Source organism: Nematostella vectensis, chromosome 6 (genome assembly GCF_932526225.1).
Source record: "Nematostella vectensis chromosome 6, jaNemVect1.1, whole genome shotgun sequence".
Taxonomy (NCBI): Eukaryota; Metazoa; Cnidaria; class Anthozoa; order Actiniaria; family Edwardsiidae; genus Nematostella; species Nematostella vectensis.
Genome location: NC_064039.1, coordinates 13452614 through 13732737, shown reverse-complemented (window position 1 = coordinate 13732737; position 280124 = coordinate 13452614). Strand labels below are relative to the sequence as shown.

The window sequence follows — 280124 nt, the reverse complement described above, 5'->3', positions numbered from 1 at the left end:
CTAAACATCGATAGCTAAACTCTGGGTGCGTAACGGTGGGCACCGACGACACATGCACCTATCCGGCATGACTCGCGTCTTCTTTGGATAAAGTTTTTAGATAATACCTAGTACTTCACGCACCCTCTGCATATCCTGTTAACGCATCTGCCATGAGCATGGAATTGTCAAATCCTTTCCTCCTTTAGGAACCACTATCATCATTACATCCCTGAGAGACGATTGACAAGTTGGACAACGTCGCTTCCTCTGCTAGGTCAATACAATTTCTCCATATTTGAAGATGTGAGTTTTAGGCCTCATAAAATGTAACCAATCCTTCCGTGGTTAAAAGATGCATTCGACATCAGCTGTCTTTTTGGTTTATTTTCACATGCGATTCTTCAATATTTGTTCAGTTGTCACGCAGACATTTTCCACCACTGAAAAAATCATTTTCATACGGTGTTGTTCTTACCATCTTCGATACCTTCTTTTGTTAAAATAAAAATCAGCCTCTAGACAAGCGGTTGAAGAGCCTAGAGCCTCTTCGACCACTGGATTTGGGAACTCCAAGAGAATCTCTTCTAGTGACATGATCAGCAGATGCTTTCCTAGCTCTCCAAACAACGATGATTTCGTATAGCAGAAACACATAAAGGAGACATATCAAAGCTGTTATGATATCGCCCGACATTTGAAATGTACTCTGTGTAGAGCTTCAATGCGAATGTAGATGGTACATTTATCGAAGACTTAGAACGCAGGCGATCAAGAGCCAAAGAAAATTTCCATTTAGGATCGGATGTATGACCGGAGATTTGTATCTCTAAATATTACAAAAGCACACAGTAAGCTATTTGTCTGTTCAAATAGAATGAGTTTGAGTCAGGTTCTAGTGATGTAGAAACGCGTAGTCAAAGCAATGCCAAAATTCCCCTTGATGAGTTTAAAAGGTTCTTTGATGACAAAAAGCGTTTAATTTTTCTTCCTAAAAACGGCAGTGTTTGATTGCTGTATTTATACGACTAGTTTCAAATACAATTTGCAAAATTGCTTCGAAAATTAAAATACCCAATCACTAGGAAGAGCACTTCAGGGTATTTAGCCTTTTGATTAGAAAGCAATTAACGAGACCGATTAAATCGTTTCTACTAACTGCCTATCTATTAGTGATAGAGGAATCACGGCAAAACGCAGTCTCGACGGTTATTGCCTTTTAAGATTTAAAAGCAAGTATACAATTTTGGAAATTTAATGCCGAATCTGCAAGAAACGCGGATTTAAGCGTTTGAATTAATCAATCCTGTACAAAAAAAGAACTTGGTTTATCCGACCGTTAATTCCTTTCAATGATATAAATCAACAAAAAAATGTTTGCGTGTTGGCTTTTGGGTAAAGTTATATAAATATAAAATAAATATAAGTACACGCCACGCACGCGCAGATAAGGGCAGAAGAAGAATGACTAGAAAACTAGAATTACTAAACAATGTCCAATGTTTGCTTACGAAAACTCTCATTTTTAATTCTTAACATTTTACTTTGACTAGTCTTACTAGACACATACAGAACTGACAAACACGTATCATAACGATGAGCGTAACTCTGATGACAGAAATCCTTGAGTTTTCAATACTCTACGATCTCGTTGAAAAATCCCGACAGATAAATCGCCTACCGATGGTTTAAAAAACCTCGAAGGTTTTCATTGGCCAGTAAAGAAATTGCTTCCAGTCAAGCCTGTTCTCCGCAAGGCGCCGAGTAATCACCAAATGTAATTCTGTCGCTTTCGAGCGACGGTATCAGGAGAGAGGTTCAGAAATTGAAAACTATTGACGAGAGCTCGCAGCATATGGAAAATCGCTGTGACCAAATTCAGAAAGTTAGGTATAATTTTTCAACGCTGATGCGCTTATTGTGATGTGTACAGGGGAATTAACGGGGAAAAGAGCGAGACAAAAAAAAAGGGTTTTTTTTCGCGTTGACATGACGGTCACAATTGAAAGGGAGCAGGTCCAGTCTAGCCTCCTCCGCAGGCAACTACTCATAATGAAAAGGACGGAAAGAATGGGTTACCTGTGGCGAAATTGCGGTGTAGGGACTAAGGGAGACTAAGCGCTTCCGGTTTGTCACTTCCGTTTTTTTGCCACAGGAAACCCAATCCTTTTTTTTTCTTTTTTTGCTCTTTGAGATGGCTGCGGAGGAGGCTAGGTTTAGTCTGTTTTAAAAATATCTAGGAATCAAATCAACTAAGAATGCATAGTTTGTTAAACACCTACTAAGGGACATCGTTGCGTTAATTTGTGAAAATTGTCACTCTTAATTTTAAGCATGTTCAGAAGCTAACATGTTTCATCCACAGGAAGCAACAAAACTTTTCATGGTTCTTTCGCGACGAGGATGGAAATAGCCAATAACAATTTTTATGCAGTTCTTACAGTCCACATCCGTAGCCTCTTAAATTCTTATCAGGCATAGTTTATGGGTCATCTTTTTGGGTTTCGATTACTGGAATTCCGATGTTTGGTCATTTTGCTCCAGCATTTCTAGTTGAAAGATGCGCATGTGCAAACGAAACCCCTTAATGGATCGACCTATGGAGGACGCCGGGAAATCGGATGCTTGCAACGGATAATGGGTACCATCTGTATGAACGACTTTTACCGGCGAATATTTCCCAGGTTTACCCTCTGTTGTTCAAACCACAACCCTTTGTCCTGTTCAGGGCCCAAGAATATCATTCACTTGTCCAGCAGCCGTGACTAGGCGTGACCTAGCAGCACCGGATTGTGTGACAGGAAGCGGGACGTCATCCAACCATGTCGTTACCCGAAGATATGTTCTGTACCGTGACGTTCGGAGTCTTAAGCGAATTGTACACGTCACGGCGGAATATTGAGAGATTTTGCGTGAACCTGGCAAGAGAGGCAAACGTTACGAGCTAGTCACAGGGAGACGTATGTTGCGAACTAGTTACAACGTTACGAACTAGTCACCCTGCTTTTAAAACGCCTTCGCAAACCACATTCCACAGACCACAGTCTTTCGACTCATATCATCGATGACCTATACTAACGTCGCAAACAAAAGAAAAGAATATCTATTTTTATACCATAAACACAAGCTATATGCCCTTTGTGTCAGGTATTTGCAATAGTTGGGATAGAGGGCATTTGCTGTAGGACGTAGAGCACGTGGCAAAGCAGACTTAGAAATCCGTCGCGCAAGTTAAATCAAAAGCGTGCCAACCGTGTTATATTTCTCATAAAAAATATCTGCAAACTATCTGCACGCAAGTCTTGACCGTGAAAACCAGGTCAAATGCTCGACAGAGCAACTTGCTCTGTCCCACTAGCGGTCACCTTAGCAAGGTGCAGTCATACCTGTCTCTGTTCTTAGCCACGAGAGAACACTCTACGCCCTCCATGAGGTTCCTAAAACAGTTGGTCATCTCGTCTCGCTTGTCTGGGGGCGTCTGCAGGGTGATGACACTCTGCTGCAACTCTGTGAAGTACTGAGACGAAAACACACATCTGTTACTGGGTATACTACATGGGCGTCTGTATAGCAATGACGCTTTGTTGAAACCCATGGAGTATTGAGACGAAAACACACATCTGTTACTGGGTATACTACATGGGCGTCTGCATGACATTGACGCTTTGTTGAAATCAATGGAGTATTGAGACGAAAACACACATCTGTTACTGGGTATACTACATGGGCGTCTGCATCACATTGGCGCTTTGTTGGAACCAATGGAGTATTAAGACAAAAACACACATCTGTTACCGGGTATACTACATGGGCGTCTGCATTACATTGCCGCTTTGTTGAAACCAATGGAGTATTGAGACGAAAACACACATCTGTTACTGGGTATACTACATGGGCGTCTGCATCACATTGACGCTTTGTTGAAACCAATGGAGTATTGAGACGAAAACACACATCTGTTACTGGGTATACTACATGGGCGTCTGCATCACATTGACGCTCTGTTGAAACCAATGGAGTATTGAGACGAAAACACACATCTGTTACCGGGTATACTACATGGGCGTCTGCATAACATTGACGCTCTGTTGAAACCCATGGAGTATTGAGACGAAAACACACATCTGTTACTGGGTATACTACATGGGCGTCTGCATAACATTGCCGCTTTGTTGAAACCCATGGAGTATTGAGACGAAAACACACATCTGTTACTGGGTATACTACATGGGCGTCTGCATCACATTGACGCTTTGTTGAAACCAATGGAGTATTGAGACGAAAACACACATCTGTTACTGGGTATACTACATGGGCGTCTGCATAACATTGACGCTTTGTTGAAACCAATGGAGTATTGAGACGAAAACACACATCTGTTACTAGGTATACTACATGGGCGTCTGCATCACATTGACGCTCTGTTGAAACCAATGGAGTATTGAGACGAAAACACACATCTGTTACTGGGTATACTACATGGGCGTCTGCATAACATTGACGCTTTGTTGAAACCCATGGAGTAATGAGACGAAAACACACATCTGTTACTGGGTATACTACATAGGCGTCTGCATCACATTGACGCTTTGTTGAAACCAATGGAGTATTGAGACGAAAACACACATCTGTTACTGGGTATACTACATGGGCGTCTGCATCACATTGACGCTTTGTTGAAACCAATGGAGTATTGAGACGAAAACACACATCTGTTACTGGGTATACTACATGGGCGTCTGCATAACATTGACGCTTTGTTGAAACCAATGGAGTATTGAGACGAAAACACACATCTGTTACTAGGTATACTACATGGGCGTCTGCATCACATTGACGCTCTGTTGAAACCAATGGAGTATTGAGACGAAAACACACATCTGTTACTGGGTATACTACAGGGGTATACTTATCTTGAAACACCCCCACTCCTTACTCGCTCAAGGGTACCCCGAATTGTGGAACTCACCTTCTCATTCAAAAGAATTAACCCTAATAGCGGCCGCGACATGGACCACTGCAAGCATAAAAAAAAAACATGAAGTTAGGCTAAAATGAAGGAAGTGACAATGCATACATTAAAAATCATTCGCACAAAATTTTTCACGCTGGCCCCTTATTTTTGATACTACTTTGATATACGATATAAATCGAAAGTCTCAATCAACCGCAGTGTTACTGTGCAGTATGAAGGCCGCGTTGCCAAGCCAGCATCGTCCCACATTACCAGTGAAGGCCTGCTTGGTTTAACACAAGGCAGAGGCAACAAGGTGGGCAAACAGTAAACTATGGGCCTGGGGCAAGGTTCGCATGGGTTGAATCACTGATGTGACGTTTATGACCGACCTGATTTCTACAGTCTTCAAACATGATTACGTTAAGCACCGTGGAGAGCATCTGCGATTAAAAAATGACGGGGAAAAGATTAGTTAGCTGCCTTTGCTTGTGTTAGGAGTGGATAGTGGATGTGGATAGTGATTGTTGTTGTTGTTGTTGGCACTAGTGGTTGTTGTAGCTGCTCATGATAGCGGTGTTTGTTGGTGTGGTTTGTTCTGTATTTGTGATGCTTTGTTTATGAAGGTGGTGTAGCTGAAGATGCTGATAATGATGTAAGTTCTTAAGGTGTGCCATTGTGTTGTATTGTTGTTGAGGATGTTTGTATAAAGCTGACGGCGACAATGATGAGCTTTTTTATGTATTTGGTGTCGTTATTGATAATGATGTTGTTGAAGATAGAGACACTGGAGTTTATTGTAGTTTATGACGATGTCGCTAACAATGATAAAGTTTATGTCTTTGGTGTCGTTATTGATATTGATGTATATCATGAAGTTTATAGTAGTCTGTGACTATATCGCTCACCTGTTGTAACATCTCCGGGTGAGATTCAAGAATTCTTAAACATGGCGGCTCATCATTAAGAATTTGCGTGTTTTTCTTTCTTCTTTTAGAAAAGCATTTAAACAGGTATGTGACGATGTAATCGAGTGTTCCACAACAACCAGTACAAACCATAATATCTGAACAATGGAGAAAGCAAAGAATGAACGATGAACCATAACATATGGCACTTAAACCAAAAGAACGTTCATACACACAAGGAGACACTTGAAGTGGAATCTAGCTCTGTTGTGCCTTTCGCCCCAGTTTGGCTGGTGGAAGTTAGTACATACATAAACGACTACAAGATTGAGTGTCAAAATTATATTATACATCCTTTTACCTACTCTACCCTTTTTCAGCTTCTCACCTCCATGACTTACATCACAATGCACCACAGCTGACCTCGCCTTGACACACACAGTCTTATCTTACACTGCCTTTTCCCAGCTTAACCGTACATAAGCTCTCCTCTACTATTGTATAAGCTCTCCTCTACTATTGTATAAGCTCTCCTCTACTATTGTATAAGCTCTCCTCTACTATTGTATAAGCTCTCCTCTACTATTGTATTCCGCCCCCTTCCTAATATTTATCTTGTCCCCCTTAGGGCCTATTCGCACTAGGCCAAAGTTTGTTTGTTTTGACAAAAAAAAAAAAAAAAAAAAAAAAAACAAAACTGTCAACGCTAGCAGGAAACATGTGCGAATGCGTTTGTTCGACCAGGACAATTTTTGTTGCAGCGGAACAATCTTCAAAGGCGCCGCTGGCCTGCTCTGGAGGCGGCCAGAACTAGGCCAAATGTCAAATCTGACAGGTTTTTTAATTAACTTGACTTGACTTAGCTTGACCTGAGCAGAAGTTGTTGTTCTTGATATTCATCGAATTTATTACCAGTAAGGCAATGAGTTGTGCAAAAATATTTCAAGGAAGCATTGTGATCAAACGTAAACAAACTCTGCAACTCAGCTTTTTCACGTGAGAAATCCGAGTCTAATTTTGAATGACGTTTGGCTCGCGTTCGGCTTTCCGTTTGAATGCGATTTACAAGCCAAACGATCGACCAGGACGAAATTTAGTTGGCTTTTTGTCCCGGCCAGACAAACTTTGTCCTCCTAGCGCGGTTAGGCCCTTATACTTCATCTCATCTCTCTTTGACTTCCTTCACAGCTTATTGCCAGGACACATACCTATAGCTGTTAGTCCCTCCAATATGGAAGATAACATATATAAGAAAACCTAAAAACACAAAAGCATAGGATAAATAAGAGACAAATAAGCGCCTGTACGCGTTAAGACTTCTCAAAAAGGCTGGCTTATCAGTACATGATTTGTGTACTATTTATTGCGCGCTCATAAGGTCTGTACTCGAGTATGCGTCGCCGGTGTGGGCTGCTCTACCGGAATACCTATCTGAGCACCTGGAGTCTATACAGAAAAGAGCTTTAAAAATCATTCTAAGGCACGAATATACGAGCTATAGTAATGCCCTTGCCTCAACGTCTCTCCAATTTTTGTCTGAGAGAAGGGATGAAGCATGTCGGAAATTTATGGCAAGAGCTAAAACTGTTGAACCCTTAAAATCTGTGGTTAATAACATGACAACTGTCCAACATGGATATAATTTGAGATCAGGAAATGAGAAAATAATAGGACCGCAAGCTAAAACTTGTAGGTTTAGAGATTTTGTGACTGTGCGCTATTGTTAGTTTCTGTGTGACGACCTCTCACTTGTAATTCAGCCATGATAGCTGCAATGGTGTAGAAATAAACATATATTATTATTATAAATTCGTTTTTTTTAATAGTAAAAGCCAAGCTGTGGAGCTTACCTGAGGTTCAAGTCTACTAAGGAAATTCATATGATCTTGAGCAAGGATCTCGAGAAGAGCGTAGTACGCCTGACTTACTTTAGGGTACTCCTGAGGGATGAGAATATGAATGAGTGTGAAACCCAGTTAAAGAGTGATAGGAGGAAAAAAATCGCTTCGGGAACAATAAAGTATGGTATAGACGAAGACGTCGGGGGGGGGGGGGGGGGGGGCAGTGTCACTGAAAGATAAAAGTGTTAAAAGAAAATAATAAATATCTTGGACTTCTCCTATCTTACGACAAGGTCTTTCCTTTGGATGGAGATGTAGATCATGAACATGTTGACTTCCCCTCCCTGGCAAAAATGCTTACTACCGCCCCTGCTATGTCCTACCTTACCACAAGATCTGTGCGTGGGATGGAGAGGAGAAGCTTCACGAACGTGTTGACCCCTCCCCCCCCCTCCCTAGCAAAAATGCTTACTACCGTCCCTGCTATATCCTATCTTACCACAAGATCTTTCCGGGATATGGAGAGAAGCAGCTTCACGAACGTGTCGACCCCTCTCCCCCTCCCTGGCAAAAAAAGCTTAATGCCGCCCCTGCTGTGTCCTATCTTACCACAAGATCTGTGCGTGGGATGGAGAGGAGAAGCTTCACGAACTTGTTGACTCCCCCTCCCCGCCCTTGAAAAATGCTTAATGCCGCCTCTGCTATATCCTATCTTACCACAAGATCTGTCCGTGGGATGGAGAGGAGAAGCTTCACGAACGTGTTGAGAGCGTTATCCAGCGCGTCGTCCCCATACAGATTAAACACGCCGAAGTTAACGTAGCCGCCACACAAAGCGGCCTTGAGCATCAGGAAACATATGGAGATGCCTTTGAGCGTGAGGACAGTCAAGGATAACACAGGAACACGTACGAAATATGAAAACATTAAGGGACAACTTACATAAAGTATGGCAAGGGTGTAGCGAAAGCTAAGAATCATTGGACTTGGTTATCGAATACCAGTCCGCGATGTGTTTCTGATTAATTTATAGCAATATCCATGATAAAAAAATTCCCATACTGCGGTGAAATAGATTTTTGTACTCCAAAGCGCTCTCCTTGATAAACAAAAAAATCAAATAGTCTTCTACTCATTTGCTATAAATTCAGAAACATAACAGCGGCAACACCGTCCAGCTTTGCCAGAGATACAAATTGCTCTGTGAACCACATGACAAAGGAAACGTTAGCCAATCATTTTCACCAGCGCGTGGCAAGAGAAAAACATCGCTTAGGCCTGTAATGCTAAGCCGATACTGCTAAAATGGTTGAACAATACAACTTCACATTATCGCCTTATAGGCTTCTAGGTTTGCCTTTATACCAACCAAGAACTGGCGACGTCAAAAGGATATTTTGTTTGATAAAGCTGATCAGGAGGCGTGTCCGTCAGTAAGAGAATCCGAGAACCTGAGGAGGACAACAAAGTCAATTTACGTCAGGGATAATTTGCCTGTTAAAGCCGCATTATCACCAGAAACCTCAACCGTTAAAAGACAATAGAATCTATTGGAATGCGTGCTATTTAATAGGCCACCCTATCTAAATTATCAATCACATCCTCAAAGAAACTTCCAATGGACAAACTGCTTTCATAATTTTGGAATATTTTTCGCGTTTTCAATTAAAAATCATCGGAGATTGTTACGTAATCGACTGGAAGTAAACTGGTGATAATGCGGCTTTAATAATGTATTGAGCATGTGAATTACCATACGCAACGATCATCTTGCTGGCTTCTCGAAAGAGCAGGATACCGTTAGGCGAGGAGACGTCGAACTGCAGGCGCTGTGAACGGTTCTGAACCAGTTCCGTCATGAGCTTGAGTACGGGCGTGGTCACGTTTGGGTCGTGGTACCACAGCTCACAAGCACGCAGCAGCACTGGCATGTAGGAAGGGTAGCTAAACACTTAGTCAGGGTCAGTACGCAGCTCTTACAAGCTGCAATTTGATTGGGCAAATGAACAATATCCGCACCTCGAAACAAAGAACGAGAAGAATAGAGACAAAAGAACTCCTTTGTAGAACAAAGATAATAGAAGACAAAGCAGCTGCGTACTTACTCCTTAGTTAAAGAAGGTCATTTGCGTTACTTCCTTGAACAATACTTATTCTGACAAAGTATCCATCTGAATTGGCTTATTCAAGCGATTACTAGAGATACTACTCTCAGTCAAATGTTAGTGAAGTATCAGACTTCACGCATGAGTATGTATTCTAGAGTGCTCTAGTAAGAAGATTGTTGCATTCTATAAAAACTTTAACGAATGAGTTTTTATAAGCATAAGCAAATACACAGCATTTATGTCTAAAGCACGACGCGCGCTACCGTAGCTACAGGAACAAAGTTTTAAGTAAGTTATGTAATTAGCAGTGAATAACACATTCTTAATTGACGCAAACTTCGTGCTCTGATGTGTACTGAAGCACTTTGCCTGAAGTTGATGTCAACAGATAGCACGTTGTCTGCATCCTCAATGGCTCATTTTCAAACCCCTCAAGGTGGTCACGGTAGCGCGCGTCCTATCAAATAGAACGTTGTCTGCATCCTCAATGGCTCACTTACAAACCCTTTAAGGTGGTCACGCTAGCGCACGTCCTATCAGATAGCAGGTTGTCAGCATCCTTATTGGCCTACTTCAGAAAGCTAACAACAAGGTGACCACGGTAGCTCGCGTCGTATCAGATAACACGTTATCAGCATCCTTATTGGCTTACTTCACAAAACTGTCAAGGTAGCCACGGCAGTGCGCGCAGCACTGAAAGTCCCTGGCCAATGACTGACACACATAAAATGTTTTATGAAAGGCACTTGGGAAAGGATACATCCATTCAAAGAGCATCATGTAGCTAACTTTGCTGTTGAACGCGAACGCAAGACCACGTAAGTCACGGCACAGTCCAATAAGCGTGCGCTGTGAAACAAAAAAAATAACAGAATCAACGTGCTGTTTGAGAAAAGAGGACATAAATTTATAACGATATATTTTTGGTGAGCCCCACGGCATTATATTGATGTGTATAGAGAGCGCTTCGAAAAAGAGGGAAAAATTACAGCCGAACTCGTAATTTCACAAAAGCTAAGAAATCGAAATATATTTCACGTCTGGTAATAGCGTGTAGTCAATACCACTTCGACAAATCTTCCGTCATCTGTCCCACACTCTAGTGTCTTGTTCTAACCTAAGATTCCTCTGTGTGGAAGAGATCATGTGTGTACGTGTCTAGTTCTAACCTTGGTTTCCTCTGTGTGGAAGAGATCATGTGTGTACGTGTCTAGTTCTAACCTTGGTTTCCTCTGTGTGGAAGAGATCATGTGTGTACGTGTCTAGTTCTAACCTTGGTTTCCTCTGTGTGGAAGAGATCATGTGTGTACGTGTCTAGTTCTAACCTTGGTTTCCTCTGTGTGGAAGAGATCATGTGTGTACGTGTCTAGTTCTAACCTTGGTTTCCTCTGTGTGAAAGAGATCATGTGTGTACGTGTCTAGTTCTAACCTTGGTTTCCTCTGTGTGGATGAGATCATGTTTGTACGTGTCTAGTTCTAACCTTGGTTTCCCCTGTGTGGAAGAGATCATGTGTGTACGTGTCTAGTTCTAAGCTTGGTTTCCTCTGTGTGGGAGAGATCATGTGTGTACGTGTCTAGTTCTAACCTTGGTTTCCTCTGTGTGGAAGAGATCATGTGTGTACGTGTCTATAGTTCTAAGCTTGGTTTCCTCTGTGTGGAAGAGATCATGTGTGTACGTGTCTAGTTCTAACCTTGGTTTCCTCTGTGTGGAAGAGATCATGTGTGTACGTGTCTAGTTCTAACCTTGGTTTCCTCTGTGTGGAAGAGATCATGTGTGTACGTGTCTATAGTTCTAACCTTGGTTTCCTCTGTGTGGAAGAGATCATGTGTGTACGTGTCTAGTTCTAACCTTGGTTTCCTCAGTGTGGAAGAGATCATGTGTGTACGTGTCTTGTTCTAACCTTGGATTCCTCTGTGTGGAAGAGATCATGTGTGTACGTGTCTATAGTTCTAACCTTGGTTTCCTCTATTTGGAAGAGGTCATGTGTGTACGTGTCTAGTTCTAACCTTGGTTTCCTCTGTGTGGAAGAGATCATGTGTGTACGTGTCTAGTTCTAACCTTGGTTTCCTCTGTGTGGAAGAGATCATGTTTGTACGTGTCTAGTTCTAACCTTGGTTTCCTCTGTGTGGAAGAGATCATGTGTGTACGTGTCTATAGTTCTAACCTTGGTTTCCTCTGTGTGGAAGAGATCGTGTGTACGTGTCTAGTTCTAACCTTGGTTTCCTCTGTGTGGAAGAGATCATGTGTGTACGTGTCTAGTTCTAACCTTGGTTTCCTCTATGTGGAAGAGATCATGTGTGTACGTGTCTAGTTCTAACCTTGGTTTCCTCTGTGTGGAAGAGATCATGTGTGTACGTGTCTAGTTCTAACCTTGGTTTCCTCTGTGTGGAAGAGGTCATGTGTGTACGTGTCTAGTTCTAACCTTGGTTTCCTCTGTGTGGAAGAGATCATGTGTGTACGTGTCTAGTTCTAACCTTGGTTTCCTCTGTGTGGAAGAGATCATGTGTGTACGTGTCTAGTTCTAACCTTGGTTTCCTCTGTGTGGAAGAGATCATGTGTGTACGTGTCTATAGTTCTAACCTTGGTTTCCTCTGTGTGGAAGACATCATGTGTGTACGTGTCTATAGTTCTAACCTTGGTTTCCTCTGTGTGGAAGAGATCATGTGTGTACGTGTCTAGTTCTAACCATGGTTTCCTCTGTGTGGAAGAGATCATGTGTGTACGTGTCTATAGTTCTAGCCTTGGTTTCCTCTGTGTGGAAGAGATCATGTGTGTACGTGTCTTGTTCTAACCTTGGTTTCCTCTGTGTGGAAGAGATCCTGTTTGTACGTGTCTAGTTCTAACCTTGGTTTCCTCTGTGTGGAAGAGATCATGTGTGTACGTGTCTTGTTCTAACCTTGGTTTCCTCTGTGTGGAAGAGATCATGTGTGTACGTGTCTCTAGTTCTAACCTTGGTTTCCTCTGTGTGGAAGAGATCATGTGTGTACGTGTCTAGTTCTAACCTTGGTTTCCTCTATGTGGAAGAGATCATGTGTGTACGTGTCTAGTTCTAACCTTGGTTTCCTCTGTGTGGAAGAGATCATGTGTGTACGTGTCTAGTTCTAACCTTGGTTTCCTCTGTGTGGAAGAGATCATGTGTGTACGTGTCTAGTTCTAACCTTGGTTTCCTCTGTGTGGAAGAGATCGTGTGTGTACGTGTCAATAGTTCTAACCTTGGTTTCCTCTGTGTGGAAGAGATCATGTGTGTACGTGTCTAGTTCTAACCTTGGTTTCCTCTGTGTGGGAGAGATCATGTGTGTACGTGTCTAGTTCTAACCTTGGTTTCCTCTGTGTGGAAGAGATCATGTGTGTACGTGTTTATAGTTCTAACCTTGGTTTCCTCTATGTGGAAGAGATCATGTGTGTACGTGTCTAGTTCTAACCTTGGTTTCCTCTGTGTGGAAGAGATCATGTGTGTACGTGTCTAGTTCTAACCTTGGTTTCCTCTGTGTGGAAGAGATCATGTGTGTACGTGTCTAGTTCTAACCTTGGTTTCCTCTGTGCGGAAGAGATCATGTGTGTACGTGTCTAGTTCTAACCTTAGATTCCTCTGTGTGGAAGAGATCATGTGTGTACGTGTCTAGTTCTAACCTTGGTTTCCTCTGTGTGGAAGAAATAACGTGTGTACGTGTCTAGTTCTAACCTTGGTTTCCTCTGTGTGGAAGAGATCATGTGTGTACGTGTATAGTTCTAACCTTGGTTTCCTCTGTGTGGAAGAGATCATGTGTGTACGTGTCTGGTTCTAAGCTTGGTTTCCTCTGTGTGGAAGAGATCATGTGTGTACGTGTCTAGTTCTAACCTTGGTTTCCTCTGTGTGGAAGAGATCATGTGTGTACGTGTCTATAGTTCTAACCTTGGTTTCCTCTGTGTGGAAGAGATCATGTGTGTACGTGTCTATAGTTCTAACCTTGGTTTCCTCTGTGTGGAAGAGATCCTGTTTGTACGTGTCTAGTTCTAACCTTGGTTTCCTCTGTGTGGAAGAGATCATGTGTGTACGTGTCTAGTTCTAACCTTGGTTTCCTCTGTGCGGAAGAGATCATGTGTGTACGTGTCTAGTTCTAACCTTGGTTTCCTCTGTGTGGAAGAGATCATGTGTGTACGTGTCTAGTTCTAACCTTGGTTTCCTCTGTGTGGAAGAGATCATGTGTGTACGTGTCTATAGTTCTAACCTTGGTTTCCTCTGTGTGGAAGAAATCATGTGTGTACGTGTCTATAGTTCAAACCTTGGTTTCCTCTGTGTGGAAGAGATCATGTTTGTACGTGTCTAGTTCTAACCTTGGTTCCTCTGTGTGGAAGAGATCATGTGTGTAAGTGTCTAGTTCTAACCTTGGTTTCCTCTGTGTGGAAGAGATCATGTGTGTACGTGTCTAGTTCTAACCTTGGTTTCCTCTGTGTGGAAGAAATCATGTGTGTACGTGTCTATAGTTCTAACCTTGGTTTCCTCTGTGTGGAAGAGATCATGTTTGTACGTGTCTAGTTCTAACCTTGGTTTCCTCTGTGTGGAAGAGATCATGTGTGTACGTGTCTAGTTCTAACCTTGGTTTCCTCTGTGTGGAAGAGATCATGTGTGTACGTGTCTATAGTTCTAACCTTGGTTTCCTCTGTGTGGAAGAAATCATGTGTGTACGTGTCTATAGTTCTAACCTTGGTTTCCTCTGTGTGGAAGAGATCATGTGTGTACGTGTCTAGTTCTAACCTTGGTTTCCTCTGTGTGGAAGAGATCATGTGTGTACGTGTCTATAGTTCTAACCTTGGTTTCCTCTGTGTGGAAGAGATCATGTTTGTACGTGTCTAGTTCTAACCTTGGTTCCTCTGTGTGGAAGAGATCATGTGTGTACGTGTCTAGTTCTAACCTTGGTTTCCTCTGTGTGGAAGAGATCATGTGTGTACGTGTCTAGTTCTAACCTTGGTTTCCTCTGTGTGGAAGAGATCATGTGTGTACGTGTCTAGTTCTAACCTTGGTTTCCTCTGTGTGGAAGAGATCATGTGTGTACGTGTCTAGTTCTAACCTTGGTTTCCTCTGTGTGGAAGAAATAACGTGTGTACGTGTCTAGTTCTAACCTTGGTTTCCCCTGTGTGGAAGAGATCATGTGTGTACGTGTCTAGTTCTAAGCTTGGTTTCCTCTGTGTGGGAGAGATCATGTGTGTACGTGTCTAGTTCTAACCTTGGTTTCCTCTGTGTGGAAGAGATCATGTGTGTACGTGTCTATAGTTCTAACCTTGGTTTCCTCTGTGTGGAAGAGGTCATGTGTGTACATGTCTATAGTTCTAACCTTGGTTTCCTCTGTGTGGAAGAGATCGTGTGTGTACGTGTCAATAGTTCTAACCTTGGTTTCCTCTGTGTGGAAGAGATCATGTGTGTACGTGTCTAGTTCTAACCTTGGTTTCCTCTGTGTGGAAGAGATCATGTGTGTACGTGTCTAGTTCTAACCTTGGTTTCCTCTGTGTGGAAGAGATCATGTGTGTACGTGTCTAGTTCTAACCTTGGTTTCCTCTGTGTGGAAGAGATCATGTGTGTACGTGTCTATAGTTCTAACCTTGGTTTCCTCTGTGTGGAAGAGATCATGTGTGTACGTGTCTAGTTCTAACCTTAGTTTCCTCTGTGTGGAAGAGATCATGTGTGTACGTGTCTATAGTTCTAACCTTGGTTTCCTCTGTGTGGAAGACATCATGTGTGTACGTGTCTAGTTCTAACCTTGGTTTCCTCTGTGTGGAAGAGATCATGTGTGTACGTGTCTAGTTCTAACCTTGGTTTCCTCTGTGTGGAAGAGATCATGTGTGTACGTGTCTAGTTCTAACCTTGGTTTCCTCTGTGTGGAAGAAATAACGTGTGTACGTGTCTAGTTCTAACCTTGGTTTCCCCTGTGTGGAAGAGATCATGTGTGTACGTGTCTAGTTCTAAGCTTGGTTTCCTCTGTGTGGGAGAGATCATGTGTGTACGTGTCTAGTTCTAACCTTGGTTTCCTCTGTGTGGAAGAGATCATGTTTGTACGTGTCTAGTTCTAACCTTGGTTCCTCTGTGTGGAAGAGATCATGTGTGTACGTGTCTAGTTCTAACCTTGGTTTCCTCTGTGTGGAAGAGATCATGTGTGTACGTGTCTAGTTCTAACCTTGGTTTCCTCTGTGTGGAAGAAATAACGTGTGTACGTGTCTAGTTCTAACCTTGGTTTCCCCTGTGTGGAAGAGATCATGTGTGTACGTGTCTAGTTCTAAGCTTGGTTTCCTCTGTGTGGGAGAGATCATGTGTGTACGTGTCTAGTTCTAACCTTGGTTTCCTCTGTGTGGAAGAGATCATGTGTGTACGTGTCTATAGTTCTAACCTTGGTTTCCTCTGTGTGGAAGAGATCATGTGTGTACGTGTCTAGTTCTAACCTTAGTTTCCTCTGTGTGGAAGAGATCATGTGTGTACGTGTCTAGTTCTAACCTTGGTTTCCTCTGTGTGGAAGAGATCATGTGTGTACGTGTCTATAGTTCTAACCTTGGTTTCCTCTGTGTGGAAGACATCATGTGTGTACGTGTCTAGTTCTAACCTTGGTTTCCTCTGTGTGGAAGAGATCATGTGTGTACGTGTCTAGTTCTAACCTTGGTTTCCTCTGTGTGGAAGAGATCATGTGTGTACGTGTCTAGTTCTAACCTTGGTTTCCTCTGTGTGGAAGAAATAACGTGTGTACGTGTCTAGTTCTAACCTTGGTTTCCCCTGTGTGGAAGAGATCATGTGTGTACGTGTCTAGTTCTAAGCTTGGTTTCCTCTGTGTGGAAGAGATCATGTGTGTACGTGTCTAGTTCTAACCTTGGTTTCCTCTGTGTGGAAGAGATCATGTTTGTACGTGTCTAGTTCTAACCTTGGTTCCTCTGTGTGGAAGAGATCATGTGTGTACGTGTCTAGTTCTAACCTTGGTTTCCTCTGTGTGGAAGAGATCATGTGTGTACGTGTCTAGTTCTAACCTTGGTTTCCTCTGTGTGGAAGAAATAACGTGTGTACGTGTCTAGTTCTAACCTTGGTTTCCCCTGTGTGGAAGAGATCATGTGTGTACGTGTCTAGTTCTAACCTTGGTTTCCTCTGTGTGGGAGAGATCATGTGTGTACGTGTCTAGTTCTAACCTTGGTTTCCTCTGTGTGGAAGAGATCATGTGTGTACGTGTCTATAGTTCTAACCTTGGTTTCCTCTGTGTGGAAGAGGTCATGTGTGTACATGTCTATAGTTCTAACCTTGGTTTCCTCTGTGTGGAAGAGATCGTGTGTGTACGTGTCAATAGTTCTAACCTTGGTTTCCTCTGTGTGGAAGAGATCATGTGTGTACGTGTCTAGTTCTAACCTTGGTTTCCTCTGTGTGGAAGAGATCATGTGTGTACGTGTCTAGTTCTAACCTTGGTTTCCTCTGTGTGGAAGAGATCATGTGTGTACGTGTCTATAGTTCTAACCTTGGTTTCCTCTGTGTGGAAGAGATCATGTGTGTACGTGTCTAGTTCTAACCTTAGTTTCCTCTGTGTGGAAGAGATCATGTGTGTACGTGTCTAGTTCTAACCTTGGTTTCCTCTGTGTGGAAGAGATCATGTGTGTACGTGTCTATAGTTCTAACCTTGGTTTCCTCTGTGTGGAAGACATCATGTGTGTACGTGTCTAGTTCTAACCTTGGTTTCCTCTGTGTGGAAGAGATCATGTGTGTACGTGTCTAGTTCTAACCTTGGTTTCCTCTGTGTGGAAGAGATCATGTGTGTACGTGTCTAGTTCTAACTTTGGTTTCCTCTGTGTGGAAGAAATAACGTGTGTACGTGTCTAGTTCTAACCTTGGTTTCCCCTGTGTGGAAGAGATCATGTGTGTACGTGTCTAGTTCTAAGCTTGGTTTCCTCTGTGTGGGAGAGATCATGTGTGTACGTGTCTAGTTCTAACCTTGGTTTCCTCTGTGTGGAAGAGATCATGTGTGTACGTGTCTATAGTTCTAACCTTGGTTTCCTCTGTGTGGAAGAGGTCATGTGTGTACATGTCTATAGTTCTAACCTTGGTTTCCTCTGTGTGGAAGAGATCGTGTGTGTACGTGTCAATAGTTCTAACCTTGGTTTCCTCTGTGTGGAAGAGATCATGTGTGTACGTGTCTAGTTCTAACCTTGGTTTCCTCTGTGTGGAAGAGATCATGTGTGTACGTGTCTAGTTCTAACCTTGGTTTCCTCTGTGTGGAAGAGATCATGTGTGTACGTGTCTATAGTTCTAACCTTGGTTTCCTCTGTGTGGAAGACATCATGTGTGTACGTGTCTATAGTTCTAACCTTGGTTTCCTCTGTGTGGAAGAGATCATTCCCACCAGATGCCAGCCGGCTGGTCACCTCCTCCATGGCCTCTGTACACATGAAACATTATCGGTTAAAGCTGATTTACGTGCTGATTTTGTCGTCCCGATTTTGACTACGTTCACTCGGTGTTGGCCCGACTAAAACAGATGACACAAACAGATTTTTCGTACAGTCAAACAAAAGTAGCGGCCAAACGAGCCACTGAATTATTGGCCGACAATCGGCACAACAAATCGGTGGGTATAGTTCTGCCTTGAGGGAGACGACTGTACTTCAATGCAATTATCTTTTTATTTTTCTTGCTGTTTTACTATTTTTTGCAGTCCTTCAGTTTCACGATGAATATTTTCCCCGTCAGAACGCTTGCACCTACAAGTGGCCACGGTAGCGTGCGTCGTTTATTTTCCGGCCAAAACACACTCGCCTACAGAGGTCTAGTAGATAGACAAATTTTCAAATACATTTTCATACTGACTGTTGCTTCATATCAGTTAGCTTAGAACTCAACGTATATATATGTTTTCCTTTTTTTTAATTTGTTACAACAAATTCACATTTGTGTACGAAACAGACTTTAGTTGTGTCGGGTCCGATTATTCTCTTCACGGACCGAAAGACCAAAGCGGGGAGCCAACAAATCACAGCTTGTAAATCCACCTTTTCTCGAAAATCTAGCCCGAACCACACACAGCACAAGGAAATTGACATAACCTGAGACCTGCAGTGCCACCTACTTGTTATTGGAGACATGAAGTGATCAAACTTCTCATCGTCCTCACCAAGGTCTACCATAAGGAGCCGGCCAAGGGCGATATAGAACGTGGTACGGCACCGCATCTCACTGTATGGCCGCCCGCTTTGAATTCCCAAAAACGGAAAGTGTTCACTCTGCAATATAATCGAGGGAATATCAACATCTTTGTCAGGTTCAAAATGACCGATTGTCAACATCTTGAAAGTCAGCGCACGTTTAAAAGAAAAACAGACGGAGGCTTTTTACTATACTCTTTTTATAAGAATTTTTTTTAGATTTCAACCAAATTCTACGAACATACTGAAAACATGCCGAGAGTCAGATAGAAGCAAATATTGTTGTGTTAGTACGATGCGTTCTAAAATACAAATTGTATATTAAATACATCCTAAAGAGCATTAAAATGCTCCCAAAATAATAACGGCCCAGCCTCAACTGAATTAGAAGTTCTTATAAAAAAAGGGGTGTGTGTTGCCGTGTACTTACAGTGTGGTTATTGAGTACAAACTGGACAGCGTCTAGCTTGACAAGTTTTCGGACACTGCTGTATCTATACGGCATAGTCAAGGGAATTCAAAAATGCAACATGCAGCGATACGTAAAAGGGGCACTTACGAAAAAAGGCGCAAAAATAATTTAATTAGTGCTTTATTAACTACTTACTAACCGAGAGTGAGGTCATGCCGGGAAATATTAAACTGAGGCTTTGGCGTATCGACCGAGGCTTTGCGAGAACAAACTTCTGAAGTAAAATGAAAAAGCCAATCGCTTTGTGCTGCTTTATGATTTGATGGAAATATTGCATTAACAAATAACAGGTACTACTTTTATCTTAAAGAGACTTTTCTGGGTCTTTCACCCCTTGTTATATATTCATTTGCCTTTGTTTATCCGAAATAAAAAAACTCAAGCTTTGTATTTCTTGGTTATCGGTGGCGCTCGCCGGCCCGTCATCTTATTGTCTTTCTTTTTGTCAAAATTTTCCTCTTCAATCTCTTCAGGATAATAAAACTGCGACTCAGAGTGCTCGTTCATTCCCATTTTTTTTTGGTGGCTTTGGTGTTTTGGTGGATTTTGTTTTAGCGAAATTCGTGCAACCGAACAAAACAACGCAAAAAAGCTCACAAAATGTCACGCTCCGGATACGGAAAAAGACGGCCCGCCAACCAACCATTTCTGCTTCTTCTGGGTGTTTGAATTCACTACTCGTATGTTCGCTGTCGCTCATTTTGCAGTTTTAAAATGGAAAAAAAATTCAAAAAACAGAAGATCGTGAAACTTTTTTCGTAGGGCAATACGGAATTCCGTAATGCCCTCAGAGACGACGGGCAATACGGAAATGTCACGACTACCAATAAGCCAATCACAGTGCGCGTAACATCGTAGCCATATAATAAGTAGTAATATTCTAGCGATGTCAAACGCAATGCTAACGCGAAAACAAACTTTTTAGACAGATATATACATTGAAATGCATCTGTCTCGTCGCGAGTGTCGAGGTCAAAGACATATTTTGAGTGTACAAAAAAAAAAACTGAAGACAGAATGAAGATCGGGTAAACACGTGTACAAAATTTCTTAAAGCATCTACGATCAGTGTGAGCTACCTCAATCTCTGTGCAGCCATTATAGTGCACTGAAATTCAATTTAGTTTTATCACTTTTCCTGTCATAAATCGGATTTTTAAATGTGAATATGAAAATGTGACATGCATGGTCTGCTCAAGTGTTCAGTGGCAAAACAAAATTATTGTACAAGCTCGATTTTATCAAGGTCAGACTTTACTGGGAAGTTACAAGGATACCCTACGGAGAGGTCACTGAGGAGTTGTAATGTCTTGGACGTGATGTTCTCACTGCCACCCCAGTACTTCATATTTGTAATGCTGAAAAACAACCATCACTTATCACTTTACATCTCAAAAGTCATTCTCAAAATCAATTCAATAATACCCTTTTCAAAAAGTTCAATAATATCAATCATTGACAATAATGCGGGATCGAACCATGTACATTAATATTCTAAAACAAAAAACCCACAACAATGCCCCCTATATACTACTTACATTTTTCCTATAAAAACGCTGAGCACCATAGATTCGTCATGAAGGCCTAGTCGCTCGGATAAGCGTCTGTAAACCTAAGGGTTAACCGCAAAATCAGCACAAGTCATAAGCCCCAATTAGAATTCTAAAGGCCAATTTAGACAGCACGATTCAGCCGTATGCGACCTATCTATGACATGCCTTGGCCCTGAAAAACACACAGCAACTTTTGCAATCAAAGCAGCGTAGCGGAGTCGAAGGCTGATTTATACTCTGCAACTCGAGTTGTAGAAGGGTTGCATACAACTAAATCGTGTTGTCTAAATTGTTCAAATGTAAGACACTGTGCAATTAGTACCAACATTGCCAAGCAATTCTGATGTCCTTTGCCAGGTTGAACACAAGACAAAGCAAATATTTGCTGATTTACCGGGTTTCCTGTGTAAAATTTACTTGCCAAACCATTTCTAGTGATAGCATCTGAGGTATAACTTTGCTTTCAGGGACCGAATTTTATCGGTCGGATAGCTATTTAATGCTAACCGACAGATAGCTCCTATCAACAGATAAATGGAACCAGGCCCTGGTTTGCAGCATATATGATATGCCACTGTTTTTAAGAGATTTAAAGTTTCATACACGTAGGTCATGCTTGAAAATATAAAATGCAAGAAGACTCAACATGTGAAAACGATTAAAAGAAAAAGCAGTCACTCACCTTTGATGTTTTCTGGGCCTGATCTCCAACATAGATTTTTCTAAATTGCTCAAAGAAACTAACAATTGCAAGCTCAAGCTTTTCACTGCCCCGTTGTGACAGTTGAGAGTCAGTGAGATTCATTAACTGAAGAACCCTATAAAAAATGGAAGATTATATTAATACCATCTGCATGCAAATGTGAAAATGTTTACTATCACGGGCAGAAGAAGGAAATCTAATCACTGGCAAAACACTATAATCAATATTAAAGGGGCAGCGTCATGGTACTGCGCATGTTTAGAGTCAGGGTTTCTTGTAGGCTTTTAATTGTCTACAAACATTTGAACTTTAAGCTGTTAATATCTTGTTAAAATCATATGCGACATTTCAATGAACTTATGATTTTTTTGACAGTTTGTGATCATTTCCTTTGAATTTAAGTCTCACAATGTACCAAAAGCTCATAAGTCAATTTTAGAATTTGACTGAAATTCATTGTGTCCGGGTCGGAGAGCTATTGCAAAGCCCCTACCATGACACTGCCACCTTAAACAACTAAATCTTAAGAAAGTGCAGAAAAAATAATTACAGCCTCCCATCAGAGAGCCCCATAATTCAATTATGAGGAACGTTTTTAGTCATAAACAACCCATACAATCCTGCTCATGACAGACGAAATCTATTATAATCTATCTACTAGGGCGCTGGTCAGACACACCTTTGTTACTGTTTTTAACCTGCATTGAACAAAAACTAAAGTAACAATTTTGCTGCTTAGCTGTGTTCTGTGGTCCGACATGAGTTTTATGGCCTGAGGGGCTTTCTTCTATGCCTATCTGCGCCTTTGTTGTATTATTGCGATCAGTTTGACAGTGTTTCCCTTTATTTTCTATTAAGACAAACTATGTAGAGAAACGAGAAATAACAATCTAAAAAACGTATAATACCTCATTTACCGAATCTAATTGAGAAATATTGCATTAGCTACCCAAGAGCAGGCGATGAAAATGGATGATTTCTGACACTTGGTATTTTTATAGGATGACAAAATGGTCACTGACAGAGACTTTTTATCAATGGTGGGAGGGGTGATACAATATGGCGAGATGACCTTAAATGAATTGAAAAGTAAATATACCAAGACCGAAGGAGTTGTAAAAAAGCAGCATAATGGCCTAGGATGCCAATAAGGTGATGCGCAGTACAATGACAATAGGGGACTTGCGCTAAGAGATCACGTGACTTTTTGGGTTACAAACTTGCGCACGCTCAGGGTTTTGTCTGCAAAATAACGAAACGAAAAGCAAACTTTTCAGCGCTTTCCAATCTGCCAAAAAGTTTCTTTGCCAGACAGGGCTTATTTCCATTGAAAGTTTTTATATTTTCGTCCTTGTATGGCGTGAAGGCCGCAGTCGTTTATGGGGTTTATTTTGGCTGGAATTTGCCATGCAAAATGTCAAGTGACTCCTAAGCGCAAGTCTCCTATTGAGAAAACAATTAAAATCCAGTAATAATAATAAAATACTAACCTACAAACTAGCTCCCCATCCAGTGCATCATACTCGTCTACAGTAGAGTATGTGACACGGCCGCCAATCACAGACCCAATGATATAAACAAGCCATGTTAGACGACCTGAGAAATTGGATCGATCATTGGTACAACAGGAAGTTATTGTACATCTAGGTGGTGTAAAACGGGATAACATGCAAAAAAAAAGGTTCCGCGATACATTGCATTGTATCCATTTTGATATGTTGCCAAACAAATGTTACACGGAATACCTTTCTAGATATTCGTCATTTTGTGTTGCATGTTGTTGAGGGGGGTGCAAAAACACCAAGTGAATTGATGCTTATGTGTTGCGCGGTCAAACGCTTTCCACGATACATCGTATCATGGAAAGTTTTTTTTGTATGTTATCTCGTGTAACACCACCTTCATCCAACCTGCATTCCTATTAGCATCTAATAAGGTAATGGAATAGTCACCCCTGACAAGCAAGTCGTTGGCTAAGTTGTTACTTGTTATCCTCTAGATATTTGAATTTACAGGAAAACCCCTTTTCCCTGAGCCTTTTTTTTTCCAATGAGGTTTGGTTACACATTGCTGGAATATCCCATGGGGTTTGCTTTACCTTCTTGGATAGATACATTTTCAGTTGATGCACCATTGTTGCTTCGCAGTTCCTGGTAACGCTGGGCCGCTTGGTCAAACAGAGAGATTAGTAGATTGCAAGTCTTCTCGTACTCACATCGGCCGATTGTTGACAGCTTTAAAATGAAATAATTTCATCATGGAACAGTAGAAATATACATATTAGCCAACACACTGTAATTGCAGAGATAAGTACCTCCCAAGAGTAAGTGCTTTGCCTAAGAGAAAAAAATCTGAAAGGAACCCCCCATTGAATAAGTGCCTTGCCCAAAAGAAAAAAAGGAAACACCTTCCATGAGTATGGAAAGCGTCTTCTTTAAATGTGTTTCCCTTTATAGACTCCAATGATGAGTAAGGCAAACAGAAAGTACAACATGCCAAAGCATTTAATCATGGAAAGCTTGTTTTGTTATGGTTTTACAAAAGTTGTTTACTCGCTGCACATTGTAAAAAACTTTTTATCTGGAGATAAAACAGATGTTGAAATAAGTGCTTTTTCTGTATAAAAACCTTTTGCTGGGGACATTAAAAATCAAATAAGCGCCCTGGCACTTTTTCAATCAAATTGTAACAAATAAAATTGAGTTTTAAATTGCACAGCAATATTCTGTTACTAATTATTTTACAAATATATTAATTATATTGCAACTAGTGAGTCAGAAGATATATCTTCATTAATAATTAAAGTTCCATCTTTAAGTACCTGCTCTAGCTGTTGTTGTACAGTTCCTGTGTCATCCAGGGGGTCTTCAGCACCCTCCCTGACAAACAGAGAAATACAGGCTTCACTTCAAGTCCATTCACAAATTGACAATTCTGTAGGGGGGAGGGGCGGGGGGTGGAGGGGAGTGGCACAGTTGACAAGGCACTGGAGGTGGCCCTGTGGTCCGCGTTTGATTCCCAGTTCTGTCGCTAATTGAGTTTGTCAATCGCCTTTGCTTTGAAGGTTTCCTCCAGGTTCTTGTTTTTCCTCCTTTTACAAAAGCCAACCATTTCAATCCTGAACTGTCTAGCATTCTTATTCTAACGCCTTTATCTCAAATACATTCTCCACCCCAATAATTCAGCATTACAGCTGCAAGGATGGTGATTGCCTCAAATTTATTTATTCGTTTCTATTTAACTCACACTATGCAAGGGCAAAGGGGGTAGTTTGGAAACTTCTGGCTAGACACTTTAACCATATGGTAGCTACTGTATACCTATTCTAACAATACCATCACATGAATAACAGTACCTTACAACCACTTCTACAGATGCTAGACGTGACGTTATGTAAGCATTTGTTACCTGGAAATATATTACAAAGTGTTACAGTATGAACTAAGATATATTTTGAGACTATTATAGCATTATTGTGCAACCTCTGTGCAAACAATATGACTGAACTCAGCAAGGGAATTATTTGCTCACGGTGGTATAATTGAATGCATGCTATTCGCAGTCGAGAAATGGACTTATATTCTTGGCGGTTGTGCAACAACAAATTCCGCTATAATGTCACTAGGACTTACTTCAGGTGTATATGTCTCCAAAAGGTGTGGCTCTGTGCTTTTCACATACGGCATGGATGCAACCATTCTCTGCCACAAGCTGAGCAGGTAGTGAACACTATTTGGGGGGAATTGCCACATCTACAAATGAAGATACGGGTGAGTAGCCTGACCAACAGACATATTTAAATAGACAAATCTTAATAGACAGACAAAGACAAATGAACAGTTGCGAAGGCTAAAAGCCAAATTACTTTATTTAATCCATCTAAACAAATCAATGGCTTTCATGTTTTCACTGATCATAAACCATTTGAATGGGAATTGATTGGTCATGGAGGTATAATTGACTACACACTATTTCCAGGAGAGAAATAGAATCTCTAAGAATTCTGAGAGACAGATTGATACACACACATGCACAAGTAGACTGGCCCTATACTGAAATTGATCTGTGTATGAAATTTTAAAACACAAAATTTATCCCTTAAGATATTTACCTGCATACATCCTGTCACGGTGAAATTAGTGATGAGGGCGATAAACTCTGCATACCCCTCCACTTTGACCAGTTCGCCCAGCTGATAGTTGGACTTTAGCCTGGCCAGCAGTCGACAGAACTCATGGTAGTTGTTAGGGTGCGATAGCAGCTAATAAAAAGGTCAAGAAACAAAGTAATATCCAGCAAAAAAACACCTTATTAATAAAAGCTAAGTAAAGTTTAATAAAATTTTGAAAATAAACATTGGGATGGGTTGTTGTTTTCTTGACTTGAGGGACATGATGGAAACAGGCAAATAAGCTTATTTCACATCAAATAAGCCAGAGAAATCATTTAGGTATTTAATGAGTAATAATAAACAAAACATCAAATGCATCTTTTAAAATTTTGATGTGACATCTTGTAAAGTTTCCTTGAAATTAGTAGATTTCACCCCAGCACGAGGATGATCAAGGAAACTCAGCCCGTAATGTAAGGAACCGACAGCCACTGTACAAATAAAACCCTTGATTTCTTAGTGCAATTGACCTATTTAGTGGATGTGTGATTAGGGTTCTATACCTTTTCTACTTGGGGAGCCTCCATGATCTGTTTGACACCCTTAACCAGCTGCTCCAAGTATTTTGCTCGCTCATTGTTGTTAAACAGTGATCGCCTGACTGAGGCAAGCTGAACCAAGCATGATAAGGCCTGCAAAACACCAACACTACCTTAAAATGACTTAAAACATGTAATTTTAGCTGGGCATAAACAATAGATAAAAAAAAAACACAGATAAAATACATCATCACAAAGATGTAAATTCAAGGTAAATTCAACTTTGTTCTCACCATTGGTGACAGTGTTGGTGGTAGGGAAGCATAGAGGTTGAAGAATAACTGTAAGGTGGTGTAATCCAAAAATACTGACAAGGGAGAAAAAAAAAACAAGAAATAAACAAAGTTAAGAAAACAACAGGGAAGAATGCTGTTCTCAAGGCGCTAAAACAATGATAGGTGGTTGTGTGAGAGACAGGCAGATAACAGGCAAGGAGGGGAATGAAGGGTGCAGGGTAGGTTTTGAAGAAAGGAAGGCAGAGCATGAAGCGAGGAGGTAATAAGGAGGAGTGTGTAGGGAGGGTAGAATGAAGAGGGTGGGGAGTGAAGGGAGGAGGGTGGGCAGTGAAGGGAGGAGGGTGGGCAGTGAAGGGAGGAGGGCGGGCAGTCAAGGGAGGAGGGCGGGCAGTCAAGGGAGGAGGGCGGGCAGTGAAGGGAGGAGGGCGGGCAGTGAAGGGAGGAGGGCGGGCAGTGAAGGGAGGAGGGCGGGCAGTGAAGGGAGGAGGGCGGGCAGTGAAGGGAGGAGGGCGGGCAGTGAAGGGAGGAGGGCGGGCAGTGAAGGGAGGAGGGTGGGCAGTGAAGGGAGGAGGGCGGGAAGTGAAGGGAGGAGGGTGGGCAGTGAAGGGAGGAGGGCGGGCAGTGAAGGGAGGAGGGTGGGCAGTGAAGGGAGGAGGGCGGGCAGTGAAGGGAGGAGGGTGGGCAGTGAAGGGAGGAGGGTGGGCAGTGAAGGGAGGAGGGCGGGAAGTGAAGGGAGGAGGGTGGGCAGTGAAGGGAGGAGGGCGGGCAGTGAAGGGAGGAGGGCGGGCAGTGAAGGGAGGAGGGTGGGCAGTGAAGGGAGGAGGGAGGGGAGTGAAGGGAGGAGGGCGGGAGTGAAGGGTGGAGGGCGGGCAGTAAAGGGAAGAGGGCGGGCAGTGAAGGGAGGAGGGTGGGGAGTGAAGGGAGGAGGGTGGGGAGTGAAGGGAGGAGGGCGGGCAGTGAAGGGAGGAGGGTGGGCAGTGAAGGGAGGAGGGTGGGCAGTGAAGGGAGGAGGGTGGGCAGAGAAGGGAGGAGGGGGGAATGAAGGGAGGAGGGTGGGCAGTAAAGGGAGGAGGGGGGAATGAAGGGAGGAGGGGGGGCAGTGAAGGGAGGAGGGTGGGCAGTGAAGGGAGGAGGGTGGGCAGTGAAGGGAGGAGGGCGGGCAGTGAAGGGAGGAGGACGGGCAGTGAAGGGAGGAGGGAGGGGAGTGAAGGGAGGAGGGCGGGAGTGAAGGGTGGAGGGCGGGCAGTAAAGGGAAGAGGGCGGGCAGTGAAGGGAGGAGGGTGGGGAGTGAAGGGAGGAGGGCGGGCAGTGAAGGGAGGAGGGTGGGCAGTGAAGGGAGGAGGGCGGGAAGTGAAGGGAGGAGGGTGGGCAGAGAAGGGAGGAGGGGGGAATGAAGGGAGGAGGGTGGGCGGTAAAGGGAGGAGGGGGGAATGAAGGGAGGAGGGGGGGCAGTGAAGGGAGGAGGGTGGGCAGTGAAGGGAGGAGGGAGGGGAGTGAAGGGAGGAGGGCGGGCAGTAAAGGGAAGAGGGCGGGCAGTAAAGGGAAGAGGGCGGGCAGTAAAGGGAGGAGGGTGGGCAGTGAAGGGAGGAGGGTGGGGAGTGAAGGGAGGAGGGTGGGGAGTGAAGGGAGGAGGGCGGGCAGTGAAGGGAGGAGGGTGGGCAGTGAAGGGAGGAGGGTGGGCAGTGAAGGGAGGAGGGTGGGCAGAGAAGGGAGGAGGGGGGAATGAAGGGAGGAGGGTGGGCAGTAAAGGGAGGAGGGGGGAATGAAGGGAGGAGGGGGGGCAGTGAAGGGAGGAGGGTGGGCAGTGAAGGGAGGAGGGAGGGGAGTGAAGGGAGGAGGGCGGGGAGTGAAGGGAGGAGGGCGGGTAGTGAAGGGAGGAGGGCGGGGAGTGAAGGGAGGACGGCGGAGATTGAGGGGAGGAGGGGGGGAATGAAGGGAGTGAAGGGAGGAGGGCGGGAAGTGAAGGGAGGAGGGCGGGGAGTGAAGGGAGGAGGGCGGGGATTGAAGGGAGGAGGGGGGAATGAAGGGGGGAGGGCGTGGAGTGAAGGGAGGAGGGCGGGGAGTTAAGGGAGGAGGGAAAAGGGAGGGTAGACAGATGAGAGTGGGGAATAAAGGGAGGAGGGTGGACAGTGAAGGGAGGAGGGCGGTTAGTGAAAGGAGGAGGGAAAGGGAAGGTTGACGGATGAGGGTTGGGAATAAAGGGAGAGGTGATGGTAGTGAGGGGAGGAGGGTTGGGATTGAAGGGAAGAGTGCAGGAAGTGAAGGGAGGAGGGTAAAGGGAGGGTAGACGGATGAGGGTGGGGAATAAAGGGAGGAGAGTGGGAAGTAAAGGGAGATTTGTGGGGAGCCCCCACCTGCTCTCCAGCTTGTTGGAATCTGCACAGTGCCAAGATCATCTGCGGACTCATCCATGGATGTTCCAATGAAGTCAAATGACAGGCAGTTACAAGTCAGACTCAACAGCTGATTCATCAATGAATGCTGGAAAAAGCAAATCAAGTTAATTGACCATGTGCGATCTAACATAGCAAAATAGATCAACAAAAAATGTCTATACTGGTTACTATGGATACTGGTTACAGGACTATTGAATCATGGTGCAACCCTTAAGTGAATGATGAAGTACCTGGCTTTCGTTCTGCAGATTCAACTGCTCCTGGTATGCCTGGACAATAATAAACAACAAAAATATAAGTAACACAACAGTGCACTTTAAATTTGAAACTGCGTCAAGAAACACAGATAAAAAAGTGTTGTATAGCAGCAGGAAGTTTCTACAAACCTTCTATGGGCAGAACAAGTACAACCCTTCGTGAAAAAGATTAAACAGTATTTTGAAAGGTAAGATATTTGCTACAGTACCTGTCTGAGAAGTGTAAGAGAGAGTTGGAAAATATCATGAAGTAATGTATCCCTAAATGATGACGCAATCTGTAAAATAACAACAAAGATCTTAGACATGTATAATCAAAACTGCCATTGACAGTCAAACAAGATGGTTAAGTATGTATATAGTCCATCACTCCCCTCCTAACCTGACACAAACACAACTTAAGAGACCTTCTATACCAACACAAAAGAAAATTGTTTTTGAGAAGTCAAGCAAACAACAAACGAGTCGCTAGTCAACTAATGAGTTAATATAAAATGCAATACCTTCCTATGCTTGGTGAGAGATCTTGTAGAATCAGACTGAAAAAAATTCACACCAAAAGATTGTCTCAATACTCTTATGGTTATAGCCAGAAATTAATAGAGAGCCACTATGACTGCAGGTTGTGATAGTCTAATTTTTAGATGTGTACAAGAGAGTCTGCTGTCCTTCCTCTCTTCCCCCTGATAAACAGAGATGACAGAGTAAAGGGGGAGGAGGTACAATCACTGTATTACAATGAATCAACCTTGCACTTTGCAAACAATTTGGCATGCAGTACCAAATTTGTTCAATGCCGCCTTATGATAAAAAACACAAGTCTTGCTGAAGTGTAACAGCCACGGGGGTTCTATATGAAATTGCATTTTTAGGGCTTCTGGGGTATTTCTCAGGGTAGCAATGTTTAGAGTGCAGGTATTTTAGGGCTATTTTTCAAATTTCCTGATGATTATCCATATCACTTTAACCCTGACGAACCCCCACGTTAATCAGATTGGGAAACAGAAGAAGCATGGCAGACTCTTAACATACATACACCATTGAAAATCAGGCAAGACAATATCGCAAAGGAGTTGCAATATATAATATTTTCCATCTATTTATAATCATAACTCGGGACCTCACACTGACAAATTCTTATTTTATTTTTACCTGATTCATTTCACAAACAAGCTGTGAAAGGATCTGTACACCAATGATGCAATGGTCGACAGAACTCTAGAGGAATAACAGAAAAGACAACAAAACTTCATTTATTGAACAAAAATTTCTTCTTAAGATTTATTTAATCAAGCATTGATGTCTTATAGATATGTGGGTAGCTGGGATTACCTGTAGAAATTTGCCGACATCATCATTTATTGTCCGGAAGACAAGCTCACTCTTGTGAGTATCAAACCAACTTAGTTTAGTGAGTCGAGTCAGCAGCTGGAAAAAGAGTGCAAAAAAAAAAAAAAAAAATGAAAAACAACTACAAACAATATAATATTACCCCATAGAATATTTAGGCTCATCTAACTCTTAACTTAGACAATACATGGACAGCATATCTGATATAAAAACCACAAGGTGATCATCAGAGCTTGTTTTGATAGATTGAGCAGTTCAAGAAAACCTGACAATAACTGCTTTTCTTTGTTCTTATCAACAGTGCAATATGATCAGCTATTGGGACTTAAATACTTAAAAGTCATCTGGCATCATTTAAAAATGCTTTCAGTGACAGATTTTTTTAGCTACAACATCGGAATATTTATACCTTTGAGTCCCCATCAGCCACTATTTTGTTTTTCAATATGAAATGAAAACAATGCAAAGGAGTGGCTGGCTAGATCTCTTTAAATATTTACTGTTGCCTTAAAGTTTACCTGTATTAGAGCTTGTGACACGAAGGAAGCTAGTTTGGGTCTTGTACCCAGATAGTTTAGGACATAATTTCCTGTTAAAATAAAACCATCATCAGGTAGCAATAACAAAAGAAATCAGAGAGAAAAAATCGTTAGGAAAATCAGATATTCTGATGGACTCTGCATAGTGTTAATAGTCCAAAAACTTGTCATAGATTGCTTTATCTACTCTAACAAACACTGTGGCACTTTTTTATGATGTAGGTTCTGTGGTAGAGTTTTTAATTATTTTGTATTAGAACTTTTTAAAATTTTTACTCACGTATATCAACCCTCTGCTCGACAGGAAATGTAGCATTTCTGCTGATGAGCCTCGTAAGGGAAGATGCAGCAAGAAGTTGTGAGTAAGACGACTGAAAAAACAAGGCATTCGAATTAAAGGGTGTTGATCAGAGGGTGAGATTGTTTTTCAAATCCCATTGATTATTCAGTGGAACCTGGATTTTACGATATGCCTCGGAAGAAAGAAAATATATTGTAAAATCCAGATCGAATGTATCAAGTACAATTCAAGAAGAAGGGTGTACATCGGCTGCTTATCCACTATCCATTTAACATTTCAGTGGATTTCTTGTGAATTTTTAGGTAACTATAATAATATTTTATTCAATTCTGACTCCTGCAGTTTGAGACTTGATTACAGTAACAGATGGTGAGCAGCATGACAAACATAAGATCAAAGGTCTCTTTGCTCTTGTAGCTAGAGCATGTCAGGTGGAACTTGAACCTAGCGTGTATTGTTGCGTTTTTTATATTCCTTGAGAAAAAAAGCTTATGTATAGGGTGATCTATAGATACATTTTCTACAGAGATCTTGTCTACAGTCCTCTAGGCTTCTAATATTATCAACAACTTTTCATGTTCGTTTTCTAGTTTTTTTCACCCTGGGTGCACCGTCATGTAAAGATAGCCTGTTATAATCAAGTTTATATATACAGCCTGTATATAGCCTGATTAATAGCATCAACATTTTTGTCACAAGTTATTTCACTAGACAAGGAAAATGGGAAAGAATTGAATGTAAAGTGGAAAACAAGAAAAACAAACTAACAAATTAATGAAGTTAAAAGAGAGTATAAACAACAGAAAATAATCAGTAAAGTTATAAAATGCTAAGAAAAAGCAATGTTTTAGAAAAGGAATTGGTTTTGTATCTCCTGTATTATGCCCTGTCCGAATACAAAAGCGCAACGAAAATCTGCACACATGTGCCTAACATCGTACATTGTTGTACATTGAATATGCTAATAAATAACAAAACCAAACATGCAACCAACGTGAGACTAAAATAAAACAACTTCCCCAAACCCTTAGTTATCCAAATAAGCCCTAAAACCTTGAAGATCGAACAAAAACTAAGCAGCTAAATTGTCTACTTACATTTCCTCTCTCCAGAAGGAATTGACATTTTGTCAGACAGTCGGGAGAGCTCGTAAAATTCACCAGAGCTTTTTCCGCGGCGTTTCTCGATGCAGTGTCGGTCGCTTCGTAAAGCTGCTTGCAAAGGAGCTCCAGTTGAGCTATCTCCTGGAAGAGAGGAATAGAAATCGTGAGAGTGTGAAGAGTTAGTCGTGGAATAATTCAAGATGTTCTACACACGCGTTCTACCTGTTCGTCCATGTTGTTTTGGACGGGACGTGGCTCCAGTCTCTTCAGCATGCGCAGAACTTATATCACCGCTGATGACGTCACATTTAGATGCAGGCACTACATTCGCACTAAAAATGGCGGGAAATTTTTAGCATGGCGATAAAACATATGGCGGGAGTATTTTTTTATATAAGCTCTCATACATTTAATTTTTCCTTATACTTAGGCGCGAAGAGTCTATGAGGCCTATCTTTTTGGGTGGCGTTTGTTTATAGAAAAGATACAATAAAATGTTTTTAGTCAACTGGCGTAATAAAAATAGGGCAGCAAACGATGTTGCTAAAAAAAGCTCGCGGCCAAAGCTGGCGGTCACAACACACGACCCATTGTGGAACTGTTCGCTTAAAACACGTAACCGCCGGATACCACAATTTCAGGTCCTACGTAGCAGTAGCGGATCTAAGTGGAGGGTTTAGTGGGTTTAACCCCCTCCCCTCTTTTGGGCTGTCAGAAACTCCAAAAAGCCCCTCCCCCCTTTGTCACCGAGCGAAACCCCTCTTAAGCGAAAAGCTAGATCCGCCCCTGCGTAGTTTTGCTGTCTGGGTCACGCATGTTGTATTTTCACCCTAAATTTAGCATGGATACAATGTTGACAAATGCGTGGGCAGTTGGTAGGGGGGTTAAGGGGCATACTCCGCGGAGAAATTTTGCTTTGAAACGCTAAACCCCATCAAATTTAATGCAAAATTGGCAATGATTACTTCTATGTTCGTAGCCCAACCTGCACTGGTATGTTTATTTTTCTAAATTTCTACTGCAATAGGCGACTTGCACTAACTGATCACGTAACCTTGTGGGTGGCAAATTCAAGCCAAAATAAAAACAGACTGCGCCCGCCACGCCAGAGAACGACGAAAAAATAAAATCTTTAAATGAAAATAAGCCTTTCTGACACAGAAACTTTCTGGTTTACTCGTGAGTGCTAAATAAGCAGCTTTTTGTTATTGTAATTTTGCCGCTGTAAGCGTGATGAGCGCGCGCGAGTTTACCATCTGAAAAGTCACGTGATAGTCCCCAATTGTTCGCAAAACGACCTCAAACCTAAAGAGGTGGAAAATTTTGACTGGAGAGCGAAGGAAAACGCATTTGTTTTTTATATTTTGTCAAAAGACATTGACATGACTATTAATAAAGCATTGCCAATGTGTTGGCATGTCTACCGGCATATATACATACACGGCATATCAGCCAAACAATCAATCAATCAATCAATCAATCAATCAATCAATCAATCAATCAATCAATCAATCAATCAATCAATCAATCAATCAATCAATCAATCAATCAATCAATCAATCAATCAATCAATCAATCAATCAATCAATCGATCGATCGATCAATCAATCAATTCTATTGGTAAAACTTGGTGATAACATACATTGAAAGAGCCAAAGCCGGAGGTTTAAGTGGCTTAATGTCAGATATATTAAGAATACAGGAGTGAAGGATCGATGTATAGCTTGGTACAATGAAAAAATATATATAATAATACAATAAGAATATAATATTAATAACAATATTTAAACTAAACTAAAATCGTTGGCTTGTAGTAGAGGTCGCCATCGGACTTCCAGATGTTGGTGAAAAAGGAAAGATTATGGATCAAGGAAGTGGTGTTTGAGTTTGTATCTGAAGTTGTGGGGGTTTAAGGAATTTCTAAGGGAGAGTGGAATATCATTCCAGATGGTAGGGGCTTGATAGGAGATGGAGAAGTGATATATGGTGTTTTTTTATGTAAATTATGCTTTGAGCGCGTGGAGTAATTGTGTATATCGGAATTGACACACAAGATTGAGGATAGAGACAGGGGTAGTAAGTTAGGTGTGAGAAAACAAACAAGATGTTTGATATTTGTATATATATGGCAGTGTCAGGAGATTATACATTTGAAAGAGTGGTTTTGTATGAAATGATACGGATTATTTCTTTTTTGTAAGAGAAATAGAGGTCTGGTATAAGAATCAAATGTTAATCCCCAAATTACATACACGGCATATCTGCATACACGGCATATCTACATACACGGCATATCTGCCGGCATAATGACCTATGTCAATTGCTAATGCAGCAATGAAAATTTTTCAATGAAAATTTGCTTGTGTAGACGGCACTCAGGCCTCAAAAGTGGACCGATCTGAAACTATTGCTCTGTAAGGGGTCACTTTTGAAAACATTTAAAATGTTGTATCACTTCTCCTGTGAAAGCTGTAAAGTTATGAGTCATCTTTTTTATGATTTATAAAGCCGAAATTATAAATGTAATAGACCGTTTTCACGATGTTCAAAATGCCACGGATTGTCGGGCCACAGCTGATCCAAAATGCGGACAAAGGGAAATGTGACTTCAAAACTCCGCGAAAGTAGCACTTTAGCAGCATTTTCTATAGCTTCATCTGTAAACTCCACTTCGTACGCCATTTGAGATCAGCTGTTGCTCACCAGTCTGTGGCATTTTGGATGCGCGCGCAACAATTAGCTAGGGCTAAAACAAAATAAAATAGAGCCTTTCCTTAGAGGAACTTTTTTAGGAGCCCCAACCTTTTGAGTGTTCAGCAATCCTATTATCATTTGTTCTATTGACTAAAAACCTTTATGAAATTAATGGGAAAATCCAGGGAAATCAATGCCACAAAATGAACCCGACGAACCCCGACGGATTTTGAGAGCTTTTCGCAAAAGATGATCTAGCGTTATTTATGTCGTTGTTGGAGTGGTGGGGGAAAAGGGGGTTATGGGTAAGGGAAAATTATACGAAGCTCCAACAATGCCAAGAGATTCACAGATCATACCCTTTTTTCATAGATGGGTGTTATTACTGTAGAAACAGGGATGGAGGGAAAATCATGAGTCCAAAAGTACCTACGACTCATCAACAAAACGAACAATAGATTAATTTCACTTCTAATTTATTCTTTATATCAAATTATATAATATGATGATGAACCTTTACAAGAAAGACTGCGCGAGCGCTGTGGATTTAGCAATAAACGCACATCGATTACTCGCCACTGAACTGCAGTACTGCGAGAGACCATTCGACATATGACGCGTGGGTAACGATTATTATCCAAACAATTTCAAAGGAGGCAAAATCTCTAAAAATAATTTGGAACAAGCAGACTTGGTCGGTCCCATAGGATCGGACAATAAAAAAAATGGAAAGAGAATGAATGAGAACAGAGTGCACACACATGCACACTAGTGTACTCAAATATTAGTATAGTACAAGAAAGTGTGTAGAAAACAAAGAAAATAAAGTCCGACCCTTCCTCTTTTCAACTTTTTTTCAATTGACCGTGCCTACTTCAGCGAGATTTATAAACTTTAACAAAAATTCGCATGGTAGTAAAGTAGTATTCAGTTCTTATTGGAAGGCAAGAAAGCCTCTGTAAAACAACACGAATAACACCGCGTCACTTGCGAATAACACCGAATAAATCACGTATTACGAGGCACTCACAAATAACACAGAGTCACTCACGAATAAGACCGAATCAGTCGCGAATAACACCGAGTAAATCACGTATTACAAGGCACTCACAAATAACACAGAGGCACTCACAAATAACACAGAGTCACTCACGAATAAGACCGAATCAGTCGCGAATAACAACGAGTAAATCACGTATTACGAGACACTCACAAATAACACAGTCACTCACGAATAAGACCGAATCAGTGGCGAATAACAAAGAGTAAATCACGAATTACGAGGCACTCACAAATAACACAGAGTCACTCACGAATAAGACCAAATCACTCGCGAATAACACCCAGTAAATCACGAATTACGAGGCACTTGCGAATAAAACCGAGTCACTCGCGAATAACAATACGCATCTCCGAATAACATCGCGAGTCACTCGTGGATAACGACCGAGAAGTTCCAGCAAAGGGCCTATCTTTGCAAATGACGATTTTGAACTCAAAACTATGTTAATCTGTTGATTTGATCTGCATTTACGGGGACATCACCCGATGAAAGCCACAAAAGAAAACTATCACGTGCCCACTGCAGAAGCTCGAGCAAGGAGACTGGGACCGGGTGGTCATTCAAGGGAACCTTGACATTGATATTTATCCCAATGTTATGAACAAGGCATCAAACGAAGGTTAAATTTCGACAGATCCGCTCGAGGATCTGCTTGAGCTCTTTTGGCTTCCTGTTTGACTTCCGGTTTGGCTTCCCGTTTGGCTTCCGGTTTGACTGCCTCCCGACCCATCCATAGAGTCTTTGATCGACTGATCTGAGGAAACTCGAAGGTCGTTCGGAGTGGAGTCGAAGAAACCTTGCTCACCACCCTTAGCGTAGAATAACTGTTGCTCTCTCTTTTCGCGCGCAAATTCTTCTTCCAATCTCTGACAAAAGAAAAGATGATCAAATGGTGAGTGTGATCTGTTTAAAAAACAGCAAGCACAGCAATACAGCTCTTCCGTAAGCAGACGACTTGCAACATAAAAATAGGCGTCTGCTAGAGCCATAACCTTCTTATGAGAATACAAAGAACGGGTACAATACAACACAAAGCTGAGCATTCCACCCCCCCCTCCCCACCCTTCCCTCCCCCCTCCAACCCCCTTAGATAACAAGAAAATACACCTATTTCAATAAGGGAGTCATCGCTAACGGCTAACGGCTATTGCCAATTGGCAGTTCTACGACCGAAAGGTGTTTATGCGTAGTGATTCTTTGTAAACAAAGGTGATAAATAAACACAAGCGATTTCATTACCATATATCAATTATATTAAATGGATTGTCGTATATTTGTTTTTATTTTTATCAACTTGGAACAAACATTTTGGGATCCATGGGTCCTTTCGGTCGTAGAACTGCCATTTGTCAATCGCCATTTGCCGGTTGTACTGACAACGTGTTTTGAGTTAGGTGTATGTACCTTCTTCCTGGGCCCTAGCTCAGCCTTCCACGCCGCCATTTGGGAGCTGTGTTTGTCATCTCGTTCCTTAAGCTTCAACGTCTCGCTCTCCATCAACATGTGCCGCTTCTCGTTCTATATTTAAGCAAAACAAACAAAATTAACAAAATTAACAAAATTAAACAAAATTAAGATATAGGCTATCACACCCTCTTGCGTGACATCAAACGTTGCCACAACTGCAGGGAATGTGTAACGTACATGACAATCACGGCGTCAAGTGTGTGAAACAATTTCAGTGGGCGTGGACTGGATTGAGTGACCCGAGCCGCAGTCTTATGTGACAATCCTTTCAAGTGAGATTGCAAATGCGTGACTGCTCTTTGTGAAACTCGTGGCTTCAGTGGCAGTGATGACTTAAATGGGCCGTCTGGTCATTTTTCAAAACAAAATTGGGGGGGGGGGGGGGGGGCAAATGCCCCTAGTGCCCCACCCCCTGGCCTTGCGTTGCAAATCTAATGTCCTTCACAGCAAATGCAACCTTTGAAACACTCCTCGAGTGCATCACCTTTGAGTGATATATATATTTTTTTCTACCTGGAGCTGTTGGAGTTCCTTGAGAGCGTCACCTGAGAGCGGTGTATTTTTCCTACCTGGAGCTGTTGGAGTTCCTTGAGAGCGTCACCTGAGAGCGGTGTATTTTCCCTACCTGGAGCTGTTGGAGTTCCTTGAGAGCATCACCTGAAAGCGGTGTACCTTTCATACCTGGAGCTGTTGGAGTTCCTTGAGAGCATCACCTGAGAGCGGTGTATTTTCCCTACCTGGAGCTGTTGGAGTTCCTTGAGAGCGTCGCCTGAGAGCGGTGTATTTTCCCTACCTGGAGCTGTTGGAGTTCCTTGAGAGCATCACCTGAGAGCGGTGTATTTTCCCTACCTGGAGCTGTTGGAGTTCCTTGAGAGCGTCACCTGAGAGCGGTGTATTTTCCCTACCTGGAGCTGTTGGAGTTCCTTGAGAGCGTCACCTGAGAGAGGTGTATTTTTCATACCTCGAGCTGTTGGAGTTCCTTGAGAGCGTCGCCTGAGAGCGGTGTATTTTCCCTACCTGGAGCTGTTGGAGTTCCTTGAGAGCGTCACCTGAGAGCGGTGTATTTTTCCTACCTGGAGCTGTTGGAGTTCCTTGAGAGCATCACCTGAGAGCGGTGTATTTTTTCTACCTGGAGCTGTTGGAGTTCCTTGAGAGCATCACCTCAGAGCGGTGTATTTTTCCTACCTGGAGCTGTTGGAGTTCCTTGAGAGCATCACCTGAGAGCGGTGTATTTTTTCTACCTGGAGCTGTTGGAGTTCCTTGAGAGCGTCGCCTTAGAGCGGTGTATTTTCCCTACCTGGAGCTGTTGGAGTTCCTTGAGAGCGTCACCTGAGAGCGGTGTATTTTCCCTACCTGGAGCTGTTGGAGTTCCTTGAGAGCGTCACCTGAAAGCGGTGTATTTTTTCTACCTGGAGCTGTTGGAGTTCCTTGAGAGCGTCACCTGAGAGCGGTGTATTTTCCCTATCTGGAGCTGTTGGAGTTCCTTGAGAGCGTCACCTGAGAGCGGTGTATTTTTCCTACCTGGAGCTGTTGGAGTTCCTTGAGAGCATCACCTGAGAGCAGTGTATTTTCCCTACCTGGAGCTGTTGGAGTTCCTTGAGAGCGTCGCCTTAGAGCGGTGTATTTTTCCTACCTGGAGCTGTTGGAGTTCCTTGAGAGCGTCACCTGAGAGCGGTGTATTTTTCCTACCTGGAGCTGTTGGAGTTCCTTGAGAGCATCACCTGAGAGCGGTGTATTTTCCCTACCTGGAGCTGTTGGAGTTCCTTGAGAGCGTCACCTGAGAGCGGTGTATTTTTCCTACCCGGAGCTGTTGGAGTTCCTTGAGAGCATCACCTGAGAGCGGTGTATTTTCCCTACCTGGAGCTGTTGGAGTTCCTTGAGAGCATCACCTGAGAGCGGTGTATTTTCCCTACCTGGAGCTGTTGGAGTTCCTTGAGAGCGTCACCTGAGAGCGGTGTATTTTTCCTACCTGGAGCTGTTGGAGTTCCTTGAGAGCGTCGCCTTAGAGCGGTGTATTTTTCCTACCTGGAGCTGTTGGAGTTCCTTGAGAGCATCACCTGAGAGCGGTGTATTTTCCCTACCTGGAGCTGTTGGAGTTCCTTGAGAGCGTCACCTGAAAGCGGTGTATTTTTCCTACCTGGAGCTGTTGGAGTTCCTTGAGAGCGTCACCTGAGAGCGGTGTATTTTTCCTACCTGGAGCTGTTGGAGTTCCTTGAGAGCATCACCTGAGAGCGGTGTATTTTCCCTACCTGGAGCTGTTGGAGTTCCTTGAGAGCGTCACCTGAGAGCGGTGTATTTTTCCTACCTGGAGCTGTTGGAGTTCCTTGAGAGCGTCACCTGAGAGAGGTGTATTTTCCCTATCTGGAGCTGTTGGAGTTCCTTGAGAGCGTCGCCTTAGAGCGGTGTATTTTTCCTACCTGGAGCTGTTGGAGTTCCTTGAGAGCGTCACCTGAGAGCGGTGTATTTTCCCTACCTGGAGCTGTTGGAGTTCCTTGAGAGCGTCACCTGAGAGCGGTGTATTTTCCCTACCTGGAGCTGTTGGAGTTCCTTGAGAGCGTCACCTGAGAGCGGTGTATTTTTCCTACCTGGAGCTGTTGGAGTTCCTTGAGAGCGTCACCTGAGAGCGGTGTATTTTTCCTACCTGGAGCTGTTGGAGTTTCTTGAGAGCGTCACCTGAGAGCGGTGTATTTTTCCTACCTGGAGCTGTTGGAGTTCCTTGAGAGCACTCTCAGTGGTAGTTCTCAGCTCTTCCACTTCCAGGTCCTGCCTGATCAGCATTTTCTCGTACTCAGACTTCGCTCTCTTACGCTCGGCTTCCTCGAACTGAGAAAAGAAATCAAACACACTAAGGTTTTTTGAGGAAAAATGGATCGCGTTCAATATTTGTCAATATTGGATCTAGTCCGAGTAACCAGCCGCTGAATCAGGTCTCTGTCCGGAATGAAAGAGTAGATGTTTAAGGAGGCCGTTAGTGATCAGTACGGTGATTTGTACTGGGATGATGACTTACTGGAGGAGATGTACCTTGTGGTCAACAAGGGAGAGCAAACGCTCTCCTTTTCCCAGGATTTCATAATGATAACATCATAACTCCTCTCAAAAGAATAAAGTGCAGAAAGTCGTGTTGATAAAGGTGTGCACGAAATCACCGAGGTAGATTTCAGCAAACAGGTTTGCTGACCCCCTGACCCCCACTTGACCACCTCCAAAACAGGCACAAGTATGATGTGGTTTTCGAATATTATTCTGGGTCCTTCTTACTTCACTATCCCTATCAAAGCTCCCGCTAACCACTTTATTCGAGGGTTTCCCGTGCCCATCTTCCTTACCCACGCCCAACTCTCCCGTATTACCGTTCTCATGAGCTCCTTCTCGTCCTCTAGTGACATCTGTTTGTCCACTCGTAGAGATTTGCGGTAGTTCTGGGTTTTGCTCTTGATCTCGTTGCGCTGGATCTTCGGCAGTCGCTTGCGCTCGATTTCGTGTCGCCGTTTCATGTCCTCTTCCTGAAGCTTGGTGAGGTGTTGGTGTTGCTCGACTTCCTACACGGGGACAAAAAGCAATGAAGTAAAGAGAACGTAGTTCCAATGAAGTCCGAGAGTCCATCCTCCAGCCCCTTTTCTTCTCCTTCTTCTTATCTTTTCCTTTTCATTACCCCCCATTTTCCTTATCCCTTCCCTCCTACTCCACCACCACCTTCTCTTACTCCTGCTTCTCTTTCCTTTTCAATCTTTTGCTTCCTACTCCACCTCCTCCTCTTCCTTCTCTTTCTCACCTACCTTCTCATTCTCCTCCTTCTCCATTCTCTCCTCCTTCTTCATTCCCTCCGCCTATTTCACCATCACGTTTCTTACCCCTCCTCCTCTACCACCATCTTCTTGCTAACCACCTTAACAAAACACCCCCACCCCCACCCCCACCCCGTCCTCTCCACACAATGCCTCTTTCTTATTCTCGTGAAAGTTCCCCTGTCACTTCCTTCCCGCTGACCTTTAGATGTCTATTGAGCATCTGCGATCTCTGTAGGAAGAAAGTCTCCTTCAGCTGGGTCTTGGCGAGCTGGTGACGCTCGTTCAGGTGACGGAACTCGATCTCCCACTTCTCAGACTCGTGCGCTAAAGAAAAAGAAGTAGAGACAGATGAAGTCGAATATGATAGTAGGACCTCGGTAATACGGACATGTTAACCACGTCTGCGCTCGAGCTAAGACTAAGGGGTCGAATGTGATGATAGAACCTCGGTAATACGGACAACCTTACCACGCTTCCGCTCGTGCTTCGACTCGAGAAAGTGCATTTCCATCTCAAACATTTTCTGTCTGTGAAGGTCGATCATCTGTTTGTAGAATTTCTCAAACTCGACTTGCTGCATCGCCTGGAATTCGTGCTCCTGTCAACAAGAGTTCACAAAGGATAGCGGTAGAGAAGTGAATTAGGAGTATCGTACTTGCTTGAATAAGCCTCTTCCTCAATAGCCTGCTTGTAGGCGTTTACCCGGTGTTTTTTTTTTGCTATTTTTTATCGGTGTTTTCGCTATGCGCCGAGTCGTGGCCCCCATCTTGTTTTGTTCTGGCTGCGCGAAAGCTGAAACGAGCGCCAAGCTAGCGCGGCCAAAAACAAGATGGCGACCACGACTTAGCGCAGAGCGAAAAAAACACCGGGTAAACGCCTGCAAGCAGGCTACTCCCTCAAGTAAGCGCCTCCCAAATTAGCGCCCCGCCTGGGACATGAAAAGTAAGCGCAGTCCACAATTCACAGTTGTCTGCGTTTCTTGTGCTTCTGCTAGTGGTTGACCAATTGTCGACCTTGCGTTTGGTCTTGCGTTCCAGTGAGAACCTTAGCGGGCCACTATTAACAGCTTGCTGATGGGACAAGTCTAGTGAGAACCAGGCTTAACCCGCTACTACTTACAGCCACTTACAAGTCCAGTGAGAACCAGCCTTAAAAAGGCCACTACTTACAGCCACTTACAAGTCCAGTGAGAACCAGCCTTAAAAAGGCCACTACTTACAGCCACTTACAAGTCCAGTGAGAACCAGCCTTAAAAAGGCCACTACTTACAGCCACTTACAAGTCTAGTGAGAACCAGCCTTAAAAAGGCCACTACTTACAGCCACTTACAAGTCCAGTGAGAACCAGCCTTAAAAAGGCCACTACTTACAGCTTGCTGGTGAGACAAGTCCAGTTCCTCCTTCTTCTTTTTCCACGCGTCTTTTCGCTGATTTCGAGGTAGCTTGTCAACCTGGAAGACGATCATTACATTTAACATTATAAATGCTTGACACTTCTACCGATATAATGGGTCAGGATGACTACAGACAACACGTTTCAACATGTTTCAGCTTATATTTAACTTACTTCTTTTTTGCTACGTTTTTGTTCTTCTTTGAGGTTCTCTTTAAACTTCTTCAGCTCCTTTTCCTGCAAGAAATAAAATAAAAATCACACTTTTGATGTATAAACAGGACAGACCGACAACGCTTTAACACAAAATGTTGTTGGTCGTTGTTGGTCGTTTGGCGACATGCGGATGCATACGTGACGTGTTGCACGTGACCATACCTGGTCTTGCCTCATCTTGCGTGACGTGTTGCACGTGACCATACCTGGTCTTGCCTCATCTTGCGTGACGTGTTGCACGTGACCATACCTGGTCTTGCCTCATCTTGCGTAACGTGTTGTACGTGACCATACCTAGTCTTGCCTGATCTTGCGTGACGTGTTGCACGTGTCCAAACCTGGTTTTCCATCATCGTGCGTGACGTGTTGTACGTGACCATACCTGGTCTTGCCTCATCGTGCGTGACGTGTTGCACGTGACTATACCTAGTCTTGCCTCATCGTGCGTGACGTGTTGCACGTGACCATACCTGGTCTTGCCTCATCGTGCGTGACGTGTTGCACGTGACTATACCTAGTCTTGCCTCATCGTGCGTGACGTGTTGCACGTGACCATACTTGGTCTTGCCTCATCATGCGTGACGTGTTGCACGTGACCATACCTGGTCTTGCATCATCGTGCGTGACGAGTTGCACGTGACCATACCTGGTCTTGCTCCATCGTGCGTGACGTGTTGCACGTGACCATACCTGGTCTTGCCTCATCGTGCGTGACGGGTTGCACGTGACCATACCTGGTCTTACATCATCGTGCGTGACGTGTTGCACGTGACCATACCTGGTCTTGCTCCATCGTGCGTGACGGTTGCACGTGACCATACCTGGTCTTGCCTCATCGTGCGTGACGTGTTGCACGTGACTATACCCAGCAAGACGTCAGTACGCAGCTCTTACAAGCTGCAATTTGATTGGGCAAATAAACAATATCCGCACATCGACACAAAGAACGAGAAGAATAGAGACAAAAGAACTCCTTTGTAGAACAAAGATAATAGGAGACAAAGCAGCTGCGTACTTAGTCTTGCATCATCGTGCATGACGTTTGCACGTGACCATACCTGGTCTTGCCTCATCTTGCGTGACGTTGCACGTGACCATACCTGGTATTGCCTCATCTTGCGTGACGTGTTGCACGTGACCATACCTGGTCTTGCCTCATCTTGCGTGACGTGTTGCACGTGACCATACCTGGTCTTGCCTAATCTTGCGTGACGTGTTGCACGTGACCATACGTGGTCTTGCCTCGTTTTGCATGACGTGTTGCACGTGACCATACCTGGTCTTGCCTCATCTTGCGTGACGAGGTCCTCAGGTCAGCGTTCTGTGTTAACTCTAGTTTCTCGATGTCACGCTTCTGGTTCCTGCTCAGATTGTCAAGCTCAATTTCGTATTTCCTTTCCAATTCCTTCAAAACAACAAGTCATCACCATTACACAATATAGGTTATATCGAAATATCGTTCTGTCGAAACTCTCGACATAACGATAGTCTAGGAAATTGAAAAAATGTCGTTTAATAGAGAAAATTTCATCACCAATAAAAAAATCGTACTATATATTTTATGGAATTGCATCGTTATTTGACCATTTCAAATTCACAAGTATGACGTATGATTTTTGTGACCTTCACAAGTGCGTGTACACGGATCAATAATGTGCACCGCAAAAAATGTAGATGTAAATGTGTAGGAGCAATTTAAACAAATAAAAGAAAGTTATAAAAATGGGTTAAACTGTTTCGCTTGTGCTATATAGAGATAATGCACTTGGTACTACTATATTTTTGTGGGAGCTGGACGTATTGATCATTTGATCGAGGGTTTCACTCTAATTGACTCGGTATAGCACGTACCAGAAGTTCTTGCTCGAATCGTTGCTCCTGCGTCTCCCACTGCCGGCGAATCCTTGTCATAAGCTCAATGCCTTGCTTCTGTTCCAGACGCTGAAGGACCTTCAGTTCACGAAGATTCACCTTCCTGTATTAAAAATATCATACACGTTTTTCTATTTGTTAACAGTTTTAAAATAGAATACTAGTTGGCTCCTGTGAAACATTCACACTATCGGTGTATGGGAGCCAAAAACGACATGTGTTTATATATTGTCCCCCCCCCCCCTGGAGTTGTCTCCACCCGCCCATTCCTAGTCCTATTTTTAGAACGTTTCTAAGAACAGTATGCAGTCAAAAAGATTTTACGCTGATAACAAAATGGAATCACACAAAAATATATTAGGTGAATGCAGGAAATAAAGTGCAAACTATCTAAGAATCTCACTTGATATACAAACATCTAAACTCTATTTTTCAGGAAAATACGAATGCTATGGAATCACTTGATTGATGTATACATACTGACGTCATTACCTTTGCATCTGTGCTTTGATGAGTGCGTTTTTGTAGTCCTCTCCGCTGACATCCACAACACGTGACGTCGTTTCCGTGACTATTTGGCCGTCTTGATTCGCGAACTTCCGCGTTCTCTTCAGTGTTTTGAAGTGCTTCTCACCTTCGGGCTGGGTATCGAAAGACATATAAAGGAATCAACAATAGATAACCGTCGCACGGAGCAGTAAATAAGTATCAATAAAGGAAGCAGCAGAAAAGGAAACCTAACAAAGGTCCTCCTCGCAACGGGAGAGGGACAGAGCAATCATTATTCATTCCATAATAATAAAAGGCATTGACTGTAGTAGAAAAAGTTACAAAACGGCTACAAACTCGGATGTGCCAATGCCTCACTACAGAAGACCCCCAATATCTGGCAAAGGATCTGGCATGACAACCACAGTATTAGGCCTTTCCTCGTTATTAACAGAATAAAAGAGTATACCTTCTTCTCTGCTCCGTCCTTAGCATCTTCTGATGCCTTATTGTCCGCTACACTCGGCGCCCCATTAGCCACCTTTATAGGGGCCGCGATAGCAGCGAGCTCGGCTTTTAGCCTATCTTCCTGCTCTTTCTTGGCCTTAAGCTTCTCTACAAGGTCTGGCTCATCGTCCAGGTAGATCTCAAACTCTTTTCCCTGCGGTGGCTTCATCTCAGGCTCGGGTTTCCTTTCCGGAGTAGCTTCTTTAGCATTCTCTTCCTGTCGTTTCTTCTCCTCATCTAGTTCCTCCGTTTTGTCCTCCTTCTCCGGCACCTTCTCTTCCTGTTTTTCCTCTGTTTCTTTCTCTTCTTCCCTCTCCTTCTGTTGATCTCCCGTATCTTCCATCTCATCAAGAATGTTATCCAGGCGAGCAGAGTACTTGTCGCTGGGTTCTAGTTCCTCCGCCTTTTTCTCATCTTTCTCTTTCACCTCATCTTCGGTTGCCTTACCTTCTTCTGATGCCTCTTCTGTCTTCTCTCCCTTTTCTTCAGGTTCGGGAGCCGGATATTCTTCGTTCTCCTGAAGGTTTGCTTTATCATCTTCAGTGTCCTTGACTTCTTTCTCCACTTTACTATCGTCCTTTCTCTCTTTGTCTTCTTCCTTTGCCATTGTCTCGCCCTCTTTGGGTTCTTTCTCGGGTATAGCTTGTCCCTCACCTTCTAGTTTTTCTTTCTCCTCAGTCTTGCTTTCTTCCTCTTTCTCATCCTTTGGCTCTGGTTCAACCCTGATCTCGGGCACTTGTTTTTCCTCCTCCTTGGGTAGATCCTTTTCCTGAATCGCATCTTTGTCAAGCTCGTCTAATGAACTTGCAGACTTGAGTTCAACGTCGTTATATTTAAGCTCGTCCTGGAAGAAAAAGCATCATCAACTAAGTGATTTTGTAACTCAATTTTTGTGTTCAGAGCGCGCCTTGCGATTACCTGAAAATACGTGTGAAGTGTTTTTGACACGATCCTGATATGACAAACTACTTATTTCGAAAAGGATCTTACCTCTGTATCTTCAGGAAGATCTTCAATCTCTTCGATTACCTCAGCTTTAGCCTCGTTATATAGATCCTTCAGGGCCTTATTGTCCGTGAAATCGGCAATAAAGGGATGCTACGACAAAAATATAAAAAGCATTTCCTTTGTTGGAATATTTCAACATTTTATCTAAAACTACCAATGTAGTGTGCTGTGTACAGGATTTCCCAGATTTTCCAAAAAATTTCACCACGGTAATTATTTCAACTGGAAAAAGTAAAATCATATTTGATTGAAAAAGTCAAATAGTCCAGTTCATTGTTATGTGGATGTACATTATAAAAGAATGGTGTAGGCGTATGAGTTTCGGTGGATAAAGAAATGAATCAATACCTTAATCATCTCTGTCGCACTTGCTCTCATGTCAGGGTTTTTGACAACGCACGATGCCAAAAAATCATTCAGATCATTTGACCTGAAACAATTAAATCCTTATTCATCCAGCTCTTACTATAGTAGTACATAAACCTGTGGTGAGGTCCATTGACATCATAAAAACAAAAGAAATAACTAATAAACTAAAAGAAACAGCTAGCCATTCACCCATAGCCTGAGTATCGGGGAATTTTATTTTTCAAAAGTCGGAGAGGAAAAATAAAAGTACGGCTGACACAAATACTAGACGCGACGCCTGCCGCCCCTTTTCAGGCCACTGTCAAAATACGTCGCCTGTCAATTTTCCAATGACTCGCGTGGTGGCACAATCAAATGCCCAAATCAAATTATAAACAGCATTTATGTAAAACAATACTACATTGGTGTTATATGCAAGGGTAATAATTTTAGTAACGACGAACCCCGGTGAGAGTAACCTTATGCTAAATGATTTGAAACGCAAAGATAGTTCACGGCTCAGGAGATTTACGATTTAAGTATATGACTGCAGATCCACATATCACAAAATTACTACAGGATATTCACATCACCAATTTTTCGTCTAAATAGACAAACCACTGCTTGAACACCAGGCCCGTACCCAGGTATACGGGGTGGTCAGATTTTTATCAGAGAACTCATTTTCTCCCTTTCCCGGATTTCCCTTTTTCGGATTTCGCACCCCCCCCCCCCCCCCCCCCCCGAACACAAATGCCATTATTTGATAAGCTCACTCAATCAACAACTCGCGGGAAAAGCCGCAAACAATCCCAAGCATTCTTCGTGCTCTCACAGACAAATTTCTCGAATATTCGGCGCCTGGTCTGTCTAAAAATTTGATAGCTACTACTAATGATGTCCGTAGTATTAAGCCTTTTCGCTTCGAAAAACGATACCAATAGGAAATAAACACACACAATGAGCGGCCTTGGCAAAACATTTGAACATCTAACCTGTGTATCAGGCGCAATTTTTCCGAACAAAATGAAGAGAGGAAAATATATTTTTTTAAATGTTATAGAAAACAATTTTCTATGATTCTGCTAACGCAAGGTCAAAAGCACTTTTGGAGTCCGCCATTACTCTGAGAACGAGAAGTCGACGGGCTAGGGTACTATATATAGCTGAACCAATCAGCGCGAACCATTCGAGTACCCTTTGTTTTTTTTTTACCAATCAGGAGTCATGCCGGAATCCGGCTCAGGTTAATTCACCCAGAACTCCCTCAGCATCTGGACATAAGGTACACTTCTGTGTACCTAAGTATGTATTTTTTTAATATTCTACTTGCCATAGAATAACACCTACATACCATTTGTTAGGATTGTCGAATGTGGGCGGGTCTGATTTAGGGATCTTGAAGAGTACTCTCATGGGGTGCATGTTGTGATTTGGAGGAACCATCTGAGCCAGCTCAATAAGAGTGATTCCAGCAGACCAGATATCAGCCTGGAAACAACAATAACGAATGATTGGGTGTTCTTTCACTGTGGCCACGACTACCTGTAAGGCTGGGCTGCTTATCAACCTATACAGTATTATTATTTATCATTTGTAAACCATAGTTGACTGATGAATAGTGTTGGAATTGTGTCTTATGTCCACTTGGTTATGTGTGTCTTACGTCCATTCAGCTATAAAGGCTAAAGCTAGATACGTACATCAGGAAAAGAAGAGGGTGGCAAGCCCTTGTCATTCCTTGTATTAAGGGGATAGACAACATTTTCCTTAACATATCCTTGGAAGATTCCTATTTTAATGCGAGAGGGGGCAGCCCTGTGTATGTATGTATGATGGCTAATCAAGCAAACAATACATAAAATATAGTAGATCTGGACTTTGCATTTTTTGGACTTATATTTTGGATTAAGTAAAGTCTAAAAAACTACATATTATTCAATTTTACCACCAAAATTCAATTCAGTGTACAGTATTTTCACAAAGAGTTTAGAGATGCTATGATTATTGTTAGTAAATTATGTTTACCTTATAATCATATGGATCATCCTTGTACGTCTCCGTTACAACAACCTCAGGAGCCATCCTTAAAAAAAGGAGAATAATATAAAGCTGCAGTGAGCTAGCTAGCTCCACCCCACCAATATAAGCAATGACAGCAGATTGCCCTCTAACACAAAAAAACAACCATGTGTTCTTGCTATTGTGTTTACATGCCCCAAAACATTTGAGAGTTGAGAAGACAGTTGAGATGGCAATGTTACAGTAGTACTGCTATGACATCTCTATTACAGTACACTTTTTGTCTACATTTATAAGGAAATGACCAGTTAAGGTGTGGCTGTGCCGTCAGTTTTTTTTAATATCTTTGTATCATTATCCAGGCATGTGACCTGGATTGGCTGAAGGGGGGGGGGGGGGGGGTAGTCATAACTATCATATGGAAAAAGCATAGTATGTATTTGAAAATCCCTTGGAAAGAAATGACCCACTTTTTGGCCGCCAAGGGGGGGTGCCTCCCTGTGTACGTGCCGGTATTCCCTCCTGGCAGTATATCTACTATGGCCCTGCCTTACCAATAAGGTGTTCCAATAAATGTGGATCTCTTCTGTAATGTTTTCTTATTCTTGGCTGATACACCAAAATCGGCTAAAAGATATTTTAGGAAAAATATTAGGAACAATATGCATACTCCAACAAGACTGTAGTGACATCAACTTGTAAAATGCTCACCCATTTTGACATTGCCATCACTTGCTAAGAGCAAATTCCCAGCTTTCAAGTCTCTGTGAATAACTTTATGGTTATGAAGAAATTGCAGACCCTAGAGTGAAAAAAAAAATCATAATTAATCAGAAAAAGGCTAGTCAACAATCAGCTCTATCTATCTAAAACAAAACTAATAGATGTAGCTTTTCAGTTTTATTTTTATCAATTTCATTTCCACAACGCTATCAAAATTGAACTCAATGCTGCTCAAGTTTGCATCAAAAAAGGTATTGGTTACTAGTGACCGAGGACGAGGGTGGTTTCATTTCTCTTGGTACTTGACACAAGAAAAGCACTGGCACCTTCTCGAGATTGGTATACAGTAACAACTAGATTCGATAGACTTAAACTCTAACCCAATCATATGGGTAGTTATGCACATAGCATGAGCAAATAAGATAATTGATACTATACAGTAACAACTAGATTCGATAGACTTAAACTCTAACCCAATCATATGGGTAGTTATGCAAATAGCATGAGCAAATAAGATAATTGATACTTTAAGAATAAACACACCTCAAAGAGTTGTCTTGTCACAGCTCTAATTTCTGGTTCATTTAGGCCTCGTTCAAGCTCTGGAAGAGACAGACATGTTATTATTAGTCAAGTTCACATGAAATGTTGATGTAGCTGTATCTTCTTACCCAACATAAGATCATCCAATGCTCCACCTGAACAAAACTCAAGCATCATCTGAAACAAAAATATGCATTAAAACATTAGCTACATGCAAGAACTGTAAACTGTATTACACTAATCTACCCTTAAGCAACATAACAAGACACAGGTGGTCAAACTTGCAGCTGAATCACTACAAATAAAATAAATGCTATGGCAAACGGAGTATTAAAGAGAGTTAATGAGATAACCCCTTTTTTCTATGTTGAAAAATTAAATGGCGGGGAAGATCCAAGAAAATGAGTCTGTATCAGGGAATGGGACACTGACAGCACATACCCCCCTAATAATTTTGGGATCCACATATGATTTCAATCCACCATGCAGTATTTCTCGACTGTTATTTTTGCAAAGACAATGAAATCACATCCTAAATATTCATGTCTGTGATATGGCACTGAATAAATATTATGCAAAAAAGTTTTAAATTTTTAAGTAAGAAAATACTTTTTTTGGCAGCCATGGGTACACCCCCTCTTCTTACAAATGTCTGTCATGTGTTAATGTATTCCCACCATTCAAAATATACCCCTCCCCCTGGTGTTTCATTCCTTAAACCTTTTCCCCTATTCCAATAATAACCTCCACTCCTCTGTTTGATTGAAGACCTACCCATAATTTGCCATCATGTAAAAAGGTCTCAAACAGACCAACTAAATTCTTGTGTTTACATTCACTGAGAATATCAATCTCCACCATAAAATCCTCAAGTTCATTCTCATCATTTACTATAATGATCTTTGCTGCAGAAAGAGAACTCTCTGTCTTGTGTTGTGCCTGAAATAAAAAGTATAATGATAGTAATTAGTGATAGAATCAGTCAAGCCACAGTACAGTTTCAGACGCAGATTAGGATCTATTAACACCTGTTTACATTATTTATTATATATTTTTGGAGATGGGTTATATGGAAGAAGGTAAGGAAGGAAAGAAGGTCAAAATGTTAAGAGTTAATATACGGTATTTGCTCAAATAAGCACCCTGGCATTTATTAAATTTTTCGACTCTCAGACGGGGCAATAATTCGGGGGAGACTTATATTCAAGGGAGGCGCTTATTTAAAAGAGCAAACTTTTTATTCATTTGAATGCAGTTTTATACTGCATCAGTTTCTTTTCTCTATATCATTATTACAACATGAAGCAGCTTTTTTCAGTAAACTTTCATCTATTCAATATTTCTCTTTCTTGCCGAGAGTCTATGAGCTCTGGCTTTCTTAGAACTACATTATGACAGACATTTTACTCAGTTACATAAAACCTGGGGAGGGAAGGGAGGCACTTATTCAAGGGAGGTGCTTATTAATAGTTTTGGTTCAAAGGGGATGCTTATTCAGGGGATGTGCTTATTAATAGTTTTGCTTCAAAGGGGGCACTTATTCAGTGGATGTGCTTATTAATAGTTTTGGTTCAAAGGGGGCACTTATTCGGGGGAGGCACTTTTTCTAGATAGGATATTATTCGAGTAAATATGGTATGTTTAGTACGAGCTGCATGTTTTAATTCTGTTAATGAAGGAGACTGTGTTCAGTGCCTTTATTTTGAACAGGTCAGAATCTTTCCTTGATCCATGCTTTTGTATATTCTATGATAATTGTGTATATTTAGTGGCTCACCATATTTCCTTTAGTTTTATTTAGTATTTTGTTCAGTGCCTTTATTGTAAACAAGTCATAGTTTTTTCCTGGATCAATACTTTAGTATATTCTTCGATAATTGTATATATTTAGTGGCTCACCACATTTCCTTTAGTTTTATACCTGTCCTATAAAGGATGGAAACTACAGTCATACATTACACCCTATACACCCTGCCTTGGCCACAAAAAAGCGGGACATTTCTTTACAAATACTATTCTTTTTCCTTATGACCTCTGCCAGAGGCTGACAAGTCCCCGATTTTATCTATTTTAAGGCTTCCTCCTTCTCATTTCTACTACAACAAGAGAAACTTCTGCCAGCAAGGAAGCTTCTATTGTAATAAATATTACAAGTTTGTATATAGTAGGCATTTCGAATTCATATGGATAAAAAAAACACACCTTTGAGAAAGAAAAAGAAACATATATATATATATTTATATTTTTTTTTCTATACAATAATATATGTATTTCTTTTAATATATCATGCCTGTGTTTACATTTGCATTTTTATAGCAATGCAGATACAGGTTATCAGAAAGAATACTCTAGCAGCATGAGTTTATGAGAAATAACAAATCAAGCATGAACTATTTATTTACATTCACGTCAGACAATAATTGCTGTTAGCAAAGTATTTTTACATTTGATTCATGCAAAACCTTGCACAGATGCTTATAGCTTATAGAATATAATTCAGAAATTATTTTTATCAGTGTTTCCCCTTGATTTGGCAAAACAATCCCTGGGCATTACAACTGTGTGAATACACACTTTCAGCAGCTTGTTTGGTCACTCCAAATGAATTTTACACATAAGGCATGTAGGGTCTTATGTTAATAAGTTGTTTTGTGAAGAGCAAAAATGTAAACATAAAATGTTAGCTTGATTGACATATGGGTAAGTCTTAATACACTATAATGTAATGTGGTGTAATACACTAGCTTACCATTAAGACTCATATCACAATGAGATTATATCTGCAATAGTACATCAAATACAAACCATGTACAATTTTTTAGGGAAAGACTAGAGATAAATATGATTTTGTAGATGAAAATTCACACATTCTAGAAAATGCCCTCAAAGCTTATTTCATAAAGCCCAAAGCCGCTTTGTATTTGTACAATGTGCTTGTCTCTCAAGGAGCACAGTACTATTTTTTTACGTTGAATAATTATGCAAAAAAACAAAATAAGAATGCAACAATCTGTATAAATAGCCAAGAAAATACAAGTTTAAGATCTCACAAAAGGTGCAAATAGTAGACTGATGCTGATGTTCTATTGCTGACAAGAAGAAACTTGATAATTTGGAATTTTGACAGCTACCAGGAGTCGTAAAGATGGATAGTGTCAGCATCAAATAGATTGGATTGGTCGGAGGGAACACTCGGTATTCTAAAGGTTCCCCCCCCCAAACAAACAGTTCCCAATAACACTGCGCCAAATTTGTATCATTGGCGGTAAGATGTGAGAGCAAACGCATTATTCGTTGAAAACAGGATATAAAGAAGGATAAAAGCAAGTAAAACAACACGAAAGAGAATAATAAACGTTGATATGTTAAGTTGTTAAGAACGAAACCTCGATACAAATGCAGAATTAAAGAGTTATTCTTTTCATCATTCATTCGTCCAACGGCAACAATTCCTAACACGTAGAGTACCCCTTATGGGCTTAAAACTACACTTAAATTGCAAAAATAAAATAACATTTAGTGCTTATTAGAAGCGGTTTATATCACCGGTTGGAATATCAAATTTTGTGGGGGATCTATAGTTTATGCAAACCACAAATCGAGAATTTATATGCGAGAGGTTAAGACTTGTTCAACGCATACTGCGTATGATAGGGTATAATCCCCTTGCTTGTCTGGCTGGAGAAAGTTCAAGAAAAGCGCGTTTGTTCGAAGGCCATACCTTCCCCCCTTATCGCTCGTCTAAGTTACCATTTGGAAAATACTAGTACAAGCTTATAAACAGGCGGAGACTGTGCCTTACCTTATAAACCTTGCCAAAACTTCCATCTCCTAGCTCGCCAACTAGCTCCCAATTAGAATTAGGGTCTACATCTTTGATAATGTACGAAAATTCCTTCTTTTTCTTCACTTTCATGAACGGGAAGATTTGTTTGAAAAAAGACATCTTGATTTCCTACGGACATGTATACTCAGCTAGATCGACTTAGCCGGCGAATTGCAGCAGAAATTCGACTTCAAATTCCTTGTCGTTTGAAACAAAGTAGACAAAAATACTAAGTTATTCTTGGGTTATGGCTCTGAGGAAAATTATATATCAGAACCTGGCGTATCATTTGGAAAACCAAATTAGAATGGACCGCTCTTCAAGAAACAACTCCTCCATTGCTCTAAATTCCAAGTCCAGTGACGTCACGCCAGTAGGACCCAGTTCCCCAGGGAGACCGTTTTACGTGACAAAATGTCATATTAGAGTCACGCTATTGAAAGGTACCCCAAGGCAAAATAATCCCGAAAGGTCGGGAATGTGGAAACATTAGGGTGGAAACTTACATGGGAGATAAGATTTTACAGTAATCAATTTAGACTCCGTTTTGATAGATTTAAAAAGGGAAAATTGTGACTGTATCGGTATTAGAAAAATGGCGAGAAAAGAACCTTAGAACGGTACGTAAGAGTGAAGAATATATTATTCGATTTAAATTCAAGATAAACTATCTCTAATTTTGCTAAGTGATATGTATTAAGTATCTACATTGTAATTTAAACAAAACTAAAACAGGCACGCTATGTATAACAGGGATTTTATTGAAAGAACAAATACTTTATTGCTACGAGAAGACTATTTATCGTGGATGACGAAAGAAAGTGGGGGAACTTTATCTTTATTCCGGCTCGGTTTCTAAGTATTCACAGATTTGTTGATCCCTCGAAAGTTCTGTTTTCATTGCAGGCAACTGCTAATTATGACGAGGAAAAAAAACGAGCGCTTCCTAGACAGACAAAATGCATTTTAAAACAAAACTAATGTATTTTTAAAACAATTCGTGTTGTAACTTGGCCAGCCTTTCGTAAGCTTATTTAAGATTTAAAAAAAAAGGATTTTCATTAAGATGAAAGTATTGCTTCAAAAGATTTCTATAAGTACTTGCTTTTACCTTTATGTGAACTCTATTGCACATTCCGACTTTGCGACTCTTCAATTCAATTTAGTCGTCGTGAGTGGCGGCTCAATATTATCAGTTTTCAAAAGCAATAGATCCTTAGTTACCACTTCAACTGAAGTAGTCGGTACTTTTCACTCGACGCCTCGTAAATTCTAAATGAAATTATCGCCAAAAACTCCCAACCAGCGAAAACTAGAATCTCCCGTCAAAATCAGTTTGTCAAATATAATCACGTGAAAAATATTTCCCCCGTTTTCTTTCTGCTTTGAAATCAAAATCGTGTGATTTCATACCTCTCTCCCTCTTCCCCTTGCATGAAAAATTCTTTCCCTAAGACTGGAAAGGTTTTTTTTCTGGAATCACACATTACATAGACAGACACCATCTGCCGTTCACTCGCCACATATTTAACGAGTTGTGGGTCTCATGTTGCGATTAGATTTTGGCTAATCATCCTATCTGGCACCTGGCCCTTGATCTAGGGCTTTCATCGGGATGTATGTGTATTACATGCTCGCATTACACGCGAAAACCTCTATGCGGGGAAATGGGATCCCAAAGAATGCTGGGTCATAACAAGACCGTGGTTCCGTATAAGTGCTGTATGACGAAAACCTTTACAAACACAAAATAAAACGCTAATCAAAAAGTTGGTTAATTAGATAAGAATATGCTCTCCAGAATAACCTAACTACCAACCTAATTTTATCTGATTTCTTTGAAAAACTACAAATATTATATTTAAAGTTTTAATTAAATGAAGGCAATCGCCTTCTTTATCCCAATTTTATTGGAAACCATTTGCACAGAGGTAAGGTTTACCTTGGCAAGGAAACTTCAGTCTTTTTTTTTTTTTCAATCATGGCGGAGTCAATGTATGCTTTTTCCTGATTTCGATAAGTGTCTCCATGCTTGAGACGAGTTGCGAATTGCCATTAAGATGCCCCCCTCCCCCCTCAAAACACCGAGTGGGGAGAAAAGGCAACAGCAACGCGAACGACGGCGGAAGAAAATAGAAAATTCAAAATTCAAAGAACCAGACATGAAATGTAACTTGTCTGATATATTTCAGCCGTTTTCCTTTATGTTTGAAATGAGGTTCTAGGCTTGTCTATACTTTTTTGGTACAGTGGAACCTGGATTTTGCGATACTGGATTTTACGATAACTTCGACTTTACGATGGCGTCCCTTTCTCCCGGCGGAAATACAGTGAAATGTATAAGAAATTACCTCGATCTAAGGATATTGGATACAACGATATTCTCGATTTTGAACTCGATACAACGATATTACTGATTCTGTTTATAAACAAAGAGAGAAAAACTCAAGACACCACCACACAAGACCATTAAAGTTAATCGATTTCTTGACTTGACAGATCTTGTTAAATACAAATTACAACCATACAGAGAGTAAGCGACAGTCTTTCACAGAGTACAGTTACAATATAATTATTTTGTGAAAGTTGATAACTAACCCGATCTCGCTTTATATCGTAAAATCAAAGACCTCTTAGCAACGATACCTCGATTTTACCCAACATTTTCTTTATCCCGAGACACATCGTAAAACCCAGGTTCCACTGTACTACAAAAACGAGTGAAATTTTTTTAAACTAGTTTAGGATAGGCAATTCCAACTATAAGTTTGCGCTCGCATAACCATAGAAACCTACCTCAACTACCAGAATGCAGCGCGCGCTTTTTTTTTACATTATTTCCCTATAAGCCAACATGTGCTGTGCTAGTAATTACCCTATGATTTCTGATGCTTGAAGACCAGAGGTATTCTGTACTAATTACTGTTATCGCAAATGAACCAGCAAACAGGTTACATTAAACGAAACGCGCGCTGCATGCTGGTAGAGTTGAGGTAGGTTTCCATGGTGAGTGCGCGCGCATGCTTACAGCTGAGATGGTTAATTGAGCATGAAAGTTTTTTCGCGGGGTCACACTTCTTGTCGTCGCCGTCGTAGTTGCTTAAATTCCTTAGTGGCACACACCTTTAATACAACCCTCAAATTCCAAGTTAGGAAAACTTCCTCTTATTTTCCTTTTTGTCTCTCGTCTTCATGGTTTATCCTCCAAACCCTTCAAACTCCTTGAATATCCCTGCTATGTCGAGCATCTGCTTCTGGGTGGAGCGCATAAGAGGCGAACGGGTGGGCCCACCATAGAGGCCCATCATGTCCATGGAGGCCTTCAAACCGGCAACCCCATAGGTCTTGGTCACCTTAAATCAACCATAGGAAAGAAATAAGCTGACTGGGATAGTCAGAGCTGAAATAGAGCAGTTAGCACAATTTATAATCGGAGTTGTCTTCTACGCAGTTGTTCTGATTCTGACAGGCTACATTAGGCATCAGTCAAGGGGACATTTTTGAGATCATGGTATGAAAATTGGCGATAAATATAGAAAAAAATCGGGAGAAAAGAAGCTTATGAAGAAAAAACATGATTTCTAGCATTGAATTACCAAGGCAAATAAAACTACAGACAGGAAAAACCTTTTCTATAATCGGGAAAATATGCTGTACTGTTTCACTGTTACTTTGAAAAATGGGCGAAGGAATAAAGAGTTCAGAAAGAGGAGGGGAATCTGAAGGGAAAAAACATTGAAAAACGACATAGAAGGGAGTTTCAGGTGCTGTAAGGTTACAGTAAAACCAGTTATTTTTTTCTTGCCTAGAAACAATACAGGAACATGAATGCATGAAAAATGCTTCTTCAACATTCAGCTCCAATCTAGTCTTCCTCATAGCCGTCCTAGAAGCGAAGTACTTTATTCTTTATTTTCGCACGTCTTAATTTTCGCGAACATTTTCACAGCACATTTCAAGAGTCTTTAATTTTGCGATCGCGGAGAAAAATTGTATTTGTGGGGGATTTGATTTGGCGAATTTTAAGTTCAAGTGACTTAATTTTTTTCGTTTTTACAAAAAAAATTGACAACTGACCAATATATTGAAGCAAAAGCAACACGTTGTCCCTTTTTAAAAGTCTGTCTCAGTAATGGAAATGTGATCTTGCTCCTGAGCCAATATTGATAGTTTCATTACATGTCCTTACTAGGATATCTAAATAGAAATTTCGGCTCCGAACTTTCAATCTCTGTCATCAATTTTTATATATACATTAAATCTCGCGAGATTAAAGTTCGCGGATTTTTTTTCACGGGTCTTTAAGTTCGCGATTTTTTTTAAATCGCGAATTAAAGTACGCACGGAAATAAAGCAGAATAAGGTAGTATGAAGAGTAAAAAAGTGGGTTAGCCTGGACTGCGCCCATAGGGAGAATTTGTGTTTGTTTTCCTTGGAGTCAGGCGAGCTTCCTGGAAAAGTATTGTAGTAGACTTACAGCAGTGTTTGGTAGAATAAGCTTGTGCTGCAGCAACCTTGCTTCGTCCAGCTTGCCTTCCTGGTAAAGCTGGTGCAACTGACACACCTCACTGCCAAGAACGTTGGCTAATGCACACACCCCCCCAACAGCTCCTATAATAGACACAGTGTCATAATTACCATCATTAAAATAGAGAAGGGAAGAAAAAGTGGTGAAAAGAAACATATCTTATGCTTCTACAATATATAGCATGTATATAGCACTTAAGTATAAGCCATGTTCTAAACACTTCACATTTAAAATCCAATTAAATATGTATAAAGAATCTTGGTACTGAGGTACCGAGTCTCTAGCAGGCTCACATACGTTCAACAAGTCAAACTCAGGGCTAAGAAACAGAAATATATATCCATGTCTCGACTAGGAATGGAACCTGTTTCAATAGAGGTGAGAGGACCCATATGCTGACGCGCTAACACACTGAGCCACCCCGGCTACCAACAAAAACACATAATTCTATACAAACTATTAAAATAAGTAAAACTTGGATAACTTCTGTTCTTTTTACTTTTATCATTTTAGGAGTAATTTTGTAGCCCAACAATACGAAATCTAGAAGTCAAACGCTTCTGAGCAGCCTTTTCATTTCATTCTAAAAGACATAAATTAAATAGATTATGGAGCTTTTAATTTGTTACCTAGCACATATGATGCAAGCAAAAAACTGGCAGATCCGGCAAGGACTTGGAAGTTGTTTCCAGAGGTTTTGTGAACCATATAACCTATCTTTGATATCTACAATGAAAATTGTTAGCAATAACTTACTGAATGAGCTTTACTAGACTACCAAAGCTTGATGATGATATGAGAAAAATACATACGTCTCCACCACTGTCCTTGACGCCAATAATGTTAGGGTGGGAAGAAAGGTTAATGACACACTCAACGGGGAGATCTATACCGGTGTTGGCAGGAACACTGTACAGTATGATAGGAATAGGGGAGCTATCAGCAACCTAGAACACAGAAAGAAAGCTATTATTTAGCACTTCGAAAGAGAAAGAAGGTGGTACAGAATAAATCTACTGAGTTAATGATTAAGCTGATGCTCCTGTACAGATTAATTGCGGTCAGAAACAGGACCTCCACCCTTATCACCCCTATTCAATAGGGTTCGGCGATATTGGAAAAATGTGCGATATGCGATATGCACTTTGATTTTGCGATATTGTGCGATATTGAACGTTTTTTTTGTAAGCCTCATAGTGATTGGCTGTTCAAGTCACATGACACCCCAACAGCCAACATGGCGGCCCAGGAGAAGTTAAATGCAATTTTCGGCAAGGAAAGTGCCACCAAACTAAGTAAAATTGCCATAACAACTCTAGATTATGATGGCGGAATTGTGTGGACATTCTGTGGACAATTTTGAGGTATATTTGATTGAAATTAGTGGCGTAAAACCAGAGAAAAGAGCCAAAAGTCAGCAATTTGATGCATTGTATAGCCTATCAATTAATTTATTTATATCGCAAGGTACTGCGCAAAATTTGATATCGCGATTTCGGTATAAATTCGATATATCGCCGAACCTTACTATTCAAGAATACAAGGGAATCATAGTTCTCAATTCAAAAAGACAGGTTTTTACCCCCCCTGGGAAAATGCGAAGTCGACTTGACCCAGGATTTAACCTGGTGCTGACATGAGAAGTAAAGCTCATATCACTGAACTATTGTAGCTCTCATCTCCACCAAAGTTGTGTGGACGTTGCCTCCCCTACGCTAGGGTGTATTAATCATTATATCCTTAATATATTGACCACCTACAATACCTGTGTAAAATGGTTTTCCAGGGCTGCAGCGTTCATGCTTCCTTTGTAAAAACATGGTGTGACGACCAGGGCTGCGTCAGCCCCTGCAGATGCCATCCTGCTAGTCATCTCGATAGTGTCTCTAGTGGCTGTTTCAAAAACACACATGACACAAATCATATAGATTATATGGTACTGTCTTAGGGTGTAATATATTAACCGATAATACAAAACAAAACACATGCATAAAAAAAACACAACAAATGGCTCATGAATCCACCACTACACTATCATAAACCAGGGCTTTCATTAACTTTCCCAGTAGGCGGTGCAGATTGATAAGTAGGGGATGGAAGTTATTTATCTTTTTTAGTTCAAATAAAACTTAAGTCAACTTTAAAAAAAAAGTAGCCAGCGCTTGGCAGAAAATAGCTGGTGCTTCCGCCGGCCGCTGGGGCCTAATGAAACCCCTGATGAACCATCCAATCTCTATGAGTGTTGATAAGTTAGCAAACCTCTAGAGCTAACCCCAACAACCCCCTATTGGACTGTCCCCATGATAAGAAGGTTTAGAGGATGCATGCACTCTCAGGGAAGGGGGGGGGGGAGCCATCCCCCTACTCTCCTACCCTACTGAATAATCCATCTTTTAGTTTTAATTAAATCTAAAGTGGAATCATAAACATTTGGCAAACAAGTAATATACCTTCACATCCAGATCCAGCAATAATCAGTTTATCTTTTGGAGCCAATTGCCGAACCTTTGACAATAGCATAATCTTCTCATCAGGTCTCATGAAGGCATACTCTCCATTTGAACCCTGCACAACATAACCTGCCCAACAGAATGGTATGAGTACTTATGCACACTCAATATTGCATGGCTAACATAACCTGCCCAACAGAATGGTATGAGTACTTATGCACACTCTATATTGCATGGCTAACATAACCTGCCCAACAAAACGATATGTGCACACTCAATATTGCATGGCCAACATAACCTGCCCAACAGAATGGTGTGAGGACTTATGCACTCGATATTGTTTGGCTAAAATAATTAAAACATTAAGACTTTTATAACATGTAAGAAAATGCTGAGGCTTAGATAGCATAAACATTTTTCTTTTATAGTCCTGATGCATTCTAAAATGCAGAATCAAATGGTGCTCATAGTAACAACCGTATTATTGCTATTGATCATTAGTATAATTCTAATTATAATTCATTGGGAATTATATTCTTACACTTAAGTTTAAGAACATCTTTAAGAACATATTCAGCCTTAAAATGTCCCAAAAATAAGAACAGCCCAGCCTGAACCGACGTTCTTATAAAAAAATAGTGTATACCATCTTAAGCAAATAGGTATTAAGATGGTAAAATTACTGTAAAAAAACTCAAAATAAGGGGGAGGTATCTTTTTTCCATCTGTTTCTTCGAAATTCAGCTAAAAATATAGCAAGGGGTCAATACCCGGCGTAATTAATCGATAAAACCGATAATCGATGAAAATCGATATCAATCGATGCCAATCAATCGATTAATATTGGAAATCGATGGTTAATCGATGATCTGCAAATTTGTGACCTTTCATCGATTAGTAATCGATGATGGCACCATGATCTATTAATATCGATTTTAATCAATTTTATTCAATTTTCATTAAATATGATCTGAATGATCATAAAAGAACATAAAAGAGTACAAATGTATCATTTATTTAGTGTACGTTCATTGTTAAAGGCCCTTAATGATACCTTTTTGAAACGGGCAGCAAAAGAGTTATAAGCCTCTCTGATTATACAGATTAAAATAGCAGAGATTAGCTGTAAAGAAACATGTTGCCGGTCCTTTTCCAGGCTTTGCTGGCCCACCCCCTTTCCCTTTGATGGAACCTTGTGGATCCTTGAATAAAAGACCGAATGCCATATATATTGTTGGAGTAAACGCGTAATTCAAGCCGAGCTTGCGTGGCAAGATGAGTGAAGAGAGCGGCCTGCTATGATCTCTGTCGACAAAACAAGCAAAACATTAAAGAGCATTGAACAAATCATAGCTCCACTAATGACTATCAACAATCGCAATGACAGTCATTCAGTAAACGTATTTTTTTATATTTGTTGGCCCCGGAGAATGTTATGAAATAATATCGAAGCCAGGGTAGTCAATCGATGACAGCAGATGATAATCAATGAAATCGACGAAATTAAGAAATATCTTCATGTGACCAATATCAATCGATATTAATCGGCTGATTTCATCGATTAATACCGATTGGCAAACCGACGATCGATTTTCATCGATTAATTACGCCGGGGTCAATAAAGCTTATTAAACTGCCAATATTCCCCCAAAGGCTTCTTGTGTACTCACCTAATTTTCGCGCATCCTTATTTTCGCGACACTTAATTTTCGCGAATCTTTTAAAATCGCGAAATTCGCGACATTTAACTTAAGTGACGCGAAAATTAAGGTACTCGAACACAGACGCCAGATCCAATATCGCAAGTTATTTCAACACTATTGAGATACCACTACAAAATACAAGACGTACCTCTAAAAGAATGCTTATTCCACTTGGCAAAGTTCTCTTCTAGTTTTTCCACACTGATGTTTTCATCTTTACCAAAAGGTGTTACAATCGGCGGGTAAATACCAGACAGGTCCATAACTCCGCTTTTGCCGCCATTACTCGTGAACGAAGCCATTTGTACACGAGCTCCCACAAGGCATGAAGGCCTAATGCCTCTACGATTGCAAGCAATCAAGCTAGCAAACTGCCTGGTATGACTGTGTAGAAAATGACGTTGGTTTTGCACGTGAAATAAACAGTTTGTACGGAAAATACGTACCGCCATATTTGAAATCAATATCTTATGATACACTTCAGTATGCGTACTTAAAGTAGTTACCGGTGTCTAATGGGTAAAACCGCTGATGTAACCACAGGGCGCCCGTGATAATCGAAAATGTAAATGGTACAGATTTCTCACACTGGAAAATTTCCGGGAAATGTAGAATTGCTTGAGAGGTAGTCCACTTTCACCGGGGATACCAGAAATTACGGGAAATCGTGTACCATTTGCAGTTTTCCATAGAATATTTGACCGAGGTCCCCCATCGGCCACTATTCCTCAAGGACACCAGTAGAAAGTCGCGTACAAAAGCAAATGGTAGCATAGTCACCCCGAAAAAATTCTGAAATATAGTTTTCTTACCATTATGGCATTCCGGAAAAACTGGGAACTCATCCGGGAATTTTCCGATTAAATGGTAAACAACCAGGATTTGCCGGATATGACGAGCTTAGCTACTCATGCTGTTCAATAAACGATGCTCACTGTACGCCTGGCAGTAAAACGCTGATGTCATGAGCGGGGTGAGTGGAACGCCACGAGCATTGGCAACATAAATGTTTTATTTTTTTTTTCTTCAATTTTTTATTTTAATTTTCAAGGAATAAATGACTCAAAAATAATAAAAATGCATGTAAGATTCTCCGGTTGGCTTCCCTCTTTTCTCTAACTGCAAGTAAATCATGGCACACGGATGGAGCCAATGACGGATCTCCTGCGCTTTACGCAATTTTAACCTTATTTGAATTTTCCAAATTTTCTTAAAAAAACAACAACTAGAAGTATCTGGTGATTTGTAGCTGCCCACATTAGGTGCGGGACCCACGCATCGGCCTTAGACAGATTTTCTTTTTTTTTTTCTTATTTTAAAAAGATCACCCCAACTCTCATACACAGGAAGCTAAAGGAATTTCGATAACCAGAGCATCGTGCTTACTCGAGTTGACTCGAATACTTTTCTTAGTGCTTCTATATATTTAAACCCTCAAAGAACTCAAATTTTTCAGTTGCTCTTTAACTTTTCTACCCTCGATAACTCAAACTCCATTTAACTCAAACTCTTTTCAAATTCCATTACGAGAGGCATCGAGCTATTGACCCGAAGCTTCAATGTTTTCATTTCTAATTGACATACTCGCACGGAACTTGCTCGCTAGAATATGTCGCAAAAAACTATGGCGAGTATGAGAAGACGTAGCGAAGGTAAAAACATAATAAATCTAGTAACACATCATAGGGGATCCTCCACTTTACAAGATATAGTTATATTCGTAGTAATTATAGTTTATTTCTGGAGGGCTACGGCCTGTATCGCACACTGCACCGCAGTTTTCCCGGCTTAAACAGTAAGTTACGCAGCGTTTCTTACTTAATTCCAAAACAATTACTCCAACCAAAAACGGTTGTAACGGTTCCCCACCCTAGACCCCAGAGCAATTTCGGCAAGTTCTTTTACTACGGGTTGGTCTGAAGTGTTCTTTAATTGCTTTTATAATAAGCTCCGCATTTGTACAAATAGCGAAAGAATAGATTAAGCAAGCACTACCCCAAAGCACCGGGAGTGAGAATATTACTGTGGGTGGCCGGACGGAATCAGGGATTTCATCCATGATCTTTGGAATTAACTTGTGTGGTGTTCAATCCGATTGGGTATTTTGTCGTCCCGCGTCAGATCCACTAGTCTAGCACGCAAACGTTCCATTATTCTCGGAGTTCACGGCAACAGTAGAGACAAGGCGAGAATGTCTGATCAAAGAGGCAACAACATGCAACGTCCATCAAAGGTACGTCAAGTTTGGCGGGGTTAGAACTCGTGAAGGAAGCCCAAGCTATTTCTGAATTAGGTACGACTTTCCGGTCCTCAGTAATCCAGCACGAAACGCGTCTAGGCAACAAAGAAGTGCGAGCAGTTTTAGCACTTTCGCGTTGAAATAATAAATAATAACGAAACGTTATACACGGAAAATACAAGCTGACTTCGCGACAAAAAGAGGAGCGGCCTACCTCTGAGGAGTCGGAAAGCATGCTAATTGCGCGAGCTATTGACAATAAAAATAGACGCAGTGATAGATTTGCTTGTCTTGGTAAACTTGCTTTGTTTTTGCTAAATGGATTAGAACCCAATCAATGCGACACTTAGCTAAGAGCCCTTTGTCGCTTCTTCCGAGATTGTTATTTTGTAAAACAAGTTGACCAAATGATTTAATGGAGCAAATATCAACCGAGTGTCTAATTTGTTCGACTGAGAGGGACATCGCCCTATTTTGTAAAGCCACACTGCTCTCTGCTACATACTCCGTATGCCACGACAATGTTTTTATAGTCAACAGCAAACAATCTTTAAAGCTCTTGCATTTTTTTTGTCAGTTCTTTTTGAGACTCATCTTCTGGATGGGTAAGTAGCATCACGACGAAAATTGATAATCAGCCTCCAAGGTTGTATGGTGTGAGACTGGCTGTTGCCTTTTCCACATCTAATTAAGGTATACAAAGCTTCAAGATACTGTAAGGCTTAGTTCCAACGTCGTGCTAAAGAATCGAGTAGTTTCATCTTCATTTTGCATGCATTTGCATTGAATACGGCTCATGGATAACACGACGCTTGAACTTAGCCTAAGGAAAGCCATACTAAAGTCAGATTGGTAATGAGGAAGTGTGATAATGACGAGATCATTGCGGGGGAGTAAGATTTAGTACACGCGAGCTGCTAAAACTGCACAAGAAATCACACTCAACTCACACAAACTACCCAAGAGTGGGCGAGTAGGAGAGCGAACGCAAGCCTGCAATAAAAAAAAACAAATGGTTCGCACCACTCAATTAAACTTCAACGGAGGTAAGCAGTTCACATATTGGATGGCAGACTTCTAAAATGTTCAGGGCGGCAGCCAGATAACACTTAACACTCGTGCTTATTCTGATTGATGATATTTTTTTAGAGGGAGGATTAGATTGCATGGGCTTTTTTACTTGGTTATAAAGTGCATGGTCAAAAAGTGCAAAATTGACGGGAATTACTATAAATTAGCACATTTATCGGCTCACAGAGAGTTTATCGCCTTGTCGTGTTCTGTTGTTTTTTTGCCCAAATGTTTCGTCAGTGATTCGAGTGTTACAAATTTTGCGCAAATAGCGCGAAAAAAAATATAGAGCAAAATCTTTTACATTAATAGGGACGAATGCAAACTACTTATTTAATGAAAAAGCTCACGCCCGTAAACCAGGCGCATTTTTCTGACGTGTGTATACCATCCAGACCCACTTGATACTCGCTGGTTAAGACTCGCAAATATCTGGATTATAAAGGCTCAGGGTATAAACAAACATTCAACCTTCTTTGATGCACCCTTGCCGCTATGTCAATTGAGCGGGAAAAAAGCTTTTAAACAGATTCCAGCCTTGAAGATATATGGCATTCTATCAAATAAGGGAAGATCCGGCAGGACCCCCCAGTCGAATAGGTGTCCTCAGAAGGGCAACGAGGTCAGATTGATCAGAATGTTTACATCAATAAAATAATTAAATATGGGAATCTAATCAAGAGAGGGGAGATACTAGCCTCGTCCCCAGGCTACTCTCTTGCCGTCAGCTCCACGATGCTTTGCGCGCAGACTCACACTTTTCAAGCGGACGCTTCATGCTGACTTATCGGGGGCGAGAACAGAAAGGGCCCATGACGTCATAGCCATGCAGAGCGTGATAGGCCACCCGAGAAGCCTAGGGACGAGGCTACGCAGATACAGATACAGTCCACAGGCACTAGAGAACGATGCATGCTACCCACTTATACTCGTAGTAGCAACTAGTGGTAGCTTCACGTAAGCTTGGAGGTAGTGCCCGGTTAATGTAACCATGCGCACGCTATTACTGATGGAAAGTTTAAGGTCAAGGAAAACTGATACAAAAAAAAGAATATTATAACAGATCTAAAGATTGATTTTCACTAAAAAGCCACCCTCATCATATCGTGCACTTAATAAGCTGATATTTGCACCTATGAGCAGACGTTGCGGTGGCGGTGTTCGTCAATAATGTTGACGAGTACTAAAAGAATGGTTAATAGTGTTAGCGAGTACTAAAAGAATGGTTAATAGTGTTAGCGAGTACTAAAAGAATGGTTAATAGTGTTAGCGAGTACTAAAAGAATGGTTAATAGTGTTAGCGAGTACTAAAAGAATGGTTAATAGTGTTAGCGAGTGTTTAAAGAATGGTTCAATAGTGTTAGCGAGTACTAAAAGAATGGTTCAATAGTGTTAGCGAGTACTAAAAGAATGGTTTGATAGTGTTAGCGAGTACTAAAAGAATGGTTAATAGTGTTAACGAGTACTAAAAGAATGGTTTAATAGTGTTAGCGAGAACTAGAAGTGTGTTCGATATGTTAGCGACTAAAAGAATGGTTTAATAGTGTTAGCGAGTATTTAAAGAATTGTTCAATAGTGTTAGCGAGTACTAAAAGAATGGTTAATAGTGTTAGCGAGTACTAAAAGAATGGTTAATAGTGTTAGCGAGTACTAAAAGAATGGTTCAATAGTGTTAGCGAGTACTAAAAGAATGGTTCAATAGTGTTTTAGCGAGAACTAGAAGTGTGTTCGATATGTTAGCGACTAAAAGAATGGTTCAATAGTCTTAGCGAGTACTAAAAAATGGCTCAATAGTGTTAGCAAGTATTCTTTAAAAAGAATGGTTCAATAGTGTTAGCGAGTACTAAAAGAATGGTTAATAGTGTTAGCGAGTACTAAAAGAATGGTTCAATAGTGTTGAAGAGTAATTAATGAATAATTCAATATAGTGTTAGCGAGTACTAGACGTGTAGTTTGAAAGTGTTGAAGTGTTCTAAAAGCAAAAGTTTGTTATTGTTTTTGGAAGGATAGTGCGCAACCTGGAAATATTGATAAAGGAAAAGTTCCGCTGTAGACATCTTTGCAACAGTAATATTTCTCAAATCCTCTGCGCTTTCCACTGGAACACGCCCTTCTCAGTTTCACGTTTAGCACATATCCTGAACTGTTTAGTTATCTTATCAACTTATTTACTCTCAATTAATAAGATATTTAGTGTCATTGATGATTAAAGCTAGATTTAAAAGTCGTCACAACGTAAAAGACGCTTTTTTGCGATGTTAAGCGCAGTATTTTGTTACATTGTATTATTTAGGAGTGTTCTTATCCTATCCAAGAAAGTAGGACTTCTTTGATTATCACTCGAATCTTATAAATCTTATCTTGTGGTTTATCTTTCCTTAACCATTATATTTATTTACGCACATCCTTATTGACTTATCCCTTGCTAAGATCTTTTGTCCGTCTCTAGACTTCCCTTGCGTGCTGCGAATGACTTTTCCTACGTTATCGCTTTGAATTGATGATAGCTCAAGGTTACACAGTCATGTAACAATAACAATTTCCTCCCCGTGCTGATATGAGTATACTGAGTATACCTAATCAATATCTTATCGGAAGCTATTGGCTGCCGCAAATAGGACGTTAAACTGTAAACGTGGTCGATGTCGGTGGTCGGGTGATCGTTACAGTACTGAATACAGTGGATAATGTGCTTTGTTCAGTTAGTTTCACGTGGGAATCTTTTTTTACCAAAACGTATACGCCTTCAAAAAAAAAAAAAGAAGAAACAACTTGAGGCGCATAAAACATGGCAAAATGTTTCTGTGTATTTATTTTGACTAGGTCTTCTTGTCCATCTTTGTGGGGTGTAATGGGTTAATTGATTATTTTAAAACGATATTTACCCTTTATTGGTACTGTTTAGCTATTCTAGCAGATGTGCGCTCATTGCTTGCTCATCTAGCAATGCTTATTGACGAAAAGCCATTTTTAGAGCGCGCATCGTTAGACTACTAACTACTAGAGTGGCCCTTTTGCATAAGGACATCATGTAGGCATTATTGATAAGCTAAAGGGTACAAGCGTACTTTAGCAAGTCTTTTAGCATGCCAAAAAATCTAGTGATTCATAAATGACATTATAATTTACATTTGTATAAACCTAGCATATGACACGACGAAGGCGGCCGTGTGTGTGGCGGATGCTTTACCCCGCCACACTCCCCCGCCAGGAGATTAGCCGTCAAGGATTGGCGCTAATCACGACTTGTCTAGTGCTCCGGGACTAAATGCACAAATAATTGGATAGCATTTGATAGATGCATTAGGAAAAGGACACACAAGTTGAACGAGAGATTTTATGCCAACTATAAGCTACTTTGTGATTATCTTTTTTTAAATCAATGTCACTTTCATCCTTCCTCCCCTCGCATCCACACAGATGCAGCTCATGTAGTCCATGTAAAAGGATTTACCCTAAGATGTGTATTTTGTGGAGCAATATTAAAAAAGGTTTTAAACCACTAATCTCCCTCATCCACATTATCGCATAGTTCAACAAAAATGAGCAATTATAGAAATTTGCGAAAACCAAAATATTGAAGTAACGCTTGTCAATCACGATGCCATTCTCGATTGCAGTAGTCTCCATCGCAGGCGTTTTTGTTAGACAGCGACGCCTGCCTGAAAACGCCTGCGAGGGAGGCTACGATCACAGGGGTGCGACCGAAGGAGAAGTAAACAGAGACTCTTTTTTCTTACCGGCCTTCCCCGAGAATTATTAAGAATTCCAAAGATTTTTTCATTTTTAGGAAACTCTCCGCTCTTATGAAGCATACTGCCTCTTGGTCAAATTGCTTCGATCAAACAGTTTATTTCTAATTAGCAGAATCGTATAGTAGAAATCGTGTTGCTATACCCGTTATCTGTTGAAACTGACGGCTTATCCTCATTGGTTGCGTTATGTTGGCGATATCTCCACATGACACTTAAAATATGACTGCTTAGCTTTTTAACCTTTGAAGGTGCAGTTTAAATTTTCAGTTTTTAATTAGAACGTTTTGACGCGTAGGAGTATTCTGACGTTAATGCCGCATAGTCCTTTCTCACACCGGTTTTCTCACGGATGTTAGTCTAAGTGGACTTGCTTCTATCCTAGGATATCTATGTGATTACTTAAACTAATAGATAAACCTCACGCAGTTTGATAGTTGCTTTCATTAAGCCGGAAAGTTCGTGTTTAGCGAAATTTTATAGTCATCAGAATATTTAGCAAGCGGTTCCTGTCTTCAGAGTTCAAATTGAGACATTTTCGAAATTGATCGGTTTCTCTAGACTCCCCACTACATGGATAACTAAGATTTTTAACCATAAAAATGAGTCTGGCATGTTCCGAATGCTGACCGCTAAACTTGTTTACTGTGGTTTTTCCTTGAATGTAAAACATATTGTTTGTGTCATTAGCTATCACTTTACACCCGAAAAGACATTGGGCGTTGTTGCTTTGCTAACTTTCCGGAAACCTGTATTAACAGCGAACGCACACCGAAGCACCTCGGGACGTGCTCGGTACTTGGTGACTCAGTTGTTAACACGCAGCGAAATAAAACCTTATAATCTCACTTGACGTTCGGCTGAAATTCTGACAATTTTATTAGTCAGCTTGACCCCAGATGTGTCTTTAGAGGAAGAAAGGCAAATTGGTTGTCAACTCTAACAACCCGATGTCGACAGCTCTTTCAAGGAAGCTCGGTTAGTTATTTGGTAATCGTATAAGTGAAAAAATGTTAGGAATTCTGCAGGGGACGTCGAAGCTATTTTCAGCGACAAGTACTATGTCACAGCGGGACGAGAACACGCGGGCGAACACTCGACCCTCTTGGGGCGTGTTAGAAAAACTAACTCACGTAACATGACCAGAAAGGGAACGAGCACTGCTGTGAAGAACACAGTCCGCTTTTTGATAAAAATAAAGCTAGAATCCCACACGTGAACCAACAATAAAGATTTAAAAATAAAGGAAGGAAGCGGTAACGGTCCGTATAGTGTCGGCAACTCACTGATCTCCATTTGACGTATTACAGCATTAACCAAAGACCGGGTGTATTTGTGGGTTTAAAGGAGCAGACAGGATGATACCCAGTATATAAATACCTCAGACGCAAAGCCCAGTGCACTAACACCAAGGCCAACAGACTATCCAAACAGGACCCAAGAATATTTATTGAAGTTTATTTATCGATATTTAACTATTTAACATGTGGACGAGCATCAAGGTAGGAGAGATATTTCCTCTGCGTCTTTAGCTTAACACGTGGACTGCTTTTGACCTCACGCAATGTTCATATCACGCTAGTTCAAAATCTCATCGCTCAACTCTTTAAGATCTGATCTCAACTAGATTTTAATAGCTTAACTAATTACTCTCGTGTCGCAAAACTGCTCTGAATATAGTTAAACTGTACATTTTAACGTTCTTTTTCAGTTCACCTTTTGCTCCCATGTGTCTGTTTTTTATTCATATGGGAGGGTATGGACGATTTCGTTGTATTAATCTTTAGGGTGTGACGCTTTAGGCGGCTCTCACTACATAGCATCCGTCACGCTTTACAAACCATCATTTTCTTGTTTTCCTTACAACTGTTTAAATAGTATTTGATAGAAAAAAATCCAAAGGATGACACAGTTAACAAATTACCACCGTTAGCATGTTTCCATGATGTTACCCAATCTAGCGATCACACAAAATAAACATTTATGGGCACAAAAAGATTCTGAACTTTATCTATACATTGAAATCCTCGTTTAGCCGGGTTTGATGGGAAAAAAATATTTTTATGTTGTAACTTGAACTGAACCTTTCAGTTTGACTTAAGTCTCAAGAGCTCTGTGTCTCTAAAGAATGCTAATCTGCCAGAAACACAATACCGAGCGTTACCCTTCCTTCAGTTGGACTTCAGATGTCCTGTAGGGGGAAGCTTTTGTTTGCGAATCTCGTGGGAGTCTCGTGGCGCACTCGGCAAGCACTGGATAGCACATGGATCGGCTTGCGCGCGTAAACCCGGCGCCAATGAACCCTGGCCTTCGAGCGCTATGAAAAACAAAAACTTCTCCGACTAACCTAAAAAAGGGTTAATTGCTTGAATTAGCCGATGAAAATAAATTCTTTGAGTCACTCGGTATAATGTGCTGGAGTGCCGTGGTTGGCCTTCTTAAGGTTGTCAGCGCAAATGTCGAATGGTAAATGGCTAATGGTATATTAAAATTAAAGGTGCTAAATAAAGTCCAGCAATATCAGAGCCAAGCATTGGTAACCTTTAAATGGATAATAGTTTTGATTTATCCATATTCTTCAAGACGCATGGTTACTTCGGTCGTAGAAATGCCATTTGCCAATCGCCATGTGCTATTCGCACTGAAAATAGGTGTATTTATATTCTATTTGCATTCACAGGCCTCGCTACTTCAGATAATTGTATTCTGCGCAACTTTAGTCATCATTGACGGTTCCTCGTTAGCGTCTCGAGGCGCGACACTCAGCCAAGAGAAGCACAGCCAAGATAAACACAAAAAAGATTCCAGGGCACCGTTAACGACGGAGTTGATCCCCGAATGGCTATCGGTCTCTCGTCGAAACCGCCGATATGTTTCCGGCAGCCGACTGCGCACGAATATGATCACGAAGAATTATACGAACTGCATAGTGGTGCGACTCCAATCGAAGAGTTACGTACCGTATGTGACGTATATTGGCGTCAATGACACGAAGGTGGTAGGGATACACGATCATGAACGAGGGTCACTCAATTACAGTAAGTACTGTGCTCTACTTGGTTAAGCTATTACTTTTTCCCTCTTTTAGTGACTTCAGGGCCCGTGGGATTATCTTGGGACAGAGGAGGGGGGCTTGGGGGTTTTTGTTGGTCAATGAGAGACACCAATGTGGGGGAGGGGGGGAGGGTGAAGGAATTTCATGAAAATTGTTGAATCTGATCTTATGTTCGGTCGCCAAAAGACTTAAAGTTCTCACCCCTTTATCCCTCATCTTAGGTAATTCTTATTATAAAAATTATGACACCAAGCAGAGAAAATGTGGTATCGTGGTCTATTGGTCTACTCCAAACGTAATGTTTGTTGCTTTCTCACTCAGCTTTACTAGAACTTCAGACCTTCAACTCGGACGTTCGCAGGATTAGAGGATATCACAGTGGTCGCTATGTGGCAGTCGACGTTAAAGGCGACATCGTAACAGAGGTGGGTACACAACACTCAGAGCATCCATGAGTACATTATTTACAGGCGCGTACACAGGGTGGATATTGCATAGGTGCTATTCCTGAGAACGGGACTGCTTTAGTAAACTTTAGTCTTTTTTAAGGAAAATACTGAAAGGTAGCTCACCTTTTCTTTCACAAAATTTAATTTAATTTCCCTTAGGGTTGAGACTGTATGATCCCTCCGATTTATCTGTTTTAGATAAAAAAAGACATACTATCCCAAGAAAGCTATGTTAGATCTTTTTATAATTCATCTTCCGTCCCTCTTCTATTAGTGCGTAGAAACTCTAACCCACCTAAACCCTAACCCTAACCCAGGTAAACAGTAGCCTATGATAGAATCCCTTTTAATCTCCAATCCCACAAAATACTATCTATCTCCTATTCCACATTAAAACATCCTCTGGGACCCTAGAGGGACGCAGAGATCAGAAGCGGGGGAAGGCGCGAGGAGGAAAGAGAGAAGGAAAAAAGACGTCGCCATGGGTCGCCGAAGATGCATTTTAAAATAATCTTGATCGAAAATTTGATTTTAACCTACAGACAACACCTACAACTGGATCATTCTGGATCGAGCGCATGGAAAAGAACGGGTGGCATACATTTCGCTCTTTCAAAATGGTGGAGATGGAGAGAAAAAAACCGCAGACGCCAAACACTCGGGAGGTGTGGTACCTCGCAGTCAAGCGCAACAAGAATATGAAGAAACCGAAGGAAGCTGAACCCGGAATGAAATCATCGCAGTTTTTATATTACACAATCCAAGGATATGATTGTAAGCCTCAATAGAAATTACAGAGTCTAGGGATCAGTGAGTTATCAAGTAGGAGCTCAAAGTACAGAGTGAGGCACGGTAGAGTACGCCGTAACGTTTCGTTTCGTTTCGTTTCGTCTCGTAGCTCGTACAGAAAGGAGGTCTAGTAGATTAAGTAGCAGTCAAGGAGTACCAGATGGGACTTTTGTTAATGAAGTTCGATGAAAAGTGCAAACTCCCAGCGAAACAAAATGAGTCTTTCATTTACTTTCATACTGGCCGCGTCACGGCCAGTATGAAAGTCACTCGGTCACTCGGAAATTAAAACTATGTACTTACTCTCCTGACTATGTTTTTAATAATTTATTCTGCTATTTCTCAAAGAAAGCTTCGAATATAAAGTAGACGGCGCTTGAAAACTGACTGTAGTACTATCAAAATCAAAGAGGACCAAAATTCAGAGTTATTCTAAAGTGAGCAAATTAAAGACGGAAATCTGGTTCTATTAGTGATGCTGTCTGGATTTTGCGTGACGTAGCAAGCATAAAGCCAAGTAATTGAAAATATGATAAAATAGTAGTTAGCATTTTTCTGCTAACAAAGAACGCTCTGTTCTGACTTGGAGATAAACATACAGAGACCTGGTTTAATAAAAGTGGTAACAAATTTTAAGGATTTTTGTAAGAACATTAAAAAAACGATGACGAGAGACACAATACTGTGGCTTGAAAAGCAAACAATAAAAAAAAAATTCATGGTAAATAAAAATAAAAATAATTAAATTATTTACAAACCCTCAACTTAAGTTAAGATGGGAGATGATTATAATTAAAGCCGCGTAACAAGGAAATAACGTACCCTTTGTACAGAGGAAGTAGTATTTTACAATAAAATGCTTATTTATTATAAGGGAAATGTTTGTAATTCAATATTCTTTTAATATTAAAATTTTTATTATATTTTGCAAACAATCTGTCTCACTTATTCTTTGTAAGCAAAAATGAATATAGACGCGCATGTGAGGTAGAGAGAGAAAAATGCGCAAGTGAGGTAGGGAGAGATTGGCGCGCAAGTGAGTTAGGAAGAGATAGGTGCGAAAGTGATGTAGAAACAGTTAGGCGCGCAAGTGAGGTAGGGAGAGATATGCGCGCAAGTGAGGTAGGAAGAGATATGCGCGCAAGTGAGGTAGGGAGAGATAGGCGCGAAAGTGATGTAGAAACAGTTAGGCGCGCAAGTGAGGTAGGGAGAGATAGGCGCGCAAGTGAGGTAGGGAGAGATATGCGCGCAAGTGAGGTAGGAAGAGATATGCGCGCAAGTGAGGTAGGGAGAGATAGGCGCGCAAGTGAGGTAGGGAGAAATGGGCGCGCAAGTGAGGTAGGGAGAGATAGGTGCACAAGTGATGTAGAAACAGTTAGGCGCGCAAGTGAGGTAGGGAGAGATAGGTGCGCAAGTGAGGTAGAGAGAGATAGGTGCGCAAGTGAGGTAGAGAGAGATAGATGCGCAAGTGAGGTAGGGAGAGATAGGCGCGCAAGTGTGGTAGGGAGAGATAGACGCGCAAGTGAGGTAGGGAGAGATTGGCGCGCAAGTGAGGTAGGGAGAGATAGGCGCGCAAGTGAGGTAGGGGGAGATAGGCGCACAAGTGAGGTAGAGAGAGATAGGCGCGCAAGTGAGGTAGGGAGAGATAGGCGCGCAAGTGAGGTAGGGAGAGATAGGCGCGCAAGTGAGGTAGGGGAAGATAGGCGCACAAGTGAGGTAGGGAGAGATAGATGCGCAAGTGAGGTAGGGGGAGATAGATGCGCAAGTGAGGTAGAGAGAGATAGGCGCGCAAGTGAGGTAGGGAGAGATAGATTCACAAGTGAGGTATGGAGAGATTGGCGCGCAAGTGAGGTAGGGAGAGATAGGCGTGCAAGTGAGGTAGGGAGAGATAGATGCGCAAGTGAGGTAGGGAGAGATATGTGCGCAAGTGAGGTAGAGAGAGATAGATGCGTAAGTGAGGTAGGGAGAGATAGGCGCGCAAGTAAGGTAGGGAGAGATATGCGCGCAAGTGAGGTAGGGAGAGATAGATGCGCAAGTGAGGTAGGGAGAGATAGGTGCGCAAGTGAGGTAGAGAGAGATAGATGCGCAAGTGAGGTAGGGAGAGATAGGCGCGCAAGTGTGGTAGGGAGAGATAGGCGCGCAAGTGAAGTAGGGAGATATAGGCGCGCAAGTGAGGTAGGGAGAGATAGATGCGCAAGTGAGGTAGGGAGAGATAGGCGCGCAAGTAAGGTAGGGAGAGATATGCGCGCAAGTGAGGTAGGGAGAGATAGATGCGCAAGTGAGGTAGGGGGAGATAGATGCGCAAGTGAGGTAGGAAGAGATAGATGCGCAAGTGAGGTAGGGAGAGATCGATGCGCAAGTGAGGTAGAGAGAGATAGATGCGTAAGTGAGGTAGGGAGAGATAGACGCGCAAGTGAGGTAGGAAGAGATAGACGCGCAAGTGAGGTAGGAAGAGATAGACGCGCAAGTGAAGTAGGGAGAGATAGGCACGCAAGTAAGGAAGGGAGAGATAGATGCGCAAGTGAGGTAGGGAGAGATCGATGCGCAAGTGAGGTAGAGAGAGATAGATGCGCAAGTGAGGTAGAGAGAGATAGATGCGCAAGTGAGGTAGGGGGAGATAGGTGCGCAAGTGAGGTAGGGAGAGATAGATGCGCAAGTGAGGTAGGAAGAGATAGATGCGCAAGTGAGGTAGGGTGAGATAGGCGCGCAAGTGAGGTAGGGAGAGATAGGCGCGCAAGTGAGGTAGGGAGAGATAGACGCGCAAGTGAGGTAGGGAGAGATAGGCGCGCAAGTGAGGTAGGGACAGATATGTGCGCAAGTGAGGTAGGGAGAGATAGGCGCGCAAGTGAGGTAGGGAGAGATAGACGCGCAAGTGAGGTATGGAGAGATATGCGCGCAAGTGAGGAAGGGAGAGATAGACGCGCAAGTGAGGAAGGGAGAGATAGGTGCGCAAGTGAGGTAGGAAGAGATAGATGCGCAAGTGAGGTAGGGTGAGATAGGCGCGCAAGTGAGGTAGGGAGAGATAGGCGCGCAAGTGAGGTAGGGAGAGATAGACGCGCAAGTGAGGTAGGGAGAGATAGGCGCGCAAGTGAGGTAGGGACAGATATGTGCGCAAGTGAGGTAGGGAGAGATAGGCGCGCAAGTGAGGTAGGGAGAGATAGACGCGCAAGTGAGGTATGGAGAGATATGCGCGCAAGTGAGGAAGGGAGAGATAGACGCGCAAGTGAGGAAGGGAGAGATAGATGCGCAAGTGAGGTAGAGAGAGATAGATGCGCAAGTGAGGTAGGGAGAGATAGGCACGCAAGTGAGGAAGGGTGAGATAGGCGCGCAAGTGAGGTAGGGAGAGATAGATGCACAAGTGAGGTAGGGAGAGATAGGCGCGCAAGTGAGGTAGGGAGAGATAGATGCACAAGTGAAGTAGGGAGAGATAGACGCGCAAGTGAGGTAGGGAGAGATAGGCGCGCAAGTGAGGTAGAGAGAGATAGATGCGCAAGTGAGGTAGGGAGAGATAGACGCGCAAGTGAGGTATGGAGAGATATGCGCGCAAGTGAGGAAGGGAGAGATAGACGCGCAAGTGAGGAAGGGAGAGATAGATGCGCAAGTGAGGTAGAGAGAGATAGATGCGCAAGTGAGGTAGGGAGAGATATGCGCGCAAGTGAGGAAGGGTGAGATAGGCGCGCAAGTGAGGTAGGGAGAGATAGATGCACAAGTGAGGTAGGGAGAGATAGGCGCGCAAGTGAGGTAGGGAGAGATAGATGCACAAGTGAAGTAGGGAGAGATAGACGCGCAAGTGAGGTAGGGAGAGATAGGCGCGCAAGTGAGGTAGAGAGAGATAGATGCGCAAGTGAGGTAGGGAGAGATAGGCGCGCAAGTGAGGTAGGGAGAGATAGATGCGCAAGTGAGGTATAAAGAGATAGGTGCACAAGTGAAGTAGGGAGAGATAGACGCACAAGTGAAGTAGGGAGAGATAGACGCACAAGTGAGGTAGGGAGAGATAGGCGCGCAAGTGATGTAGAAACAGTTAGGCGCGCAAGTAAGGAAGGGAGAGATAGATGCGCAAGTGAGGTAGGGAGAGATCGATGCACAAGTGAGGTAGAGAGAGATAGGTGCGCAAGTGAGGTAGAGAGAGATAGATGCGCAAGTGAGGTAGGAAGAGATAGGTGCGCAAGTGAGGTAGGGAGAGCTAGACGCGCAAGTGAGGTAGGAAGAGATAGATGCGCAAGTGAGGTAGGGAGAGATAGATGCACAAGTGAGGTAGGGAGAGATAGGCGCGCAAGTGATGTAGAAACAGTTAGGCGCGCAAGTAAGGAAGGGAGAGATAGATGCGCAAGTGAGGTAGGGAGAGATCGATGCACAAGTGAGGTAGAGAGAGATAGGTGCGCAAGTGAGGTAGAGAGAGATAGATGCGCAAGTGAGGTAGGAAGAGATAGGCGCGCATGTGAGGTAGAGAGAGATAGGTGCGCAAGTGAGGTAGAGAGAGATAGATGCGCAAGTGAGGTAGGAAGAGATAGGTGCGCAAGTGAGGTAGAGATAGATAGATGCGCAAGTGAGGTAGGAAGAGATAGGTGCGCAAGTGAGGTAGGGAGAGATAGACGCGCAAGTGAGGTAGGAAGAGATAGATGCGCAAGTGAGGTAGGGAGAGATATGTGCGCAAGTGAGGTAGGGAGAGATAGGCGCTCAAGTAAAGTAGGGAGATATAGACGCGCAAGTGAGGTAGGGAGAGATTGGCGCGCAAGTGAGTTAAGAAGAGATAGATGCGCAAGTGAGGTAGGGAGAGATAGGCGCGCAAGTGAAGTGAGAGATAGACGCACAAGTGAGGTAGGAAGAGATAGGCGCGCAAGTGAGGTAGGGAGAGATAGGCGCACAAGTGAGGTAGGGAGAGATAGGCGCACAAGTGAGGTAGGGAGAAATAGACGCGCAAGCGAGGTAGGGAGAGATAGACGCGCAAGTGAAGTAGGGAGAGATAGACGCGCAAGTGAGGTAGGGAGAGATAGACGCGCAAGTGAGGTAGGGAGAGATAGGCGCGCAAGTGAGGTAGAGAGAGATAGATGCGCAAGTGAGGTAGGGAGAGATAGACGCGCAAGTGAGGTATGGAGAGATATGCGCGCAAGTGAGGAAGGGAGAGATAGACGCGCAAGTGAAGTAGGGAGAGATAGATGCGCAAGTGATGTAGGGAGAGATAGATGCGCAAGTGAAGTAGGGAGAGATCGATGCGCAAGTGAGGTAGAGAGAGATAGATGCGTAAGTGATGTAGGGAGAGATAGATGCGCAAGTGAAGTAGGGAGAGATCGATGCGCAAGTGAGGTAGAGAGAGATAGATGCGCAAGTGATGTAGGGAGAGATAGATGCGCAAGTGAAGTAGGGAGAGATAGGCGCGCAAGTGAGGTAGGGAGAGATGGGCGCGCAAGTGAGGTAGGGAGAGATAGGTGCCAAGTGAAGTAGGGACAGATATGTGCGCAAGTGAGGTAAAAAACGCAATGTAAACATAGGTGCAATGTTTATTTTGTAATAAGTATGTTTACATTACTTGTAAAAAACCGTTTAAGTTTAATACCTTAGCAAACGTTTATATATCTAAATTTATTCGGTGTGTTTGTAAATAAATAGTGCTACAAATTTATATTTTACCATTTCACGAGATGATTTTTTTTATTAAAAAGCCATTTTTGACACAAGTTAGGTCAGTTAGTAGCATTTCGATGTTAAGAAGCACGCGTTGTGATATTGAGTGAGGAAACCCGATTTCAGGATGGCTCTTCAAAAGCGTTTCCTGGGTGAACCAGGAAGAGTTACGCTTGTGGCTACACTTTTTTCTGTCGAGTACAACCTTTGTTCTATGCTCAGTTGCTTTATTGTTTTAGTGGACATCGCATCCTACTTATTTACCGGGTTTGTTTGCCTTGGTTGTTTTGGTTGAGGGCTCTAATTTTCCTAGTATCCTTTTTTTCCGGGACATAGCATCCTACAGGGTAAAATTCTGGATCCAGTGAACTTGGTTTAGTAAACCTCGCATGTCATCTCTCATTTAGCGCCACCGTGGCTTAGCTACCCTTTGTTTACCTTGGCAAACTGCCCCCATAACGACAGTGCTGAAAACGCAAGACTAGTTCCAGTACCACGCGGTTAAACCAGCCTTTTTGTTTTGAAATGGCGGCGTTTTACCGGCTAACTGTCACATTTTGGCGAATGTTAAGAAAACTATCAAACAAAGAGTCTTTATGACTCCCTCATTATCAAACAAATCTGTCATCTTTTGTACAGTATGGTTTTAATGCTGTACAGTAAGTCAAAACAGTGACCGAAGTCAGCCTTTCGTACCTTTACTCGAACGATTCAACACTGAGATTTTGTTTGTTTTCGCCAGAACACGCGCATGCGCATACGTTATTCAGCACTGTCCCCCATAGCATATCACGATACATCACAATGGGTTCTGATCCCGTGATGATTGACCCGTCAGCAGAATTTATTTATTCTTTTGAACCTAGTAAAATTGGTGTCATGTGACAGATCACATGACCGGTACGGTGACGTAGGTGGCGCTTGCGTATCCCTTGGGATCGAAGCAGACTGGCAATGAGCGAGTCGTGTCGCCATATGTATTTCCATATCTGAAGCGACGCTCTGTACACAAAGGGAGTTTCGATTAATTCGGCATGGTGTATATGCGAAATCTGCTCATCAGATAGTGAGTAAAAGGTGAGAGTGAGCGAGCAATTCATTGTTTTGAATTGATATGGGCCAGCAATAGATAACTTGCTCTAGCAGATCACGTGATTTTTTTGGGTAGCAATCTTGTGCGCGTTCGGCTTTAAGCGGCAAAATAATGACAAGAAAAGGAACTTATTCAGAGCTTACGAATAAGCCAGAAAGATTCTTTGTCAGAAAAGGGCTTATTTTCATTGAAAGATTTTATTTTTCCGTCGCTCTCTGGCGTGACAGGCGAAGCCATTTCCCTGTTTATCTTGGCATAAATTTGTCACTCAAAAGTCACGTGACTTCTAAGTAAAAGTCGCTTATTTCTGATACTATGCAGTGGTCTCTTTTATATATTTGATATGATATCTAGCAGTCCCATCTTGACAGATAGCAAATACGATGGAGCCAGCAAATATTTGTCGGTATCTTATACTCACGTGGTATATAGCCAGTATACTTTGGTTTCATCCCCATCAATTTATACAGCGTGCCCTGAGATGTAAGCTCGGCCGTTACGGTAGGCTCGGGATACCTGTGGCAAAACTTCTATTAGGCGTGTTTCTTTTTGTCTTCTCTCTTTCTACGTTTTCACCATTCACCATACGCCCCCTCCAATCCCCCCCGTGTCCCTCTTCCATGATCAACGCAACTCTCCCCATTTTTCGTGGCGGTTAGGAGAGAGAATGTATGAAACAGCTGGCGTCGTTATTTACTTCTCAATTTAAGTTAGAGTTAGTTAGGCTAAGTTCAAACGTCAAATTATCCAAGAGCCGTATTCAATGCAAATGCGTGCAAATGAAGATAAAACAATCGAAACGATTCATTTGCATGCATTTGCATTGAATACGGCTTATGGATGATACGCATTTGAACTTAGCCTTAGAGGACCTTTTATTGCAGTTTTCAATATAATGAGAACTTTCGCCGACGATGTAACAGTTAATAAATCGCCTTCTGACTTTTGTCATTTAAAATCTTTGAAGCGTTTTCATTGGCTAACACTAAAATGGTTTCCAATCACGCCACCCCTCCGCAAGGCGCTGGTTGATTTCAAAGCGCGAAAAATGCAATTCCGTTAGTTTGATGGAAGCCAGAAAGCGGCTTAGCAGTTGGAAGTAGCAGTAAACTATCAGATTAAAACTAACATGAGTAGAGTGGACCCCAGGCTACGGACGAGTGAATAATGTACTTACTTAGTGACGTCGATTCGTTGTGTTGCTAGATTTTCTTGCTTGTTTCTCATCTCTAGCGAATTAGAGAAGCCGGCTTGTGACCACGTGCCATACCTCATGCCCAGGTCATGCGCGCGTCTGCGCGGTACGTAGCCCGTGTAACCTGGCAGCGGAGCTTCTGTGAATTCGCGGTGCTCGCCTATGACAGGAAAAAAGGAATAACGTTACGGTCTGGTGCTGGTTGGCGCGGTTTTATAGCCGTGAACCCAGGCAGTGAAGATTCAGTGAATTCGCAGTAAACCGTTATTCAAAGGAATTATGTTGCCTTTATAGCCAAACGAGGGGGAAGATTAAGTGAATTCGCGGTGAACCGTTATTCAAAGGAATTATTTTGCCTTTATAGCCAAACGGGGGAGCTTCGGTGAATTTGCTGCGCTCGCCTAAATGAAACGCTGACTCGACGCTCCAACAGTCTGTTCTCACGTATGTGCAAATATTAGTTGAACAAGTATAAGACATTGCCTTATCGTACATTCTAGAATTGAACTTTACGCATGCGCTAGTAAAAGTTCTTTCCTTATTTGGCCGGTTCGAAGTGGAATTATATATTTACTACGCATGCGCTACTGCTAGTGCTTACTTGGGAAGTAGTCCTTGCCGTATCGTGGGCGCAGGTCGGGGTACATGCTTGGTTCTTTGTGGTCTGCTCTCGGTTGTAACTTCTTTGTGGAGTATACTGTCTTTTTTAAGTCGTCCGATTCGTTGCGGTACTTCTCGTCTTTCTGCATAAAGTCGCTAATGGCTTGATCTGTGGCTTCCCTGTAGCGGGAACCATACAGGTACCGCATCGTGGGGATATACCCTAAACGGGAAACCAAAATAAGTGAATAAAGACAACAATAGCAACTTAAACAGTACAAATTTTCATGGGGTGGGGGGTGGGAGGAGGTTTAACACAGGTACGCATTTAAATCCGTTGCATCATGGGTAATATATGAGTATAAAAGGCAATCATCTTTTTGAAAAAAAATAATTTTGAAAAAGCATTGTGGTAGTATGGAAATTCTTATCTGATTATTGGAGTGGAGCGGCCCGGATCATATGGCTTCTGATATTGATGATCATTCTCATACTCACTTATGATCACATTAGCTCATTTATTATACAATCCTTGTGTTTAAAAGAAACAGGGACCTTTGCATATCTTAATTTAAAATCTAATTACCATTATAAAAGGACGTGACCTAATACAACTAGTAGATTGACAAGAAATCCGCGGAACATGTTATCAGAATTTAATGAATTGTTTACGTAAACAAATTGACATGCCGCCCCCCCACTTCGCGAAAAGATGTAACTCAACCGGCTTACTTTATGAAGCTGGTGTTTCTAATATTCAGTAGCTAAGTTTTGATTAGGATAATAGGGACAGAGCGAAGAAGGACAAAATGAGGACCATTCCATTAAACCACTCGTAGTGTGACGCATTCCAAGCGATTTTAATCAAAAGCTTCTGTCCCTTTTGAAAAACTAATTTTAAACCTTTTATCATTTCAAAAGGCAAAACCTTTAGCTATATTTTATTCAAATCACCAAAAAGTGACTACAGTGATGGAAATTATTACGATGGAATTATAATAAAGTTTTGGTCTATGACCACTCTAGAGTCAATCCGATGCTTACGGCGTGGAGTTGTGTTGATCGGAGTATAAGTTATTGCTCACCATTGAACGGAAACTTTATGTTTCCGTTAGTTCGGTATGTTTCGTTGAGTTAGAAACGCAATTGTTGCCTCTTACCTGTGTATCCTAATTTCATATTTGCCGTTAGTTTGTTTACGCCGTTAGGTTGTGGAAGAAACTGTTCTCTTTCCTTGGGGTCGGGCAGACGTGTGGTAATTAGCTTCTCATTTCTCATGTGTCTCTGGAAATATTATAGGATGTATTAGTTATTATCTAGGGGCGAGCAGAGAAGATCTTTAAAAAAACAAGTTACTAACAGAGGCAAGAAACCCGAATTTAACTTTTATGTCTATAAAACTTGATTCATACGATTCACTATTTCATGGTAAATAAGGGAATCTTTCATTGTCGGAAGTAAATTATAAAAAAGACAAACTTTTTAGAAATGAGGGTTCGATAATTGTTTGAAAAAAATATAATACTCTAAAAAAAGTACTCTATATTGACTACAAACTGTATACTATAATATAATATACTATATATATTTATTTGGTTGCCAAATCTTTACTCATTCGTAAATCGTTTTATCGTACAAATATTATGATGTGTATAAGATTTTCCCGCCATGTTTTTGTAGTGAGGTCTCGGGTTTCTAAGGTGCTACCCCAAACAACACTCAACACATTCATTGATGATGATGTTAGTGTAATAAAGTCAAATCATTTGAGTAAAGTCGCGGCTTTTTGTTTACAGAGGTATAGTGTAGACGAAACTACAAACAGTTATCAGTGTGTACCAACTTACTGTAGTTAATTTGTCGGTCGCGATGCCATAAGTATGGCCACATTCATACTTGAGCTGCGGACAATAGCCACGGTAACTGCAACAAGTGAACACGGAACGAAAATTGTTAGTTCTTTTCTGTTATTATAGAATAATACTCCTATATACACTCAGTGGAACCGTGAGAGAGACAAACATAGAGATACAGATTAGTGTTTACGAAAACGAACACCATAAAGTCTTGTCTTGACGCCGCAAGCGCAAAACGGACAAAAGAATTGTACTATAGAAAGTACTTGTCGTTTATAAACTGAGAGAAACTCTAAAAAAGGGCTTAGAAAAAAAAAGTGGATACTTATAGCATCATGAAAGTATTAAATCCCACTTAGAGGAAGTTTAAACGACACTTCCTGACACGATTACAGCGCACTATAGACGCACGCGGCGAGTGTTCATTTTAACTGGAAAAAGGAATTGGTATGTTTACAAGTCAAAATCATGTTGTTTAGATAAAAACTCACCCCGGTAAGTTACTAGCGATGTGAGGATGTGTTAACTCGGTGAAGCCCATGTTTGTACTGCTCTCCTCCGTCCACGACTCGTTCTGTCTTGTCAAAATAGTCGTTGCCAAGGAATACAACGTGGGGTCGAGAAGGCTTTGTCTCTTATTGATATTTCTCTGACCAGATTAACTTCTTATTTAGATTGAGTTTACGGCAATTATTTTATGCCCTGTGACCAATCAGAGCGCGCGAAAACCAATAACTTTTGTTGAACAATAAACAAAAAGCATCGGTTTCTCGGCTTCTTGTCCCGTGGGACAGCTTTCTGACGATCTTGATGCCTCGATGTGTGGTAATTGGTAATATTGGTGTCCCGTGAGTGTTCAATAGAACATTAACAATACTAGTCAAGTCATCAAAAACAGCTTTCTTCGTATCATCATCTGCTTCAAACAGCTTTTTGAGCACTTTTCAAACATTTCCGTTACGACACGCGAACCCATCGAGAACTATAACCCACCAAAATGTCACTATTGCTTGTTGAAGAGAAACGAGTTTACGTTATTTAGACCTTTCGAAAGCTGTCAAATAATAAAAACAAATTTTGTGTCGAATTGCCATATTCGTTTTAGTTGTGAATCGCTTTGTAAATATGCCCGTTGAGTCACGAATTGGACATCTCGTAGAAAATGCGTTCGAAAAAGTAACTAAAACACTACAGTCAAGCAAGCAAAGCAAATCGGTAATATAAAACAACAACACAACCAAGTAGTTGAGCAAAACGATTAGTGTTTTGCGCATAAAATATACATTACACTATTTTGTGTCCGGTTTGTTACAATAATCGTGAAAAAGTGTAAATCGATTCAACATAGGTACACTTGTAGGAAAATTAGCTCGCCACCTGTTTCAAGACTAGCATGTTCAGCTGATGATATGAATAGTTGCCATGACCACAGTCGGGCTTCTTGTCTGGTATTAACATCACAAGTCAACAACTGGAAACTAAACGCTGCAGGGGGTATGTTGTAAGCGTGGATAATTAGCGCAAGGTAACCACGTATTCGCCTCGTTTTGTTACGTACTTGGAAGTTTAATTTTATTACAACAGATTTAAATATGTAAACATAGCGCTTTATTATATGAATCGACAGAGTCATTGGAAAGGGGGAGGCAAAAGCAGTGGTGAATACGCACGATAAATCAACGAGTGGATATCCGACACAAAGGGTGTATGGTTCCAGGTGAAGTGAATAGAAACTCTCAGAAATTTTTCTAAGAAATAAGACAATACTATTCGAGCCACATGCACGCTGTTAGTTGGGGTCAGGGTAGAAGATCCAGAGGATTGGCAGGGGATGATGTCAGGAGTGGGAGGTTGTAGGTTGGGGTCAAAGTAGAAGATTCAGAGGGTAGTCAGGGGATGATGTCAGGGATGGAAGGCTGTAGGTTGGGGTCAGGGTAAAAGATCTAGAGAGTTGTCAGGGGGTACTGCCACTAAGAGTCTGTAAGGAGTTGTCAGACAAACAAAATCAACATATTCGTTTAACAGTTTTATTTAACTGATGTTAACAAGAATTCTAGGGCTTGGGGTCAGGCTAAAAGATCTAGAGAGTTGTCAGGGGGTAATGCCACTAATAGTCTGTAAGGAGTTGTCAGACAAACAAAATCAACATATTCGTTTAACAGTTTTATTTAACTGATGTTATCAAGAATTCTAGGGCGACAAAGAGAGCAAAAGGCTGTGTCCATAACTTGCAGAAGATTTATGGACACGGTCTGTTGGAAAAATAAAGCAACCCAATGTCAGCATTTGTAACAATGCTTTAAGGTAACACTGAAGTGAGTTGGGCAATGGACATAACAATAACTCAAATGAAAAAAACAAAAAATAGAGCGTCCCTTAGAACTGGCTCAAGTAAAAGTCGTGAAATGACAAAAAGAAATGTAAAAGCACACACGTTATTGACGTTTTGTACATGACCCAATTCCTATCAGCCGAGAAGCGCCCCAGGCCTACTAGAATAATATGTACAATGTTTGTTCCCTTTTCACTATTTAATGACTAATCTTCAAATTGCTCTTATAAAAATTCATTTTGCACAAAAAACAAAGCAAAGAATCCGGTGCTCTTGGAGCTGGTATTTCAGCATTACAAGCTTGACAGGGCAACGCATTCTGACAAGTCTAAGCCTTCTACAGGGTATTAAAAATTCTCTCCAAAGGAGATCTTACAGGACATTAAGTGTGAAAATGGAGTGGTTCCAAGCAAGCTACCAATGATAGAACTCATGCTGAACAGAAAGGGAGTAGCAAAGAAGCTGTAAACTAAAAATAATGTTAAGCCGAAAATGAAGTGGTGCTTATCTTAAATAAAAGTTACGTTATCTGCGTAAGAAATTAAGCGTGTCGATAAGCTCTTTATTACAGGATGTGAAATCTATAGTGTTATATCTACGATGTAAATGTTGGTAAATGAGATTTTAAAACCATACCAGTATGGTTTGTGAAGTAGGTATGCCGTACGTGTATTAATGCAGCCTTAACAAGGAGCATTAAGACAAATATCAATAACGGCTTATCTAAAATTATTCTGCAAAAATAGTACTTCGATGAGACAAATACTCTAAAGGTTACCTTAATACAAAGAAACCAATGTGCGGTTGTATAAACTTTAGATTGATGATTGTGAAGTCATATACACTTAATACATTTTGCTGCATCAGAAATTCGGCCAAAATGGGAGAATATCATTTTTCATCATTCTTTATCACCATTACCCGTCATCCTCGCCACCATCATCACCACAAACACCACTACTACCACCACCACAGTCGTCGTCGTCATCATCACTCCTGCCACCATCACCATCATTGTCACTACCACTTCCATCATCATTACCCACCATCATCCTTTTCACCACTACTATCAATCATCATCATCACCATGATGAAAAACTTCGACAAAACATCAATCTAAAATTTACAAACCATTATACTAACTACCCCAGGTGATAAATGACTTTGCTGAAACAGACTGAAAGTATGAGGAATTCAGCAACATAGAACCCATTCAAAGGCAGACCTGTTCATGTGTAGACTTGCGACATTTGGCTGCCACATAGAATGAAGAAAATGGGATGATAGAGGAGCAGAGATGTAATCACACGAAGTAGCTTGCAACCCTCTTCTTGACATCAATGCTGTGCAGAGATGGCATCAAAGGGAATAGCATGCTGACTGTTCTTGACATCAATGCTGAGCAGAGATGGCATCATAGGGAGTAGCTTGCAACCCTGTTCTTGACATCAATGCTGAGCAGAGATGGCATCATAGGGAGTAGCTCGCTACCATGTTTCTGATATCAATAATGAGCAGAGATGTCATCACATGAAGTAGCTTGCAACCCTGTTCTTGACATCAATGCTGAGCAGAGATGTCATCACATGAAGTAGCTTGCAACCCTGTTCTTGACATCAATGCTGAGCAGAGATGGCATCACAGGGAGTAGCTTGCTACCCTGTTCTTGACATCAATGCTGAGCAGAGATGGCATCACAGGGAGTAGCTTGCGGACTGTTCTTGCCATCAATGTTGAGCAGAGATGGCATCACATGAAGTAGCTTGCAACCCAGTTCTCGCCATCAATGCTTAGCAGAGATGTCATCACAGAGAGTAGCTTGCTACCCTGTTCTTGACATCAATGCTGAGCAGAAATGGGATCACACAGAGTAGCTTGCTAAATGTTCTTGCCATCAATGCTGGGCAGAGACCTCATCACACGGCGTAGCTTTCTGACTGTTTTGACATCAATGCTGAGCAGAGACCTCATCACACGGCGTGGCTTGCTGAACATGCTAAGCAGCATGGTGACATTATATGTAAATGATGTATCTGGCTCAGCATCTACACACATTACAAGGTGATCACGTCAACGGCCACCTGCAGAGAGATACAAGATCAGAGTTAAACAATCTTGAAAGTACTGCTTTAGATCATGGGATATAGGGCAATGGAATTGAAATATAAAAATGGTGAAATAAATGATGATGATGGTGACGAGTAGTGGCACTTTGGTTGAATGAATTAACTAATGATTAACTGGCGCTTTGCGTTCCCCAAACAAGCCAAGTCGCACGCATGCGCGGGTCACTACGCATATAGCGCATTAAATTGGAAGTGAATACCAGGGTTTGTGGCGATTTAAAAGGATTTGCGGGGTTCTCTAAAGGTCGGAGGGTGAGAAAGGTGAGAAAAGTGTAAATTTTAGTTTTAGCTGATATCAAAAGTTCACTAGATGCACACAAATAACGATTCTGATAAATTTAAAATTTTAAACCCAAATAGTTTTAAGACTGGGAGTAACCTATAGCCCGTGGATAAGCCAAGTACACTTTGCCTGGGGTTTGTTTTGATCAGTTCCGCACCACTATTATGAGCCACCACATCACGGGAAAGAGTCACATACAGAAATCCAAGCTCATAATAGAACTGTGTTCAAACAGAATTAAAATACTCTAGTCAATATACACCTGTTTAAAATCAAGTTGCATTCAGAGAATCGATGTGTTGTAACCTGAAGTGTTTCATGGTATCTTAAAGTCATGACCCTTTATAGCTTGCGCTAATTCAATGGGGCGGTAATAGCGCACGGCTATTAAAGGCGGCACATGTGGCAGGTATCTGCATTGATCGAACAGCAGGAAGGGCGGTGGCCATGAAGACTTGCAGGGATTTGATGCTCCTTCGGGTAGGAGGTTCCATGCCCTGATCGTTCTGGGCATGAAGGGCATCCGATAGGCATTCACTTTTGTCGGCAATTGGATATACGCCATACTGTTTCTTTGGGAGAGCCTTGGGTTTTCCCTGATGCAAGGCGCGAATGAAATAGTGTCTAGGCCGCCTCTGATCTTGTAGAATAACAGTAGTTGTTGGTAAAGCCTTCTTCAAGGGTATCCCAACCAAGGGATTTAACCATTTCGGTGGTACTGGCAGTGTTATTGTAGTTCGAGGTTACAAAACGTGCCGCGTTTTTCTGGACCTGCTCATGCAAGGAAACATCTGTGTGTTGGTATGTGGTTCCACACTGGAAAAAAAAAACCTTCTGGACCAGTTGTGTACTGCTAAAATTAGCTGCGTCCCACAGGAAAAGCCTGCTCGGAAGCCGTGCTGTAAAGGTGGTAGAATATTATTCACTAAGGGATGTTTGTTAAGATGGCTAAGCACCATGTGCTCCATGACTTTGCATGCCAAACATGTTAACGAGATTGGTTGATAGTTACCAGGGTTGTGCTTCGCACCTTTTTAGTAGACTGGAGGTAGACTGGAGTTACCCTGGAGCTCTCCGTGATCATAACTTTGTTGGGAGACAAGTGTCAACATGCCTGCTATCTAATTTGACAAGTCACGAAGAACGCGGGCGGGACGGCTGTCAGGACCATTCGATTTAGAGACATACATACACCTGTCACTGTGAAAGTGATGTCATTAATTGCTGAAAACAAAGGATGACCTAGATCAGGGTTAAGGTAATTCTCAAGAGTAAACCCGCTTTGAAATTGGCGATTTAAGGCCTTGGCCTTATCTTTGGGTGACACATGGAATCGAATGAACGTAGAACTGGAACTCCATGGCTTTCAGTACGACAGTGTCTCACATACCCCCAGAATTTCTTCGGGTTTTCTGTAAGGTTTCCGCCTATGACGTCATTGAGATAAGAGCTGTGAGCAGCACACAGGGCTTTTGTAACTTTGTTCTGCTGCTGTCTAGAGTCAGACCACGCAGATGACAAATGGTTACTATAATGCTTAGCCTTGTGAAATAGTCGCTCGCACTTTCTCATTTGGCGCTTCTTAGATCTGGTCAACCACGGGAGGTCTGGCTTCTTTTTAGTCATTTTAGAAATAGGTTCTTTGCTGATAAAATGCTATTTTTAAAAGAAGTCCAGTTTTCTTCCACAGAGGGCAAATTACAAGTCATCATGAAGGCATCCCTAACAGATTTGATGAGTGACAGAGGCCATCCCAGTTCGCCTTGTCAAATAAATCTTCCATGCAGGTCTTCCAGTCCTATCGTGGCAAAGTGCCACGTTTAAGGTCACGATATCGTAGTCGCTCATCCCAGGGGAAGTGTCAATGTCTGAGACGTTGTTCAGGTGGATGATAAAACAAGGTCCAAGGTCTTTAGTGAGGCACGGCAGGCTGGAACAGTCACATGCTGACTAAGAGCAAAGTCATTGATAAGGTTGACTAAGAGCAAAGTCATTGATAAGGTTGACTAAGAGCAAAGTCATTGATAAGGTTGACTAAGAGCAAAGTCATTGATAAGGTTGACTAAGAGCAAAGTCATTGATAAGGTTGACTAAGAGCAAAGTCATTGATAAGGTTGACTAAGAGCAAAGTCATTGATAAGGTTGACTAAGAGTAAAGTCATTGATCAAACAGACTGTGCACGAGAGAAGCCGTAGAGGTAGGCGGGTCCGAGTGCCAATTTATATCACCACAGTGGAAGTCTCCAGAGATTACGATATTTGGATGGGGTTTACTACTCTTGTTGAAAACATCTCGGATTACTTGGGAGAGAACTTCGAGGGTGGACACTGATAAGCTTGGGGACCGGTAGAATGAGCACAAGAAAAGTTGTTTTTAACTTTTAGCTTTACAGACGCCCACATGCTCTCATCACACTGGTCAGCGGTCACATTTGTAATTTCTGTGGATATTGTGTCAAAATTTAATGCCAAAAAGACGCCCCCGTCACCTTCGGTAACTCATTTCAATATACTGTATAGTAAAGAGGAAAAGCAGCACCAGTTGGAGTGGCACATGTAATTTTGCTCTCACAACCATAAATGACGTCATAATTGTGCAGATTAATATGGGCCTTAAGCATAGCAACTATCACAACTTATTTCCATGCATCTAAGTTTGTTGAGCTTGCGTCTAGGTGTTGCAGCGATCGGACTAGATGTTAACAGAGGAACAGCGGTACCTGTGCACTTACCCTGGTTTCAGAGCCGCGAACGTCTCTCTATTTAGTGGCCGTTCAAGGCTCTTGAACCAGGGTACTGTGCACTCCGTATCAGATGAATGATGTCGCATTGTTGTCATTTGAAAGCAGCGAAAAACTGTTTTCCTGGACACATATATTGTCAGTAAAGTCCTTTGTTGAGAAGTTAGGGAAGGCGCAATTTTTGCAGATTCACACCAGTCTTGAATTATCCATAAAGCGCGAGTACGATTCCACTGACGTGTAAATACATTTGTTATGCATCCACTGATTACATTCGTCACAGCAATTTGCCTTTTGATTAGATTTTGTCGGTTTGCTACACACACCACACGGATGTTTGAAGGGTTGAGTGAAGAGCAATCTGAGGCAATGATTAGGAGAAATTGTGTGACGCGAGATGCAGAAGCCAGATTAAACCAGGTTGTCGATGGTGCGTTAAACTGGCGTGACATCTTACGATATGCAAATAGCCAGGCTGTGTTTGGTCGAGTGACTCCATGACTCTCCAAAATGATCCTGTTAAACTTATCCGGAGAAACACCAGAATTGGGCTCGGTAGAGCTAGTCCTTGGGCCATTCAGCGCCAGGGAGATGAACAGGAAGATGGACACGGTATAATGATGTTATTTTTAGGGCCATGACGAAAGCTGTACAATATGCGATTATAAACAATGACAAGAGCCAATGCAGGCTTCTTGGACTCGGTAGATGGATTCTTGAGTGCAGTGTCATTTACAATTGCTGATGTGTATATGGAAAGGGACTACGTAATCTCTTATAGAGTGCAACTGATAACATTTCTTGTTCATTTCAAAATAACTTACGCCTGGCCCTAGATGTTTCTCTTCTGTATTGCGCTGTATGGGGGGCTGTACCCGGCGTGGCCACTGCGGTGCCGGGAACTGCACCTTGACAACCAGACTTCTGCTTTAGTGTCGTCCAATCAAAGATATAATCATATTGATGGTTAAGTGTGCGGAATAGGATGCGGAAGAGCTGGCGTAGATACATGTAGTCTGGAGCTTCTTCAAACCGCAGTCCTTTACAGTAGTTGAGATACATCGAGAACTCAGCGGGGAAGCCCTGGAGAGGAGAAATAACACAGATGGTGATTACGGATTGTAGAGTACTGGATAATGATTTTGTAGGGGTATCGTAATTAGTATAAGGTATGGCAAATGCCATGTGTCAAATAGCAGTTCTGCTATCAAAAAATACCACAGAACTAGTCAAATTTATACTGAATATATTACTTTGTCATATATATATCATTACAAATAATCATTCCCATAAGCAGTAATTGGTCTTAGAACAGCCACTTGCCAATAGCCATTCGAACTGACAACGTTTAATGAAATGGGTGTATAACCTGACATTCACCAAATAGGAGGCAACCTTTTCTACCCCCCCCCCCCTCCCCCCACCCCATCTCTTGATCAAGGAAAGCAAGGGTGCATCTTTATCATGGCACTCCTTACCTTACATAAAACCTCTACAGGCGTTGACATTTTTTTCTCGCTTATCTTCTCATATTTCTGTTTCTTTGTGGCAGCCTGTTAACCAAAATTGGCAGAGTTTTAGGCAACAGCAACTTTATAAACACTTTATATAAAACACTTTAATAGTGGGATAGAACAGGTATGAAGCAAAATTAGATATGGCATTGGCAGTTATAAAATTCTTTTCTCAGACAAAAAGCAACAACAAACAAATAGGGGTCGTTTTTAATAAAAATAAAGATGACAAAAAATAACTATAATGATGCTATCTTGTTTTCTTGGTGTGATTTTTTTAATTGAGAATGTAATTTGAAAAGAGAAACAACAACAAAAACAAACAGTTCAAGCATCTATCATATTGAGATTTGCTTCCAATTAAGCCTTATCTTGTGTCTTTTCAAGGTATCACAAGAAACATTTAGTGTTCCCTTTCCCATAATTCTTTTCTTTGTTACAGTTAAGTAGTTGATTAAATAGTTAAGAAAACTTCTACCTTATCTACCTTAAGGCCTTGCCAAGGTAAATTACTTCGGTTGAAGTACATCAGAACATATCCTAAGGACTCCATATCATCTCTCCGGCTGATGAAACAAAGAAAAAGTAATTATCAAAAGATTTGACATAAACACATCACCAACCTGTGCACTTCAGCAAAACAAGAACTTAACCAGGAGAAAAACTAACGATGTATAGGGTTTCCAGATTTTTGACAAAAAATGTTGAAGTCTCGTCATGCTTTCAATGTACTATAGATTTTCCTAAAAATGAAGATTAAAAAATCTTTACATTTACAGAACAACAAGTAAAATCGTGAACACCAGAAGTATGTGACAAGATATTCAAACAGTCAACTAGAAACATGTCTCGGTATCTGAATTTTTGCGTGTAATCCAGCCCCAAGGTTTTGAGCACTTCCTTTAACACAAACAATCTACAACAACACAGGTTTATTTCCCCTTACTAAGTAGGAAACTTACGATTGCTCAATGCCGAGGTGGGCATTTATACTGGCATATCTTGCAGTTCCTGTGAGATTCTTATCTTCTCTGTACGAAATATGCTGCTTTGTCCTGCTGTCTCTGTACTTCTTTGCGAGACCAAAATCTATCAAGTAGAGCTAAAGAGTACACAATGGAAAGCACTCATCAAAACAGATGGTTAAAACTAATTTAATCACTTATACGATAATAATATTCCTATTTCTAAAAAAAAACATTGTAAATGTCAATATAATTATATGATGATAATAGTCTGGCTCTCAGTGGCTCTGACATCACTGCAGTTCATTTATAAATATAATGTTTGTAAATAATAAGCAACCACAAACACTTGTTTTTTTTTATTTGTAGGTACCTACACGGTTTGTGAATTTTAGGTCGCATTGTGGGCAGGTTTCCAATGTGCTTATAGGGGGGACAAATAGAGTTGTATTGGGTGTGATGGAATGTTGATTCCCAGTCAAATCCTTATAACATGACTCAATTTCCTTTTAAACACATTAGTAACCTGCCCACAATGCAACATCACCCCATTTTGTGAGTTGTACATTTTTATAGACACTAAAACTGAACATTAAGGCTTCCGATTCCGCTAGTACAAGAGTTTCCTAATGGGAACTGTCCTAACACAACAGACAAATATGTCATAGACAACACTTTACACACTAAGACTAAATAAATGTGATGGAGAAAAATGGTACTGATACCTTGTTACAATGTCTGCCAATTCCCATGAGGAAATTGTCAGGCTTGATATCACGGTGAATGAAATTTTTATTATGGACATATTCAATGCGTGCGATCATCTGCAAGATACAATAAAGTTGGATAAAGTTAATTAAAATGCTGGGAATATAGTCTTTATTACTATTTAAGAAATAGAACAGTTTCGATGTACTATTCATCAAATAGATCTCATTTTTGTGTGCTTCTGTCTTCTAATAGATGACTGCATCTCGTTGTGTACTTTTTTGTTCATGACACGCTGTAATGCATCTGTGCATCTATATCAGAGAACAGACCCACCCAAAAATGTGATCAATTTGTTTTATACATCACTGAAAATTTTTTTCTTATGTTACAATCTACTTTTGCGGGAACGCAAGCGCATGCAGACACCAAGCCTGCATGTGTCCTCTAATAACACATGGACTTTGGACCAATCAGAGCGTGCAGTTTACACATGTGACATTGTATAAAGCTTGATGGTGTGAGAGAAAGGTTTAGATAACAACAGATGCTGTTGGAATCAAGCCCTTCCACTTAAATACCAATGAACTTGAATCCTGAATTTCATACCAAGGAGATATCAAACATTTTAGTGCCCTCCAAAGTGACAATTTGGTAATGATGGATTGCACATCATTGTGAGTTTGACAAAGCTGAATTCATGATCTTCACCAAAACAACTACCCATATCATAAAAATCCTAGGCAATATTTTCACCCCTCCCCCAGTTGGGCTATGAATCTTTCTTCCACATTTGTCAACACAATGGACCAGTCAGGATAAGACCACCCCCTACCATCATATTAGGGACATTAGGATCTGTGATGGCAGAGAGATTCCGTTGGCACAAATGCAAAGTTAAAGCTTAAAGAGACCATGACACGAAAAATACATAAGCTTTTATAACAAAATATAGCTATCGATGTTTGGTTTTAAAAAAAACCTTTGCGCTTATTGATTACAGGAATTTTTGTAATTGTGTTTTGAAAATGTCTTGTCTTGGCGACCTTTTTTTGATTGGATGACGTCAAGAGTTGTACAAACTTGATGGGGTTCCAGTCGAACTTCGCTTGCTATTGTAGATTTGTAAAGATGAGGACGAGCATATCTCTTGTATTTTTTCTATTTCCTCGCTTTTCAAGACTTGGTAAAGAAAGATGATTACAATGTTCAAACAATGGATCCAAGACTAACTTTCTTCCATCACTAAGATAGGGGTTTTATTGAAACCTGAAATGAATGGAATGAAAAGACATCTCTGGAGTGTTTACCTGTTTGAGTCGATCGGTTCATTTAAGTAAATGGATTTCAAACGAATAATTTTGGCTTGTTTTGAGCACTACGCTTCATTTTTACCGGTAAGGATGAATGGTTTGATTATCAGAATATGTTCTATTGGGTTGGACTTCATTTCAATGCATTTTTATTCGCAAACTGAGTTGTACCATTTCTTCCACATGCGAATGCGAATGGCCATAAAACCAAGACGAGTGAACAACTTCACTAAAGTTAGTAAACTCGCAAAAACACCAGTACACCTTCAAACAGCACCCCGGGGTGGAAAATGTTGAAAGAACCACATGCAATTGTAATAATCTGGTTCTCTGTTGAGCCTCAAAGTACAACAGATTGCCAAACCGGAAAAGCGAAATAGTTTGTTTTACCGCGCCGACTGACAACAGCATTTGATTCAATCATTCAAGGAATAATATTTCTCTACAAAACGAACAGTCAAATTATCGACAATTATCAGTCATTACAATCGGGAGGGAGGGTAAACATAAATACGAATTTGTTCTAGAGCCAAGAAAAGCACGGTGAAGGGTGCAAGTTTTCTTGTGAGTGTTTTTTTATCGCACAGTACGCTTTGTTTTGCTAGTAAATGTACATTTGTGCGGTTGTTGTGGATTCCCTTTCACATATACCAAGTCTTGATGGCAGTTTTTCTTTAAAAAACATTAGAACTATTCAGGGGTTATAATGCTAGTACCATCTACTGTATTTGTTTGTTCATTTATTAAAAGAGAATACAATCGAGTTTTTTTTTGCCGTTCGTTTATTGATGAGTTTTTGTCCTCGCATCTTAACCTACTTTTTAGTTTCTAGATTTCCAGTCGTTTCATTTTGAGTTTGATATCTTGACGTTTTTTTATATCTTTGTGTAGATGATTTATAGCTTGCTTCCCTTGTAATCTGTAGGCTTCATTATTTAGTGCGTAAAAAAATGTTCTTCTAAGAGCGTGTTGTGTTATTGTGACAATTCGCAATAAATAGGACAAAAAAATTCAAACATTTTTTTCTCTGTATTAATTGAAAGCATAGACGCTTTAAAAATATGCATTCTGCTTTGCAAAAATATAGATGCGTTACTTTTTGCCTCGTTTCCCAATTATTAACAGGGTATATCTTATTACTTTGATCACAATTGTGATCGAAAAAGGAGTAAGTTTGCCGAAAAGTTGAGTGATTCGCGCGCAAATGGTGTTCTAAAGCTTATAAAAATATTTTTAAAAATTACCGCTCCAATTGCTGCAGGATTCCCTTATGGATACTTTGCTAAGGGGTAAAACTAAGCTATTTTCTGGGGAGAATACGGACTCCATGATCAATTATATGTGTATTTTGGGTGGGGGTCGTCCTATTTTGTAGGGGAATGTCTAATGTTTATCACCCACTTGTACAAATCTTGACGTCACAAGTGGTATGCAAATTAGATAATCGGATGTCGCTGGTTTTATGCGAAAATTTGTCAAAATAGCTTATTTTAAAAGGGTAAAAAATCTGGTTTCCGAGTCAAGTAGCAAAAATTGGAGGAATTATTGTTGGGATATTACACTACTACACTAACCAGTCGATTTGTCAAAATAAGCAAAAGAGAATTTCGTGTCACGTTCTAAACACCAATACGTGCAATTTAACATGTGAGCCATTGTGAATCTTAAGTTCACTATTATTATCAGACCCCCCTCCCCTTGGTTATGAATGTTTCCATGTAATTTTTCAAAAAAACCATTAGCCAACACACCTGATCTGCCAGCATAAGAACAGTCTTCATGTTGAATTTTCTATTACAAAAATTGAACAAGTCTTCCAAACTTGGCCCTAGCAAGTCCATTACTAGCACATTATAGTCATTCTCTTGACTGAAATGTCTACAGAAAGATAAACCAGACAAGGATGACAATTACAAAATGTACAATAACAAATTACTCATTGTCCAAAGTATCTAAATACTGCATACTAATAAATACTACTATAATAGTAAACTACTACTACAGCCAAAACAATCCTCTAAAACTCTTGTAACTGAGTATATTTGTAAAAGGACTCTATTTTATTCTTCCATAATAAACTTGTGAGATTTCATTATCATTATTTGGACTTAGAGATCTTGTTAAATGGGAAAAAAAATCACAGAAAACTTTGAGAGTGGATGGATGGTTCAAGAGCCAACTAAAAAAAAAAAAACAATCCCCTGATGCAAGTACTTTTTTTAAACTCCCTGATGTTTCCCAAGAAACAAAAACCCTTTTCAAGTCTTTTTCTGGTTGCAAATGCATTTTTTTAGTTTCTGAGTATATGTATTGGCTTATAAAATAGGGATGTTTAGTTTTCATTGTGAATTTTATTTAGTGATGTTAAAAAAAACCCAACCCATGAATTAAACTCTAAACTTATATCAGAATAATAATTGCCTTTAAATGTAAATATTCACCTTATCGCAGGGATTCCTGACCCACCAGCCAAGATTTTGTAAAGCTTTGATTCATAGAGTAGTTGAGGATGCCTTGCTTTTTGTGATTCAAGCTTGACTGCTTTTTCCTAAACAAACCAACAGATAAAAAGAGATAAAAATGCTCTAAATCAACACCATGTTTTCAATAATCAATGCTGATGTAAATTTATGTCACTGGTATTAGCGACTAGTAATATATTTCCTAGATTATAGTCTTTGTAATCTGAAAGTTGAATTTGTCTGCTCTTAGGGTTGACACGCGACCAGGAAGCAGAAAGCCTTGGAAACAAGGCTGCCTCTTAAGAATCTTAAGTTATAGAATGGCTCTTACAGTACATCAAGGAATAAATAATATTTGCTTCTGCTGAAGAAGTGAAAGCCTGCGAGTTTAGATCAGTGTGGAAGCTAAAGATCTCACCAGCATGATCGGGGAGGATTCATATATGATGTTGGCCTTTCCAAAGGAAGAAAAATATTTTTTGTCGAATTCACTTTTGAAACTTCCTAGAATTCCCGTTTTGCACTCAGAAACCCACATACAAATTATTTTATGAAATACTTGGTTCGCTATCTTGAAATAATTAACAATTATACCATTTCCATTGAGGTAGATATTATTTTAAGCCAGTATCCACTGAAATGGAATACTTGTTTTAGTATATAAAACGAGCTTTAGAACAATTTTCTGTTTGGAAACACCTGCAAATCGGCTGTTACACCCGCCATTTTGCTTGATTTTTGGGTGGAGGAAAATAACAACCCCCTAAGAGGTGTATATTGCATTTTATCCCAAGATTCTCAACCAATAAAATCGCTTGTTCTTGGAATTTTCCTGAGGTTTATATACTAATGGACAGTAGTCACAGCTAAATTTTGGAATAATGAGTCGATTTGTGGAATTACCATAAAAAAACTTGCTTTTTGCACCTGAAGTACCCTGCTAGCAGAACTTTTCTTTCTCTGTCTTTAACACTTCCCTTGCTGATTCGCATTTTGGTGTTTTAGCGTCAAAACCACCAAAACAATGCGAGAAGCCGAAACCGCGAATACAAGCACAAACAAGGAACACAACCGAAAAGCCTCTGCTAGCAGGGTACACCTGAAGTTATCGTGCTTCACATTGAAACTGCAGTTTTGTAAAAATTTATTAAGATTCATTGTCTTTACGGAAAATTGGCTTCACACTCCCTGGGTCTTCTACACTTCAGGCAAAATGATTTCGCAATGCGTAGGACAAGTACAAGTTTGCTGAAGTTTTATTTGTGATAAAGAAAAGCAGCACATCATCACTTTATATGAAGGAAAACGACCAGTTACTCAATGTTGGCCTGCATAATGTATCACAATCGAGAGAAATATTTTAGCGAATGCACCTTATTGTCTGTGGAGGATCCAAAGCGGAAAAAAACCATTTCTACAATCAAATTCTTGAAAACTATGTGTCAAACTGGACTGAATAAGTCTACAAAATAATTTTGGTCAAAATTTGTATATTGTCTTTATTGGAGTTTCTGTATTGCATTGTGGTTAAAAGCATTGTGTGGAAAAACAGAATGGGGTTGGTGCCCTTAATGTTCAGAGCAAGCAAAATCTTAAAAAAGATACGAAAATCAACAACTGTCTGAAGGGATACCTCGTTTTCCCCGACCTTTAAAGGTACACAAAGTTGGAAATTTATTGAAATATTTACAGCAAAATGTGTCTTCTTCAGTCCCCGCCAAGTATATACTAAAACAATTATTCGTAGAATGCAAATTTAATACATTTTGAGGTGAAAACAGTTATGTTGAGCGGCTGCTTTGCCATTTTGACAACTCTTGACACTGACGTCAAGCGCCAAAAGGTAGTATGAAAAAGGTTGGCCTTCCTTGTGGGCTCTCCTTTCACCCTTCCACAGGAATCCTAAAACCTTGAAAACAGGAACCTTCCATATAAAACCATCAGAATCACCTCCAAACAAAGCTACATGGCTTTGAATTTCTAAATACAATTCATATGCTTTATTTTGACCAATTGTAAAAGTTGCTGGATATCTAGTATTGGGAAAAACGCCCCCTGCTCTCGGATATCTATACACTTTGTACTTTGTAGATACATTTTTTACATACAAGTAATACACTTATAAGTATATTTTGTTTCCATGTTTTGCTTCCAGAACAAGTTGAAATAAGTGATTGTTATACCTACCTCTCCATTTTCTGTGTGAACGCATAAATAAATATCTCCAAATGATCCACTGCCAATTTTTCGTACGAGTCTGTATTTTCCCTGCACAATGAATTCTGACTTTGGAGTGGACATTTTGGCGAAAGCTGTTAAAATATAACCACAATTAAATTGGTACATTAAAAAAAAGGGGGGGGGGGGGTGAATAGCTTTGCGGATCGGTGGATTCGGCCCTGAAATGCCCATGGATTTAGGTAATGATTTCAGCGGATTGGCGGATTTTGAAAATACGGGGGATCACGGATCTGTTGACAATTTGGGGGCGGATTTCGGATTTTGACTGCTTTGACTGTCCAATTTCGGATTTGAAACGAATTTCAATCCATGCTATTGTTTATATGTCAAACCATACGGATCTAAAAATATCTGCGGATCCACGGATTTGCCCCGAAAATGTAGCGGACCGGCGGATTTACATACCCCTATTCACCCCCCCAAAATAAGAAAGAAGTCACTTTATCTGGGTGAAATAGAAATCGATATATAACTACGTTAAGGGAGAAGTAAAACAAGCATAATCTACAAATATTATCCCATCCCTCTACATTTCAATGAATATTGAACTCTGCGGAGCTAAATTGTTTTGTTTAGTCCATGACTGAAACGGCTTTTTTTAACACACACAAATATAAAAATGCTTTGATTTTTAAGAATAATCATAGCAAATTATAAAATGAGTAAAGTTTGTTTGTTAAAACTGGGGAAATCTTGAGTTTTGAAAACGCGCATTTTTGCCCGATATTCGGTCACATATTGTTCACGGACGCGATCATGAATTATGTACGACTATGAGCGAAGGACAGAAAACATTTCTTTTAAAGTAGTTATTTGGCATATAACAGCGAACTAAACCACCACCAATTCAAGTCCACCGCTATTAAATTCCTCGGCAAGTCGAGTAAAGGCGTCCTGAAGGAACATATTCTTAGCAATCCTGCCGAATTGAACACAAAGGAGCTTCCCTTGTTCCAAAGAACGGCGTCGAACGCCCAGTTTTACATGCCATAAAACCTCATATAAAACGATTCACGATCACATATGACTTCTTAATACCTTTTTTTGACGCTTCTTCTTGATAATTGGGCGCTTTAAAAGCCTTAAAATAGCGAAATAGAGCTTCTACTAAGCCTTTACATGATCGACTTGAAGCATCATTTTTAGGACTCCATATTTATCTTCGTGCTGTCGAAGACTATTATGGGATGAGCTGTCACCCCTGGCAACCATTACGGAAATCAATCGATAATCTATTGTTTGAAAAAAAAGAGGGTATGACAACTTGTTTAACAGGAACGTAGGAACGTATAGCCCCGTACGTTCAACTTATCTGGTAAAGGTACCACCCCACAACAATTCTATGCTAAATGCTAGGCGAAAAGATAATGCCCTCAACTCGACCTCGTTACTTCTGCACACTCATATCGTACCAACCAGGAAAAAAAATGGTTATTTTAAAACAACCCCGATATCAACATTTTTTGACGAAACAAAAGTTATTGGAACATACTATCTGCATGTGTAGAAGTTTCAAAAGCTTAGAGTAAGTCAGTGGGGGCATCTCGGCATAAAAACAATGTAAAAATGTATTCCATCCTGGCTCTAGACGCTCGGATGATAATCGTGGAAACAAACCTCACGGATATCCCTCTTTTCTGGATAAGGTGTATTTTAGCTCGTATTTCATCCCATTTGCAAGAAGACAGACTTGGATTCTTTGCAAGCGGCGCCGTCGTGTGACTTTGAGAAGAAAAAAAAATTATTTTACTAGGGGGATGTGAGGGGCGGGGAGGGGTCAGTGTAACAATTTTTTTCGACCCCTCCCCCCCATAGGATTTCAGTCGGACTCATAAAAAAATGAAATCAGAGCCACTGCTTTACAGGAGCCCCTCTTTGGGTGAAAGTCCCCCCCCCCCCCCCCGAATATCTTCCCTTCCCCCGGGATATTAAGCAAACACTCCCTGAATGAATATTTGTCTCGGTTTTCAAGACGGTGCACATGATGTTGTTCGATTGGCCTCTCCGTCGTTTGATCTTTTTTAGCCGTGCAGTACCCTGGGTACCAGAGGCTCCGAACTTCGCTAGAGCCGCGAAGCGTTGACGCCCCTTCGCGGCTCTAACTAAGTTCGGAGCCTCTGGTACCCAGGGTAAGAGTGGCAGTATTAGTATTATATCAACTGGTTACCAAGCCTTACGCGCATACGATGCGAGCTGACGGTCTTCTTGCACAGCGGGTATCCATTTCAAAATGGCGGCAACAGGAACAACTAAAAAAGTAGTTCTTCTAAGCTGCGGTTGCTTCAACCCAGTGACACATATGCATCTTAGACTATTTGGTAAATGTTATTGTGATATGTGTCGCCATTTTCTAGGTACTCGTGATTAATCCATCATGGTTACTTGTGTTATTACTTGTAGAACTAGCCCGCGACACTCTTCACCGCACTGGCTTCTTTACTGTTGTTGAGGGGATTTTTTCTCCCGCTCATGACGCTTATAAGAAAAAAGTGAGTAGAAATAAATGGCTATTGAGCGCACGAGCATATTGCTTTTCTTTGTGTTAGCATATAAACTTGTGCTTTTACAGGATCTTGTCGCATCGCAACACAGATTAGCAATGTGTAATTTGGCAGTTAAAACCTCAAGCTGGTTAAGGTAAGAATCTACTGCATACTTGTTCGCCCCAGAAAATCTCAAAGCTTGATAATTTTTTTGGAGGGAGGGATGAGGTTTATTTATTTTTTGGGAGGGGTGGGTATACCCTAACATGGGGCTCAAAAGCTAAAGCAGCTAATTGGCTTTCCTGCAATCGTTTAGCCTGCTTGCTGGCCCTCATTGTGGGTTATTCGGAAATGTTTTATTTTCGAGTATTGGGAACCCTGTGCGCACGCTAAGGCCGAGGTGTGCTGGGCTGAGGGTGCAAAGAAATGAGAGCCGGCAACAAAACCCCTCTTTTCGAATCCTCAGCGTTTGCCCACAAACGCTGCGCTCTGATTGGCTGATTTTGGCATATGTGTCACTCAAGCGTTTGAACGTGCCAAATCCTGTCCAGAACTTCAATATGGCGGAAAGCATCAACAACCAACTTGTTATTAACCAAGCTTTACACGAATTGGAAGGCACAAATGCGAAACTAAACCCTCAATGTTCAGTAAATTGTCACCAGCGTTGTAAAGGGATTTCTTCGATAGCTTTGAGGTAGGCGGGTAGCGTGTAGCTTTTCTCAGAGGACTTTTACCAGGCACGAGAACTGCCGAGTTATGTTTCTTATTCCCTTTGGTCAGAGTTTTCTCAAGGTTTTCCTGCTTGCAGAGCGCATCCTTAATATAGGAAAAAAGGCCAGCAAGATTGCGTATTTTCTTAGCACACGAATTGCACGCTCGGCTTGAAAAGTTGTGTGACTTTATGCATCTGATGCCCGCTGTTTCGTAGAGATCCGTGAGAGGCGTACCATGACTACCTTCTTGGTGGGAAGGAACAAACAAATTCTCAAACGATATTTTTGTCCCGTAATTTAGATTTAGATTGCAGTCGCAAATCCTGCAGAAATTGTCATAAACCTTGCATGCCTGCTGAATTGATGAAGACATCGTAACTCAGGCATTTTAGCAAGAGCTTGGTTTGTTATGATCTAATGCCAGTTTGCATGTATGCAGAAAACTGTCAAACTCTTGTTTACTTTGCATCGATCATCATTGGCTAGATTTTGACAGCTAAGGCCTCGCTGAGGTCAAAGCGCAGCCAAGCGTGAAGTGGGCTTCATTCAGAAAGGGGGGGTTTTGTTGCCGGCTCTCATTTCTTTGTACCCTCGGCCCAGCGCACTTCGACCTTTGTGGGCACACAGGGTTCCCAATATTCGAAAATGAAACCTTTCCGAATGACCCACAATGAGAGCCGGCTAGCGATCGTTGAGCCAATCAGCAGACGTTTGCTGTTCAGAAAGTTGCTGCGCACAATATAGATCTTGCATGTGTGTTCGATAATTGGCACTAAACAAGGAATTATTATTTTTTATTACTGATATAAAAAAGGAAAAATGTTGATTAGATTATAGAATATTTTTTTCTGAAGCGATATTTACTTGTTGTCACAATCTTGATGGCAAAGCTCAGATACAGGGGATTTTTACGATATATGAACCTTGAGAGTAAAAGTCACTGGTTTTCAACTCCCCTGTGTCAGTCATTGAAAAAATATTAGTTCGCTTTTCCTGTACTTTTAAAGAGTTGATGACTGGGAAAGTAAACAAGATGGCTGGTCAACAACCAAGACAGTTCTTAACTATATGACAGAGCAAGCAAGGAAGAAACATGGTAAGGTTTCACAGAAATATGCTCAAAATTATGTCTCTTATTTTAAAACTTTGCTTAAACAATGTCTCCCAATAAATTTTGTTCTTTCTGGCGTAGAAACATGATCTGATCACTAATTGCCTTATATTTTTCTTTCTAACACTAGATAACAGTTGTACTGTTAAATTACTCTGCGGTGCTGATTTGCTAGAATCCTTTGCAGTTCCAGGATTGTGGTTAGATAGTGATGTGAGTTTCACACTTTGCAAAATGATTATGAACTTTAATTAAAATTCCCTGATGAGGTTGCTGGTTTCCTCATCAGGGGGGGGGGGAAAGAATATTTTTTCGTAAATAATCTTTTTTCACAAGTTTGCTCTCTTTTATGTGAGTTAAAAGGGTGTCATCTATATTTTTCTTTAATTATCCTCTTTTTTAACAAAAGGTAATGCTATTTTCTTGCTGTTTTTTTTTTACAGATTGAGAGCATAGTAAAGGAACATGGAATTGTTGTTATAACAAGGCATGGGTCAAATCCAGAAGAGTTCATTTACAACTCTGATGTTCTTACAAAACACAAGGCAGGTTTTTGTCTTTAAATGGGCAACCACCAAAACCATAAACAGTGAAATATGGAATAATCTCTACTTATGCTATACTGAATGTGCGGCATTTTCCCCATTGCCTTGATCTCAAACAGAAATTAAATCAAGATGCCTGTACACTCTATGTCGATATAACTCCATCCTCTCTTGTAATCATCTTGATTTTAATCCTGTGTGAGATATACATTCATAGGGTATCACCTTGAAGGGGTTTCACCATCAGTTGTGGGGCACATTAAGGCTTGAAACTCTCTGAATATTTTTTGAATTATAAGCAGATGACTAAGAGAATCCCATATATTCATGTGAAAAACTCCAGGCTTTCTTTTATTCTTGAATGGCAGGTTGCTGAGTATCTGTGGCCCACAGATACTTAATGACATGGCCCCTATAAAGTTCATATCAGTGTGATCACATGTGAGATTCAAATACTCAAATGACAAATGAATTCTCACTTTCAATACATCCTGTCATTGCTAATGGTTTCACAGGTTTTGCTACATCCAAGTGCTTCATGACTATATGCAAAAAGTTAAAAAATGACACTGTATTTCTTTTCTAGAATAATATACATATTGTGACAGAGTGGATACCTAATGAAATTAGTGCTACAAAAATAAGGTAAATGTGTTGTATCCATAATACCTCATTTTTTTGTGATAACCTGTTTTTTTTTTCTTGTAGGTGTGCTCTTAGGCGGAGAGAAAGTATAAAGTACCTTGTTCCTGATTCAATCATTGATTACATCCATAATAACAAGCTATATACCCCAGTAAAAGGATAAGCACCAAATTAGCCCCAAATGCGGAGGGCAAAAAAGGGGGTCTAATTCAACCAGAATTGAGCTTTTCCACAGCAATTAAATCCTTTTCACAGCAGATAAGCCATTAAGCTTTTCCACAAGAATTTAGCCATTTTCCCCAACAGTTCAACCCGACAAATCAAATTAAGAAGCAATTCTCCAATTCAGCCACAATTCAATTGCGATCCCAAAAATATAAAAGCACAGTTGAGCAAAAGTGCCAAGCAGGCAAGTGCTCAAGACACACATGCATCATCATTTGAGACCACATGGAGACCAAGCTCACAGTTTGTGGTTTTGGGGATGTGTAAATACTGTAATTCACAATAAAAACACACAAAACTGATCAAGCTGTTAGAAGAGGTCACTTTAATTCCTCCTATGAGTATTGTAAAAATCGCCCACACCTGCCTCACTGATCATATAGAATCACATCAATAGATCTAGGTAGCTGATTTTTTACGATACTTCACAAAATGTTATTATGTACATAATTCAGTTCATATTTGCCCTCAAAACAATGTTGAACACCCGGTATATTCTTGCTCACTCCCCTAGCCTCCCATTATACACGATACTGTTTTATGGGGAAGGGAGATAAAAGTATGGCGCATAAGAAATTTTGATTTTTTTGTGTGAGAAAATCTTGGTGTTTCAACAGTTTTTGTCCAGGAGTGTGGTAATTTTAGTACACTGCAGGTTGGGCAAGGTTAAAACCTTTACTATACTAGGATACCCATGAAATATAGGTCATATTCATGTATCAATATCGGTAAAATATGCTTGGTTGTATTGAAGAGCAAATTTGAAGTATCAATTCTTTGGATTTTGTATGTGTCATGTACTTTTCTGAAGGGCAGATGTGGATTCTTTGTTATCTTTTGTTTTTACTTTAATTAAAATTTGATTTAGTTTGTTCTTTCTTAATTAATTCCTCTCCCAGAACAAGTAGTTTTATATTGAAAAAGTTCAAATATTTGAGGATCCTCAATAAGAAAGTGGTGTTGGAAAGGGAGGACACCCAAGCATGGGCTTGCACTCTTTCTCTGTTGTCGTACCCAAACCCACTTTCCATACAAATATTTCTATAAATATAATCAACTTAATTGCAATTGAAGTTTAAAAATTATATTATACATTAATTTTAGTTTCTGCCTTAGAATAGCAAGAATAGAATATTTTTTTGACAATTGAAAAATAATTTATAAAAAAACTGAAGCCATGAACTGGCATGGAGCATTAGTTTAAAAGTTTAATTTATTTGGCTTTGAGGCTATACATTGAAAGTTTAAAAGCTAATGATAAAAAAAACACTAGAGATTTAACTTAACACTAGAGATTTAACTTAAACTTATTAAGTTAAATCTCTTATTAAGTTAAATCTCTTTCTTTAAGATAGGACTTGCCATTTAGTATTAGTAAATAAACAAAAACCTGCTTTCCAAGGGTTACATTAAAAGTCTACATAAATAGGGCTTATTGTCTCCTGAGATACCCTTAATATTTAATAGCTTCCTAAGTAATGATAGCATATAAAAATATATACTTAAAATGTATTATTTGATTTTGCCAACCAAGTCATTATTGATGTGTGTGATGTAAGCATCACCTTTGACCTGAAAGCCAATCTCAAATATTCTGTTCTGAAAAAGTTGGCCTGACGACTAATAAGAACATGAAACGATTAAAGCTTTCAATAATGACATTACTTTTCCTAACTTTTGGGTATTCCTTGGTGTTACGGGAGCTTTGTTTTTGGTGCTCAAGGCCTTTGTACTCTATTTCTTTGTCTCGTTCTAAGGTCTTTGTTTTTGGCTTTTGTTCCATTGTGTTTTTGGTGCTGGTGCTCCGTAACACCAAGAAACTACCTAACTTTTACTTGTAAGATGTGTAGAGAAACGTCCTAGTTTCTTGTGGATCCAGTTGTCCCATAGAATTAATACTAACACAACTGTCTCCTGATGCCATGACTGAGCTGTGAAATGATTGAACATCCTCTTCTTTTATACAGTCCACAAACGTAAATGATTCACTGTCTGAGATAACAATGAAGGGGCAGGTAGCAGCACTACATTCCTTGGCTCCTGGTATGGGATCTTCACTCAGCTCTTGTGATATTATTTCATCAACCATTAAGTCTTGTTTATATCGTCCGTCTAAATACGCTTCTATCTGATCCACAGATAGCTTACTTTGTAAGAATAAATGCAGACCAGAGTAAGATAAGAAGTCTCTAATGCTCAAGACCCTGAAAGAAAAATGTTTTCGACTTAAGTTTGAAAAGTCTAAATAGACCCTACCAATGGTGGGGGATGTTAGGGTTTGCAGTACTGCAGTATTGGCCTTTTTCTTGTACGATATTGCGGTAAAAGGGCAAAAAAAAAAAATGCAGTGGTACATTATTTCAAAACACTGCGAGATGCGAGATTTCGCTTTTTAAATAGCGGTATTGGGGTGAAAAAATATTGCAGTATTGCCGTGCTAATTAGTCCTGCGTTATGTCCCCCCTACCAATGAGTAATGGAAAAATGTTATTATGCATTGAAGAAGTAAAGGGCAAGCTAGGGGTGTGTGATAGGTAGAGTGCATTCCCTTTAGCTCATCAAATAGCAGTCTTAGGAGACTGAAGATATTCGGTCAAATTTCCATTGGGGGGGGGGGAAGAAGGGAATACCCCCAGTGTCCCAATTTGTGATGACAAAAACTGACAGCTTACTTGTCAAGGAAGTCTTGCAGACCATGCTTTCGTGAAAATACAAACTTTGGTTCAAATCGCCCAAACAGACGTTTAGGAGGGAGACAGGGAACTACCCTTTCACTAAAAAAAACAACAACAAATACGGCTGTTTACACAACAGTTACAAGCTCTGGTTAGGCCATTCCAGCTATAAGCATGCGTATGCACTCGACATGGAAGCCTATTTCATCTAACATGCAGAGCAGATGTTCGTTTGGTGCAAAGCTTATAAAGGCGTGCACCGCATTCTGGTAGTTGGGGTAAGTTTCTAGGGTTATGCGCAGGCAAACTTATCTGGAAATGATGATCGCAGAATGACATGTTTAAAAGTAAAGTGTAAAATGACAACTTCTGACATGACAACTTTTGACAACTTCTAATCATGGTTTCAAATTAATATCTTACCTGCCAAAACCATTGACTTCATTTGTTGTAAGCTGTTTCCTTAGCCAGATGAAGTCTGAATATCTTCTTCTAATATTTGACAACTTCTTGGCAAAAGCCATATTATTTGTCTAAGAATAAATAAAACAATAATCATTTATACATATTCAGATAAAAATGTTATGCTTTTCACAATTAAGAATTCTTTAGCTTAAATAATAAAGTATTAACTCTTAACATCAGGCATAATTTTAAGATTTTCTACCTGAATATAAATTTCATAGTCCACGAACTTTGACCCTTTGCAAATGTGAATCTGTGGTCTGTTAACTTCGACGAGAATTGCCTGTGAAAAAGATTTACGTGTTAAGGCTAGCAAAAGCGGAACATTAGGGAGCATTATTGTGTATACAGATGTGGATACTATTTGCATCCATAAGGGAGATAAGCTTTACAATGAAAATACAATGTAATTCTTGTAGTAATTATCATTACCAGGGGTGGGTCCAGACTGATTCAACTGATTCCAGTGAATCACTCAAAATACAAACATTTTCTTTTTTTTGTAGATTTGAATTTCAAAACGTTCAATAAAAATAAACATCCATCTGTTGTCTGTTATTTAAACACTATAAGACCTGCTTCCTGGGTTATTTCGGTGTTATTTCCTTTAGCGCTTAGACAGAATTTCTGGTCCCCCACTGGAAATATTGCTCCTGATGGTGAGTGATAAATCTAGTTTGGGGGAGGGGACCCATTTAGAAATTTTTCGCGTGTATAAAAATTATGCGCGTTTTCTGGAACCACTCAAGCTCTTCACTGATTGGCTATGGCCCAGGCGGAACTACTCGAGCTCTGTTTGGATTGGTTGCTATAACGTGTGAATCACTTTGGAATCAGTTGACAATAAAATCCCGATACTACCCCTGTGAAAGTAGGCCTTTGCTTGCTTTAGCGTGTGATCTCTTGTACACATCTCTCGAACCAAAATCCTGAAAAGCGAAGCATGGCTTCCTAAAATGCAGACGTTTCTCGTGGAGAGCCTGTCTGCCGAAAGGAGGAGTGTTATCCTTTTGATTATGGTGTAGAATTTGATCGAATTCAGATCCCGAGAAGTTGGAATTAATGATGAAAGTGTGGCAACAGGATGATAGCTCTTTAGAATTCTCTATGAGTTATGGCAAGTGGTTGCCCTCGTAAGTGAAATACATAATGTTTTTAGCAAAACCCCCGGACAGTGTATTCTTAGTATATTAATGCCATTTCTGTTTGCCCTGTGTTTTATTTGGGAAGATTTTTGGCTGTTACTTTAGTAAGGTAAATAGGCTGGTAAGATACCACACATGAGCAAAATTGACCAGTACACGAATTTTCAATGCCTCTAATGGATGAATCTAGGAGAAACATGCAAAGAGAAGAAGTGCCAATAGATCAGCAACTAGATGGGATAATCCACCGTAAAATTGCTTAGAATTTAGAAGTCGTGGAGTCAATTATTGATACGAGTTGCTGTCTGTGTGGCACAAGCTATGTTATAATGCAAGGGGAGGTTGTTTTTCATATATTACAATCACACCATTCGGATACTGCCAAGGGGTATTCGAAGAGAATAACTGGTACTTGCCTCGCCAAACTTTCAAGAACACAAATTTGGTTAAATTAGGTAGAAATAGTGTATTTATTATCTGACTTATTGATCAATGAAGTCACTCAGTTTTAAATGACCAAAATTTTTTAAAATACAGCACCGGTGAAACGTTATCTTGAATTTATGATCTCATATCTGCTATATGCATCCCTAAAAATTGTACAGATTGCATGTTTCAAACACGTAATTTCAAAAATTTCCTGTTGGGCATGCCCCTATACCCCTCCCCCCCATGATTGGCCGTGACCATTTGCAATCAGCCAACTTTAGGCCTGGATCTATCCCTGATTACTATGTAGAACTTTGCAAAACTAACTTAATGTCCAATTTCTTATTCGCAAAAGCAGGATAGCAAAGCAGGAACCGAAAAATCACGATACTTAATCAAGACGAACTTTTAGTTTGCAACGATGTCTCAACCCACGGGAAATATGAGCACCGAGTTTGTGCTTACCGTATTAGGGCCTTACCTCACATTCATGGCCACTTTGACTGTCTTTCGATTTTGTCATTACACTTACAACTTGTTTGGAGCAAAAAATTAGAGGGCAGTTATATAAATAGCAGTATCGGGATCTGGTAATATCAGGATAAACTAGTCTTGGCGCGATGGCCGGTTTCATCTGACTTCATTGTTGTCGTATTATGTAAAACTCGTGACCACACGGCGGCACGTGATACTTGTGTGATTTTAGTTAGAACACACAAAACGCGAAACTAAATACATTAAACAAGCCTAGAGCTTAGAAAAAATGGATGTTTCGTAAATCTTAAGACCATAACAGCAAATAATGATGCCTTTTTTACATTTTTTTGGTGAAATGCTTTTCGGGGTCCCTGTGGGATCAGCGCAAAGGCAACCCATGTTAATTTATTAATTTTAGTAGAGTGGTTTTTAAAAAACCCGTGAAATACTATTTTGTTTAGTTTATTTAGTACTAATACACCGTAATGTCTTTGTGTTTTTTTTTATTCTGGCTTGACTATTACACTTAAACAACTACATTTTGTTGCGCTGAAAACCCATTTAGGGAAAACCACTGTAGTCCTTTTCCTTGTTCTTTTTGCGCAAGAGCAATAAACGCAAAATTCGGCTAATCACTAGAGAAGTACCCGCTAGTGAATGCGATCGAAACAAGTGGCGACGGAGAAGGGAAAAAGAAAGAAAGGGTTGTTCCTTTTTTCCACTTTGGTCTCCTCTCGGATTTTCACACGCTACTTCCGCTCCTTTTAACGTCTCCGCTTACCAGCTTACCCTCAAGTAAAAATTAGCCTGCGTGCAGCCGGAAATAGTTATTTCCGGCTGCACGCAGGCAAGTAAAAATAGACTAAAAGTAATTTACATGGAATAGACACCCTGCAGATTATACCTACCTGATAGCTACGGGATCGTGTCTCAATCCTGGTCTGTCCGCACGCCTGGCAGACAAACGATGCCGAGTCCTCCATACTTTGCTCAATAGGACGTCCATGGCCGCGACGACAATTAAAGAAATCAAAAACCATGATCACTGTTCTGGTTACTTTCCCTTTGTGCGTGTGATAGAGCCTTATTGGTTAGCGTACAGTCCTAGTATCCCCTTGCCCATTATACAAATGCCTCGCTGATCTGGTTGCCTCGTCTAAACCGAAAGCGACAGAAAGACGAGGTATAGGTCAAGCGCTTGTTGCGTGATACCATCACGATTGTCCCATTTGTTATTGCTAGTCTCGTGAGCAGTGAGGGTATAAAGGACGATAAAGAAAATCACATTTCGTTTCAAAGAATTTTATTAGCTAAAGAGATCGAAGTCAAGTGGGAAAAGTTTTTTTTTCCACCAGAGATGTATATATTGCTAAGGGTAACATCTGTATTTATGAGTCCTTTGTGCCTATGTCCAGCGGGGCACAGTGGCATTCGAAACTTGACTATTCATTCAGTAAACTACCTGTTAGTCCTGCTGGTTGCCTCCCCCTCCCCCTGGCCACATATAGTTGTCAGTTTTCGGTCGCTCTCAAGAGCCGACATCTTAGCGAGGCGCGGTCAGCCTTTGTAAATGCTTTGTCGACGATACAATATAGCCACATCATTTTGTCACAAACCGTTCCTTAGTTTGTACAGATAAAAAATAAACAATGAGGATGTTACTCTTAAAAACCTATTCCCTCCCGTAGTTCGGTTTTTTTTTTTTTCGTTTCACACTATATTTCACTGTAATTCAGCGCTAGCAGCGTTACGTGTTCTGAAGTATCTGAAGGACGTGGTGAAAACTTCGTGAGTCACGTGACCTCCGTTTACGCTTCTTGCTGTTCATTTCGTTCGTTTCTGTTTACTGATTGGACGACTTTTTTGAAACGTCTGGCACCTGCACGTCTTTATTTCCTGCGTTTGCACTTCTTGCGGTTCATTTCATTAGTTTCTGTTCGCTGATTGGACGACGTGCCTACCCTGTTAGGCCCTGTGTTTGCGCTTCTTCCGGTTCATTTCGTTCGTTTCTGCTTGCTGATTGGACAGCATGTGCTCTATCTGCTTCACTTTGCGCATGCGCTCAGCATCCCTGAAATCGCGAAAAAAGGCAAGTTTTCACAGGCTGTAAACAAAGCCTACAGACTTCAGAAATCGAGATTTTCGTCGATGTCAGCGATTTTTCCCCCGACACCCCACCACCCCATACCCCTGGCTGAGGCTCTGGTAAATCACTAATTTCCAATGTTTTATTAAATCGTAAAAGAAAACTGATGGCAGATAATCTATTTTTATTACGATTTGTTAATTGCATAGTACAACACAGAAATTTTTGCACCAATGTGCAAAAAAAAACGAAACATTTCCGAATAACCACAAACAGGAGCCGCATTGTAGGCTACGCGATGACGGAACGACTCGAACAAACACATGTACCTGTCCATCTGCTCTTGGTGTTTCTGTCTCGCCAGGAACTGACTGTCTTTGCGAACCTCTCTGATTGCACCCTAGAATAAGGATGACGGCGATAATACAGTCAGTAAAACTTTAAAAAACTTGGGCTGCGTTGTTTTTATAATTCTGTTATTTTCAATGTTCCCTCGACAATTCCTTGCTGCCAAAACGCTATCTGGCTTCCGTCATTTAAACTACGCTTTTTGATTGGTCAGTGCGTTGCAGAGAGATGGCGTGACTGGAAGCCATTTCAGTAGCTGTCTGAACTCGTCGTCGAGAGTTTACAGAATATGGAAAACTGCAGTGACATAGTAAGGGCCGCCGTCCCCTCCCCTCCCCCCCAGCTAGACACAAACTTTTCTTGATGGCGAAGCACCTTGCAGCATGAATGCACCGTGAATGATTTGTCTCCCTTACCTTGAATTCCCTCTTGAACTTGTACTTGAGCTTTTGATCTTCGTTGGCTTTTTTGCTTCCTTTGTTCTTTTTCGATTTGATATCATAACTGTAGATGAGAAAAGTTTTTTTTTAGTAGTAATACATACAGAGTAAGAAGACATATGAGGGTGTATGGGCAACACAATTACCTCAGGCCACCGGGCTGAGGCGTGGCGGAGAGGCTTGAAAATGCGAGAAGAGAATTGGCTATGGCCGAAAAGCTGATTATACCTGATATAACCAGGAAAGTGTAACTATAACTAGAAAGACTATGACCAAGCGTTAGAAAGGCTTGGTGGTCTACATAGGTGTGGTAAAAATAGTATGATGGGTCTTGTGCTTGCACAATAAACTAGGTGTCCAATGGTGTTCAATAGTCAGAGGCCTGATTTGGCTTGCAACGCAAATCGCCAATAAAATACCGAGAGGTTAAAGTAAAGCTGGAGAGATTGTGATACCCACGACAAGCAGCCACATACCCAAACCTGGAGTGGGATGGTGGGGGATTTCTGACCTCTGTCAGCGGAAGAGTACACTAGGCTCAATCGCATTGCATGATAGAGATCAGGGGCAAGGGGGAATGATGGGGAATTTCTGACCTCTGTCAGTGTAGATCAGGGCGTGGTTCATAGAAAGCAGGTAAGCACTAACCAAGGAATAATTATAACAATCAGGGCATTTGATTGGATAAGAACCCTATTTCACCCTGGTTGGTTGAAAGCGAACCTGCTTTCTAGGAACCCTTTACAGAGTGCGTGGGTGGAACAACAGAAATACACCAGCACCAACAAAATAAAGCGCTTAATGGCCCGACGTTATAATGTTTTCGATGCACAACACTTACTGTTCATCAAACTTTGGCTCAAACGTTTTAATGGGCTGTGGCTTCCTGGTTTGCAGGGCGAGGTGACTGCGCACCTGACCGGATAAAGCTTCTATCCTTGCAACTAGACTAGAATGCAATTCCTGTGATAAAAGGTTCTTGTAAGGGCACGGACGTAGATATTCGGAAGGTTTGGGAAGAAGGGTGGCCATTTTTAAAGACACCAATTTATTGCATCACTTTTGGTTTCCAGCAAATATACTGGACAGTCCATTAGCTGATTAGATTTGGCTGTAAATATTTGGCAGCCTATCAGAGCTTCTTTTGGTACCATCAGATTCGCGGATAAACAAGCGAGGATAAAGGGTCTGGTACCTAAGGTAGGGAGCCTAAAAATAACAAAGAATTTATACTAAAATATTAAAAGCCTTCCACGATTAAGCTGTGAATGCAACGCCGCCTGATGATTTTACAAAATGTTTTGGATCAAAAATGGCCGCCAAAGAAATTCGCCTTACAATACTATATTAGTATTCATAGCAACATAAGCCGGTGGAATGAGGGGCTATTTCCATCGCCATGTTGTTAAGGTGTTACCTTGACAAATGCTGGGTAGGTCTTGATGGGGATTCTGATCCAATGAGATAAAATGAAGTAAAGCAGCATTAGAGTAAAATCATTTTAAGTCTTTCAAAAATCAGTAACAGAAAATGAAATAAAGTACAACATAAATAATATTAATAAGAATACAAATATGAAATAATATAAAGAAAAAAATGCAGACAAGCTACACCCCTTACATCCGCTGGTTCAGGAAACTCATTATTGTTTTCTGTCTCCTATCTCCCCTCATACCATTCCATACACGAGTAGGGACGCTTTCAACCTAATAAGCCACTTTACATACAGTATCCATGGCAACGGAAAGGTGAACTTTTTAAATTTACTCCATGTAAAAAGCTGTTTGCTGCAGTGAAGGTTTTGACAAATCACATTCAAAATTGGATGAGACTTATGACTAAAATCTTCAAGATATGTCTATAATCACTTCTACCTTCCTTTGGTATGGTGGTACAAACCTGTGCAGGTGACATAGGACTGGTGAAAAAGTCTCTTTAAAGGCTGGTAGGTCTTTGTACAGCTCACATAGTTCTGAGGTTATACGTAATGCCAAATGCAGCACACTCACTCTGCAAAGAACACACATCCAAGGTAGAAAACAACATTTTGATACATGTATCATTTCAAATACTTGTAAACTTTAGTCACATAGTTGGATTCTGAGGGTCAATTAAAATTAAGAAACTGAAAATACTATGATCCGCACTATGTAAAAGCTTTTATAGTCTAGTTTATTGGAATTTTCAAGTGGCTTGTTTCTGACCCCAGGCTTCACCACCAGCTGTGTTATTTCAGCCCACAGAATATGCTCGAGGTTCATGTGACTAACAAAGGCCAAGAAATACAGCCTAGATCTCAGATTATTCAACAACTCTGTGAGAAAGAATATTATTACCCTTTCACAAAGAGTACCAAAATCTCTGTTTTTCAAATAAAAACAATGTAGCCAGTAATGTTTAATGTACCTGGTTTGTGTGTTACTGAGATCACCATCTGATAAAGCTTCAATAATGGAGACTTTAGCTTCCTTGATCACCCTTCAGAAGACAAAATAATTATCTTTTCACCATTTCCTTCTTGTAGTATTGTATACTGAAGTGTTGCTGGCTATGAGGAGATCTACATTAGAGCTATTAAAGTTTTGAATGCTACCTACGTTGCATTTTCATCAGTCTGGATCTTGAGGAGGTCACTCCACTTGGACTTGGCTTTGAAAGGCATCAATAGATGCGCTGTAAGAAAACAGTTTGGTCACTCACATTCGTATGAAACAAAGCAACACCATACATTGTAAGTTTTAAAGGTATAAATGTATGGTTAGTAACAACATAACCGGGATTTTAACAATTTATGTGAAAGTAAAATTAGAAAGAGAACATGCTCTGATTGGTCACAGGATATAGATTTCAACAAAGCCATTGAACTCCAACAAACATGTGAAATTCTGAAAAAAAGCCTATCAATTTAAAAAGGCACACAGTTTTGTGTGCTGGTATGAAATTTCACCTCAATGATGTGCTATTGGATTTATCAAAAAGGCACAGAAGGAATTAACTACACAGGGTAAGGGTCCATTACTGGTTACTAAACAACCTCCAACTCACATGTTTCACTGGTTTTGTCTGAAGCAAGGTAAAACGTGCCACACAGAAAGTTGATTGCCTCCGGAACAAGCCGTTTGGAAACTCCAATAAACTAGACCGTTCAAGTAAAACACAGTGAGAATCAGATTAGCAAAGATACTGGACCCCCATGCAATGGTCAGGTGCTCTACTTGGTTGGCATTGTGCTAGTACATGTTGTCATCGTTACAAGAGTTCAGTTCAGCCAAAGACTAGATCCGTCCCTAAAGGGGCTGTGAACTCAGGCCTGTGGTACCACCTTCAGTGACAATGCTTGAAAAACCAATTCACACTTGTAATTGTAGACTATGTGGAGAAGGCTTTATCTCTACTGCGAGGTGCTGGCAGATGCATGTGAAGTGGTGATGAGCATGTATGCATAAATGGATACTTGCTTTATAGCAATGCATTTACAAAGAGAACCACTTATAACATACCTCTAATACAGTTGAACACAGGAACAAACCCTTCAAAACATCTGTTATACAGCGTACTCGGCTCTGGTAGAAAACAAAGTGTATGGGAATAAGTGTGTACTATGCTGTTATATAATGAGAGAATCGTTGATGGTGGGGTAGATGACAGTATTCTGTTTTTCTTCTGTCAGTTGAGAGGTAGGAAAGAACCCAAATGCTACAGATGTACCTGTGCTAGAAGCTCAGCTATATACACCATGGCTGGTGTGCAGACACTGTGTTTGAAGTCTGATGTTGGGAAGAGCACAGTTATAAGAGGAAGCATCATCAGCTGTTTAGACAAAATCAAATGAATAAATTTCATCATCAAAGCCAGCAGGGACAATTTGGTTGGCTTAGCATGAAGGTAAATTATGGGCATGAAATGAGCTAGGTGATAAGTGGTACTAACTGTGTCTAGTCCAGGTAACAAGGTAAATACTAAAAGGTGAGAATAAAATAATAGCTAACTGATAGGTGGTATTCACGCGCTTGTGCGGAAGAGCGTAATTTGGCTTTTCCGCGTAATCCACAAATTTCCGAGTAACCCACAAATTTCCGCGTAATCCCGCGTAATTTGGCTAAATTTTGAAAGACAAAACATTTTAATGCACAGCTGATGTGTTCTTTTAGGCGCGTAATTTAGCAAAGAATCTCGTGTAATTTTGAGGGTTTTTTTCCAGAAGCCCTGTTATACTTACTGTTTCAAGTCCAGGAAACAATTGAAGGTAGGAAGAACAATATACAAGCTAAGTGATATGTGGTATTCACTGTGTCAAGTCCAGTAGACAAAGAATAAGGGAGAATAAAATGACGGAAAAGTGAAAGGTTATACTTACTGTGTCAAGACCAGGAAACTTTCCCTTTCCTCCTACAATAAAAACAGTCCACAAAAATTATAAAGGAGTTGAAGTATTTCCCCATCCCTTGCTTTGTTGTCTAATATGAGAGCAGTACTTCTTACATAAGAACTTATTCCAAAACTCAAGTTCAAAGTTTATGTTTCGCACGCCTTAAATAGTATAGTTATGGGGAAAAAGGAAAAAAAAAAAAAAAAGAAATGTATTCATGAGAGCATTAAGTTATTTTACAGTCGCCACCTGATTGGTTAAGTAGCATTCAAAGATGGAATCAGCATAACCGCGCGTTAGTTCAAAGACGTTGTTGTAGTCAGTAAAAATGATCAAGAGTATCCGGAGCAAAAGATACCAAGATTGTAAGTAAAATTTATATGATTTATATCATGTACTTTAAAAACATAATCGCAATGACCAATAATCAATGTTACTTTATTTATTCAATAGTTGACTAGCAAATAGTTACTAGTACAAAATAAAAACTTGCTCCGGCATTATTAGTGTGGTATATGGCTTGTTAACCGAAACAGTTTATTTAAGAGGTTCCTCCATGGTAACCCACATACCTGTGCAATCTAGCTGCTCGGTGAACTGACTCTGAGCTTTTCTCAAGAAACCCTGAACGACTCTGGACGTGTTAACGGGTGAATGCTGGGCTATGTCGAACAGATGGCTGAAAAACAGATCCCAGAAAAAATGGATAATCATGAAAAAACAGAAAAAAAGTGACAATGCCCACAACACTTTTAATAATGATAACCATTCCATGGCAATTATTGAATCACTTATCTCAGTCTCCCCCACAACACAATGAACAGCTGTGACAGTATACAGGGCTGAGTAAACTTCACAAAATTATTGTGTGCTCAATCGCTTTTTTACCACATACTTAGCCACGATTATAAAGAGAAGAAGGGTGGTTGTTTTGCTTACTTAGTAGAGCAATATTTGGGATCTTTTCCTAGCTTGCAGTAGTATTAAAGTATAGGCAACGGGCAAAGGGACAGTGGTAAAAAAAGGTAATATATATGGTTGAACTTAAAAAAATTTTCCACACAATTCCACAAATGTTTTGCATTATAGGAGTCTTAAAATGTCAAATTTTTACTCGGGGGAGCATATCCCCCTGTATTCCATTGTTTTCAGTCACAAAATTTTATCTGAGTTTTGCCTTAAGACCCCCACTTTTAGGCCAGCTCCACCACCCCCTCTAGAGCAAACTTTTACATTTGAGTGAGGAGGTTCTTCTGAGAATTATCTGGTAAGTTCTTACCGGGTAAGTTTGTTGACGGTCTTTATATCAGGAGGGCATTCTGTCAGTAAGTCTTTCATGAATTCAAGAAGAATTGAGAAAAATATCTGTAGGCAAAAGAGAAAAGCAAATGTTCAGAGGTGATACAGCCCATATTTACTCTACTCAATAATAATAATAAAATAATAATAATAATAATAATAATAATAATAATAATTTATCAATTTATATTGCCCTTTTTTCATATAATGATCTAAAGTGCATTACAATATAACTAAATGTTGAACTAATATATACAATAAAATTTACAATTATAATCGAAAATAATATGAAATAATAGATTCATAGAAAAAATATTGAATAAAAAATAAAATAATAAAAATAAAAATATCTTTATATTGATGATTATGTGATATCAAGTGTTGAAAGCTAATTTAAAAAGATGAGTCTTAAGTTGCACTTTAAAATTAAAGATACTGCAATTGATGGTGCGAAGATTTGCAGGGAGAGCGTTCCATAATGTAGGTGCAGCAACACTAAATGATCTGTCACCGAAAGACATCATTTTTTCTGGGGGGTGCATTAAAGAAAGGCCCTCATTTGAGCGCAGTGAATAGCGCGCGTTATTCTTAATTCTAATGAGATCAGTTATGTAACCTTTTAGAATAACCTTAGGATTGAAATTTTAGAAGAAATCGAAGTCACAACCAAGCATTTTTATTGCTCATCCCTCTTAAAGAGTTGCTGGATGCAGACCTGGGTATCAAGTAACAGCTACTGCCATATCTTGCATGGGTCTGTACAAGTTTGGGAAAGGGGGGAGAAAAAGGTGACAGAAGCAGCCACAAAACAAGGTTCATTCTTTCCATTTAACCACCCATAACCAGCAAACAGTCTAGAAAAGGGACTTGAATAATTTGAGTGAACTGTATAAATTGCATATCTTTTTTTTTTGGGGGGGGGGGGCACTAAATAATTTTTTTGGCATCTTAAACACAAACATTGGCTATAAAAAGGACATGCCTAGGGAAAGTTGTTATTCATGCTTGAGTTTGTCAAGTTTAGAGATCTCTTCCAAGGTTGTCTGAAAAGAACTTTTAATCTTCTCTAATAACAAAACAGATAATAAATACAAATTGAAAAGGTATTGTCCCCAAAATGTTTTCAGTTTATGCTTTCATGCACATACTGTATACTTGAGTAACATTAAAATGTTGACCACTGCCAACTTGCCTTAGGCATGTCTTGTTTATACATGAAATGCCCTTTCATGTTTAAATGCCAACTCTTAATACTGCTTGGTAAAAAAGGTAACTTCCCCCTTAACTCACTTCCATTTTAATTTTGTTTTCTGGCAATATCTTGGGGTGATTGCAAGCCTTAATTCTTTCAATAATGGTGAGGACGTCATCCCTTTTCCTGAAAATGAATGGAATACAGTAGATGAAAACAAACTAATATTACTGTTAAATAACATGAGTTCTTAAACTTACCATTTAGAAATCATTGAAGTGAATTCACTGTAGTTCTTTGGAGCTTTAGTAAATGGGAAAACTCAATTATTATTTTCAAATAAATAGACTTGACAAACAACAAGCCTTACCATTGAAGGTAAATGGCAGCTCTTTTTTGGCAGCCACAGATGAAGATTTCTGTTAAAATTAATGTAGAAATGAAACAGTGGAAATACTCATCATTAGGATATACTTTTCAATATTGACAATGTTGATATATTTTTTTAATCACATAATGACTGAAATACAGTAGGACAACATTAAGGTCACTGCTGAAACTGTCCTTCTCAAGGATGACCTGATTCAGAGAGCATTCAATACACCAAAACAGATGGATGATGGTATACAGAAGAAGAGGATTGCCATTCTTTGCAGGTTACCCTTTGGGGTAGGGAATTTTTGTTGGGGTTAAACAGTCACACCTACTGTATATATTCTGTATATGAACAGTTTTACCAACCTTTACAGATGACATCAAGTCTTTCTTGTGTTTCTTGGCGTTACTGATCTCTACTTGTTCATCCTCATCAGCACTTTCTGTGCATTTATAACAACAACAATACTGTACAGGGGTTCTGAGCCCTATTGTGTTTGTGAGTGTTTTTTTTTTTACATGAACATGATGTTTACATATGCATAAATATGTAGCCAGTGTTATAAATAATAAGCAATTGCTTGGTAAAAGCGATATCATATAATTTTTTTAACTTTGTATTTTTGTATTCATTTTTAGCGGTACTCTGTGTCAAACTCGGGTACCCCCCTCTCTTGGAATCACCATGCTCAGCAGCTGTCTTGTGCCTGTTAGGGCTAGTCAGCCAAAGCAATCTAAACTAATGGAAACTGTTTAACACCCAGCCTTTTTAAATTTGTTTAATGAGCCTTGAAAACCCATGTTCATCTTATATAAAGTAGCATTTTGGGTGAATATGACATTAAATGAAGATAAAATCCCACTGTGCTATACCTGGGTCAGAATCAAGATCACTGCCTGCATCATCTTCTCCGCTGATGTCATCATCATCATCTTCATCTTCACCACTCTCGTCAGCAATCTCTTCACCATCACCATCCTTGTCACCATCATCACTGCCATCAGATTTCCCTGCTTTTTTTCCAAGCCACTCATACTCCAAGGTTTCTTCACCTGAGTAACATTTTGAATTTTTTAAACTCGCCAAACACTTTTTCAACACTGCTGGCAGTAAAAAGACTGACAGAGGTTGACTCAAATACAGAGATATAGTAAGAAATACAGACTAATAAGTGAGCAGGCAGACAGGAAGGCTTTACCTTCAGGAAGATTGATTTTTCCATCCCAGTAGCTGACAGAGATCCTGTCATCAGTCTGGATGCTAAAACTATTTGAACAGACCAAGAAATAAATGACAATTTTAAGATAATTAGGTGACTCATATCAAGTTCTGATGTGATTTTCACCCACCTGTCCCCCAGGTCATCAGCAGACGTGTGCTTGGGCTTGCTGTCCTCTGGCGGTAGACCCCTCATCCTTCGTATCCTTTCAGCCTACAAGATTAGAGAGAATCATGTTATATTAAAAGGACAAAATTATTATTCACTAATCCTTATCTAAGCTATACTACTGTACATTGAATATTATACCTAACAATTAAAAAGGTCTGGTGATCAAGCTCAAACTCTGGAAAATCTTCTTTTATCATATTATATAACTTTTCAGATTCATATTAGTTTATGTATGCACTTACAGTACTTTTATTTTGAACACAGGAGGCTATGTGCTCAATGTTGGTACCCAATTGTGTTACATGCACGCTGGACCGTGCAATGGCTCGTATCAGTGTGTAATTTGCACGGTTCAGCGTGCCTAAGCCTAATCCTATTACTTTACGTTGTGTCAACTCACGCAGAGTCTTTTTTGGACACGGTCAGAACTGTGTTTGCCATGCACGCTGTTAAGTAGATATGGCGAATTCGCAGAGCGTGTCACTAACACGCACGAGACGTCACTGCACGCACATGGTTTATTCAAGTTTAGAACAACTTGCTAATTTCTTGCCATAACACATTGCTATGGAGGAAGATATTGCTAATCATTTCCCTATGAGCGTAGGGAATTGTTTTTTAAACCAGAAACGAAACGGTGTATGATAAAAGAAAAGAAAAATATTCAGCAATTTGTTAATGTACTTCTATTTTTTTAGATGGCTTTACAACATCTTTAGCGGGGCTTTCGCCAAATCATGATGTGATGTTTTTCCGCCCCACATAAAAAACGAAAAAACGTCCTCTACGACTGCGTCGATCTTAATGAGAAGGAATGAGATCCGTATGTGCAATACCACTCCAAATAAATGTAAAAACCGAGCGCATTCCTTAATCTCTCAAAGCTATTTGTGTTCGTGTTCTAGCTGTTTCCCGTTGTAGGTTCGTGTGACCATTTCTTCAAAAACAAATTAACGAATGAGGATACGCAACAAGAACTTGAAGTACTATAGATAGAAATCTCTAAGCTAGCAATGATATCCATGTAGATGTTTCTTTTTGACGAGCTTTACTCTGCCGCCATTTTAGCGTCGATTTGCGACTTCTTCAGGAAGATTAGCTCGTTTCTCCTCTCTCTTGAGCTTGGACTTTTTCCGGATTTTTCTATTGATTTTCTTGCGATTCTTGCTGTAATAGTCCTTCTGATATTAGGCCCTTGTCTGTCGCTTCTTTTTCGCAAAAGACAAATTCTTTCCGCTCCGGTGACTGAACTATCCGGGTCAATAGCTAGAGCGATGCTGTGTTCTTGCGTGTGGGATCGCGTTAATAAACTTACCAAAACTCGGTGAGTACACACGCCATCTAGTGACACGCTAGCGTGCTAACGACTCGGCGTGTTATACATTCGATTTACAGGGTGCAACGGCACGGCTAATAGTGTGTTCTTGACACAACACCTTTTGCGTTATCAGATATAAGCAGACTAGTTAGTCACATGGAAGCAGCATGACAAAAGTTAGTGAGATACTGAATCCAGAACTACTCCAAGGGAAGCGTTCAAGGTTTCTAACAATCGCAATTTATTGAAACTGCAACTTATGTACACAACATCTATCACTTAAAAATTATGATATTGTCTAACAAAGGCCGTCATTATACATGTTTTCTCTTCATCGACAATTCACATGACGTTTTTATGTGAAAAGTGGTTACTGCAAAATTATCCACTTGAAGCTATTTTACAAGAAAAAAACTAAGCTGAGGGTAATCTCAAATGTAAGTACCTTACGAAAGTGCAATTTTTATATCAATAGCGTGTCTCTAAGCATTTTTACAACGATTTTTGTATAGCCGATTAGACAAGATGTAACGCTAATTAACACTTTTAGCCTTGAATTCTCGACTTTTTCGATCGCTGTTTCCGTTGTTATTGCTAAAATAATTACTATAATTAAGGTTTAGGTTAATGTTCATATAAATAATTGAGTTTGAGTGGCTATTTTTGAATGGATGTCTCCTCCCTCCCTCCCTCCCTCCCTCCCTCCCTCCCTCCCTCCCTCCCTCCCTCCCTCCCTCCCTCCCTCCCTCCCTCCCTCCCTCCCTCCCTCCCTCCCTCCCTCCCTCCCTCCCTCCCTTTCTCTCTTGCTAGTTAATTATTATAAGGGATAAGAATGGCGCAACTCACTGTACCTCTAGTCTGCTAAGTCTCTCTTGCTCTTCTTTTGCAATCTGCTCATCTGTTTTGAGTTTGTTGGTTGCCTGGGTACCAAACACACAATCATTGCATTTTATTTATCATTATTATTATAAGTATTATTATTATTACATTGAACCCATGGAAGATAATCAAATATTCATAAATCATACACACATAAGCCATACAATAATGTATAACAAATAAACCATATACAAGGGTTTATTTAATCATATATCCAGTGCATATTTTTTATTTGTAATGTACAGTAGTCATGGAATCTATTCGTTGTTGTAGACTTGCAGTCAGTGCTGTTATACTTTTTCAACGAATAACAACATTTACCGACATGATCATAGAGCACTTTACAATATAGTGGAATTTCAGGAAAACCTTTTTTTTTCAGGAAAAACTAATAATACCAAGTCGATGCAAGAAAACCCAAAACCACTGCAAAAATGATTCCCAATACCGAAATGCTGATGGAAAAGAGGTTTAAGGTCTAAATGAAACTGCTGCATGCATGTTCTAATTTTTAGAGCTATTCTTAATTCAAAATGCTGAATTTTGTCAAACATCAAAGACAATGGAAGAACAAACTGTGCACTTAAATCTCCACAAATCTACTCTAAGGCATACAGATAGATCAAACAATTTTGTCACTGTCTGTTTTCAGAGAATGTTATGTTATCCATATGCATATTTACCCTAGCGGCCCCTGAGTCAGCCCATGCTGCCATGGCTGCTAAAAACACTGATTGATTGACATTCTTACAATGTCACCATCATTGTGTACTGGAGTTTGAGAGAACAGATAACTTACCTTTCCTTTTAGTTCAAAGGCCAGTTCTTTCACTGCAATGTCATAGTCATCAGCTTTCACTTCTGTTTTGTGGTGAGGATCCTTAATGTAGGATAAAAAAAAAAAAACAACGCATACAATAAATGAGCTCATGAGAAAATGTACATATTTCATACAAAGCAAAATTGATTTTTAACATTTTTGCATGCACCTGTCTTGTAATTGATGCACAGATGACATAGCCTGTCATAAGCAAAAAGTATGATGCAGTTGACTATTGCTCATGACATGCTGTGACGTCTTCTGTGCATCTATTAGAGGATAAATGTACAAAAAAGAGATATCTTTGTTTTATAAAACAATCAAAATATTTTCTTAGGTTACAATCTAGTTTTGGAAAGCATGTTCACACATGCTTACACCAAGCGGGGGTGTATCCTCTAATAACATATGGACTCTTGACCAATTAGGGCATTTAAACAAGTCATTGTTTAAAACGCCTAACATATACTCAACAAATAATAAGTGTAGTAGTCCTTACTCTAAATGAAAGCATGGATCTAATCTCCTTCCAGTCCTGGTCTAGTGTTTCTGTCAGGTTAGAGGACTCTGCTTTGGCCATTTGTCTCTCATGCTGAACATTGAGAGGTTGCATACACAGTTAGTATAATTGTATCAAGAGTCGTTATCAATTGATGAAATCTCCAAAGACCCTACAAATGTCACCTTTTTCAACTTTGACTTCGCCACCACCTCCTCCATGATCTCTTTCCTGGACCTGTGTTTACCCTCCTGGAAATGAGTAACAGTTCATTAGTACAGTACCAATGAGCCATTATCCACCACCTACACCATCATCCTCAATACATACATATCATTCCAACAACTTCACTATGACAAAATAATATCCATAAGCTTCGTACATTAGCTGTACATAGCTTTGCACTGTGCTATGCCCACATACATTAGCTGTACATAGCTATGCACTGTGCTATGCCCACGTACATTAGCTGTACATAGCTATGCACTGTGCTATGCCCACATACATTAGCTGTACATAGCTTTGCACTGTGCTATGCCCACATACATTAGCTGTACATAGCTATGCACTGTGCTATGCCCACATACATTAGCTGTACATAGCTATGCACTGTGCTATGCCCACATACATTAGCTGTACATAGCTATGCACTGTGCTATGCCCACGTACATTAGCTGTACATAGCTATGCACTGTGCTATGCCCACGTACATTAGCTGTACATAGCTATGCACTGTGCTATGCCCACGTACATTAGCTGTACATAGCTTTGCACTGTGCTATGCCCACATACATTAGCTGTACATAGCTATGCACTGTGCTATGCCCACATACATTAGCTGTACATAGCTATGCACTGTGCTATGCCCACATACATTAGCTGTACATAGCTATGCACTGTGCTATGCCCACATACATTAGCTGTACATAGCTATGCACTGTGCTATGCCCACGTACATTAGCTGTACATAGCTATGCACTGTGCTATGGCCACATACATTAGCTGTACATAGCTTTGCACTGTGCTATGCCCACATACATTAGCTGTACATAGCTATGCACTGTGCTATGCCCACATACATTAGCTGTACATAGCTATGCACTGTGCTATGCCCACATACATTAGCTGTACATAGCTTTGCACTGTGCTATGCCCACATACATTAGCTGTACATAGCTATGCACTGTGCTATGCCCACGTACATTAGCTGTACATAGCTTTGCACTGTGCTATGCCCACGTACATTAGCTGTACATAGCTATGCACTGTGCTATGCCCACGTACATTAGCTGTACATAGCTATGCACTGTGCTATGCCCACATACATTAGCTGTACATAGCTATGCACTGTGCTATGCCCACGTACATTAGCTGTACATAGCTATGCACTGTGCTATGCCCACGTACATTAGCTGTACATAGCTTTGCACTGCGCTATGCCCAATCCCATTTGTTGATTAGTAGGCTTTTAATCATTACGACTCACTCATAATCAATAACAACGCTTTGTGATGCAAAATTTTCTTAAATGCTTTGATCGTGCAGGAGCTTTTCTTTTCCAACTTGAGTTTTACTTACTACTAATTTTTCTTGGGTCCATAAGTTCCAGTATGACCCATGCAATGGTCAATATTACTATTATCACTATTGCCATCATCAGAACAACATCCAACATAACTAGAAATACTACATACAAGCTGTAAATAAAAAGGTGCGGTCTGGGAAGGCATGGTGGAATCAGGGAAATAAATAACACAGGATTGAAGGTCCAATCTAATCATCATCACCATTGCAAACCATCAAAAGCATCAAATGTTGTTCATGAGTGATTATTATCTCCACCATCATCAGTATCATCATCATTACCACTTTCACAAACACTAACATCACCGCAATGATAATTGCCTCTAACATTATCTCATCACACCATAAAACTATTTACATACCTGTCAACCTCCGAAAATCTCAAGGCTTGAGATTTCTTTTGGTGGAGGGATGGGGTATATTTATTTTTTGGGGGAGGGGTGGGTTTTACCATGCAGGCGTTTGCCGTATAGGAAGCTCTCGCGAACAAACCCACTTATAGATCTCACAAGGGTGTTAGACAAATTGCGCTACACAAATATTTCAATAGAAAATAGGCAAAATGATGATTTTCTATAGAATAATTTTTCGGAAGCGATAAAAATCGCTAAAAAGTGGGATATTTGGTGCTCAAGGCGGGAGAGTGGGAAGAGGGGTTCAAAATCTTGAGACTCCTGCCTAGTGCGGGAGAGTTGACAGGTATGCATTTATAATACAACCCCCACTATCATCATCATCATCATTTGATTATCAGAGAACAGTTATGCTGTACCTCATTCTCTCTGTCACTTTCCTGCTTGGTTGCCTTCATAAGAAAACCTCCGAAATGTGCATCCTGTACATCTTTCTCTGCAAAAGATTCATTTGTGCGCACAAATCACTCCACCCCCACTCTCCAAATCTTGCCAAAAAATGTTAACATATTTCTTTCTATTTATTGTGAACCCATTTAAGTTTGAAAGCCCTAGAAAGATGGAAGAAGGAAAATGGATGGGTGTGAAATAGGAAGTAGGTTTCGAATTTGGGGAGGGGCACCTTTTTTCCCTAAACAAACATAGGTACATATCTTCCTATTATCCAGAGACCAAAGATAAATAGTTCATGTGATCAAATAACATAAGTACCATCTTCTTGATCTTCCTCATCACTGAGTCGAACATCATCAAACTTCCCAACATCACCAAGGGAGTGACCAAGATGGGTGAGCTCTTCCTCTTCAAGGTTATAAATACCGGCTTTTGCATGATGGTGCTGAATCAAATGATGGTAGATTAAGGTTATACATACCGGCTTTTGTTAAACAATGCTAGAATAGTGTTTTAGTAAAATTTGATGCCAGCTTTTGCATGATGGTGCTACAGCAGAATTAAAGTAACATAATTTTCAAGTACATCATCAATCACTCTATTACAGTAGTTTCTGGAGGGATGGGCAAAAGTTTTGATTCTCACCCTCACATGCCAGTTTGAATAAGGGCTATTGAAACACAATTGCTGGGTCCCATTTGTCAATCATTATGTCTTGAGTAACGAAGGTAATTTATTTACCTGTTTCTCGATGGTGAATCTTTGCATCAGCTTGTCCTCTAAGGTCATCTCTGCGTCATTTTCACCAAAGCGTTTATCCACAAAGATGTTTGCCTTTGATATAGAATTTATATCAAAATATTCATCTTGCAAACAAAACAACAACAAAAGCAGGAAAACAAAATAAATTTAGAAGCAAGTATACCTTGTTTTTTTGTTTATACTCTGTTAACAATGTCTTCTGGCGCTGAAATCAGAACATGACTTGAAATAACAGTCAAACCTGCATTGTGTCTGACATTAAGAAGTTTAAGGAATCTTTACCTCTCTTTAAGACCCATCCGGGGGGGGGGGGGGTTCTTCCCATATTGACCTGATAAGGACGTTTGTCATATTTTTAGGGGACAATATCAGGCTGCAGATACATCGGGCCACAATAGGCTTTATGGTTATTATTTTAAGTTTATGTGTGATCAATACCAATATCTGTAAAAAAAAGGATGCAGTTTCCAAACTAGGGGGTTACATGGGGCGGGATGGGGACTTAGGCACTGACCAAACAAAAACAGAGAAATGTAATTTCTTCATCTAAATGACAGAAGCCAATAAGTGATTTAGCAGTCGGAAATTGGCAAAGAGAGTTCTCAGAATATTGAAAGTCGTTTCCAAGGCAAGTTGCAACCATTTTTTATGAGATGGACATAAACAGGACCCACTAGCAGGACCCTTGGTTGCGTTTCAATGGTTTCAATAATAAGTTCTATCTTTCAAATACCTTTTTCATGGCCTTAGATCTGGAAACTCCTGGCAGTCCACGGTCGTGCTTCATCTTTCGCCCGAGGATTTCATATTTTTGCTTGTTTACGTGAACCTCGAAGGGGTTGTTGGTCACAGTCTTCTGTTGGGCATTTCTTTTGGCCGCTTTTTTAGCGGCCGAAATCGATTTCTTAAGCTTTACCATGATTTAGTTCAAATACTCAAACATAAACAGTCTTCATGGCATCCGAATAGTCTTTGTATCCCCTATAAATGCGACAAAAAAATCATCTAAATAAAAACACACGTGCAGGACGCCATTTTGAATTCCTAGGAGAAACCGCTGTGCAGATATAGCGCTTTCACATTTTCTTTTCGGATGCGGACACTATATTTGTCAAGAAAAAAGTATATTTAAAAAGGAGTTGTTATCAAAAAGAATTGTAAGATAATAGCAATCAGAAACAATAAAAAAATGGGTAAAATGATTATTTGCCCATGGGCCCCTCCCGCTATAAAGGAGCTCCAAAAGGTAACCAATCAGCGAAGAGAATTAGAGTCACGTGAGAGCATCAAACGGTTTTTGCGGGCAGTTCAAATGAAGGACGATTTTAGTTCGGTCGTAAACTCGTGGAATCTTTGATCTAACAGCGACAAACCAACTCCAAAAACGCCAAATAATGGATATCGACAGGTAAGTAAATCAGAAAGTTCTAGTATATATATGTATATATATATATTCCGGTCCTAGCGCAGAAGAAAAGGGATAATGTTATTGGAAATGTATCGGGGAAAGATCTGCTGCAAACGGTCTGAAAATCCCACGATCACGTTTGATCTAACTTATCAATCTTAAAACTGTAAATGAAGATCACCTGATATCCTCAAACTAAACTTTGATATCGATATTATTACGGCCATTGAGCCAGTTTTATTGGAATGGATAGATTTTCAGGGCTTTTAAAATTTGATTTTAAGTTCTGCAAGCCGGGCAGAGGATTCTGTTCCCTCCAAAACGTATCAACCTTTGATTTTACATCCTAAAACTCCTATATTCTATTTGAAGTCTCTCAATAAGAGCAACGATTACTTTGTAGAATATGCGTATGATATTATTGATCCTGTAGCCATTTTCTATACGAGGTGTCCAGATTTCAAATGGTAGACGAACTTCTCATGTCGGTTGTTGTTTCTACAGTCCAAGTGAAAACACCGTTCAAGAGGTGGCGAATGCGGGTTCTTTAAAAGATCGCAGCGTTCAGATGATTAAAAACGAACTTGTGTCTTGTCTGGAGAACTCAATGGAGAATTTACAAAAGATTTGGAATGAGATAGGTATCGCTGACGAGCAGAAGGAAGACAGAACTCAAGTTGTTTTGAAGCACCTACAATCTTTGCTCCAGGAAATGGTTGAGGAGGAAGAATTACTAAAAAATACACTCCTTGCAAATGTGAAAACCTGTACTGAAGAGCTAGAAAAGCTTAGCCAAGAGCTTGGAGTCCCATACCCTCAGGTAATGGTAGTCTACTGTAAAAAGCACATGTCAATGGGACGAGAGGGGAAGCCTTTTTACAGTATAAGCCCCCAACTCTTTGTGCTACATACAGTATTTTGTATTTGGCGCATATATTCTCTGTAATTCAGTACCTTTTAACCTGGAAAGACACATATTTTAAGCCCAGGTGATCAAAAACTGTTTTATAATATAAGTTATGTACTGGAATACCTTAGAAAATTCTTTTCACTTTTAACATCTTCATCGCCTCCACAGCTGGATCAATCTCAAACTATCTTGAGACTTGAAAATGATTTGAGGACAAAAGTGGATGAGCTGAAAATGGTAAGTTTCTGGATAAGCTGAAAATGGTATTTTTTTCAGTATTTTGTTTCACCCTTCATCCTCCATTCTAAGTGGTTTTGCAATTAAGCCTTTTTTTCTTGATTGTGACTGATTGCATGACCTCTTAATGTAGGAGAAACATGAAAGAATCAAAGTACTGAAGGTGTTAAGGGATACTGAGAGGCAACTTTGTGATAGACTCCGCCTACCATCACACAACATTGGAGATGTTGTTGTGCCAAACAAAGAGCAAATGAGAGAGCTCGAAGCTAACATTGATTACCTACAAAAACAACTGGTAAGAAAGATGCAAGTAAAATTGCCATAACATGCAGCTACCTGCAAAAACTTTCTGACAGGGTGCTTTTTGGAAATGCACTTTTTTATGTTGATTATACTTGTTGCAGTTTTTCTATCCTGTTACATAAGATTTGGTCAGCTCCTACTATTAAAAACCATGTCATTTGTTTTGATCATACAGCAAAAGCGAACAGATGAGTTTATCAGAATGAAAGCAAGCATCCAAGGAATGTGGACAAGCTTGGAATATAGGCCACAAACAGCACTTGAGAAGAAAATGGTTGAGCCAAATTCAGAGTCCCACTTTGAGCTTTCCGCAGTCAATCTTGATGCCCTCAAAGTGCTCCAGTTAGAGGTAGATAAACTGTGTAATTTTATCAGTCAGTTATGTGCCATGCCTAGTTTTGTACGCTGTATTTAGAAAAAGGAGTGCTTCTTTTCAAGAGGGCTCCTGTAAAAACAAGTCTTTGAAATTTGTCACGCTATACAATAAATATTTTTCTCTCTTAGCTTGAACAACAACAAAGAGCAAATTGTGAAACTGCGGCCAAGCTTCTGGATGACTGTAAATCATTGTGGAAAAAACTAGAAGTGGATGAGGAGGAACAAGAGGCATTTACTGCCAAGTGGAAAGGATTCAAACCATCCACAATTGCAGCTGTAAGTTATGTTAAAATCAAGCCTGTCAAGGCTGCCAGTGAATTTTGCTGGATAAAAAAGAAGTAAAAAGCCGGCTTAGTTATGATGGCCTTATAAAAACTTTTTACTTGACTTTTGCCTTATCTAACCAGCTCAATCTCCTAGCCAACCAGCAGACAAACTCTGAGTTAAAAGAATATAACAGTAAAAAGAATGTAACAGAAAATGTTAGTGATCCTACTGTAAGTGTGTGAGAGACAAGCAAAAGTTTTAAAGTCACCCAGTTTTCTCTGCTTTTGCTTGTGTGTAAACCTGCTCCTTTGTTTGTGCAATAGATGAAAGATGAGAAGCAAAGACTCCAGGCGCTCAAACTCCAACACATGCAGAAATTCATCGAGGGTTTAAGGTACCAAGACACACTTTTGTAACTTATTTTCTCCATGTTCAAAGACAAAACAGCCTATAAAAACAAGGATTTATACTTCTGGAGTTAGGATTTGTTGAATAACTTATTATTATATTAAAATTTTCTTCTGCCATTTTTTTTTATCACAGGGAGGAACTTGTGTCTTTTTGGGACAAATGTTATTATGGAGAAGACCAGAGGAACACATTCGTTCCTTTCTTTGACAGTAAGTCTTTTTATTTATATAAATATACCTGGAGTATGGTCATACGAAAACATATGTGGCCTAGTGTGTTTTAGCATGCAGTATCTGGCTCTCACTCCTGTGGCCCAGGTTTGAGCATATATCAATGACTCTAGCTTTGGATTTCTCCAAGTTCATGCCTTGATTTGAATATTTCCAGTCTTCTTTGATAAGTACTACAGTACAAGTAATACTAAGCTCGAGGTCCTTTCTCTCCAAGCAGCACTACACTAACCTCAATCAAAGGGATGCTAAAGAACCACTGGGGGGCATCCAACCAGTTTACAATACCTGCACAGGGTGCTTGATTTGGAGCTCCACTCTGATGCACCTTCCACACCAGTGTATAATTGTAATAATCTGCGTGATCACATCTTGTTCACACAGCCAACTTCACGGAGGAGCTTTTGGCAATACATGAACACCAAGTGGAGGTGATGAAAGGGTTCTTTGAAGAGAACAAGCACATGTTTAAGATGGTGGAGAAACGGGAAACCATGTTCAAAAAGATGGAAGAACTAGAGGTAAGATCAATGACAATTGGTCATCAGAACAATGTCATCATCATGACAGTATCATTAACTGTTTGCCTTGTTTCTGCTGACCTGGTTTAAAATGACAATACAGTTTAAAAGAATTAACAATTCTGTGATTCTGAAAACAAGCATCTTACTCTTTATGAATTTTGCTTGTAATAAAATCGTTGCTTTTGATTTCTAATATCAAACTTTAGAAGATAACCTGATTTGTTTTTATTGTCATTTCACAGCTGAAGCAAAATGATGTCAATCGTTTCTCAAACAGAGGAGGTGCTCTGCTGAAGGAATGCCGCTCCAGGCGTGTCTTGGAGAAGGAATTGCCCAAGGTTTGTATCACGTGTTGAATTCTGGTATTGCTTGTGTCTTAAAGCCGCATTGTCACCAGTTTACTTCCAGAGGTACGACGGAAACCTCAACCGTTAAAAGACAAAAGAATCTATTAAAATCCGAGATATTAAACAGGCCATCCACTCTAAACTATCAACCACATCCTCAAAGAAACTTCCAATAAACACACTGCCTTCAATATTTTAAAATATTTTTCGCGTTTTCTGTTAAAAATCATCGGAGATTGTGGCGTAATCGACCGAAAGTAAACTGGTGACAATGCGGCGGCTTTAAGTCTGGCATATACAACAGTCTGTGCCTCTCACAACCATTTGAATTGCTCTTCACTTCTAGGACTTGTAAATATTTTGCTTAATCTCACCGGTAAAGTAACGTCCATACTTCAAAGGCAGTAATGCCTAAGGCCTTGTTATTATATAAGTAAATGACCAATAGGGCGTGGGGGTGCAGGGGAAGAGCGCTCAGAGCGCCTATCACTGGCATCACTATCGTTATCTAATCCTAAGATATCAGCAACTCTCTTCCTTCCCGGCGCAGGGAACTGCTTCTCAATCAGTGTCTGCAACACCCCTCTGTAATCATGACAAGTACTCAATAAGGTTATTGGTGAATCCCTTTCCACTGACCCCTAACATTTACTTGTTTTCTAGGCTTTGCAATACATACCCCACTTTTAAACCCCAGTATAAACACCCAGTACAATAAGATGATTTAATTATTTTGCCCATTTCTATGGGGTGTACTCACTTGGCAGTAGAGACAAAGTTTTCTTGTATCATCTCCCCCAGTATTTTGATGACTGAACGGTCTTATTGTTGTTAAGTCTGATGCAGGTAGCACGTGGGAAATCATCAGAACAATAAGGCATTGGAAATAAGAGCCTCCATGTCAAAACAAGTATAATGGTTACTTTTCTGCAAATGAAACCAACCGTTGAAATAGCCCTAAACCATTTGATATTTAGTAATGTTCATTTGTTTTGGATCAATCACAGCGTACTACCATAACGTTTAGTATTTTATAAATGTCTGTTATTCTCTCAGCTTGAAAAAGAGCTCCGTACGGAGATTGCCAAGTGGGAAGAGGAGAATGAGCAACAGTTCATGGTTCACGGGACGCGATACGCCGAGCTCATGGAACAACAATGGGAGAACTTAAAGATACAGAAAGAACAAGTTAAACAAGAACGGGTAATGCCAACCCAACGAACTGCTAATGCTTTGACCCGCTAGTCGGTTGATAACTCTCGTTTTGTTTCGTTTTAAAGCACAAGCGAAATGAAGAAATCATGAAAGAGGAGCTGGTCTTCGGTAGTAAACCTGTTACGCCCAAGAAAAGGTACAGACACTCTCTTGACATATTATTTATAGAAATAGAGTGCGCGGGAACTGCTTGCCAGCCATGTAGTGGATTTTGAGTAGAATTCCTCTTCCTTTCTGGTTTCAGGAGATTCATTGGTACCACTCCAACATCACGAACGCCATCGAAAATTAGAAAGGTGCAGAATATACGAATGCCAGTTTTATTTATGGGAACATATAGACCGTGCGTAGCGAGCGATCTTCTGCTTTAAAACTTGACTCCATACTTCATTCTCCCCCTTAAAATCCCCAATCTCCATGTACAAATAGTCGCCACCCTCTCTCTACACTCCATGCTACAGTACGCAATGTTGAAGGAATAACAAACTTTATTTTTTTTTCCCACCACCTGGTATCTATAGAGGGAAACAGATAAAGAGAAGTCATTTCCCTTTAGGCGTCTGAATTACAGTGCTAAACTAACACTTGTCTTTCTAATAAGGGCGACACTACAGCAACGCCAGGCAGACTCGTCTCAATGTGTAGATCTCCCAGGGTGGGTAAAATCGCATCCATCTGCCAGTCTCCTAAAGTCGGCAAAGGAGGCCGCCCTCCCATCGGTAGCAGCACCAAGAAAAAGGAGGTCGTTTCAAAAAGGGTGTGTATATACGCTCAATCCAGAATAACGGCACGTGAGAGCTCTTATTTTATTCATTGTCCAACTGCTCGTTGTTTGTTTGTTTGTTTGTTGTTGTTTCACGTTGGCACGTTCTCTTCCTTAGACTCCTCGAAGAATCTCGGCTCGTCTCCGGGCAAGACGACAGGTCCTCGGAGAGTCGTCGGTACTCAACATAAGCAGTAAGACCGGGGTGCGCAAGGCCGGAAATACATCGATCGTGGTCGGCTCCAAGACGACCAGCAAAAAAGATGTGTCCCTCATGTCCGTCGCGGATTACGCCGATTTCGCTGTGAGTAAAAAGTTCTATAACAGTGGCAAGAATGCTTGAAGTCAATGAATTTCTCTTATTTGAGCTCATCTGTCCAGTATTGGTAAATTTATAGCCAGTAAAAGTACCCCTTTGAGTCCCACTTTATGGCCACTTTTAGTACAATCTTTTTTTTTTTATAAGAACCTTTTTATAAGAACGTCCTGACTGAGATTTCACCAAATTTTAAGAACATGCTAAGAACATGCCGAGGCTCAGATTGGAAAAAAAATCTTTTTTAGTCATGATGCTTTCTAAAATCAATTTGTGCTCATAGTAACAACATCATTATTACTATTGATCATTAGTGTAATTCTCTTCCTAAAAATTCATCGGGTATTATGATCTTATATACACTAAAAATTAAACATTTAACATTTAACTTTAAGAACATATTCAGCCTTGAAATGTCCCAAAAATAAGAACGGCCCAGCCTCAACTAAAAATAAGATGTTCTTTTAAAAAAAGAGTGTACTACCCGAACATAGGAGATCAGAAGCGGTGCTTCTCCATGACCCCTGAAACAAACAAAATAACGTTATGCCTACCCGTGTTACTTTTTACTTGACATAGTCTTTGCATCTTTCGATTCTTGTTTTGTTGTGACTTTTCGCAGGGTCCTTTGCAACAAAGGATGCCCATAATGAGAGTGTAGCGTCTTCTGTGTGTCGTCACTGTATGTGTCAAAAGTAGTATAGCGGGAACGGAATTAGCGGAGTTTTGTGAGCGACACTCATTTCCGGTAAAACCTATCACAATAGGTGCGACAATATATTTCGTGACGGTATATACTCTAGATTGATTCGTGGGACTGACAACACAAAACGAAGAGGCAATCCAAGAGGCCTTTTTACGTAATTTCTGAGCCACAAAGCTTCGGCTAATCCTATGCCTATCCTGCTACCCTAACTTGATGATCCACCTCTCCGCTTCGTATTTCCATTTATTCGTGTGATTCTCTTATGTCACCCAATATACAGGGTGTCAGGGTGTGAGTTACGTCGATTTACAGCCGCGTATTGTTTTGTGCTAAAACTGGTTTGTTCTTGGTGCAGGTTGGTTTGGAAAACCTGGTGCAAGAGAAGAACAACAAATGTCGGAGCAGTCTTGCCGGGGGCTTGCCCTCTCCGGTGGCCGGGCCGTCTTGTAACTACTAAAATATAGAGAGAATTTACCATTTTAACATGTATGGTTTTAAGCAATGAGAAACCCGCGCATAAGAGTTTGGCTAAGAATCTCAAATAATTTTGTGGCGCGAGCCGGCGTCAAGTTACTGGCGTCATGGATTTAAATAACCCTTTTATTGTGAGATAGGTTCTTGTGCTTCACAGATCTTGGCGATGATAATTGTCAAAAGGCCAGATAATAAATATAGTGTAAATACAATTAAAATATGAGTAGGATTTAACAGGTAGATGTACCACTGATGATTTTCTTTTTTACAACATACTGTATACGAATGCTTTCTTTTCATTTAATTAAGTTGTTTTTAGTTGTGCGTTAAACTTAAGTTTCAATGTAAATAGCACTACATCTCCAAAAGAGTAAAACTAATTTTAAAATGAGATTTCTTTGACTATTGCTGTATTGAGTATCTAATATATGTGAAAAAAATTTATGAGTCTATTTTCCGTATGCGTTGAAGGAAATGTGGCAATTCTAAGCCAAAAGAAAAAAACACGACACTTTCCCTCGTTATAGTTCTCGCACAGGCGCGGTTACCCATTCTTCCGTGACGGCCTAGATTGGACGCCGTTTTTTTCATGTGCCGTTGTAAATAAAGATTAAACCAATTGCTTTTGTTCATTTGCATGCGTTTGCATTTAAACGTCACTTAAAACGAATGGCGTTCAAGCTATGTCTTATTTGACTAGTGCTGGATTCACACCAAAACCATGTTAATTTAAACAGGTTTTTCTTTTCCTGATAACTTACTTGCCAAGTTTCTCATTGTGTTGAATTCTTACTAGCTAGATGATCACTTAGTAACATGTACAGCACAGTCGATTCAGTTTTGTTGTTGGTTCTGTCCACTCTTGGGAGATTTAAACCAGTTTAATTAAACCACCTTTAAACTGGTTTAAGTGCTGGTGTAATTGCGGTATATACGGTGGCCCATAAGGAACATAGCCCTATAACTTATTCTTTTTCACCGAGTGTTGCTAACTCTCGATAGAGTGCTACTAACTCTCGACCCATGCGCCCGAAGCCGCTTCCCAAAAGTCCCGATAAACCCGGAAAATCGCCCGGGAAACCCCCGATAATCTTTTCAGGTGTTTCTCCAAACGCCCGCTATTTTCGGCCACGGAAAAAATCCCGGTAAGTTACAAGAGCTCCCGTTAGTTATTACCTAAAACTACGTTCCTTAATATTTTAAGCTGAATTTATAGATCAATTATTCCTCTTTAACTAGCCAAGTTGAAATATCCAATTTGGTGCTTTTTTCCGATTCTCGCCATTTTGAAGTTGTGTCTGAGTTGTAGCGAGTTTTTATCACTTGAGGAAACCATTCCACTGCCATATAAGAAGTGAGCCAATCACGGCTAACATCATTTTATGGGATTCCCTACCAGCCAATCAGGTTTATTTTCTGTCAAATGATTTGACATTTAGCTGTCACCGTGCGCCAACTTTGCGAAGGTATTGGAAGTTTTGCTACAAAATGATAATTTAACACTCTATCGAGAGTTAGTAACTCTCTTTCGAGAGTTAGTAACACTCTATCGAGAGTTAGTAACACTCGATGGAAATTAATAAGTCATAGCAAGAGAGCATAAGATAAGAGAGGGACACTTTGGTATAACCCGCGCGCCATGTCGAGTCCGAATCCGGCTATTTTTAGTAACCACCACTGCGCGTGAGGATTTGCTCCTTTTATTTTGTCCTTCTCCCTAGAGGGTTGCGTGTTGTTGTTTTGCCAACTCAAAAGGAATGAAAAGAGATCACGTAAAATAACTTGGAAAAGAAAACAAGTCTAACTTAAGTTACCAAGATTGGCAAATATACTCACAGAAAGCTAAATCCCTGAAAGTTTGACTGTTTTCTTTGTCTGAACGGCGAAGTCAAGTGAGAAAGAAAAAACCGACGAGCGATAAAATGGCTGTGATACTGCATTTGATTCAAATCCCGACTCCAGCTTGTATAATAACAACATAATAATATAACATGTAAAAATAACAACATCAAAGAAGTACAGTAATATCTCCCTCTTTATTTTCTCACTTTTACAAAAGCTCACATACTTCAGCTTGCTGGCTTTGATCATCACAAAAACGCATTCCCTCGCTACAAGGATAGTTTTATGAAATGTATTTTCTTGGATTCCTTTTCAATTCACCGAAATATTCACAAAAATCAATATTATATCTAATGTCTAACTTACAGATTATTTTTGACCATTAGGAAGGTAATGAATGTTGAGAAACCACGGTGAAGCAGCAAGTTAGAGCAAAAACGGTGATTGAAGCACGAGGTTTTTCGCTCTTGATTTTGAATGAAGTCTCGTTTTGGAAATCTTGCAATCCTCGAAGTTCTGCATCTCCTAATAAACTGCAACTGCCCGTATCCTTGATGCTAGAATGACATTTTCGATGGTATTTGTGCAAATAGGGTGTTTTTTTTTTTCGGTTTCATGTCAAAATAGCGGCAAACAACAAGATGTAAATGCCAAAGCGCGGGGGTAGGGTGAGTAAAAATGCTCACGCGCAGTGGTGGTTACTAAAAATAGCCGGATTCGGACTCGAAATGGCGCGCGGGTAATACCAAAGTGTCCCTCTTTTATCTCATGCTCTCTTGGTTATAGGGCTATGTCCCTTATGGGCCACCGTGGTCATAACCTTAGCTCGGTCTCTATTCCCGCTGAACCTTCTAGAAACGTTTGCAACGCAGGCTGATTAATGGGGAACGTCTATAAAGCGGCCACCTCCAATAAGTGGCCCAGGCCACCATTTTTCTATCTCTAGTGAATATCTGCCGTGGGCGGCGCTAAACCTGTAAATACACATAGACCGTTTTCACGATGTTGAGCGAGCATCCAAAATGCCACAGATTGGCGGGCCACAGCTGATCCAAAATGCAGACGAAGGGGAATGTGACCCCAAAACTCAGCAAAAGAAGCAATCTGGCAGCTTCATCTGTAAACGCGTACACCTTTAAAAAGCCGCAATCACCAGTTTACTTCCGGTCGATTACGTAACAATCTTCGATGTTTTTTTTAACGGAAAACGCAAAAAAATAAATTAAAATAGAGTTAAAGCAGTGTTTCTATTGAAAGTTTCTTTGAGGATGTGATTGATAATTGAGAGCGGATGGCCTGTTAAATAGCGCGGATTTAAAGATTCTATTGTCTTTTAACGGTTGAGGTTTCCGTCGGACCTCCGGAAGTAAACTGGTGACAATGCGGCTTTAACCAATCCATTTCCTTGCTGTGTGCAGTCAAGTAGTTTTTGATGAGAAAGTGAAAAATGGAAAACCATCGATTGGTTTGATTACACGCTCTAATCCCAAACAAGACAAAGATTTTAGATTCGCCGAGGTCGCGCAAAAACGATTTGGGCCATAAGTAGTTATACACGTGTTTGACACGCTTGAAACGTTTGACACGCCCATAAAAGAACTATTATGGTATAACATCGATAAGAAAAACACGATACAATTCTGATGTATGATTTATTCGTGTATTTTTTTAATGTTATGGTAAAAGCTTTTTTGACATTCATATATTATTCCATTCAACATTTCAGTAAATCCACTTTTATATACATTTAGACTTTGTTGAGTGAGTACCACGCAAAGCACTATCGTACGAAAAAGTATTCAATTTGATTTCAATTATTTATTCACACATTTAATGCGAAAATAGTAGAGAGAATGCTAATTGATATTTAAAACTCGATCATAAACTCTTGATATTTAAAGTGTAGAGTGTTTGTACATTTGATATAATGACTTTTGTACATTTATTATTTGTCGATTTTGAGATGAGAACAGTGCAATCTGCAGGATCGGTGATCCAGCCTGCTCCTCCTCGTGAAGGCGAGCGCTAAAAACGATTTGTATTTTAAAGTGGGGAAGCTTAAATAAAACAAGGAAAACAAATAAAACTAAGACTGAAACTCGCAACGAGCTCATTGAAAAGTGAGTTTCACCAATGTTACCCAGCGACATGTCAAGACATGGTTAACAGTATTGCCGCTAATGGCGACCTTCACACATCCTTAAAGTAAGGCCAATTTTAACAAGTAAGCGGTGAAAGGAGACACGAAAAAATGCGGCTCCTTTTCTTCAGTAATTTCCCGCTTGCATCTCCTAAGGACTGATTTCACACGCGCGTGAGCCTTTACATATCGGCTTCCTTCTCCGTCTTTATTTCAATGCCGGATTTAATACGTGAAATCCTGTTTTCACGTCAACTTGCTGGGCAATATACAGATTTCGTGATAAAATGCTGATCCGTTTAGCATGACATTACGTGCTGGTGCGGCCTATTATGCGACAAAATGAGATCCACACAACACAGACCCCAAGTCTGCCCCGCCTCACGCCTTCTTCCTGTAGCCAGGTTTATCTGTGTCGAACAGTCGATCTCTCCAATACCAATAGCCGCGACCTTGCCTGATTCGGCTATCATCACCTTCTCTATCTGTGGCCAGCGCCTGATTCTGCCTTCATGCCTCATTCAGTTGATTTCCGTCACTGGCACATCGTCATCAACATCATGTGCTCGTTTGCTTGTATCTGTCTCTTCGGGTAACGCGGTATCGCATGACTGCAACGCTTCCTGTAAACACCTTGGACATAACACAAAACTACATATCAGCCCTAGCCTCCTCTGCAGGCGTCTCGAGTGATTTGGGAAAAAAGGCTTTCTTCGATTTCGGTCTTCCTGTGGCGTGTTTAAGAAATAGTGGGGCCTGGTTAGGGGGGAAAAGGATTTTGTCTCCCTCTCCTCTTCCGGCTACCGGTCCAACACGCCACAGGAACCCCAATCCTTAAAAATACTGAAAAAGTGAAACAAACAAAAAAAACTGCGGGGGAGGCCAATGTCAGCCCCACAGTTGGTTTCAGACATGAATACACGACCGCCACACTCAAAATTCATCACGCCAGGTTCCGGTCAGTGGTGAACTGGGAATATCGAGTGACTTAACTCGAAACCACCAAAATAAAAATATTACCAAGAGCTATTCCACTTCAACTAGCGGCGGAGCCAGGATTTTTAACAGGAGGGGGCCCAAAAGGCCTTTTCAAGGCATTGGCTCTTGTGTTTTAGATAATGTCACATACATTTACTGCATTTTTAGCTGATAGAAGGGGGGCCCGGGCCCCCTGGGCCACCCCCCTTCCTACGCCCCTGCCAATTACCCGTTAACCTCCAGAACCTTCGAATCAAAATAAATAAACCATTTCACTTTTACCCAGATCCTGAAATGATTGTTTTACATCGGATACTTACTTTTCTCTGTTGTATATCTTGAATGTCTTTCTTATTTCATCCAATGATACCTGCATTGGATCGGTACTAGCTTCGTTATCCTACCAAAAACGTGAAGGTCATTTAAAGTACAACGGAAGTGAGTAATAATGCGGCCGGGGGGGGGGGGGGGGGGGGGGGGGGGGTTCTCCGATATCAAACGGACGGGGATCATCGTCGGGATTTAAAAAAAAAAACCTAAAAGATACTAAAGTGGGCGTGGTCTGGTTATTTTTAACCCTAAAATAAAGTGGGGATCGTTGGGCATGAATTTACCCCCTAGAAGATACCTCAAACAAACGTAAATAATAAGTGATCTAAAAACACCGGTTAGATGAGCAATGGCTATAATAGCACCCTAAAAGATGAAGAGGTAAAAAAAGAATCTAGGCATTCTCATCTACACCCTAAAAGATACCCAAGGCCCCAAATTTAAACCCTAAAAGATACGACGATGACCCCCGTCCGATGGATATGAGGAGTACCCCCCCCCCCCCCCCCCCCCCCCCGGGTAATGCGGAGATTATACTCACGATTTTACTATTCATTTTTGCAAGTCTCTTTTTTTTCTTGTGAAGGGGCTTCGATTCAATGATCATCTCTTCCAGTTCATATGTCGGATCACAATTAAGATGATCTTTCTGCAAACAGAAAAAAGGCCCAGATTAATCAGAAAATGGTGGGATTGCTGTTTCCCACAAATGGAATTTTTTGTAAATTTAATCTCCATTTATCTGACGTGGACACTATTTCATAGTCCCGCCATAAACAAAATCTGCATTTCTACTTCCAAACAGGGCCCCTTAGAAACTTGAAGAAAGTCTATGGAAATCCACTTTAGTAGTTTACTTACAGGAGGGACAAAAGATGGCTTCAGTTCTTTTCTATAAACCATCTCCCAGTCGACAGAAGCCATGAGATGTTCTTCTTTAAGGTCTTCAATCGTTTGTAATCTTGACTTGGGGTCTTGTTGAAGTAACTTCAAATACAAAGACCGACATTTAAATGGCTTCAAAACATGCTATCCCATATCTCTGATCTTTAAAATTTTAAATTTTGTGCAGACCATATTTGAACTGCTTAAAAGTAGTTAGAAGTCACTTTAAGCATGAGTTTCCAAAACACTGAGAACAGCAATAGAATTGGATGTGAAATAGATAGAGTCCAACTCTCAAAATCCCACATGAATGTACAGTAAGGTAGAATGTACAGCAATAGAATTGGATGTGAAATAGAGTTCAACTCTCAAAATCCCACATGAATGTACAGTAAGGTAGGTACATCACAGTATGTAGTGTTTGTAGCAGCATACAGTCGAACCTCTGCCGCACTCTATTATGCGGTCACCCTCTATTCAACGTCTCTATCATGTATACTATAAACTTGGCACCTATTCAGCAGCCACCTCTATTAAGTGGGCACGGTCACCATATAGATAATCCCGTTTGCCAACTTTCATTTTATTTGACCTCTTTTAAGTGGGCGCGGTCACCATATGGGCCGTCACGATTGCCAACTTCCATTGTATTTTACCTCTTTTTAGTGGCCACGGTCACCATATAAGCCGACCCGTTTGCCAACTTTCATTGTATTTGACCTCTTTTAAATGGGCGCGGTCACCATGTGGGCCGTCCCGTTTGCCAACTTTCATTGTATTTGACCTCTTTTAAATGGGCGCGGTCACCATGTGGGCCGTCCCATTTGCCAACTTTCATTGTATTTGACCTCTTTTAAGTGGGCGCGGTCACCATATAGGCCGTCCCGTTTGCCAACTTTTATTGTATGTGACCTTTTTTAAATGGGCACGGTCACTATATGGGCCGTCGCGTTTGCTAACTTTCATTGCATTTGACCTCTTTTAATAATAATAATTTATTAATTTATATTGCGCTTTTTTCATATAATGATCAAAAGCGCATTACAATATAACTAAATGTTGAACTAATATATACAATAAAATTTACAATTATAATCGAAAATAATATGAAATAATAGATTCATAGGAAAAATATTGAATAAAAAATAAAATAATAAAAATAAAAATATCTTTATATTGATGATTATGTGATATCAAGTGTTAAAAGCTAATTTAAAAAGATGAGTCTTAAGTTGCGCTTTAAAATTAAAGATACTGCAATTGATGGTGCGAAGATTTGCAGGGAGAGCGTTCCATAATGTAGGTGCAGCAACACTAAACGATCTGTCACCGAAAGACTTCATCATTTTTCCTGGGGGATGCATTAAAGAAAGGCCCTCATTTGAGCGCAGTGAATAGCGCGCGTTATTCTTAATTCTAATGAGATCAGTTATGTAACGAGGAGCTAGCCCCTGAAGAGCTTTGAAAGTGATTGGCAAGATTTTAAATTTAACCCGATACCTTACCGGCAACCAATGAAGATTTCTTAGCACAGGCGTAATATGATCGTACTTTTTGCATGACGTGAGCAGCCTAGCTGCAGCATTCTGCACCCTTTGCAATTTACCCATTTCTCGTTCTGGTAGTCCATAAAGGAGTCCATTACAAAAATCTATTCTACTGGTAACAAAGGCATGTAACACCATTTCTAGTTTATCCTTAGGCAAAAATTGGCTTATTCTCTTAATATTGTGCAGCCAGAAAAACGCTGAAATACAAGACTTAGAAATATGGATCGACATAGAAAAATGTGAGTCGAACAAGGCACCAAGATTGCGCACTTCTGAAACGGGCATAATATCTATATTGCCAGCACGAACTGAACAATTATCTACTTTCAACAGCTGTTGTTTCGATCCGATAACAAGAAATTCAGTTTTATCGTCATTGATTTTTAACTTGTCCTGGTACATCCAAGTACGTAAGTTATTGATGCATCGTTCCATAGCATCCAAAGAATCCGCTAGGTCCGTCTCACTATTGGGATCAAAAGATAGATAAAGTTGTGTGTCGTCAGCGAAACAATGTGCATCCGGCAGATGGGCTTGTACTATCTCAAAGAGCTTGGAGGTGTAAAGTACAAACAGAAGCGGGCCAAGACAGCTGCCTTGTGGGACACCAAAACGCAGATCAAAGCTGTCCGACGTCACCCCCTCAAACAACACACGCTGGCTGAGCCCTGATAAATATGACGTAAACCACTCCAAAGCCTTCCCAGCGATGCCGAAGCTAGCAGTTAGACGTTGGAGCAAAATTGAGTGATCAACTGTATCAAATGCAGCACTTACAAGTAATGTAACGCGCTGCGAGTTCATATTCAATAATATATCATTAGCAACTTTGACCAACGCCGTTTCCGTACTGTGATGCTTGCGGTATGCAGACTGTAATAGCGGATAAAGCGCTGACTGAATAAGGTGATTATCCGTCTGATTGAAAACTGCACGCTCAATGAGCTTGGAAACATAAGCTAAATTGCTCACAGGACGCAAGTACTTGAAGATAGATTCCAATCCCTGTTTCTTTAACAGTGGTACGACAATAGCCTCCTTCCAGCAGTCAGGAAAAATTCCTGATTCTAACGCGTTATTGATTAGCTTGGTGATCACGGAAACGAGTGGCTCACTACAGGATTTCAACAAGTGCGTAGGTATGGGATCGAGGCAACAAGAAGTACATTTCGAATTCTTAATGAGCATGCGTACATCTTCCTCAGTCAACAACTTGAAAGCTTCCATTGAGGGACTAGAGAGACCGTTTCTACAGTACAGTCATTCACCAGATCACCGCTCTGTACATTCTCCGAGGCACTACAGCCCTTGTCAAGCTCATCACGCAGTCGATTGATTTTTTCCACAAAATACTTTCCTATGTCGTTTGCCAATGCTGATTTATCCGCATAGTCCGAGAAGCATAGTGAGTTCTTTTCCACTAAAAGATCTTTCACAGCACGAAATAACTTGCCTTGATTATCAGAATTCTGACTGAGAAAGTCAGTCAAAAAAGCAGATTTGGCTTCTTTCAGCAAATACGTCACATGATTTTTGTGTCGTTTGAATGAGGCGAGATCATCAGCAGACCTAGTAGTTCTCCATTTTCTTTCTGCGCGCCTGCGCACTCTCTTAGCCTCACGGATTTCCTCAGAATACCAGGGCACTTGGGGTCTGACTGTAACTGTTTTCGTCTTGAGTGGCGCATGGCGATCGAGTAATCCAGCAAGTGTTTTGTTATAACAGTCGACCAATTGCACAGTCTCCGAAGGTGGGTCCTGACACAGTTCCGAGGCAGACAAATCACTCATGAATGCTGTTGTGTTAATAGCCTTCACCTTCCTAAAGGATACCTTTTTCCTAGAGAACTCCGGCATTGAAACATTTATGGCGAAAAATGCTATACAATGGTCTGAGAAATAAGAGCCAGGTCGGACATCATGTATGAGACTGGAATCTAGAGTCCTTGAGATAAGCAAATCCAAGGTGTTCCCAGAGATATGAGTAGGGAAGTTAATGTGCTGCTGTAGACCCATTGATGACAGTAGATCTAAGAAGCGAGCTGCATCGTTATCAGAATCGATATTAACATGGATATTGAAATCACCAGTCAACACCAGAGGCTCAGTTGTCATGACAACAGACTCCAGGAACTCGGCGAATTCCGAGATAAACATGCTCACAGTGAGCGGATGACTTGACGAGTATGGTGGCCTATAGATGGCAAGTAAACGCAGACGAGTAGAGCCTGACACAATTGTCCACTCCGAATACTCAAAAGAATCATAAATACCCGCTCTTGCTTTTTTAACTACAAGTGAGTCCCGTGCCAATATACCAGTACCACCCCCATTTCTGTCTGAGCGAGGGTGATCGAGTAGTCTGTATCCCGGCGGTGTGGCAGCAATCCTAGCCGCAGAATCTCCAGGTTTTAACCAGGTTTCGGTAATAACCGCAATGTCGACATTAGAATCGCAAATATGGTCAACAAAGTCAGGCGCTTTATTCCTAATTGACCGGGCATTGAGAACACAACACCTCATAAACTGAGGTCTATTGTTGTGAACAATTGCCGGCTCTGTCAATGGAACTCGTACCAGATTTGAATAATAGCGCGGAAGATTTTTTGGTTTCGTCTTGGTATGATTTAAATTGTTCTTATGTTGAGGGCCAGGATTCATAGACACATCAGAGTAGATTGTAATGTCGATTGGTGGATCATGTCCGGCTACAATTAACACAGTTTGTCCTCGCTTTGACCATCTTGAAAGACTCAGACGTGTTTTCCGAAAACCAAACTTCGACAAAGAGACCTTAACGAGCTGGCCAAGATCGATAACTGCCACTACTCTAAAACACGATGAAGGCAGAAGCTGATTTCCCATATACGGCTCGGCGATGATCTTAGAGAGCTTTGGGTCCGGGTTACAAAACACAAGATGACAAAATAGCACAGCAAATATCATAAACACCGGAGACCCACTCTTAGCCGCCATCTTCCTTGTCTGTCCACACAAGGTGGGATGTTGTGGTTGAAGTCCCGACGCCGCAGTCGGAGAGACTTAAAGTAGTCATCCCGGGGTTGAGGGGGCATTGAGTGGGTACGGTCACCATATAGGCCGTCCCGTTTGCCAATTTTCATTGTATTTGACCTCTTTTAAGTAGGCACGGTCACCATATGGGCCGTCGCGTTTGCTAACTTTCATTGCATTTGACCTCTTTTAAATGGGCGCGGTCACCATATGGGCCGTCCCCGTTTGACAACTTCCATTGTATTTGACCTCTTTTAAATGGGCGCGGTCACCATATGGGCCGTCCCATCTGCCAACTTTAATTATATTTGACCTCTTTTAAGTGGGCACGGTCACTATAAAAGCCGTCCCCGTTTGCAAACTTTCATTGTATTTGACCTCTTTTAAGTGGGCACGGTCACTATATAGGCCGCCCTGTTTGCCAACTTCCATTGTATGTGAACTCTTTTAAGTGGTCACATGATGGCCAAAGCTCACCCAGTTTATAGTCCAATTATGCCAGATTCTCTTCAAAGACTATAATCTCTTATATGTTTTAAGTCAGCCATGATGTTTTAAGTAATTATTTGATCTTTATAGACTGTTTGTGAAGATATGAATGTAGAGCTTGTGCTTTTGACACATTTTTGTTATTTTGGGCTAATTAACAAAATCTCTAATGAGCAGTCAACATCTATTAATGGCCACTTGGCCTAGTAGTCCCTGTATTACCTTTTGCAGGATGGTCACCATCGGTTCGGACCAGGAACAAGGATAACTGATGGATTGTGAGGAGAATGTCTGACATGCCTCTTGTATACTTGTGTTGGCAAGTATCTCGTAAGGTCTCTACAATTGAAAAGAAATCAGTCCTTCCCTGCCAATTTTTGATTCTGATACTGAGAAGCTATACATTTGCAGTGCACGAGTAGTTCTTACAGGATTTCTCCTCCCCAGATTACAGATACGCTCACCACTTTGTAACTCAGCCCTTTTCCTTGATACAATTTCACTTATAAGCAATCCATACACAGCAAAAAAAACTTAAAACATACAGCATAAACCAGTTAGGAAAAAAAAAAACAATTACACAAGGTTGCACAAAGAAAATAAAGCCATACATGCTCTCACAAAGGAAAAAACGTGGATTTTAGATTTGAATTGACTCCAAAAAATAAATATGTCATGCTGTCTATGATAAACTTTTGTCTAGACTGAAAAATTGTGTGACATTATTCCTGCTAACACATCGACTGGATCAATGAACTAAGCAAGGTAGGCACAGTGGCAACCTTAGATGGTACTGTCTAGATGCTATGTTAAAGTCAATACTTTTCAGCAGTTGTTTCATTATGCTGCTGAAGTTATGAACTTACCCTTAACCTAAGCATCTCATAGGCACACAGACCCAGGCCCCACCAGTCCACAGCAAACCCATAACCCTGTTTCTCTCCACAAGCAGTGTGAAATATCTCAGGAGCTGTGGGAAATTGATTAAAAAATTTTTAGCTCCTGACTCATACAGAGTTCAGCATTATAAAAAATTGTCAGCAATGTTGCTGACTTACCCATGTATGGTTTGGTTTGTAACATTAATGTGTTTCACATACCCATATATGGTTTGGTCCCTGACATTAATGTGTCTGACTTAACCATATATGGTTTGATCCCTGACATTGATGTGTCTGACTTACCCATATATGGTTTGATCCCTGACATTGATGTGTCTGACATACCCATATATGGTTTGATCCCTGACATTGATGTGTCTGACATACCCATATATGGTTTGGTCCCTGACATTAATGTGTCTAACTTACCCATATATGGTTTGGTCCCTGACATTGATGTGTCTGACATACCCATATATGGTTTGGTCCCAAATGTGAACTATAAAGCGTTGAATGTGCACTATAGTAGGAATTTGCCTAAGGCAAGCTGTGATTCGTCATATGACTTCACTGAGTGCAGAAGCTCCATCAGGCCAAAAATCTACAATTGACTTCTAAAAGGGCCGATAACACACCATTGAAGTTTAATTTTATTTTTCAATTCAAACAAGCACGCCCTGTGTTTGATTTCTCAATGACAATTTTTAGTCTTGTTTTTGTAGAAAATCGACCCCTAACGCTTTCCTGAATATGCCTGATAGTTCTTTAATGTTTTCTTGTACTTTAAAGTTGTCCTAGTTTGTGGTATGACTTTACTCTTTGCTATGTTTTCGTCTGGCAGTTTCAAAGGTCCGCACTCAATGAAGTCTAGTTGTGAATGAGGATGTCTTGTGCGAGAGCTTGTAAAAAAGGGGGCGAAGCAATCCGTTTTATAGTGCATGTTTGTGTTTAAAGAAGGACCTGCGGTATAAAGGCGCGCGCCTGGTCCAAGTCGTTATTCCCACTAGAGCTCCATAAAAAGAAGCAAAAGAGATATGATCAAGTTCGAAATAATGTCTTAAACATCAAAGGTGCAAAGACTACTATATTTTTAATCTCCTCTTGTGACTGGGCAGATAAGAAATAGAGAACGGAGCAATTTTGAAGCAGATAAGTTTTCAGGTTTCGTTATTTTTACATGCGCGCTGAAGAATAGCATCATTTCAAACGAGCGTGCATGTAGTGTGCACTCTTTTTAAATTTAATCTTCAATCACAAATTTTGTTGCTGATGCTGTAGAAAACTGCTCACAAGAAGCTTGCCGTTATTGACTTGTGTATACAGAACATTATTTTCAACTTCGAAATGATCAAAGTTAAGCTACAGCTTTGCTTTTTTATATTTACGGAGCTCGCACTTTACGTGGACTGGCGAGAATGATGACTTGGCCCAAGTCCGCGCCTTTTATACCGCGGGTCCTTGTTTAAATGGTTTCGTCCCTGACATTGATATGTCTGACTTACCCATATATGGTTTGGTCCCTGACATTGATATGTCTGACTTACCCATATATGGTTTGGTCCCTGACATTGATATGTCTGACTTACCCATATATGGTTTCGTCCCTGACATTGATATGTCTGACTTACCCATATATGGTTTGGTCCCTGACATTGATATGTCTGACTTACCCATATATGGTTTGGTCCCTGACATTGATATGTCTGACTTACCCATATATGGTTTGGTCCCTGACATTGATGTGGCTAGAGTCCCATCTTGCAGGATTGTAGCAATGTTGAAGTCGGTGAGGTGTACATGACCTATAAGAATAACAATTCATATTAGTCTAGTATCCCACTTTGAAACTGATGGCCAGAAAAATTCATAAGGGCAAATTAATGAAAAGAATGTGAATGATATAATTTCTTATTCTACCAAATGGCAGATCATCGTTGATTATCCTTGCAATTCAGCTTTTCAAAATCATAGTTCGGTAAGTAGAGATTAGCATAAATGACACGTCCAACTGCTGCCGATAAAAGCATCAAGAGCTTCTCTTCAACATTGAATTATACAAGACAAGTACTGTTTCTATTAGCAATTAAAACAAAGTAATACATTAAAATTTTCAGCTTTTTAAGGGGTTTGTTGTTCTAATGTTGAGATATATTTTACCACACACAGCCAAAACATCTTTAAAATTGTAAAAAAAATTAAAAAGCACCTTCTAATTTTTGTAATAATGCTTCAAATAATCATTGATTAAGAAAATTATCAAATCTTAATGGTATCCTTAAATTCAGTGTACTTTTTTTATGAAGCCTATATTCTCACAGTATGGAGTAATATGTGGTAATTATTTAAGGTTCGCACCTTTCGCATTTGGCTGTGATGCCTTTAATAAAAACAATTGTTGTACTAAAGTAACAGAGAATCAATTATAAATGCCGCTATAAAGGTGCGATATTTAAGGGGATTTCAAACAGTGTGGGGTGAAAAAACTAGGAAAATTAGACACAACAAGACTGATGTAATAATAAGGAGACTTGTTGTATCATGGTGTTTTCACGCTGGTTCTCTACAAGGGAAAACAATTGGTGATTAAATCCAATATACTGTATTCTGTTCAGCTGGAATATTACCAGACAGGAAACGAAAGAAAACGATGCGAAAATGGGATAAACGATACATAAATTGAAAAAAAAAAAATAGATGGCTATCTATTCAGAAATTTAGATTTTACAGTGACTATCTAGAGACACTGGCATTTAACATACTGAAAATGAAATTTAGTATAATTAATGAGTAGTATTACCTTTTTCGTCCAGAAGCATGTTGTCTGGCTTTAAATCTCTGCGAAAAGTCACAGGATGTCAGGTGTTTAAATAAGGATTTCACTCGCAAAACTCTCGGATATATCATTATCACATCTCACCTGTGGACGATTTTCTTGCTTCGCAGATATCCCAGTGCAAGACCTAGCTCACAAATGTACAGTTTAACCCTATTTTCATCAACACGCATTCCTTGCTGCAAATGATACCGAATGTCGCCTCCAAGAAGCAAATCAACCACCATGAATATATCCTCTTCGTCTTGAAACGAAAACCAGAGATTGACAATAAACGGATGCTCGATAGTTTGAAGAATTTCCAGCTCACGAAGGACGTTTCGCACGGCATCTTTTTTGATACAGGCACTCTTGTTCATGTATTTCATGGCGTACATAGCCTTGGTGTCTTTCTTTTGCACTATGCATACCTGGAAAATACAGCACAAAATTAAATTCCTCCTTACCCACTGCTCTTAACAATTTAATTTTCATAGACCTCCCGAAATTTCCTTTTCCTACCTTGCCGAAAGCACCTTTGCCGATAGCACGGAGAATCTGGAAGTGATCGAAGCAGACTGGCAAGACAAAACACAAATCGACAGTGTAAATTAGAGTACGGATACAACACTTCGAGAGAATGAGAACCATTAGAAGTACCTTCGCCGTTAACATCATAAGAAGGCCTCCGGTTGGATTGTAAGCCTCCCATCAAAGCGCTCGGAGCGCAGCCTATTTTGGTTGTTGTTCGATTCGAATCTACCCGCTTCAGCTGAGCCGAATACGGGTAGCTTCGCAAAACGGGGTTAAAACCAAACAATGTAGACCATTAGTACATCAAAACGTGACCTGGAACAATATCTTCGACGGCTAGGTACTTCGCGTGAAGCTCTTGGGGGAAAAAGGACATTTCATTCTCGTCAAAACTAGCGAAATTGTGAGGTTTCTATGGACAAGAAGTGACTTGGAACATGTGACGTATTTGTAAACACGCGTCTGATTGGTTGTTGCTGTTTCAGCTGGTGTTCAGTCAATCTCTTTACCAGCCCCTACCACCTTAGATAACAATCTGATAATTCTTTTCTTTCTCAGGGGCCGACCCACAGGTAGCCCAAGCTCTTTATTTGTCCCAAACGATATTTACGGTAAACATGGTGAAAAACAAAATTAGTGGAAAAAAAAAAACTTGTTAAGAAGAACGATAGACTACACACATCTTTTCAACAAGCTGTTTTTTTTATTTTTCACTAATTTTGCTTCTCGCCCTATGTTTACCGTAAATATCATTACGGGACAAATAAAGAGCTTGGGCTAAATGTGGCCGACCAATTACGGCTTTTGAAATGGCGGGCTTTGTGTGTGTGTGTGTGGGGGGGGGGGGGTAGTTATTAAAGGAATCAAAGAAATGATCTCCACTTCATGAGAAAAACACACCCTACACGCCAGTTACCATGGAAATCAATCCCTGCTAAACTGAAAGCCCGACCGTACTAGAAAACATACACACAGATTCGAGCGAAAAGGCTAGCGAAAATCGAGTTAGACAGGATATCAACGGCCGGACCCTTAGTGCGCATTTCAAGATCCAACAACTCTCACCGGCAATTCTCGCTTCCGCCAATCAAAATCATTAAACGGAATCTTTGCCCAGCATTGAAATGGTTTTCAAACACGCCACTTATCTGCTAGGCTATGACCATTATTATTCAATGTTATACCAAATGTTATTTCGCTAGTTTGAATGACACAATGGCACGGAATCCAGAAAGCCATTGGCAATTAGTAAGAGAGACGATTCACAGAGACGAGAGAGAGGAGACAGAGGGACTCTGCAACCTTAACCATGAAATATAAACATTTGGTGATTTTTGGTCAGCACCTCGCGGAGAAGTGGCGTTATTGGAAAACATTTCAATGCTGGCTAGTGACGGGGCAATAAAATCCGCACTTGGTCTTCGACTATCTCCCAACTTTCTCTTAAGCCTGATTCCAAACAACACATAACGACTTCAGGTGGTCAATTGCTTTAATTAATCGGTCTCATTTTTTTAATTTAAATGTTAATATTCTCTTCTAATAATACTCGGGGCTTTACCGTAAAGTCAAAAATTTACAACTACATAGACGTCTCACAGCTGGGCTCAATAAACTACCTTGTTACCAAGGTTACCATAAGCTGTCATAAGGTAATAAGTCTCTTAGAAACTCAAGCAGAAAATACTGCTGTAATGTAATTTTATTAAAAGTAGATTTCACACTTTTCGAGCAAAATTCGCTTTAGGCGGAAAGACACCGCAATATTTCAAAAGCGCAAATGCAACGAGAATGCAACGGCGCGCTGAAAATCCAGGTATAACAAACAAAATGCAATGCTATTCTTTTCTATGAGTCAGAGAAGTCTGTAATACCTTCTAAATGATGTATTTTTATTATATATAAGCCCGCATTAAACGGAGTTTACGTCTCACACTGAAAAAATATAGTTGAAACTAATGATCACTTTGAAGATTTATTCTTTCGCAAATACATTTCTAGGGATTTGCTGCGGTGTGACAGAAGAGCAAAGTGCGTTGAGTCACGTGACATGACGCACTAGTTTTCACGGATTGTCATCTAATGCCACAGGTAGCCCAAGCTCTTTATTTGATTAATTGATTTTACGGTAAACATGGGAGAAAAGTAAAATGAGTGAAAAATAAAAAACAACTTGTTGAAAAGACGTGTGTAATCTAGTATTGTGTTTATATTTACTTTTTGCGTGTTCTATGGCCGAATGAAAGCGCATTTTTCAAGGTTCAAGATTCACTATTTGAATGAACGAAGTAAATATAAACAACACTAATTTTTTTTTCTCCCTATGTTTACCGTAAAATCAATAGGGACAAATAAAGAGCTTGGGCTACCTGTGCCAATGCTTTGAGATCCAGCAGTCTTTGCGAGTGGATGCATCCGACAAGTCTCATTACGCGCACCAAAAAAGCCGGGTAATCGAGCATGGGATCATCCATGACCAAAGGTCGCCTTCATCTTCTTGAAAGCGTCTTGGAATTTTCGAGAGTTTTGTGAGGAGGATAGGTGGAAGTTGGCGGTGTTTTCGGATGCCAGCGTGTGAAGGTTTAGATCACGGCATTCGAGGATGCGCTGCACCAAGTGCTCCTTCATGGAGTCATTTGCCTCAAACGCGTATCGCATCTGCTTGAAGAGACGGATTTGATCCACAAGCCTTCCGATTGACCTAAAACGGTAGTAAACAGATGTTACAAGGGTATCGAAAACGCCTGGTGCGTAGTGTTTTGGCCGCCAGCACCAGCACCATCGCCATCGCCATCCCCACCACCATCACCACCACCATCAACCATTACCAACGTCATCGCCTTGATCACTATCACCAGCTTTCATCGCATCATCGCCATCTTTACCACTATAAAAGGATTCAAAGCTATCACAGCAGAAGTACATACCTCATCTTAGTCCACTTGAACATGCCGTTCGCGAGCGTGAATCCACCGATCTCTTGTTGCTGGATGTGCATCAGGAACAGGAGCGTGCAAGGGATTGTGGGTTTTTCTCGGACTGCATGGTCCCGCAACAACCACAGGCTGTCCGTCTTAAGAAGAACCTGTGAATAGCGCCTTATATAAGTGAAGGAATAAAACATACAACGCAAAAGGACAATAAATATATACTTGTACATATATTTCATAAAGGGAAGTTCATATAAACTGTTAGACTTAGATTGCGAAATCATACACTCGCAGGCCCGTAGCCAGGTTCAGAAGATCATGCAGCTTTTTGTTCGTTTTATGGTGAAATAATCAATGACTGTCGTTGTTCTAAGAGGGACAAGCGGGTAAGCTGTGAATTCAGCAGGGAGAGCAAGATACAGAAACTGAATCTGCTTTTATTGTAATAAGTTTTACCGTAAAGGAATGCTCTTAGAATAAGTGATAAAATAAACAAACCTTGATCGCCTTTAGCTCCTCCAGCGACTGTATCACTTTGTTAGGTACTTGCTTCCAGACCTGAATAAACGAAAACGTTTTCTTAAGCATTTTGCCAGTCGAAAACGAAAACGAAAACGTTTTCTTAAGCAATTTGCCAGTCGATACATATGACATAAACAATCCTGTCGGCTGACTCTTATTACTGCTCTGTTTTGTCATAGTGCTTTGCGCGAAACAATAGCCACCTAGAATACTTTTTATTTTTTTTAGAAATTCAGCCAAGTAGAATGCGAGAATCAGTGTACACTAAATGTGGAATTCCTTTACCACGCTGGCTGGCTCGTGGAGGTTTGTTTCACTCAAATAGTGTATTTCTCGCATTCTATTCTTAACTGTCAAAGGTGACCACGAAGCCGCGCGTCGCATTGTGATCTAATGACAATTTCCCTTACTGGATTCATTTTCATTCTACTGTCTTGATTCCCCATCGCTCTTTTACCCCCCACCTCCCATCGTTATATTGGCTAAAAGCTGGTTTGTCTCTCACCGGAAGTTGTTTGATGACGAACATTTCGAGAGCGTCAATGATCTGCACGCACGTGGCAAAGTTTCTCATCTCTGCGCAGTGCTTGGCGATACTCACAAACTTGGTCACCAACACCAGCTGACTCTATATAAAACATACGGGATATGATATATACGGGGTATCACACATACACACATACGGGTTAACAACACCAGCCGACTCTATATAAAACATACGGGATATTATATTTATGGGGTATCACACATACGGGCCACCAACACCAGCTGAGTGTACACAAAACATACGGGATATGATATATACGGGGTATCACACATACGGGTCACCAACACCATCTGAGTCTACACAAAACATACGGGATATGATATATACGGGGTATCACACATACGGGACACCAACACTTGCTGTGTCTACACAAAACATACGGGATATCAGGGGCGTACGCAGGATTTTAACTAGTTGCAGTCGTAGCATTCAGAAGCTGAATGAGGGCGTGGCCCCTCATCCCGCATCCCCGTGAAGATTTCATAGCTCCTGCTTTTGGGTTTAAAATTGGCGTCAATGCGTCAGACTTTTGAGATTATTACACGATCCTCTGTCATCCTCGATCTAAAATAGGACTTCAGTCTTTGCGTGGTACCGAACGACATAACAATATGTTTGGAAATCATCTGTAGACTACCATGATTAAGAAAATTATAGTTTTTATTCTCATCATATATATAAAACTACCTACATACAAATGAATGAGTAAAGATTTGATTTTCCCCCCTCGTTATGCAAATAAGATCGCCATTTTTTTTGCAGTCCAGTGACTGCAGGCCTATAGGCTGCGTACGCCCCTGGATATGATATATACGGGGTGTATTACACATACGGGTCACCAACACAGTGGTTGTACATCTATTAAGCGGCCGCTTCAAAGTCCTAATGTCTGTGCTTTTCACGCGTAAAGCGTTATATAATAGAGGTACCACTGCTTGGGACAAGAGAATGAAAGAAAAAAAACCGCCGGATAATTGGCAGTTTCCTATACCTTAACAGAAGCTGCACTGCAGATTTCCACGGCAACCCACATGGATACATCTTGAGCATGCTCAAGCATAGCTTCCAGGCTGCCGTCCATGTTGCATGAGCCTGCGAACAGATTGTGCTCGCCGCTGGAAGAGAGATCTGTGGGCTCGTTAGGCAGGAGACTGCCTCTGCGTTTTCCCGCGCTGAACCCCAGCATGTTGTCCATCAAAGACGATCCCTCTTTTGTGGGGGAAGATCTCCCTACCCCTACCCCCAGCGTACGTGAGTTGAGAAAGTGAATGGAATGCGAACGTGTAAACAACTCCTATGAAAATGAAGGATAAAATAAGTATTTTATCAACATTACTTTCTTTCCTTGTTTTGCCGTCGCAAGTCCTATAAGACGCCAGACATACACTGGACCGATGAACTTCCTTTAAACCCTTGTCCAGAAACTTCTATATTTTGTGAACCATATGGTAATGTGGAGCCTTGGCGGATGCAAATATGGTAATAAGCAGCCTTGGCGTAACTAAATATGGTAATGTGGAACCTTGGCGTAATCAGATATGGTATTGTGGAACCTTGGCGTAATCAGATATGGTAATGTGGAATCTTGGAGTAACCAAATATAGTAATGCGGAAACTTGGCGTAATCAGATATGGTAATGTGGAACCTTGGCGTAATCAGATATGGTAATGTGGAACCTTGGCGTAATCAAATATGGTAATCGTGGAAACTTGGCGTAATTAAATATGGTAATGTGGAACCTTGGCGTAATCAGATATGGTAATGTGAAACCTTGGCGTAATCACATATGGTAATGTTGAACTTTGGCGTAATCAAATATTGTAATCGTGGAACCTTGGCGTAATTAAATATGGTAATGTGGAACCTTGGCTTAATCAGATATGATAATGTGGAACCTTGGCGTAACCAAATATGGTAATGTGGAAAAGTGGCGTAACCAAAAATGCTAATGTGGAATCTTGGCGTAACCAAATATGGTAACGTGGAACCTTGACGTAATCTCTTCCAAGGGCCACCTCACGAGTAAGCCACTTTTTACCATCCGGAGTTGGCGGAGACACGGAAACCTAATCAAATATCGGCTACCGGTCATCCGATCAGATATTAACGAAATCTGAGGGTTTTCAACTTTAGCATGGCTCACGGGAAACAGTAAACTCTATGCACAAACAGAGATGCGTACTTGATGACGTATACATCGTCGACAAAGTCGCTCAAAGCATCAATTTTCCACGGCCAATGAAAGCGAGATACTTTCAATCAAATATTGTTATCAATTGTTATCAAATTGATTGATTGTTATCAAATATAAAAGAAGTGGTTGATCAACATTCTTTAATATCCTTGTAGTCGGTATGTGTCATGCTTGCGAGCTGACATTTTGTAACACAACTGAATTTACCTGCTGAATGAGTGTTAGCTGCTGAGCCACAGTGCGCGATGAATGGTCTGTTACGGACATTGCCTTCAGGTTTGCTGTGGGTTTGTAGAAAGAGGCGGCCTGGGGAGAACCTCGCTTGAAGCATTGTACCGTGGGCTTGCTTTTGCGCCGTGGAGTCAACTGGACACGAAGCCATTTTAAAGTGTTATAAAAAACAAGGTTATTATATATTGATTTAAATGCGCCAAAAGGATGATGTATGCAGGGCCTCAGCCCGTAGCAGAGGGCGGGGCACTATGGACATGTGCCCCCCCCCCCCCCCCCCCAATATCTTAAAAAATTAAAAGGAAATGACCAGAAGGGGCGTGGCCGTGCCCAAGAACATGTTTCTGCATTGTACCCCACCCCACCCCCAATATTTCGATACCTGCAACGGCACTGGTATGTGAAGTTAAAAAAGTCTATGTCTGAAAGTCCTCTGAACTAAAAGGTACTAAAAGGGAAAATTAAGTCGCCATTTTACGCTACCGCTTCAAAATACAGACACCAGGGGGTCGACGTTATGACAGTTGTCAGCATGACCCGCTGTCTAAGCCCTCAATGTTTCAATTCCCTATGATTTTTGCGAGAAATACCTTTCTTGCTGCATCCATAATGCTTGGAGCCCCTGGCAGTAAAATAAGTCAAAACGTTTGTTAATAAACCAGACTAAAAAGAGAGTAACCATGAGGTCTGGGGCCTCTATATATTCTGCATATGTTTTACGTATGGAGCGACGAACGGACCGTTATGTTTTAGCAGGCCTTCTGATAATGTTCGAGAGCACATGTATACCTTGTGGAAGTTCTGCTTGCAATACGGCCATGGTGTCTGGTGTTTCCTCTGCATCTTCGTCTTCCTCCTTGCGGTGCCTTTCTGAGATAAGCTCTAGCAACATAGCGCCACGCTCCGTACGGTCCACGGGTACAAACTAAAGACGAAATCACAGTCAATACGGATAGATTAGCTCTAGTTGCGCCACGCTCCGTACGATCCACGGGTACAAACTAAAGACGAAATCACAGTCAATACGGATAGATTAGCTCTAGTTGCGCCACGCGCCGTACAGCTCACTGGTATGAACTAAAGCGCACATCAAAATCAACACAGATAGATTAGCTCTTGTGGCGCCACGATCCGTACGGTCCTCAGGTATGAACTGAAGTGCAAATCAAAACCATCACGGATACATTAGCTCTAGCAACAAAGCTCCGTACGGTCCACGGGTATGAACTAAGCACAAATCAAAGACAATACGGATTTATTAGCTCTAGTGGCGCCCCAGCCCGTAAAGTATACTGGTATTAACGAAAGCGCACATATCAAAATAAATACGAATAGAATCAAAAAGCCCAAACTGTCGCGATCTCGTACCAGAACAATGAATACAATACACCAAAAACTGGAAATCGACTCGGTCAAAATAAATACGGATACATTAGCTCTAGCGGCGCCACGATCCGTACGGCCCCTTATCTAGCATTCGAGTTAGACGTAGATTTCAGACGAAAGATAATGTGCACTCACCTCCTCTTGGATGAAGGCTACCAGCTGCCCGAGAAGGCCTGGGTCTGGCTTGAAGTCGAACCTGTAGCAAGAATCTATCCACTCGGCCAGAATGTCAAGGGCCCGGTACCGAATCTGCAGCTGGTGACTGAGAGGCTGACCGGACTCCGAATCTGCCGCCCTAGCAATGAATCATGGGAACGCAAAAACTTTGAGATAATGATTTCCGATGCTGATTTGATGTATTTGGAATAATAAAATAGCATTTTTCGGTTATAATGATGTTGATGACGATGATGATGATTATAATCATGTGATGATGATAAGGATGATGCTATCGCTGATGCTTAAGTGATGACATTAACTTCTTCATTTGCAATGTTGAGGTGAGTTAGGCACCTGAACCACGATCAATAATTTATTTATTCTCATGATATTTGTGATGCTTATGTGCTGGCACATAATTCACTGAAGACTTGCTCGTCCTATCTCTGTACGTATTAATCACTGGTCAGTTGCTCGTCCTATCTCTGTACGTATAACTCACTGGTCACTTGCTCGTCCTATCTCTGTACGTATAACTCACTGGTCACTTGCTCGTCCTATCTCTGTACGTATAACTCACTGGTCACTTGCTCGTCCACTTTACGTATGAATTTAGCAAATAGTGGGAACCTGAGGGAAGCCCGGCACTTGTCCCGTATGAAGTTGAACAGGTCAGAGGGCGTGGCGCAGTAGCGGTAGGTGTAGAGGAAGTAGCGCACGTACGCCTGGCTCATGGCAAATCTGGAAGCGAACAGTTACACAACACCGTCAGCACTAGCCACAGCCTGGGATTACTGCAGCAGAGAAAGCCTGATATCCAAATACTGATGTTGAAATACCTCTAATAAGCCCTAGGGGGCTTTTGACTCTAGGTGTTTATAGGCCTTAAAAGTGTCAGATGATATTACGTAGGGTATATTACAGTTGTCTCTACATAAAAAAGGCCTTTGCTGTCATTTTACATTTAAACCAAGCAAGAAAGATTGGTTGTAGAGGGGGATCACTGGAGAGGGGGACTTGAAAAATGATACACCATGGTACTCGCTTACAATCCGAAGAGGCACGATGATATACCGATGGTACTCGCTTACAATCCGAAGAGGCACGATGATATACCGATGGTACTCGCTTACAATCCGAAGAGGCACGATGATATACCGATGGTACTCGCTTACAATCCGAAGAGGCACGATGATGTACCGATGGTACTCGCTTACAATCCGAAGAGGCACGATGATGTACCGATGGTACTCCGAGGAGGCACGATAATATACCGATGGTACTGGGTTACAAGCCAAGGAGGCACGATAATATACAGATGGTACTCGCTTACCGTCCGAAGAGGTACGAGAAGAGGCCGAGCATGGTTCCGTACTGTAGCATAGGTCCTCGTGTCGACTCGCCATGGGCGTCGCTCATATCCGCGCCTCGTTGATCCCATAAGGGGGAGAAGCTGAGGAGATTGTTCTGTTGGGATGGCTCCAGCATCACGTCATCGGCCCCGTAACTAACAAGTTAAACAGACAATCACGTTATCGGCCCCGTAACTAACAAGTTAAACAGACATTCACGTTATCGGCCCCGAAACTAACAAGTTAAACAGACATTCACGTTATCGGCCCCGTAACTAACAAGTTAAATAGACATTCACGTTATTGGCCCCGTAACTAACAAGTTAAACAGACATTTACGTTATCGGCCCCGTAACTAACAAGTTAAACAGACATTCACGTTATCGGCCCCGTAACTAACAAGTTAAACAGACATTCACGTTATCGGCCCCGGAACTAAGAAGTTAAATAGACATTCACGTTATCGGCCCCGTAACTAACAAGTTAAACAGACATTTACGTTATCGGCCCCGTAACTAACAAGTTAAACATTCATGGTGATGGGTGACGGTGGTTTGTAGAACACGGAAAGGGATACGATGAGGAAAAGACGTTTTAGGAAACACATGTATGATTGTTCTTCCATTTTACGTCTAGAAATGCTAGATTAGTCATATAGACAGCCAAAAGCATTTCGCTTTTAACGCCTAGCGATGGGATTTTAAAAAATTGTGATATTTGGAAACGATTTCAACTATATAATAATTTCTGTCGTACATGACTTAGATAAGCAACTCCACTCTAGACTCTTGTACCAGTGTTATATTAAAGCCTAGTTTCCATGTTCAGGGCCGTAACGTGGTCGTTTTCTCAATTAAGCACAATGCCCCCCCTTCCAAACAAATACGTTAAGTATTGTTGACTGAATCGTTAGATGCATATCTTATTTTTACAGCCTCGTATTGACGAAAACCACAAGTATTTCCTTGTGCACATATCATTCGTCCCACATTTGATCGTAATCAAAATGGCTAAAAACAGAAGCTCCACTTTTTTCATTCACCTGTCCTAGAATACATGCTGGCTGAAAACAGGAAACAGGGATTCAACCTAACTACACTTTGGTTTAATTAGGGGACCCGGAACCCCTATCATAACTGTCCCAGCGGCGTAGCCAGGATTTTTAACAGGAGGGCGCCCAAAAGGCCCTTTCAAGGCTTTTTTCCTGTATTTTAATAATGTCTCATACATTTACTGTATTTTTGGCTGCTAAAAGGGGGGGGGGGGGGCGGGTCCCTTGGCCACCCCGCTAGCTACGCCCCTGTGTCCCATAACTTTACCTGGTAGCAAAGGAGAACAAGAGGGTATGGTTGAGGCCGAACCGCTCTGCGTAGATATTCTGCAAAGAAAAGAGTTTCAATCTAAGTAAGGGTATTCTTATCAGTAGCTCTTGTACTGCCTCACTCTCGGTGCAACAAAAGTTACATCACATGTGATGTACTCGTCTTACCCGTAATCGCCGCTGGATATATTTCAGGTAAATAATCTTTCTGTCACTTTCTTCGATCTCACGAAGTAGGTTCGCTGCAAGATCTTTCACGTCTAAAAAACATAGAAAAATATGATAATAAATTAAAGGCTATCCGTAGAAACTTACACACTACTGCAAATATTAATAAAACTTTCGAGTACGCGAAACCAAAACCGCGCAAAAATGGAAACGCCGCACGAAATGATGTTACTGTCGGTACGCGAAAAATATCCACTTACATTTAACTTTTTACCCAAAAAGAGATTTCTTTGCGCTACAGGACTACGACACATGTTTCCTGATACAGAAAGAAAATCTTTCCTTAAACTTAAATCTTGTTACGTTACCTTTCTTGTGGTCTATATCAGCCACCTTGTTGAAAGACGTCACATTTTTTCGCTTTGCTTTTCTTTCCAGTGTTAGCTGCTGACTGATTTCCTGGTAAAATGAACATTGTCAGACAACATGCACAGAGTCCTCGTTGAAAAGGGACAGTCTTCTCACCAGGATTTTGGCTCCAAGTCTTTCCGTCAATTCATTGATGCTGGGCGACAGCTTCACTTTCTATAGAACAATAGACGCATCAAGTTGTATTGTAAAAGGTATTTGGAATTGTAATTTAAAATGTACTCAAAAAGTACCATATTTCATTTACCTTATTACACTAAATTTTCGCGACGTCAAAATTTCGCGATTTTGAGATGGCGATATTTCGCGACACTTTATTGTCGCGATTTTCCTATTTTCGTAAAAAAATAGATCACTTTATTTTCGCTATTTCGCGATTTTGGGATAATAAAATCAAGCAAAACAAGTGCAATTAAAATGTGCTGTAATCATCAAAACTGAAACAATTTGTAACAAAAAGACGCGTGGGATAAATTTAGTTTCATAAAAATATATAAATACAAGTCCAACTCAACCCCTTGCCGTACTATATGTACATTAGATGACTAAATAGACAAGGTGTTTTCATAAAGCTTATAAAACGGCCAATATTCCCCCAAAGGCTTCTTGTGTACTTACTTAATTTTCGCGCATCCTTATTTTCGCGACACATAATTTTTGCGTCACTTTATTTTCTCGAATCTTTTAAAATCGCGAAATTCGCAAAATTAAAGTGAAGCGAAAATCAAGTGTAACAAGGTATCAAATACAATCTAGGGCATCTCAATAGCATCCCCAAATCAGCCGATGAATGGTTGCTTTCCGTCACTTGGTGTTTTGCTAGAAATTGCGCCGAAAGAGGCTCTTCACACATACCATCACTTTGTGGTAGTCGTCAAACAAAGGCACCAATTCATCGTTAATGTCCCTTATGGTGTCAGGGGCGATGACACGGAAGGGCAGAAATTCGGAGGGTTCTCCGAGCGATAGAAGCACGTAATCCCTGATCTCCACCGAGCTCCTGTCGCTGCTGGTACGAGACAGGGAGTTCAGGTACCCTGTGCCGGGTTCCGATACAGACCCATCACGTGAAAGAACAGACTCTGAAAGACTGTAGTCGCTCACAGTGCTCTCTGAGAACTGGAGGGTCGGCCTGTACAGAAGAGAAAATGTGGTAAACGAAGTTAGACTCATTTTAGCCAACTGGATCTCGCACTTTTATAGTCGTGTTTATTGTCGTTTCTTATAAAAAAGACATGTTATTTAGCTTGTTAACCTGACTACCAAAGCAAGTTGGTAGTTTAGCCAACCAGGATACGAAAATAGCAGATTAAAGCCTGACAAACTTCACCATATTCTAAAGCGAAGCGCACTGGCCATTTCCCTAGTGAAGGGGGTAAGGGCGTCGGCGTACATACCTCCTGGTCTGCTGTCCCTTGGTAACCACAAGGTACATCTCCTCCAGCAAGTCATCATCCCAGTACAAATCACCGTACTGATCACTAACGGCCTCCTTAAACATCTCCTCGTTCATTCCGGACAGAGACATGATGTACTCGGCTACAATATCACACAGGCAGACAATATAACATGGTCTAGGCGGCCACAATATTACGTAGGGAGGCAATAACATGGTCAACTTGGCTTCAGTATCATACAGGTATGCAACAACATGGTCTACACGGTTTCAGTATCATACAGGCATGCAATAACATGGTCTACACGGCTTCAGTATCATACAGGCATGCAATAACATGGTCTACACGGCTTCAGTATCATACAGGTATGCAATAACATGGTCTACACGGCTTCAGTATCATGCAGGTATGCAATAACATGGTCTACACGGCTTCAGTATCATACAGGCATGCAATAACATGGTCTACACGGCTTCAGTATCATACAGGTATGCAATAACATGGTCTACACGGCTTCAGTATCATACAGGTATGCAATAACATGGTCTACACGGCTTCTATCATACAGGTATGCAATAACATGGTCTACACGGCTTCAGTATCATACAGGTATGCAATAACATGGTCTACACGGCTTCTATCATACAGGTATGCAACAACATGGTCTACACGGCTTCAGTATCATACAGGTATGCAATAACATGGTCTACACGGCTTCAGTATCATACAGGTATGCAATAACATGGTCTACACGGCTTCTATCATACAGGTATGCAATAACATGGTCTACACGGCTTAGTATCATACAGGTATGCAATAACATGGTCTACACGGCTTTAGTATCATACAGGTATGCAATAACATGGTCTACACGGCTTCAGTATCATATAGGTATGCAATAACATGGTCTACACGGCTTCAGTATCATACAGGTATGCAATAACATGGTCTACACGGCTTCAGTATCATACAGGCATGCAACAACATGGTCTACACGGCTACAGTATCATACAGGTATGCAATAACATGGTCTACACGGCTTCAGTATCATACAGGCATGCAACAACATGGTCTACACGGCTTCAGTATCATACAGGTATGCAATAACATGGTCTACACGGCTTCAGTATCATACAGGTATGCAATAACATGGTCTACACGGCTTCAGTATCATACAGGCATGCAATAACATGGTCTACACGGTCTCAGTATCATACAGGCATGCAATAACATGGTCTACACGGCTACAGTATCATACAGGTATGCAATAACATGGTCTACACGGCTTCAGTATCATACAGGCATGCAACAACATGGTCTACACTGCTACAGTATCATACAGGTATGCAATAACATGGTCTACACGGCTTCAGTATCATACAGGTATGCAATAACATGGTCTACACGGCTTCTATCATACAGGTATGCAATAACATGGTCTACACGGCTTCAGTATCATACAGGTATGCAATAACATGGTCTACACGGCTTCTATCATACAGGTATGCAACAACATGGTCTACACGGCTTCAGTATCATACAGGTATGCAATAACATGGTCTACACGGCTTCAGTATCATACAGGTATGCAATAACATGGTCTACACGGCTTCTATCATACAGGTATGCAATAACATGGTCTACACGGCTTAGTATCATACAGGTATGCAATAACATGGTCTACACGGCTTTAGTATCATACAGGTATGCAATAACATGGTCTACACGGCTTCAGTATCATACAGGTATGCAACAACACGGTCTACACGGCTTCCGTATCATACAGGCATGCAATAACATGGTCTACACGGCTACAGTATCATACAGGTATGCAATAACATGGTCTACACGGCTTCAGTATCATACAGGCATGCAACAACATGGTCTAAACGGCTTCAGTATCATACAGGTATGCAATAACACGGTCTACACGGCTACAGTATCATACAGGTATGCAACAACATGGTCTACACGGCTTCAGTATCATACAGGTATGCAATAACATGGTCTACACGGCTACAGTATCATACAGGTATGCAACAGCATGGTCTACACGGCTTCAGTATCATACAGGTATGCAATAACACGGTCTACACGGCTACAGTATCATACAGGTATGCAATAACATGGTCTACACGGCTTCTATCATACAGGCATGCAATAACATGGTCTACACGGCTTCAGTATCATACAGGTATGCAATAACACGGTCTACACGGCTACAGTATCATACAGGTATGCAACAACATGGTCTACACGGCTTCAGTATCATACAGGTATGCAATAACATGGTCTACACGGCTTCTATCATACAGGTATGCAACAACATGGTCTACACGGCTTCAGTATCATACAGGCATGCAATAACATGGTCTACACGGCTTCAGTATCATACAGGCATGCAACAACATGGTCTAAACGGCTTCAGTATCATACAGGCATGCAACAACATGGTCTAAACGGCTTCAGTATCATACAGGTATGCAATAACATGGTCTACACGGCTTCAGTATCATACAGGTATGCAATAACATGGTCTACACGGCTTCAGTATCATACAGGCATGCAATAACATGGTCTAAACGGCTTCAGTATCATACAGGCATGCAATAACATGGTCTACACGGCTTCAGTATCATACAGGTATGCAATAACATGGTCTACACGGCTACAGTATCATACAGGCATGCAATAACATGGTCTACACGGCTTCAGTATCATACAGGCATGCAATAACATGGTCTACACGGCTTCAGTATCATACAGGTATGCAACAACACGGTCTACACGGCTACAGTATCATACAGGTATGCAACAACTTGGTCTACACGGCTACAGTATCATACAGGCATGCAATAACATGGTCTACACGGCTTCAGTATCATAAAAGTTTGCAATAACATGGTCAAATTAGATACAATATTACTAAGTAAGATGCAAGAGATAGCTCAGTCGTCTATATCATACATACAGGAAATAAGTTAATTTGCTCAACTAATAATTACGCACAATATCGCACAGACATAAATAATGGAAACGTCGTTATATGCTGACTATTCAAGGGGTGGCCTATATCTCATTTTAGCGGGGAATGCGCTTCACATGTTGCTCTGAGTTTACAAAATGTGTGCCATATACAGCCATGCCGACAGCTATGACTGCTTTTTAGTGTAAGTAAATTTGATGGTGGACCCCAACGCTTTAGATGGACCCCCAGCATACACATCCAGGAAAACATGGGACTCACAGCCCTCAAAATTAAAAACCACTTGCTCACCCATGTTGACGTCTTCAACACCGTCGTCAAGGTAACCGTCAAACGCGAATTCCTCATGGATCATATCCACCAATTTACTTAGCACGTCTTGTTCAGCGCATGCACCAGCCTTCTGACAAAATAACAGCAGATCGTAAGACACATGGTAACCAAAGACTTGGTACAACTTCTAATGAGATATAACATTTAAAATAAGGGATAAAAAGGTTGGATACCAAGTTTTCGGATAAAGTGAGTGGGCCAAACATAACAGCTCCTGATGGTCTCCTCCCTCCCAAAAGACTCACAGTCGATTACACCCCTTCTTATCAGAATATTAGAATACCAAAGACGATTGGTTGAGCATACTGCTCAACCATACTGCTTACCATTTTAGGTTGTGAAGCCCTTGCTGACCGTGTCTTCTCGTCGCCATTGCTGACGTCCTGCGCGGCGTTAAGTTGATTTGTAACGATACTCGCCTTGATCTCCTCTTTCTTCTGCTGCCCTTCATCCTTCCTTGGGGTGTTCTCCGTGTACTGAGAGTTCTCTGCCGGTCTATTGTCTTGGCTTCCGCGTCGTGGTGTTTGTACCGGCGTCGACCGACCTTTTGCCTCATCTCCCCTTTGCTTTCCGGCTGCGGGAGACGGCGACCGTTTGGGTGTTGACTTTTCAGATCTTTTCACCGAACTTTCAATTGGGCCAGGAGAGGGTCTCCGTTTTGTTTTACTCCTAGGTGTATCTGGGTCAACAATGGACACCTGATCCGACCCTGATCCTTGTTTTGCAGCTGCTGAAGTCAGTACCTTCTTGACAAGATGTCCGAGTAAATCTTTGGAGTCGACGCGACCTGGAGATGGCGGTCTCTTGGCTAGAGCATTTGCAATACGACTCTCCGGTGACATACTCCGCTCCAGGCTATCGGTGGAGCGGTCGCTATCATTTTGAGGAGTCAGTGACCTCCGACGAACGGACTTTATAAGCGCGTTAAAACCTTCATCAGAGAGAGCGCTTGAGGAGCGACTTTTATCATGGGGAGACATTGACCGGTCTAGACTCTCAGGAGTACCGCTGTTGCGTCTTGGCGTAAGAGATGATCTCCGAGGAGAAGATACATTTGATAATTGACTTTCAGGGCGGCCTTCGCTTGTATTGGAGCTATTGCTGTCATGCCTAGGAGTAAGGGAATATCTTCGAGGCGATGATGATTTAGATAAGTGACTTCCAGGTTGATATCGGCTTGTGTTGGAGCCATTACTGTCATTTCTAGGAGTAAGAGAGGATCTACGAGACGACGATGAATTAGAATTTCTGCTCATTGGACGATCTGAAGTTTGGTTTGGTTTGTCCGTGACACTTTTCGGCGTCGAGGATGTGCTTTGGGCAAACGTTGGAGATAATTCATGGTCTGTCGAGACTTTATTGTTGTCTTTTCGGAGTGGCTTCGTATATTTCAACCCTGTATTTTTAGGATCTAAGTCAACGCGTTCTTTGCTTGAGTCTGACTCATCGCTGTCATTCCGTGGAGTAAGCGAAGCTCTTCTCGCTGCGTTAAATATAGCACTGACTGTTTCACTGTGAGCTGCGCAAATCTTACTTATCTCTGTCTCCTTCTGCTGAAGAGCGGGTTTATTTTCTTTGCGCCTCTCCTTATCATCCTCTCTAGTTCCCCTTGTCTTCTTGTCATCCCCCTGGTCTCCCTTACCATTCACCTCCCTGCTTTCTACCTTCTTATCCACGCGCTGTCTACTTGTATCCGTGATGACAACTCCTGCCCCCTTTAGCGACTGTTTCCCGTTCGATGACTCGTTCTGCGGCTTGTAGAACATGAATTGATTGATTGGAAGTCTCGAGGTAGGCGATAATGACGCTGTGGAGGACGACGATGTTGGACTTACTGCTCCTCTTGTTGAGCTGCCTGTAAAGCTAGAGAGATTAAGCTTCTCAACTAGCGGGTTCTTCGTTTTGCTGTATGTGACAGGATTAGAGACATCATTTGAATCAGGTCCTTTATAAAATCCCGAAGACGTTTTTTCGACAATTGCAGCGGAACGTGAGACGACGGTATCCGAGATCTTTCTCTTCGCTCTTGATTCCTCCTGTGGGTTTCTATTCAAGTTACCCATTGAGGTACTTTTCTTGAAGTTAGATGTCGAAGACTGCATTTGCAAACTAGTGTCGTGTACGAATCTCTCAACGAACTCCTCTTTATTTTCATTCTCTGGTAGAGTCGCACCCCGAGAGTTACTTCTGCCAACTTTGTCGTCAACAGTAGGGAAATCGAAGACATCGTCAGAGTCGGCGTGAGTGCGCGTTGATGATGAGGGACTGTTGGGCCGACTTGCACGCTTTGCCATCTGTTCTCTGAATTTAGTAAGAGAAGGTGAAGCTGGTCGGCCTGTATTGAGTTGGTCGCGAGGTACTAAAGACTTTGTGTAGGACTTGTCGATCCTATCACCGACGTCTTTAGATCCCTTAGAACTCTGCAGGGCATTTGGCGTGCTTTGGCGCCGCGAGCTTTGGTCTGGTTTAACCGTTGGAGTAGTCGGTTGACTAGCGGGTTTCTTCGATCGTGGTCTAGAATCGGGGTAATCACCACATGGTTGTGCAATTGGTGTATGCATACTACTCGATTCCTCACCAGGAGACAGAACTAGAGACACTGGACGCGCCTTTCTTCTACCCTGGTCTTTTTGAGTTTCAAACAAGTGGGGATTACCAGACGGGTTGAGCCCATCTTTTCTAGGGGTGGTTTCATATTTGGTGTCATCGTGAGAAAGTGCAAGGGAAGGAGGTCGAGCCTTTTCGACGGTGGGTGTGGTCCCATCTAAGATGCTTTGACTTTTTGAGTGATACCCATTACTTGAAGCGGATCCAGAGTCTGCTCTGAGCCTGGATGAGTCAGGTTCTACTTCGCCTGCGGACCCAGACGAGCTTGTTCTTGATATTCGCATCTCAAAGCGTTTCAGATAATCCGGATTACCACCGATATTACTGGTAAACACTGTATCAGATGATGCGGAATCGCAAGAACTTTTCCGTCTTCGATCACTTCCTGAACCTGTCGAAGATGCGCGGTCCGACCTAACCCCCGAATTATCCGCTGAACTACCACCCAAACTACTCATTGCTTCGATCCTTATTTGATTATGTTCCTCCCCCCAAGTCTTTTTCTCCGGTGTCTTAGCCATAAGGATATCGTTCTCCGGTTTTTCCTGATCAAAGGACACATTGGAGAAATAGTTCGTAGGCTTGCATTCCTTTAGTGATGGGCTCAGTGAAGCCGGCGGACTCAAAGGTGTATTACTTCTCTCGAGTTTCACCGGGTGGTGGAAAGGGAACATTGAACCTTGGACTGCACTTGGGCTAAAAAGAGACGGGCTGAATGGTCCTGTCCTTGAGGGTTCCACCGTAAACAATGCTGCATTCTCAGATCTGTTATCCTTCACAGCTAACCCGACAGGAATCTTGGGTGAAGTGATCGAGGTTATGCCTTTGTTGCTATCACGAACCGGTTCAAACTGAATGTCTGACCAGTTTAACCGGTCTTGTTTGGAATCCCCATGATGCTTGTCTTTCTTGGTGGAGTGTATAGTAAGCCTTGTGCCGTATTCTCCAGCCTTATCAACCCTTTCATAAGAGGTCGAAATACCTTTGGTTCGCACGGGAGGCTGGTCCCTTTGAGAAAAGTTCTCCATTGATGAAGATTTGCGCATTATAGCATTATTCATTGACCCAATATAATCTACCGCATTATTAAGATTCTCAAGGGAAGACCACGTCCTCTGTCTTGACACAGACAGTGATACCTCCTCTTTTTCTCGCAGGTATTTCTCTCTCTCTCCCTTACCAAGGTACGCTTGCAGCTCCCGCGATTTATTGGACAACGAGCGTTCTCCATCCGAGCTTGATCCCGTACGATGTCTATGGTCCCGCGGGTTCCTTTCGGGACTCGATATGTAGGAGTCCTTGCTGACGTACGGGGAATCCTCGTCGCCAGTGGACTCACCTTGTGCCGGATTGCGATTCATCGGCCATGACCTTGACAGGGAGCCACCTGGCGGTGCACGCAGCTCAGAGGTCTGTTCCATGGCTGATGAAGGTCGCAGTGGACCTGCCTTGGCACGATTTGGATCCCGATGAGCTTTAAATTGCTTCTTTTCTAAGCGGTCCTCAGAAAGCAGCGATGATGAACCGAACTTATTTAGAAGCGTTGTCACTGATTTAGATTCTCCAGCTGGATCGCTGGACAATTTTTCAAATTTCGAAATTAAATCTAAGACTGGACTTGATGAGCGTGATTTGACTGGACTTGGAGGCCTAGAGCCCCCGCTGCTGCGCCGCGAGTCACGTGATGGGCTGTTAACACGTGAGCGACCAGGCCTGGGTGACTGGTCTTGTTGGCCTGGACTCGATGGACGGGAGCGGCTTCCGAGAGCTGAGTGGTTTGACCGAGGGTGACTGGACGAGGGGTTAGAATAACTACGATGACGCGATTGTTCATCGTCGCTGTCATTCAAGCTCTTTCGTCTCCATCTGACAGGTGGAGTTTGGGACCGAGGTGTTCCCGAGGAGTGGCTGGCTTTTTGAAAGGACGGTGGTGGTGTTCGAGCCCGCAGTGAATGTGGGTTATTCTTGTGAGCGTTGGTATGCGCGCGCCGGCGTACTGGAGGAGAAAAGTCGTCATCTGATGGGCGGGATGGTTGTGAAATACGGCGACGAGGTTCCGCAACAGGACGAGGGATGCGAGACTTCATGACTGGAGAGGCACGATTACGTATCTCTGGCGACCTCTCACCTTCCCCGCTAGAAGTCCTCTGTCTTGGACGGACCTGGAGCGGCCTCGCTTCTTCCACATCACCCATCTCACTCTCAGACGATGCAACAGACCCGACCGAGGCATCCACCGGCATGAAGAACCCTGTAGGAGGGATTTGCTGGTATGGGACCATCCCCTGCGGGGTCATGTACCACAGAGGTGAGGACCCTACTGGGACAGGTATTGGCACAAACGCCGGTGCGTGGACCTGGGGAGACACAGTGCCAGGACTCATGGCCATGGCTGCACCGCTGACCTGGGGTACCGTGGTGAACACCACAGGAGTGCTAGGCTGAGGGATTGAACCAAGAGCTGGAGATTGCGGTCTTACTTCGCTTGGTGAATTTGTCAGGTTTGCTACTTCGTGGGATATCTCCCTGGCATTGGTTGTGGTTGGGACCTCGGGAGTCGTATCGATGGACTCTGTCTTCCTCTGTGGCTTTGTGAATATATTTCGTTCTTTTGGGGCCTTAGTCTATAACAGCAAAAACTCACTATTAGATACTATACAATGTCTAAAGAAAAAAGAAATCTCACCAGCGAAAATACAAAGAAACGGGCGAAAATGGGTCAAATTGGGTCTAATCTTCCTTCTATTTCTCAAAAAGTCAAACTATCACAACGGAATATGTAACAAGAAACATTCCTTATTCAAAGGAATCAAAGGAAATCGAGGTTAGATTTTGAAGTCTTCCTGGGACATTCCAAAACGATGGAATTTAATAGAATTTTCTATGCGAAATACGTTATATTTTCGTTTCTCTATACTCTTACCATAAAATGAGGTGATTTTAGATATGTTTGAGCGTCTTAAAACGAACAAAATCTAACTTAATGGTAACAGCAAGTCTGAGATGTATCTATTTTTTCTTATTATTATATGGCAGCAACCACTTCCCGTGGAATGGCGCACCCTGATTGGCTGTTGAGCGGTCCGGATACTGCGGTCATTACAAAAAAATTTTCGGACCGACAACTCACTCGAGAAAATAAACAACACTGTAATAGCAATTTGTTGCCACTTTTCTGCAAGGATGAGTTTCAATATTTTTTTTCAGACAGTGAGTTTGATTACATACTTTAGCTTACTTATCTTTATTTTTTTCCTCAATATAATTTCCAAACTGTTTACCTTTACAGTTGCTTCTGTTTTTCGTGAAGCTTTTGTTAGCAATGACCATTCAGCGGAACTTCTGAATTTTTACTGACAATTTTGTGGAATAATTTAGTCCCGATTGATCGTCGCTTTTCACTCGAATTGATCGTAGAGACGTTTTCTTTCAATTCTCCACAGACAGTAAGATATATTCACTAAAATACTTCTCTTAAATTAAGATAAATTATGCAGGTAAATTCCTCGAGTGATTGACCTTTATTCCCCGTTTAAAGAGATGATTTGCTACCGTTTTTATCGCAAATAAAATTTCAGCAAACTTGAAATTGTCGCGCGCGTTGCAAAATCATTATGGCGGGAAATTGTCATAACACAGGAAGTTTGAAGACGATTTTCCCTAAAGACAACTAATCCAAAGGAAATAACATATTAAAAGAAAGGATGTTTTCATGTGAAGGTCAGTAAAATCGGCGTAAAAAGCAATTTTCGATGGTCATTTTACAAATCGACAAATCTTACAAATCGATTATTTCGAGATTTGGAGTTGGGCACCCGTGGCTTGTAAATCCAGAAAGGGTTTCTTCTTTCGCTTTAGCAGCATAAGTTTTCCTTTTTCCAGCCCTTGGTCTTTTTACACAGAACCTGCGGCCTCGGTCTGTACAAAAAGCCCGCGGGCTGAGATTTCTCAGTAGTATTTATCGTCTTTTCCTCAAGTGAATTACCATGTAGAGGCATTAAACTCTATTTATTTTGCAATCGACAAAAAATCAAAAAGAGTTATATTTTTTATTTGATTTTCAGCAGGTTTTCTAGCAGGCTTCCTCTCCCCTGCGGTTTCTCATTTCGCGACGAGGTTTGAATTCGTTATCAACTTTCATTAACCAGAGACTAACCTGAGACTTATATCTGAGAAATCTCAGAAAAAAAACTGTTGAAACCCCTTTGCCGTTTAATAACTTAAAAAACACCTTTGCAGTAGGATTCTTTTTACCGTTTCACCCTGCAGGATCGTGACCAGGGCTTATGAAATGACGAAGGGACACAAAACTGAACAGGAACTACGTCAGAATAACTATTTGTTTTACGTTGATAAGAGTCCAACAAGTTTGTTATAGAGCTCCAAGCCGGCACGTCGCTACTGAAATAGTCGAAAAACAATTTTCTACCGTTTCTACGTTTTTAGGGTTAGAGCGGATATATTTTTCAGGTTAGAGTAAATTTCGAAAACAAAGAAAGATTCAGAAAGACTGAGAATTTAATGAAAGTGGTAGGCAATAAAAATAGATGGGACAAAATAGTTACAACATATATACTACATGTTGGTAACGTGTACGTCTATAAAGTACGTGATGTTTTAGAGCATGTTACTATTTTAACGAATATTCTGAGTATACGCCAAGCAAAGAAAATAATTCTATAACAATAAGAAAAGGATGATACGAGCTCCTTACCTGTCTTAGAAATCCCTTGATGTTTCCAGCGACTGTGATGGAACCCATGACCGCGGTGTGGCGAGACTTGATGGAATTACTGTCCCCCGCTATGCGCGACTCCTGCAGAAGAAAAACAACATACGGTATCAGCACAGGGTGTATCGTACACAAGGCTATGAATAGTTTGCTCCCTTCGCATTGAAAACACTTTCGATGGTTAGGTGCCAGAATCTACTTGGTTTATGAATATTAGAACGACATTACAGGAACTTGTTTCATTCTAAATGCTCTCAGTAGGCTTCCCTATTTTTTAAACCTCGACTGGACCATATAAAATGCACATAAAAAGGCATGTAACATCTCTATGGCAGTCATTCAGTTTTAAAGAATATGTACACATCAATCGAGACCTCAAGTAACCTGACATTCAATCATCAACGCGTTATTTGTAGAAACTATTTAAAGCTTTTTGGGGAATAGAAATAGTATAAACTAGATATAATAACACAAAAAAACTTCGTTTGGCCGTCTTAGAAGCGAGTACAATTAGAAAGATTTGTCAGTGGTGTCTGACAATCGTGTCACGAGCAAATACGAGTTGTTGAGAACAAGTAGTTGTTTCTTGTACTTGTTATCAAGGGTCCAATAACTTTTAAGATTAAATGTTTAAGGATTATGCCTTAAGTTTCAGTAGACCTACATGTTACGCCGGTAGGAAGTCACGACTTTCATGCTACAATATCGTTTTAAATAACATTCCCTTAAATTCCTGACATACTTCACTTGAGAATATTGTAAAGAGCGTAAAGAGTCTAGTAATGGCAGCTTAAATAATCCTAAGAAGGAAGTTAAATATGTCTCATTAGCACCAACTTTAACCAAACTAATACTCAGGTAATAAGAGTATCAGATGTAAGAGGCGATAGAAGTGGTTTGTTTACCTTCATGAAGAGCGGGCTACGCACAAGACAGTAGATAGGCGAATAAGAGACATTCTGAAAATAGCGTCACCTGGTTCCAAGGGTTTCAAGTGCTTTCTACTGTATCCCATGAAAGCACAATTTGGCCAAATCTTTTTTAGCTTTTCGCGTGATATCACACACAAACATCTTAACGATTCTTATTCTAATTAGAAAAACGTGAAATTAACAATCAAAACTAGAGACAACCAATATTTGCCTACAGCTTAGGTTTTGGGTCGCTAAACGCCATCGACACTAAAAAGAATGGCTACTAAAAATGAGCCCACAAAAACCTTGTTATAACCATAAAGCACGTTATCCTGCAAGATGGCGCTTGGTAAGGTAGCCACTCATTGAAAAGAGCGTTTTCTGTAGTTCTACCGGGCCACTTTACTACTTAGTTTGACAGTTAGTTGTTTAAAACAAATATTCGTTATGCTAGTTGGTCTGAACACGAAATCACTGTCAAAAACGCATCACATTTGGTTGCGTTGCATATGTAATGGAGCATTAAAAGATTACAGGGGTGTTTTCCTAGGAAATACACCCACGCCAAGCCTTTCGGGCGAAAGGTCTAATATGAGACTTTTCTTTTCAATTGTCACGCCTAGCACCGGCAAGTCATAGCCAGCTAAGCGATCGCTCTTACTATATCAAATAAACAACGTGCTTGAATGAATTTGAAATGTGCTCGAGCTGCTGACAGGCACGTGGTCAGGTTCGCTGCAAGGGTGGGTAGTCATAGATATCGTATGCAAGTATATAAGTATAAGATCAGAAGATTGTTTAAGAATAAGACTTCGTTCTAGCCAAGGGATGGATTGCAGGCGCCGTATGCGTTTAAATATAGTTATAATTATTATAATCTTTTGTCGTTGTATTTTTTGGCCAATTGTAACCTCGTCGCTATAATAATCATTATTGTAGTTTCCGTCGTTATTTCATCGCGTCGTTAATGCGTTTACAAGTAGTCAAAGTCGTTTCAATCGTTGTTACCGTCGTCAATGTCATTTCCGTCGTTGTTAAAATCATCAATGTTGTCTCCGCCGTTGCTAGAATCAACAATGTCGTTTCCATCGTTGTTTCAGTCGTGTTTCCTTCGTTTTGTGCCGCTTATGTTACAACGCGCCGTTGTTATTACCTGCTGGCTGCTTATAACCGCGTGGGCCTGGTACTCCCATAACAAGGCCTGGCAGCGTTCCCTTGATGACATGTGACCTTCCTCGTGCAGCGACTCGCATTTCTGTACAAAAACAAAACAAAGTTCCTAACCCATTAGCCTACACTGCATTGTTAATAAAACACCAAGAAACCGAATACAAACACACAGGGAATTTAAAGATGTAAAATCTATATTTTTTTCTCCAGTCCTCACAAAAAATAATGGGGATGCATCCTGGCAAAAATACAGCAAAACTTATTGCAACACTGGGACAACCTTTATGTTGATGTTTTATGCTACCTAAGAACATACTTATTTGTAATCATACAGTATAACTACCTTGAGTTACAAACAATGATGAGAAAACGACTTGAACTCAAATAAACTCACACATTAAAACGCCACATGCCGGCATGGATTACATGCCATTGAATTAAGGAGAGAAATTCGTTTGCTGTAATCCCACAGGTATAACACTTGATGAATTATCGATAAGATCATTTATTATGTATTCACTAAGGGGCTGGTTTAGATAATAAGCAATTAGGCGATTTAAAAGGAATCCCTAGTTCATGACTAGTAAAAAGTTAGAAGCATAGTATAAAACGCACAATTTCATAATAGGCACAGAAGACAGCCTTTTCAAATACAGGTGAGAAAAAAGAATAACATTAATTAGGTTCTAAAAAAAAGCCCAAGAACTATGCATGCTTATTTATCTAATAACTCATCACACATGCACACAAAAATATATCCATTCCTCCCATTTCAAAACAGCCCTATCAACGAAAAACCCACAAAACAGACCAACCCTTCCCATCCACCCACAGAACAGACCAACCCTTCCCATCCACCCACAGAACAGACCTGCTCTTCCCATCCACCCACAGAATAGACCTGCTCTTCCCATCCACCCACAGAATAGACCTGCTCTTCCCATCCACCCACAAAACAGACCTGCCCTTCCCATCCACCCACAGAATAGACCTGCCCTTCCCATCCACCCACAGAATAGACCTGCTCTTCCCATCCACCCACAGAACAGACCTGCTCTTCCCATCCACCCACAGAATAGACCTGCTCTTCCCATCCACCCACAGAACAGACCTGCTCTTCTCATCCACCCACAGAACAGACCTGCTCTTCCCATCCACCCACAAAACAGACCTGCTCTTCCCATCCACCCACATAACAGACCTGCTCTTCCCATCCACCCACAGAATAGACCTGCTCTTTCCATCCACCCACAGAACAGACCTGCCCTTCCCATCCACCCACAGAACAGACCTGCCCTTCCCATCCACCCACAGAACAGACCTGCCCTTCCCATCCACCCACAGAACAGACCTGCCCTTCCCATCCACCCACAGAACAGACCTGCTCTTCCCATCCACCCACAGAACAGACCTGCTCTTCTCTACCCACCCACAGAACAGACCTGCTCTTCCCATCCACCCACAGAACAGACCTGCTCTTCTCTACCCACCCACAGAACAGACCTGCTCTTCTCTCCCCACCCACAGAACAGACCTGCTCTTCTCTACCCACCCACAGAACAGACCTGCTCTTCTCTCTCACCCACCAACCCACCCACAGAACAGACCTGCTCTTCTCTCCCCACCCACAGAACAGACCTGCTCTTCTTCCCCAGTACACACCTGCAGCACCCCGTCCAAGCTGGGCCTAGCAGTGACGTCATCCTCAAGCATACACCACAGCAGCTCCAGAAAGCATCTCGACAGCAAGGGCCTCTGAGCCTCCGTTAGTTTCCAGTCAGCGGCTAGCCATATAGTTACAGCCAAGCCAAACACGCATGTCTGCAATAAGATTGGAACAATTTATCTCAGTGATTAGCCAACGACATGGTACAGCAAAGAGAAAAGAGTCTTTCTTTTCTAAAATATCCAATACTAAAAAAGTCGATCAGATCATCTCGTTGGATTATGATAAAAAAAAAATAAAGAAAGAAAAACTGCTGCGTAAAGCCATTACTGTATTTACCCACGATTACCTACTTGCAATGGTTTCTCTGGCGTGGAATTGAATTTTCAGTTAAGGTTAAACTAGAAAGACAGTGACCTGTGAAGTTCCTGAAGCAAACTGTCCGAATTACATGTAAGCTTTTGTCAAATGAAGATTTCGTCGCATTTCGATAGTAGTTATTAAAGTTGGGTAGCAGTTGAGGAGCATGCCAATTTAAAAAAATCTAAAAAAGAGATCGGGAAAATAGCGTTTACGTAGTAATCTCTTTTTAAGTGCCTCCATAACAAATCCATAACTTAATGTATATGAATAATATCAAACATTTCTACATCCAAACTTAACTGAAATTTGTGTATATAGGTTTGCATAGTTTATGTAAGCATCTCACTTAATACATGCACGTTTATAAAGTGAACCTTAATAAAAGCCTATTCTTCTAATAGCACAGGTATGTGATTGCTTTTTTCTTTAAGCACAAATAACGGGAAACGGGAAAATATGACAAGTAATACCATCAGATGATGAGCAACACGAGATATCAGCCAACACAACCTGTGTGCTTAACCAGAATTCAAGCTTGTCGAATTAGCCGAAACGAGGACACATAATTTTATATAAGTCTTCTTTATTATCACCACATACAAAAGAGCGAATTCCATTTATTCTATAAACCTTTGTTGTGATAAGGAAATCGTGAATATGTTGGCGAAAACAGTTATTACTGGTGAGTAAAACCAGCAGTTAAGCTAAATGGCGAGCGATTAAAAGAACGAACAAACCGTGTAATCGGGGGTGCAAAAGAGGTCCTAACAGATAATTTCTACACATGGTTCAAAAACCTTTTACCGCGAATTTAATTATCTTTAATCACACATTGATTTTCTTTCAATTTCGGCACCCAGAAACACCAAAAGACCGATTAAATTCAAGAGCAATTCACATCTTCTCACCTTTTTCATGCTTTTCAAGTGCTGAGTAAACAAACTTTATGAGTTGTTTATAATTAACGACTCGAAAAGAACTTCAAAGTTTACTGAACTTGGCAAATATTTCTATAGTATATCAGGAGATCAACAGAACACAACACCAGTATTTTCTAGTCACGTACCTTGAGACTGGATCTGATTTCTTCTCCCGCGTGCTGGAGGAGATGTGATCAGTACCGTCGGAATGTATGAGTCTGTTACTGGCTGCACGCATGGCTTAGCGAGTTCTTTACCTTAGCTAAATAATTCAATTGCACGCCAAGACGAGTCATTGTTTACCCTGAATCATTATTCAATAGGCAAAACACCCATCAAACGATCAGTACCAAGAGTAATACTTACAAAAGCGACTACTTTGACTAACCTAAAACTTGTATCACACCCGAAACAAATATACCGCATTTTAACATTACATCTCTTTTATCACTTCCCAAATTAATTCTTTTTAACATAATTTATCATCGAATATATAACTACACAAGTACTGTATATAAAGTTTAATAATCGAATTGTATTCGAAAGACATAGCGACCGTACTCTAAATATTAAACCCAAGGATTAGTAAACTTTAGGAATGTATGTGTGCATAGACATGACGGAAAAACCTGGAAAATTCGTAATTCGAGAGAAAGAAAACACAATTTCTTACAATGGCCATCGGTTCCTTGTATTCCGGACTGATTTTTGAAACACAAATAACGTGAGGCCGAAATGCACATACCCAGATTTTGGCTTTTTAAGATATTTTTTCCTTGATCATCCTTGTGCTATGTATGAGCTCAGGGACGAAAAGCTCAAATTTCAATGACACTTTACAAAAAGTCGCATTGGATATTTTGTTTGCTATAACTCACTAAGTACTTAGAGAAATTTTCCGCCTTATTAGATCTGAAATGAGCTTATTTGAAGCGTTAAGTCATGTTTTTCAGTCATGTGTGCATAGTGTGCGTCGTTTGAACGCGGGAATCAACCCAATTTCAGTGCCTCTAGTGTTTCTGTGATTATATACCAATTTTATACTACTGGGAAAAGACTTCTCGATCAGTAACGAATACTACAATTTGATTTGTTTTTATATTTTTTCTGATATTACGAAAAATGTTTCCAAATTGAAAATCGACGTTAAGAGAGGTAAAAATATCGATGCTAAAATAATTTCTGGCATACACCAAAAATTGTCTACCAAAAAGTGATAAAATAATTTGCCATCATACATTAAAGGAATTTTATCTATAAAATTTTATATAAAACTTATCCAGTCTGGTTTGTCTGGACTAAGACTTGATGCGTCTTCATCAGATACATAGGATACCTTCGCCAACTCTGTTCAAACCCAATATAGTGACGTACAACTTATGATTAGGCAGTTCAAGCTCGAAGCCATAACATCCTAAGGAAGTCTGCATGGGACCAGCCGCACAAGAGGTCTTATTGTCCCTTTTGTGAAATACTCGGATTTATTTAAACTGTCGTTTGTATAAAAATACATTGTCGGCACTGCGCGCTCTACAAACAATGTCGCAACGGATGGGCATTGAGGTTGAAATTCCATTGCAAGTGTAAATTCTTATCTTCAGTTTTAATTAAAGGGCGGCTAGAACAAAACAATTCGAGATCGTTGTGTAAAACACCGAGGATTTTGTTGTGATTTTAAGGGTTTAAAAATCCTTACCTTGTCAATGGAGAAACTGTTTGTGTATTCTGGAGCCAGGAAGAGCTCATCTACAGTGACACCTACAAGGATAAAAATATAAGAAAAATATGGCTGCAGCTGACGCTTTTCCTTGACAAGTAAAATGTAGTTTGCAATTAAACTTGTCTCCGGAACTCTTTAACGTTCATCTTTACCTCATCTTTACGATACTAGCAGCACCTCAACACTAGTCTATGCAACCGGGCACGAAAGGTTTCGGTGCAGGATTCGGTAGCATTGGAACGACTTGGAACGACTGAGGGGATGGAGTGGGGTGTGAGCGGGGACTTGTCTGTGTCCCATAATAACAAGAGTAATAAAACAACTACGAGTTCTTGTGCCTCCAGCAATTTGAACATGCCGACTGCTCGGTTAGACTATGCACAGCATGACTTCACAATAGATTTTCCGAGACCAAACAAAGCAATAACAGATTTATTTACTACTGTGTATTGGGTTGCAGAGTCAGTACTTTTATCTTAAAAGATCTTCTTATCTAAAAACATCTAGCGTTGGCGGCAACCAAGTTCTTATGTTATTATAAATCTCGTAATTATCAAGGACCGTATCATGAAACACGAAACACGTCGTCGGATTCTACGAGACCTTATTCTCCTTGACAGGAGAGGAGACAAGCACGTTAAACATTACACAAGAGAACAGGTACAGGTGCAGGAAAATGCAACGGTCAACAACAATTCGCGTCTGATCTATCCTGAAGCGGGGTTATGCAATACCATAGCCATAGGAAACTAGAAGCTATTGGCTGCTTAGTCAATAGGTTCACCTTATATTCTCCTGAAAGGCCGCTTATAGTCATTATACTTCAACTCATGCAACGTATGGAAAGAACCCAAAACAGAGGAAGGAGGTGATTACACGAAGCTTACGTTGTAAACACTTGATCTATTTTTAGGCATAATTGATTGGTTCACTACATACAAACAAAGTATGTGGATTAAGTGCCATTTGGCGCCAGACAAAAATAAAACGTCTTTTGTTTTCTTGCTCCTACAAACGGAAATTTTTTGACGGACCTCAGAATTTATCCATGCAGAGTGTATTAATAAGAGGATAAAGGAAAATCAAAAGTCGCAAAATACGCCAACGTTTCATAGGACTATTTCAGTTCTTCTTTACGGCGTCTAAAAATCGTTTTGGTTTCCTTTATCGTCTTATCGATACACAACATACCAAGATTTCACATAGGATCCAGAGAGCGTAGCTGTGCTCGAATTTTAATCGAAAAAAAGAGTAGTGTTTAGCGAATGCTTTTCACAGAGAGCTAAGAAGTAATCCCAGTTTTTATGTAAAATCGTTTTGAAACTGTGAGTCCAGCGTCTTCTTGTATAGCGACGTTAGCTGGAGTACCCTTTTCTCAGGCAGCGATCTCGGCACATCATACAGCGCATGCGCACATAATTCGGTGCTGTTTACTAGCTCACAATAACATACATTTGACCTAACATCCGAGAAGTTAGTAGCACATCCCCTTAAAATTCCTTAAACGTCTTTCTACTTAATTATAATACCTTTTAGTAAATATCGAACTCGTAGTCTAATATTGTTAAATATCTGACTAGTTTATAAAACTTAAAACACCCCCAAAATACCGTACTTTCTCTGACGCTTTTTTTTCCAAACACGTGTCTACTTTATTAAACACTCTACATAACAAAAATAAACTTTGTATAGTGAGGGTTCTGGGGTCGATGTTTTCTTTTCAAGGAAATACGTTGACTAACAAAGCAGCGAGACAACACGCCTACACAGAGAGACCTTATCGTTTCATACTACACAGGATTCTGAGCGTTTCTTTCTTCTACATGGAACCTATAAGTTTCTGGCTGTTAGATTCCGATGGTACATTTTAGCCTGCCTCTCATTTGAAAATCAACAACATTACTGATAACGCTATGACATGGAAGAGTAAATGGCATCAAAAGTGAATACCTGAGTTGAGTTGTTTAAACTCGACTGTTCCACTTGGATTGACCATAATTGTATCCAACGAAATGTAACTCGCTGCAGAGAAAAAAGAGGGACGGACAAGTAAAAACTTGTTAACCCAGGCCCCTTAGGGGGTTCGAGGGTTCAGAAGACCGCCACCGCACCAGATTGGAAGGTCAGCTATAAAAATGGTCCTTTTATGGATAAACAAGCCCCCTGCTCAAAACCCTCAAAATTAGCCTGCAACCACTTCTCTAAGAGAGAAAAGAAATCAAGCTTGTACTCACGTAGACTTCCTAATGCGTCTAGCGTCCTTAGTGTCTTGATGCTTTCCTTGCAGACCGCCAAGAGTTCCATTTCAAGGAGGGGACCCAGACCCTTCAACAGCTGACGGATAGACAACGCCTGTAAGGGATGAATCGTGAGGTCATATAATGTGTTCTCACTCCTGAAACTGAATTCGCCCCTTTCGTTGTTTCCTTCCCCTCCCTCCTCCCCCTCCCTTCTTCCCATTTTTCCTTCCACTTCCTCCTTCCACTTCCTCCTTTCCCTCCCTCCTTCCCCTTCCCTTTTCCCCTCCCTCCTTCCCCTCCCTCCCTACCTTGTGGTATCCCTAACCCTAATAGTTTATGTGCGGCTTTGTAAAATATCGTCTTTTTTTCTTGCCTCCTTCCAACCAATTACCCTCATCTTCTCCCCTTTCTTAATCCTAGCCCTTGTTTTTGTGCCCCGTTCCTAGCCTATATTCTTGTGGCTCTGTCTCCTTCAACACCGTCTTCGTTCTTCTCTGCCTTTTCAGCCCCTCACACTCATAGTTCCAGCCTCCATCTTCGTTTCTCTGCATCCTTCCCACCTTCAATTCTCTTCCCATCTCTCATTCTTGCCTCCCCCTCTCATCCCTTCCTTCCTTCTCTTGCCCTTGCTCACGTATATCATTCCCCTCTTCCTCTGACTCCCATCCCCCTTCCCAACCATCCCCCTATGCCCCCATCCTCTCTCCCCTCAAGCTCACTGCATTGTATACACGACTTCCTACCTCAGGTTTGATAGATGATTTCAGTGTAACCCTCTCAATGTACGCACGGCACCTCGTGAATTCCGGCATGGTATCCGGCACACGTGATATCCTAGCTTCTGCTTCACTGAACACTACCGACACCCTCGTGTAGATGAACGGCGTCTTCTTTGCCATCTTGTGGTGTATGAAGCGGCTAACGACCGTCTTTCGGGGCTGCTCAAGAAACATTGTCAAGCTGAGGCCGGAGGCACTACTTTTTTGTACTTCTGTCGCAATGGTGGAACTATCAGCTGTCATTAAATCCATAACAATTTTTGGATCCTTGACTTGACCTATCTGCATCGGCTCCCCTTTGTTGCCATTTCCTTCCATTTTATCGCTCCGCGATAAAATGTGACCTTTTTTCACGTGTACGGCATCAACCGCCTGAAGTGAATGAGTTATGCTTCTTGGAATGGGTTCCGCTACTTTAGCAAGAGACATCTTATCAGAACGTCCCAAATTACTTTCAATTTCTTGGAAAGACACGACATTCGAGTCATGAACCTCCCCTGTCACGTTATTATTGTTAATGTCAAGAGTTATAGATTCGCTTGGTGGAGAAAGGCGTCCCACGTTCTTTGAGGGTGGTGTAGAGATAGCTGCAAAGAGAGACGAAGCTTTGGCAACAGGTGATATGAGTCGAGTCGAGTTGAGATTAGAGTCGCTCATCGTACCTTCATTCTCAATTCCAGCCTCTACCTCTCTTTTGACAGCGCCTTGTCCACTTATAACACCGGTACTAAGACCGACTCGCGCCATAATGGCGGCGTACCGCTCACTAAGTGCTGCAAACCTCTGGTCTGTTGGGAGAGAACTTCTTGGGCTGGATAAACCGGTCTCAGGGAGAGTCTTTGGATTTTCTTTTAGACTGGTCTTTTGGGTAATAGTGGTTGAATTAGGGGTGACGTTATTTTTGTTCAGGGGTATTTGTTCGAGCTCTCCTAGCATGTCACTGAATACTTCAAGCTCGTCGTTCAATTCCTTATCTTTTACATTCAGACCTTTCAATGCTTGTTCTGTTTGTGGAGTGTTTTTTATAAGAATGGAGCCTTCTTCTGACTTTGTGTTTTCTTCGAGATCTTCCCTTTTCTCTATTTTGTCTCTTAGAGTTGGTAGCTGTTGAATATTTTGTCTTTCTGCTAACAAATTTGTTGACACGGAGAACGAAAAAGGCGAACGAGGCCTCATGATTGTAACTGATGGCTTTCGATCATTATTTAGTTGGTCTGTCTTCTGTCTGTTGTCTGGTGCTCTGGCATTTTTCGCTTTTTCCTTCCCACTTATGTTATGGACATATTTAGGTGTAAATAACTGCGCTTCATTGCTTTCTTTCTGTGATTTAGTCATTCCCACATTAGGCGAATATTTGTTGCGTTCCACTTCTTCTGAAGGGGGTACGCCAGATTTCGGTGATGTTGATGATTTTATATTTCCATTGGTTTCTGTTACTTTGTCGTCCCTCAGCACATCCCTGGACGATTCATATTTACTGCTCTTGTTTAATTCTTTTTGTGTATTTTTCAAACCTTCATTATCTCTTGACGACAATACTTCATTCTTTGAGTCCGGCCTAGCCTTTGCTGCTCGTCTACCAATATCAAGAGTCAGCCTACGTACAAGATTGACTGCACAGGTCTTTGCCGCCTTCTTTGTCTTATCTAGCTTACCTAAAGACGTCTCAACTCCAACGTCAGTTGTGTCAAGCTTTTCACTGTGTTTTCTTTGCTTTTGTGTGTTGAGAGAATGACTTCTTGTAAGGGGAGACTTGAAAGGTTGCTGTTTTGGCTTGGGTTCAATGCGCCTGGGGTTATTGCTGCGATTTGGTGTGTTGAAAGAATTACTCCTCGTCAGAGGAGCCTTCACCGGTTGCCGTTTTGTCTCGTGTTCCACCTTTTTGGGATCATTAACACGATTCTGTGTGTTTAGTGAATAATTGCTTGGAAGAGAGAGCTTTTCTGGCTGTGACTTAGTCCCCTGGTCATTGGTATAACTTGCTTTAGTCCCCTGGTGATTGTTGTTACTTGGTTTAGAAGTAGGAGTCGAGCCACCAATGGATGACCGTCTGGGCGAGGTTCCCAGTGACTCTTCTTTTGTCTTGACTCTATTAGTCATCTTGTTATCATCAGTAGTCTCTGTGTTGATTTTTAGATCTGCTTTATCCGATTCGCCATGAACAGCTGGGTGATGATTGGTTGCTATCTTTCTCCTATAACCCTCTGTGTGGCATAGAGGTATCTCCAAATTAATGTTTTCTTGGCATGGCTGGCTATCAAGTTCCATTTCCCTCGACCCATGAAGATCTAGCGACTGACTCAGTGACGTTTCAAGAGTTCCTGTCCATGGTTTTGTGGAGGCGATGGAGTTACGTCTCCTTAAGGTCGCTTTGACTTTCTTCTTCAAAGTGTCGACCAAACTTTGCTTTTGACTTGGCAGAACCGTCGACTTTACTTGATTAGCAGGCTTGTGTTCCTTTTGATCGAGCTGTGGTACATATTGGTTGTCACGTGACGTGTTTTCAAGTGTTGTGATTGGTGGAGCGGACTCCGGTCTTGGTGCGAGACTATTCAACACGTCCCCAAGAGACATACGCCGCTTAAGTATTCCCGGTGACGTGCAAATCGTCTTAAAGTACACTGAACTTTTCCCATTGACTTGAGCCAAAGACTTCTCGCGACAGTTGCTTTCAAAACTTGAAGTGCTTCCTTCGCTGTTGTATTGAAATTGTTCTAAGTTCACAAAACTTGATTTACGAGATGCAATGCTGCTCTTACGACTCCTCTCGACAATGGATGGTAAAGTGGACACGTAATAAGAATAAATGTCGCTCATACTCGAGCGACGACGCATAGAGCCGTGAGCTTTCTTCAAAAGCTCGGATAACTTCCTTGGGTCGAGATCATTGTCGGAACTAGAATTGGACATCCCGGTTGGTGTGCGTGCGTCCTTGCTAAGCTCATCATCGTCAGGCAACGATAGCGCATCATTGCCCGGCTCATCCCATTGGCTTTTACAATCATTGTTCGCTATGTTCACCCTGTTCGCGAGGTCTGGGTCATCGTTCTCGTTGATGTCGTTAGTCAACTCATAGTTACTAACGGCACTCTTGATACTGGCGGTTTCTGAGTCCGACTCACTTTCATCATTGTCTTCTTCTCCGCTGCTATTGGTTGAGGCAGCGATGACGTCCTTGTTAACGGGATCCGGGGCCGCCCCGCTTCTCCTCCCTCTGAACACCGATGGGGCGTTTTCCAACCGAATCTCTGGGGCCGCCTTGGTATCAACCTGAATAGGAAAATCACGACTATCATGCTTCGATTGTGCATTTTGATCAAGATCCATAGTTTGGCATTGGTCCTGTTCAGCATTAGAAAAAACTAGAGTCATAACGTCAGTTTCAGTTTGCCCATCTCTCATCCGCCCTAAAGGGTCACAAATATCACTTTGTTTATTGAGTATTGTCACTTTATCAGACTTAGTTTCTTTTCCTTCTATCTCCACAGGAGAAAGCTGATTTAGTGCAAAGTCCGCTTCAGCAGGGAGCTGATTCAGCGCTTGCCTGTTATCGGCAGTCTTGGATGTTGGCCTCACAACTTCAGTATTATCCTTACAGGTATCTTCAAAATCTTTTCCCGCAGTTTTTCTGATATCATTACCAAAGATTTCTCTACTTAGACTGAAAATTTCAAGTGAGCTACACCGCCTGAGCCGAGGCCTTGATTCCCATTTTGCCTGTTCGTCTTCATTGTCGTCTTCCTCCGTCTCGGGTATGGGTCGTAGAATATCAATATCTCTCAGGTCAGCTAGGGTGGCCCTCCTCTTTCGCCTTCGTGACTGCTTGGGTTTTACCTTCCTGGCTTTATCAGTATTAGTGGTCATGGTGATATTCGCAACACCCCCGTTTATTATTGGCCGCGAGGATGTTGCTTGTCCTTGACTTCTACCACATCTTGATGCAATGGTACTGCAACTCAATGCCAACACTTCCAAACACAACTTCCAGTGACTCTCACGGACTTTTCATACAGATTCCTCAGCAAGCACCGCAGAAAGGATTATGAAAGTAACTTTCTCTGCGCCATGTCAGATGTCCCTTTGGTGTGCTCACAGGCTTTTGGTACAGATTCCTACAATGACATTTTAAGTATCACTGAAAGGACTAGAGTAACTTTCCCTGCGGCATACGAGATTCCCTTGAGTGTAATCAGGCCGCGCCGTTTAGCGAGTATTATAAGGATGCTGGAATATAAAAGATAGATTACCTTGCAAGCTTTGGATAATAGGCTTCACTAATTAAAAGCATTTTTATTTTGCAAATCAGGGACTGTGCAAAACTATTCTGGTTGAGTCTGCTGGGTACAGATAGTTTGCCCATAAGTCTATAGACTTGATTATAAAACTTATCTAAGTTTTGATGTTCAAATCAATACCCATTTACTATTGTACAGATAGTGAGTGTATGCACATTATTAGCTAAACTGGTAGATGTCAGCCCGCGTTAGTTACTTTGCTCGGCATCACCAGTAAGTTTTATAAAATAGCATAAAGTGTTTTATATTTGTATAGCGCAAGTCAACATCGTGACATGACATGACCGAACGCTTCTTGTGTGCCTGACTTCTCGCCAGAACATACACGCTCTGCTCCACGGATTGTAGTTTACAATTTAAGTGAACTAATGTGTGAGCACGTTCACTGAAGAGGTTAACACGGAGCAACTTCCCCAGCCACCTTATCCGATAAGACGGGTGATTCACAATCCACAATAGAAAGAGATAAGCCTTAGCTCGGTTTTTATACCTGTAAAATTAACGCTGGACCTTCTTCTTGAGACGCCAGCTATCGCGGCTCTTGGTCTCAACTGGATCGTGGAAAGTCGTAGAAACGTTTCCCAGTTGAAGCAAGTCGTTTCTAGTAATTCACTTCATGTGTGAGTGATAGGTATCGGGTAAAAAAATATGCGTGTATTTGTGTTTTAGGATTTTCTTTGTGAAAAGGCCTACAGAATGAAGAAAAGCTTTTTTCAAATAATTAGTAGTGGCGCTGTCTACGTAATGTGTTTTCGTTGTTACTACCATGACAATACAATCGAAGCAGAAAATGGAAAAACGTAACAAAGCATCGATAAATTACTGGTTGAACCGTACAAGTGAATACATCCTTCGCGATCTGTGCTTTAGGTCCGTAAATCATTAGGGTTTTTATCATAAGGATGAAGGCCCTTTCTTGTTAAACAATCATGTTGTCTGTTTATTAGACAACATTGGACATTAGCGAAAGTGATATACTAAGGCGAGGAGATTCCTATTTTAGATTTATTAACAGATATCAAATTTATTAAATTAACTAAAAATGTTTTAGAAAAAATCAAGCTCCGGTAGTTTTAGAGAACAATCTTTCGTTTGATAAGCTCGCTGGGATTGGAGTGTCACGTATTGTTAACACACTTGTAAACTTTTAAAATCAAGCGTTGTTGTTTTTCCTTTTTAAAATAAGACTTAATAGACGGTAAGAAGTTCACAGCCTGAAGCAAATTATTACAGTTATCTTAAAGCATTAGCTTTTAGTTGCCATGTTCGCACACGCGTTAATATCAAACAGACATTGGACATTAATTGATAGCGCAAGAAGCAACAGGAAACAAAGGTTAGACTCATCAAAAATTACAAGAAGAACGAATGATGGTGAAACAAGTTTCGTCGAAAAAAACAAGGTTGTTGCCCACAGGAAAAGAGTCCCTCGCCTTATCTCCGAACACAACACCATCACATTGTAAAACAATATTCGTACCTTGCATAGATTGGTCCTCCCCGACTGGAATTCCAGGAAGACAGAACTTTTCCCATACAGCACCACCTATCCAAACTAATCACAGATAAATTCCAGCAGAACTGACGCGAATAACAGCGTTTTGTTCAGTCGATTACTGCTGATAATTTGCCGTGATAGAGACAGCAATATCACTTACAATACCAGTAGCAGCGAACTGCATGACAATGACCTTAGGGAATTGGAACTCCATTCAAGAAGAGGACAAAAGAACGCGTCACACTATTGTGCCCTTCGTGATCATGTATTCTTCGCAAAGAAAGCTATCGGCAAAGTCCTTAACGAGCACCAATCTAACACTTGATCAAAATCGTTAAAAGTCAATGAGTTTTATTCTGTCTTGGTGATTTGGTCGTACGATGAAGTACGTCTTCGTAGAACGACGTACACCCAAATAATGCCCCACAGCCTTTTTTTAGATAAATTTTACAAGATTGTTGATACTATCAATAAGGAATCTAAGCTCTCCGTTTTCATGGGAGACACTAATCTGGACCTCTTTAAGGCAGAGTCTCATCTGCCAACTGGGGACTTCATAAACACTCTTTCAGAATTTTATTTTCAGCCGCATATTTTACAACCAGCCAGAATTACCAGCCACTCTGCAACATTGATTGACAATATATTTTTCAATTCGCTGGAATTCGCAACATACAGTGGAAACATTCTATATGATCTAACTGATCATCTTCCAAATTTTCTATGTATTGATGCAATACATATTCATGCTGCTGGGAGGAACATTTTCAAGAGAGATTACTCAGGGCTCAATTCTGAATCTTTAATTTCAGATTTCCAGAGAGTAGACTGGTCCTCCCAATTTAATGAATTACAGAATATTAATGACATATTTTCCAGCTTTCTTAGAAAATCCAATGAGATCATTGATTGTCATGTACCACTTAGAAAGGTGTCAAGAAAGGAAATTAAGTTTAAAATGAAACCCTGGATTTCATTAGGTCTTAAATCTTCAATAAATTATAAAAATCGATTATATAGGCAATTTATTAGGACAAGGGATCAGTGTATTTTTGCTAGGTATAGAGTTTACAGAAATAAGTTAAATAATTTAATGAATATAAGCAAAAAGACATATTATGAAAACTATTTCTCAGGTAATTTATCTAATGTTAAAAACTTATGGAAAGGTATTAGGGAAATTGTAACACTCAATCCAAAGGCCTCCTCGGTACCGTAAAAAATAATTACTTCTAAAAATAAGGTTTTGATAGACAGTAATGATATTTTTTCTCTAATGTGGGAAGGAAAATTAATCTAGCTATTCCAAAAGTAAATTCATCGTTTTTAGACTACCTTCCCACTCCAATCAGTAACAGCTTCTATCTCAATCTTACAACTAGAGAAGAAATACAAGACATTATTTTAAATTTGAAATCAGGAAAGGCTTGTGGTCAATCCAGTATCCCAATATCATTGCTCAAGGTACTGTATGCTGTTATTTCTAGGCCCCTGGAGATATTATACAATGCCTCCTTTGCCTTGGGAAGAGTCCCTGAGTCATTCAAAATAGCACGTGTCATACCAATTCATATGTTAGGTTCACACCAAACACTATCAAATTATAGGCCGATATCACTTTTATCCATTTTTAACCTAATTCTAGAAAGACTTATGTATAATAGACTTGTGACATATCTTACGAAGTTCAGCATATTACATGATAACCAGTTTGGGTTCCGTGCCAACCATTCAGCTGGGCATGCTCTTATCCTGATAACTGACAAAATACAAAAGGCAATTGAAGACGGCCAGTTCTCATGTGGAATCTTTCTCGACCTTAGCAAGGCTTTTGACACGGTTGATCATGACATTTTATTAGCTAAACTTTACTCATATGGCATTCGTGGAATTGCATATGACTGGTTTGTTTCTTACTTGTCAAACAGGAAACAGTTTGTTTCCATAGGGAATTCCTCATCCTTGCTAGCTTCTGTCACTTGTGGTGTACCACAGGGGTCTGTACTTGGTCCACTTCTTTTCCTTCTGTATATAAATGACTTTCATAATTGCTCCAACCTATTCGATTTTCATGTTTGCAGATGACGCAAATCTGTTTCTTACTGACCCAAAACTCGAACATTTAGAAAGCATTGTAAATTCTGAATTAACCAAAGTCCATATATGGCTTTGTTCAAATAAACTTTCACTGAACATTGACAAAACTAATTTTGTCATATTTCATCCTACTCAAAAGAAGTTACAAAATAAGGTAATTAAACAAAAAGATAGTATCAAATATCTTGGAGTTATAATAGATTCTCACCTTAACTGGAAGGAACATGTTAACCAAACTTGTAAGAAAATCTCCAGGGGGGTAGGGATAATAGCAAAGCTACGTCATTATGTTACCTCCACAATTCTTACTCAATTATACTACGCCCTCATTTACCCATTTTTGACCTTTGGTGCTATAATATGGGGAAACACTTACCAAACCACAACAATGCCTTTATTTAGACTACAAAAAAGAGCAATCCGTCTTATCACTTTTTCCTCGTTTACTGAGCATACCTCTCCACCATTTAAAAAATTACAAATCCTTAAATTCCAAGATATTTTATCATATCTCAACTGTCAATTCATGTTCAAATTTTACTCAAAATTATTACCTACTCCATTTAATAATTTCTTCACACCCATCAGCTCAAGGCACACGTATGAAACCAGGCTAACCTCGAGCTCATCCTTCTGTCTTCCATCAGTTCGTACAAACTATGGCAAGTTCAATATTCGCTTCTAAGGAGTTATAACATGGAATAAAATTGACTACTCAGCTAAGCAGCTACCCTTTAACCGATTAAAAAAACTATAAAAAGAAATTTCATAACCTCTTACTAGATCTGAGACGTTTTTGCCATGTATATTTTCATGTATGTATAATTTTCGGGTTGTATGTTCCGTTCATATCTAAGTTTATTCATACATTCTTTTCCTTTTCTTTTCGTGTTTGCTTGTCTATTTTTTGCTGTTTTTTGTACTTGTGCCTCGTCTGACGACAGAATCTCGTAAGTCATTTAATTTTGGCTGTCTAGCTAGATTAGCTTTTTAGTTATTTCTAGACAGCCAGTACCCGATTTGTATTAAAGTATTTAGTTTTGTATTGTAATTTCATCTTGTGGTACAAATAAAAATATATTGTATTGTATTGTATTGTATTGTATTGTATTGTATTGTAACTGGAATGGCTATTGGGGCATCGCGGAAGAATCATTCGCAAAGGTTCCTGCTGCACCGATACAATGCTAAAGCCGGTGGTTTGACTAATTAAAACCGTTATTTGAACTAAATATTGCCAGAAACTTGGTGAAGGAGAAAATTCTATTGAAGAGAATTATACATGATTAAATCAGGTTTGCACTCAACAAAGGGAGACATTTTAAAGGCAAACTCAGTGTAACCGGGGATTCCATACCACGATGGCTTGGTTTTTATTGTTGGTATTCTATTGTTTTTCATCTGGTCACAAAGACAAAAATGCGAATAAGATGAATTATAATTCGTGTGCAAAAGAGTTTAGCGAAATACAACATCACTTACATTTCTAAATTTAGTCTTTTGTAATTTAAACAAGCGAGAAAGCTCGCATTACTATAAAAATATTCTAAACAATTTAGATAAACTTATTTGATTTTGCCGCGATTTAGAATTTTCACCTACAAGGGACTGTAATCGAAAAATATATTAATAAGTATCTGTATTTTCAAACCTTTAATACCGGTGCGTACAATCGTTGTAAGATTAAAATAAACATTTTAAGTTGAAAGCTCAAACAAACCGCTGACCGCTGATACAAACTCCAATCTTTCAAAGCCTCGCTTCGGCACTAAAGTACCACAGGACACCAAATAACTGAAAACGGCCTATCAGTACAAGGAGCAGGGCACCTTGGTCATGCTAAAGAGACTAGCTTGACGTGCGTCCCTGTCCCGGCTAAAGCAAGGAGCTGGCCACCAGGGGATACGTCAAGGGCGTGGATCGGCTTGCCTTCGTCATCAATGGAAGCTACAACCTGAAAAACGTAAAACCATCATTAACTCTAATCACCGCTATCAACGACTGTACCATCAGTACTATTTTTGTAATCATTATAACTATCCGAAAAGAGATTTTGTTTACTTTTTACTGAAAATATCCCAATTAGAATGTACAAATCTAGACATCTTACTATACAAAAAAAATTTCAATCTTCAGCATTGGTCGATTAATCGATTGTTTAATCACAAAATATGTAGCAAAATATACCTGGGCTCTTAATAAAGAGTAGAAATTTAGCAGATATCCAGCTAAATACTTAACATCAATGAAATAGTAAAAGTAAACTTAGGCTGCTTTCATTGAGCACAAAACCGTGGTGAGACCTGTCGGACCAATCTTCATTATGTACTATGTCATATCGAAATATCATGAGAATATCTTCAGGCATACCTTATGTGGTTTCCTGGTTAGTATTTTGACATCATGAAGACATCTTCTGACATACCTTATGCGGTTTCCTGGTTAATATTTTGACATCCTTAGTGCCGCTGCCACCAGCGACAACAACTTGGCTATTTACAAATCTTCCGACATACAGGAACTCTCCATGCTCCCCGCATGGAAATGGGACATTTTCTATCAGCTCACCACTGCCATAATCCCATATCTACACACAACATATTCATGGTGTAAGACCGGAAAGAATTATAATAAAGAAAAGTTGTCCAGCTACTGTACAGTTTAAAAGTTTATAGAGGTGTAGAAAGGTGTTACACTCGGTCTTCTGTACCAGATCATGATGATCATATAAAATAAAATCATGCTTGTTATATACCAAACTGGTAAATCATTATAATATCTAAAAGGTAACAGCTCTTACTGCTGGAAGAAACACTTGATTGAAACATTGTTTTACACAATCCTAAAAACATAGTGGCTTTGCTGATGTTTTGGACATTCTCCTTTCACAGGAGCTTGACTGAACTTTTTATTTCAAGCTTTCCATTAGCAATTTATTTCCAGCTTTCCATAAGCAATTTATTTCCAGCTTTCCATAAAACTTGCGCAGTCAGATAAATATCTTTGAGCAGGCTACTGTTGTTAGGTAGGTTACCAGACAGCTATTGCCTACCTGCAGAGCTTTCTGGTGCAGCCACGATGCTGTCATCACCTCATCCTGACATATATCAATACCATCTCCACAGATGTATGGACCATGAATGCTGCGGATCACATGGTCAACTCGGACATCCCATATCTGAAGCAAGACACATTTCATTTAATAATTGTAAATAATGGTACTTTTGATGCCTTAAATAAAGGTACAAGTAAAAAATATTTACCTTAAGGCAGCGATCCCATCCTCCAGTTAAGAACACATTGTCGTCAAAAGGATGAAAGCGCAGACCAAATACCTTCTTTCCGTGCCCACCCTCAGGTACAATCATGCTGACATCTCTGAAACAAAACCAAAAAAATATTACAACGGAAAAAATATAACTTTAACTGAAATGAAAACATGCAATTGGAAACAAAAAAACTGCAACTCCAATACAACGAGGTAAGATGGGGGGTAGACAATTCCACTACCTAAGTACTGTACCCCTAGCATCAAACTCCAGTAACTTGTTTTTAATATTTATTTATCCTGAGATGAAGAATTGGTAAAGAGTTTTCATATGATATCAGAAAAAATCTCTAAATTTGACCATGGGCAAAGATATAAGCGTTTCAAAACAGCTCTTCCTTTTCACAAGTTGACCCCATAAAACGAGCCCACGCGCAATGAGTACAGCGGGTGCTTGCATCAAGCTAAAATGTGCAAGAAATTTTCTAATCGAGTAGCTTTTGATGAGTTATTTCACTTTGCAGAGAGAGTTAAGTTAAAAACGTTATTCCTACGCTTTCCTACGTTATTGCTACGCTTTTTTTTTTCAAGAAGAAGTGAAAATAACGCTTTACATTATTATTTTAATAAATAAACGCTTTTTAGGGGATGTCAGCAGTTAATACCTATTCAAACAACCCTCCATTGTAAAAGAAATGGACTAGAAAAGGAAAAGGAAAAAGAAAACAAAATAACAAAAAAAGTAAAACATGCTGGTAAGACTTGAACCGCGGATAGAGGGATTCTTATTCATGCACGCTACCCATTGGGCCAGGGAGGCAAAGAGCGAACTTCAACGAAAAAAAATAGGTATTTATCTGGTACTCGTTGTAATCAAAGCATCGGCTCGAAAATTCGATAAAAGACGGAACTCATTTAAAAGAGACCTTAGAATGATTCAATAAAATTACAATTTTAACACAGTATTAAGTTCTAAATAAGCTTTTTCTCGAATAACTATAAAAAAAACCTATCGACAATTTTTTTCTTTTATACAGATGATCATATTGAATAAGAAAAATTATGATATTGCTCTGGTAACAGGGTAAAACAAGGCCCTCAGGATTCCTGAATCAACGAGGAACGCCTGCCGCTTTATAAAAGTGGGGTCCCTTTTCGCTCGAGAGTGCGATATTATTTACATTTAAAGCTGACAAAACCCCACGAAAACCCGTCCTATGGCAATAAAACTTGGTATGGTTTGTTTTCAAGTCCTAAACTATTGATACGTTGAGAACAGGCGGTTTCATCGACAATCCGCTAATCGAGCATACTTTCAATAAGTCCTCATTAGCAAATAAGTGATTAACACAACTGACGAAGGTCTCTTCATTAAGAGTCCGAAACCGGTCTTGTGAACGCGAAAATGGCCGTCAACTTGTCATCTGATGACGAACTTTTGGCCAACATACTAGCCGAGATGAGCGAACCCTCTCACACGCTGATGAATTTAATAGTCTCGCTGATAAATTTAAAAGTCTCCGCAGAAACGGCCCCACTCCAACGACCCTACGGTCAAAGGAGAGCCAAGCGAAAAGAGACCTAAAACAAGGGAATACAAGACCCTGCGCAACAGGATCGCCTTCGTGCAATCCCGCAAAGCTAAAACCTCCCAGTCAGCTACTAAACTCCGCGAGTACATCGCAAAGTCGACCTGTCCGAGTGGCCTCCAGTACAGACCAAGGCCCCACATCAGGCAAGACAGAGCCTTCCAGGCCGCGATGACCGAGATCTGCCGCGAAGCAGAACAGAAAATTCTCAACCTAATGGTCAACCAACAGGAGAAAAACATTGCTGAGGACGATGCCACCTTGCGCTCCCTCGAAGCCAAAGTTCCCTCCACAGACCTAGACCTACACAAGAGAATCTTTGCTGCCTCGAAAAGATCGATCAAACGACCTCGAAGACCACAGCAGAAAATGCCAGTCCTAGCCACCGTGCAGGAAAAGTTTAACGAGCTTCAGACACTCCTAAGCAGCCTCAAATCATCTTGTAATAATTTTGAGTATTCAAATAAAACAAGAAATGAGCTGTACAAATGTGCTCTAAATGACTCAAAACACCTAGCACTCACCAAAAAGCGCTTAACCTACAGGTCGAGCAAACGTAGACGCAAATTATTAAAGAAAGACAAATTCCACCATGCTCGACATATAATAAATATGTCATCATAGGTTTTGTCACCTCATGAATCACGTCTACTAGCATAAGGGTTAAAATTTATCCCTACCCCTCCTATACCAGCTTCTAACAAAAGCTTGCAAAGACTTTGAAGTCTTCGCCCGCACAATGCGACTTCAATACAAATACGCTGATTCCAGATCCGAGCCACACCAGTTCTATGTTAAGTCTCAATGGCAACCGCCAACACAGCCCTCCGTGGCTCTTGAGACATTTAGAACTAACTAAATCGGAATTAGCTAATTTATCTTTCGAAGCGCAAAGTGATAATATCACTACAGGCGAAAGGAAAGCCCTAAATGATCTAAAAAATAACAGAGACATCATAAAAAAAGCTGACAAAGGAACCACTAGAGTCATTTGCGATACTTCTACCAAAATCAAAGAAGGCGCCGAACAACTTCTAGATGAGAAGTTTTATCAACCGCGGAGGATAAAATCGCGAGTTTCTTAAACTTTGCGAACAATTTACACCCGACTATTAAATTCACGCACGAGTTGTCACAGGAAACCATCACCTTTCTCGATACAGAAGTTTTTAAAGGCGAAAGATTCATGGACTCTAATATCCTTGATGTCCGTACACATTTTAAGCCAACTGAAACCTTCCAGTGCACGCATTTTTCCTCTTGTCACCCTCTTAGTAATAAGAAGGGTTTTGTCAAGGGAGAAGGCCTACGCCTGTTGAGAACAAACTCCGCACCCGCCTCCTTCAAAACCGAAATTCGCAACTTCACCGATCGCCTTCTAGAACGCGGTTTCCCGAGCGATTTTATAACAAAAACTCTGGCGAGTGTTAATTTTACAGACAAGCAAAATGCGCTTGAAAGCAAAAAGGCGTCTTATAAACTAATCTTGCCATTTGTCACGAGATTCAACCCGGCTATACCGAATCTTAAAAAGATTCTAACGAAACACTGGCACCTTATTACGGATCAGCCTTTTACGGCTAGAATCTTTAATCAACCTATAGTCTCGTACAGAAGGGAGAAATCACTCAAAGACTTTTTAGTCAGAGGTAGAATCCCTACAAATGACTAAGGTACCATAGCAGTTTTATTTTCAATTGTGGCGGGTGTGGCTGTTGGCAATATTACACAGCTGTATGTTGGTATAAACCCAGAAATTAAGAGTTTGATGCTACGGGCACTTTAATACAATATTAAAAATGGTATAGTAAAGAAAAAAGGGGGGGGGGGATTTGCAGAGAATGATTGGAGGAAGACTGAGTACACAGAAGGATACACCCACAGGGCAATTATTTTAAGAAGCTGTACCTGGCAGGCTCAGTTGCCTCAGATCCTGCAAAGGTCAACTTGACCTGCATGGTGTCACTGTCGTATACTCGCACCTTTCTGTCCTGAGTATGAATAATAAATGCAAGTTACAAACTGTGATAAACTATTCTTTTTATTTTCTCAACCAAATATGGCTCACTGTGAGAACTGATTTTAAAGGATTGCCTCATGGGTATAAAAAAGCCTCCTTCGCAGTCTTTAATCGTTAGAAACAGAGACTGAATCTTTAAGACTCTCGCAGGTTTCCTGTCGTCAACAAATTCCTTTGTTAAGGGGGGAGGGGACAATGCCAAAAGTGGAAAAAGAGGAAAGAGAGGCACTTGCCAAAACCAGAAGAGTGTGGGTCACATTTGATACCCCACCACCAAGATTTCAAGTTTTGCTCAGTTCAAGTTCTCGCCCTTTGCTTAAACAATGGCTGACAATCGATACAAACCACTTCGTTCCAAAATATCCATATTTAATACAGGAAGATGCAACAAGAGGTTAAAAAAAAAACTGCAATCGAAGAAGAGACATCACAATTACATGAATTAAGAAAATATTTGGAAGAGTTAAAAAGCAAAGCTCCCGATCATGGCGCAGAGTCTAGAAGCGATATTTCAAAATCAAAGTGGCATAAGACCGATCAAAAAGTATCACCAGGAAGCCTGAGCGCCTGTGTTTCTTTTCTGCTGCTTCTGGGCAAAGCGATGCCTGCGGAGGAGGCCAGGTATCAAATAAGTAAGCAAACAAGTATAAATAATAAAAATACAAAATCTGACTTTTAGCATTCCTATGGCTTTCAGCGATATGAATTTTGTCTTCATGATTCAATGTGGGTTGCAAGACTAGATTCAGTGTGCAGCCATATTTGAAATACAGAGGTATTTAAAGCCTCTTTAAAAATTTGTTACCTTTCCAGCTGTGGCAAAGATCTTGCCATCATGGGAAAAGTCCAAGGTGCTAATTTCATTGTGGGGCTCATCTACAGACTTCATATGGGACCAGTTATCCAGGTCCCAACAGGTTATGGTCCCATCAGATGCTATTAAAACAAAGGGTAAATATATGTTAATGTTATATCAATTTTAAAAATAATAGAACTAAGGCATACTTGTTGACATCAGCCTGTCATCCTTGAAGGGGAAGAATTTGACGGTAGTGACTGGAAGCCCATAGAGTGAGCCATGCTTTAGTGGCCTCCTCTTCTTCCCAGTATCACAAGAGTACACCTTAAACAAAAAGGCAAAAATAATGGAATCATAAAATCAAGAACCTTTTGGCTGCAATACCTTTACTATGTTTTTTTTTCTCCTAAGATAAAAATCATAGGTTTAGGATTAAAAAAAATATTGCAATTCAACTGCTATTGGTATTACTATGCCACCATCCAGTTTGGCTGTTCAAACCTCAAACATGCTTCTGATAGCCTGATCAAAATTAGTTTTGGGGTCAATTGCTTTGAGGTTGTCACATTTTCTTAAATTCACTTCTCACTAATAATATGTGCTTTCTTCCATGATGTCTTTAAGGAAAATATCATGATCATAATCTGCATGATTCAAATTATCCAATCTTTTAACAAAAAAATGGATAATGCTAGTATAAGGATAATGACTAAGATTTAACACTTTCTTGAACACACAGGTGTATGCATGATGTCAACAATTGAATTTGTGGAATAAATTTTGCAGATTTGAACTTTGAGGCCTTGTCCTGGGTAGCTGCATTATATGTAAACTGGGTATAACTCTGATCTGCTTCTGTGGTTGTCAGATTGGGTGAACATACCTGGACAGCACCATTACCACACCCTGCGGCAAGATACTGATCACGTGGCGAGAGGTGAACACTGAACACCCCCATGATATCGCCAAAGTCAAGATCCTTTATTGCTGTCACTTTGGGCACACTTAGGTCTCTTATGGGAGGGCTAAAATATAAAAAAAATTAATACAAAATCAAATAAAAACAAAGAACAAGGAATTTTAAGTATGAAAAAGGCAATCAAGCAAAACCTTTAATGTTTGATATGATTGAGGGAAATCATTATCGTCAAACACTGCTGCCCATAAAGCTTCTGGGTATCTATTAGAACTAGAAACTACGGAACTAATGAATGTGCTTCTTGTTGAACCAATTCTCAAGCAGCCACTTTTCTACCTTGGTGTCGAGTTTGCAAAATTCCGTGAAAAAAAAAATAATAAACAAAGATGCACTATCACTTACCGTGACAATTTATCACAAGAGTAACACACATGTAAAGCACACGATACAGCAAAATAAATAGCATTACAAGCTAGGAAACTCTATTATATTATCGAAATGTAGCATAACTTTTTGGAGGAGGAATTCTGACCTTTCGTCGCTCTCTATATCTTTTCCCGCTTGCAAAGCGTCTTCAAGACGCTTTCTCCCAGCCGACATTTTGATCTAAGACCACCAACAATACAACATAAAAAAGTAACCAGAGAGACCACAAACTAGCTATTCAAATTAAAATGATTGATAATGGTTTATCTAGCGCTGCAAGTCGCATTTTCGGCTCAATTTTTTGTTGTGGTGTGGAGTTTGATTTCGCGCTACGAAACCAGAGCATAGTAGTGCCAGTCCTAATCAGACAAAGGCTACCCAAACTAATAATGGGGCTAGTGAACGGGATCGAATCGACCAATTACCGGGGTATAAAATTCTATGAATAAAATTTCAATAAAGTCAGAAAAGAGATCTGCTATAAATTTCTGGAAAACGGCAAACGTGTTTTTTGTTAAGAAATTGCTCATCTCTTAGTGTAAGGATCGCTGACCACACCCATGTGGTCGACATGTTCTCCTGTGGTCGACCATTACTTACTTCCTCCAACGAACTCTGTTCTTGGCAGTTCTCTTGAGATCTTCCCACGTTGCTCCGATTCTAAGATGTTCTTCTGTTATAGTTCTTTTTTATGATTTCCTCGGTCGACCTCTTACCATTATCCGAACCATTATCCCCAAGCTTTATTTTTTCGGAACATCTTGGAATCCCGTGGCTCTGATTTTAGTACACTTTGACTATGTTGTTAGTCATGAAAACAAGGAGGTGCAGTGCGAGTTGTTCCGTGTTAAACTGTAATATTACATAGCCGTAGCAGGCCTCGAATCATTGGGGGGGGGGGGGGCACGATACAGAAATATTAAGAAAATATTGGGGGAGGCACAACACGCCCCCACTGGAAAATATTGGGGGGGGGGGCACGTGACCCCAGTGCCACACCCCCTGACGGCCCTGTGGATTGATTGTTTTGAGTAGCGGGGTTTTGGCACATCGGAGTTGATTACAGTGATTTTTTGCTACCTTTTTGACCAAGATGTTCAGTTTATTGTAAATAAATCGAGCCAAAGTTTTACAAAAAATAAATAAACAAAAGATTGCTGTAGACAGCTCCAAGAACCCACTCTCTCACGCTCAAGACTCTTCAATGATAATTGATGTTTTCGGAGGTAATTTCCGGTTTATTTTCACTCTCTATTAATTTTATCTTTGCATAATGATTAGCACTTTAAACTCCTAAGTTTTTCTCGTTTTTGTGATTCCCTAAAATCACTTAGGCGATACAACGGCTACAATTCATATGTATCAATTCATATATGAAAATAGGAATTACGCATGGAAATCTATGCATCTTGAAAAGAGTGGGAGACTAGCTCAGCTTTAATGCAAAACACTTTTGAACACACAGAGAACGAAGAAAACAAATAAGCCTTTTGACTTATAAGTGTTTTTTTTTTATTTTGCCACTTAATGCCGGAGCGAGTGCAAGATCGCCACCCTAAACGTCACGTGATTTCTTAATGTCGCTAGTTATCGCTTTACAAAAGGCTAGTAGAGCTAAACCCACTGAAAGAAGGTGACGCAAACTTATGGAGAGTTCCTACTACAAACTTGAGCACTGCCTAATCTTTCTTAGTATAATAAGTGTTACAAGTGGTTACCCGTTAAGTATTTACAAAAAGCAATTCTTGTACAAACTTTTTTAAGGAATTATTTCAATCCTTCAATGTATTGGGCTTTCTGGTGCTTTAGGGGAATAGTATGCGTCGTCGTAAACATAAATTAAACAAATGCCTCCCTTTTGAGTCCCCAATATATTTATTTATCTCATATTTAATTTACCTTTTAAAAATGTGAAAAGGCGCTTTCTATAAAATACTGCATGTATTTTAGTATTCCACCTTTTCCTATATCCGTGTTGGGAACCCTGTGTATGATGTTTTTGGCGGGAATCGGACAACCAAATTCAAACCATGCTAGTTCGCACGTTCAAATGTTGGGTTTTGTGAATAAGAGAGAAGAGAGTGGATCGTGAATCCTCGCTTCGTTGGCTTAGTGTTTTTTTTTTTGGTGTTCCATTCCATACTTTTGAATGAAAATCGATGTGAAATAAAAGATATGTGGGTCTGAAAACAAAAAATGACCGCCAACTATTTGTAATGTGTAGTTCCAGAAAATATCCATACCCTCCCCTCCCCCCTCCCCCATTGAGGGGATTGGAAATTCCGGGGGATGGGGGTTCAAACGCCCAGGAATTTCCAGAGGGGAGGGGGTGTAAAATGCCCTTTTTCCTTAACAGTTACTGTATTTATTTTTTTTCTAGGGGGTTGGAAATTCCAGAGGGGTGGGGGGTCATACCTCCGTTCCCCTACATGGGGGGGGTATAGGTATTTTCTGGAACTACACAATGAACAAACCATTTGCTTTTATATCTTACTTTTTATATCGAGATTGATTTGATAGTTGTGCACCATTTTGATATGATTAAATAAGCGTTTATGCACCGTTCCTTTAATGGATTGAACTGAAGTTGTTCAAAAAGTCAAATGTCTTGCAGTTGTAGCTCTTTTCTTCCGTTTCCTTGTTTGCGAACCGTTTTGTTTATGCGCGATGGAGCAAAAGAATCTACTTTCTTTTCAAGGTAGAAATAATGCCTTTCTAAATAACGATAAAAAAAGACGGTTGTGTCTTTTAGCTACAATTAATCTTTGTATGCAATAAAACTACGGCAAGTATTCGAATTCGCGCTCGGAGGTTTGTTTACACATCTTCCGAAATTGTCTAAAGAATAAGATTTCTCCTCTACGATGATATTTTTGGTGATAGACTTATTACTGTATACTTTTTGTGTTTTTCTTGAGAGACACGGAGGTCTGAAGGTCATTAGTCCTTTTTGCTGCGGGAAATAAATTATTTTTGTGCTTCGGTGAAATCTTGAAAATGGCACCTTTGCGAGGGTGATCCTCTCGCTTACAAAAACGCGTGAGTTAGATATTTGCTCCCCTGTATAATATTGAAATAAAAAAACATTTTGTAATATGTAATGTGTGGAAATGGTTTTAGCTCAGCCATTTTTCCGTGAAAGGTGGAGCACAATCCATTCCTTAGCGTATTATATAACTTAGTATAGATAATGAAATATCAGGATTGTTTTTTTCTCGAGTTTTGAAAAGTTTAGCACGTCTATGGGGGTGGGGGTACAGTATGTACTGGGGTTCTTATTTTTATTTTTACCGCTTATTTCTATTTCACTATTTGGCTTTGATGATCCTGTTTTCCTCGCAGGGTCAGTTCCAATAACTCATGGAGGCATTGTATAACCTTTAAAAGATGTGTTCTTTCATCAGTAGTAGTATCACCCTGTTTGTCCAACTCCTCTAATCTCCTTTTCTTCTTGTTCAGCAACATCAATAGCACACTGTCAGAAGCTTGGTCTTGTGTGTTTTCTTGTGTGTTTTCGTCGTCAAAGATTTCATCTTCAAATCCTTTGTTGTCACATCCTGCATCGACCCTTACCCCCTTCGCAATTGCAAATTGTTTGTAGCACTGGAATTCTTCCTTTCGATCGTCGAAAATGATGAGCTCTAGTGATTTATTCAGCCTCGCGACTTGTGTATTGAGAATGTATTGTATGTTTCTTTTTAAATGCAATTCCTTGAAATCTGTTTCTTTTTCTTTCGGCATTTCCCTTTCCGGCTGTTTATTCATCCCAAAAACATCCATAACTTTGTCTTTCACCATATCAAAGAAGTCAAACCGGTTCTTCTGGAACTCCTCGTCGTCTTCTATGTCAGCGTAAACATTATTAATGATCGACAACAGAAAATTCATGAAAACAAATATCATTGAGACGCCATAGCACAGCAGAAATAACTGGACCAGTCGCTGGAAGTCAGACGTCAACACAAAGTCATTATTGTAGTCAAGTTTACCAAGAAGAATGGAAAACAAGGATTTCAGAGTCTCGGGCATCGTACTGAATCCTTCTGTGTAAGGGCACAGCACTGGGAATGTCATTGATGTGTAGGCCATCATGAGAATTGCCAGCATCAGCAAGAAACAATGTACCTGTTTTCCTGCGTGCGATAGCGTCCCTTTTAACAGTTGCAAGCTCCTCGAGAAACTCATTGAATGAAGAAGCTTTACCACTACCAGGAAGCTAAGTAGAGCGGCCGAGTAAATCATATTCTGTACGGTAGTGGCACACTCGTAGAGATCTAGGAACGTCGAGCGATCCTGCTTCAATAGTTTTCCCGCTTTTTTGATTAGAAGTATTTGCCTTGCATAAAGAACGACGCACGTAATACTGGTTGCACAAAGTGCCAAGTCAATCCAGTTCCAAAACTTCTTGAAATATGTCAACCTTTGGCGAACAAGACGTCGAACCAAAGAGTACGTAATCACCAACATCAGAAACACGAAGAGAAGCTCGCACGTGGAATAGAATACAAAACCACTATTGAGCTCTGTGTACACGCTAAATATTTTGAAGTTGACTTTCGGGATGGCAAGCCCAGCTCTGCCGAACTCAACAAAGACATCGAACACAGTAAGCAAATTCACGTTAGCGTTGTACAGAGCCCCCTCAATAAACACAGCACGTGTGTATTTATCAATCCAATGGGTACGCATGAGATAATCAACATAAGCTTTTGCGTAATCCTTGTCGTTCCCAAGCTCTGCTATATAGCCACCTCCACTGTAGACTGAGAAAGTTCCTATCACGGGTAAGCTGTGGTTAGCTTTGGACGCGGTGAGGTGGTGCCATGGTGAGAGCCTACCCATGATCCTCTCGTGAGGTTTAAGCGTGGTACTGTAAGCCCACCGCGGTTTGTAGTTGTAATGGTCTTCTTTGTCTTGTGTGTACGCCATGTTGCATTCCCGGAAATGCTCGTGCACGTGCTTTGATATGGGACAGCCACCTGTGCAAAACGAATATTAACTACTTATTAACCGAGCACGAGGGCTGTACGGAGAAATATCAGACCGAGATCTTGAATGTACGGCCCAAAGCCGCAGGCCGTGCTGAAAAGACCGTGGTCTGATATTTCTCCGTACAGCCCGAGCAAGCGAGGTTAATAAAAAAAAATCATATGGCTTTTAAAAATTAAAATGACGAGAAAACAAATTAGCTTTCGTTTTCGCGCGAATATCGTTTATCGATCTATTTCAAAAAGGCGCGGATACAAGATACCACATAAACCTTGGAGTGAGAGATGTTGGTTTTAATTGGCAATTGTTTATTTGTCAATTGCCAAATGGAAGTTCTACGACCGAAAGGTGTTTATGAGTAGTAATTATTTGTAAAATGAAAAGTGATAAATAAAATCAACCGATGTGAAGACCATATATTGATTATATTAAATGGATTTTCGCATGTTTTATTTATATATATATTTTAATTTGGATTACTGCCATTACTGCCATTTGCCGTTTGCACTGACAACAATTAAATAACACATGTTCAGAAGTGAATTCCCAACCACTGAAATTTAATAGTATGACTACAGATAGCGCTTCAAGGAATAGATATTACAAACGTTCGAGGCTCCCGCCTCTTCATCAGTGACAATGGCAACTAAAACAGAGCCTTGTTAGGTTTTATTTGACAAAAATTGAATTCAAAGTATGTCTCGATCCTGAAGGGGAGATCAGTGTACTGTTAAGTTTGCTTATGCTGTTATGACTTTAGACTTACTATATAATGAGCAAAGTAACTCGTCACCAGTCTCTCACCTTTCGTCACTCTGAGCTGCCTCAGTCTTGTCACTCCCACTCTATGTGATTGACGGCTTGCAGTAAATCCGCTGAGGCCCGCGGGCTCACCATTGTACCACGCTTGCTCATATAGTCCGGGAAGGAGAGTTTGTCGGACGTAGTCCCAGAACTTGTTCACGTTGGTAACCTGGCAAATGTTGCGATAGTTTAGCTACTTCCCTTTTGTCATTCTCTCGCTTCTACAAAAATGAATTCAAAAGGCACATAAAAACATCTGTTTTATTGTGTAGATCCTTTTTTTCAATGATTGTATCATTACTACTGCTGAGATCAAGTTTTGGTGCGTAATTTGCAATCTAGGCTTGCTGCATGCGGCTTGACGGAGCTGTGGCAGGCCTCGAAATACTGGGGGGAGCTGTAAGCAGGCATCGCAATTCTAGGGGGGAACTGTGGCAGGCCTGCAAATACTGGGTGGAGCTGTGGCAGGCCTCGAAATACCGGGGGGAGCTGTAAGCAGGCCTCGAAATACTAGGGGGAGCTGTGGCAGGCCTCGAAATACTGGGGGGAGCTGTGGCAGGCCTCGAAATACTGGGGGGAGCTGTGGCAGGCCTCGAAATACTAGGGGGGAGCTGTGGCAGGCCTCGAAATACTGGGGGAGCTGTGGCAGGCCTCGAAATACTATGGGGAGCTGTAAGCAGGCCTCAAAACACTGGGGGAGCTGTAAGCAGGCCTCGAAATACTGGGGGGAGCTGTTAGCAGGCTTCGAAATACTGGGGGGAGCTGTAAGCAGGCCTGGAAATACTGGGGGGAGCTGTGGCAGGCATCGAAATACTGGGGGGAGCTGTGGCAGGCCTCGAAATACTGGGGGGGGAGCTGTGGCAGGCCTCGAAATACTGGGGGGAGCTGTGGCAGGCCTCGAAATACTGGGGGAGCTGTGGCAGGCCTCGAAATACTGGGGGAGCTTTGGGAGGCCTCGAAATACTTGGGGGGAGCTGTGGCAGGCCTCGAAATACTGGGGGAGCTGTGGCAGGCCTCGAAATACTGGGGGGAGCTATTAGCAGGTCTCGAAATACTGGGGGGAGCTGTTAGCAGGCCTCGAAATACTGGCGGGGAGCTGTGGCAGGCCTCGAAATACTGGAGGGAGCTGTGGCAGGCCTCGAAATAATGGGGGGGAGCTGTAAGCAGGCCTCGAAATACTAGGGGAGCTGTGGCAGGCCTCGAAATACTGGGGGGGAGCTGTAAGCAGGCCTCGAAATACTGGGGGGAGCTGTTAGCAGGCTTCGAAATACTGGGGGGAGCTGTGGCAGGCCTCGAAATACTGGGGGGGAGCTGTGGCAGGCCTCGAAATACTGGGGGGGAGCTCTGGCAGGCATCGAAATACTGGGGGGAGCTGTGGCAGGCCTCGAAATACTGGGGGGGAGCTGTGGCAGGCATCGAAATACTGGTGGGAGCTGTAAGCAGGCCTGGAAATACTGGGGGGAGCTGTTAGCAGGCCTCGAAATACTGGGGGGGAGCTGTGGCAGGCATCGAAATACTGGGGGGAGCTGTGGCAGGCCTCGAAATACTGGGGGGGAGCTGTGGCAGGCATCGAAATACTGGGGGGAGCTGTGGCAGGCCTGGAAATACTGGGGGGAGCTGTGGCAGGCATCGAAATACTGGGGGGAGCTGTGGCAGGCCTCGAAATACTGGGGGGAGCTGTGGCAGGCCTCGAAATACTGGGGGGGGAGCTGTGGCAGGCATCGAAATACTGGGGGGAGCTGTAAGCAGGCCTCGAAATACTGGGGGAGCTGTGGCAGGCCTCGAAATACTGGGGGGGAGCTGTGGCAGGCCTCGAAATACTGGGAAAGCTGTGGCAGGCCTCGAAATACTGGGGGGAGCTGTGGCAGGCCTCGAAATACTGGGGGAGCTGTTAGCAGGCCTCGAAATACTGGGGGAGCTGTGGCAGGCCTCGAAATACTGGGGGGGAGGGGCATGCAAAAACATTATTGTAGTAAAAAACAATATTGGTAGTACAGCCGCACTCCTATTCGTCATTTCCTTATAATGTTTCACCTTTGCCTCGGCCCTGTAGGGTAGACAAAACTGCCAAAACTATAACAGATAAGCGCCGTAAAGTCAAATGATTTCTATCTTCGTGTATGCATTCCGGATGATACGAGATCGAAATGGGAGGGGAGTCCCAGATTATGAAAAAAAAGAACAAAATAACCAACTAGATGTGGTATCATATAGATATTAACACCAAGATTCGCAAGAACTATTGGGAATTATTTGTCCAAACCTGACTCATTTTCCCCGTGCTCAGGCTTGATTTGTTGAGTGGCTCTATGAGGTTTCTCTCCATGGATCGTCTGAAGTGGAAGGATTGGCTACTGATATGACCCTGAGCGATCACAGACACAAGCGCCAACACCAAGCTGTAAAACAGGAGCTGGAATAGGACAGCGCATAAGTTCGTTACGATATGTCGAACAGAAAAATGCAGTGCTACTTTTGACTTAAAAGTCAATAAATATTAGTCACTCAAGTGTATTTCAAATCTGTATTTTAGCGGCCACCTCCATAAAGCGGTAGCGGCTACCAGTTTCTCGTAAAATAAATTTCAGGGGCGTAGCCAGGGGGGTGGATAGGGCCCCCCCTTTTAGCAGCCAAAACTACAGTTAATGTGTGAGACATTATCTAAAATACAGGAGAAAATGCCTTGAAAGTACCTTTTGGGCCCCCTCCTGTTAAAAATCCTGGCTACGCCGCTGAACTTATTATTTACCTATTATTTACCGCCACTGTTACCTCTATTAAGAGGACGTAGAAGATTTCATTATTTTATCTGAGACCCCTTTGACGAAGAAATGATAGTGAGTTAAAGGCGACAGATGTTTGACGCGAAACGAGTGTGCCGCGGCTTGTATCGTGAGGATTACTGTACTTTTTGTTTGATTACTTTTTTTGAGCCTCTGGGCCAACTCCAAGTGCCCACTTAGATTAGCCCCGAGGGTGGCCGCGTAACAGATAGTTTAAGCCACGTCCCCCCCTCTTACCCTCCCCCCACTCTTAGTATTAGAACCCGAACCACTTTGACTTTTAACAAATTTGCTTACCATAAAGTCATGAGGTGATTTTATCGTAAATGCTAACGAAAAGCTCTACTTTTATGATATGGTTAATATGGGAAGTTTATTACGGGATTTGGATGATAAATGGGCATTTACTGTATATCCGATAGCACGGATTAAATCCTTCTCCGGTGGCATGAAACTAAAAGCTTATAGTACCCCACGTATACAGGCCTGCCCTTGTCTAAGACTAGAAATGGAATCAATTAAGGTTCCCTTCGATAGAACCTTTCAATGGACGCCTTTCTCTAGCGTAGGAGACGAAGACGGAAGCTGTTTAGGGCTCACGCGCGCGTGAAGTCAGCACGAAGGAGATGGGAGGGGGGAAGGAGTTGTCCTTTGCTCCTTCGATTTTCACGCGCTTAAAGGCCATGTCACACGTATGTTTTATCTCTTGCAACTTGTCTTGCAAAAAATAATTGCAAGTAGCACGCACGTTTTCTTATGTAACACTCCCCTTGCAACTTGTTTTTCTTTTCTCAGTCTCCCACTTCTACTTATACTTCCGTAACAAATGTCTTCAAGACGCAGGAAATAATTCGCGTGTCACCTGGCGTGTGCGATTTGCAATTATTTTTTGCGAGACAAGTTGCAACTGAAAAGTGTACGTGTGACAGGGGGTAAGTTTAATTATGACTCCACTATATTCCCCTTTACCATTTTTATATAACCTCTGAGCTTTTTCTCCTTCATCTTCTGATGTCGCAGCTGTTGGAGCTCGTCTTTGGCTGGTTCCCGGTGAAGCTGGAGTTCCTTTTCCCTGATGTCTTCAGTTATCACATCATTGGCATCTTTAACCCACTCCACACCTGGATCTAGAGGCAACAGAAAACGTACTCTACGAGCTGTTCCCGTGTCTACCGATGGGATGACGTTAATTCTCATGAGCGATTACTTTCCGCCGCTAAATGTATATATATAGAAGCCCACGGTAGAAACTCGCGCTTGCACAGCTCAATATATTTACTAGAATTATAATACGTTTTGCGTCATTGGCTTCTTTGTCAACTTGGCTTAATTAGGTAAGTATTTTAGTGGTCTTAGAATATTGCGGTTTAGTATTTTGACGCTATGACTTTCTTGTTGCCTGTTATGACCATTAGGCGATGTTGTTTCAGTTGTATCTTTCCCATATACCACCAGTTCACTGCAAACATCACAGCGGGTGCTGTAGTTTGCTTAGATGGTATTAGGGAAAGAGAAGAAACGTCAAAGCAGAACAAACGTTATACTTTATTTTACTATCGAGAGAATTTAATCCTTGCGAGTCGATTAAAAAACAATTAAAAAAATTGACTTATTAGTATAACGCATCGTTGGCATTATCGATACTTCAATGCAATCGCTCCTTGGGCTCCTAAGCAATTCTCGAAGCCCTGAGACGTTTTGCATGGAAAATGCTTCTTCTCCGCGCATCGATATATTCAAGTTCAGGTCTGTGTCAACCAACGACTTATACTGTTTTAAAAGTCAGACTATAAAACTATAATGTTTTTAATGGAAAACTTCAAAGCCACCGCAACAATCTAATTATCTGCCCTAAACAAACCGGCGCTGTATTTTAACATCGTACCAGGTTTTTTCAACTAAAGTGAAGTGAGGTGAAGTAGTAATACCCTGAAAACCCTTAGCTTTTTTCTTCTTTGGGGGGGGCGAAATCCGAAAAAGTAGACCTAATTCTTCCTGAAGGGGAGGGGGGAGGGGGAGGAGAGGACGTAAGTTTTCTGATAAAGATCTGACCACCCCCTCAAAAAACAAAAAGGGGACGGATTTTTATGCCATTGCAGTATCTCCACGGGACGTTTATTTTTGGATTTGGCTACAAAAAGGTTTGAATATCTAATTTGCTTATCCTTTAGCACGTCTATTGCGAACCGAGAGTGGACTTATGGCCTTTGTAGGGGAGGGGGAAGTGCGAACGCACCCCCAGCACCCCCCTGGGTACGAGCCTGGCTCCTACGATTTTGTTTGTGTTTTCCTTTGTTTGCTTACAAAATTGGAATCATCTGAAGTCGATAACGTGAGATGTCAATGTATCTGTGTGAGTGTGGTTAGCAAGAATTGCTATTAGAGAGTTCGAGTCCCGAAATTCAACAACTGTAAGGTGTAGCTGATAGGCGCCGATATTTCCCTCCCTCCCTTCCAAATACCGACTCCTTTGTTATTGTTTATCATTGAAATTACCGCGGTTTATTCACAGGAAAAATTCAAAATAACAATCTTCGAATAAAGTCTGATAGGTTATTGACGATATTGAGAATATCTTACTTGCTTGAATTAGCCGATGGGAATGGATGCTTTGTAGCGGCAATATAAAATGGCGGCGTGATTGGCCTTCTTTAACACAAAAAGGACACTAAGAAATAACCTACCTTTGTCAGTGGTGGCCTCGTCTGATTCCTCATGGACATGAGGTTTCTTAATGATCAAGGCAAACAGCACCGATATAACCACCACTTTGATTGGCTGACTGATCAGCACGTCCACAGTGAACGAGAAAACCATCGCGAGAAGCCACTCTTCCGACTTCTCCTTCCCCCACGTCATGCTGTAGAACAGCGTAAACAGTGCTGACGTCACTGATGACGTAATACACAAGAACCAGGCGACATGCACGAACCAGTGAGGCAGCGGTCCGATTGTCCAACGGGATTTGTTTCCAGGTTTCTCTTCTGAGATAACCTTATTTGACGTCAACACATTGTATGTTTGGGCCTCGTTGTTTCCCTCGAGTATGGGCAAGCTGTGGTACTTGTTTTTTACTTCTTGGGTTTTGTTATCAGTGCTCATGCTATTGACAGTTAGATTGGTAGTGTCCCTGCTTTTCACATGGTCAGCGGAAGAGTGATCTATGTCTTCGCCCTGCTTCCCGGCTCCCGATAACCTTCTCACAACATCATCTCTGTAGTTCTTGATATGGAGTTGAGAGGGTTCCTTTTCGGTGCTTACAGCATTGTTTTTAAAGCCTAGATCAATCCCTGAATCGCTCGAAGTTCTTCTTGAATCTGACACGATGCTGATATTGTTTGAGAATTTTCTATGTGAAAATCCACCGGGATCGCTGGCCTTGAAAATGTCAGGCTTTTGACTTCTTTTGGTGGGGTTATTATTGCCATTAATGGTAAGTTTGGTCTTTACCTTCCTGAATATTGTCACGATGACAAGGTTAACAGGTATCAGAATAAGGCAAGTGTATATGGAGATTACTACGCTCGTCATACTGAACCTGATTGGTCCAATCTTCACCTGACTGTCGTCATTGGCGCTTTCCTGAGGCCCTTGTCCATAGAACATGGCATTAGTGACCATCGCAGTACAGAGCAGGCACAAACAACACGAGACTCTCTGCACATGAGTAAAGGAACTTCGTACCGGACGAAAAAGTACAGAAAACCACAAGTGTTTGTCAGTAATATCCTTCGTGAGCTTGCTGTTAAAGAGGGCCTTAAACGTTGTCAATTCATCCATGCTGGCGGGTGTGAGCACCAGTGAAATCTCCCCGTCCTCTTTGTCTACCGCTAACCACCGTTCACAAAGTAGCAGCCACTTCTCATCTGTTTGACAGTCAAGGACTACCACCTGTTTCAAATACCAGGAAGGATCGGTACCGTAATTATCGTGCCAGATCTTAAGAGCGGTGATAGCTCCGATTGGGCCGGGTACAGAGAGGATGAAGGAATTGGTGCTTCTTTTCTGAAAGAGTGGCCTCTCTTCGCTGTCATTCAGGACGAAGGCACCGCTGTCCTTACCCGTGCCGACGACTGTACATGATACCTGGGCCGTGGTACCACTTCCTCCCTGTTTGCCAGTGACGAATGTGATCTGGTACCGGTACCTGGCATCTGATGTGGTGCTCGGTAGTTTGATTGGCCCAAGCTGGAAAAGAAAACAGAGGGCAAGAAGATAAGTACCGTAAAAAAGTATTTTATACTTGCTTCCGTTCTCATGGGAGCTCTCAAATGCAATAAAGACCAGTATTGTGCCTTTTTATTTTATTTTTTTGGGGGTGGGGGGAAGGGGGATGGTAAGGTGCTAATTATATGCCTTAGGGGACGTGGTTGTTTGGACTTCTTTGTTAAATTAGCTAGTCCTCATTTTTCGAGAGCGATAAATGTACGTTCACGTATCACCGTGTGTAGAAGCAACAGATTAATCAAGATATTAATCTATAGCTAAATACTAATAGTATTGTGGCAACGTTAAGAACAGTTTTGAAGCAAAGGCAAAAAAAGAACTCTGTATTAGTCTACTTCGTATTTCGTTTGACAATGAACAGTCATCATTTTCTTGGTTAAGATACCTCATATTCAAGTCAGGACAGGTTAAACCTGGGGCTTTGAGATGACACACGTAGTTTCCTCATAGGAACAACATTTTTTACTATCCCTGATTTAGAACTACCTGCACTAGGTCTCGGTTATCAGCACGTCTCGCCCAGGCGAGGAGGAGTGGATACAACAGGAAGATTGTCATGATTGTGAACAGAACTGCAACGTTTCCGGTGTCAAACATATTGCTGAAGCCTTTTAGTACTGCACTGAAGTCAATTGGATTAGGTGCAACTTCAAACGCGCCTCCGAAAGACGTCAAGTGTGTGCACCTGCAGTGAGTCTGCCGGGTGTTTGTCTGGTTTCCTACCTGGAGGATGTGAGAATGGTTAATATAGGAGTTATCTATTCGGATCATCTTCTTACTATATTGATTGGTCTTACCAAGTTATCAAGTTATGGGAGCTTATATAATAATAATAATATGTTGATGCTTTCATATTTTCTTTCTCTTTTACCCTGTTTTTCAGTTTGGTCAACATAGGGGTGATTGACTCAAATTGTCCCTTTTCTAAATTGATGGTCTTAGCAAGTTGTGGGAGTATATATAATGATACTATGTCAATGCTTTCATGAAAGGGCTAATTCTGCATAACAACAAATTATATTTTTTCTAGCGAAAGGGCCCATTAGTAAGAAAAATAATAATGGTTATTATATAACCCTCTTTAGATAAAGACTCTTGTATTGTATTGAATAGCAATTTTCTTTGTGCCCTCCCGTACTCATGTGACACTGGTTTTCTACATCCATGATGCTCCAAACTTTTTTAAAATAGCATGGAAATGGATGAAACTAGAATGATAACAGGGCAACTTGTTTTCTTAAACTCGTTTTATCTTCACGTATCCTGCACTCATTAAAAAAATTCATTGTCCTCGAATTGTTTCACTCACCTCACATCCATCAGATCGCCATTGTTGTCTCGTTTCATTCCAGTACAAGCATTTGGAAGTGTACGACTTCAGAGTGTAGTTCACGCACAAATCCCCCTCTTTCACGACTTCCGGGTCAACTTTGACTCCAATGTAATACGTACCAGCCATCACTACCTTATCCGACCAGAACAATCTTGTCGGGTACACTGAAGTTTTAACTGTGACACGGCTCCTTTTAACCTCCGTTCTGGTTATAAATTTTGACTCCGTTGGTGCCCTTCCACGCTGTAAAAACACCCACAAGTCGTTCTGGGTACTTGCGCCGATCTCTACACTAACGGCGGTGCCATTATCCTTGACAATAATTCTATGGAAGTTCCATCCCCCTCGCTCGTTCGCTTTCAGACAAAATTCCTGCATTGCGCCGGCGTGTTTTTGGTCACGTGGAAACAAGATGTCAATGGGCTCCTGGAGGTTATTCACTTCCAGTCTCTCTCCGCCGCAACTGAGCGAGAGGCTTGGGACTGGGCCTTTTACTTCGGAGGCTCGCGTATCCCATTTGAATGGGTTTTCTTCCATCGCCATCATCTGAAAACAAAAACCAGTCAATGACCGTGAAAACAGCGCAGAAATCAGTCTGTATGGCTGCCATTACTTCGTACCGTTGACGGCGGAGAAAGGAAATTCCAGCCCTTATGATGTGCAAACTGTGCAGGCTATGGCGTGAATGAGGCCGTTTTGATCCCAGCATTGTTTTAGATAACTGATCGGGTTCGACATCTTTATTCGATATCCCATTACATTATAGGACGCGAGCGATAAATCTGGTGATCGGGCTTCATCCGCGTAATATGAAAAAATAAAACAGTCGAAAAAATGCCTCCTCGTACATTGCTAGCTGGCTTTTCTTTCTTTAGAACTTTTTCTAACAAATTGAAATTCAAACTGGTAAATTGAGGTCATCATTTCGTTTTTTGGTATCATCCCTAAACGTTTTAAATTTCAGATTTCTGCAAATGGTTGCTTATTTTATTGTTTATGATAAAAGAGAATATAAAAGCATAAGAGTATATAAAAGAGAGATAAAAAGGTATAGCGACAATTTATAAAATAACCTGTTTTTCCACGGCCTGGTTGCAGCTTTTTCCGCCGTGAAAAAGATTGGCGTTGCTTGGCAACCTGAACGAGGCTGACCCGCCGTCTCCTATGACTGAGCCTGCAAGGGTTTCTGGGTGCGATCTCTCAACAGCCATCTTGATTGTCGCAGTTCTAACCAATGAGGGTTTCTCACCCGGAAGTTGATTATTCAAGACAGCATCACCCACGATGCCAAGCATTTCGAAGATGCTATTGGCGATTTGGCGGCTCTAAAGTAAAAACAGACATATGACATGGAGCTCTATGGGGATGCTAGGTTTAAGAGGATTTTTTTTCTGATAAAAGCATCATCTGGATAGGCCTGGCTTGCCGCTTTTGATTTTTATCAATTATGGAAGAAAAAATATATAAGCATTTAATCTCGAATCTAAAACTTGTTTTAAATTCATTTACCAAAACATGAGAAAAAATCCCAAATTTGTATTCCCAAAAAGGACAATGGAAATGTATTCTTGTATGACAAAATAACGGCTAAAAGAGATTCTTTACGTTCAGCGCTTGGGAAATCACAAACAAACCTGCTTGCTATCTGTATCGAGATTTATCTCCTCTTGCTCCCCTCCATCGCTTATTGAAGCATTTCGTTCAATTCCTTGACGCACTTCCTCCGCCATCTCTAAGCATTCAAAGTCAAAACTCTTACACGTGTGCTCCGTCGTTACTCTTTTCTGTTTGACGGTGACATTGACTTGTTCAGCGGCTGCTCCAAGGACTTGACCCATTCCCCCCACTATTGACTCGGCGCTGTCAATCACTGTGTCGTACCCAGACCCCCCGCGCGAGCTACTCTGTAGCACAGATGTCATTTCTTTAAATACTTTTTCGGACGCTTTCTGTAAAAGGTAGGCACGTGTTTTAATAATGTGTTTTAGCCATAGGACCTTTCTAGGAGTAAGACTATTCAGATAATTGTCAGCTATCATGTACTGTAAGGCTAGAGGACCTTTCTAGGAGTAAGACAGTATTCAAATAATTGTCAGCTATACAGTATTGTGAGGCTGGAAACCTTTCTAGGAGTAAGACAGTTTTCAAATAATTGTCAGCTATACAGTACTGTAAGGCTGGAAACCTTTCTAGGAGTGAGACAGTACATTCAAATAATTGTCAGCTATACAGTATTGTAAGGCTGGAAACCTTTCTAGGAGTAAGACAGTATTCAGATAATTGTCAGCTGTACAGTACTGTAAGGCTGGAAACCTTTCTAGGAGTAAGACAGTATTCAGATAATTGTCAGCTATACAGTATTGTAAGGCTAGAGGACCTTTCTAGGAGTAAGACAGTATTCAGATAATTGTCAGCTATACAGTACAGTAAGGCTGGCAACCTTTCTAGGAGTAAGACAGTATTCAGATAATTGTCAGCTATACAGTACTGTAAGGCTGGAAACCTTTCTAGGAGTAAGACAGTATTCAGATAATTGTCAGCTATACAGTACTGTAAGGCTGGAAACCTTTCTAGGAGTAAGACAGTATTCAGATAATTGTCAGCTGTACAGTACTGTAAGGCTGGAAACCTTTCTAGGAGTAAGACAGTATTCAAATAATTGTCAGCTATACAGTACTGTAAGACTAAAAGACCTTTCTAGGAGTAAGACAGTATTCAGATAATTGTCAGCTATACAGTACTGTAAGGCTGGAAACCTTTCTAGGAGTAAGACAGTATTCAGATAATTGTCAGCTATACAGTACTGTAAGGCTGGAAACCTTTCTAGGAGTAAAACAGTATTCAAATAATTGTCAGCTATACAGTACTGTAAGGCTGGAAACCTTTCTAGGAGTAAGACAGTATTCAGATAATTGTCAGCTATACAGTACTGTAAGGCTGAAAACCTTTCTAGGAGTAAGACAGTATTCAGATAATTGTCAGCTATCATGTACTGTAAGGAGTAAGACAGTATTCAGATAGCCAAAGAATTTACTTGGGTCAAGGTTATGTACCTGGGTAGACAAGCTCGTCTCGTCGCGACGTATGGTTGCGCCCTTAATCGCACCTGCTGCCTGTCGGACCACTTGAAGAGACTCCATAGGAATAGCAGTAATGATGTGAACGAGGTCTTCTCGAATCTGGGAAAGAAAGTGATAAAACATAGCACGATAACAGTGGACTGTTGATTGTCTATTCTTTTTCGTATTCCCCAGAAGAAAACATAATAGTCCAGGTGGAGACGGTGGGAGGGACGGTGGCAAAGTTCCACCCCTTGCCGCATTTATCTCACTCAGTGTACAAAAAGAACCTGGAATGAAAACTAAATTACAAAAAGATAGCTTCATCTGAGAAATACTGGCCCATGCACGTTGTCCAGGAATCTCACTAACATTATCGTGATCGTTACTTATTTGCGCATGCAAACAGCACCCTGCTCTCTGGTGCCTCAACCCTGCGTTGAGGATTCTATAGGGGACTTGCGCTAAGAGATTACGTGACTTTTGGGTGGCAAACTTGCGCACGCTCAGGGTTTTTACGGCAAAATAACGAAACAAAAAGCACATTTTTCATAAAGTTTTTTTGGCCAGAAAGGGCTTATTTCCATTAAAAGGATTTTTATTATTATAGTCTTTGTCTGGCGTGAAGGCCGCAGCCATTTCTGGGGCTTATTTTGGCTTGAATTTGCCATGCAAAAAGTCACGTGACTTCTTAGCGCAAGTCCCCTATTTAGGGGATGCGGTTGAATGTTTCGTTTTACTGCCTGTAAATGCACCACTGGGCTCGATTCTCCATTTCTACTTGTATTCATTATGTGTGGTTGCCAAGAGGTAAAGGGAATCATTAATAGCGATGAAATAAGCTTAGAATAGCCATGGTGAAACTGAGCAGCATTGAAGTTAGGATATCTATTTTAACCAGATTTACGTCAAACTCAGGTTCGCTGATTTAAACTCTTCAACACTCCCCGTAAGCTTGGACTACCTGTGTTCAAACTGTGAAAAGACTAAGTCAAGGCAATGATTTTTATGTTGCTAACCTTCTTCCTAGACTCTACCATTTCCGCGGCGTTGACTCCAGGACTCGCGGGCTTGTCAATCTGCCTATTGAGAACTGACGTCACAGCACTTGCCAGTTGACAGGCGGATTGGTAGTTACCGCTGTCCATCATCTTGACCAGGGCGCTATCTTGACCGGAAGTCATGTATGTCAGAGTATCGCTGAGGTCCTTTCCCGCAATTTGAGGCTCTGTAGACTACAAGTACACCTACTTAATACTTAAGACTGACGAAGGTAAGGGAGTTGGGAGCGGACCTTGGAGGTGTAAGTATTTTTTGTTCGATGGCATAACCTGTCAATGAATTAGGTTCTTCCGTTGAGAATTTTCAACTTTAATAAAGGCGCTAAGCAAAAAGCTCCATCTATGTAGACAAACTGCATTACACTTTATCAGGGGAGGGGAGGGGTTGCTGTAAAGAACCGATCTGAGATGCCTTCCCCGTGGTGCCATCTTCATTGACAGTGCATGATACACACTTACACTGATACACACTCTGATATAGACAGTCTTGTTTGAGACTCTCTCTCTTGCATTAAAGACCATTTTAAATTTAACGCTATACTATGTTTTAACCCATTGACTCCTGGCTATTTTTGAGCTGAATTTACAAAAAAAACAGACTGAAAACAGATACCTCCCCCCCTATTCTGAGTTTTATACAGCCCGTCAAAGTCAAACACAGCAGCACCTAGTCAGCGGTATTAAAAGACTTATAAAAAACCATCTAACTTTAGGGAGAGGAGTGTTGACTGGCCCTCCCCTCAGGAAGTTTTTCCCTGGATCTCCCAGAATGCTTTGCAATCCGTAAAGGCATCTTCGTGGTTTTACAAGCCTTCAAGGAGTGGACATTGTGTTTTGAGGCCATGGAAATGAACCTGGAGGATCAGAATAAAGGTATCTATTTGTGTCTTGAGCTGTGTTTGCTGATCTCTCTCCCTTGTGTGGTATTTTGAGCGTTTTATTGAGAGGGGTGATTCTGCTTTTCTTTCCTTGTTCGATTTGAAATTTGTCAAAGAACCAGTGCTATTATTTGGCTTAAGAGTAGTTGCCAACACCTTGGTTGGATGCATATCTTCAAGACCATTTATCCCTTAGACTGATGCCTGAGTATCTTCATCTTGTGTTTATTTTGCATTTATTAATTTTTTGGGTTGTGGGTACTTTCCGAAGCCGGTACAGGCCGGTTGAGGGGTCAATGTGTTAACTCTTAAAATATAACTTAAGCTTTTTTCTTTAGACCATCTTTTCTCGAGACTCAATAAACACACTGCTTTCAATATTTTAAAATATTTTTCGCGTTTTCCGTCATCATCGGATATTGTTAGGTAATCGACCGGAAGTAAACTGGTGACAATGCGGCTTTAACTAGAAACCAGACAGTGGATTCTAGACTAATGTCTAGTAGAGTCTAGACATGTCTAGACTCTACTAGACATTAGTTTAGAATCCACAAAAATTACAAAAATTGCTGGAAATTATAAGTTTTATAAATCATAAATCATATTTATAATGCCTTTCCATCGATACTAGCTGATTTTTTCCGTTAAAAATCATCGGAGATTGTTACGTAATCGACCGGAAGTAAACTTCTCTTTAAGCCCCCTCCAAGAAAATTGCTATAACTTCTGAACCATAGAAGCTAAGAAGCTAAAACTGCGACTTTTCCTAAAATCTATCTGCGGATGTTTTGATGCCATTGACATGTCGAGGAGACGCCCCATGTTACAATGGCAACCGTTTTTTCACACATAGGTTTCCCAAAAACTAAAAAGTAGTGATTTTTTTATAGTTTGGTCCTGTTTTTCAGATTTTTAAATTTAAAAATGCCTCTTTTGACTTTATAAGTTTGTTTAGGTGACAACAGCACTAGAATTTTTTTCTCGGATATTTGGGAGGGAGGGGTGGGTAAATTTCGCTCTCCCAAAGCTGTTGTTAAAAATGACACTAGATTTACTAGATGACACTTTTGCAAAAATCATAAGAATCCAAGATGGCGGATTCAAGATGGCGGACCCAAGATGGCGGAAATTCTTCCAAAAAAAATGATTATTAACGTTTTTATGGCCTTTTTGCATCATAAAGCCATTAAAAAGTTGATTTAGACATATCTAAATGATATAAAATGATTTCAACCCGATATCTGATAATTTAGGCAATATTTGAAAGAATATCAAGACATTGTATTTATGACGTCATAATTTATTAGAACACACCCAAAGTAGGGCGTGACGATTTTTTGCATGCTGGTGATCATTGTCTGTAAGTTTGATGGTCATAGCCCAAGCGGTTCATGAAATACGGAGGGGGGCCTTTTAGCCCTCTCCAGTCACAGACAGCTCAAAATAGCCCAGTCTGAATAGGGTTGAACGTTTTTCTTTAGACCCATAACAAGGTCCATAATAACTTACCTGAATAAGGAACGTAAAATGTGCCTGAGCCCCGAAGAAGTCGATAATTTTCGCACTTATCTCCAGAGAGTAGTTATTTCTCGCTTCTCCCAGCGGAAGCTTTGAGAATATCGTGCTATCGTTGCCGAATGAGAGCAATACCTCCTTACCGCTCTCACTATACGAAAACTCATAATTAAGAGGCTTGTCCGAGTCCGTCCAGTTCGTGCAAACGATCTTAAAGTTAGTGATCAAAGCCTCTCCAGCGGTAGGCTCAGAGAAACATACGCCTCCTTCAGGTGAACTATTCGTGGTGAATAGATATTCCGTCCGTCCCGAAGTCCCACCATTGCGTCGTCCGTAAACTCGGACAAGGTAGATCTCCCCACTCTGAAAGGCGTGCTTTGGGACGGCAAATACGGGCCCATGCTTGTTGGTGACGCTGTTGGCTTGTGCGATGTCATCTCGTGGTTTCCAGTCGTTCGCCAAAACATCTTCGATGTAGACTTCCCAATCGAAGGTTAGTCCACCATTACAGCCTTCCGTACATTGTGCTTGTATGGCAAGCCGATTGGACGGATTTAGTTTCGTCTTGCAATTCTCCACGCATCTGTTGAGAAGATATCAATGTGATCAAAAGCCAGAGAATGGCTTAATAATAAACTTTATCAAAACCAGGCTAGAAAAGATAAAAATTATTGTTATTGATGTACTTACATCATCGCTATTGTAGGAGGATCTCCGCTGGCCACTTCGAGAGTCTGTGATACGTGACTAACACGTGATTCCTTCGTGACTATCAACGTCACTTCATACGCCTCGTCCTCCACCATACGCGACGTCACGAGTGTGAAGGTCTTGCCGCTGCTGGAGAGGATAAACTTCCCGTCTCTGTAACAGCTTCCGGTGGAAGTCTGGTTCGATTGAACAGAGAGGTGTAAGCCTGACCTGATAGAAAGCCGGAACATCCGGGATATGTAGACAGGTAGACTGGCACGTCGCACGTGACATAACCACGTGAACTGGAGACCTGGGTGAAAGATGTTGAAAGTGTCATATTAAAGCCGCACTGTCACCAGTTTACTTCCGGTCGATTACGTAACAAATTACGATGAATTTTAACGGAAAACGCAAAAAATATTTTCAAAATTGTAAAAGCAGTGTGTCTATTGGAAGTTTATTAGAGGATGTGACTGATTATATAGAGCGCATGGCTCGTAAATGGCGCGAATTCTAATTTATTCTTCTTTCTTGTAAGGTGAGGTTTATGTCGGAAAACCATCTTAAACCATAAAAAAAGGAATAAAGAAAGAGGAGAAAGAAAACAATGAAATATAACTAACCTGATTCCTCATTGTCTGGCACATCTTCATCCCTTGACATGGACCCATCAAATGTGACGTTCCTTCCAAACCCCCTTCTTATGGACGAACCACCAGATATAATAGCAATCAGTGGTGAAGATATAATTCTGAGATATCCCTCAGTAGTTGCTTGGAAGACGTCCAGACCTGGAGCAGCCATCTGTGCCGTGAAAGAGACCTTGTACCATCCATATGAGAGGTTCCTGTTCGGTATATACAGACTCGGATACCCGAGGTCTCCGGAGTCAGTCATGTCTTTCTCGGTCACTTGCATCCTGGTGATCGAACAAAAAATAATATTGACAATTGTAGATCATGTGTCATGTGTCTCTGTTAACTAACATATATGAAACTAGTTAACATATCCCGTGCCTAGCCTGTGCTAGACTAGCCATCTTGTTTTCACTGTTCTAGACTCGTGTATTTCCAAGCCATGCTGATTTTAAATCGAGTTGGTGATTTTAAATCGGGATGGTGGTGGTGGCGGCGGTGGCGGTGGTGGCGGCGGCGTCGGCGGTGGTGGTGGTGGTGGTAGATTGTGATCGTTTCCCAAATTTTTGTCGCACTTGGGATTTTTAGCACTATAAATGTTCGTGAGGCATTGCTCTTTCGATTTGCATCCAAAAACTAAACTCAAAAGGATATTTTCAATAAAATGAACCGATAATTGTGAACGCGCGTTTAAAAAAATGAGGAACTGAACGTATCAGTATCAGTGCATATACGTATCAGTGCATTTAATGCAGTTTAATACAAACTTGTTTCGTAGACCAAGGTTGCCGTGGCAGTTGGCATGACCCAACTGCCACTCGCTATGCATTGAATCGGCAAATTTGAAAAGTAGATTAGGCGAACACAAGCAAAAGTCCACAATATCTAATGTGAGATGATCTTCGTCCTCGCTGCAAAATTTCAAAAACTTCAAGCATTTGCTAACCAGTTGCTGTGCTTGTCGATCACTTTTGCAGCCCCCACCACTGCCCTTGAGCCACGCGGTGAATTGTCTTGCAAACGTGCAAGACATGTCAAACGATGGGACGCCATTACTTGAACGTCGGTGCCCCTTCTCCTTTTCCATTTGGCTTCGAGAAGCTTCGATATCTGAGTCGCGGGGTTTCTCATCAAAGTAATAAAACCATGTGTGCTTTTTCTTGACGTGTTTTCTACACCCTCTGAGTTCCAAACCCATCGTTATGGCAGTCTGGTACAGGGCAGTGAAACAGCCCGTCATTTTCGTCTTCTTCTAAGTGCATTCTTGTTGGTTTCTTCGCAGCATTTGGAAGAAGCGACCAGTTTATCACATTACCCTGCTTTACCATCTCTTGTCAGCAACGGTTAATGCGAGAGTGAGAAACGTATGGGGCGTACCGCATGTTTAATGCTATCAAATACGTGAAAAGAGCCAATCAATCACTGCCACGCGACAGCCTCGAAATAGTGGCAGCAGTCTATTGGTTGGGCACTATAAACCAAAATGGCATGCCCAAGCAAGCCTCGGCATGCCCTTGCTTTTGCACAGCTTGTGCGAGTCTAGGTATCGCTTTGAAAGATCATATCTTTTGAGATTGAGAAACAAAACCATAGATGCGGAACTTTTGTTCATGTTTTCGAAAAAGGGAACACCCCACTTCGGTCCATTGAGGCCCTTTTGTTGTTCCTTTTCGCAAAAAAGCGGCACCATTTAGGCCAAATCGGTCCCACTGTTCCTATACTTTTAACCACTTATGAACAGGCTTTCCCTTTTAAGTCTATTAACCGTAGCAAACAGGAACTTGTGTTTTTTTTGAGTGGTGGTCCTCAATGGGGAACGCGTCAAAAAAGGAACTGTTGTTCCTAATTGCATCAATTAGGACCAACAGTTCCTTTGTGGACTTCGAAAAGGGAACATTTTGTTCTTCATTGTACAAACAAGTCCTTTTTGTTTCGAAGCGTGAAGCGTTCCGATTCTTCACCTCTAAACGGAACAACCGTTTCGTTAAGTGATAATCAGTTCCTTTCGCGGATATAGGAACACAACAAAAAACACGCGGAACTGTTTTCGAATTTCAAAACGTCTCGTGTGTAGCTCAATCAAAATAAATCTCAAAGGCGAATAGAGCAAGCCCTCATAAACTACCTCAAGCAGTATCACGGAAACTTTGGCGTTCTATCGTTGCGCATACCGAAATTAAATGCAGAAAAATCAAATTAGGGAAACGTATATGATGATGATGATGGTGGTGGTGGTAGTGATGATATTGATGCTCTTAATGGTGCTGTCATTAAAGGATAATGTTGTAATCATGATAGTCATGGTGATGACGATGTCGATGTTTATCATTACGACTATACGATGGTGGTAGTCGTGATGGTGGCATGACGGCTACGTTACGAAGATTACGATAACACAAGGCAAGAACTTCTTGCCATAACAATGATTAAATGAGGAACACGATAACGATAAACAGAATTGTAATCACCTCACAATATGGAGTTTTCCGTTGCCTTCAACATACATTAGCTTCCAATAGAATAAAACATTGGAAGACTTCTTGCAATTGACTTTAACATCTGTGTTCACTGTATACGGCCTGGAGCGCATTATGTCAATCGCAGTCGCATTGCTTGCTCCCAGGTTAAGAATGAAAACCTCCGGGAAGCCACAAGAAACATCTACGATTTCAATCTTTGTTTTGCTTGTCTCGAATGATACGGCATTAGAAGCGTTTACGGTTACATTGAACATACCGACCTTGCTGTAAACATGCTCAAAAGACATCGATGAGTTATATTCTCTGTACAAAAATGTTTTCTCTGAAGAAGACATACAGTGAAAACCTCCGATACTGTACAATGTACCATCATTCATATCAGCTACAAAGCAAGTTTGCGTTCCCATACTTTGAGTGCCGATAAAAAATACAGCTGTTTGGTTCACGACTCTCGGGGTATTACTCGATAGGCGTAACTCACGAACGCTTTGGTGTACAGTGAAAGACATGTTTCCTTTTACTTCACTGACAAGATTACGAGCAGTAACATGTATGCAATATTCCCCGACAGAGCTAAAGCTAACCACAGTTTTTGGCTCATCTGTGGTGAAACTTTTGCCATTGATACTCCATGAATACGACAAATCCGTTCCTTTATCGTGTATCACATCTATGGTTACATTCTCCTCAGAAGGAAAAAGGTTTGACATGAGTCCCCTTAAGTTTTGCCCATCTTCCGAGACCCTTAAATTTATTTTCGACACGGGATCTTGAATGATAACCAACGATGATATCGATTTCCTAGAAACCAAATTCCGAGCATCGAGAACGATCGAGTATTGGCCAGCTCTCAAATACTCGCCAGGTCCCAGCCTAACTATTCCCGCACTCGTATTCGATAAATACCAAGGAATGGAGATGTTTTCAAGGTACAACTGAAATGAGACATCCGTACCTTTTTCGTGATTCCAAGAAACATTAAAACTTTTGCCGTTTATGATTGGTTCCACTTTGTTGAATCGGAGGTTTCTTATTGGCTCTTGGATGGTAATGCGAGTGACGTCATGAGCCGTTGTGATCCTATTGGTGCATGTGGCCGTGATGTCAAAGAACCCACTTTTGCCGTACGTATGCTTCAGTTGATAAGTGAGACCCTTGAACTTTTCGTCATGGCGTCCTGAACCAAGATAAATCAAGTTTGTGTATTCTTTGAACTCTATTTCGCCATCACCATAATCGATAGTACAGTTAAAGTCGGATCCTTGCGATATTTTCATCGTTATCACGGTTTCCATTGAAACGTTCGCGGGAGAAGAAATCAGATGAAGGCCGCGTAGCTCTAATACAGGCTTGAATACAGACAAAGCCAAGGATTTATTCACGCTGCTTACGTTATTAAACGCATGAATGGTAACAGAAAGGCGTTTGAACGGTTTTCCCGCTGACATAGCGTCTGTCAGGCCATACATGTGTGTCACAGTCTTTAGACGAGTTGTCACGGTAACGTCATCCCCGAAATCAAACACAAACAACGGTCTGATATTGGAAGGAGCTTCTACGTTAAAAGTAACATTTCTCTCGACCTCAATTTCTTTAAGACCGTGCATTGTTGTCACGTTAAAACCGCTGATCACGTGCTCTGCGTAGAATGTCACACTCTCCTCCAATGACGTCACCAGGTTGTCACCTTTAATCGTTAAGCAGTGCGCGCCGTCGCTTCTCGCCTGCAAACTTGTCGTCCACAGACTTCCATTGTTTGTAAGATAAATTACATCTCCGCCTTGAATATCCACTTGGAATGACACATTGGTACCTTGTGCAATGGTCCAAGTGACATTAAAGACCCTTCCTACTTCCTGTGGTAAGATCGGATGAAGTGAAAATCCACTTATAGGTTCTTGGACAACTGCCTTAGTCGATTCCTCTAACACAGATAACCTATTTTCGCATCGAAGCAGAATGATGAATACCCCACTTGACTTGTATACGTGGCTTTTGCAATAACTCACTTTCGTTGAGCTCAAAGCCCCGCCTGGTTTAGTCTCGTGGGTGTGTAAATTGTCAGTCGCATTTACTGTTATAACAGTTCCATCTCCAAAGTCCCATTCACACTTAAAATCTGACCCTTGTTCGAGAGTCAATTGTATCTCCGTGTTATCCCCTAGCACAGTTGGAGAGACAACAAGGGTCATGTTTTGCAACAGACGTACGGGTTTCTCTACTTGTATCCTGGTGAAAGCCATCACCCGGCTTATGGCGTTGTATGCAATAACTGACACGTTAAACACGGAGGGATGACGATACCTATGAAGCGCATGACTTGTCCAGTTTGCCAATACGCGGGTCCCATCGCCAAAATCGAACTCAAACAAGGGACTACTTCCCTTAAGCCTGACATCTATTTGAACTGTCTCGTTTACCTCGATGTGTTTTGATGACTTCACGACATATAGCCTTAAGTCTCTTAGAGGATACTCGATGATAGCAACACCGTGCAATACCTCAGAGGCGCTTACCAGGTTTGATAAACGTACAGTATACGCGTGTTTTCCTGCGGTTTTGTAGACGCTCGGGGGAACAAGTACTGTCCCCGTTGTACCATTTAACCATGCACCCATCAACGTCCCATTCATCCTGACGTCCATCGTTACATTCGTCCCTCTACTCACTACGCATGTTATGTTTAGAAGGGCGCCATAAACCTGCGAGGATGTGGAATAGAGTCGCGAATTTTTTATTGCTTCTTGGATTGTGACCCATGTTGACGCCTCTGCTCGACTCAGTCGGTTCCAGCAAAATAACTCGACGTTAAAAATCCCAGTTCTTCTATAACGACGAAGCACGCTAGCAGATGAGTTACCGTTATGACGATTTCTGAGAATACTTATTGAAATATTTTTTCTTGTATTATCTCCAAAATTGATCATGCACATAACGTTGAAACCTTGACCGCTGATTGACAATACTGTATCATTCCCAAGAGCCGTCGCCTTACATTCCAAGAGAAGTCCGCTGATCAGTATAACAGGCGTTTCAACCGTCACCGAGACACTGGCATTGAAGAATGTGTAATTATTGTAAGCGTGAACGGAAACCTCAAAAGTCCCACTCTGTCTATAGCGATGTGTGACTTTGGTCGTCGTGACCTCGGTAGTTTCCGAATTGTCCCCGAAATCTACCCGGTATATCGGGTTAGCTCCGTTCACGGTGTTAGCCTCGGTAAAATAAACCTCAACACTATCATTAACTTCAATGAACCTGTTCACATTAAGTACCACGGGCGCAAACGCCGCAACAGCTCTAACAATCCTCACTTGAGAAATTGCATCCACTGTCCCTGTGATTTGATTGAATGCTGTCACAGTGACGTCATGGATACCTTCACCAATCAAATCTCTTACCCAGGTGTAACCGGAACTGACGTCAATTGTAATTACCTCAAGTCCCTTTCTCGCAATGCTTGCTGTATACGTTACTTGACTCCCGGTTCCTATTGTCCACTCGATCTTAAAGCTTTGGTTATAAATCTGCACCGGTATGGGCTTGATTTCTAGTTTCGAGATTACTTCTTGGACAATGGCAAATGTTGTGCGTGTAATGTTTCGTTTGCGGTTTCCGCAAGTCACCACAACTGAGTAATTTCCAGGGTTTAAGTACTGGTAGTCCTGTTTGAAGCTCCCCCCATGGGCGTGGTCAAACATCTTGTCGGCCTTCCCGTCTCCAAAACTCCAAATGCACTTGATATCCGATCCATTTGCGATCAATAAATGAAACGAGCTCGCCTTGAGGTACTCTGTCGGTTGACATGACACCGTCATGTTGCCAATTGCAACCACAGGTTTCTGTATTTTTATCAGCGCCTTTGCCTTTAATAAGTTGTTCGTGCACGTGCTGTTGATATGGACCGTCGCCTCGTACGAACCGTATGCGGTGTATCGATAGGTGATTGCAGGCTCGTATGACGTCACCACAGGGCTTCCATCCCCGGTATTGAAATAGTAGCTGTAAAAGCGTGTACCGTTTGGGTTCTTCGCTACCATGGTGATGTTTTCGCCAAGTTCGCGCTCGGATCCAGTGGGGCTGATCCCTAGGCTGATTGAGGTGACAGGGGTATCTGCAAGATCCAAAACATCTAAATGTAACCACTATCCTTAAAAGTTTATTTCACTGGCAAGGCCCGGTTCATACGTCGCGCTTCTGCCGTGTCGAATCTAATTGTCTATTTGTATCGACACAAATACATTGGGTTCAACGTTGATTCAGACGTCATACTAAATGTGTCGCGCTCAATAGGTTGCGAGTAGTAAAAGGTATGTCACGCAGGTCAGACCTAGGGTATGTCACGCAAGTCGGATGTATGCATTGTCACACAAGTCGAATCTAGAGTGTCATGAAGCTGCTCTAGCGCATGTCACGCAAGTAGGATCTTAAGTATGTCACGCAAGTCAGATCAAGGTTTGTGTCACGCAGGTCAGATCTAGGGTATGTCACACAAGTCGGATATAGAGTGTCATGAAGGTGATCTAGCGTATGTCACGCAAGTCGTATCTAGGGTATGTCACGTAAGTCGTATCTAGGGTGTGTCACACAAGTCGGATCTAGAGTGTCATTAAGCTGATCTAGGGTATGTCACGCCATCTAGTCGGATCACTTTTTAACTCTTATCAGCCCTTGACTTACACGGCCTGCAAGCTGTTCTAGCATGAGTGATCTGCCGCTGTGGAAGCGCCTCGGGGTACACCTGAAGACAAGACACGCGCCCCTTGTAGTACATGCCGAGGTCAGCGACGCCTAGCGCGCCCATGCGCACTTTGAACTGCGTCATTATGTCTGTGTGACGACCGACATTCTTGCGCACCACAGGGATACCGTCATGCCATAAGATTGTAACACCAGTCTCCCAACTGTAACTGAGGCCGACATAGTTCCACTGATTTCCTCGCAGAACCTTAGAGGGGGTATATGTACAAAATCAGAAACATATACTTACATTACTTCCGTGTCATGCGTACAATAAACCTAAGAAATGTTTTTTTTATAAAAGCATATCGAAAAGAATATGAAATAATATTATTGATAACCGGCTTATAACCGGAGCATTAAAGATAATACATTGTACCTCTTTACTATACAAATCTGTTTTTCTAGATTCTCTGTGTACAACAAACCTGTTTTTACTGAATTCTGTGCGTACTATACAAACTTGTTTTTCTGTCTGTGTTTACTATACAAACCTGTGTACTATCAGAGTCTGTTCTTCTAAATTGTCTATGTACTTTACAAACTTGTTTTTTCTAGATTTTGTGTGTTCTACAAACCCTTATTTTCAAGATTCTCTGTGTACTACTAACCTGTTTTTCTAGAACCTGCTCTACAATCCTGCTTTTCTAGGCTCTCTGTGTGCTACAAACCTGCTTTTCAAGGCTCTCTGTGTACATCAAGTTCCTCTTATTAACGCGCGCCATCATCGCCGCTGTTTGCGCCACGCCCATCGCGCTCATCTGCCACAGCTGCACCCCGTACCCATCCACCTTATAGTTCACTATCGGCCCCGCCCCTCCCATAGGGAACACGTGCACCAAGATCGTTATTGACCGCCGGACGTCCAGTCTTCCCTCGTCCAGCTCAATATATGAGCCTGCGTTCCCCTTGAACAGCAGTGATCCATCCTGCTCGCCATGGACACCCGGGGCAAACTCTGTGCCCACGTGCCTTCCCGTTGCTTGGTAACTGGTGACGTCATTCGCTTGGTGTAGCTTGTTGAATGGGTAGACGCCAACAGGTTGGACCGGAAACTCGCAGAACTGGTGCAAGTCTGTGGAAATGACGGATCGTACAATATTTTTTTGTCTTTCGAACCACAGGGAACTTACTCATCCTTCGTTCTCCTAGAGCGAGCGCCTCTTCTCCGTCTATAATCTTTCCCAACACTTTGGGCTTGTTACGCAGGCTAAAAAGTACCCGGAAAAATGGAGGAAAGGAAAAGAAAGAAATAAGGGTTGACTTTATCGCTAACTCACCCTGAAAGTACAGTTATTGTATATACTCGGACGCTATTTAACATTGAAAGAATTGTTAAAGAATGTGAAAGCTTTGCCCCTTTGGTTATGCATCAGTAGCGGATCTAGGGTGAGGCTTTAGGGGTTTAAATCCCCCCCCCCTTGGGCTGCCAGAAAGCCATATGTAACATAAAAAGATTACCCCCTTCCCCTTTGTCACTGAGCCAACCCCCCCCCCCCCCCCCCCCTTTAGCGAAAAGGCTAGATCCGCCCCTGTGCGTCAAAGTAAAAACACTGGAGATGGACTCCTCCTTATACTGAAATTTAGTTTGTGAATGGAGCGTGGTGAAATGGGGCCGCGTTTTAGCGCATTCATCTGTGCCAAGCGCCTTTTAGGTAAAATCGAATTTGACCTGGCCTGGGTTCGAGCCCTTGTCATGGTGAAATCGTGGAATTTCTCTTAGCTGGGTTGCTTTTCATGATTCTTTTTCTTATAATTCTTAAAAGAAAGCCCATCCTGGAGCAGAAGAACACGAGCTTCTAGTAGGCCATTCTAAGTACTTTTTAAAGGCAGTTGCGCAAATGAGGAGGAGGGGAGGGGAGGGGGGGGGGTGGGGTAGGGACTGACGGAATCTACACTTTTTCCTCCAGGGCCTGTGCGATTTAATGAGTGCGATATGATAACACAAACCATGTTGTTCCGTGGTTCCGGCTCCCCCGAAGACCTAAAATAAATAGACATGTTACTATTATCGACATTTTCTTTACTTTTCGATTATTTTAACATTACAAAACTTAATTCTCACAATACAATAATCGACTTAACAATAAATTTGACATCATCATTATGATGACCACAAAGGGATTTTAACATCTAAAATAAACATGTTATTTAATCTAAAACTAGTATACTGTTTGGCGAATTTTAACTGTTTTGCACTTTTTATAAGTATGGAAATCTGGAATAATAGAAATAGGATAAAATTAAAATACGATTCTTTGATAATGTCCAAGGGCATAAAAAAAACCAGATGCCATTAATAAACCAGCCAAACATTTGCTTCTAGCCTAATACCTTCATATGAAGTACTGTACAATTTTACGGAACCACTGACTGGGTTTTTGTTTGGATGTTCTAATAGACCACCATCATAGATTTGTAATTTTTGGGACTTTCAAGTCCTGTGAGGTCTAATACCTCTTGTGAAGAATATAGCGGTATCCTCAAAGCAGTTTTCTGTCTTTCAGAGCCAGTCTTACTTATATCAATACCAGTAAATTACTTTCTTGGTACGGAATTGTTTTTAACTCCTCGGCGCTTGTGTCACTGGAAATGGTTCTCTCTAAGCACTGTAATGTTACAAATTTGCGTCGGTGGTTATTTTTGCTAGTTGAGTGTACTCACCTGTCCGTGTATAAAAAACAAAATCAGCGACTTGACCAGATACAGTCCTGATTTACGCATCTATGACGGCAATTGAGCTAAACAAATGGGCTTTATTCAGCGAACTGTTGAAAACTGAAAGTATTGTTTTCCTTCTCATACTTCCCCGTGTTTGGTGAACTGCTTATTATTGTATTTTATTCACTGGTTCTGGAATAATTCCAGTGTACCGCGGGTGATTTCGCGCCTTTTTCTTCATTAATTAATCTAACATTACCACAGATTGGCAACAACGAATGTTTGGGTCAATGTCAATAACCCCCTACGCACTAATTCATTATGTTGGCGGAGTGCTGCCGGAATTACTGCCGGAATGCTGCCCCAACAAATGGCCATGTTTGGAAGCTCACGTCCAAATAATGTTGTCATTTCAAAGAGAAATAAAAGGACACGTTACCGCATGTAGAAAGAAAGAAAAGTTATGGTCGCGAAACCGATATTTGACTGAAATATATATTGTGCAGAACAAAATTCCACGTGCTACTTTTATTTTCTGATTTTCATATTAAATTCATTGTTTTTGTCTTCGTAAAAAGTGGACCTAATTTTTCTGGGGGGGGGAGGGAGGGGGGAGTTTTCTAACAAAAATCTGACAACCCACAAAAGAAGAAAAAGATATTTTTTATCCTTTTGCAGTATCTCCAAGGGAAGTTTATTGTCGGATTTAGCTACAAAAAGGTCTCACTTATGGATTGATTACATACCAGTGATTTAGCTTATGCTTTAGAGTTTTGTCTACAAATAGCAAGTCTATTGAAAACCGAAAGTGGACATTCGGCCGTTGTGGGGGGGGGGGGGGGGGGGGGGGGCAATGCTGGCGGGTGCGGCGCAGTTTGCATACCAGACAGGCGTTTCCATCAAAAATAAAGGTTTAACGAGTACACTTTCCGGCCGAACGCCATGCTCGAGGATCCAGCGTACTTTGCGGGCGCTCCCAATGCGGTAGTGACCTTTGGAAAAAAAAACTTATTTTCAGAGATACTACTCTTTACTGGCTTCAATACATTGTACAGCTAGTAAATTTTTACAAACTGAAAAAAACATTTCAGCTTTTGAGATCTCTGTTTTTTATGTGCACTGTTTCGTTTTGTGAAATCTGTGTTAAATGCATTGTAATACATGATTTACTAACTATCTAACTACAAGAAATTTTCTAACTACATGAAATTTTTGCATATTTTGATTTCACGAGTTTCAAAATTTTCAAAATATCGCTTAACATGATGCAGAAGTGAAGTCATTGAATCGAATTTCTAAAGGAAAGCAGGTTCAGCGATGGAAAAGAAGTTTTGTCACGTGAAACTCGCGACACTTCCAAAAGTTAAAGATAAATTTGTGAATTAAACTTGAACTAATATGATGATAACAAGTATTAATTACTAAAATAAACCTGTTCATTTTAGTAAACAATTTTAGTTTTGTTTTTGAACAAAACGGTGTCGTGATTTATGCGCGTAAAAAAAGAAACATTAAGTCCCCCAAAAAACAGCTGGTCATTAGATACTTGACGAACCTTCGAAAAATAAAGGTGACCTCGCCCTGCAACCATATTAGTCGATTATGTTTTTCGTTCTGTTGATTTTTATGTCTTTCGGTGCGCATCTAGTTTTGCGCATCAAGATTTCTGTTGCTGATGCTAAGGCTTGAAGCTCTATCCTCAATTCAATTAATCGAAAAAATGCCAATTGCTTTGTAACCCATTATTACGCAGTTCAGTAACTATGCAGCTTCGAAGTCTTCTTATGGTGTCTCTTAAGACTCCAAGATCAAAGCCCGCGCGAAACTGAGCCAGCGGCATTGTCAACAGTTCACTTCCGGTCGATGACGCAGCAATCTCCGATGATTTTTAACGGAAAACGCAAAAAAATATTTCAAAATTGTAAAAGTAGTGTGTCTAGGGAAAGTTTAATTATTTTCCCGAAAGGGGGGGGGACGTGAGGATACCGTGGGGGTGGTGGTGGTGGTGGGGGGGAGGTCTAATAGGGGGGCTTCGAACAGTTTATTGATTTTGAAGGGGGGGGGGGGGCACTGATTCCTTTGGTTGTTGTCTCTTCTATACAATTTGACCAAGTGTCAAATCAGACTTCTTGGTTCAATTAGTCTCAAAATGGAGGCAGTTATTTGGCATCCACAATCCTGGATTTAGTCGCATCTTTGAGAAATTGAGTGCCTTCGCCTTTTCTAAATTAATATTTTCAGCCATACCTAACCCTCAACTTCCTGACCAGCTTGCAGCTAATCTCTTGATCGCGTTTCTTTAACGTTGTCACTGCTGCTCTTCCTTGGCCCCTTCTTTCTTCGATCTGGAGGGGGGGGGGGGGGGCACCGAGAATATTTGGGAAGCGTAAGGAGGGGACATGGAAAATTTTGATCCTCCTGAAGAGGGGAGGGCGAAATAATTTCAGCCCTTATTTTTATCAAAATACTCACGCCCCCCCCTCCCCCCCCCCCCTCGGGAGAATAAATGAACTTTCTCCGTAGTGGAAGTTTCTTTGAGGATGTGAAAATTTAGAGCGGATGGCCTGTGAATAGAGAGGGTTCTAATAAATTATTTTATCTTTTATGGGTTGAGGTTTCTTTCGGCCCTCCAGAAGTAAACTAGGCCAATGCCGCTAATACAACTAAAATCAAAGGTGCTATAAAATAAAAATATCGACACACCACCGCCATCTTTTTGCTATAAAAAAGTAAAGCTCAGTTTGTTTTCAGTTACTCAAGCCTGGCGCCCGTTTCTCGGAACACCCGAGAATTCTCGGCCCGAAAACTTTATTTTGCAGTTTTGCTCAAAATTTTGCATGTTTTCCTTTTGGAGAACCGCTTTCATGTTTTAGAACAGTTTAAACTTCCTCTTGGTTCGTATTTCAAATGAATACGCACAATAGGGCTATTTTTGAGATTTTCAAATTTAAGGAATAAAACGTTTTCGGGCCCGAGAATTCTCGGGTGTTTCAACAGACGGGCCCCAGGGCGGTAACGCTAAATGTGATGATGTCACACCAGTGCTACTGGGTGGAAGTATGCCCAGCTCTGATTGGCTAACAAGTGGTGGTCATAACCCAAGGCAGTGGCGTTGTTCAGTTGGCATGTTCCGTTGTCTTCAGCGCTGTAATTGAATGACTCGCACTTCTCCCCAACTGCAAGACAATACTCGACGCACTGGGTGGGGGAGGGGACGTTTGACTCTTCATAGAACACGTGAACCGTGAGTTGATAGCGAGGCCTTTCTTGAAAGATTCTCTCCGGTAGAGTTTCAGCATCCACGTCTGAAAAATTGTAAATCAAAGGATTAGCTTATGATTTACTGAAAGAAAGGCAGTTTGTGATTCACCGAAGAAAAAAAAATGTATTTTAAGATTTATAATAAAAGAGTGGTAGAGTTAATGATTTTACTAAAGGATAGAGTTACTATGAATTTACCGAGGATAACGCAAAAGACAATTGTACAGTCGTTATCTTATTTTCGCATAATAAACTGTTGTTATGAAAGGTAGGAAAGTCTTAGGGGACCAAGCATCTGCCTTGCTTCCTCCGTAGGCACCGCTTTTGCACAAAAAGCGACAGAAAAGAAACACAGGCGCTTGGAGTTCCTGTGGCGATGCGTCGAGCGCGAAGCGGTAGGAGCTGAGGACGAGTGATATTTGGCATTGTCTCCTTCCCCCTCATTAAAGGGATTTGTCGACCACAGGAAGCCCGCGAGGTTTTTAGATTCACTCTCCATCCTGCACCCTTAGCACTTACGTTTGTGGGAAGGATTATTTCAAATTATATTTTAAGGGAACCAGAGATCACTTTGGTCTAGCGAGACCGCGACTCATCAAATGTTTGCTTTATTTATAGAATAAGTACATAATGAATATATCGAAAAATCGAAAAAATCCAAGAAAAGTTAAAGTATTTTTTCGAGAGTTATCGGAAGACAACTTTGCGGTAAGTTACGCACCTTTATCTACAGAAATTTGTAGTTCTTGAGGTAGTCCAATGAACTTGTACACATAATACCCGAAACACTGACGAACCGTCACTGAGGCTTTGTACTGACAGTCACCACTGACATCACCAAAGCACAGGTCGCGTTCCACCGCACCAGTCTCCCTCTGTGGGTACGGGCCACGCATCCACCCAGACGGTCCCAGATTACTTTGCGGCCCTTGGGTCGATATTTGCTGTTGGCCTTTTAGACGGTTCCAAGTTTGATTCAAAGCCCTTTTAAAGTCTTCAATTAGTGTGTAATTGAAACAAGGCCGAATCAGTTCTGCAAAAAAAGGTACTGTTAAGGAAGACTCACGGAGGTAATTGATAGTTTGTACCCCATGAAATGAGAGTTAGTAGGCCAAAATTTTTAAAACTATTTTGGGTTAATTTACGGTTTTTCACACGCGGGTTTCGTTTACTGTATACATACGACACGTCCCAACGGGACAGTGTTTCTCTGGATATCGCCTGTATAACTATAAGTTCGAAACGTCGGCAAACTACTCTGTTTTTACAGAGTATTGATTTATCTCCCTGATTCCAACTTAGCAGACCACCTATTTGTTCTAGCTTGTTTGTAGTTTTTTCTGGTCATATCAGGCTTAAACAACGACTTTCTAGTTACATACTCTTCTAAGGATATAATTCGCTTACCAGCTGAGCAAAGACCACTGGACTTTCTTATCTGTTTGAGGTTGAGGGCTTTGTTGTATATCTGCAGACACCCCATGGCACCGCGAAAATACCGCCCGTCATGTGTTACGGCTGCCAGACGAATCTATAAACACATATTCGCTATTGCATCAACAATAGCATGCATGTTTTTTGCTAGTACAGGAAGAGGAAAAACCACTTTGCTCGTATCGCTACTCACTAATTAAATCCTGAACATAGTTAAATCATAATTGTGATAATAATCATAATTATCAATATCATCATGATGATCATCATCATCATTACTACCACCATCATATCTATCATTATCTCCTTCTGCATCTGATTTGCCCCTCCCCACAACCCCACTAACCAAAGCCTCCTCCTCCTCCCCACGCCTCATGACGCCCTGAGCGAGGGTGGAGAGAGGTGCGCATTCCCAGGACATGCAAAACGAGTATGATATCTAATAATGATTTTTTAATAAGAAATGAGCCACATTTTGCCGGTAGGGGGCTGCGCGCGCACTTCCTAGCTACGCCACCTCACCCCCTCACCACGCCTCATGACACGCCCTATGCAGGCATGTAGGATTTGCTAAGGGGGGGGGGGGGGGAGAGGGCTGCGTTTTCTTTTACGGTCTGGGGGCTGCGCGCACGCTCCCTTTACCTCCCGGTGCGTCGCCAGTTCCACTTTGCCAATGTTCAACTCGCCGATCATGACTCCGTCCAGATAAACTCTTGCCCATCCCGATGTGTAATCATAGCTGAATCCCACGAAGTACCAGGTGTGCAACTGTAATGTGACTGATAAAGATGTGATGTCCAATCAAAGATCGATAGCAACCTCATGGGAACTGACATTTTTAGATAATATTCTGGTCGTCGTTTCTTCGGAATCACTGAAAATTTTTCATGATCATTATAGAACAGCATTTGACATGACTATAAACAAATCAAGATTGGAATCTTCTTTAACAGGCAATCAGCAAAGCAAAAACAGTAATTACTGTTATAGATAAAAATCTAAATACCTTTGGTTGTTACAGCATTTTCCCAGACCCAATATCGCGTAATCACTTTTCCGAATACCCTTGGCTTCTCCTGAACCACAAGCCACAAATGAACGCCAAAGGTCGAACGAAAGTAATTAAAAATCGGACCGATGTGTTCAGGACGTATCCATAACAGCACCGTGAGGGAGTACCTGTGAATTAGATAGTCGCTTTAAATTTGTGATGGCTGTCTGCCCTGTAAAAAACTGCATCATCATCAAACCTCTACACCTATTTTGATAAAGATTGCACCAGCGAATCAATGTATCGTAACCCGCAGTGGTTCATGGGTAACGTATAAATAACTGAATACTTGTCTCTGGACGTCGCTTTATTCACCTGTGTTTGTTTTTATTTACGCTTATTTTTTTGGATACCCTTGAAGCACTGCGGGTTACGACAAATAGATTCTCCGAGTGCAACCTTATTTAAAATATGTGTAAAGCCGAGAAAATTTTCTTAACGAATGTGCACTCTAATTTCATGGGACTGGACAAAACCTTCAGCTAAAGGAAGTTTTACTTCACCTTGTGTCAACCTTTGCGTGGTAAGGGATCTCGACGTAGCTACTGGACGTCCCAGAGAAGTAATATGCCCCGCCCTCTCTTCCATCAGGTCCCTTGACAAGTGTCACGCCAGACTCGATTCCAGACTGAAGACCATTGCCACTGATATCACGCGTCTTGTGTTCGGCATTCAATGGGTAGAGAGCCACAGGTTTGGGCTCTCCTATGAATGAATATAAAAAATTACAGGTTATTGTTTGTCATATATGATCCATCAGTGTCGTGAATGTTCTTAAGCACTAAAGAAACCCTCAATAGAACATATTGAGTTAAGAATTTATACACTGTATACGACAGGGGCGGAGCAAGGGGGGTTTGGCTCAGTGACAAAAGTAAGGGCTTATTAATTTTTGTTTCATTTGGTTTTCTGAGTCCCTCCAAGTTCTCTCTACTGTAACTCTCTTTTCTGGGGACATTGGGCTTAAATGCGGGTATTCGTACCATGGCACCTGGGGAGAAGGGGGACATAAAAGGGGGATAATGGTTGTGATACGGGTAGAGCTAGGTGGCAGGGGTGAGGGTGGGAGGGTCTTTGTGGGGATAATGCTACAGTAAGCGGAGTTGGACTATAAGGAGGGTTCGGGATAGTGATGCAGGTGTTTTTACCATGACGTATAGGGTGAATGGGAAGAAATAAGAAGGGGGTAGGGGAGGTATTGACCGGAAGTGTACGTACGTATAGTGTACGTATAGATTGATACTTGCCTTTGGTGAACAGGCTGTTCGTTATAAACTGAAAAAATGAGAGCAGCAAGTTTGGTTATATAGCTATTCTAGTGAGTATACAGTTGTTACCCGCTTATAAGAACATAGGTTCAGGAGCGTTGGGGGAGGGGGTAGCGCAGTCAAAGGATTCTTTTCTTCTTCTTTAAGATAATTGTCCGCCTAGGGGAGGGGGGGGGGGGGCACCAAGGACGGCTGCGCAGGAGATTAGGTGCGCGCACACTGCGCAAAAGTTAATATACAAATTAACAATTAGACTTCGAGTTATCGATCGTCGAGAAAAAAAAAACCTTTAAAAGAAAAAGGTGACAACAACGCAGAGTTGTTTTTTTAAACGATATTTCGGCAGGACAATACCTGCCTTCTTCAGGTTATAAATGAGTTACAGTGGCATGTTACAGCTAGTTTATGTACAAAGTTCATTGATGATTAACTAACAAAAGATAAAAATAGTAACTGATTAAGAAGTAACTTAAGGAAGATAGCGGATGATGGTAAGTAGGGTGGTATGGAATACTAAACGGTTTCTTCAAGCCAGTTGAGGCCACCGGGCTCAAGAGTGCCAGAGCGAGCTATCAGTGTGGCTTCTCTTGCTTTGCTGATTGCGACTCCATCCGCAAAGCAAGAGAAGCCACGGGTTAAGTACGACAAAGCAAGTTTCTTAAAGCGGCATTTCAAGAAACTTCAACCGAGAAAAGACAAAATAATCTATTAGAATTATGCCCTTAGTCCAAAACAAAAATCGCGCCACCTGCTAACATTGAAAAAACGATATTAATTCATAACAAAAATAGATGCGCTTTATAAGATATTTTGCAATCTTGACGTTAAAAAAAAAACGGATTTCAAACTAATGGATAACTACATTTGGTGCTGTTTGATTGGTCAATACCCTGAGAAACCATTTCAGTGCTAGCCTAACAAATTCAAAATTTTGATTGACGGAAGCCAGGAGGCGATTAACTTTTATCGGCGGCGAGATTTTCCAGAACATTGAAAAACAATAAAGTGATATCTTCAGCACGTTATCTATACTCTACAAAAGCTCGTATAAAACCAGAATGTTGCTCGCCCCTACTTGTGAACCAATGCATTCTATTCATTCTTCTTGCGCTTTGAATGAATTATGCATGAGATTGAGTGTGTAAAATCACATTATTATTTTATCCTATTTGTGCGCGTTTTGGTATAGTTTCTTTTTACCTTATTGATTATAGACCCTGAGGGGCAATGCAAAATTTTAATTCTTTATTTTGGATAAAAATTGTTTATTTCAGAAAAAAAGACGATATAAATATATTTTTTTTCATTTAGGGTGGAAGTTATTATTTTCAAATAACTTTATTTATATAGGCCCAGAGGGGCCATGTAAGATTTCGATTCTTTATTACTGTTTAATTCAGATAAAAAAGACGTTAGTTTCTATTATTTTCATTTAGGGTGGAAGTAATTTTTAAAATAACTAATAAGCTTTCAAAATTGCTTAAAGACAAAAGAGTCAAAGAATTGTTTCACCATCATCGCATTTTTTAAAAGCAGGATTGATATCAAATTAAACCGAAGCATAGGAAGAAATAGCATTTAGCTTTAAAGTTCTAATGACTATCTATGCCTTTCTCTAGTTGTTTTTTCCAAAATTCACCATTTGTAATAAACCAGGTGCAATAACATATCCAAGGCCCATGTCACCTCCTCAAGGAAGAAATAAATCTTATAACCATTAAACTTTGTTGTTCCTTTGTTTTTACCTTCAAATATTAAGCTTTTTGCTTATTCCGATACCTGCACACACACCTCTCCAGGAAATTCTTATGCGTCTGCCTTTTCTATGGCGTTTATAACCACACTCTAAGGTATTGGGATATGATGGTGCCTCTCTATCTATGGTTACGTGCTCAGCTTACCTGAATAAAAAATAGAAGCACTACGACCAGCTCCATACTAAAACTCCATATCAAAACTGTTCCACGTAACAATTGAGTTGGCTTTTAATCCTGTATTTCAGTACTTAATGATATTCGATTTATTCTATGCTATAAATTATAAATAACGAGTATGAGATAATGTGTTGCTAATTGTCTTTTGAACAACAAAAAGATTGTATGAAAACAACCTTCTACAAATTATTCAATTGTGTTTTCGAAACGTGCGTAAGCCACATTACATTTTAGATAAAATATCCTTTTGTCATGGTTAAATGTATCTTGAGAATGATTTTTCATCTAAGCTATACTCTCCATGCAGCTGTTGTTCCATCAACAGCTGTGGTCCCTAATAAACTGTCATCAGAAGACCTTGAATTCTACGACCTCTAAACCAAGACCTTCAACTTTACATGCGCTGACGCGTTTGGGTTCCCTGTTCGAAATGCCCCTACGTCATGGACCCAAACCAAAAGTGTGCAAAGGGACCTACTCATATGAGGGACCTAATCCTAAAAGGAACCTTCAAATAAAAGAAAAAAAAAATAACGAGACACAGACATTATCTTTGATTGCTAAATTGTGAGTATTCTGTGAACTAGCCAAGAATATTTTATGCGACTTGGCTGAACATAACATTGGGAGAGCAAGCAGATGTGCCTTCAACTCCTCGCCACTGCATTAACGTCTACTAGTTTTTGCAGGAGTAATGTGTTCAATGCCTTTTGAGTCTGAATTTCCTTTTCCAAATCAACTTCCTGCTTTCTTAGGAATGTTGTAAAGTTTGTTGCCTCTCGGAGTATTGCAATCTTTGAAGCTTTCTTGCAGTTTGCCATGGCAGGTAAGCAGGACTTTAACTTTTGGAATTTAGTATTCAAGTCGTTCCTCCTTTCTCTCTCAAGCTGATTTCTTAAATCTGGCTCGATTTGCGCACTGAGTGAAACAGATTTTTTTTCCTGAGAACGTTTTGCATTCACCTCTGCCTCTGGAGATACCAGATTACGTCGTTTTCGCCTTTTCTTCTGACATTCTTCCGGATTTTTTTGCTTGATACCAATATCTTCATCATTTTTTACTATTGTTTCCTTCGTTTTTGCAAAGCTGTCTATGCAGTCATTTTTCGTTTCCAAACTGTGGACGTCTCCCGAAAGTGCCCCTGGGATGACGTCATTGTCTTTTGAAAGTGCCCCGAGGGTGAGGTCATTCTCGGAAGTATTTGTAAACACGTCGTTATCATTAGCAAGCTCGTCACATTCCTTTTTAATCACTGGGAACTGGAACACGGTCTTTGTCACTGCATTTTCTAGTCCTTCCAGTGTCAAAGGGGTAAAATGATCCGGAAGATAGATCGATAAGTCTTCGGATGATTTCCGTCGAGACGCACTGCAAATCTCGAAAATCGAGGGGCTTTTCGTGAAATGAAAATTACTAGGCGTTGAAACAGAATAAAGAGGCGACAAAACCCCGATACCGTCCAATTCAGAAATTGATGTCCTTGTCAAGAAAGGGCTTCTTGGGATGTAGTTATCCCAGTAAGCATTTGTATTCGACATTTTTGAGCACTGAGATTCGTTATCATTGATGAACACACTTTCTGCAGTCTCATCTAAAATGCTAATACCCGGAACAACTTGTAAGTTGGAGTTCCAGTTGTTTCGTAAACTTGGTCGCCGATCTCGCTCGTAACCCACCGGCAAAAGCTCGTTATTTGTAATATTATCGCCGCTTTGTCTTTCCGATTCGCTAAGAAGATCGTCGAAGAATACTGTAACAGATCTCCTTCGAAAAAGTGGAGAAAACGGTGGGCTGAACATTTTTTCTTATCTTTTTGGTTGCGTTTATTTCTTCATTCTTCGGAGCAGCCTCTTGTCCCAGCTGATTGTGTTGGTTTTGTTCAATTCCGAGTAATATCAGTTGCGTTATTGTGTTTTGAGTATATTTTTCGTACTTGAGGTCTCCCTTTTCTTCTCGTCAAAGATTTGACTTTCCAAACCCGTGAAAATGCCGCTATAGATTGATTACTCCTTCATTTTAACAAGTGCCGTTCAATTCGACTCTGTTTCAAAGTTTCAACCCATGTTTATTTGTAGATGCGATTTGGCTTCAGTCCAGCCACCATGTTTTTGTATTCCAAATAGAGCAACCTGCTAAATCGTTTACATAAGCAAAGTGACGTAATAAAACTCTTCTTTATTTGCCGAACTCGAAGTGTTCATCAGAGAAAGAGAAAATCTTCCAGTTTTTAGTTATGACTTTCGAGAGCCCGAATTTGAACGTTTTCTTGATAGTAAATTCTCGTGTATGTACTCATACGTCATCAAATTTTAAAGATTTGAGAGACAGCTTTTAAGAAGAAACATTTAAAACGCTTGAATTGTAGACATGTTGCCATGGAAGGGAGCAAAATTTGAATAAAGCTGAGGCAATTTTCGAATTAAATGAATTCATGACTAATATGGAAGGAACGAAAGCATTATTTCCTACTTATTATTCTTGTGCAAAACGGACATAGAAAAGTCCGTGGAACGAGCACAAGTTAGGGTCCCCGAATGGTCTTTGGCAAACACTTGCGAGCTTGCAAGCACCTCGTTTTTTATGCGAAACCAAGCATTTCTAGTTGTTGATTAAATCGAGCAGCGAGCACACCGAAAAATACAATGCGAGCACAGCGGGAAAAAAATGTGCGAGCATTAGCCGAAAACTGCGAGCACATCGAAATTTCGGGGGACCCCAAGTTTAGTACTATCCACTGGAAAATTGGAAAAAGCTATTTTTAGCTTAATGCGATTTGAAATATTCTGCGAACTTCTCTCGTCATTAATTTCCAACTGCTTTCTGACTTCCGTCATTCAAACTAACGAAATTACATTTGGTGCTTTTTGATTGGTCAGAGCTTTACCGAGAGGTGGCGTGATTGGAAACCATTTCAGTGCTGACCAATAAAAAATCTTCATGGATTTTGAATGACGGAAGCCAGAAAGCGAGATCTCGCAGAATATTGAAAAACCAAGTAAAATAAGCTCTATTCCTGTCGATTATTCAAGACACCTCGCGTTATTAAAAATTAAATCAATCAATATGACATAGCATCCCCATGGTAACGCAGAACCACAAAACTCCTACATTAACCCAATCTTTCCCGAGAGCCCATCCTATTTCTCACAAAATAAGAAAGGCTCTGGAGAGGAGATTGACATTAATCTTAATTAAAACGTTTTAAAAGAAAATAAACAAAAAGGTTATCAACGGAGATTTTATTGCCCGAACTCATGGCAAGTTTTTTTTCTATATTGCTTGTCTCGTTTGCATTTGATGTCTAACAGCAGACAAAATTTTTTGGGGTTTTTTAGGCTAAGTTTTATTTTATTGCACATATTTTATTATATTCTCAATCCACAATGATATTCAGTTAGTAATTTAATATATTTCTTGTCCACAGACATCTCAGGATATGCTACGGACAGCAGAGCTAAGGAACACAGCAGAACAGTTACGCGCCCGAATACAGAACGAATCTTGCACCCTATGGGATAGGACTTGGGCGAATCTTACACACTAAGGGATAGGACGAGATCCTCTACCGAGGACTGCTAGCCTGCAGAATAAGGGCAATAATGCTTTGGGTATCGCAACCGTAATCATATCACACATTTTGCAATAAGCCGCGCAAAAGCCTAGAAAGTTGAATGCGACCCGCCTTTTCCACGCCTGCGAGCAAGGCTATGATGGCCTGCCCTAGAAGCAACAAACACGTCCCAAATATTTATAGGGATACTCTCAGTCTTCTAAGGACTACAAGCGTGTCTTTTAATTAAATGTTTTCCTGTCTCCAATTACACCATTGCTCAGGCTTTGTGGAAATTTTCATACACCAGATTGACGAATCCTTGTTCACAGGGAGTTGAAACTCCGTCACCTTGACACGACATTGTGAAGAGCTTAAAATCTCCTTGATCGCCCCCTGAAACATCGGCACCCAGCGAATCCAGCGATGGGCTTTTTGCATAAAACAATGGGTTCACGTGACTTGAAGTAGAAGCAGAAAAAAGGGGGTTTGAGCAACCGGAAATGGATTGGTCCTGGAATTCATCCTCCTCCGGAATGTCACTCGTGTAGGAGATGTTGACGAGGGATGAATTCTTATGGAAGACAGCGTGATTGTAGTTTGGGCCACGGCGGTGGTTTCGTAGCTTCTTGTACGTGACGTATAGGAGTAACAGGATCAGGATGGAGATGGTTAAGATTAGGCCTGGGATCCAGCCAGGCCATGGAATATCTGCCATTGAGGATGAAATCGCATGAGACATTACGATGCGATATGAGAACTGCCTTACACATGAGTACGACGCTTTTTTGTGTTTGTCTTTTGTTGGGAAAAGAGGTCATTAATGGAGGAAGCTGGTGCGACTATAATATAATGCGGTTGTAATGTTTGAGGGAGGAGGTAACATATTAGCAGATAGGTACTGTGCTAAATATTAATGTAACAAACATCACTAAAACGACCAAAATGTGTCTGAGAATTAATTTCTTTCCAAGGAAGCGCAACCAGCACCCCCTTCCTTTCATAATAACCTTTATTCCTAGACACTGAATGCAGAAAAAGCTAAAATAAAATGGCTAAGATCTTTCACCTTTCACTGCTAGCTCCCGTTTTCCTCTGACCACAACAATCTCTTCGCACTGCCCTTGTCGTATATCCTCGCATGTACAGTTAAGTGAGATCCGTAGACCTGGATCAGCACACGATTCTGTACAGGCTTCTCCCTGGCAGCCTTGCGTGGTAGCATTCCCTTTTGCCGATCCATCATCTGTAATCTTTACATCGGCTTTTCCGTTGTTAACTCTATGCTTCTTATAAGTGTGATTTCTGGTCATCTTTCTCGTCCACCCTTTTCTGTTTGGTTTAATGGTCACGGGTTCAGAGCTTGATCTATTTACATTAGCATCTGTTGGATAGTGTGTAGCGCCACTCGTCGGACGAGTGACCCTCGCGCTATAACTCGATGGACTCGTGTATTCATCTGAAGCACTCGCTGTTGCCCTATCAGAGCCTGTGGTGGAAGCGCTCACGAGTTCGCTCGTTATCATATGTGATGGCGTCATTTGAGTGGTAGGATTCATATTTACATTGGTAGAATTTGTTGGCGTTGACACAGCATTAAGATTAGCCGGGCTTGCTGTTGTTAAATTAACTTTTCGACTTGACCCTGATTTCCTTTCAGCCCCAGTTCTATTTATTGATGTTTCTGGAGACCAAACAAAGGAAATAATGTCATAGGATTTCTGTTGTAGGGTAAAAATGTGTTTCCTTTGCTTCCCTTCTCTCCACTACTACCAAGTGGGTTTCCACAATTTGCTAAGGGGGTGGGGGCGGGGGGTGGTGAGTCCGCAGTCATAGGTATGAAAGACAGACATGTTTTATTTGGAAAACGTGTGCATTATGATATAGAAGAATTTGACGATTTGACGATTCTTCAAATGACCCACTTTTGGAGATTTGACGATTCTTCAAATGACCCCTTGGCGGCCAAGAGGATGGGGGGGGGGATGCGCGCACACCGCTGCTCACACGCCTGAGTACCAGCCTTCACGTCAGGCGAATCGGCTTACCTTTGCAAGTGGAGTTTATTACGTCATCTGCACATGCGCAGCGGCAGGAGGTCGGTGCAAGAAGAGTCAACCCGACGCACGTGACATTCCCACATGGATCCGGTGCGCCTAGAGAAAAATTTAACTTTTTATCGGTGATTAGACTTGTTAAAACTCTATATACAAACTAGAACTTATGGCGTTTTCTTTCCTTTTACCGCTCGTTATCTTGTCGTTGTTTGCTGTAGTTTGTCGTTGTAACGAGGTTCTTAGTTGTAGTCACGGTTCTACTTCCCTTGTAACTCAGTTTATCGCTATTCATTTCTTTTGTCATTCCTTCACTTGGTCATTGCGTGACATCATCTCAAACCCATCTCACCTTGCGGTCGTACTAATGCATGGATCACGTGAAGATTCCTCATATGCCCATCTTTTCCCACAAGTACGCGTCGCTGGTCGCCAGTCCTCTTGTCCGCCATCTGAAGACCCATGAGCCAGTCCGTCCAATACACGTGATCTCCGAACACGGCCAGGGAAAATGGGTGCGAGTGCTTACCGAAGAAGAGCGAGCGTCGGTGCTTGCCATCCAGGGTTACGCTCTGCGTGACATTAAAAGATATTGGTTTACTTAAAATCACCGCGTGCAATAAGCACAAGAACATCTACCATCATGATGTAGGAAAGACTTGCTCCAAGGCCACTTCTCTCTGAAACTCTGGATGCGAAGGATTTTGACGAGTGCACTAACCAACGAAAACAATTTGAAGGACTTTGAGAAAGTTTAGACATAAGAGAGACATACCGTATTTAATCGAAAAAGCTTTTCGACTCTCAGACGGGGCGCTTGTTCGGGGGAGGCGCCTTTTTAAATTGGCAAATTTCAAACAAGAGGCCGACGTGTTTTTTTTTATTTAATATCAATTATATACTACATCAGTTTCTTTTCTCTATATCATTATAACAACCTGAAGCAGCTTTTATCAAATACTCTTTTGTCCCTATGAACTCCAGTGTTTTCTTAGATCGACATTATTCTACTCAGTTACATAAAACCTGGAGAGGAGAGGGGAACGCCTTTTCGGGGCAGGCGTTATTTAATAGTTTTGGCTCAAGGGGGCGTTTATTCGGGGAGGCGCTTATTGTGGGAGGCGCTTATTCGGGTAAATACGATTCTTGTTTCTCCCTGTTGTTATGTTATTGGTGTACGTTACACTTTGGCAAGGTGCCCATGTGACGGACACCATAACCGCCCTCATTCATCTCACCTCTATGGTTCCGTGCTTGCCGTCCGTCCAGTAAAGTCTATTGCTTGGTAAGTCCAGGGAGAGACCATTTGGCCAGGTAATGTTATCGAATACCATAATCTCTCGTCCCTTGCCGTCCATGTGGGATTTCTCGATTTTCGGTGCAGAGCCCCAATCTGTCCAGTACATTATGCTGGAAACGTAAAAGCAAGAGGATTGTTTTAAAGCGTGTCACATTTAGGCCGTGAAAGGAGAAAACTAATGCAACACAAAAAATGTTTACAGTCTATTCATTTGTATTAATTAAAACACAGAAAAATATTTTTCCTGATGTGGAGGGGTTAACTTGATTGAAAGAAGATGTGTTCTCCTTTTTTTGCTATTTCTGATGCACATCACATTTTATCTGGCTGCCCCGGGCGTGAGGTTTGAGAGAAATACTCAGAAAATAAAATTAGATCAAATGTACTGACCCCGAAAGAGAATCCAGCACGATATCTCGAGGCCTGTCAAGACTCGTCCGGAATAACGTCCTTCTGTGCCGGCCCCTCAGGGACGCTACCTCGATAGTGTCCCTCCCGTCATCCGTCCAGTACAAGTTCCTACCGACCCAGTCTACAGCGATCCCATCTACTCGACCTGTATCTAGGAACACATTAAACCAATATGTCATATTTGTCTAAAAGACTGCTGCTCCTGACTAAGCTTTCCTTGAAAGCTAGAACAAAGCACAAAGAAAATAAAGCAGTTGCGCTCTATTACAAGAGCGTAGCAGAGGGGGGGCACTAGGGGCACGTGCCCCCCCCCCCCCAATATTTTAAAAAATTATAAGGAAATGACCAGTAGGGGCGTGGCTGTGCCCCAAATATTTTCTTAATGTTTCTGTATTGTGTCTCCCCCTTCCCAATCTTACGTGGCTTGCTACGGCTCTGTTATTATGATTGTTCTTGCAGTCATGCACATAATTGCTGTTGCACTCATTCCTGTGAGAATCTAACATCATTTTCGCATTACCAGACTGCATAAACTCGTCTAGCCAATCGTCGAGGCAAAAGCACGCCTCAGTTCGAATCAGAGCACGATGAGATCACTTGACAGTCGTGCCAGTCAAGATTGTATGTACCGTAGGGGGGTAGACAGGGGTGATCGTCACATCTTTTAGGGTCCCTATCCCTTAGGGTATAAAATTCGATCAACTGCTATTCCTAAGGGGATGTTTTTGACGTTTTTTCGATTCCGTTATCTCTTAGGGTATAAAATTTGACCAATTGCTAAGGGGGTGTTTTATGTTTTTTTTTTTTCGTTTGTGCTATTTCCTAGGGTTAAAAGTTCCATCGACCACACCCAATTTGCTATCTCATAGGGTTAAAATCGATTTTGCCGTTGAACACCACTGTATTTTTTATTGGAGCCTCCCCCCTCCCCATGTGTTTATCACATGCTAATATAAACTACGGTAGCGCGTGTAGCATGACCGCGTATTGTATTATGTATGGCAGCATGAATATGCAAGTAAGGCCCAGTGCAAAAAGGGTCAGCTTCAGAACATCTCATTTTCTAGCGGCCATTCGAGCGAGAATTTGCAAGCAAAACTGGCGATGTTCTGCGGTGTTTGCACGAGGCTTCTTGTCCGTGGATCCAGCTTGCGTGACGATGTTGTTTTCGTTTTCAATTTTCAAGTCATCATTTTTAGGAATACAACTTTCCCTGTATTGAAATTTGTATTCCCTGTATTGATACTTTATTAATAGAATTGAGCTGTTTTAGTTGTAGAATGGATTGAAATTTACCGTGATTCAAGCAGATAAATTCACTACTAAAATTAACCATTTCATTTGAATACGGTTTCATAGCCTACGAAACTACGAGTCACGACAATCGGTTCGACAGGCTTTTGTGTGGCAGTAAGGCTAATGCTCATGCAGTCAGTCTGGTAAGGTAAAAGCGAGAACAATTCAGGCATCTAAGAATTAAGTATCAACTCTTACTTTGTACTAATACTGTGACGTCATGCCATGCGCGATGTAGCTGTGATGCGTAGATGACGTGGCGACTGTTATCCGCCCAGTATACCGTCTCGTTGGTATAATCGTAGTCTAAGCCCCCATCCTCGCCGTGGAGGTACTGGATTACCGCCGGTACAACCACGCCCTTTAAACTTCGTGTTATGTATAAACGGGACTTTGCGGAGAACATCAGAGCGAACCCGGACATGTCTAGAATTAAAGTAAAAAAAATATTATTTTTGTAATTCAATAGACATGGATAATTCACACAAAAAATGGATATTTCTCGCTGCTAGAAAGTTAGTGAGTGAAAGAGATAAAGAGATACAGAAAATGTAATACATTGGGTTTACTTTGAATTCCGACTGAAAATCCAACAATACCATAAGACTAAGTTCAAACGTCATATTATCCATGAGCCGTATTCAATGCAAATGCATGCAAATGAATCGATTCGATTGTTTCATCTTCATTTGCATGCGTTTGCATTGAATACGGCTTATGGATAATACGACGAACTAAGCCTAACTGACCTTTTGCTTGACAGCCATGTCCAGCGGCAGTCTGTTTGTATCCATCCACGCATGCGCACTCATACTCTCCATGCGTGTTCGCACATGTCTGGCTGCAGTCGTCCTTGCCCTCCGCGCACTCGTCAATATCAACACACGCGTGCCCGCCCCCACCCAGGGTCAGGCCTATTGGGCATTCGCACACGGCTCCCCTGGGGGTATTTCGGCACGTATCACTGCAACCGCCATTCCGCTCCGCGCACTCCTCTGTGAAAACAAAAGAAAGAATAAAAAGAATAAATCGCAAAATACGTGCAAGTGGAGCTGGTGACATTTCGTCTTTTTATGCGAACACTTCTTTGTTCGTTTACTCTCAGGCGACACAGCTCAATATCTAGTTCTGCACTTATTTGAGACACTTTCATTCAAAGAAGCGTTGGAAATATAATAATTTCACATGGCTTATTACTATTATAGAATAATTTTGATCATTGTCTTATAGTTTTACCATTAAGACATCGGAATGCACACAGGCCAATCAGAAAGAGGCTTAAAACAAAGACAAAGTTGATCCGAATGTGCTTACCACATTTTTTGCTTTCGTCTGAACGGTCGGCACAGTCGTAGAGCCCATCACACAAAACGGTCAGCGGTATACACGTGCTGTTCCCACAATCAAACTCTTCAATGCCACATTTTACTGTGCGCATGCGTCGTGATTCTGAGAAACATGATAAAACACGGGAAAGCAGTTAGATCACATCAATGTTGCGTCGGCTAGGCTTGGTGTTATCGAATGCTCTCTACTATTGTCAGGGAGAGCAGCGGCCGGATCGAGGGGGCACCTAGAGGGAGTGGCAGGGGCGATGACCACCCTCTATTCTGACTGAAATTCAAGAAGAGATTTATGCGACTATAAATCCACAAATTCCTTCTCCTATATTATTAATAAAAAGGTAATGTGGTTAGAGCATCCTATATACTAAACCCTCTTAAAAATCCCAAATACGCATTAAGAAACTATCATAGAGCTGAGAAACAGAGGTCTTTAGTAAGCTCGCATACGTTCAACAAGTCAGGTTCAGGATCGAGAAACAGAAAGATACTATCCATGTCTTGATTACCCCTCCCCCCCTGGGTAAATATGATTTACCGCAGTTTTTCTCGTCTGAGCCATCATGGCAGTCGTTATCGCCATCACACAACCATGTCCGCGGTACGCACAGCTTGTTCTCGCACTCAAATTCGTGTCGCGGACACCTCGAACAGTTGACTATCTCATCAAGTGCGTCCGGACAATCCACAGTCCCGTCACACATCCATTCCCTAGGTATACACATTCCATCTGAGCAAGTGAACTCGGCCGGGCTACAGTGGACCGGAACTTGAGCTGAGTCTGAAAGGAAAAAGAGGAAAATCAGCAAAAGCAACTCGTCACAACTAATATACTAGGATTTAATAAGAAGGGGTTTATCCCCCCCCCCCCATTGACTTACAAATGCTCTATAGATAATTAATTATATCATATGCTTCTTTCAATGCAAAAGTGTCGTCATGTCTAAAGCGTATAGAGACTGGTTTGATTTATCTTTCTTAAGCAGTGCCGTACATTACCATTTTTGATAATATCGATTTACCTACTTATTATGCAAATATTCAAAATGGCCGCGCGGAGTATGAAACTTGAATTTGTTTGGTTAGCGAGACGTCGCATCGCAAAAAGTGACCAAAACAGCAAAATATCCTGCTCTATACCAAGTTTGATATTAGATTGATGGGTTCCTGTATTCGAGAGTAAAATATCGTTTGGGAAACCTTTTCAAATTGAGCGCTTTTTTTGAGACTGCCGTAAAATCGAACTCTTTTAGTAATGTTTACGTTTAGAAAAAGAGGAATATGAGTGTGATGTACCATATTCTACGGCTTAGAACCTTGACAGGATTAGACTAGGATAAATGAGGATCATGGCATACTAAAACAAAATTCCACCACAAGCCGAAATGAGTGCCCACAAGGTATGGTGAAAGTTGAGGAGGGCGGAATTTGATTTGTGGGAACAAATGTGCTATTCAATGCCCGACGTCTGTACTTCAACAGGGAAAAAACGAAGAAAAATAGGTATGAAAATCCGTGTAAACATATAGCCGAAAAGCATTTTACCCTTCCCTTGTATCTGGGGGTTGGATTCTTCTCATTCTTTGCCAAAATGTCTTGCCCTGCGACCACCACAACAACATGGGGGGGGGGGGGGGGGGCACTCTAGCTGTAAAAATGACTGTTGGTTCCGACAGATACGAACATTTTATGCCCCAAAAAGAATGGAACCGTGCCACCCTAAGAATATGCCCGCATCTGAATTCTATACCGAAAACTCCACCAAAAATAGATAACCACCGATCCACCCCCCCCCCCCCCCCATAAAAAGTAACCCAAACCTAAAACATAATATCTCGAAACTTGGCAGCCCCGTTAAAAATATTATAGATGAAGTTTTAGAAGGGAAATTTGCTTATCAAATTTAATTTATTTATTCCCTTTTATAAAAAGAACTCAATGCTCCTCATCTCCAAGGCGATAGTCATCAAACAATTTTACTTCCTTGTCTTCACACCCTGTGTGAGCACATCTCGTGCGACATGCCCTCAGTCATCACAACCTCTCTCCCTTTACCATGCATTTCTCAACCTTTAATTTTACACCCTATGCCTTTTCCCATTTGTCTGCACACACCATAAAATAGCCCTCATTGAGTAAACACATTACCTACATAGCCACTCAAACCAGTGCCCCTTCTAGAATCTAATGGTAGAGGGGCATGTTAAAATAAGCATTTGCAATAAGAACTTTTTGACAAATTACTAGCCCCCCCCCCCGCCCCGCTCACCCCCCAAAATACATACCCAAACCCGAGTTCTATACATAAAATATACCAAGCATAGAAACTTACCTCCCAAACAAATACCCAAACCTAATAATTCTTTAGCCCAAGCATACAAAATCTTGCTATAAGGGAGCTTCAACACTCAGATTTGCTTATTAAATCAAATCGATTTTATTCCCTTTTTATAAAAAAGACAACAAACTAACTCCGTGCAATAGGCACTGAGAAAAAAAATTGGGCCTGAAGTATCACCAAATATAAATATTTATTTTCCATATGATATGTATGACTTCACACCCATACTCCTAGAATCTCCAAGGCCTAGTAATTAAGCCTGGTACAAGAGGGGTAAAAAGAAGGACATAATATGTTAAAATAAGCATTTGCGATAAGGACTTTTTGTCAAATTAGCCCCCCCTCCCCCTGCTCATCCCCCAAAATACCCAAACCTGAGTTTTATACATAAAGTATACCAAGCATAGAAACTTACCTCCCAAACAAATACCCAAACCTAATTCTATACCCCAAACATATCAATTCTTACTATCACTATAGTTTTATAAGGGAGCTCTAACACTCAGACTTGCCTATCAAATCAAATTAATCTAATTCCTTTTTTATAAAAAAAATATTTGCACATATAATAGAGATGGGCCTGAAGTATCACCGAGATCGAATATGAATATATATTTTCCATATGATATCTGTTCTAGTGAAGCTTGGAGCCTCTGGTACCCAGTAGTACACTCCCGTTCTACTATTATCTCCAAGGCCTAGTAATCAAACATGGTACAAGTTTACTTTGTCTTCTCAACCTGTCAGCACACCCCATGTGACATACCCTTTAGTCACCACCCCTTTGCCCTTACCATGCCTTTTCCTCATCCTAGTTTAGACTCTATGCCTTTTTCCCATTTATCCGCACACACAATGAAATACCCCTCAATGGATCTACCTTGGTTATAGAACCTGTGAATTGTGCACGATGTGTGTTACAAAACTTCCTTTGTTTGGTAAAAAAAATCATGATGAAACAGAGCTTAATACAATAAATTACTTTAGGGATGGTTCTTACACCGAGGTAAACATACACCCTTCATTGAATAAGCACATAACATAGCCCCTCAAACAAGTGCCCCCTCTAGAATACATTTATCAAAAGCCATAATGTGAGCATTTGTGGTAAGGATTTTTTTACAACGAGTAATAGCTAACTAATGCAGTAATGTATAATGACTGCCATCCCTCAGATTTACAGATCATAGAAAATCTATTTATTCCAGGATTTCAAGTAGTTTCTTTAATGGCATACAATAAACAGTGACTCTCGGCCATTCTGTATAGGATTTAGCTTCATTTTTTTATGAGACTCGCAGCCATTCTGTATGAGATTCGTTTTAGTTTCAATATCCCAGCTAAAATTTCTTCTTGGAGTGTCTTCATTTCGAGTTTGAAAGCGAGATAAATCCAGGGAAATTCTGTGCAGTTGTATGACTCGAAGAAGCGTACAACTAAATAATTTGTGATCAATTTTATACCTTGCTAGCATACCTGTCAACTCTCCCGCATTAGGCGGGAGTCTCAAGATTTTGGACCCCTTCTCCCGCTCTCCCGCGTTGAGCACGAAATCTCCCCGCTTTTCAGCGATTTTTATCATTCTGAAAGAAATTTCTATAGAAAATTGTCATTTTGCCTATTTTCTATTAAAATATTTGAAACAACAATTCCCTTGCATAAAGCAATTTATCTAACACCCTCGTGACATCTTTAAGTGGATTTGTTCGCAAGAGCTTTCTATACGGCAAACGCCGGCAAGGTTAAACCCATCCCCCCCCTCCAAAAAAAAAAAAGAATATCCCCACCCCTGCCCCTCGAAAATTCTCAAGCCTTGAGATTTTCGGAGGTTGACAGGAATGTGCTAGCAGTGGCTTACCCTTCCGCGTTCATTAAAGTTGTGTAATATTGCCAACAGCCACACCCGCCACAATTGTAAATAAATCTGCTTTGATACCTAGTCCTTTATGGGAGATTGTGGCTCTGACTTAAAAGTCTATAAGCGGTTTCTCCTTTCTATAAGAGACTATAGGTTCATTAAAGATTCTAGCCGTATGAGGCTGAGATCCGTGATAAGTTGCCAGTTTTTTATAAGAATCTTCAAAAGATTCTGTTTAGCCGGGTGGAACCTCATGACAAAATGTTTAGATTCGTTTATTAGATGCCATGTTTGCCTCAAAACGCATTTTGCCTGTCCGTGAATTCAACACTCGCCGTTATGTATGTTGTGAAATCGCGTAACCGTATCTAGAATAAGTTGCGGATTTCGGCTTAGAAGGTGGCAAGTGAGGAATTTGTTCTCAACGGACCAAGGCCATCTCCCTAGACACAAACCCTTCTTATAACTAAGAGGGTGGCAAGAGGAGAGAATGCGTGTACTGAAAAGTTTCAGTAAGCTATGGACATCAAAGATCTTTAAATCAATGAATCATTCGCCCTTTTATAGACTTCTGATGAAGTAAATAAAGTGCGTAGTGTCTTTGAGATTACACTTTTGCTTGAGCGTTATATGCCGCAGAAATGGATCTACGGAGGACGATATACGCTAGACGTGGTTTATGAGGTGACAAAAACCTTAGGTGACATATTATATGTCTTTGTGGTGGAATTTGTCGTTCTTTAATGTTTCACGTCTATGGGAGCGTTGCTCGACCTGACATAAGCGCTTTCTTTGTGCATGTAAAGTTTCTTAGAGTTATTTAGGACATATCTGCAGTACAGCTCACTCCTGTTTTAGTAGATTTCTTAAAATCAAACAGGAAGATTTGAGGCTGCCGAGAATCGCCATTGTAACTCGTAGAATTCAAAGTGCACTTAGGCTAAATCTGGCTTTTTCTGAGAGAGGGCTCGCTCATCTCGTCTAAGGTGCCTTCCGATGTCATCGTTTGATGAAAAATCGGCGGGCGGTTATAGCGTTTACAAGACCGGTTTCGGACTCTTAATGAAGAGACCTTCGTCAGTTGTTTTTCGCTAGGTTGCTAATGAGGACTTCGTAAAGTATGCTCGATTAGCGGATTGTGACATGAAGTCGCGTGCCCGTTTATATATCAGAGGTCGGACGAATCTTTAATTGAAGTGACTAGTCGGTGATTGGCTATCTAGCGTTTTACACTATTTCGATCCGCGTCATTTTAAGGTAGGCTATGTTTCAAAAACAAAAGGCCTATTGTCGGTGACTCGGTCGCGTGGTAGCGCTATTGTTAAACCATAGGAAGGAAAAATAGACAGATATTTGTATCAGGAAGATTTTTGCATTCCCTCGACTTGTCTGCAAATTTATATTGGTATGTGGACTGGTACAAAAAAGTCCGGCTACCTAGATCAATTGTGGGTGAATCCTCGAAAAAATTTCGCGTTACGGGGGCCGTGGAGTTTAAGACCGTAGTCTAAGCAAGTCAGTTGTGTAATATTGCCAACAGCCACACCCGCCACAATTGTAAATAAATCTGCTTTGATACCTAGTCCTTTATGGGAGATTGTGGCTCTGACTTAAAAGTCTATAAGCGGTTTCTCCTTTCTATAAGAGACTATAGGTTCATTAAAGATTCTAGCCGTATGAGGCTGAGATCCGTGATAAGTTGCCAGTTTTTTATAAGAATCTTCAAAAGATTCTGTTTAGCCGGGTGGAACCTCATGACAAAATGTTTAGATTCGTTTATTAGATGCCATGTTTGCCTCAAAACGCATTTTGCCTGTCCGTGAATTCAACACTCGCCGTTATGTATGTTGTGAAATCGCGTAACCGTATCTAGAATAAGTTGCGGATTTCGGCTTAGAAGGTGGCAAGTGAGGAATTTGTTCTCAACGGACCAAGGCCATCTCCCTAGACACAAACCCTTCTTATAACTAAGAGGGTGGCAAGAGGAGAGAATGCGTGTACTGAAAAGTTTCAGTAAGCTATGGACATCAAAGATCTTTAAATCAATGAATCTTTCGCCCTTTTATAGACTTCTGATGAAGTAAATAAAGTGCGTAGTGTCTTTGAGATTACACTTTTGCTTGAGCGTTATATGCCGCAGAAATGGATCTACGGAGGACGATATACACTAGACGTGGTTTATGAGGTGACAAAAACCTTAGGTGACATATTATATGTCTTTGTGGTGGAATTTGTCGTTCTTTAATGTTTCACGTCTATGGGAGCGTTGCTCGACCTGACATAAGCGCTTTCTTTGTGCATGTAAAGTTTCTTAGAGTTATTTAGGACATATCTGCAGTACAACTCACTCCTGTTTTAATAGATTTCTTAAAATCAAACAGGAAGATTTGAGGCTGCCGAGATATCCCAGCTAAAATTTCTTCTTGGAGTGTCTTCATTTCGAGTTTGAAAGCGAGATAAATCCAGGGAAATTCTGTGCAGTTGTATGACTCGAAGAAGCGTACAACTAAATAATTTGTGATCAATTTTATACCTTGCTAGCATACCTGTCAACTCTCCCGCATTAGGCGGGAGTCTCAAGATTTTGGACCCCTTCTCCCGCTCTCCCGCGTTGAGCACGAAATCTCCCCGCTTTTCAGCGATTTTTATCATTCTGAAAGAAAATTCTATAGAAAATTGTCATTTTGCCTATTTTCTATTAAAATATTTGAAACAACAATTCCCTTGCATAAAGCAATTTATCTAACACCCTCGTGACATCTTTAAGTGGATTTGTTCGCAAGAGCTTTCTATACGGCAAACGCCTGCAAGGTTAAACCCATCCCCCCCCTCCAAAAAAAAAAAGAATATCCCCACCCCTGCCCCTCAAAAATTCTCAAGCCTTGAGATTTTCGGAGGTTGACAGGAATGTGCTAGCAGTGGCTTACCCTTCCGCGTTCATTAAAGTACGATTCGGTGAAGTTCCTAAGAATAACCCTTCAAATGAGGTCTCTTGCCGAAGAGAAACAACACAAATAGGATATATCTAACTCAATGAGTCAGAGAAATCCTTCCTTAAACAGATAAGAAAAATTACTGCTAGCAGAGAGTTAAAAAGCGGCGTTCAACATGAATTTATTCATTCGACGAAACAGCCATTTTGTTTTCCTACTCTGAGTTGAGGCGTGTCCGCGTGAGACTGGACATAGTAATACTTACCTCTGATTGGTTAATCAGATTGTTTATAAAATATACCCAAAATGGTAATGTTCCGCACTGTTAAGGATTATCTAAACGATCCAGACGGCATCGGACTCCCAAACCTCTCCTACCGACTATAAGTTCCGGCCTTTAAAGTAGCTGGGTATCCCCTCGGGCTTATTTCACTTGCGGAATAAACATTAGTCGCTTCTTGGTTGTTGATTTATATTTTGGATACGCTGTAAATCAATACTCAAAAAAGTGATAAATATAAAGTCAATGACAAAAAGAGACAGGCGTCTCCTTGCTGCTTATAAAGTATGTGTACGTAGACATGCGGATAATGTAAATCTGACTCTTCCTGATTAAAACACTCCCTTCCAACGACTTCAGCACCCCCTAAAGCATTTGTTTATACTAGCCCCTTCTCTTTTTAGCCCCCACCTCCCCTTCCCTGGTAAACGTAGAAATATAGCGTAATATTTTTCAGAGAGTGAAAGTGATTCTTACTCGGTTGTAAAATGGATAGAAAACGTCGTTAGTGTAGAGAGAAGTTGTTAATGTAGAGACAAACTCAATACAAACTTTGCATTTGAGAATTTTGTAAGGGTAAAAATAACTAGTGGACAAAAACGGGGGAAAGGGGGGGGGGGAAGAGATTATAAAATAAACCCTATCTCTCTATTAAGTCCCACTTTCAATAAACCCCCATTTTCAATAAACCCCCAGACGGAAAAGTATATAAGTTGCCTGGGGCTTGTTAAAGCATTTACGGTAGTGAAATTCGCATGTGCGCAAAGTTGATAAGTCCGACGTTACGCTTCTGACTAGGTTTTTGGATTGGCCGGAGGGATTGACTGATAACAATTTATCAGTCGAAAGGTGCAACGGGTTGTAGGCGAGTAGAAGACAATTATTTTGACCAAAGAACAGACGACGATCTAATTAACAATCATATCACTGAGAAAACCGTTATAAAATCGAGCACGAAAAAAGCGAACGGTAACAATAACATTTGTCAGGATTTAAGAATAGCTCGACAGATGATTACTGTAGTCATATGAACGTAAGGGCTGATGGTCGAATGTCCGTTAACATACCTACTTTCTTTTCACATAGGTATAAAGGTACCACCTCAGTCCAGTGTATTTCCCTGATTCTCCACCCCTACCTACGCACAGCACCTAGTTTTCTAGTTTTTCTAGAGCTTGTCTGTTGACCGCCTTTGATGGCTGGCCATATCAGCCAATGATATGAGATATGAGGCAAAGAGCGTTGTTCACAAAAATCTTATGATGGTAAATAAGAGAAAGCAAATGAAACAAACAAAAACATACCCACGACGTAGGTTGAAATTTTCAAAACCAGAAGAAAGATGGAGAAATATTTTGGAGTCGTCATCTAAGCGATCGCCAATTCGCTGCAACACTCCACATTCGAGCGAATCTGGCCATCAAGTCATTAGTAATGAATTCTTATTTCGAAATTCGGTGCCCAAATGGTCGCCGCTCATTCCACCATTCTGCTAATGCTTATGCTGGACTATTGTTTTTAATTTGTGAATTAATTGAGGCTCTAGGATTGGCCAATCACAGGACAGCCTAGGGCATTTCCTCGGGTTCTGCATAGCATTGACGTCACATCCGCTAGGAATGTGTGAATGCGCATACGCTTACTGTGAAAAAAGGGAATAATGTAGTTAAACAATAGAGCGTTTATGGATATGCGTTTTTCTATTTTGCACAATTAAGTGCTGTTTATTATCTTAGACTACCAATATTTTCAATTTTTACTAAAAACGCGTAATCACACATCAAACTTATCAATCTCCTTTAATGTTTTCTACCTTTTTACTTTCCGAACGTTAAGAGTGGAATATCTTGATGGAGAAAAATGCAATGAAAAGTGCAATGACTTGCACAAAAGTTTCGAGTTTCAATTTTTATCTACCCTCCCGTGCAAGTCATAAGGATGGGCTTCCTGTGTTGAAGCCGCATTGTCACCAGTTTACTTCCGGAGGTCCGACGGAAACCTCAACCGTTAAAAGACAAAAGAATCTATTAAAATCCGAGATATTAAACAGGCCATCCGCTCTAAATTATTAATCACATCCTCAAAGAAACTTCCAATAAACACACTGTTTTTAATATTTTGAAATATTTTTCGCGTTTTCCGTTAAAAATCATCGGATATTGTTACGCAATCGACCGGAAGTAAACTGGTGACTGCGGCTTTAAGAACATAAAGTACGTCACATACGTCACGCAACCTAGATCGACATTGTCACGACCACAAATCCCTAACAGAAGACCCCGGAAAGCAAACGCTTTATTTATGTTTGCTCGCCTAGTTGTGATATCGGTAATTGTTTAACACTGATTGGATATATTTGCATTCGATCAAAGGTATTGCCTTCTTCTACGATCAGGTGAATAACAACATTGCAATTGCAGAGTCCGATACTTATCATTCTTCGTGAAGGCAGTGCTGATACGCAGCGATATTTTATCACAGTCGGGTAGGTATGCAAAGATATTTCCTCATCTCTTTTAAGACATGTTTTTCTTCCATATTGTTGTGTCATCATTATGTAATCGTAATAGAAAATTTAGTCTTATTTCTCATATAAACTTGAGAAAAATTGCTCTCTATAATAAAGGTTGTAAATTATCATTTACTTTCCAGATGACTTTTCCATATAAAAACTAATTTATTCTACTTTTGATGATTTTTTATGATAATTCCCTGCATTTTGTGGTTGTTAGACCGTGAAAGGAATTCACGATTACTATAAACTAACTTGCTTCTTGTTATTGTTTTATCTGTTTATTTAAACGTTTGAAGTAAATCAGGATCAAAGTGACATATATTATTTTATGTGGGCCTGTTAAAACAGAACACGAAAATTCTTGAGTCACGTCGAAACTAGCCTAAAAGTTATTTTTATTCAAAACAATAGCCTTAGCTCACCCTTGACTTTAGAGAATAATCGCTCTTTTGTTACCGTAGCTACGTTACACAAGTCAACAAATAGAACACAAAAGTGTGTGAAAAAAAGATAAACCAAAAAATCAGCTCGTGTCACATGTCACTTTGCTGTATTATTCCTGATAGCGTGATGGAGGAATTTGAAAAGCATGGTAATGATTATGTTTTCCATCCTTATAGGAACTTTGGCACAGGTTCTCCGTTTTGCAAACATCGATACTAGAACTGCGTCCCATTAAGACTTTGACAGAACTCTATTATGACAGTATGGCCCGTGTGGATCTCAAGATTATTTGTTTGCTCATTTGCATACTCGTAGTGGTCTCGTACTTTGCCGATGCCGAACCGTCATCACGCCGTAGATCCAACTCACGCCGTCGGACAATCTCAACACGTCGGCGCTCTTTGTCTCGGAGACGCCGCTCAAGTTCGGGTGCTGTTGTCGGTGGTTCCACCAGAACAGGCACCATCGCCGGAGCAGTCTTTGGTACCTTGATTGGTATTGCAGTTCTCATTGCCGCCTTTATCTGCTGCCGAAAACACTTCTGTCGCACTAACCCGAATACCATCTCAAACAACGCTAGTGCTCATTATTTGCACACCAACCAAGCGCATGAAAACAGTGGCAGTGGCAGTAACGAATCAGCACCAGAAGTTGATTTTAAGGGTCGTGATTTGGGCTCACGAGAAGGCGCTCCGCCAGATTACAACGCAGTGACCGGAAATCATCCATACCTACCTCCTTATGACGCCTCGGCCGCAGCCTACCCCCCTCAGAACACAAATACTCCCTACCCACCCCTAGAGCCTAGCGCTGGATTGCCCTACCCTCCCCAGGGAGCAACAGCATCACCGTACCCCCCTGCGGATAATTCAGCTCCCTTCTTGCACCCCATTCAGAGCGATTCTGGCGCTCAAGGTCTGCCGCCTCCACCGACATATGAAGATAGTCAGAAAAAGCTTGAGTAGGTCTGTCTGCCACTTTTTGTCAATATAACAAGTGTGAGAAAGGATCCATTTCCGTCGGCTGTCTTCGGAAAGCAATTGCGGTATTTTCGAATGAATTAAATGAAGTAAATGAAGTATTAACGTATGGTTAACAAATGTGTGGCGGATAAGGGTCTTTATTTGTAAAAGAAAAAATGAACTGTCGTAAAATACGAAATGAGTATTCTACCAGCGGCGTAGCCAAGATTTTTAACAGGAGGGGGCCCAAAAGGCCCTTTCAAGGCATTTTCTTCTGTATTTTAGATAATGTCTCATACTTTTACTGTATTACTGCTGGTAGAAGGGGGGCCCAGGCCCCCTGGGCCGCCCCCCTGGTTACGCCCCTCTCTACTCATCTTGATACTGCAAAATCGTCGCAAAGTGAGAGAGGAGAGTGCCCCGGTGATTCAAGAAGACTTAGCAATTATGTCGTCACTGGTCAAACCGAAACAGGGTAATCCTTTACCACCACATCAGGATTCTCTCCGCCTGGCGAATGACTTTCGGGGAGTTTTTCTGCAAGAAGATTCAAATCAACAAAGACGGCTTAACTGAGATAGCGCCTTCTGTTGTAAAGCCAGTTGCAATTACAAGTAGTCCCCTTTCAAAACTTGATAACTTCAAACCACGTCCAGAAGATGAGATACACAAAATTGTTATGTCTTCCTTCCGTGCAACGTGTCGCCTGGATCCAATTCCTACCCGGATTTTGAAGCAATGTGCCGAGGTCCTCGTCCCCATCATCACCAAATCATTAACTCGTCGATAGGTGAAGGAAGAGTTACCGATCGCTGGAAGACTGTGCATGTTATACCGCTGCTAAAGAAACCTCGGCCTGGACCTTATCTTTAAGAACTTTCGTCCTGTCAGCAATCTACCATTCATTGCGAAGACGACTGAGAGGGTGGTCATTGATCAACTGCTCTCACATTGCGAAGTACATGCACCTTTTCCAGATTACCAGTCATCATATCGTCAAGGCTACTCGACGGAGACGGCACTCCTTAAGTCCACAACGACGTATTAATGGCCATGGACAGACAGGAGGTCATGCTGTTAGTGCTACTGGATCTATGTGCGGCATTCGACACCATCAAACACAACATCTTGCTCGAAATCCTTAGCACGAACTTTGGTCGGGAATGCAAAGAAGTGGATCGATTCTTTCCTTGCTAGAAGACAGCAGCAAATTGTCATAAACAACACGTCAGTTTAAAGCTTCAGTCTTGAATGTGGTGTTCCTTAAGGTAGTTGTCTTAATCCTATTCTCTTTTGTATATGCGAGTGGCATTTTCAACATCATCAATCAACACCTCCCAAACGCACATGGGTATGCCGATGACACACAGATTTATCTCTCCTTCAAGCCGTCACATCCATCAGGTCAAGAAGATACATTGAGGGCAATCGAGAAATGCATATCTGAAGTACGTGCTTGGATGATTAGTCATCGCCTAAAAATAAACGACCCCAAGCCAGAATTCTTGGTAATTGGCTCACGCCAACAGCTGGAGAAGGTCGATATAAACTCGGTTTCAGTCGGTATGTCGGAAATCAAACCAGAATCAGAAGTGAGGAACCTGGGTGCTTGGTTTGACAAGAACATGAGCATGGATGCACATGTCAGCGAGGTGTGCAGCAAGGCTTTCCGTGGCTTATACTCTATTCAACAAATACAAAAGTACTTGAATAAAAACGCCTGTAAAATTTTGATCCATGCCTTTGTTACGACACATCTAGACTACTGAAACTCAATCCTTTTCAAGATCCCTGAATACCAAATCAATCGTCTCCAGCGGATCCTCAATGCTGCTGCGCGTGTTGTACAACTAGAACCTAAGTTTGATCACATCACACCCGTCCTGACTCACTTACACTGGCTACCTGTGGAATTCAGGATACAGTTCAAGATTCTGCTTTATGTTCACCACAGCATTAATGGCAACGCTTCCTCCTATCTGAAGTCCCTTATCAACTGCAGTCGCTCTTCCTATAACCTCAGATCAAACACCGCTAACTTCCTGGTAATCCCAAAGACTAGATGCAAAACCCTAGGAGACAGGGCATTCGCACATGCCGGTCCAGAACTATGGAACAATTTGCCTATTATCATCAGCCGGATATGAGGACTAACCCCTTTTAAACAAACGCTCAAGACGCATCTGTACCGCCTAGCCTACAATGTTTAATATTTCATTTTTATGAAACTTTTTGTTACCTTGATTCTTTATTTTTATTTAACGGGGGGGGGGGGGGGGAGGGCTGCTATGTTTGGGGGGAAGGTTGCAATTTTTTGAGCGCCGAATTGGGGGAGGGCCTCAAAACCTTTATAGGTTTTTCAATCCTGCTCTGAACCTGAAATATTGGTCAGAACACTATCGTAACACATTCTGAAAACAGCGACATCCAGGCCATCAGCTTCCTTTTTTTCTCGGGGAAGGGCCGGTCGCCTTTTTGGGGGAGAGTCACCATTTTGGGGCTTTAAATGGGGGGGCGGGCGAAATTTTTGAACCGGAAAAAAAATCAACTTAGCAGCCCTCCCCTGATAAATAATGTCCTTTCCCAGGGGCTCATAAGTAGGGGCAATCAACTTCCCCACATTCTGGTACTATATAGGTGCCTTACTCTTGCAAAAAATAAGTGATTATTTGTATCGATCTCGAAATTTTGTCGCTGAGAGGCGATATTATCATTCTTAAGGTTTTTGATACTGCTAGTTAACTAACAATAGTCTTGCTTTGCAAGAGCAAGAAAAATGTCCTCGTAACAACGTTTGAGTCCCCTTATGGAGAAATAAATAGTCCAAGGTTAGTAACAGAATGTTTCTTTCTCTGCGACAAAAAGGATTCAGAAATAAGAAGGCATATGACGACGTAGGAAGACTTTGAAAAGCAAGCGTCGTTTTTCCCCTTCTCGGCCGCCATTTTGGATTCCTTGAGACAAAGTCAATTTTTCCGCCCTGTCATCGCGCGTCTAAAAATCGCCTGATCCTAGGAAACGCCGTGACACCTACATAGTACCAGGATGTGGGGAAGTTGATTGCCCCTACTTATGAGCCCCTGCTTTCCCTAAAAAGTGTTCAGATTGTGTGTGCAATAAAAAAGTGTGATTTTATTTTTAAAAAATCGCCGTTTTCTTTTTCAATACATATTCTTGTTGGGGTTCTTTGTTTTCTATTATGATAACACAAGAACATCCGCTTTTGCTGTTAGATAAAAAATATTATGCATTGGGATATAGATATGATAGTAGCCATGTTGTTTTGTGGGCTTTTTTTCTTTTAAAATGCTCCAGCTTGCAATCGTTTGATTTATATTCCTCATAATTTCATTTTACTGTACTAGAAACTGGGCTTGTTGTGGGTACAGTACTTATTATTAATTAATTAATTAATTAATTAATTAATTGATTGATTGATTAATTAATTAATCAATTATTTAATTTATGGCTTCTACCACTATAACAGTAGAAGCTAACTGAAAAGTATATTTCCTTCATTCCCCCTTTTTTTTCAGTGCACCCTTTCGTATCTCCTATAATTGGAAATTTATTTATAGCTTGTGTAGACCGACGATATGAACAACATTTTGAAATGAAAAAGTAGGGTTCACTTAGATGTGTTTTGTTTTTCACCTGTATGACCAGCTAAATAAAAAATAATTCTAATCAAAACATGTGAATTTCACTTATGTACGCGCGCTGACACAAATTTTGCTAAAAAATAGCCCATATCCTTTATACAACAAACTTAAGAGTGACAACGTACTGTTATTCCATTATAATTCCATTCACACACACTGTGAGCTTACACGAGCAAAAATCATACGGCCGCTTTTCACCGCCGACTCTAAGCCTTAAATAGCCCAAATGGGGCTACATACTGATTAAATAGTCCAAATTGAGGCTGGCGAAGCACCCATGTAGACTACTACAAAAGGCGAGCTTCAAAATAATTACCTGGTCTTCCTATGAAGAAAACAGAACTTTTATAAAAGCTTCTGCGTGCAGTGGGTACTCCACTCTGCTTGTTTTGACCTTATTTCATGACAGTAACAAAATCCCAAAATATTGATGTCTTTTCTAGTTTTACTGATTTTTTTTTTTTTACCATCAGCTTCTTTTCATGTTATCATGGGCTTGCACAAGACGAGCAAAGTAGCCATCACTTCTCCGAGCAAGCTCCTGGGGCTCACCATATTCAACCACGTGACCGGCATCCATGACAACCACTTTGTCATAATCCATAATAGTATTGACGCGATGCGCGATAGTCAGCACTGTGACGTCAGCAAACATATCCCGTATAACTTGTTGTACTAACCGGTCAGTCCGGTAATCCACGTTCGCTGTGGCTTCGTCTAGGACTATAAGCTTGGTATTCTGTAGCAATGCTCGCGCAAGACATAGTAGCTGTCGCTCGCCCACACTAAAACCAGAGCCGGACTCGCCCAGACGGTACTCCAGCTTTCCTGGTAAACTCTCCACGCATTTTTTCATCTGCACATTATTCAAAGCCGTCCAGATTTCCTGGTCGCTAAAACAGCGGAAAGGGTCTAAGTTCTTCCTTAGGCTTCCAGAGAATACTAAAGGCGTCTGAGTAATGACTGACATGGCTCTCCGAGCATCTTGGATATTTAGACTGCCCAGATCTATTCCGTCAACCACGATCCTTCCCTTTGGCTCCCTAATGCGAAATAGCGCCGCTACCAAACTCGATTTACCCGCTCCGGTTCGACCTACGATGCCGACTTTTTCTTTGGGAAGAACCTCAAGGCTGACTCCATCTAAGACTCGAGTCCCGCCCTCAAGATACTCTAACGACACCCCTTGGATGCTGAGTGCGCCGCAGTAGGGCCAGTCCTCTGGTGGTAAGGTACGGCGGTGGTAGCCTGGTTCCGAGAGAAGCTTTGTGTAAGTTATTATTCTTTCTACAGACGTCATAAGGCACTCGACCTCGGACGCCATTTGGACGCCAAAATCTACTTGAGTTAAGCCTTGGATTGCGAAGGTGAGTAGCAGACCTGTGACACCTGTAGATTAGAAAACAAAATGCACAATCGGAAAGAAAATAAGAAATTATAGGCCACATGCTGCATGGAGAGAGAGAGGCAGCATTACCAATCAGGGCCGTAGCAGGGGGTGGGGCACTGGGGGCATGTGCCCCCCCCCAAAAAAAATATATATATTTTCAAAAATTATAAAAAAATGACAAGTAGGGGCGTGGCTGTGCCCCCCAATATTTTCTTAATGTTTCTGTATTGTGCCCCCCCCCTCCCCCAATCTTACGTGGCCTGCTACGGCTCTACCTATACTGCACTGACCTGGGCGCTTGAGGGAAAAAGAGGGAGGCCGAAACGACGTGGAGGCGAATGACCGAGAGGGAGAGGAGTGAGGCAGGGTTGAGGTCATGGGACGAGGCGAGAATAGCAGCGATGAACAGGGCAAAATGGCGAAACTCTATCGAGGTCTTATGTACCTTATAGGCGCGAAGAGGACAGGTAACAGGTAACAATCGGAACCCCGAATATTTTTTTCAGTAGCAACTATGATAAGATAGCCCATGTGTTTCATAATTTTCAATAAAAATGAAATGGTTAAGGTTTCGAACACGTTAATTGGCGATGGCAATTATGATTATCATGGAGGAAGCTATTAGAACTGATGATAATGATGCTGATTGTGAGGATGATAAATCAATACGTCTTGAAGAGGTATTGTCACCAGTTTACTTCCGGTCGATTATCTAACAATATCCGATGATTTTTAACGGAGAACGCGAAAAATATTTCAAAATATTGAAAGCAGTGTTTCTATTGGAAGTTTCTTTAAGGATGTGATTGATAATTTAGAGCGGATGGCCTGTTAAATATCTCGGATTCTAATAGATTCTTTTGTTGAGGTTTCCGTCGGAGCTCCGGAAGTAAACTGGTGACAATGCGGCTTTAAGCCTTAATCATCGAATGCTTACCAGGTTCCTGATTGAGAAACTGCGATCCAACAGCAATAACAACAACAAAGAGACTGGCCATCATGTCTGTGTACATGTTCGCCCATCGGCTTGTGGTCAAGACGAGCTTGAACGCGCGGGTTTGCTCATTTTGGTTTCTGCGGATGTAATTGGAGAATGAGTAAAGGGAAAGATTAAACATGCCAAAATGAGTATAACCTATAATGGATCACTCACAGTAACAATAAAGAAAGGTGGAAGGTCCAAATAAACGAAGTAAAAGCAGTAGAAGAAGCAAGGTGATGCAAAGGGGAGGCAAGGCAAGAGAGGCGAGGCTAGCAGATAAGGGAAAATCGAAAAAATAATAAAGACAAGACGAGAATAGAGGTCGGAGGAACTGAAGAAAAAAAGATGGTGGGGGATGAAGTAGGGGGTGTAGTTATGAAGGACAAAATAAAAACATCTCTTTAATACAAACCCAATGTAGACATCGAAAAAGGTGTTCGCCATGTGATAGGTACGCACAGTCTCTATCCCCACCATTGTGTCAGACACATGGGCGAACAATGGACTACTTTTGATGCTCTCTAATCTCTGCAGCTCTCGCGCTGTTCGCAGGTAAAATCTGAGCACACAAAGAGATTAGTTTTGTTTTACTGTTGAATCCGTTGTATCGCGACGCCGCATTTTAGAAACATTGATTTGTTTTTGTCTTTTGGGATTTTCTGTTCCGCCAGTCAAATTATTCTAAGCCAATCAGATTCTTGCCATCTCTTGCCTAGTGCAGTTGTCTGGCTTTCTGTCGCGACACTGTCTGGTTTTCGTCCAGAGGATAGCCAGGAACAGAGGAAAGTGCACAAAGCGAGACTCTGAATGGCTCAGAATGGTTTTACTGACGGAACAGAAAACCAAAACAAATCGTGTTTTGAAAACGCGGGTCGTGATACAACAGATTCGACAGTAAAAGCATTGTATTCTAGCTAGTACTTTTGCCATATAGCAAAAGGAAACTAAAATAGTACTAGTTCATGTGCTTGGTAAGAATGCCGTTAATGCAAAAATCACATATTGTTTAGCTAGCTGTTGACTAACTTCGCCCATGCATCCTCCTTAAAGAACCCTTGCCAGCCACACCTTTGTTATTGCTTTCAAGAAACATTGGAAGACAAAAAAGGTGAAAAAATATGAAAAATAATAATCTAAAAAAGATTTATGCCTCATTTTCCAATTTCAATACAAAATATTGTAAGGCTTTTGTAAAGTGGAATTAGCCAATGGAAATGGATGCTATTATGACACTATTATGACAAAATGATGGCTGACAAAAACTCTTTAAACCTTTATTTGGCTTAGACGCCGCCAATGTTGAGTATTTACCTTACAATCAAACAAAAGACAACCAGAATGGAAAGGATTTTCTGCCTAGAAAACCTCTGGTTAACTATAACTGAGTATTTACCTTACAAGCAAACAAAAGACAACCAGAATTGGGATGCTTCCTGCCACGAACCACGGGTTAAATACTGCCATTGAAACCACCATCGCTATGAACTGGTAAAACACCACTAATACGAAGCATAGTCCATATGGAAGCAAATTGTCCATGCCACCAGTGTCCTTGGAGAACCTGTTCATGATTCGACCTACGGGGTTCGTGTCGAAGAAGAGAACAGGGCATTTAGTGACGGCCACTGTCATTTTGTCGTACAGATTCAGAGATGACCGGGAAATAGCGACAGTGAAGAGGTTTGTCCTTATAAAGTAGAAGAAGAATGCGAAGCAGATAAGAGTCGCATACGTGCCAAACGTCAAGCCACTTTCCTTCTGGTCACGCGTCATGCGTGACATCACGGATAACCACCAATACGGAGCTATACGAGCCACTGGAGGGAAAAAAAACACGATCCATACGCAAATCCATACGTTATCAAAGTTATTTTAATCTTCAGAATGTAGATTATGAATGCATATGAACGTAATATGAAACATGTGGGTGTGGGTAGATATGATAGGTTTTCATTTTTTCACATGAGTCATTTGTTGAAACAACTGTCCAACACGACCTATAAACATTAAACACATTTTAATCATCAAACACACCGAGCATTTAAAGCATTGATCACCTCTTACCTTCAGCTAAACCCCAAAAAGCCAACACAAAAACGATTGCTGGAGCAGAAAGACCTGCGCGGAAGTACTGCCAATACAACCCCCACGTGACCACACCCAAGGCCCTATCTTCCTCCTCCTCCTCTAGGTCCTGGTACCCCACAGTCTCGTCCACCTCCCCCTTTATCTGGACCACGCCCTGCTCCAAACTCCTTGCCGTCATAGTCCGGCTTCTTTTGAGTTCACACATAATCTCTCTTAAAGCGCTACTGTTCTTTATGTCATTATAGCGGCCCTGAGTTGCAACGCGGCCTTTATCCAATATCATCACGTGATCAGCGCGAGGCAAATGCTGTGCTTGATGAGTGGCGAGGATCCGGAGTTTGCTTTTCAACTCTCCGCAGATGCACTTGTCGAATATATGCTGTCCCACTTGGGTATCGACAGCACTGAGGGGGTCATCCAATAGAAAGATATCTGCGCCCGAGTACACAGCGCGTGCGAGACTGAGACGAGACCGCTGACCGCCACTCAAACTCACACCCCGCTGACCAATCATACTAAGGTCGCCCTTAGGTAATCGCTTAACATCATCGACCAAGTCGCACAGTGCGATCACGTGATCGTATTTCTTTTTGATATAATTGTTACCAAATAGTATGTTCTCTCTAAAGGTGTCTGAGAACACCCAAGGTGTTTCACTCGCAAACGCTATCTTCCCGCGCACGTCAACAGATCCGTGTTTTATTGGGATCTCTTTGAGGATTGCCATAAGGAGAGACGTCTTGCCGCACCCTACAGAACCCGTCACCATCACAAGCTTGTCATGGGTCGCGCTCAGACTCACATTACGCAGTGCTAACGAGCCATTAGTGCCCCAACTTGCCCACAGCTCCGTCACTTCGACATAAGCTCCCTTACTTTCCCGCAAGTCGGTGCTTTGATCGTTGCCTTTGTGTAATTTGATATCTGGCTGTCTCAGCTGCTGGAATAGATGTATTTGAGTAGCTGAAATATTTCCGTCAGGTTCTAACAGGAAAGCCTGCATTCTTCCGAGGGCCATATACGCGTCAAAGATACTATACAAAGCATCAGACAACCCTATTCCAACTGTGTTCGTAAGTATACCAAGTAAAGAGGCGAGGGTAAAAAGTGAGGTCGCAGTGAGCGGGACTCGGGCGTGGGCCAGTGCTAATATTGATATCAGAGTCGCTAAGCAAGGTGCAACGTTGATAAAAGCTTGCGTGTTTAACCGAATCATAAGTGCGTCTCTGAGTTTGCTGATTTCTTGGCTGCGAAATGAAACACAAAATGTTACAGTGCAACACACGGATTATAATAACAACTCTTTTAAGAACTCTGTTAAAACACGCTGGCCAAACAAGGCCACGGGAATTTGAGAGTGAAACGATGTAAAGGACAAGAGATTGCACCTTGAAAATTTATGTTCCCGGTATATTTCCTTACCTTCTTATATGCATTACTTTCTTTCTGTAATTGTCTTCCCAAGCATTCATTTTGAGCGCTCTTATTCCAGATATTATCTCGTTCATAGTCGTTAATCTCCTATCTGTGAGCTTGAACTGCTTTTGACGAAATTTCGAAAACAACTTGGCCAGATAATAAACAGGAAACCCCATTAAAGCGAAGAGTAGAATGCATGACAGCGCTTGCCATCCGATAAGGAAGATGATAACAAGAACTGCGAAGATAGTTTCCCAAAAGAATCGCACGAGGCTCATTCCGTAATACACAAGCTTTTCCATCAGTCTAGCGTCGTTAGAGACCAGATTCATGATGTAACCCTCTGTCTGCTTGTAGAGGTTATAGCGACTTGACTTTAGGACCTGTACATTATTGAACGAGTTATAGACTAGAGAGGCAGATAAAGAGAGAGACGGACAGACAGAAAAACAGACAGACGGACAGACTCACGTGCTTGTAAACGATTCCAGACACCGCGATTTTCAGCCTCATTCCCATGACAGTTTCCATTAGATATTCATGATGGTACGCGAACAACTTAAATAACGTCGAAAGGCAGATACCAACGAGACACAACAAGGTGTATGTCGGATGCGCCCTAGGACCAGCTTCCAATGCATCGAGATATAAATTTAGCATTACAATTATCATTATCACGTAGAACGAGTTTAAAGTTTTCAGGATAACGATTTTTAGAATGAACTCCAGTGAGAAAGTATTCATAACAGCTTTCCACAGGCGGGGTTTTCGTCCGGTGTTTACCGCGGTCCGAAGTTCCTGGTTCCACATTTCCTGTAGATTGTCTATGATTGGTCGGGAGTCATCGCTTGGGTGCAGTGGGTCCAAGTCCTCCTCATTCAAATGGTGATCATACCCCTTTTTGAGAATCCGGCTCACCCCGCACATGAACAAGTACGAGAACCAATTGGAGCACCGAGCGGAACCGTATTTATCATCTTGGAAATCAGCCATGTGTGTTGACCTGAAGATTAATGTCCGTACGTCAGACGGTATATATGACTGCTCTAGCATATTAAGAAGGGTATTTTTGTGCTATTTAACAAGTGGGAATGTGACCCTATATACGCAAAATGGAGTGGTCTCCAACCACGGTTGTTTAAGATTGTACCAAAAACCCTAAATTGTAATTTCATTAGCACGTGTATCGCAGCTCGCCGATTAATAATATCTCATATTTATTTCAGAATTTGCAAACTAAAAGCATTGGTGATTATATTCGCCAGGGATCAGATAGACCGTACGCTTGTAAGGGGCACTAAAACGGATTTCAATTTGAACGAAATTTTGAAAAACAATTAGCCGCGAAAGGCATTATTTGGACGAAGATTTTTACCCCGTAAAAAGGGATGAAAAAAAAATACGCTGATAATTATAAGTCGTTGGTATAAGTAACAGTCAATTTTAGTTAGGAAGTAGCAAGTTCTATTTATGAGTCAAAATTTTGAAACTCACCCTAACGTGCCAGCCAGAAAAACTGCACTTGATGGTTTAATAATGCTGAGAATGCTATACATTGCATATAAGGCAAGTATGAGACGTAAAATAGAATGCTCTAATGGCATTGATTATATAGACGACTGACTAGATGGAATTCAAAATTTCCTAAATCGCCCCAGGGAGGGTTGAGACTACAGTTTTCAGCCTCGTTTGGTGAAATAGTTTGCAAGAAATATACCAAAATAGCCCGCTAGCGAGTTGCCCGATAACTTTAGTCCGGCCATTTATAGGAGTTTTCACTCGAATTACGCATGAGTACACCATTTTCGCTGCTTCACCACGCTCTTCGAATTTTGTAAATGCCATTAAGATTATGATTTTCTGATTTGCCTTGGACAGCCCTATAAGCCTATGATTTCAGATTTGACTACTACGACTTCTTGAATTAAGCTGCTAATTTCACCGCGGTTATGGTTCGCCTCCGAGCAGTTCCGCCTCGCGAACTTTGCAAAACTTTTGGGATATTATTGAGATCATACTTCTTTGTCGCTTAAAAACAAAACTGTTACATTCAGTTGGAGGACTAAACTTAGATTGTGACACACACATTTAATACACACATTTATTTATTTGCATTCCATTTACATTGTTGGTATTGCATAACATAATATGGCTTAAATGAGAGTATTCGGTCTTGATTTAAATGTTTTGCATATAGAGTGGGCTACTTTCTTATTCCAGAAAATATCCATACCCCCCCCCCCCCCCCCCCCACATGGAGGGGATTGAAAATAAATACGGGTGGGTGGGGGTCCTTAACAGTTACTGTTTGTTTTTCAGGGAGTTGGAAGTGTCAGATGGGTGGGGGGTCATACCTCCCACCCCTTCCATGGGGGAGGGGGGGGGAAGTATGGATATTCTCTGGAACTACACATTGACTGCACTTTCTCACCTCAAGGTGAAGGAACTGTTTTGCAAGATAATTTAGAATTTCAATGAAATACAAATATTGTTTAGGTAAATTGGTAAGAGCAACTTATGTAAACTTCCAAACAAGCATCATAAAGCTAGACCATAGCTAATATTTATTCAATTTGAACAGAATATCACACTTTTAATAGGGCCAAGGCCGGGAGAATAGCCGCAGATTATGTAAGTGTTGATAAAGTAACAGTCAATTTTAGTTAGGAAGTAGCAAATTCAGTTTATAAGTCACAACTTTGAAACTCACCCCTAAAGTGGGACGTCCACAGCAAGAAGAAGTACCCTTGATAGCTCAATAATGCAGAGAATGCTATACATTGCCTATAATGCAAGCATGAGACGTAAAATAGAATTCTCTAATGGCATTGATTATATAGACGAGTGACTAGATGGAATTTAAAATTTGATTAAGTACGCAGCTGCTTTGTCTCCTATTATCTTTGTTCTACAAAGGAGTTCTTTTCTTATTCTTCTCGTTCTTTGTGTCGAGGTGCGGATAATGTTCATTTGCCCAATCAAATTGCAGCTTGTAAGAGCTGCGTACTGACCCCAAAATTGGGTTTCCCAAATTGGCCGAGAGAAATTGCTCGAACCAAAGCAAATACCAACAAACTAAACTCCCCCTACTTTTGGGATCACTCTGATGCCCCTGTTTATAGACTAGTGACACTTTTCTTTGGAATCGGAACATCGGTTAAATCGGTGTATCATTCACATATCAAGAGGAAGTTGGGATTAGAAATTTCAAAACAGAATAATCACCGCCCCGCTAAGCGAAACTCACGGCAAAGCACTGATGCACGAATGTCATTTAGGCAAACTAGTGTTTACCCGTGAAATAATCACGTACCACTCCTTTACAATTAAAAATACATCGGATTTTGTAAGAAAACTTCAAAATAACCACCCACAGTTAAATTTACCAATTTTTAATGTAATTTACATAAAACTTAGCCCAGGAAACGGTAACTCGCAAGACGGGAAGCCTGTATTCTATTTTTCAAAATAGCCAACCAGAGACGCCCATTATACGAGAGTATCGGGTAACAAAGATTATGACTCAAACTTGATTTGATGTTTTCAGCGGTTGGACGTCCCTGGAGGGCATATCGAAAACTCTGAGGCAATGTTGTGGTTCGTATTCGATGTTTATTTCATTGTAAATTCCGGGGTTCAGGTCCGAAGCGGGGGGGGGGGGGGGGGGGGGGGGGGGGGGTGGAAGAACCACCCCACTCGACTGCCCTGAAGGTCTGCCCTGATGAAGGAAACTTGACCAATGCGAGCTAGGACGAGCTATGTAAGAGAAAATGGTGCGCTAAATGGGTAAACAACCCCCCCCCCCCCCCCCCCCCCCACGTTCAAAATCCTGGCTACGGGCCCGGAATTACGCTTTGGAGCTTTGCGTGGCTGAACAAATAAATAAC

At 41.1% G+C, this 280124-nt stretch overlaps 20 protein-coding genes and 2 long non-coding RNA genes across 34 annotated transcripts; 6 read left to right on the top strand and 16 right to left on the bottom strand.

Moving 5' to 3' along the window:
• Positions 1-1481: 1481 nt before the first annotated feature.
• On the bottom strand, positions 1482-32830 carry LOC5520995 (exportin-7). Its single transcript, XM_048728863.1, has 35 exons — positions 32772-32830; positions 32544-32690; positions 31426-31516; positions 31125-31195; positions 30589-30684; positions 30409-30474; positions 29760-29795; positions 29466-29534; positions 29230-29268; positions 28958-29084; positions 26601-26674; positions 26332-26460; positions 25769-25918; positions 25290-25409; positions 25013-25065; positions 24479-24536; positions 23756-23891; positions 23148-23253; positions 21637-21772; positions 20940-21013; positions 20679-20759; positions 19360-19423; positions 18854-19007; positions 18096-18166; positions 10551-10639; positions 9436-9626; positions 9079-9133; positions 8400-8559; positions 7692-7781; positions 7050-7098; positions 5842-5999; positions 5326-5376; positions 4949-4996; positions 3366-3496; positions 1482-2897 (listed from the first exon to the last, which is right to left on the bottom strand). Exons 1-35 carry the CDS (start codon positions 32820-32822, stop codon positions 2792-2794), a joined length of 3327 nt encoding a protein of 1108 aa, XP_048584820.1. The 5' UTR covers positions 32823-32830; the 3' UTR covers positions 1482-2791.
• A 2872-nt stretch (positions 32831-35702) lies between these two features.
• Positions 35703-54884, bottom strand: LOC5521083 (serine/threonine-protein kinase 10). Its single transcript, XM_032365978.2, has 22 exons — positions 54487-54884; positions 51459-51623; positions 50813-50861; positions 50685-50743; positions 50130-50220; positions 49973-50045; positions 49425-49482; positions 48751-48887; positions 47397-47478; positions 47031-47138; positions 46003-46884; positions 45537-45685; positions 45024-45147; positions 44449-44577; positions 43131-43193; positions 42934-43014; positions 42033-42162; positions 41764-41888; positions 41127-41315; positions 40471-40596; positions 37711-37824; positions 35703-37172 (listed from the first exon to the last, which is right to left on the bottom strand). The coding sequence occupies exons 1-22, from the start codon at positions 54628-54630 to the stop codon at positions 36927-36929; spliced, it is 3324 nt and encodes a 1107-aa protein (XP_032221869.1). The 5' UTR covers positions 54631-54884; the 3' UTR covers positions 35703-36926.
• Positions 54885-55251: 367 nt separating this feature from the next.
• On the bottom strand, positions 55252-63824 carry LOC5520994 (4-hydroxy-2-oxoglutarate aldolase, mitochondrial). Its single transcript, XM_001640753.3, has 7 exons — positions 63340-63824; positions 61489-61617; positions 60804-60931; positions 59851-59985; positions 59668-59764; positions 58988-59121; positions 55252-57863 (listed from the first exon to the last, which is right to left on the bottom strand). Exons 1-7 carry the CDS (start codon positions 63641-63643, stop codon positions 57708-57710), a joined length of 1083 nt encoding a protein of 360 aa, XP_001640803.2. The 5' UTR covers positions 63644-63824; the 3' UTR covers positions 55252-57707.
• Positions 63825-72868: 9044 nt separating this feature from the next.
• LOC116604100 (fibroblast growth factor 1) lies at positions 72869-75481 on the top strand. The gene is made up of 3 exons (XM_032365981.2): positions 72869-73291; positions 73630-73733; positions 74300-75481. The coding sequence occupies exons 1-3, from the start codon at positions 73153-73155 to the stop codon at positions 74543-74545; spliced, it is 489 nt and encodes a 162-aa protein (XP_032221872.1). The 5' UTR covers positions 72869-73152; the 3' UTR covers positions 74546-75481.
• A 172-nt stretch (positions 75482-75653) lies between these two features.
• On the top strand, positions 75654-77243 carry LOC125567930 (apical junction molecule-like). The gene has a single exon (XM_048728971.1). It carries the CDS (start codon positions 75654-75656, stop codon positions 77241-77243), a length of 1590 nt encoding a protein of 529 aa, XP_048584928.1.
• An 840-nt stretch (positions 77244-78083) lies between these two features.
• Positions 78084-79988, top strand: LOC125567929 (antimicrobial peptides-like). Its single transcript, XM_048728970.1, has 2 exons — positions 78084-78211; positions 78464-79988. The coding sequence occupies exons 1-2, from the start codon at positions 78084-78086 to the stop codon at positions 79986-79988; spliced, it is 1653 nt and encodes a 550-aa protein (XP_048584927.1).
• A 38-nt stretch (positions 79989-80026) lies between these two features.
• LOC5520993 (protein FAM166B) lies at positions 80027-85585 on the bottom strand. Its single transcript, XM_001640752.3, has 7 exons — positions 85404-85585; positions 84904-84979; positions 84217-84340; positions 83058-83279; positions 82439-82616; positions 81683-81777; positions 80027-81170 (listed from the first exon to the last, which is right to left on the bottom strand). Exons 1-7 carry the CDS (start codon positions 85451-85453, stop codon positions 81058-81060), a joined length of 858 nt encoding a protein of 285 aa, XP_001640802.1. The 5' UTR covers positions 85454-85585; the 3' UTR covers positions 80027-81057.
• A 1477-nt stretch (positions 85586-87062) lies between these two features.
• On the bottom strand, positions 87063-102792 carry LOC5520992 (casein kinase I). 3 transcript variants are annotated; one of them, XM_032366217.2, is made up of 10 exons: positions 102636-102792; positions 101544-101668; positions 99336-99442; positions 98646-98772; positions 95599-95697; positions 94871-95010; positions 94387-94474; positions 93873-93947; positions 93219-93477; positions 87063-89325 (listed from the first exon to the last, which is right to left on the bottom strand). In XM_032366217.2, the coding sequence occupies exons 2-10, from the start codon at positions 101655-101657 to the stop codon at positions 89315-89317; spliced, it is 1020 nt and encodes a 339-aa protein (XP_032222108.1). In that variant the 5' UTR covers positions 101658-101668; positions 102636-102792; the 3' UTR covers positions 87063-89314. The 3 variants fall into 3 exon arrangements, with proteins under 3 accessions (XP_032222108.1, XP_032222109.1, XP_001640801.1); XM_032366218.2 differs by having other exon boundaries at positions 93270-93477; XM_001640751.3 differs by having other exon boundaries at positions 94396-94474.
• A 1003-nt stretch (positions 102793-103795) lies between these two features.
• LOC5520991 (nicotinamide/nicotinic acid mononucleotide adenylyltransferase 1) lies at positions 103796-107624 on the top strand. Its single transcript, XM_001640838.2, has 8 exons — positions 103796-103915; positions 103998-104086; positions 104167-104234; positions 105804-105892; positions 106038-106120; positions 106351-106452; positions 107039-107097; positions 107161-107624. The coding sequence occupies exons 1-8, from the start codon at positions 103828-103830 to the stop codon at positions 107258-107260; spliced, it is 678 nt and encodes a 225-aa protein (XP_001640888.1). The 5' UTR covers positions 103796-103827; the 3' UTR covers positions 107261-107624.
• On the bottom strand, positions 107625-113675 carry LOC5521082 (sorting nexin-11). 2 transcript variants are annotated; one of them, XM_032366220.2, is made up of 5 exons: positions 113422-113675; positions 110665-110745; positions 110421-110530; positions 109995-110096; positions 107625-109526 (listed from the first exon to the last, which is right to left on the bottom strand). In XM_032366220.2, exons 1-5 carry the CDS (start codon positions 113551-113553, stop codon positions 109154-109156), a joined length of 798 nt encoding a protein of 265 aa, XP_032222111.1. In that variant the 5' UTR covers positions 113554-113675; the 3' UTR covers positions 107625-109153. The 2 variants fall into 2 exon arrangements, with proteins under 2 accessions (XP_032222111.1, XP_032222110.1); XM_032366219.2 differs by lacking the exon at positions 113422-113675 and adding an exon at positions 112518-112850.
• A 124-nt stretch (positions 113676-113799) lies between these two features.
• On the bottom strand, positions 113800-131804 carry LOC5521081 (nucleolar protein 14). The gene is made up of 30 exons (XM_001640749.3): positions 131415-131804; positions 130845-130886; positions 130661-130753; positions 130238-130364; positions 129886-129962; positions 127715-127780; positions 127530-127622; positions 127010-127090; positions 126183-126251; positions 123973-124055; positions 123822-123889; positions 123496-123675; positions 122989-123065; positions 122618-122666; positions 122508-122550; positions 122346-122433; positions 121036-121121; positions 120329-120435; positions 119745-119776; positions 119096-119197; positions 118888-118950; positions 118433-118523; positions 117985-118060; positions 117794-117865; positions 117287-117397; positions 116805-116838; positions 116229-116350; positions 115364-115451; positions 114929-114999; positions 113800-114584 (listed from the first exon to the last, which is right to left on the bottom strand). The coding sequence occupies exons 1-30, from the start codon at positions 131598-131600 to the stop codon at positions 114479-114481; spliced, it is 2583 nt and encodes an 860-aa protein (XP_001640799.2). The 5' UTR covers positions 131601-131804; the 3' UTR covers positions 113800-114478.
• A 133-nt stretch (positions 131805-131937) lies between these two features.
• On the top strand, positions 131938-139566 carry LOC5520990 (protein regulator of cytokinesis 1). 2 transcript variants are annotated; one of them, XM_048729022.1, is made up of 17 exons: positions 131938-132089; positions 132594-132909; positions 133168-133236; positions 133370-133534; positions 133718-133891; positions 134047-134196; positions 134511-134581; positions 134731-134807; positions 135213-135349; positions 135595-135690; positions 136756-136902; positions 136980-137050; positions 137159-137210; positions 137516-137671; positions 137796-137981; positions 138616-138675; positions 139055-139158. In XM_048729022.1, the coding sequence occupies exons 1-16, from the start codon at positions 132076-132078 to the stop codon at positions 138652-138654; spliced, it is 1920 nt and encodes a 639-aa protein (XP_048584979.1). In that variant the 5' UTR covers positions 131938-132075; the 3' UTR covers positions 138655-138675; positions 139055-139158. The 2 variants fall into 2 exon arrangements, with proteins under 2 accessions (XP_048584979.1, XP_001640887.3); XM_001640837.3 differs by lacking the exon at positions 138616-138675 and having other exon boundaries at positions 139055-139566.
• On the bottom strand, positions 136151-136498 carry LOC125567943. The gene is made up of 2 exons (XR_007311915.1): positions 136460-136498; positions 136151-136284 (listed from the first exon to the last, which is right to left on the bottom strand). It is a non-coding gene; the product is annotated as an uncharacterized LOC125567943 (long non-coding RNA).
• Positions 139567-142650: 3084 nt separating the features above from the next.
• LOC5521080 (serine/threonine-protein kinase 32B) lies at positions 142651-155083 on the bottom strand. The gene is made up of 11 exons (XM_048729023.1): positions 154752-155083; positions 154614-154669; positions 154197-154522; positions 154077-154114; positions 152992-153081; positions 151265-151368; positions 150621-150737; positions 145325-145450; positions 145005-145112; positions 144454-144533; positions 142651-143788 (listed from the first exon to the last, which is right to left on the bottom strand). The coding sequence occupies exons 1-11, from the start codon at positions 154801-154803 to the stop codon at positions 143677-143679; spliced, it is 1209 nt and encodes a 402-aa protein (XP_048584980.1). The 5' UTR covers positions 154804-155083; the 3' UTR covers positions 142651-143676.
• A 1020-nt stretch (positions 155084-156103) lies between these two features.
• On the bottom strand, positions 156104-193655 carry LOC5521079. 8 transcript variants are annotated; one of them, XM_048729016.1, is made up of 28 exons: positions 193468-193653; positions 192478-192588; positions 187657-191916; positions 186908-187025; positions 186624-186695; positions 184650-184711; positions 181667-181825; positions 179988-180089; positions 177903-178004; positions 170908-175812; positions 170540-170651; positions 167263-167404; positions 166721-166997; positions 165962-166021; positions 165805-165895; positions 165437-165528; positions 165267-165325; positions 163929-164102; positions 163226-163336; positions 162572-162731; positions 161840-161975; positions 161641-161672; positions 161027-161185; positions 159616-159918; positions 158583-158705; positions 158054-158113; positions 157553-157710; positions 156104-157326 (listed from the first exon to the last, which is right to left on the bottom strand). In XM_048729016.1, exons 3-28 carry the CDS (start codon positions 191554-191556, stop codon positions 157092-157094), a joined length of 11904 nt encoding a protein of 3967 aa, XP_048584973.1. In that variant the 5' UTR covers positions 191557-191916; positions 192478-192588; positions 193468-193653; the 3' UTR covers positions 156104-157091. The 8 variants fall into 8 exon arrangements, 6 of the variants coding, with proteins under 6 accessions (XP_048584973.1, XP_048584975.1, XP_048584972.1 ...); XM_048729018.1 differs by having other exon boundaries at positions 187657-191804; XM_048729015.1 differs by lacking the exon at positions 192478-192588.
• Positions 193656-195958: 2303 nt separating this feature from the next.
• On the bottom strand, positions 195959-204964 carry LOC5499428 (uncharacterized WD repeat-containing protein alr2800). The gene is made up of 9 exons (XM_048729021.1): positions 204710-204964; positions 204142-204283; positions 203465-203582; positions 203265-203395; positions 202348-202430; positions 198846-198960; positions 198635-198760; positions 198008-198169; positions 195959-197536 (listed from the first exon to the last, which is right to left on the bottom strand). Exons 1-9 carry the CDS (start codon positions 204775-204777, stop codon positions 197417-197419), a joined length of 1065 nt encoding a protein of 354 aa, XP_048584978.1. The 5' UTR covers positions 204778-204964; the 3' UTR covers positions 195959-197416.
• A 2119-nt stretch (positions 204965-207083) lies between these two features.
• On the bottom strand, positions 207084-236648 carry LOC5520987. Its single transcript, XM_048729373.1, has 19 exons — positions 236465-236648; positions 235751-235784; positions 234472-234875; positions 233741-234008; positions 229049-233174; positions 226569-226864; positions 225943-226255; positions 225247-225835; positions 222818-223033; positions 221793-221918; positions 220374-220688; positions 219813-220064; positions 218716-219285; positions 217893-218129; positions 215864-217367; positions 214149-214306; positions 212660-212809; positions 210397-210565; positions 207084-209582 (listed from the first exon to the last, which is right to left on the bottom strand). Exons 1-19 carry the CDS (start codon positions 236522-236524, stop codon positions 207904-207906), a joined length of 11466 nt encoding a protein of 3821 aa, XP_048585330.1. The 5' UTR covers positions 236525-236648; the 3' UTR covers positions 207084-207903.
• An 824-nt stretch (positions 236649-237472) lies between these two features.
• Positions 237473-245412, bottom strand: LOC116604156. The gene is made up of 8 exons (XM_032366149.2): positions 245377-245412; positions 243455-243482; positions 242711-242912; positions 242163-242335; positions 241799-241935; positions 241130-241253; positions 240444-240755; positions 237473-239766 (listed from the first exon to the last, which is right to left on the bottom strand). Exons 1-8 carry the CDS (start codon positions 245410-245412, stop codon positions 239495-239497), a joined length of 1284 nt encoding a protein of 427 aa, XP_032222040.1. The 3' UTR covers positions 237473-239494.
• On the bottom strand, positions 245220-247212 carry LOC5521076. Its single transcript, XM_001640743.3, has one exon. It carries the CDS (start codon positions 247206-247208, stop codon positions 246057-246059), a length of 1152 nt encoding a protein of 383 aa, XP_001640793.1. The 5' UTR covers positions 247209-247212; the 3' UTR covers positions 245220-246056.
• Positions 247213-247219: 7 nt separating this feature from the next.
• Positions 247220-264159, bottom strand: LOC5520986 (low-density lipoprotein receptor-related protein 4). The gene is made up of 12 exons (XM_048729308.1): positions 264080-264159; positions 262109-262215; positions 255902-256144; positions 255335-255469; positions 254770-255015; positions 254219-254446; positions 252704-252875; positions 252252-252423; positions 251366-251585; positions 251008-251115; positions 250029-250643; positions 247220-249670 (listed from the first exon to the last, which is right to left on the bottom strand). Exons 2-12 carry the CDS (start codon positions 262212-262214, stop codon positions 249240-249242), a joined length of 2676 nt encoding a protein of 891 aa, XP_048585265.1. The 5' UTR covers position 262215; positions 264080-264159; the 3' UTR covers positions 247220-249239.
• A 728-nt stretch (positions 264160-264887) lies between these two features.
• Positions 264888-270389, top strand: LOC116604154. Its single transcript, XR_007311975.1, has 2 exons — positions 264888-265260; positions 265911-270389. It is a non-coding gene; the product is annotated as an uncharacterized LOC116604154 (long non-coding RNA).
• A 93-nt stretch (positions 270390-270482) lies between these two features.
• Positions 270483-279646, bottom strand: LOC5520984 (ATP-binding cassette sub-family C member 4). Of its 2 annotated transcripts, none has more exons than XM_032366214.2 (8): positions 278948-279646; positions 276709-277240; positions 276241-276620; positions 274795-276065; positions 274124-274547; positions 273143-273289; positions 272686-272822; positions 270483-271747 (listed from the first exon to the last, which is right to left on the bottom strand). In XM_032366214.2, the coding sequence occupies exons 2-8, from the start codon at positions 277228-277230 to the stop codon at positions 270828-270830; spliced, it is 3801 nt and encodes a 1266-aa protein (XP_032222105.1). In that variant the 5' UTR covers positions 277231-277240; positions 278948-279646; the 3' UTR covers positions 270483-270827. The 2 variants fall into 2 exon arrangements, with proteins under 2 accessions (XP_032222105.1, XP_032222104.2); XM_032366213.2 differs by lacking the exon at positions 278948-279646 and adding an exon at positions 277732-277858.
• Between the last annotated feature and the right edge of the window lie 478 nt (positions 279647-280124).

Coding starts and splice junctions, on each gene's coding strand:
- LOC5520995 (XM_048728863.1), bottom strand. CDS start 32,822: ATGCTGAAGAGACTGGAGCCACGTCCCGTCCAAAACAACATGGACGAA. Junction 26,461..26,600: donor CACCAACACTGTCACCAATG/GTGAGAACAAAG, acceptor GGTGTTTTGCAG/GCCTTATCATGCTTGGTTCA. Junction 6,000..7,049: donor GGAGGGACTAACAGCTATAG/GTATGTGTCCTG, acceptor TCCATTGTTCAG/ATATTATGGTTTGTACTGGT.
- LOC5521083 (XM_032365978.2), bottom strand. CDS start 54,630: ATGTCTTTTTTCAAACAAATCTTCCCGTTCATGAAAGTGAAGAAAAAG. Junction 46,885..47,030: donor ATCTTCCTGAAGATACAGAG/GTAAGATCCTTT, acceptor TTTTTCTTCCAG/GACGAGCTTAAATATAACGA. Junction 45,148..45,536: donor ATCAAAGCACAGATGCAAAG/GTAATGACGTCA, acceptor TTTTTAATACAG/GAAGGTGAATCTTCGTGAAC.
- LOC5520994 (XM_001640753.3), bottom strand. CDS start 63,643: ATGGCGGTACGTATTTTCCGTACAAACTGTTTATTTCACGTGCAAAAC. Junction 61,618..63,339: donor GAATAAGCATTCTTTTAGAG/GTACGTCTTGTA, acceptor TCTGTTGGGCAG/GTTATGTTGTGCAGGGTTCA. Junction 59,765..59,850: donor TCAAGGACAGTGGTGGAGAC/GTATGTATTTTT, acceptor TTTTCATTGTAG/ATATCAAAGATAGGTTATAT.
- LOC116604100 (XM_032365981.2), top strand. CDS start 73,153: ATGATCACGAAGAATTATACGAACTGCATAGTGGTGCGACTCCAATCG. Junction 73,292..73,629: donor ACGAGGGTCACTCAATTACA/GTAAGTACTGTG, acceptor TTTCTCACTCAG/CTTTACTAGAACTTCAGACC. Junction 73,734..74,299: donor AAGGCGACATCGTAACAGAG/GTGGGTACACAA, acceptor TTTAACCTACAG/ACAACACCTACAACTGGATC.
- LOC125567930 (XM_048728971.1), top strand. CDS start 75,654: ATGCGCGCAAGTGAGGTAGGAAGAGATATGCGCGCAAGTGAGGTAGGG.
- LOC125567929 (XM_048728970.1), top strand. CDS start 78,084: ATGCGCGCAAGTGAGGAAGGGAGAGATAGACGCGCAAGTGAGGAAGGG. Junction 78,212..78,463: donor ATGCGCGCAAGTGAGGAAGG/GTGAGATAGGCG, acceptor ATAAAGAGATAG/GTGCACAAGTGAAGTAGGGA.
- LOC5520993 (XM_001640752.3), bottom strand. CDS start 85,453: ATGGGCTTCACCGAGTTAACACATCCTCACATCGCTAGTAACTTACCG. Junction 84,980..85,403: donor ATCGCTAGTAACTTACCGGG/GTGAGTTTTTAT, acceptor CACTTGTTGCAG/TTACCGTGGCTATTGTCCGC. Junction 81,778..82,438: donor CAACGAATCGACGTCACTAA/GTAAGTACATTA, acceptor GTTTTGCCACAG/GTATCCCGAGCCTACCGTAA.
- LOC5520992 (XM_032366217.2), bottom strand. CDS start 101,657: ATGTCCACTCCAAAGTCAGAATTCATTGTGCAGGGAAAATACAGACTC. Junction 95,011..95,598: donor TTGGCAGACATTGTAACAAG/GTATCAGTACCA, acceptor TGTACTCTTTAG/CTCTACTTGATAGATTTTGG. Junction 94,475..94,870: donor CACCTCGGCATTGAGCAATC/GTAAGTTTCCTA, acceptor TTGTTTCATCAG/CCGGAGAGATGATATGGAGT.
- LOC5520991 (XM_001640838.2), top strand. CDS start 103,828: ATGGCGGCAACAGGAACAACTAAAAAAGTAGTTCTTCTAAGCTGCGGT. Junction 104,235..105,803: donor AAAACCTCAAGCTGGTTAAG/GTAAGAATCTAC, acceptor GTACTTTTAAAG/AGTTGATGACTGGGAAAGTA. Junction 107,098..107,160: donor ATTAGTGCTACAAAAATAAG/GTAAATGTGTTG, acceptor TTTTTCTTGTAG/GTGTGCTCTTAGGCGGAGAG.
- LOC5521082 (XM_032366219.2), bottom strand. CDS start 112,670: ATGAAACCGGCCATCGCGCCAAGACTAGTTTATCCTGATATTACCAGA. Junction 110,531..110,664: donor ACTATGAAATTTATATTCAG/GTAGAAAATCTT, acceptor ATTTATTCTTAG/ACAAATAATATGGCTTTTGC. Junction 110,097..110,420: donor GAAGTCAATGGTTTTGGCAG/GTAAGATATTAA, acceptor TGTTTTTTTTAG/TGAAAGGGTAGTTCCCTGTC.
- LOC5521081 (XM_001640749.3), bottom strand. CDS start 131,600: ATGGTAAAGCTTAAGAAATCGATTTCGGCCGCTAAAAAAGCGGCCAAA. Junction 124,056..126,182: donor AGAGACTTAGCAGACTAGAG/GTACAGTGAGTT, acceptor CTAATCTTGTAG/GCTGAAAGGATACGAAGGAT. Junction 118,524..118,887: donor TGTGTTCAACTGTATTAGAG/GTATGTTATAAG, acceptor TGAACGGTCTAG/TTTATTGGAGTTTCCAAACG.
- LOC5520990 (XM_001640837.3), top strand. Junction 133,892..134,046: donor TCAAAGTGCTCCAGTTAGAG/GTAGATAAACTG, acceptor TTTCTCTCTTAG/CTTGAACAACAACAAAGAGC. Junction 134,582..134,730: donor AAATTCATCGAGGGTTTAAG/GTACCAAGACAC, acceptor TTTTTATCACAG/GGAGGAACTTGTGTCTTTTT.
- LOC5521080 (XM_048729023.1), bottom strand. CDS start 154,803: ATGGGAGGCTTACAATCCAACCGGAGGCCTTCTTATGATGTTAACGGC. Junction 154,523..154,613: donor GCAAAGGTGCTTTCGGCAAG/GTAGGAAAAGGA, acceptor TGTATTTTCCAG/GTATGCATAGTGCAAAAGAA. Junction 150,738..151,264: donor ATGAGATGCTTAGGTTAAGG/GTAAGTTCATAA, acceptor TTTCAATTGTAG/AGACCTTACGAGATACTTGC.
- LOC5521079 (XM_048729016.1), bottom strand. CDS start 191,556: ATGACCACTAATACTGATAAAGCCAGGAAGGTAAAACCCAAGCAGTCA. Junction 184,712..186,623: donor GTTTAAACAACTCAACTCAG/GTATTCACTTTT, acceptor TTATCCTTGTAG/GTGTCACTGTAGATGAGCTC. Junction 162,732..163,225: donor AAGTGCCGGGCTTCCCTCAG/GTTCCCACTATT, acceptor ATTCATTGCTAG/GGCGGCAGATTCGGAGTCCG.
- LOC5499428 (XM_048729021.1), bottom strand. CDS start 204,777: ATGTCGGCTGGGAGAAAGCGTCTTGAAGACGCTTTGCAAGCGGGAAAA. Junction 203,396..203,464: donor TGACAGGCTGATGTCAACAA/GTATGCCTTAGT, acceptor TTGTTTTAATAG/CATCTGATGGGACCATAACC. Junction 202,431..203,264: donor TCTTTGCCACAGCTGGAAAG/GTAACAAATTTT, acceptor ATTCATACTCAG/GACAGAAAGGTGCGAGTATA.
- LOC5520987 (XM_048729373.1), bottom strand. CDS start 236,524: ATGCGTAAATCAGGACTGTATCTGGTCAAGTCGCTGATTTTGTTTTTT. Junction 220,689..221,792: donor AGACGAGCTTGTCTACCCAG/GTACATAACCTT, acceptor TACCTTTTACAG/AAAGCGTCCGAAAAAGTATT. Junction 217,368..217,892: donor ATAACCGAGACCTAGTGCAG/GTAGTTCTAAAT, acceptor TTTCTTTTCCAG/CTTGGGCCAATCAAACTACC.
- LOC116604156 (XM_032366149.2), bottom strand. CDS start 245,412: ATGGAGCTGGTCGTAGTGCTTCTATTTTTTATTCAG. Junction 242,913..243,454: donor GAACAGCCTGTTCACCAAAG/GCAAGTATCAAT, acceptor ATTCATTCATAG/GAGAGCCCAAACCTGTGGCT. Junction 242,336..242,710: donor CACGCAAAGGTTGACACAAG/GTGAAGTAAAAC, acceptor TCTAATTCACAG/GTACTCCCTCACGGTGCTGT.
- LOC5521076 (XM_001640743.3), bottom strand. CDS start 247,208: ATGTTCAGCCCACCGTTTTCTCCACTTTTTCGAAGGAGATCTGTTACA.
- LOC5520986 (XM_048729308.1), bottom strand. CDS start 262,214: ATGATAAAAATCGCTGAAAAGCGGGGAGATTTCGTGCTCAACGCGGGA. Junction 256,145..262,108: donor TAATGCGGGAGAGTTGACAG/GTATGCTAGCAA, acceptor TTTTCCTTTCAG/ACTCAGCTCAAGTTCCGGTC. Junction 254,447..254,769: donor ACATGGCTGTCAAGCAAAAG/GTCAGTTAGGCT, acceptor CTTTAATTCTAG/ACATGTCCGGGTTCGCTCTG.
- LOC5520984 (XM_032366213.2), bottom strand. CDS start 277,841: ATGCCATTAGAGCATTCTATTTTACGTCTCATACTTGCCTTATATGCA. Junction 277,241..277,731: donor TTTCTGGCTGGCACGTTAGG/GTGAGTTTCAAA, acceptor ATTAATCTTCAG/GTCAACACACATGGCTGATT. Junction 271,748..272,685: donor GTTTCTCAATCAGGAACCTG/GTAAGCATTCGA, acceptor TCTAATCTACAG/GTGTCACAGGTCTGCTACTC.